Raw genomic sequence first — 268837 nt, forward strand, 5'->3', positions numbered from 1 at the left:
AGGTCCAGTCGACTCCTGCCAATGTGCCACAGCTCAGGCCTTTCTCCACAGATGCTGGGGCTGTGGCTGTCTGGAGAGGAGCTCCTGCCCTTTGCTCTGTTTACAGTTTCCCTCAGGCTGTTTGGTTTCAGTTAATCATCCCACGAAGGCAAACAGTGCTGGGAAGGATGGTGTGCCCAGTGCTTCCAGCTCCTCTAGGCCCAGGGATGCTCAGCTGTGGGTTTGGGTGACACATAGCCAGATCCAGGATGATGGGACTGCCTGGAAGGGGGTCCAGAAGGCAAGCAGGCAACTCAGGCTCTGTTCCCTATGGACACTGGTCAGGATTAGGTAGCCTGAGGTGAGCACTGGCAACCCTTCGGTCCTCTCCTCTACAAGAGGTCAGGCTGGTCTGTTAGGGCTGGGGGAATCATCAGGGCTCTTTGTAGGATGCCAGAGCAGGAATATGAATCCCAAGGTAGAATAGAGGGTCAGACAGCTCCTGGCCACAGTAAGAGGTCAGGCAGTGGTGTAGAAACAGGCAAGGGTGAGGAACTCGGCCTGGCACGGCGGGAGGGTGCCCGTCTCCCCTCCCGCACTCCACACCAGCTCCCTACAAATCCCCCCCACCACCAAGGGCGGTGGCAATGCCGCAATGCCTGTCTAGGTTGCACATCCTCCCTCCCCCCCCAGCTTCCCCCGCAGGCCGGCCAGCCCCGCTGGCCCTGGGCTGAAGGTCACAGTGCTGCGCAGTGGGGACAGCACAGAGTCCAGGATCCCACTGGCACACTGGGGCTCAGCAGCACTCTGCAGTCACCAGCCATGATTATTTGGGAACTGCTTTCCTTCCTCCTCCTCTTTGCTGTGGCCAGCGGAACCCCCATCGGAGACCAGGATGAGGATATCCAAGTGCAGGAGAATTTTGAGGCTGAGCGGGTAATGGCAGTTTGTAGTCCCTTAATTCTGGGGGAAAAAGGGATGGGGTAGACTTGATTTCATTTTCCTCCAGAGAGAAGGGCAATAATGCCTATGGGATTGGCATTGGCAGCGAGGCACTCCCTGGGTGCCAGTCAGAGGGTGCCAGCCTTTAGAGTGGCCTCATCCTGGCAAATACCCAGGCAGAGTGTCTGCAGCCTGAACGCCAGCTCAGATGGTTCTCATGGAATATCTGTGGGAATTCTGTGGGATGCAGGCTCCCTGGGAGATTCCCCACAGCCAGCCCTGCCCCCTGCCAGGCTTCACATAGCTCCATATGTGTGCCTGGGTCTGGGTTCCACTGGTACACATAGGGGGATGGCAGCCTGATGCCTCCAGCCCTGCCTGGTGGTCAGAGAACCTGGGAAAATCCTGCTCAGTGCTGATCTGCTTCCCAAATCCTGAAGCAGCTCTGGCCTCTGCACCCCATGTCATCACCTCCCAGTTTCTCTCTGGGGCATGAATATTTCAGCTCTACAGAAAACCATGTGCGCCAAGAGTGCCCATGGTGGAGACCTCCCTCTCTTCTCCCCACAGATGTACGGGAAGTGGTACGACATCGCCATTGGCACCACCTGCAAATGGATGAAGAACTACAAGGAGAAGTTCAGCATGGGCACGTTGGTGCTGGGCCCCGGCCCCAGCACGGACCAGATCAGCACTGCCAGCACCAGGCTGCGGTACGGGGCACTGCTGGGAGTGCTTCAGCCTCCTCCAGAGCCCCCCTACTCGGGGGTGCTGGGATAGGACACGGGGGGTTACTTGCTCTGTCTGGCAGCCCTGAGGAGGGCATGGAATTGGGCTCAAACATCCAATGCCTCGGGCAAGGCGATTCTGGGGGTCCTGTGCCATGGCCTTGTAGTCCAAGACATGGTTCTCATGCTATAACCAGGGGAAATGATCACTCCAAGTAGCTGATTGTTTTCCTCTTCCCTCCAGGCAAGGTGACTGCACAAAAGTCTCGGGAGAGTACCAGAAAACCAGTATCCCTGGAAAATACACCTACTACAACCCCAGTGAGTTGGGCTGTGGCACGGCTGGGTGATGGGGAGAGCAGGGCTCAGATGCCATTCCAGTTTGGGTTATTTCCAGTCAAAGTCTGGAGTAAAAGTCAGGGGAAAGGGCTGTTTCAACAATGTCCCTGCATAGGCACAGGATGATGAGATGTTCTAGCAGGTTGGTCCTGTCCCCAGGGTCGCAGGCTGGGGCAGGCTCCCACCAGCCACACTTCAGAAGCACTGGTGGCATCTCAGTTGTCTGCAGCCCTTGGTTTACAATCCCCTTGGCTGAGAGCCTGGTGAGCCAAAAGGGAGTCATGATTTTATGAGTCTGTTTCACAAGAATTATGTTTTCTTTAATTAGGGGCCTGATTTCAGCCCCCAGATCTGAGGCTGTCCTACACTGCTCCATCTCTCCCTGAGGGGCAGGAATGACGTCCCCTGTGTCTCTGTCTCATCCAGCATGGGATGTGTCTATCCAGTCCTACGTGCTCCGCACCAATTATGAAGAATACGCTGTCATCCTGATGAAGAAGAAAAGCAGTTTTGGCCCAACCACCACCCTGAAGCTGTATGGTACGTCTGACCATGGCACTTGAGGGTGAGCAGGCTCTGGGGTGCACCAGCACAGCTCAGAAACACCACCTGAGGGTATCAGCTCCCTTAGCCTTGAGGGACTTGACCGTGGATTTTGGCAGTTGTGCCTTGGAACAGCTCATCTTTGGCAGGACAGAGGTGGAGTCTCATGGCTCTGTTAAAGCCACATAAGGCAAAGAACATCCAAATCAGCATGGGGTTTGGGATGAAGGTGGTGATATCTGCTCGGAGGAAACCCAGGCCCTGAAGTGGCAGGAGATGCTGTCTTCCATGATTAAGAACCATTAAACCCACTTTGTCCAAAGCCTTAGTCAAGGCTGGTCAAGAATAACAGGCTGCCCAAGGAAGTGGTGGAATCTGGATGTGTTCAAGAAATGTGTGGATCTGGTGCTTAGGGACATGGTTTAGTGGTGGACCTGGCAGTGCTGGGTCAATGGTTGGGCTCGATGATCTTTGATTCTCTGATTGGCAAGGATGAGGAGACTGGTACTGGACCTGCCTGCAGCCACCTGAGCTCTGTGGGTCAGTGGGTGGTTGGGGACTGCAGACAGACCCCCTCCCACACCAACCCTGCTCACAGCCCATTCTCTTTCTCAGGGAGGACTCCAGAGCTGAGGGAGGACCTCATTGAGTCTTTCCAGCAGCTGGCTCTGGAGATGGGCATCCCCATGGATTCCATCTTCATCCTGGCCAACAGAGGTAAGCTCCTGTGGAACATGTGCCTCTCCTGTTACCAGAGCACTCCAGCTGCTCCTCCTTGGCTTACCAGGCTGGGGAGATGGCGGATAGTCAGGAGGGAGGGAGGAGAGACAAGGGCTTTGGTAGCATGGGATGGAAAGGAAATAAGGCCATGCATCAGTCAGGATTGCACCAGCTTCTAGTAAGAGGGCTGTCAGATCAATGCACCCACTGTGCTGGGACAAGGGCATGGGACACCCAGGGACACTCACAACTTGTCCCCAATGGCTGGATGTTCCCAGCATCTGAGGGGCTCTTTGCTCAGCCTGGGGCTCAGAAGGGGCTGGCATGTTGAAGGGGGGTGTGGGGATTTTAGGGGGATGAAGGGGGGCGTGGGCATTTTAAGGTGGTGCTTCTGTGAGAGGGAGATAAAAAACAGAAAGAGGGGAAGAACATTGGGGTAAAACTGGGAGGGTGTCCCCTTCCCTGGGGTCCTGCATGGGCACAGTGCAGTACTTGGTGAGATGAAGACACCTTTCATCTCACACTGCTGATCTTCTCTCCTGCATCTGGGCAGGTGAATGTGTTCCTCAGGACACTGAAAGTGCTCCCCAGGTGAGTGGGACAGCTGGGACCTCCTGAAGTAGATCAAAGCTGGGGACATTCCTTCCAAGCCAAACTCGCTGGAGACCTGGTGTCCAGAGAGAGGCTGTGTGGTAGGACGTGTTGTTTGGGCAGCAGCTCCACTGATCACTCTGGGAGCTGCTTTTCCATCTCTACTGATGGGCTTTGCCTGTAAGGATGGGGGCAGGGTGAGGGCCCTGGGGACCAGGTGGGCACTAGGGCTCATTTCCAAGCAAAAGGCAACAGCTTTTTCCTCCTCTGATTTTTTCCACGGCACGAAGGTTGCTGGTGTCTCCTTGCTCCTTGCCTGCCTGTGAGTGTCCCAGCCAGGCTGTAGGCCCCTTCTCCACACATGGGGAGGCTCAGCACCACAATGGTCCTTCAGCTGCCATCAGTCAGCACCTCCCAGTCTCACAGTGTTTTGTTTAGAAAGATTTTCCAGAGGGGATGAGATTTTCATAGGAGAAACAAGCCATCTGACTTGAGAGTAGGTAACACACCATGGAGACACATCCCCAGCACAGGGCATGGCTGGGGTCCTTCAACTGTCTTCATCCACAACCCATGATCATGGTTCCCACCCAGGATGAGCACAGGATCATGAGGCACGGAGGATCAAAGATCAGTGACTGGAGATGTGCTGGGAGGACTGAGGGAGGGTTAGAGCCTGAGGTGCCCCTGACATAGCCCACCCCAGGGGCAATGGGGTGGGCAGCAGTTCCCACGGGCTGATGGCAGCCCTGTGCTTCCTTCCCGGTGCAGAGGGCACGGAGAGCAGTGCTGCCCCCCGAGGAGGGCTCAGCCGCGGGCCCCCTGCCCCCTTACATTGGCAACAAGGAAGGTAGGTCCCAGGGGAGGGGGTTGCATGGGGACTCCCCTGCCCTGCCCCCACCTGCCCGTGACAGCCCGGGCTGTGCTGCCCCACAGACTCGTGCCGGCTGGGCCGGGACCCCGGGCCCTGCAGCGGGATGCTCTCCCGCTTCTTCTACAACTCCTCCTCCATGGCCTGCGAAACCTTCCTCTATGGAGGCTGCCTGGGCAACGGTAACAACTTCTACTCGGAGAAGGAGTGCCTGCAGGCCTGCCGCACCGAGGGTGAGCCGCAGGACAGGCCCGGCCAGGCCAGAACCGGGAGGTGCCTTTGCTGAGGCATCAGAGGGGACCTGAGCATGTCCCGCACCCATGTGGGAGGTGCGGGGGCCCCTGAACCTCACACAGTCCTGTCCCACAGCTGCCTGCAGGCTGCCCATCATGCCGGGTCCCTGCAAGGCATGGGTGACGCGCTGGGCCTTCGATGCCACCCAGGGCAAGTGCGTCACCTTCAGCTATGGGGGCTGCAAGGGCAACGGCAACCAGTTCTACTCAGAGAAGGAGTGCAAGGAGTACTGCGGGGCTCCTCCACTGGCAGGTACCCCTACAACCCCCCACTGCCCCTCCTTGTGCCGGGGAAGCCATGGCAGCAGCCTTGCACCACCTCCTGGTGTGGTACAGGGCTGTCCTGGCTCTGGGATGGGTCTGTGCTGGGTCGGGATGGGTCCAGGATGGGTCTGTCATGGGCCTGGGATGGGTTTGTCACAGGTCAATGACGGGGATGGGATGGTTTTGTGCTGTATTGGGAATATGGCCATTAACCCACAGACAGTGTGGCACAGGGGGGCTGGACAGGCTGCAGATGTGCTGAAGCCATGACTGAACTTCAGAATGGTCTTGACAAAAGGGGGAAGGGCCCCGAGCAGGCTGAGGTGCAATGGGAAGCAAAGGCAAAAGCCCCTGGGCTGAAAGACTGGGGGGAGTTCCAGAGACCCTGACACCAAATAAGGACCAAACCTTAACAGGGTCCCTGTTAGGGGTGTAACTCCTGTGTGATACCTGCCAGACCCCCCAGCTCAGCACAGGGGGTTCCATCCTGAGCCTCCCAGGGAGGCACAGTGGGCACCGCTCAGCCGTGGGGTAAAGTGACAAGCAGGTTTGTCAGGAGCCTGGCAGAGGAAATCTTCCCTCAGACAGGGGAAACTGAGGGGTCTTTCAGCACAGCCAGCCCAGAGCAAGCTTGCTCCCAGCCTGCAGGAGCTGGGGACCATCTGTGATCCTGAGGATGGGAGCTGGAGCCTGAGTAATATGTCTTAGGGCAGAAACCACCCTTTATTATCCCTGTCAGCAATATAAAGTGCGTTAATGCCACCATGGCGGGTGGGGGGACACAAGGTGACATCGCAGGATAGCATGGCTGTGCATGGAGAGTCTCAACAGCTGCCCCTCGTCACTGCTGGCAGGGACAAGTGGGAAGCAGATCCATCACGGTCTGACCACAGGGCAAGGAGGGGCCTGGGATCTGTCCATCACCTGGTGTGTCTCTCTGTTTGCAGAGGACGAGGAATTTCTGCACCTGTCAAACTGAGCAGGCAGAGGACGAGGGGCTGGCACCCAGCACTGGGGTCCCACGGGAGAGCACTGCCAGCTGCTGGCGGCACAGGAGACTCCTCCAGCAGTAAATGCCTCTAATGTGACCAAAGAGCCCCGTGTCCGTTCTCCAGCCGGTGGGGAGCAGAGTGGGAGGGGCAGGAGGGGCAGAGGACGCTGTGGAGGTCCTTTCTGGCCTCCCCGGTGGGGTGTCCCCACCTTTGTGGGGTTGCTGGGTGCTCCCCACTGAGTGTCTGACCCTTCCTCAGCCTGCTGCCCCCTGCACACACAGGGCTGGGGTGGCCAAGTGGGACGCTGAGAGGCTCAGGGAGTCCTGCTGAAGGGGGTTCAGCCCCCCATTTCCCAGGGAATGGGGGTGAGCTGCCGGGAAGGAGAGAACAGGTTGTCTGCTCCTCCCTGAAAGTGAGTGATTGCTGCTGGATCCGGCTCACAGGGGGACTGGGGAGACCCATTTGTAGCCGGGATAGGAGTCACAGGACAATCACTTGCACCAGGAGATTATACAGTGTCAGACAGGACCCTGAGGGGTCACAGGAGGGAATTACAGGGTTATGAGGGCCACGGGGGGAAAATGGGGCTGGCACCGAGGGGATGACAGGGGTTATGGGAGTCCCAGGTTGTATAGGGGTCCCAGGAAATGATTAGAGGTGTTTTGGGGGTGGTCCCAGGATTCAGGGTTGGCCCCGTGAGAGGTTATGGGGGAGGGTCAGCGGGCAGCTATGGGGGTCCCAGGAGGGGGTTCCGGGGTTACAGAGGTCCCAGGAGGGAATTAGAAATGTTTGTGGGGGGACCCACGGATGCTGGGATGGCCCCAGGAGGGGTTATGGGTGTCGCAGGTGGGGGCCTGTGAAGCTGGCAGGAGTTTCGGGGGGCTGTGGGTTCTGGGACGGGTTAGGCCGCACTCCGCCTCTGGAGGTGACGGGGGGGTCCCGGGGGTCCCCGCGGCGGTCGCGCTCTGGGCCCTGCTGTCCCCCGCCGGCCGCCGTACCCGCGCCGCGCGCGCGCTCCGGCCCCCCCCGGCGAGGCGGAAGAGCCAAGATGGCGGCGGCGGGAGCCCCGCGCCGCCCCCGCTCCCCGCGCCCGGCCCGCGGCCCCGGCCCCCGGCGGGGCTGAGCGCCCCACCCCGGCACCGGCCCCGGTCCCCGGCGGGGCTGAGCGCCCCACCCCGGCACCGGCCCCGACCCCGGCCCCCGGCGGGGCTGGGCGCCCCACCCCGGCCCCGGCCCCGGCCCCGGCCCCGGCCCCGGCCCCGACCCCGACCCCGGCCCCGGCGGCTGGGCGCCCACACCGGCCCCGGCCTTACCGCTCCGGCCCGGGACATGGCCGGGTAGTGCCCCCCGCACCAGCACAGCCCCTCCCGCCGGGCCGGCCCCCGCCCCGCATGGCCCCGCCGCTGCCCTGAGCCCCCTCCGGCCCTGAGCCGCACTCGGCCCGTCCGGCCGTGCCGCTGAGCGACCGCGAAGATGTTCTCGGCCCTGAAGAAGCTGGTGGGCTCGGACCAGGCTGCGGTCCGCGACAAGAACATCCCCGCGGGGCTGCAGTCCATGAACCAGGCGCTGCAGAGGAGGTTCGCCAAGGGAGTCCAGTATAACAGTGAGTGGGGCGCGGGTTCGGGGGGGCTCGGCCAGCCCGGGGGGACACGGCCTCGGCCAGACGCCGGAGGGGCTGGTGGTGCATGTACTTTTCGTGTGCCTCATGGCGCTTTTACCCGTATTGGCCCAAAGGCAAGGGTAGAGTTAAGTGTTAGAGCTCATGGAAGCGTGGGAGGAGTGAGGGATGGGAAACTTTTATCTTTCGGTGCAGGACTCGGGCCCCGCGGGGCAGCAGCGTCCCTGAGCTTTGCCTGCCGGCTGTGGCACAGGACGAGAGGGCCTTGTACATCACTTTGTGTCAGTTCGAGCATCAAGAAGGTAACTCCCCTCAGAGCGTGGGTGACCTTCCCTGCAGCCCCGGATAACGGTGTTTATAATTAAGCTCTAGTGGTTATATGATAATGGTCTATTAAAAAGCTGAGCCCTGCCAGGCTCTAATGAAGGGTGAGCTGTGAACGCCTCTGTGTGCCCTTGGTACATCATTTTATCCCGACTGTCTTCTTTGCAACTGATACATTTGCTCTTTTCTTAGGGAGCACTTTCAGAATTCTTTTCCTCTCAGTGTTGAGGATTAGGGCTGTGTTTTTCCCTTGGAGCCCAGGAAAGGTGATTTCTAATGCAGTGTTCCAGGAGGGCACTGCAAGTATGTGAAATTCATCCCAAAGTAACAATTGTGAGACAGGGACAGCAGTTATGTCATCCCTGCTGAAAATAGAGCTGGTTCCAGGGAGCTCGGCTGTGTGCGTTCAGGCAGGCAGGGAGGCAGATTGCAGAAGTCTGAGAGATTGGCAGGTGGGAAAAAGACTGATTTGTAAACTTGGCACTGGATAATTTCTGTGAAGGCACACGTTTCAGGAATAGTGCTTGTGTTGGATCTTAGTCTGGAACAGAATGTGATGTAGAAGTTAGCACTTTGGGTTTTGGGGTGTTTTTTGCTTTGTTTAATGTTACGGCTGTTGACTGTGCTTTGGGACTGATGTTTTGAAGTGCTCTGCTTTACTAGGGAGAGCTTTTGGTGCCTTTATCCATAGCACATCTGCTTAATTTATAAAATTAATATCATAGCAAGCAGTCCTGAATGTGAACAGCAGCAGTGTGATTGTTGAGAGTGGATATCCAGTGAAAGATGGAGGTGAGGATGAAACTGCTGCCTTGGAATACAGCGCTGCATTCTTAAACACATCCCTGGAGATCTGCTGGTCACAGACTGTTGATGTGTGGAGAGGCTTCCTGTGGCCACAGCCCAGAACACCTGCGTGCTGCACTGCCATCTGAGATCAGGTAGCTAATACCAGCTTGTGAATTATGTAAGAGAGAGGAGTTGACTCCTCAGCTAGGGCAGGTTTGTGCTGCAGACAGAACAGCTCAGCTGCATCCTGCTGGCACAGCAGTGGATGGGATCAGCTCAGTTCCTGGTGACTGGCCCGTGGATGTGAACCTGCCTGCTGTTTGTGCAAGGCCAAAAATGCCAACTGTAGCTTCGCTGCTTTTGGTCTCATTACCAAAAGCCTCGGGAAAGCTTTTTGGTTTGTGCTCTGTCGTACCAGGATTTGTGTTCTAGTTACTGCTTTATAGCTGGAATAAAATTGCAGCTTTCTGTCACTGCCTTAAGGCAAGCTTTCCAATCTCCATAGTAACTCTTCCCAGCATCACTGTTATATAATATTTATAGGAGGTACAGGCTGGCTTACAAAAGGGCTTCCAAGTACCCTCCACAGCCTCAGCACTGGGTAGATGGGGAATGTTCCAGCGTGGTGAGGTGGTTGCAGCTGAAGATGGGCTGTGAAGGAATGTCATTGCAAGGGCCATTGCTCAGGAAGGGCAGAGCTGCAAATCCTGTGCAGCTTTCTGGACCAATCCCTGACATTCAGTAGAGGAGTGCAGGACATGGTTTGGAGCCACCATTAGCACACACAGATCTTTACAGCTCTTCCAATTCCCCTGGAGCTACCTAAACCTAAACCATAGAGTGCTGTGATGACTTATTTACAGAAACGTTTCCTTGCTGCATTTGATTACAACTGATCCTGGACTATAGACTGTTTCCTTCCTAGAAATATATTTCGTGTGCTGAGAACGCCTTGGGTTGTTTGCTGATAAAGCAGGCCAGGACCTGAGCCTTGTACCTGGCTCTGGGTGCTTGCTGAGGGGCTCAGAACAGCCCCCTGTTTGAGGGGATGCTGTTTGAGCTGTTTTAATGGCACTGACAGTTACAAGCACTGGGTAGAATGTACCACTAAACTGATCCCAAATGATTTATTTTGATGGTCTCTCCCACTCAGTCACATTTTCAAAACAAAGAGCATTGCAGGGTGGGAAGGTTTAGATTTATAATGAAATGATGAGAGCAAAGGCCAGTACCAACCCTTGGCAGCAGTCACGTCCTGTGCTTGGGACATCCTAATTCAAAAGGAAAGCATTTCCATACTGCATTCCAGCACAGACACTCCTTGTTTGCCCTTCATACCGCCTGCACAGAGCTGCTGTAGTTTCTGTGCCGTAGCCCAGTCAACACCAAAGTTCCCTGAGTGCTCAGAAGGCACAGAGCTGGAAATGATGGGTCTGTGCCATGTGTGTAATGGCTGGGATGCTTACAGGGGATCGTGGTTCCGAGGGTGGAAGGTGGGGAACCAATCTTGGTAAAAGCTTGCTCTTGCTTTCCTGCCTGGGATAGCCTGGCCCTGGATCAGGTGTGCTGTGCTGCCACTCTGAGGGCTGTGCTGGCTCCGGGAGGAAGCACGGCCAGAGCAAGTGGGCTCGGTGGAGAGAGGAGATGGATCTCCTTTGGGCTGCGGTGCTTGTTTGAACAAATTACAAGACCAGTTACACAGGGCAGTACCAGCACCAGGGTACTCAAACCTGACTGTTTAAGTAAGGCAGGGATGGGCAAACAAGGGTGAAATGAATGGCTCTGGCTGGGCATTCCCTGGGAGTTATCCACTGGTGATCAGGGAAGGTTCAGATCCATCTATCCTGTTCCCCAGAACATGGAACACCTCCTGCTCTGGGCTTTATATGCTGCATGCAGTGTGCACATCACTTGACAAACCCCACAGCTGTGTGTGCCTGAAGCACAGGTTGAACAGTCTGTAGTACCAAAGGCAGTAGCTCAAGAATTCCCCCTAGTCACTCTCCTTATTACTTTTCTGCCTAAAATGTACCTTAAAAGATAAAACCTAATTAATATTGTGTATCTGTTTAGTAAGCATTATAGTCCTTACTTCTTTTGTGTTGCTTTAGAGTCATAGTTTGCAGACTCTGGTAAGTGTTTTCATTCAGCACAATTCCCAAAAGAAAGGCTTCTCCTCTTCCTGCTACTTCCCACTTTCTCTTGTTTTCTTCTGTGGCCTAACACAAGTGTTTGTGCAACATGTGCCAGCCCTGCTTTGCCCGCTGCTTTGATTGTGCTTGAGGGGGTCTGCAGAGCAGGTGGTGCTGTTTCTGGCAGCAGGAACAGCTCAAAGCATTTCAGTTGCAGTCCCTAAGACCTTTGTGAGGACGAGGCTGTGGCTGTCTGCATGGGGTTATTAGTTTGGGGATCTTTGCTGCAGGGTCCTGGAGGAATATGGGCAGAGCTGGGAATTCCTGATTTCCAGTCCTAGTTGGTCTGAGACCTGCTCTCTGGGCCTGTATCTTCTCTGCTTCTGTTTCCCCTCTGGAGAATGGAAATCCCTCTGGTTTTCCTGAGACAGTAACAATATGAATAAAGTGATTTGTTTAGCTTTTTTCTTGCCACTTGATCTATCCCCCATCCCTACCCTTCTTCCCACGGATAATTCTCCTGTCTTTGCTATAAACCTGTGGCTGTTTGCTGTGAGTACTGATTTAACTCCAAATCAAGGCAGCAGTTGTTACTGTCCTGCAGGTGACAGCACTGACCTCACCTGTCATTATGCTCCTCTTTCCACATTCAGCCACAGCCCAGGCCTGGATATACCTGCCTGGCTATGCTCTGAAGCTCAGTCAGCTTTTCCTGTCACAGTATGCCTGCCCCAGCCAAAGTCCCAAGTACAGATTTTGCTTTGCTGAAAGTGATTTGTGTCACCTGCCTCCTTCCTGCTCTTTCTTCAGGAAGAGTCAGTGAGAACTTGTGCACTATGTAGGAGAACAGAGATGCTAATGGAGAGTGCTGGAGCTGGAAGGGGCCCTTGGACCTGTTCAAACTGAGCAGGTGGTGCCACAAGCACCCTGCACTGATCTAAACATGAGCTGCTCTGGGGTGGGGGGGATTTCCTCTCCACTCCAGCTCTGCCTCCTGTGTGGTGCTCGTGCAGCTGGGCACTGGAGCTACAAAAGAAAACTGAAAATGGATAATTTCAAGGTTATTTTTCAGCCTGTTCAGTTTCTTGATCCAACTCCAGGTGTAACTGCATAAACAACGGTGTTGGCACTGGGAAAGTCCTGCAGGAGGTAAGACTGTCCCTGCAGGGGAGAGCTCACAACTGTCCCTGCAGGGGAGAGCTCACAACCATGTCATCTGAGAGTGGTCCTCAAAGTGCACCTTGAGAGCAGCCTGACTCTTTCTGAAGGGTCTGTTTGTCCCTTAAAACTCACTGTTTTGGTATCTCATGTTACATTCCATGGGGGAATGTGGATTTTAACATTTTAAGGCAGGCAGTGAGAGCATATTGAAAAGGTTTGAGTTTGAAAGGGGACAAATGGAGCCTCATTCTGCTCATGCCATGGACTTGCTTCATGATTCCAAAAAATCAAAGGAATCCTTCATCAATTTTTTTCAACATCTGTAAGTAGGAAATAGAATCACACACGGATGACAGGAAATGCAGGAATTGGTTTGTTGTGTCTGCAGAGATGCTCTGGGACATGTAAGTGAAGTCAGCCTATAAATACCGTGTTAATTTTTGCCTTTGTTATCCTCATGCTGTGATAGTAAGTAATTTTGTAAAAGAATAAACAGCTCTGAAAAAGATTATTCTTTTTGTTGTGTACAACAGCAAAAGCACAGTGGAACTGCAGCACCAGACAGAACTCCTCCACAGACTTAGTGTATGTTTTATCTTCAAGTTGACCTCTTCAGCTCTTCTCTGAAATGACTGCAACAGCTCCTGAGCTGCAGCAGAAGGCAGCCTTTGGTCTCAGATCTCCTTGCCCAAATGATGATGCACAACCTAATGCTAACCACCTTACTGCCATTAGATGTCTGTGAGTGGCCCGTTTTCCAGGGAATCACAGCTCCAATTCAAAACGCGAGCATAAAAATCCAGTTCAGCCCAGCTTACGTTTCCCAGTACTCCCGTGGTTGCCACTAAAAACAAGGGTGGTATTTTAAATACAAGTGTCTACACTGTAACAGAAAATTTAGAAAACAACACATGGGGTTTTCAGAAAGAATGAGGTAACATTCGGGTCAGCTCTGGAAAGTTCATGATATTAATTGCTACAGTTTTTGATATTTGGACACTTGATTTCCGTGGAAGAGTTTGAATGAGTTTCTGTCTAAACTGAAGCAACCAACACAAGAGCCTCGTGACAGGAGGTTGTAGCCAGGTGAGGGTCAGGCTCATCTACCAAGTACCAAGTGGTGGGAGAGGAAACAGCCTCAGGTTGCACCAGGGCAGGTTTAGTTTGGATATTAGGAAAAATTTCTTCACAAAAAGGGCTGTCCAGCCCTGGCACAGCTGCCAAGGGCAGTAGAGGAGTCAGCATCCCTGAAGGGATTTAAAAGCCACGTGGATGTGGCACCTGGGGATATGGTTTAGTGATGGCCTTGGCAATGCTGAGGGAATGCTGGACTAGCTGATCTTAGAGAACCTAAATGATTCTGTGCTTCTGTTTTCTCAAGAAATGAGACGTGTTTAAGGAGAAATGGAAATGGTAGAGGAGGTAATGGAAGGAGAAGCCTGGCAGAAAAGACCAGCAAGGGAATAGGGTATGGCAGAATGGAAGTAAGGGCCAGGGAGAGGTAGAGAAGGTAGAAAGATGGGAGGATTGCTAATGGGTGATTTAGATCACTTAAAGAATCATCAGCAGTGTATGAGCAAAAGTGGTCTGAATGTGGTATAGTTCAAGAGTGACTTGACACCACTCGATGGCAAAGTTCACTCTGCTACTGAGCACATGCACGGAACACCCAGAGAAAAATGGAGCTAGAATTGATCTGGAATGAGTTACACAGAGACTGGAGATGCAGAAGGGTGAGGGAGACCCTCCTTTTGGATCACGAGGTTCAGAGGGGACCCCCTTTCTAAATTCGTTATCAAGCTTAGGTGCGTCTGGGTCCAGTCTTAGTCTCAGATTTGGACAGCAGTTTATGTCTAATGGAATTATCTATGCAAAGTTTATAATAACTAATACTGAATATCAATTTCATTAGTATTGACTCTGCATGCCATCAGTCCCTTACTGTTGGGGTGGAGGGGGTCTCTCTGCCCTGGACAGAGGGATCTCTCAGTCTCAGGTAAGGAACCTCAGACCTGGAGAGGTGTTGCAGCTGAAAGGGAGAGGCAGTCCAGCCACAGTTTAAACAAAGCTCTGCTTAGACTCCTCCGGAAGTCTGTCACAGGAAAAGACGTCTGCCTCGAGGAGAAGCTTAGGAGGTGTCCCAGCTGCAGGGGAGGTCCTCGCCATGCAGCCACGCTGCCGGGCAGAGAGAGCTCAAGGAAGGCTCACCTGGGCTGTCGTATTGATGGGATAACATGGGGCTTGTAGTCTAATTGCATACAGCGGGAAGGGTGTGTAGGAGACTTCTTGTACCCACAACTTCCTCTGTTCCTCGATAAACTCTTGGAAAAGCCGCCTGGTATTCTTGTGTTAATCTATGATTGGTGTGGTGTTCCAGCCTCATGTGCACCGCAGCTGGCTGTGTCACTGCTCCTCTCTGGCTTTCCTGGAGGAGTTCTTGGTCCAGCTATGGCTCAGGCCTTTACCTCCTTTGAAGCCTAAACCAAACTACTATTGGTTTGGGTAAGGGATCAAATGCGTCTGTCACAGAGCAGAGGCTCAGCTGGCTGGAGCTGTGCAGATTTTGAAGATTCAGCCTTGCTAGTGGTTCTTTCTGCTGAGCTGGTGTGAGTTACTGAATAAGGATTGATTTTAATGACTGGGGCTCTTGTTTTCTAATGAACCCCATCATGCCTGTGTAATATGGGAGGACTAATTACATCTGAATAATGCTTGCAAGAAATTAACGTGCTTTTCAGAGTGTTCTTCAAGTTGTGTTTAATCAAGTTTATTTGTCTGCCTGTTCTTTTCCCCAGTGAAAATTGTCATCCGAGGGGACAGGAACACTGGGAAAACCACACTCTGGCACCGACTGCAGGGAAAGAAATTTATTGAGGAATATATTCCGACTCAGGAGATCCAAGTCACCAGCATCCACTGGAATTATAAAAGTAAGATGGAAGAGAATGGAGGGACTGACAGTCATGGGACAGTGCCTTGGGGGAGGAAATTCCTCTGCAGCCTCATTTGCTTCTTTCTTCTCTGTCTTCTTAGGAGATAAAATGGTTTCTTATCACTTTTTATTTTAATTTATTATTCATAATTTCTCAGTCATGTTTTTAATAACTTTGTCAGAAACTGTTCTAAGTGTTAAAGTTTCTGTTGAAGCCACAGTTCAAGGGAAGCATTTAATAGGTGGTCTAAAGTATTTGAGATATTTGTGATATGCTTGACTTGTTAAAGAAAATGAGTTATTTCATAAATCTGTCTCTTGAGGCCAACTCTGCTTTGGGTGTTAGTGTGTTGCCTAGAAGTGAATAGCAGGCAGCAAACTAGATTTCACTGATGGAAACTGGGATGGAGCATCTGGTAACTGGGGAAGGTGATGTTTCAAAAATTAATGGTAGTACTCTTAGCTCTAGGCTGACTTACCAAAGCACAGAAATACCAGTACCTTTTTTAAGTGCTTGCTGGATTCTGGGTGATCAGATAAGATTTTTTATTTTAATTTTCCCTGTTACTCTAATAGTATAAAGTGGCTGTGAAAGCCCTGCCTCCTGCTTGAGAAGACGCTGCAGGCACTGAAATTGCATAAGGCTGTGACTCAACAGTGCATCAAGTCCAGCTTTCAAGTTCCTGACAAAGAAAGCCACAGCCTTGTGGGATGAACTGCTGATTCAGTATGAAATTGTAAGGCTGAGTATGCTGTACACAAAAAGTCAGCAGTTGTTTGTCATTATCAGACGTGGTCCATCTGCCCCAGTCTGACATTCTGTTGAATCAGGTACTGTCCATCTCCTCTCAGCTGGGAGAACACCCCATGTATTGAGGTGAGCTCCAAGCTGAGTGCTGGGTCTGATTCACCACTCAAATTTGTATTGCCAGGTGACACCACGATGCCCAAGTCTTGTGCCAATGCTCACAAAGCCCCAGGGTACGTTCACCAGCAGATCTGCTGTGGTCACACAGTAGTGTTTCCCACCTACAGCCAAGCCTCTGGCATGGTGTATGTTGGCTGTGGCATCCTTCCCCTCACTCCTCTTCCTCTCTCTCAGGATATCAGCACATCAGTTACCGAGGAATGAACACAGAGCTTACAAGTTGTTTGAATGATGGAAACTATCTCCAAAATCAAACTTGAATGCTTCAACCTAAACAGACTTAGATCAGAGTAAGAAATGAAATTCCTCTTTCCTAGATATGCGAGTATAAAGGATGCACTGAGTGTTAATTGTGGGTTTCTGCATTATCACAGGTTAAAGGTCAGAGTTGGGTTTCCTCTCTGACGAGTGTAGGTAACACAGCACTGCTGGTAGATACAACTGGCATTTAATTCTAAGAGGTTTATTCTTACCTAACTGGTTTTGTATCCACAGACAGGTACAAAATGCATGTGTACATGCAAAATGGTGTTTGGAGAAAGATCCACTCATCTCACCTGTGTCTGCATTTCTTTTCCTGAGCTGAGTCTCCAGCACTGACTTCTTCAACATGGGTGCAATAATGGGATAGAAAGCACTTACACCTGGGGTGGCTTTGCTGTGTGCTGAGAACCACAGGTGTCTGGGTTATTTCTAGTGCCCAGTTCTAACCTTGGTGTGCTGGGTTTCTGTAGAACTCCCTGGCCAGAGCTGACAGCAGTATGTACGTGTGCTGATGGACTTCCCTCAAGGTGAAGTGTTGCTGAGCTTGTCTAACTACCTGGAAGGCTGTACCTCAAATTGTGCCTTTCATTTGTGTTTCTTTTGCATTGTAAAACACTGTGCTATTGTCTTAGTAATAATTTCCAGTAGTATAGGAAATTCTCTACTCAGCTTCTTAATACTTGTTTTAAAAAGTAAGCCCCATTTTAAAAGATATTGTGAAGTCTGTGTCCTGCTGTGAGAACTTTCCATCCGAGACAGGTGATGTGGGCCCTCAGAGTAGTTGGCTCAGATGTAATTCCTGCCCCGTTGGCCAAGTTAATCAGTAAAGGAAAAATAAAGTTTGTTTTTCCTGTGATCATGCTCTCAAGCTGCCTTGAATAAATATTATGAAGGAGTTGGCAGCAAATATTTATAGATGTTAATTAAACTGCTGTCAAATATTGAAGGATTCTTACATTGCCTGGTCTTAGAAGAATGACATTTTAGATGTGGAATGTAGCACCTTCAGAAATTTTATACTGGGGGAATTAGTAAAGGTAGCAGAATTTGAGTTACTTCTTCCTACGCAGAGTGAACAAAGTTGCTTTTCTGTGCCAATTGTAATGGCTATTTGTAATTTTTTTGTCCAAGTAAGGAGTTACCCGTTCCTGACCCTAAGGAACACTTTTTTTAGATTTTGCTAGTCACCAGTTTTATTCTCTGGCAGACTCAGAAATGAAGGCTGAAATAAATATTGACAAATAGTTTCGCTCAAATCTTTTGAATGCATTATGGGTGGGAGTGAGGGATGGCAGAGCTGTCCTGCACTGCAGGATTTGTGATCCAGAGCGAATGGAGTGAATCTTGTCATTGCAGGAGAGTAAAAGTGCCTGAGGGCCTGTGAGTTCCTGGTGATGAACCCACCCACAATCTGATGATTCTTATTTTTAAATGAATGTTCTTGCAATTGGAGTCTTCTCACAGCTCTCCACCGTTTTCTGGGAAAGCAGTGTTTGGTGTGCTCTGGAGTACGTGACCAAATAGCAGCTGAGAACAGATCTTTGTGGTGGTTTGATCATGGTTTGTGCTAATCCAAGTTAAGGAGCTGAAAGGATGAACTGGCTCTGTTTTTACTGCAACATCCTTTCCAGAGCCAGTTCAGGTGAGATGCTACTGGGCATGAGGCACACACCAAAGCCAACGCAGCAGCACTAAAGCAGTTATCCTCTTTCATGATCAGGATCATCAGGAGTGACACTACTGAGGAAAAGGAAGAAATTCCTGGCTGTGAGCTAGCAGGAGCATGTGGAAATACAGTTTTGGTTTTCTTGGATCTCATGCAGAACCTCATTTTCTTTGAGAAATTCCAACCTTCCCCTCAGACAGAAGGGGTGTTGAGCAGGTCTGTGGGGGTCAGGAAGTTCAGCTTCCCAGCTGCCTGCTCAGCAGGGTGTCAGTACTGCGGGAATCACTCAGCAGCCAACAAATCATAACTGAGGGTGTGTTTGGCTCCTGATAAGGAGGTGGACAGCTCTGGAGCAAAGTCCCACTGCCAAGCACTGGGTCACCTCATGGGAGAACACTGCCTGTCACCACAAGGGCTCACTTCTCTGAACTGGGGTTCCAGCTTCGCCCTTGGAGCCCCCTGTTAGTGCTGATGTACAGCTTCACCTGGCACTGCTGAAAGAGCAAGTAGCTTTCTGGGCTCCTCCTAAACCCCTGCAAAATCTGACATCTGGAAAAGGCAAACATCTCCTACCCTTTTGTAGCAAGCCTTGATTGTGGAAAGGCACCAGGACTACCTTATCACCTGCGGGCAGGAATTTGAGGCAGACCTCCACTGGCTGATCTGTGTCCCAGCATCCACAGGGTGAGCAGTCCAGGGCACAGGGACAGCTCCTTGCAGTGCCAGTGCCTGCGGGTGAGGAGCTGGCTCAGTTGGGTGCCAGGGGAATGACTAATAGCTGTACCTGGCTTGATGGTGTGTGGGAATGTTCAGGGACAGAATTAATTTGGGGATTGAATTGTTCTGAGCAGAAGTTTTCAGACTGCAGGCTGCTGTACACCCGTGTGCTTTCAGTCCTGCGAGGCACCGGCTTGGCTGACCTGGGGGGAGTCTCTTGTGTGTGTGCAGTGCCCACTGCCAGCTGGCACAGGGGAGATAAGTGAAAGTTACTGGGAGGAAAACGGAGGCTGATTTTGTGTCATGCATAAATGTAAAAACGATCTTTCTCCAGAAGCAGAGGATCAAAATTTTCCTTTATTCATAGTCTGTCTTTACAATATTTTGAAGCATGTAAGTTAAACCAACAATGAATTCTGTAGAGAAAATTTTTCCTGGTTTGACAGTGACACTTAGCTAAACTCTCATGCCATCCTATGAGATTATTTTCTACTCTGAGACATTATTCTCCTATTCCATTGCTTTATGTTCAGAGCTGCTCCAAGTACAAGCTTTTGCTTTGAAGCCTATAACATTTCCAAAAACCAGCTGTTCTTGGAACAACTTCCTGAAGATCAGACTCCTATTTGGATTGTGTCAGAACTGCCTGTCCCTCATGCCACCCAAAAGTGAAACTGCTGTCTGTACTATCAGTGCCAGTCACTGGAGTTAGAATTTTGCATGTCTTGCTTCAGATTTTAGCAACTCAAATATATGGTTGTGTTGCTGCTTGTAATTTATTGATGCTGCAACTTCAGTGCTAGTGAGACTGTATTTTTCACAAAATGCCCTGGAAATGTGCAGAGGAAATATGTTTCTGGTAGCTGCAGGGCTGTCACGTTTACCTGGACATGCCACAGGTTGATCTTCCTTAAATGTGTATATTCCTTTTTTCAGTTGTACATCTTGCTGATAGAGCAGACTTTATCCTCAGCATCAAATTTTTATCATTTTTGAAGGGCTATGGAAAGCTCTGTATGTTATGAAAAGAATCTACACAAAATACTTACAACATGCTTCAAATCTGACATGAACCATCAGGGAAATCCAACCAACACTTATGTGACTAAGAATCTTTAGGAAGTTCTTTAGATAGCATGGTTTTGTTTGACAGCTTGGACCTTCAGCAGCACACAGCCTTCTTGTTCTGGTTGGGTTTTCTTCTCACACAGGGTTTGCTTTTCTTTTGACATTGCTGTGCTGCTTTCACCATGTTGGCTTTGGGTTGGGCTCTCTCTGGTGAGCATTGAGGACATATCATTGAAACCTTCTTCTAATCCTTTGTTCTTATTGTGCTTCCAGCCACTGATGATATTGTGAAAGTTGAAGTATGGGATGTAGTTGACAAAGGTAAGATTTATAACTTCATTTCTGATGGAGATTCATTGTTCTTTCTCAATTTTAATTAAAAACTTACATGGGATATAGAAATACCTACTTACTTCTACTTTGAAAAAACATCTCTACTTACTTTTTTCAAATGCATAGATATTACTTCCTGAAAAAATATGGAAAGGAGAGGTGAGTGTCCTATGCTAAGAGCCCATTATCTAGAATCTGATCTGATCTGGAATCTACTGATCAAACCCAGTGTTCAGAAGCAGTTGTTCCATGTGCCCATGATAGATGAACTAGATGGTGCTCAGTGTATTCAGATTCTCTGAGCTTCAGAATAAACTTTACTTTCTCCCCTTTATAGTGTGCTGTATGTTTAGACATACAGGTTCCAAGTTCTTTTTTCTGGTTATGAAAGTTCTTGTTGAGCTGTTTTTATGAAGGCATGCTATTGTTAAATGGATAAAACAGTATCTGCAGTGGGTAGTGCTTGCAGGGGGAAAGGATGAAAGAGAAGCCAATTACTTAAATTCACTTAGAACAGAAAATGCAATATGTGCATTCCAAAACCTATTGTAAACACCTAGCCAAGGAAAGCATTATGGTGTGTAAATACATTTTTCATTAGTTTTCAATTTTTGTCAGAGTATGAACTTCTGTTTTATAAAAAGTAAAACCAAACCCCAAACCATCTATGAAGATGCAGACTGGCTGCAGTGCAAACTGGGATATGCAGTGTGATCTCTTCCTGGGAGGGGGTTAAGGTTCAGATGTAAATCTCAACAGCCCATTCTGTAGCCCCAAATACAGATGTTGTTTGGCTTTTAAGAGGTATTTGGTACCAGTCAGGCTCCTGGTTTAGTGTGAGTATGGTCAGGAAAGCAGCTGTACAGGTGAGCAGCTGTTGCTCTGTGGCTTATACTCCTTATTTGGTGTTTCTCTCTGTCAAATCTGTTGATCACAGTCATCGAAACTTGAACTTTGCTGGTTCTCTGGTGCTGCCTTTCCTGCAGCCATGGCGGGAATCCATTCTGTCACCCGAGGGGCACCACCCCTGCTGCACCACCTGTGCCGCTTACACTCAGGGCACCAAAACTAAGGTGATAAATACAATAGGGAGTGGGAAAGGGAGCAATTAGCTGAATTGTATTCAAAATAGTAAAAACAGAAAAGTAATTAGAGGTGGCAGCTCTAGTTCAGATGCATAATGGAGCCTTCAGGGTAAACTTGAGCCAGGAACTTTAAATGAAAATCCTGGGTACTTCCTATTGGTTTAAGCCCCAGTTTTCACAGTATAGACAAAACCTAGCCTAGGCCAGAGTTACTGCTGAAGTCAGTCTGATTACAGTTTGGCTTTTGGATCATGGGATGACAAGTGAAAAGCTGGAATCTGAGCAAAACATCTGTGTTCTCGCTGCCTTGCAGCTTTGGTATGAATAGATAGATAGTTAATTTGGGAATCATGTGGTTCTAGCATTTATTTCTGTGAATAGCTTCTCTGAGCAGAGTCATCTTCTCAACTAGAGACTTGTAATTTTTCTGGCAAAGCAGACGGGATGTGGTACGTGCAGATGTTGATAACAGCTCTTCTGATCCTGCTTTTATTTCTGACAGTGAAGCCTGTGTTAGAAATCTCAAGGGACTCTATCTCTTCCCTCCACTTTATAGCCTTTTGAAATAAAACTCATTCTGTTAAGATCCCTTCTTATGGACCACAGATTCGTATTTTTTGCAATCAGTTGTGCTCAGTCAGTGCAGTGTAAAAAGTTGTTAACGAAATCAAATCCTTTCCTATTGCCATGGCATTGTGGATTCCTGATAAGTGCAACTTTAGGAAAGTGTTCATATTAACCATTAAGAGCTTGCTTGTATCTAACTTTCATATTAATGTTATTCATGACATTTTTATTTTCCTTCTGTCTGCTTAGGACAAAAAATCCTCCTGCGCGATGCTTTGGGTGAGAGTGACACTAGACTGTAGACTTCCAGTAGTAAAGTATCCAGTGCTGCTGTAGCATAGTGCTGACAAGACCTAATCCTCCTTTTGTTTCCTTGCTTACCAGATCCTGGCTAATGTGCATATTTAGACTTGGGCAGAACGCTGCATTTATCAGGCTGGATTTGAAACTGTCAAAAAATGCATGTTCTGAACACGCATTTCAACATAACGTTGTTTTCCAGGAGAAATTCTTTCAGCAGTGTTTCCCCATTGCCTTGTTGGAGGAAATTAGGAGACCTCTGTTTAAGTGAAGATGTTTGAAGCTGTGTTGAAAGCCCTGAAGTGGGTATTTATGGCTTGACTGTCTAACAGGTGTATCCATGAACTGCAGTTTTCAAATTCAGTTGAGTAAAGCGGCTTTGGGCTTTCCTCTGCTGTGCAGTGCTGCCATTCTGCTTGTCACAGGGGGCTGGGGGGAATTCCAGAAGGGAATTGCACCCCGAATTTCAGGGAATTGCACCCTGAAAACTTAATGTATATTTCTGAAGTTAACAGTGGTTTTCCTGAATGGTGCTTCTCCTGGTGCTCCCCAGTAGTGTGTTCCCTGTCCTTGCTGGTTCAGCAGGATGGGTTTTCCCTCCAGAATCTTTTAGGGTGCAGGAGGCAGCCCTGCTGGCCCTGCCTGGACGGTGACTTAGCTTGGTGTTGTTTATTTAGCATCCAGATGTTAATTTAGAAGTATGGGGAGGTTTGTTGTGAAAGCTTAAAAGCTGTGAGGTTGTTTAGTATAGTGAAGCAGAGGGGAATGGCAGCTGCCAGACTGTGCTGCTCCTCTTTGCTTGTTCTTGATTCTTTGGGATACTTTTTTTCCAATGTTCAGACTCACTGGAGTCCCTGCTGCATTCTCTGTGACCTGCTCAGGGAGCTGGGCTCATGTCTGGAAGGATACCATTTGTAAATCTTACCCAGTTGAGCTTACCCCCAGCTATGGGTTGTATTGAATTTTGTGCAGTGTGTGTAGTAAGTATCATCTCCTTTGCTGCCTTTGGAACTGATAGAAAACAGGAAAGATCTCTCAGCAAAAGTCACACTCCTGACTCATCTTTCTGGCTTTGCAGCAAGTTGTGTAACTACTGCAGGTCATAAAGCTGTAATGGATCCTGAATGCAGAGAAGCTGCTTGAACGCAGGTGATTCAGGAACAGTTGTGAATTGCTGTCTTGGAATTTCTGCCAATTTGTTTCCCACATATTTTCCCATACACGACAGAAGAGATCAAATCATATTTTTTTCTGTTGCCCACAAAATAGCATGAGCTCTTTCCCTTGTATTGGAGATCCCTTTCCTTCTTGCTGCACTTCACCCCTCTCCCTCCCAGAGGTATTGCAAGAAGAAGGAAAGATCATAATTCATATTTCTGTTATTTTCAGACATCCCAAGTTAGATAACACAGGGGATGCAAATATTCCAGATGTGTATTTTTGACTGGTGAAGGGAAGCAGCTCTCTTGCACTGTGGACAGCATTTGCTGGCAAGCTGTACTGAATCCTTGCTATCCTGCGCCAAAACTGATGGTACATAGAGATGCAGAGATGTGGGTGCTGATCATGACCCGAGTCTTCTGGTGACCAGTAAGAACTGTTGGGTAGATTTTGGGGCTCTGCTGCCAGGGGTATTTAGTGTCAGTGTTGCTCTTATGATTGTGAATAAGGAGTAGCCATCATTCCAGGGAGAGGACCTGAGCCATCACAGCAAAAAGAGCCTTGTTTTCTGATTGAGGGTCCTGCATTACCCATCAGTGCAACCTCAAACACACAACTCTCACCACGCACTTGCCTTTACAGGCTGAATTGCATCTTTTCACTGCATACATTTTGTCTCTATCTGGCTCATCCTGCAGTTTTGGTTCCAAAAATAGATGCTGTGCATGAGTCTGTACACACATGCGTTTCTCAGCTCTGTGACTCCTTTGAGGTGACCTCCTTTGCAGCACTGATGAGCCATGTGCGAGAAGATTACTCATTCCTCCGGATCCACACTCAGAACCATGGCCAGGGAGAGGCGTGTGGGTCGGATATTCCATCTCAAAGCACTGACTGTAAGTGTGCCCAGGTTAGGCAGACACCTTGAGTGGTCAGGATGGGGGGAATGATGGAGAGTATTTGTGGTTACTTGAGCTTCTCTTTTAATACCTAGAAATTTAGGTCACGCAAAGCATCACTTAGCAGCGACTGCAGAAATAGCGATGCTTTGATATTTAGAGAAGCCACACAAATGCCACTGACTTGAAATGAATTGAAGTGGGAAAAGGCACGCATGGCCTAGACAACCCACACCTCCAGCTGTACTGGGAGAAATCAGAGCCCGTGCTTGGATCCCTCGGGGAAACACATTACCCGACTGAGGAAGGATCAGGATTAATATTGCTACTACTTTCAGCTGCAAGCAATAAGATGTCATGAGTGGGGCAATGTTTTGCAGTGATACGCAGAAGCACCCACCAGAGTCTCTGCTGTAACCTGCAGCATAAAAAATTTCCTGAATAACTGTATTTTCTAACTATTTATCCTTGAGTTGTGTGAAGGAAGAACAAATACTTTGTTTCACATGCAACATCAGGCAGAACCCTGAATTCCACAAGTCATCACTCCATGTGATTCAGCAGAGTCGAAGAGTTGGTGGAAGCTATTTTGGTCCTCAGTGTTTCAGAGCCTTTTACAGAGTCACTGGGAGAGTTTGTGCAGGTGCATCTGAGCTGCCAACACCTTCTGTTGTCAGCAATGCAGTGAATTTCTAGAAATTATGAGAAGGAATCCCAGGTCTGTGCCAGTATAATTAAGTCAACTCATCTTTATTTGAACTAAGAAAATACAGAACAAAATTAATTCAGAAGTGCAGCTCTCAGCTGCTGTCAGTAACATCTGGGAGATACTTGGCATCTGTAGAATATCACTCCAGATGTTGCAGAGTTCTTCATTGTGCAGTGTTTATCACTGATAAAGCTCTGGAGATTCTGAACACAGAGTTTAAGCAAGAGGACAGATTTTTTCGTGGTATGTCCACACTAAACCTCTTTGGCAGTAGATGACAGAAGATGTTGAGTGAGATTCCTGGCAATCCTTAGGGCCAGGTGTCTACACCAGAAAATCATGTCAGCTGATGGCCACACCAGCTGATGGTGCAGATACACCTGTCTACTTTGACTCCAAGCTGTAAGATTTGGAAACATGATTAGAGCGTAACTGATGTAACACAAAGTTTTCAGGGAGCTGAGGTTTAAAAACACTGACTCCTTTTCTGGGAGTGCTGAGTTAAATGCCAGTGGTACTGTAAAATGTCATTTTGTGAACTTATCGAGTGCTTCCCTAAGCGGTCAGGAAAGGGAGAAGTCTCAGGGTGCTACCCTTTAACTATCCAGGCTGGATTTTAACCTTAAAGGAAGCAGAAGAGTTGGAGAGAAACCTGTAGATTCCTCCAGGTGGACCTGTGTCTGTGGGACTACAGGGCAAGTCTCTAGAGGGGTTTTCTGGTATCTTCTCCAAGTATTTAGCTTGTTGCCTCTTGCACTTTTCTGGGAGCTTAATCAGAGTTATACCTGTCTTCTGGCTTATTTCTGTGTGCTTTGGGTGGTGCCTCTGTGGGTTTCCTTTATACACCTACACTGGTGATGCCCAGCCCCAACCCTCTGGCTCTGGCCTTTGGAGCACATGTAGGCCATCTCTGTCTCCACAGCCCCATTCCCACAGTTTATTTAATTTCACTTGGATTTCCCCTTCCATAAGTTCTGTCTTTTGGCTGTTAAATTCTCATAGTCACCTGCCACCCCTTTTCTCCATAGTAATGAGGCAACCCAAAGCACCTGATGGGCTCTGAGGTCACACTTATGACCTGACCTCTTGCTTCAGGTCAGTGACAGCACAGCAGCACCACAGCATCTCAGGAAGGCTGCACATGCAGTTGTGCCCTCAGTCAGAGCAGCCCTATGAGCTTTTGCTTCCTCAACACTGATACAACAAAAACTACAACAAAGCAGCTTCCCTTTGTGGCCAGGAGTGCACCAAACCCTGTGTTACTCAGTCATTGGGGGTTTATGCTGTGAAGAGCATGGTTTAAGCTACCCCAGATATCCTTACTGCATCTTTGAATAGACTAGCTGGGATTCTTGACCAGGGGAGCTCAACAAAGCATGCCTATCCTACCCCTCCTCATTCCCCAGGCTTACAGTAGAAGTAGGATCTGCTTTAAGGTTGTGTTCAAACTGCTGTGGTCCTGCCCAGACCCATCCTGCAGTTCTCTACCCAGTGTAATGCTTTATTTTTTCTTCTGTAATTCTCTTTAAGGAAAATGCAAAAAACGAGGAGATGGTTTGAAACTGGAGAATGACCCTCAGGAGGTAAGTCACATGGGATGCAGAGGTCTGCCTCTCGAGGGGGAGGCCTTTTGTCCACTTTTAGTCCATGGAAAGCAAGTTCTGTATTTGTTTCTGCTCTAAGGTTGGCCTGGCAGGCGGGTGAGGGGCAGTGGGACCCCTGATGCTCTGCACTTTTTGATCTGTGCATGTCAGCCCTTCCCCTGCCCTCACCACAACTTCCCTGCTGGTTTCCATTCTGTCCTTTGGAAATGACTGCACTGCTGAGGTGTTTGCTCAGCAGCTTTGCACTTCTCTGCCCATGGGCAGTGGCAGGAAGTCCTTTTGTCAGGGCCTTCTTGTGGGGCCTCAAGAAGTTGTTCAGTGCCCTGCTCTGGCTGTACCTCGGAACTGGGCTGTTACCCTCTCACTGGTGCCAGTGCTGCTCAGGCTGTGTGGTCAGATAAGAACAATTTTCCTTAAAATACTCTCCTATGGAAAAAGCCTTTATGAGAACAAATACCACAGCTGCTTCTTCCTTTGCAAACATGGATGCGTTTTCCACTCCTGGGAAATCAGTGAGCATTGTTCAGGAGGCACCAAATTGCAGCAGGAGCTATGGAGACTGAGTTGGGACCAGTACTGGCTGGACTTTGCAGCATACGGAGTCCAAATGATGAGAAGACAATCAGGTGCTAATAAATTCTGTCAGTCCTCCAGTGAGAAACTGCCTCCTGGCTTTGGACATCAGAAGCTTTAGGAGTACAGTCAATATTTGGGTCAGCAAAGAGATGAAATGTGAGTTGTGCCTTCTGTCCTCCACCCTGTAGCTTATATGGATTTGGGAGCACAGGGGAGAAGGGCAGGGGTGGGTTTTAGCGCGTGCTGTCAGACACTGTCAGGTGCTTCACATGCTGCTCCTGTGGGAAATGGAAGCTGGGAACCACCAGGTATCTTATTTCAATAATGATGGTGTGAAATCCACAGATAGTCCTTACAGTGGTTGCCCCTTTATGAAATTTGCCTATTCAGCACTGTATCCGGTGTGTTCTGTCCAAGCCTTATGTTGAATCGAGTTCTTTACTGCTTCTTTGCCTTTATTTCCTCAGGCAGAGTCAGAAATGGCTCTGGATGCAGAGTTCCTGGATGTCTATAAGAACTGCAATGGTGTGGTGATGATGTTTGACATCACCAAGCAGTGGTAAGAGACCTTCAGTGGCACCTCATGATTCTCCTTTGTCTAGGCAAAACAAATTACTTCTGGATTTCCAGATTCCCAGTTGGATTTGAGAGCTGATAACAAGCCTAATGAGTTGAAGCAAGCTTGTATCCCTTAAAAATAAAAGCTTTGTCTTGTGACATGGCTTTTAATAAACTCCTCTCTTGGGCTTGTTCCAAACAAGCAGTGTCCCGGTAGTTTGTGTGCTGCAGTTGCTGATACACTGCTGGCTGAGGCTTGATAATTAGTGCTATCACAGGTATGAGGTGCATGTTACAATTCCCTGCTCCCCAGAACACAAGGAAAAGGGGAATGCTAGTGAGAAATTCCCAGAAGACTGGTATTAGTAAGGATTATTTAGAGGCCGCGGGCTGCATTAATGCACAGAAATAAGGAACTGTTCATTTTGCACATCTGCTGAGGAGGATGGGGGAGATGTGGAAACCAGAGTGGAAAGAGGAGGGGGTAAGAGCTCCTGCTTTATATTTAAGCTAATGTTGTACAGGTTTGGTGTTGGTCAGAGAGTCTCAGGGAAGTTGAAAGGAGGGAAAACTTTTCTTCTACTGACCCCACACGGTTTTGCAGGACTGAGGGAAACATTACTGTAGGAGATGTGAGGTTGCTGGTGGAAGTGGATTATTGAACTTATCAAGTTATTTTTGAATAAAGAATGATCCAAACATATTGAGACTTAATGTATTTCTCTGAGGGGACAAAGAAGCTACAGACTGGGAAAAAAAACATTATTTGGGGTTTTTTCTCTGATTTGTACATGAAACTGCTTAAAGAAGGATGTTCCCACTCATCTGCCTTTCTCTCTCTCTCTCTCTCTCTCTCTCCTCTGATGAAGGACATTTAACTATATTCTGAGGGAGCTTCCTAAAGTACCGACCCACGTTCCAGTGTGTGTGCTTGGGAATTACCGGGACATGGGCGAGCACCGGGTCATCCTGCCTGGCGACGTGCGGGACCTCATTGACAACCTGAACAGGTGAGATGTGTCACCTGGCAGAGCAGCAGGGCTCGGCTGCTCGCTGACATCACCCTTATGTAACCGTGTTTCACATCCACGTCCCGTGCAACCCCTGCCCCGGGGCCTGGATCCACAGCAGCGTCCCCGTGTCCACAGCAGCGTCTGCTGACACGATGGGCACATTGTTTGCTTTGTTCCTGGAGAGCAGGGAGGGCCTGGCAGCCTGTGCCTTTCTGAAGTGCTGTTCCCAAGAAGTCATCTTTTTGCTGGATAGTCCCCATGTGAAAGAATCCTCTCCCTGTGGCACAGCTATTCTCTGCTCTGAGTAATTCAGCTACAAGAGAGCCAGCCAGTGCAGCTGTCTCCTTGCCCTGCCTCTGAGCTTCCCCACACAGCACTTACTGGGCATAGCCAAGTCATACATTTCCCTCACCAGCCAGACAAGAATTTCCCCTATGCAGAGGTCTGAAATGTAGTATAAAATACTATTTGTTGGTCAAGATTCAGTAGATTGTACCTTTTTCATGTCCTTAAGGTAATTTTTTCATTTTCCTCATCTCTTACTTGCTTATGCTTGTGTCAGTCACACAGAAATCATGTCAGTTTTAAGACTTTGTCCATACTGTAATCATTTCTTTACAGATTCATCTCTATATGTGATTTTTGTCAGTCTCTTCGGGGTTTTAAACCGAAGCGGTCACTGAGAAATGAGAAACTTGTATAGCTGTAAATCCCCAGTTTAGGAAACCAACATCCCAGTGTCCTGACAGAGTATTTCTTAGCCTGCTAGGCACACAACACTGTGACACACCAACAGCCACTTTCTGCCACCCTTCAGGGGGAACAAAGCGTGAATTTTGGCTATACACAAACTAACGAGTCCCAGGCAGAATGAGCCACTGGCCTACATTTGGGGGTGGGGGGCTGGCCTGTGGGACTGCTCGTGGTGTGTCATTCAGGCAGTGCCCCTGTGTGTGCAGTCTCTCCTGGGTACAGTGTTCTTCTCTCTGCTTGGGACAGGCCCCCTGGCTCCTCCTATTTCCGCTATGCTGAGTCTTCCATGAAGAACAGCTTTGGCCTCAAGTACCTGCACAAATTCTTCAACATCCCCTTCTTGCAGCTGCAGGTAAGACAGAGATACTGCCCTGATGTGCTAGGTGGGTGGGAGAAATTGTATTTGCTCTGTCTCTATTGCAAAAATTTGGTATTTGAGGTTTCTTTTGGTGTTAAAGGATCCTGAGTAGATTTTTGGTTTTGTTAGGGTTGGTATGGCAAAATTATGTCAGAACATTGGTGCCTGTGATGTAAACATGCCTGTGGTTGTGAGAGAATGTCTCTGCTGAGTTCCCAATGCTGACTTCTGGAGAAAGGCTGCAAGGGAATGGGTAACACTGACATGAAAATGGCATCCAGTGGTGCAGTTGCCAAGTCAAAAATGTTGCATAGACACATTTATTAAACTTTGGATTTCAGTTCTGTTCAGTTAAAACTCAGATGAGCTGAGATTTGGTCATGAACTGAACCTGCTGAAAATCTTGGCCCTAATGGTAATGGATCTGTTTGGATCCTGTGCACACGGATCCAGTCTCTTATTTCCTTCATAACTGAGGATTCTTGGGAAGGCTGAAGGGAAAGGCAAAGGCCAGATGGGCAGAGAAGGATGGGATTCTCAGCTGCAGACCTTTAGAAGAGGCACTTTTGGGGTGATCCTACTGGGGTCCTTTGGGATCAATAGTTTATGCTTTCTGAGGGCACCTGTGATGTTGTGTCATTGTCTTCTGTTGGATGGGAAAAAAATAGGCAGTTGATTATCTTTCACCAGTAATTGAAGTGTCTGTGTGTATTTCTGTACAAATAATCTCCACTGGAATGCTAGTTCAGAAGGAACTGGAATGTGTTAGTAGATGTTACCATGCCCTCAGGCTGCAGAGCAGAAAGTACCAGGATAAGAGAATTGAAAGTATTAAACCCCAGTAAAACAAGGCAGACAATAATTTTTTTAGGGGGCAGTTGTAGAAATCTGAGGTATAAATCCAACTTGCTGCTCAGAGGAGAAGATTGAAATCTGCCAGCATGGTGCTGGTGAGATGCTTGGGTTTATAACAGCTCCACTGGTGAAGGGGTGTCTGGTGGAAATCACACAGAAACAATTCCCAGGTTACTTTTGTTGGTTTTGTAGATCTGTCCTTTTTTTTCTCGGATAGATGTTGATAAGAGACAAAGCCATCAGCACAGCCTTCCTGCCAGAGTTGTCTCTGAAAGCTGCTCGTGGTGATACTGTGGACAGACTGTGTATGCCAGGATTTTCCCTGGCCAAAGCAAGAAATTCCGAAGCGATTGTAGTATTGGGTTTGCTTGGAAGCAGCTTTAGGGTGTGAATCCTAGGGGACCTTTCATCTAAATGTACTGTGTACAAGTAAACATGATCTATTAATCTGAGGCTGAAAGCAATTAGGACACTTTGGTAAGGTCACCAAAGCTAGATAATTTCTTGAACAAATCTTGGTCTTTAGGGTAAAGAAAAAATAAATCTCATATAACCTTTAGTTTGGAGATTCCAGTGGTGGTTGCTTAGGAGAGGTGAGGGAATGGGGTGAGCAGCCCACATTTGTTCCTCTGCTCAGTGAGCTCAGGGTGCCACTGGAAGTAGCCCAGAAGGTGCAATTGCCACATAATTAGACTCCCACATCGTATGGCTTTCATGTAATTAAATAATTCAACACTGCAGAAACAAACCTGAGAAGACTTCTCCTTAGAATTTAGTTCCCAGAACGTGCAAGGGGAGTTTTGGATGGGCACATGTAAACCATACTTTTCAATATGTGTGCTCTGTTCTTTGCACCTCGGCACAGAAGGTGGGACCTGAGGAGGTTGTCCTGTGCCTGTCATTCCAGGAGAGCTGCCTGGCTTTGCCTTTAAAACAGCAGTGCCCAGACTAATTCCTGCAGATCTGTGCTCATACAGGGATTGAAAGCAGGTGTTCTGGTGTGCGTTCTGATAAAAATCCCAGCACAGGATCCCTGTGGAAGTAGCTTGCTCATTTCCCTGCAGTGTGCAGGAGGTCCCCGGCCTTGCCTTCTGTGCAGTCAGAGGCTTTTGGCTGCTTCCCCCCATGCACTGGGGCTTTATCAATGTCAAACTTCAGCCAGAATGGTCTGGATTGGATTTTCCAGTGCATTTGTGCCACAGGTTTATGGGCAGTGCCTCCTGCTGCTCCACAGTAGCTGGCTCGGGGCACTTTGCTGCTCCTGGAGACTCGTTGGGAATCTTGCCTTGGAGTGCACAGGGACCAGGCCTGGGCCTGATTGACATCCAGTGCAGTGTGATGCTGAATTTGTAGGAACATCACAGCTGGACTTAATTCCTAAAGGTTCTGCTTATCCCTTCAGAGATCCTTGTCAGCACCAGGCTCCAGAAGGGGCTCTTTTCCCAAGTACTTTGGAGCAGGGCAAAGGCAGAGGGATGCTACCAGGTGTAAAATGCATATAGGATTTGCTCAGCCCTGAAGGTTTCTGTGTCCCTCAGCCCATCCCCTGCAGCTCTCCAGGGGCAGAGGTGTCCAGCTGTATCCAGGCTGTCCCTCGGCAGGGTTGGTGTCAGTGGCACATCCCTGTGCTCAGCTTACAGTCATGCATCTTTCATGGAGAAAGCAGGGCTGAAATCCATACCCCCAGCACAGAGCACCTTCCCTCTGGCAGCCTGGGCTCTTCAATTATTTACCAGTTCCTTTCCAGGGGCAGGGTTGGCAAACCTGAGGATGCAGCTTAGCTGTAGGTATTGCTGGTGGCCCACAAATGGGATCAGGTCACCCAGGTCTCAGGATGCTGTGCTGGAAGGAGACAGGATTCTGCAGACAGCTGAAATTGCCTTTTCTCAGGAAGCCCTTGAAAGTGGCTTTCAGCCAAAGTGTTGCTCTGTAGCATATGATTTATTCCCTTCTTTTGGGTTATTGCTAAAAATAAGCTGTTTCTTTAATATTTTAATACCAGCATGGTAAAGCAGGATTCATTTTTTGAAGTATTTGAAAATCTGCTAATAGTGATGAATTTTTACAAAATTAGTTGAAACTCACTCTTAATTAAATCTATATTCTTGATTTACTGTGATCTGTGAAAATTGAAATAAATAAAACTGTGGTGTGTGTCTCAATGCCAAAGTGTGAGGCAAGGAAAACCACTTGTTTAATAAAAGTCATTATCAAAGAGCCTAAGGTAAGTCCTGGAGAGCAGTAGCCCTTCTGTCTCTGTTTGCTCAGCTAATTAGGTCAGCATTTATTTCACCCATCTTAGGAAACCAGGGACAAAGAAGAAGCAGACTTTCCCTTTTTTGCCTCATTTTTGCTCATACTGCATGAATAACATAGGAGGATGACATCTACTACATCTGAAATCTGGATTTTCTTGAATCTTGAGTTGTAAAATCTAGAATTTTAATTCTAAAGTCTTTTATTACTCATTCTGATTAGTGTAGCACATTTAAATATGTATAGCATATTTTGCTGAATCTTTCTTGTCTGTAAACCACGATAAAGGGAATCAACATTAGGTAATGACTTCATAATTCTTTTCATACATGTTAATTGAAGTCAAGTTTCCATCTGAAGAAAGCTTTTGAATTTGATGAATAAAAATTGCCTAACAAAGAAAACAGGAATTGCTTCAAGCTCTTAACACAATGGCAAAGGTAAACATGAAGAATCTATATACTTTGGAAGCAGTAAATTAGATTAAATGATCACAGAAGCTCTTAAATTTCAAGAAAGGCTGTGTCTTCCAGTAAATTACTGTGTTTAAGGGTTATCAGCTGTGATGAATCACCTGGTCTTATAATACAAAATCAAATTACTTGAACCTTGTCTACTGATACAAGTCATGGTAGAATTTGATATAAATCAGCCTGCTCCATGGAGGGCTCAGGCTGTGCCCCGACTGTGCCCTGGGTCACAGCAGCGTGGTGTGGTTTGTATGAGCCAGATGAGTTATTTGCTCTTGAAATCTGTACAGTGTCTCGATGGCTTCAGAGTTGTCACGTCTGTGAAACCATAATGCCAGCAGCATGTGCACATAGGGACTGAACACCGTTGCTTCATGCAAATGTTTGTCTTCACAGAGGGATTTTATTCTGGGAATTATGCGGTAGATTTCCTTTTGACCTTTTAGTCTGGTGGGATTTTCCTGCAGTGAGCTTATGTGTTGTCAAACAGGGAATTAAAAATTCGCCATGGCTATTGATGCTAACCTTCAAAAATATTTGTCAGAGTGGAAACCTTCAGTGTTCTTGGAGGATAAGGCAGATATAAAAGCAAAAAGCTTGGCAGTTTGGAGGAAGCCTGTGGTTTCTCTTCCATCTCCTCCCAGCACGGCCTGCTGTGACAGGGACGGTACAGTGCCGTGAGTCACCGGCCGAGCTCAGCACAAGCTGTCCCTGCTCCTGGGCCACACAGTGCTCCTAGGCAGTGGTGGGGGTGGACTGATGCTTTCAGACACTGAACATTGCGGCTTTTGACTCCCGAATTCGGGGTGTGAGCTGGTCAGCACGGCCCGTGCTCAGAGCCCCTGCAGGAGGCAAACAGGGTGCCAGTGCCCAGCTGTGTGCCAGCCAGCTGTGCCTGAGCAGAGAGCACGGGGCTCTGGGGCAGGATTTGTATCACATACAGCTCTAGTCTTGTCCAGGGGACCTACAATGATGTTCCTGCAGGAATAGATGCTGTGTCAGCCCTGTGCTCAGGGCTGTGGCACAGCCCTTGGAGCTGGCTCAGCCTAATGCCTGTAGTTATTGATCTCTTCTCGCTGCCATCCGGGCTGTCAGGAGGAGGGAGTCTGTTAAGCCAGCATTTCCCCTCAGCTGAGGTTTTTGCTTGAGTTCTGTTGGAAATGTGGGAAGTGAAGGACTGAGTGGGTCTGCCCTGGGTTGCATTAGTGAAGCCAATGCACTTTACTGCCATTTGAAATGGACTGGGATGTCTGTGTCCCATCTGTGGGACAGCAACTGGAGGCAGAGGGGCACAGACTTCAGAAGTGTCACTTGGTTGACAGTTGTGCTCGCTCATCTACCATGACAGCAAAAAGAAAATTACGGGGAGATTTTGCATCAGCTGGGTCCTGCTCACAGAGGAGCTGTTTTAAGACAGGGAAAATCAAAGACCCAAGTGAATGGGTTGCACAACTGATCTTTTGTCCAAATGTAACTGGTGATGTGGTGTCTGAAATCACACATCATTGATTTATGACTGAGAACAGCTCACAGAACAAGGCACTTCTTATACATAAACTTTCTGGATCTACTTTTGCTTCTGCTTCCCTCTGTGCTCTGTATTTCAGCTGACACTGTGAGCAGGGCCAGTGCTCCTGTTCAACATGTTGCTGTGGTAGAGTGGTGACACAGGATCTCACTGCTCAGAGATATGTTACAATGAGCCTTCCCTGCTCAGACCTGCCTTGTTTTCCTTTCCTCAGAGGGAGACGTTGCTGCGGCAGCTGGAAACAAATCAGCTGGATATTGATGCAACTCTGGAGGAGCTGTCAGTGCAGCAAGAGACTGAAGACCAAAACTACGAACTGTATGTCACTGAGCTGTCTTTTCTAACTGTTTGGGTGTCACGTGAGTGTTGGGCAGCCCCAGCATGTGGCCAGGTTGAAGGGTTTAGTGTGTGACATTCAGGGATTCTTTGGATAAAATGTCACTTTTAAGTGGCATCACCTGAAATAAAGCATGCACTTGGGGATCCCTGTGAAAGGGTCTGCTTCCTACAGGCACGTGGTCATTGGAGGGCAGGGGAGGTGCGACTGAGCAGCACACCTGGAGCAGCCACATGCTGAGGGGATTGTAGAGGAATTGCTGGAAGGGGATATCTTCCAGCTCTCAGTGGCTCAGTACACAAACTGGTTCCTCTCCTTCTGACTGTTGTATTCCTGTGTACTGTGTGTTTTGTGGTAGGCAGAATGTAATAGCAACAACATTGCTGTCTTTTGTTCATTTGAGCACTTCTAAACTCCTGGGTGCATTTCTAGTTTGAAAAAGTGGCTGGTTCCTCTTCCCTGTGTTTGCTCTTTGCCCTGGCTGTGTGCTTGCTGCCTGGAACAGTGTTTGCCAAATTTAGCCCCACAAAGCCAGTACATCTGCACAGCGAACAGGAATCCGTGTTCCATGAGTTCCCATCACAAGGCCTTTATTGCAGCGTTGTGAAAACTAGAAAAGTCAGCCTCAGAATGTATTGAAAAAAGATTATTTACAGCAGTTTTATTCGGGAGTTGGAATCGATGATTATGAAATATTCATGCACAGCCATTTTGACAAGCATTTTTCAGCCCAAGTTTCGAGTTCTGTAACCTTGTTCAGTTTGGTTTCCTTTGAGGGCACTGAAATGCCCCAATGGGCACAAAGCAGTGCTGTTTTCAGAGGGTTCACCTCACTCCTCAGAGACCAGTTAGTCTCCTCATGCCTTCAGCATTTCTCTTGATGTCCCTGCTCCAAGGACCTGGGCTGTGTGGGCTGTGCTGTCAGATGGTTTTCCATACTTTTGTTTGTATTGCTTCAGTAGTGGGAAGATACTTAGAAGAATTAGGAGTTGGCAGAGCTGTTTTAAACTCACAGCACAAGATCTTCCTGCTTCGTCACCTCTCACCCTTCCATCAGTTTTAGAACTTGCTGGACTTCCACGTGTGTCACTTGAAGCTCACCAATCCAGGAGAAAACAGGTTTGACAGGGCTTGGAGCAACCTGGTCTAGTGGAAGGTGTCTCTGCCCATGGCAGGGTTTGAAGTGAGATAAACATTAAGGTCCCTTCCAGCACAAACCAGTCTGGGATTCTGTGACTCTATGAAAACTATCTTATGCCATATCTACCTCTGGGTTAGTCTGCACTGGGCTGGCTCTGAGAAGCATCTGTCAAACAGCAGATCTCAAGGCAGCAGCAGCAGTATGGTACTGTCTAGACTGGATCATCCCATCCAGTGTGACCACACTGTTCAGCTGCTGGGGGGATGATGACACTGTCAGGCTGCAGAATTGGCTTAGCATGGCCTCAGAAATACCACAGCCATGGTGCCTGACAAAAGAGGAGTTGCTAAAATATTAAAAGCAAGATTTTTCTAGGATTCTGGATTTAGCAAATAAAGTGACATTTTTATGCAGCTGACCAGATCCTGCTTCACTTCAGCTTCTGCACGTTTATATCTGCACTGAGACCTTTGCTTTCAGAAAATAACACTTCTTTATAGAAAGGGCTTTAAAATACCCCTGGGTGCTTCCTGGCTTAAGCCACTGATCCCAGAAGAAAAGACCAGGCAGTGTCTTGTCTGACTACTTTGATCACACTGACTAAGAGTGCTATTTTAAGGTTTTTAAGTCTTCTCTGCACCCTGGGTAGAAACAGAAAGTCTGTTGGAGTGGCTCCTTTGTGGGACAGATAAGCTGCACAGGGGTTACTTCAGCCCCAGAGTTGAAAGGGGCTGAACTCTTCCTACACTCAGTTTTTATCCCTGCAGGAGCTCTTCGGGCTCAAGTTTTATAGCCAAAGGCCCAGTTTAAAGAAATGCACTCCCATGGCAGAGAACCCAGGTTTGTGTAAATTTTCAACCTTAGTAAATAGTTTGGGTTAGGGAACAAAGTGTCCGTGAACACCACAGTACACGGTGGGAATCAGAACTTGCAGTGGTGATGCAGATCTGCAGTGCTCATTATTAGGGGTTGGGAAGGTGCTTGCATCCATGCTTGTCAGATGCCCATAATTTTGGGATCATCATGTTTAATATGCTACTTCAGTGGATGTCAGAGTGAGCACCTGCTGCCACTGACCCCATTGTGAGCCACACGTGCCTTGGTGTGGTGTGACTTGGTGACCCTTGGCAGATCATAGAGTCATTAGTGTTGGAAAAGCCCTCTAAGATCATGAAGTCCAACTGTGTTAAGCAAACACTGCCAGGGCCACTATTAAACCATGTCCCCAAGTTCCACATCCACATGTTTTTTGAACATTTCCATGGACAGTGATTCCGCCACTGCCCTGGGCAGCCTGTTCCAATGCCTGGCCACCCTTTCCATGAAGAAATTTTCCCAAATGTCTAACCTAAACCTTCCCTGGTACAATTTGAGGCATCCTTTGCACGTTCCTCTTTATTGCTTGTTACTTGGTAGAGGAAACTGGCCCCCACCTGGCTTACAACCTCCTATCACAAGGCCCTTGTGTTTGTTGCTTCAGTTTGGATGGCACTGGGAGTTCTGCTGTGAGTCACCCAAATTGCACAGCAGGGGGAGGTGACCATAGGCATTTGGGGCCACAGGCCATGGTGTGGCTGCTGCAGCACTTCCTCTGAGGCCATTCCTGCTCTCCTGCCATAAAATCAGGCCATGGAGCAAGGCGAGGTGACAGCGCTAGGACATCTTGGTTATTCCATTCACCCTGTGCACGTCTGGTAGCTGCTCTGTCACAATGACCGATTCTAAATTTGGCTCTGGGAGAATAGAAAGAGAACAAGAGCCCTTCCTCCTGCTGCAGCAGGGGACCTGAGGACAAAACATCCCTTTCTCCAAAATGTGGATCCCAGAGACAACACGAGGTGGCACACGACGCTGCCTCATCCAGCTTACATAAGCCATCCCGGGCAGCCACTGCCTGTGGGAGACACAGTCAGATGCTTCCAGCTCCTTCCCTGTGCTTAGGCTCCTCTCTGCCTGCCACACCTCTGGCTCTGGTACTTTCTCTGTGCTTTCTCAGATTTTACATCTTCAGTGCTGCTAAAAACACATTTCAGCCTTTTTTGAGTTTTTGAATTCTTATTAAAGAAAGAGCAATTACTTTCCTTATGCTGCTCAGAATTTGTACCTAATTTGCTCAATTTCTGCATTTTTAATTGTAGCCAGCTTATCTTCTGTCACAAGGAGTACTTGTTTATGCTCAGTGTGCCTGTTCCCTCACAGAATGGTGCCAGGGCTGGACAGCCCTTTTGGGGAAGAAATTTTCCCCAATATCCAAACTAAACCTTCCCCTGGCACAACTCGAGGCTGTCTTCTCTCAGCCTCTGGATGCCAGACTGCAGAAAGGCATTTGGGCTGCCCTGCTTTGGGGACACATACTCCCTGCAGCGACAGCTTTAGTCACTGCAGAGTCATTGATTGAGGGGTTGGGGTTTTATTTGCCTGGTTTATCCACGCTGAGCACAGCTCATAATTTTGGGAAGGCCATGGTGCTGACTAACACCAGCACTGTGGCAGGAGGAGCTGCTGCTGGATCTGTTCTCTGGTATCCTTGGTTGGTCCAGAATGACACTGGCTGCCGGTTGGGAAAGTAAACCCACTCCTGCTTTCTCTTCCCCATGCCCCACCTTTATCCTCTGCTCTTGCTGTGAATGCCTGTGGCCATCAGACAGGTCAGGAGCCAACCTGAACTGGAATGGCGCTCTAACTAGGTCATACTTTTGGGGGATGCTGCATTAAGAATTAAGGGCATCTAAACCTGTCGTCATCAGCCTTGCTAAAGAAGTGGGGGACTGTATGTTATGGAACAGGGGGTTACCCTGCTGCATTCATTTTGTCAGGTGGAAAACAGGACAACAGCAGGATTAAACCCTGCTTGGCCACTGATTCCATATTCAGGGACCTGGGCTGATGGAGGGGATCAGGTGCACTACGTTTAATGAGCTTGAAACAGCCACGTGGAAATCTAACCTTCACTAACCCCAGTTAAATTGATGTCACACAGCTGATTAATCTTCATTTTTACAATTAATAAAATAACCCAAAGCCTTTCTTGCCACATGAAATACACTTGAAAAATGGATCACAGCACGTTAGAACCAGGAGCCAAAAAGCTTTAGGCTGCTCCTGTCTTGAATAGGAAATGAACACAAACATGGACAATTTCAGGAAATTGTGAGGCTAACAAGTCCTTTTGTGTTTTTGTGTTTGCCTTGGGAGCAGAGCAACAGTAACCTCAGGCCCTGATGAATTTTTGTTCCCACATAACATGTTCATCTTTAAAATTGCATAGAAGTCTCTGCTTGTGAGCAGGTCCAACCACCAGTGAATTATTCAGGGGTTTGAGGATGTTTTGGTCTTGTCTGAAATGGAGGGATTAAAAGGCAAACAAGGAACCCATGTGGGTGAGGACAGGTGATACACCTGGACATGTGTGGCACGTTTGCTATCTCTGTATCTGAACAGAACAAGGATACTCAAGTTTGAGTTTACCTTGTGCTTTGTTGGGACCTGGTCCACTGCATCCAGTGTGGGCACAAAGCTGCTTGTTCCACAGTAGGGTTTTGAGTGAGTCCCTCTGCAAAGGACTGATGGATAGAACAAGGAAGTGGACAGATTGTATAAAATCTGAGAAAAAACAGACACATGACAGGTTTGGCCCGGTGCGTTCCCAAAACAGCCACACTTTTGCCTCTGAGGAGTGTGTATAAAGCCAGAGAAAGCATTCATGCATTATGTAGTATTTTCAAAGTGTGGAGGATGCTCAGACACCTCCACCCTGGAAATTACTGCAAGCTTGCTGGCAGCATTTCATGTGTGCTGGTTTTCCACCCACCTCCCTCACAGAAGAAGATCTGAATATAAAAGCTTAGGAGAGTTGTTTTATGCAGCCCATGTAGAACGAGTGTCAGACCACCCTGATTTCCCCGGTGTCACGGCACAAGGCCTGGGCCACGTGTCTGGTTGGAGCTGAGGGAGGTGACACGAAGCACACGTGCCACAGTTCTCCTCAGCGTTGTGCTGGGGCAAGAGCCTGTGTTGTGATGTCCCCAAATAACCATCTGTATCTTCCTGCTAAAAGAACTTGCTGTCTCCTGTTATGTCCTTCACACACTGTAGGAGAGCAAGGTGTAAGAGCACAGGTGCAGACCAAGCCTGCATGTGTGTTACTCTCCAGGCTGGCTGAGCTGGAGGGAAGGATGACATTCTTTATGCTTTGGTTATGTAGTGGGTTTTTTCCCTCCAGTTCTTAAAATTCATGTGTTTCTGCAGGAGAAACAGGTGGTAGTCTCTGGAGCTGGCTACTTTCCCAGAACAAAGCAGGTTGTTTCCAAAATCGGCAGCTTTGGTAGAACCAAGTACAGTAAATCTTCAAATACCCTGGTATTGTTAAGAGTGTCCTATGCTTTGTTGAGTCCAACTTTAGGTACTCTGATCTTTGTATTCTGTATCCTAGTGTGACCATGTATATTCTTTATATCTCCTTGTTCCTGAGTCTTCAGGGTAAAATCATCTTATCCTCCTGGAGTCACCCAGTTGCCATGGTGGTGGGACCTAGCGACGTGAGACTCAGAGGTTGTTTGTTCTGGCTTCATGCAGTGTTGGTGATTTAGGTGCTCACACAGCCAGCCAGGGAGCCCAGCTCAGCCAGGAGAGCGAGTGGTGCTGGCAGCAGTACCTTGGCTGTGGGTGCAGCAGTGACCAGGCTTGCAGGCTTCCATCCAGGATTGCTGTTGCTATAAACAGGAACGGGGGTGCATGTAGAGCAGCTGGGATTAATCTCTCCTCACAGCTGAAAGGCAGGAATCTTTAACCCTGAGCAGGGCTGGGGAGGAGGAGGAGTAGGTACCACAAAGCAGAGCTATTCAGCCATCCTGCCTTTGACTTGCCAGGAGCCCTGGATCAAAGCTGGGAGGGGAGAGGTGGCAGAATTCAGCACTCAGCACGTGTGGCGTGGAGCTGAAGAGCTGCACATCCCGTGCAGGCAAAGCTCATGAACGGCTTTTCAGGCCGTGGCAAGTCACACGGTCTGTGGATAAAGAGCCTTTGCTTTGTTAGATGAGGGCTGAATTGCAGGGACCCTCGGTTTGCCTTTCCCTCCCCACAGATGCCATGCGTACCCTGCCTGGAGGGAGGCTGAACCACGTATGGCCCCCTCTCCTCAGGAGAGGAGCGACGTGCGATGGCTCAGCCCAGTAGTGCAGTGACACAGATGTATTGAGTACACACTATTATGTTCTTGCAGCGTGTGTGAGGTATTGTGCACCTTCCAAACAAATCTGATGCAGTCTCCAAAGAGCTCAGTGCAGGAGTTAAACTCCTTTATGTTTTCTCTTTGGTGCATGACAAATCCATGCATCATTTTCAGTGGAATGTGTTGTCACACAGCTCACCACAGCTACTCATCCACAGAGAGGGAGGATGGGGAATGGATCCTGTGTCACATGCTCTGAGCTCAGCTCTACCAAGACCTCATTTTGGTCTAGCCAGTGTACTGGGTGAAATGCACACGAAAGCCTTGTCCCTGGTCCTGGTGGAAGCATCAGTGAGGCCACCACAGCACTGTTCTGATTTAGGTGCCTTGGCAGTCTGCAGCTTCCTCATGAGGGGCAGTGGAGGGGCAGCTCCAGTCTCTGCTGTCCGTGACCAGTGACAGGATCAAGGGAATGGCTGGAGCTGTGGCAGGGGAGGTTTAGGTTGGATATTAGGAAAAAGTTCTTCTCTCAGAGGGTAGTGGGGCACTGAACAGGCTCCCCAGGGCAGTGGTCACGGCCCCAAGGCTGCCAGAGCTCAAGGGGCATTTGGACAACACTCAGGCAACATGGTGGGATTGTTGGGGTCTGCTGTGCAGAGCCAGGAGTTGAACTCGATGTTCCCTGTGGTCCTGGATCAGCTCTGGATATTCCACGGTTCTGTGATTCTGTGGTCTCATGGGACAGGCAGTGGACAGAGTGTGAGAGCCAGGCTCCTGCATCTCTGCAATTGCAGTCTTTAGTCCAGTCTTCTGAAACGAGTGGGATGAGTCTTTTCCAGCCATTCTCATCTGGTGAACTGGGAGCAAGAACACTTGCTTCCTCGCCTTTGAGTAGATAAAGATTTCCTTTGTACTGCCGAATTTCTTCCTATTTCTGTTACTTGGGATCATCCAGTTCTATCTGTATCTTGTCTCTATTCTCTTCTCTGCTGATGTTGCCTCCCAACTTGCACCTCAAGAACATTTCTCTGGTCTCTGTGTTGCTCCATTGAAATGCTGAAATATATCTCAAACCCAGTCCTTGAGGAACTCTGCCAAGGATTTCTCTTGTCAGTAATTCTACTTTTTAGTGCTGCCCTTGATCTCCACTTCAGCCAGTTCTTTAGTTAGGAAAGACTACTGGTTTTCCAATTCAAGTAACAGCTTCCTAGGGGTGTTGTTCCCTAGGGCTCCAGGCACTGCTGGTCACAAAGTATATTAGTTTCTTCCTTAAAAGTATATCAGGTTACTCCTTAAAATAGGAAATTATATCTCAAGGAGGTTTAGAGTCTCTTAGCCCCTGCTGTTTGCATTCTGCTCAGCAGTCAGTCCAGGGAAGGTTTGGGCTGGCTCTGGTCCCTGAAGGACGAGGTCATGCTCTGTGTGGGAGAGGAGCTTTACTTTGACATTCTCATTGCCCGAAGCACAATCAAGTCTGTCTTGCAGAACCAGCTGAACCCAGAGCCTCTGTGCTCGAATTCATTAGGCTTAATGAAATGAGAGGCGAGACCGTGACGTGCTGGATTTTGTACAGGATGCTTCACTTTGGGTGTCCTCTCTGTATCTCTCAGCTGTGCAGCGTGTAGCAGATCTGATCTTGAGACCATTTCATGGCAAGAACCTGTCTCTCTGTCCGTGTTTCTCTGCTCACAGCTTGTGAACAGGCTGCTGACCCTGCAGGATGCAGAGAGAGGCTTGGGTTAGGCTTGGGCTCCTTTTGGAAAAAGAAAGAGCTTTTCAGCCTCTCTAGCAGTACAGGCTTTAATGCTCTTCCAGGCAGGAACCCAGCCAGGACCACAGCCTGCTGCAGAGCTCCTGCTGCTTGGCTCCACTGCCTCCCACACGGAGGGGAGTGTGTGCAGGGGGAGAGCCTGCCTGTGTATCCGAACACTGAGAGAAGGGTGATGGCACTCAGTTCTCGCTGAGCCCTCAGGACAGCTCTTTTCTTTTGATGTTCAAGGATTCTCTTCTCAAATCCGTTCGTGGCTGATAAAGAGGTTATTATAGCAGTTGAGTTTTCTTGAACACTGATCCCTTCTGCAGAATCTAAAAATGTGCCATTCCTATAGCACATAGTCCCTTGGAGACATATGTCCAACAACTGACTTAAAGGTTGCATTTGTAACCCTGGCATGTTATTATAGTCTGTCTATCCAGGGAGTTCCCAGTAGTGTTGAAAATACAAGTTTCATCCTGCAGTGCAGAGCAGGTTGGGATTCTCCACACCTCAGTGCACCTTGGGTGAGTTTAACTCATGTGGGTAAACCACATTTACTGTGGCCTGGGGAGTCACAGCATCACTGGAAGCAGATCCATACCCCGCCAGCCCAGATGGAAGGAGACCCCTACCCTCCCAGCTCAGCACACAGACAAATATAAAGGGCTTATAAAAAGAAGGAGAGGGACTTTTTATATGGGGAAGTAGTGCCAGAACAAGGGGTAATGGTTTTAAACTGCCAGAGGGCAGGGCTAGATGGGATACTGGGAAAGAATTCTTCCCTGTGAGGGTGGGGAGGCCCTGGCACAGGTTGCCCAGGGAAGCTGTGGCTGCTCCATCCCTGGAAATGTCCAAGGCCAGGTTGGTCGGGGCTTGGAGCAACCTGGGCTGGTGGAAGGTGTCCCTGCCCATGGCAGGGAGGTGGAACAAGATGAGCTTTCAAGGTACCTCCCAACACAAACCCGTGTGTGGTTATATGATTCTCAATTCCTTATATTTGTAATTTGTCTTCCCTACAGGTTTCTTGAAATGATGGAAGCCCGCAGTCAAGGGCACACATCACCACTAGCAACAAACGGGCAGAGCCCTTCCTCTGGCTCCCAGTCGCCCATCGTTCCTCCGAGCTCCACGTCGACGGGCAGCTCTAGCCCTGGCACCCCGCAGCCGGCGCTTGCTGCGAGCTCCACCATCTCTCCTGACCCCCCACCATCCTTTTCACCAGTGCCTGCGCCCGAGGCCCCACAGCCCCACGTGCCTGCGCCGACACCCCCGGCCGCGGCCCCCCCGCCCAAGCGCGGCATTATTGCACGGCTGTTTGGGACGGCCCCCGCCTCAGAGCCCTCTCCTCCCCAGCCAGGTAGGTGCTGGTGCTGCTGCAGGTCCAGGCAGGATGTCACCTGTGGGCCTTCCGCTGTCTCTGGGCTGGGGCAGGGGATGTTTCACACATCTTGTCAGAGTTGGTGAACCCACAGGCCGTGGGTTCATCCCCCTATGGATTCACTTAAGAGTTGGACTCGATGATCCTTGTGGGTCCCTTGCAACTCAGAACATTCTGTTATTCTGGTTTATTTTCATTATTTCCCTGTGAGAGGCTGAACAGGCAAGTGTGTGAAGGCCCAGCGTGTGTGCAGCAGGGCTGTCACTCTCTATTTTCCTCCTGATCAGTGTTTTGGTTTGTCTCTGTGCTGGGCTTGGATGGGGACTGTGCCCAGCCAGCTGGGTGGTGGCTGTGGCATGCTTGAGGAGGAAGGTCCTGAACACACAGGAGACACTATTAAATAAATTAACTGTCAGGTTCTTACCAGGAGGACAAACACCTCTTGAATAGCAAGAAAAATGGTTAGAGAAGCTATTTGAAGCGCGGTCCTCGCACAAGTGTGTCAGCTCGGAGGGTCCTGTGCGTAGCAGAGAGCAGCAGAGTGCTGAGTTTAAAGGTTATTCAGCCAGAAATGATCACGTAGGTCCAGTCTCCACAGCAGATCCCTCCAGGGAAATAACGCTCCTTCAGAGCTGCTCTGGGAGGAGGGAGTTGGGCTCAGCTCCTGCCTCAGCACTGGTGCAGAGTGGAGCAGCTTAGCCCTCAGTCTCAACTCTACTGGACAGAGTGATGGGGCAGAGGCATCGAGGGTTTGTTGCATGTAATTTTACTGATCTGGACCTTAATTTGCCTGTCACATTCACTTTGTTTGCAAAGCTGAGTGGAGCTGCAGAGCTGGCACTGCCTAAAAATCCTGACACGGTTTGAGTCACCGTTCGGAAATACCTTCCCTCTCACACTGTCAATCCCTCGAGCTCACAGTGCTGCCAAGGCACCCACAGAGAGAAAGGGGGAGGTGCTGGGAACACCGGTCGCAATTTCAGATGTTGAAATGGTCCTGGTTTAGATCTGCACACAGTGTTCTGCATCATGAACCTCTTCCCAGATATGACACAGTGCACCCATTTTGGTTTGTTTATGACTCTTCCTACCCAGAAAAAAAAAAAAAACAAAAAAACCACAAAGACTGAAGAGGAGCAGATGTTAGAAATTCCTTGTCAATAAAAAAACCTTTGTCATACTGATCTGTAGAAAAAAGAGACAAGTGGTCTACTACCAGTGTTACAGTGTTTGGGTTTGGGATTTTTCTTTTTCTTCTCTTATTTTAACTCTCACTTAGCTTGAGAGCTGTTCTGGGCTTGCAACCTGCAGCCCTGGTATCTCGGGATGCTTAGGGAGGGTTGCAAAAGGCAGCCAGGAAGAGCTGATGTGTCAGTGTTGTGAGGTTTCTGTAGTGTGCCCAGGGTTTGCACCTCCACTGGAACATATCCAGGGACTAGTTCACTGGAAAGCAGCTGAAAAATCACTGTCACCAAGTAATCCTTGGATTTTTCTGGGAGTTACTATTTAAGCTTTTCCTTGAAGTCTCAGAGAACTAATTCTTTTGGCTGGGGTTTAGCTTACACCAACGGTATTCTATGGCATTAGCGATAGTGTTTGTATGCAAAAGTGATCTGAGAGCTGTGCTAGGAGAGCAAAAGGCAGGAAAAAAAAAAAAAAGACACAAATCTTGTTCACTCAAAAGAAAAGAGACTAGATGTGAAGTGCAGTGTGGGCATAGGAAAAAGTTTGAATACTGCAGATTCCAAAAAGGGTTATCACTTCAGGCTTCTCAGTTATGCTAATTTAATGAGTTTAATGAAGTGCCCATACCTTTAAGATGGGTAAAGGTGTCTCTACAAATAAACTGTATTAAAGTAAATCTCTTCTTGAGGTAGCTCTTGAGCATTTGTTTACACAGGACATCTATAAGCACAGTGTGAGCAGTTCTGCCTTGGATAGTTACAGCTGAAGAAAGCAAGAGGATAGGAGTGAACCAAACAGTCTGGAAAAGGTAAGAGAATAGTGAGGGGACACCCCACAGGAGCAGTGCTCATAGCACAGGTATAAAACCTGTGGTACAGTTGCAGCCCTCCCTGGAGAGCAGAGCCAGCCTGTGCCAGAGAGGTTTTCAGTTCTAAACCACAGCAGCCTTGTGTGATCTGTGAGTGCCCTCATGCCAGACTCTGGGCTGATTTATATCCTGTTCATAATCTCCCTCTGCCTCGTGGTTGCTGCCACTCTGAGCAGCACAGGTCTGCAAAAAGCCTATTTCTGTCTTGCTTGTGGTGACCCCCATGTTTTACAACTCCTGTCACTAATGCAGATCCTGCTGCTGCCACTCCTCCCCCCGACCCTGCAGCCCCTGCCAAGGTACAGAGCGTGGAGGACTTTGTTCCTGAGGACAGCCTGGACCACAGTTTTTTGGAAGACTCGGCACCACAGAAGGACAAAGGGAAACCGCAGCCCAAACACCGTGTGGATAGTGAAAGGTAAGGAAAGGAGGGTGGGACAGGGACACACCTGGATATGCAGCCTGGCCAACCTGCTGCAGCCATTCAGACAGTGATTCCAGAGCAGGTAGCTGTCCCAGAGCCTTTCTGGGTATGTTATGGTCAGTCCTAGCATTCAGTGTCTCACGTTTAGTGACAAACACCACTCCCGGGAAAGGAGGAACAGCAGGAAAAGCAAGTTATCAGCTTCCTGGTGCTACGGTCTTGCTTTGTGCCCAGGTTAAACCACTGGATCCTTTGGGTCAGGAAGGGATTTTCCTTCTGACCAAACACACTGAATTATTTGCAGTATTTTCCTTCTGGAACACAGTGCACTTTGCTGGGATACTGTGTTTTCCTTTATGAATATTTCCCTTCTGCAGAGGCCCAAAGCATGGCCAAGCTCCTTTGTGACCTGGTACTGCCTGAGGCACTATAAAGGGGTCTGGGGTTTGCTGGAGGGCACTTGGGGGCACTCCATAGCTCTGTGGAATTTCAGAAGGAAGGATGGAGAGGGTCATGCTCTTTTGGGAGTGTCACTGCATGGTTGCCTGCAGATTCCAAAAACCTCCTAAGGGGTGCCTTTTTTTTCTTTGTCTATATCTAATGTTTCTTCCCAGCATTTTCTCTCTGAATTGGCAAAAGATTTGATGGGTCGATAAGGAATGGTTTGGATGATCACATCCAACCAGGAGTGATCCATGTCTCAAAGCTTGGGTGACGATGAGGAATGAGTGGTGTCCCTCAGGCATTTTTACTGGGACCAGTGCTGCTTAATGTCTTCATCCATGACACAGACAGTGGGATTGACTGCAGCCTCAGCAAATCAATCACAGCACCAAGCTGAGGGTGCAGGTGACACTCCTGAGGGACAGGAGGTCATCCAGAGGGACCTGGACAAACATGAGAGGTGGGCCATAGGAACCTCATGAGGTTCACCAAGACCAAGCTAAAGGTGCAGCACCTGGGTCAGGGCAACCCCTGGTATCAATCCAGGCTGGGGATGAACAGATGGAGCAGCCCTGGGGAGAAGGACTTCGGGGTGCTGGTGGGGGAGAGGCTGGACATGACCCAGCCCAGAAACCCCCCGTACCCTGGGCCGATCCCCCAGTGTGGGCAGTGGGGAGGGGGAGATTCTGCCCCTCTGCACCCTCAGGTGAGACCCCCCTGCAGAGCTGCCTCCAGCTCTGGGGTCCCCAACATCAGATGGATGGGGAGCTGTTGGAACAAGTCCAGACAAGACCAAGGAGATATTCCAGCAGCTGCAGACCCTCTGCTCTGGAGCCAGGCTGGGAGAACTGGGGGTGTTCAGCCTGGGGAAGAGAAGGCTTTGGGGAGACCTTATTGCAGCCTTTCAGGATTCAAGGAAAGGTGAGGACAGAGTTTTTATCAGGGCCTGTTGCAATAGGACAAGAGGTGATCATTTTAAACTAAAGGATGGGAGATTCAGAGTAGGTATAAGGAAGAAGTTTTTTACTGTGAGGGTGGCGAGGCAGTGGTACAGGTCTCCTAGAGAAGTGGTGGATGCCTCATTGCTAGAAACATTTCCAGTCAGGCTGGACGGGGCTCTGAGCAACCTGCTCCAGTTGAAGATGCTCAGTGCAGGGGGGTTGGAATGAGCTGAGCTTTAAAATCCCTTCCAACCCAAACTGGTCTGTGATTCTATAACTGTCCATCTCCTCCAAATGGCAGAGCTGTGCTTATGCCTTAAGGTGGATTTTCTTTTTTCTTTTTCCCCCTTTTTTTCTTTCCTGGCTTTGATGGTTTTTAACCAAAAAATAAGGGAAAGGGCATTGTGTATACTGAGCTGCTCAGACAAGAGGATGTGTAGTGAGCTGTCTGAAAGCAGACTGTCTCTTAAGAGGTGACCTAAGCATAATCACAGGCTTTGCATCCCTTTGCTTAGTATGTTCCTTGCCTGCTGCCTCTTGTCATCAACACTGGATTAACCAAGAGAGTAATTAATCGCTGACATTGCTCATCTGTGAATGTGGTGGATTCTGCATCTTTTGACATCGTTGTCATGATTCAGTGTTCTCTAGTTCAAGCAAAGCAACTTTAAATCAGTGCTGTGTGTGAGGCTCAGTTTCTAATACAGGTCAGCCTGAATCATCATCCCTTGTGATGGCAGAACACGTGGATGTTTTATTAAAGAAAAAAAAATAGCAAGGAAAGAAATGATGGTTGCTGGCAGTGTGCTGGCCTACAAAGTGTCTTGCTCATGGCTGTGGCTGAGCTGGGATATTTTTCTGTGTTTAACAAGAAATTGTCATGAGAGCCAAGTCTGACATTGCTGGGGTTGGCCAAGGGCCTGGGTCCTGAAGTGCCCTTGGAGCTGCAGTTCTGCTGTGGGCAGGAGGCTGGATCTTTCACAGGGGCTTCTCTGCTCCAGAGCAGTGTGGAGGCAAATAGGTACAAAACTGTGTAAAAAGTCCAATATGTTGAACAGGGGTGCAAGAACCCTGCTCCTTGGTTTGTAGTTGACATGGTTTTGGGTGCTCTGATGTCCTTTTGCACTCCGTCCCCAGTCTTGGTGGCCTTCCAGTGTCAGTGAGCTGGTGGGGGCAGAAAAAGAGACCCCTTTGGGCTTTCACAGAGCCCACACTTGTTCACAGCTTCATCCTTTGCTGAACTGGTACCCAGTGCAGTCAGAACAGCTCTGTTTCCCTGGGAGAAGACCTTGCAGCACATCCCTGCAAACTGACATTCCTCTGCAGCCTGGCATCCATGGCTTGCTCGGGTTTCTTCTGTAGATCACATATTTTTCTCTGTGGTCTGGCAATTTGATGTTCTATTTCTTGCCAAAAAGGGCCTACCACAATAAGCCAGATGTGCTTAAATTCAGAGATGCAGATGTGCCTCTGACTTTCACCATTTTCCTTCAGGATGCCAGTTACAGCCCCATGGTACCCGGGAAGAACATACAGGTTCTGTAAGCACTTCCATTAATAATCAGCTTTTGCTGCAGTGAGGAGGTGGTTGCAATTGCAACAAAATCCACTGCTGCAGAAATTTGTCTCGGACCTAAAGAACACAGTCCTGTGAAACCACTCAAAACTCAGGGAGATTTTATTGGTTTTAAAAAATGAAATCCTAGAAGCTGCTTTCCCCCTGTATCTGAGTGAGGAACGGGGCCTGAGAATATACCAGCAAGATGCTTTCAGGTGTCCTGGTCATTTTGAAGCAGATGCCTGAGTGCTGAGCTTACACAGCTCTCCAGCACTCCTTCTGGGGGCACTGGAGCCAAGGTGAGCTCTGAAAGTGAAGAGCCATTGAAGATGCGGTAGAAGAATGGGCCATGGTTTGAGACTTTGTGAGGTTCCTTCTCTTACCCAAGTGAGAGGAATTGCCTCAGTGACTGTAAGAAGAGCCCTGCAGTGAGCTCTGAGAATACCTCAGCATGCTGTGGTTTCATGTGTGTGGCAGATACATTCACAGGCTTTGAAGACACCTTGGGGGTCGTCTGGTCTAACCTCGCTCCTCATCCAGAGCTGCTCAGAGCTGGTTGCCCAGAACCATTTCCAGATGGCTTCTGAATATCTCCATGGATGGAGAATCCACAGCCTGTTCAGTGCCCAGGCACACTTTCAGTGGAAAAAGTGTTTCCTGATGTTCGTGGAGAACCTCCTGTATTTCAGTTTGTACCCCTTGCCTCTTGTCCTGGCATCAAGCAGCACTGAAAAGAGCCTGGCTCCACTGTCTTTATACCTCCTTCAACTGTTTAAATAGCCTTTCAAGGTCCCTCCCACACCTTCTCCAGACTAAGCAGTCCTGACTCTCGCACGGGAGAGCCTTTCCTCATGTGAGTGATGCTCCAGTAAGTTAATCAGTTAATCATCCTCATGGCCCTTCATTGGACTCACTCTCCAGTGTGGAGCTGGAGACAGGACTCCAGCTGTGGCCTCACCAGTGCTGAGCAGAGGGGCAGGTTCACCCCCCTGACCTGCTGGCACTGCTTTGCCTCAGGAAGCCCAGGATACCACTGGCCCTCTTGGCAGCAGAGGCACCGTGTTCAGCTTGGCACCCTCAGGAACCCCCAGGCCCTCTTCTGTCGAGCTGGTGACCCCCAGCATGTATTGGTGTGTGGGGTTGTTCCTCCCCAGGTGCAGGACTTCACACTTCCCCTTGCTGAACTTCTTGAGGTTCCTGTCAGCCCGTTCCCAGCCTGTCCACGTCTCAGCCCGTTCCCAGCCTGTCCACGTCCCTCTGAGTGTCAGCATGACCCTCTGGTGCATCAGTCACTCTTCCAGCTGGGGTCACGTGCAGACTTGCTGAGGGTACACCCTGCCCTGGCATCCAGGTGATTAATGAAGGGGATAGGACTGGACCCCATATTAATCCCTGGGTACACCTCTAGTTTCTGGCCTAAAAGCAGACTTCATGCCCAAGTCTGCTCTCCCGAGCTCCAGCTTGCTTTTTACTTTCCTCCCTGCCCTTAGGATCCTGAATTTCACCAAGGCTGCCTTTGACCTTCACTCTCCCAACATGTGCCTCATGTTTTGTGGGTGTGAGGTCCAGCAGAGCACCTTTCACTGGCTCCTCTTATCCCTTGGAGGAGGAGGTTACCTTTAGTGCACTCTGGAAACCTCCTAGGTTGCCTACATCTGGCTGTCCTGTCCCTCCAGCAGGTACTCAGTGGTCCATGGGGCCCAGGGCCTGTGAACATGAGGCTGCTTCTGTCTTTTCTGTACAGGGCCTGATGCACTTGTTCTTCCCAGCTGGGCAACCTGTTGCAGGCACCCACTGTGGTGTGACCTTTACCTGTTCTCTCTTGAACCCTGACCCCTCAGTTCCCAGCTGGCTCCTCATCCTTCCCCAGGCAGAGCTTGGTGTGCTCAGGCTGCTCCTTCCTGTTATAAGTAAAATGAAACTGAGTTGAAATATAGTAATAAAATTTATTGAAGATTTATGAACAATGCAAATAAGCAAAACAGCATGCTGGGCGGCCGGGGAGACTCCTGCTCCACTCACGGCGCGCAAGCGCAGTAAGGAAAAACAGTAACTTTTATTCCCTTATCAGTTCCCCTCCCATTGTCACTTGCTGTCCCCCTATTGGATCCGAGCTTGCAGGTCTGGTTCTGGTTGGCTTTTCTGCGGGCTCGTCTCGGTTGCCAGGTGCTTTCTCCTCCCATAGTTCCAATCAGTCCCTAGACCTTGAGGCCTGGCGTGCAGGCATCTCCAGATGTCCATCTTGGATACTCTGTATTGTTTCAGTTCCTGACCCTTTGATCCTTTTCTTTCCTTTTGCTACTTTATGCCTGTTGTGAGACAATAAGCTTTTTAGAAAAATAAGATACAAAAGTATTTACTTAACAAGGCACAATAGTTTGTCTTTCTAGCTTAAAAACTGCAAGCTACATGCTTATCAGCTTACAATGCTGATAGATTAATGAACCATTCTACAACTTAGAGTCTCCTAACCGTAACAGAACAGTGATTATAATAACATATATATATAAGAATATAACATGCACTACAATTTAATGAGTAAACTACTATTACTAATTTGATGAGTAAATTTAACTACTACTACTTATTACATTCCCATGGAGGAATAGGGCTGCTCTCCTCAAGGATCAGACAACTGTGGAACCTTCCAGCATTTAGTGACAGCTCGTGGGGTTGCTGTAGCTAAACCCCAGCACAGGCCTATGGAGATGAATGGAGTCCTGGGTTTTGCTTAATGGTATGTTATGGTTCTTTGACTTGCAATAGAGAACTCCCGGAATCAGTTTCTTTACCAGTTAATTAGGAAGGCATTTCAGTCTCCCAGTTTGCTGTTTCAGAACTTAATTTGCTGCTCTTTAACCTGATGCCCTGAGCCAGTGTGTAAGTGATTGCACCAAAGGAGCTAATTTGCTCCAAAGCAGCTCCTGCCTTGGCTCCTGCTGGGTCAGGCTGGCCTGGGTCCTGGGTGGTCTGGAGGTGTCTGAAAGCCGGTTTATGTTGTACCTGGCAGTGTTCCTGATCTGTCTTCTTAGCATCCCTAGACAGTTATCTTAAACGTTGGTTAGAGTGCCGTGCCCTTACCTCTGCAGGGCTTTGAACTGATTCTTTGCTTTTATGGCTCTGTTGTGGATGTAGTGGTGCCCAGCTGCAGCAGCCCAAGGGAGGGAAGCCAAGGACTGTGGTTCACTGTAGAAGGCCTCCATCTCCTGGAACACAGCCATGCAGGCTCATCCTGTGACGTGGCATTCCCTCAGCTTACCTGCTTTATTAGAGCTTGGGTTTTGTCCTCTTTCTTTAGCCCCCAAAAAGGACATGGCAGGAGGATTCTGGTGGCTGCCCTGGGGCTGTGTGGGAACATGGCCCATCCAGGTGTGAGGCCCCGAGCTCAGGTTGCAGCAGGGTTTGTTTCCTCCCCAGCAGCCACTCTGTGGCACACTGGAGGCTCACTGAGGACACCCCAGCAGGCTCTGTGATCAGAGCAGACCTCGGCCAGTGTAGTCATTTTTTGGGGGGTACCTGTGCCTGCAAACACACTGGCTCAATATTCATGCCAGCTTGGCAGTGCCTCAAGGGTTGGAGAGAGCCGTGCAATGTGGTTGGGTTTGCATGCTCTGCCTTCCTTCCAGCTGGAACCTCAGGACCACAAGCTGATCCTAATTTTGCCTTGTCAGACCCTCTTTATACTGCAGCAGTGATTTTCCTGATGTATATTCACTCCATTGCTCTGCTCTTAAGTTGTCGCTCAGCGATGTGTGCTGGTTAGAGATGGAGGTAGTGCACTCACTGCAAAGGGAGGTGACCCACTTTGGCGAGGGGTGTAGACACATGGATGTTCCATTCGGACTGGGAATGCTTGAAAGGCTGCAAGTCTGGATGGTATGTGGTAGAACAGTGGCAGCAATCCCTGAAGACCCCCTGTGCCTAATAGAGTAGTGATGTGTTAAAGAAATGCAGTGTCTTTAGTTCAGAATAATATGCTGCCATTTTTAGGATGCCACTCCGTTTTCTTTTCTGTGCATTTCAAGAGGAAACCCTGCCAGTGCTTGGCAAAAATCTCAGGAATCGCTCACTTGTCATTCCTCCAGCCTTGGGGGCTGGTTTGGGCACCAGTTTTCCTCTCCTTTGTGTGGCCAGGCTGTGTGCCTGCTTCCTGGCTCAGCATGAGAGCAGCAGTGTTAGTGATGAAGGGGCTTTTCAGCCGGGCACTGTGCTGAGTGCTGAGAGCAGAGGGACCCACACCAGAAACAGGAGGGCTGATGCTGGCCCAGATCTTGGCACTCCAACCCAGACAAGCACTGGTTGTGATCACTCCGGCTGCACCAGGTGTCATCAGCATGGTGTCCCATTGTCACAAACAACTCCATTGTCTGCTGGCAGATGTATTAACTCTTTAAAACTGACTTGTAAGCTGATATCCAACCGAATAAGAAGAGTCAGAGTGAGCAGTTACCATCATCCTGACAGTGTTTAGGGCATTCCTCTGTCTTCCGGTGCTTGCCTTGTGCTACTGACTGGGAACACCACCTTCTTCCAATTTAAGGATTTTGTTTATGTCTCTAAAATCTAATCTGTTCCAAGCTATAACAATTTTTTGTCTCTGTGTAAAAATGAAGGCTGTGCTTGTGTAATCCATGTGGTGTCATTAAAGGAACAGTGACTTGTGTGTGGTGGGTTACTGGGGAGGAGCTAGGTATCTCTGTGGATAAAGCAAGTAGAATGAGGAAAAGCGATGCAAAGGCTCATCATTTGAACCTGGGGAAAATCTATATTTCTGACGTGAGCAAATCCTTCAGAAAGTATTAAAATTGAGTCCTGGGGACATTCAGACAAGAATCCTCAACTTGCTGCAAAGCTCTCAATCAAGCTGCCTCTGAACACACAACTCTGCTACATCCAAAGAGGCTGACAGACTCCCAGCTCTGAATGTGTGTCCTTAGGTTAATTTAGTTTTGGGAATGTTAAAGCGTGGTCTGGGTATCTGTCTGCTTCAGGGAACACCACAGAAATAGAAACCATTCCAGGAAGCTGATAGCTGAGAGTGAATTCCCATAGCAATGACAGTGTATGATCAGGTTTAATTACAGGATGTGGAGATGAGGGCAGGCAGTTCCCATGGTTTGACTGACTGATCCTTGTGTGTTGGATGGAGCTCCATGTTCTGATGGAGCTGAGGCCACAGGCTGCTTTTTACCAGTGAGGCTCACCTTTTCCAGCCATTTATTTCCAGCTTGAGAGGTGGCAGCTGCTGTGTGACACATCCTACTGTTTGTGGCCTGTTTGGTGCAGGGCTCATGCCAGTGCTGCTGGTGAACAGGTCCAGCCTGAGCTGGGCAGAGGGCAAGGGAAGGCTGGCACTGCACAGAATCACAGTCACCAACTGGTTTGTGTTGGAAGGGACCTTAAAGCTCATCTTATTCCACCTCGTGCCATGGTCAGGGACACCTTCCACTAGCCCAGGTTGCTCCAAGCCCCGTCCAACTTGACTTTGGACATATTCAGGGATGGGGCAGCCACAGCTTCTCTGGGCAATCTGTGCCAGGGCCTCCCCACCCTCACAGGGAAGAATTTCTTCCTAATTTCCAGCCTACCCTGCCCTCCTTCAGCTTAAGGCCATTCCCCCTTGTCCTGTCCCTCCAACCCCTTGTCCCAAGTCCCTCTCCAGCTCTCCTGGAGCCCCTTTAGGCCCTGGAAGGGGCTCTCAGGTCTCCCTGGACCCTTCTCTTCTCCAGGTGAACCCCCCCAACTCCCCCAGCCTGGCTCCAGAGCAGAGGAGCTCCGGCCCTTTAATCATCAGCTGCCCCGGGCTGAGAACATTGCTCCTGAAGTTGGCTGGAAAGGCCAGGCCAGCATCAGTCTCTGTCCAAGGCGAGACAGGTCTGTCCAGCCCATCCTGGGGTGGGTGTCTGATCCCTGTCTGTTTTGCAGTGATGGAGAGGCACCCGGGGGGAACCCCATGGTGGCAGGTTTCCAAGATGACCTGGATCTGGATGACAAAATCCCCAGCAGACCAGTGCTGGCAGGAGAACGGGTGCCCAGCAAGAACATCACCCTCTCCAGTGAGGAGGAGGAAGAGGAAGAGGTGAAGGACTCTAAGGTCATCCTCATACCAGATGAAGACAAAAACACAGAGCAGGAAAAAAAAAGGTACAAAGCACAGACAGAAGTGTGGGATTGTGCTGGCAAACCTGAGCCTCTTCTCAGTCCTGCCACTGACTGTGTGCAGCCTCTGGGAAGTCTTGGTGTCTCTGTGAGCCTGTTCCTTCAGCTGTGAGCTGGGGCTGTAGTTACTGCAGGTGTAATTGCTTTGTGCAGTGTTTCCTGCCTTGGAGCGCTGAGCTCCTGTGGCCACTGGGACAGTTCTGCTTGGGAGTGACCCAGCCTTTTCCTCAAATTTGAACAAGAGCCCATAACTGGGCACCAGAACAGCTGTTCATAGTGGTGTGGGAAGGAGAGAGGAGGCAAGTCTTGGGTGAAGGGGGTGGAGTCACTCATTACACCCTGTGCTGGGGAGCAATGAGCTGGGTCATGTTCTCTGCAAACCACATCCTGTGGGCAACATCAGGCATGATGTGCTGGCATGGACACCCTTGCCTCAGCATCCACAGAGACATGAGGGTTATCCTCAGCCTGAGTGGTGTGTTTGACCACACCCTCCATGGGATGAACTGCCTCTCCCAGTGGGATCCACAATGCAGCCCTTAAGGGGTGCTCATCTTAAGCTGTAATTGTGCTTTGTTCCACAGAATGGGAGTGGACAGGCTCTGACAACTTGTTTCTTCTCAGGTCTTCCAGAAATTCTCTGAAACCACAGAGTGAAGCAATTTTGACCAAAGCAACCGACCCGAAGCCTCCTGACAGTTTACCTCCCCGATCCGGGTCTGAACGAAACAGCAGCAGCAAGGTCAACACCGGCCTGGCAGCCACTGCTGCTGCCCCTGCAGCAGCAGCCCAGGCCTCAAAGGCCACTTCCCAAAGCAAAGGACTTGCTTCCAAGCAGAAAGTGGTCAAAGAGGAGAAACCCGAGGAGTCTGACAGTGATCAAGAGGGACCAATAGCTACTCAGATGCTTTCATTTGTTATGGATGACCCAGACTTTGAAAGTGAGGATTCTGACAGCCAGAAGAAGAAAATGGTAAATAACATGCCTGTGTTGCTGTGAGCTGTGCTGAGCTGAGCTGGAAGGGTTGAGGCATCTCCCTGAGCAGAGTCTTCATCTGCTCTCCCCTCCCTCAGGAGCAGTCGCAGCAAGGCAGGTGCTAAGCAACCTGCAGAGATTGATGTAAGCACAAACCCACCAATGCTCTGAGTGTGAAAGCCACATGGCAACAAGAATCACAGAATCACAGATCCATAGAATACCCTGAATTGGAAGGGTCCCACAAGGACCATCCAGTCCAACCCTTAGCCCTGCATAGGACACCCCAACAATCCCACCCCATCCCTGAGAGCATTGTCCAAACCCCCCTCGAGCTCTGCGGAGCCTGTTCAGTGCCCGACCACCCTCTGGGGGATGAACCTTCTCCCAGGATCCAACCTTAACCTCCCCTGACACAAGGTTTGTATTTACAAACACAAACAAGATTTGTGTTTATGTGTTTTACTGTGCTGCTTATTCTCAGCCAGTCCAAAGCGCAGCCAGTGCAGCAGTGTGGAAAGTACCAAATACAAAGCTACTGGGTTTTCATCCAAAGTTTAACATGTAGAAGTGTGTCTCTGCCAGAGAAAGCGAGCTTCTTGCAGTCAATCCAGCAATCAAAAGGCCATCACAGAATTTGCTTGGCAAAGCTTAAAGGGAAGAAGGAAGGTCTGCCTGGGAAGGACTTTCCAGGGTAGCCAAGGTAGCTGTAATGTCTGCAACATTCAGCACGTGCTTGCGGGTGTCTGCTCAAACACAGGGTACACCAGGAGGCTCCCCACAGCCCCCCACATTACAGATGGAGAAAACACTTCTCCCACCCCTCCTCTCTGAGCTGGTCAGAACTTGCTGCGTGGCTCGAGATGTCCCTGATTTCAGTGACCTGTACTCGCAGCCTGCAGAGCAATCCCTGGAAACTGCTGACAGTGAATTGCGATGGGCAGTGGCTGTCCAGGGGTGCTCTGTTGTCTGTGATAGCTGGTGTTCAAGGAGGTTCCCTGTGTCTGCATCATTTCAGAATCCAGTAGAAAGGGTGGTTGTCCCAGTTTCTTTGACCTTGCCTATGTGTCATGCTGTTTATTAAGTAATTTTCCATTCATTTTGCATCTTCACTTCCTGCTTTTCTTGGCAGTTTAATATGAAAGCAAAGTATTTGGAGCAAGTTTACATCTCTTGCATGTGCTGATGAGAAGGGATTTGTGAGGGTGTCAGTGCAGCAGTGTCAGGGAATGCCCTATAACAGGTGAATGCTTTCCCACTGCAAGGTGTACTGGTCAGGCAAACCAGTAAAGCCATCACCATTAGCAAAGTGGGGGGCATTTCCTCGGCCAGCGGCACAGCAAGGCTGTGTTCAGTCAGTATACAAGGATAGAAGATATATGGAAAGGTTGGATAACAAATTCTGAAGAGGATCAGTTGATGGTATCAGAAGATCATTAAACTGAATTTCCATTCCTATCATAGAGAGACAGGATTTTTGGGTGGTCTCCAGGCTCTGCAGCATCCTGGATTTTATCCCACAGTGAAGGGGTAGATTTGCCCTGGGAGCACATTCCCTTTTAGCTCGATGAAGGGAGTTATTCTGCAGACATACTCTGCTTCCTTGGCCCTGCTGCCTCTGGTACCTGAGACCCCTAGAGCTGCACAGCTTTTGTCTCTCAGAGCTGGAGATGAGTTTTCAGCCTTTTAGGTTTGATTTTCCCAAAACAGAGGTGCCTCCCCACGGCAGAAAAAAGCTGATGCTGGTGGCATACAGAGCTGAAGGTCTCATTTAATCCCTTTACGTTGGGAATTGGGTTTCGGCAGCCCCAGTGTGAAGTTCTCAAAACACCCTGGCCAGTACCAGTGTGACTGAGGCATTTTACCAAGGCAAGAAAGAGAGCTCATAAAATCCAGGGCATTGATTTTCAGGCAGTAACAGCTCAGTTCAGCTGCCATTTCCTTCCCTTCTGCCCACCTGCTGACATCTGATATTTTTGTGTACAAAATGGTTAGAGATTTTGGTTGAAACATTTGTCAGTGTTGCCTGCCTTTGCTTGTCTCTAGGATGAATTCCCAGTGCGGGAAGACCTCTCAGAAGTATCTGATGATGATACCTCTCTGGCAAAGCCACCCCAACCTGTGAAATCAACAGTCCCCTCATTTAAACTGAAAAATGACTCAGATCTCTTTGGTTTGGGTTTGGAAGAAGCTGGTCCCAAGGAGAGCAGCGAGGAAGGTAAAGTTCACACCTTATTTCTACTCTTGCTACTTTTGTTTGTCAGGCATCTGTTTTTTCCAAAGTGGTTCCAGGGTGTCAACAAACCAATTTGTACTAAATAAAACACCCTCTAACTTCCTCTGTGAGTCTGTAATCTGGTTTAACACAGCATAAGTAGCTTTAAAGTTGTCCCCATAAGGAGATGGGGAACTCGCTTGTCCATGGCACCAACCATGTATTATTTTAGTCCCAGCTGAAAGCAGAGGCACATCTTTCCCAAGCTGCTGCTGTGTAAGGCTTCCTGCTTAGCCTTGCCTGTCTGGCATGTGGTATTCAGCATTGCAGTGTCCATCTTCTCAAGAATTTGGATCAGCTCGAGCACAGTGCTCTGACATACCCTGCCAATTTCCTCTTCTAATTTTGGGAAAAATGGGGTGGGATCTTGATCACAACCTAAGCATTCCTCAGGCTGTGTTTTTCTCCCCGTTTCCTGAGGGAACAAATCTTACTCGTGCAAATAGTTCCTGCTGTCTAGGCATTACTGCAAAGCAACTTCCTATAGACCTGCCCTGATGTCACCATGAGAGATGGGAAGTTAAGGACTTAAGGAAGGAAGCAAGCTGTGAGCAGCACCAGAGCGAGCTGTTCCAAAAGTGTGAGCAAGGTATCACAGGCTGCCATGGCTTCATCGGCTTGTCACTCTGAGCTGCTGAACAGCAGAGCTTGAAATAGCTACAAGTGCATCTGCAGAGGCCCAGGTCAATAATTTAACTTCAGTTTAGCATCTTCAATAATTCACAGTGGGTTCCTCCTTTCTCCTCTTTCGGTGATAAATATAAAACCGTTTCTCAGTCGTCAGCCTTTGGAACTTGACTGGCAATTAAACTTCTCTATTTACAGAGGAGCTGAGGAAAAAGGGCTGTGTAGGTAAGAGTGACAGTCAAATAGCACATCTTAAATGTGGTGCAGTCATGAAACCTTCTGTGAAACAGCCAAGCAGATACTCTGCTGTTCAAGGAGGTTTTGTGCAGAGACAGTGGATGCTCAGCAGCCAGTCACGTGGGACAAATGTTGTGACAGTGATGGACTCTGGGACTCATTTAATAGTGTGAAAGTATTCACCCCTGTAGAGTAGGGCTGCAGCAGGGATGCTAGGGGATGTAATTTCCATACACAGTGTGAGAAGCAGTGAGTGTTGGCCTGTCAGGGTGTGCTGTCTGCTGGCACCATATCTTCAGTCATCCTCAGAGAAGCACAAACCATGCCTGGGAGGATTTCCATCAGAGGAAAACTGTTCCCAGGAGCTCTTCTTCAGTTCTGGAAATAATAATCCAGTCCCAAATTTAGCCTTTGGACCATTTTGTAGAGCTGGTCTCCAGATTTGTTTCTTGGTAGCTGTGACACAGTGAATGCCAGGTCAGTGTTGCTAACACAGATCATAATTAATGCTCATAATTAAACAATGTGCATATGGTTGAGTCAGGGTGTGAGTGCTGGGGCCTGTGTTGGTTTCTGAAGGGACACAGTTTGTCCTGAGGTGTCAGCATTGCCGTTGCCCGTGGCTCCAGGATGGAGTATTTTGTTGTCAGAATTGCACCTGTCCAAAGCAGAATTGCATCTCTTACCATTTAAATTGAGTAAAAACAATGTTTTTTTCTGTTTTAATAGATAAACAACCTTCTAAGGAGAAAAAGAAGAAGAAAAAGAAAAGCAAAGAGGTACTGTTTAATTCCTCAGAGCTGATCTGCCATGTTACCTACCAGCCAAGAACAGGGGTGGGCTTATATGGTGTCCTCTGGGGACCTGGTGGATTCCCTTCCGTGTTCACATCCTTCCGCTGATGTGTGCCTCCCAGGCTCTGCAGACCATTGAGCTTCAAAGCAAGCTTTTAGAGCAGTTGAATTTTGAAAAGAGAGTGTTAGAGCTTGTAAAATACAGGATGAGGCAGATCCTGCTGGACTGAGGGTGTTCATAGCATCGTGATTTTTCCTGAGCAGAGGGGTGTCCCCAACAGACCTAATCTCAGGGACAGTGAGGAAAGTCTGCAGGAGGCTTTTTCTGTGCCATTTCTGCCTGTCCAATAGCACGGTATTGTTGGGCATAAACTGCCTGACAGACCACTGCTACATATAAGCCAGATGGTCTGTCCGATTTTCTGTCCAAACTTGCAGAATGGTCTTCTGGAATTAACTCCAAGCCAGCCTTGGTGGTAGATGCTTCACCCTAACCTGATCCAGTTGAAGATGTCCCTTCCCATGGCAGGGGGTTTGGACTAGGTGACCTTTAAAAGGTCCTTTCCAACCCAAACCATTCTGTGATCGCCATCAGAGCCAAGTGTCAGAGCAGTATATCCTGGGTCACTGGAATAGTCAGAGGATTTACTAATAAAAATATTCTTACTTTACAGGAAGAGGACAAGTCAGTGAAAAAGAAGAGCAAACACAAGAAGAGCAAAGAGAAGGAGGAGAGCAAAGAGGAGAAAGAGAAAAAGAAAAAGAAAAAGAAGAGCAAGGAGAAAAGCAGTGAGATAGATGAACTTGAGGCTTTTCTTGGCGGAGGAGGAACCAGCATGAGCAAGCCACGGGGCGGAGGGGACTATGAGGAGCTGTAGGCTGGCTGTGAACTCTGCATTGTGGCTGTCTCCATCTTCTCTGACGAGTCACCCCAGGGCAGGCACAGATGTGTAAAGCTTTGGCCATTTGATGTATATTCTCTCAAACCAGAGTGAGCAAAACAAAAGCTTTACATCTGTGTGTGCTGGCCTGGTGCATCGTTACACAAAGCAAGCGCAGCTGAGATGTTCGTGAGCCAGGGGAAGGTTCAGGGTGCGGCTTCCAGGTTGTCGGCTTTTCTCCTTGAGAGATGCCCCGTGGGGTCACTGGCAGGGTGTGGGGGTGAGGGGACCTGCCTCCTGCTCCATCCCTGCTGCATTCCACTGCTGCACACTTGAAATTCCTGTCTTGTTAAGAGGAGTACAAAAACATGCCGCATGAACGCATCGTGCTCGACTGTCTCAAGTCTTTAACTTCTTATCCTTCCTATTTTTTTAAGGAGAAAGGTGATATTGGCCATAGCTTCACCCAGCAGTTGATGAGCTTTAAGTCAAGCAGATCATCTATGGTACAGCTCTCTAAAGTAGCAGGCGCAGAGCCAGCATGGAAGAGAGCGCGTGTGATTTTTGGAGCCCTTTGAACGGGACCTTTCTGCACAGCAGCTTAATTAGCCCTCACTGGTGCTGCTGTTGGAATTCATGAAGCCCATTGATTTCCGTGGCCCCAGTGTCTCAGACACTACATGTAAGCTGCTATGCAGTTTGGGAAAACAATGCAAAGTGGAAAGCTAACCTGAAAGAGAGAGAAAAATCAATGCTTTTCTGCACTTCCCACTCTTAAATTTGCATATTCCAGAATCCCCTCCTGCCGGAACCTCTCAGGGACATGATTCCATGTGGAAATGAAGATATCCAGAGCTTCAGAATTGGCTACAGGGCAGTGTTGGCATGGCAAGGCATTTGCTTCTCAGGCATTTTACAGACAGGCTGTAAAGCCCCAGCTGCCGCTCTGCACAGAGAGGGACCAGCACTGCAGCTCAGCAGCGTCCGTCCTGCTCCAGCTTCTGTCCATACTGCAGCCAGCCAGCGTGCTGCCTTTCCTGCCCCAAGCACAGCCCCCTCTGTCCCGTGTTTGGGAAGCCTTTTAGTTTTTGCTTTGAACTTAAACCCGTGGATTGGTACCTGCTCAGCAGCCACTGGATGGGCACTGCGGCCACCCTGTGCCTCACTGAGCAGCCCCTGTGTTTGATGGAGCTGGTCAGTTCTCTGTGCTCCTCCTGGTTTGGTTCTGGGGTCCCTTGCTCAGCTCAGATGGTGAAACTCCCTTCAGGTTCTGTGCATTACATTTCCCTCTTGCTTGTAAGTTGATTTGGGGTTTGGTTTTGTTCTCCCTCTCCCCTTTTTGTTGTAAAATGTCAACCATGAAATCCAAACTGGAGTTTTCCTTCTGTGTCCCTGTATCAAGCAATGTGTTCTTTTGATTCATTATCCACTCCAGAGCTGTCTTGACCAGCAGGCATTTTCCTGCTCCATTTTTCTTTTTCTTGCCCACAAAGTGCACTTGTAACCATTTCCCTATAAAACAAACTGGTTTTTTGCTGCATGAGCAGTGTATTGTTCAGGTCTGTTTGCCATTAGCATTTGCCTCCTCTGAACACATGACATTGCCTCCTCTTCCACATGACACTGTAGGGAAATTGCATGGGACTGTTCAAGCTTTGCACATCTGGGGAGGAAAAGGAAGATTGGAACAGGAATGGTTGGTGGCCCCTCATGCGTGAAGGCAGGTGGGCGATTTTGGGTCATGTTCCATTTCTGCATCGAAAAACCCTGGTACAGTCCATTCTGACTATAAAGCTCTGTTGTACACCTGCCTCTGCACATCTTCTTCTCCCCCAGAGCACTCCTGCCCGGGCTCAGGAGCCCTGTGTCCCTCCATGCCCTGTCACAGAGGGGTGTCTCCCTGCCCCTCCTCAGGCTGCTGTGTTCCCAACCTCACAGGATGGGGCATGGAATTAAAAAATCAGTCCAAAAAAAAGGAGCTGAATGTAAAAACCATGAACTCTTTCCCCAGAACTGAAGTCTGCCTTGAGGGAGGTGTTGCTTTCCCCGGTGTGGAAGGGCCGGTGGTTTTGGTCAGGTGTGTTTAGCAGGGGGCTGTACTGGTGCCCTGTCCCTCCTATCGCCAGTGCTCTCCTCAGTTTGTCTGGCACCTGGGCCAGGTTTGCCACTGTAGGAGCCTTCACACTCCCTGGGGCTTGTCAACACAAGGAGCTGTGGCAAAAACAAGCAAAGATTAGTCATTTTGTTCTAAAATACTCCTGTAAAGAGGAAAAGCAGATGTGGGAGCTGGCTCTACTTACTCTAGAGCCCCAGGAGGGTGTGTGGCATGGTTTGACTTTTGCAGCGAGGCCAGAGAAATCCTACCCTGTGGGTGAAGCAGGAGTGTGGAAGGGAATAGCAGCAAAAAGGCACTTTTTAAAATACACACAAAATCACAAACTGATTTGGGTTGGAAGGGACCTTAAAGTTCATCTTGTTCCACCCCCTGTCATGGGCAGGGACACCTTCCACTAGACCATGTTGCTCCAAGCCCTGTCCAACTTGGCCTTTTTAGACTAAGGCTTCTCCCTTTTCCAGGGAATGCTGAACTGGTTGGGGCTACAGCATGAGGTGTGATCCAGAGCCAGCAAGCGTGAGGGAGGGGAGAAGGAAACAAGCCTTGTTTGAGCCAGACTGTCCCATGCCCAGCCTTTCAAAGAAGCTAAATATAAAAAGTATATGTACATACCTGTCATTATGGGAAAGCTTCTGCAGGATCACATCGATATAAATAGTTCCTGTGAGCATCTCTAGAGGTACCAGGGTATTTGCTTTGGGGTTTTATCAGTCATCCAAAAAAAAAAAATCGAGCTTGAGGCTAAAGAAGCTTCAGTTCCTTGAAGCTAACACTGGCCAGAGCTGCAGCATTACTGCTCCCTGGGTTTGGAGCAGGAGGAAGAAGAGCAGATTTATTGCTGCACTTCAGCTGGGCTGATTCCTCAACACAGCACAAGGAGCCTCGTCCATGGGGGACAGGGCACTGCCTTCTCTCCTGCCTGGCTGGGATCCACAGGGCCCTTGGCCACCATCCCACTGCATCTTGGCTTCTACTGTGCCAGCTGAGAGCCACAGGACTCAAGATAAGGCAGGAGAGTAACTCCATGGGTGCCTACTCCCACCCACTGTGCCCTTCCAGCCGTGATGGCTCAGGTTCTGCCCCAGCCCCTGTGGGGTGTTTATGTGGGGAGTGTTCCTTGCTGTACCCACCCCTGGAGTGGGACGAGTTCACAGCTCCCGTCACTCTCGGCAGCTCCCAGTGTGTGACGATGCTGCTGCTGTGGTGGGACATGGTGCAGTCAGAGTTCTGACACGTCCTGATCTCAGCAGGCTTCACTTGGCAGCCCTAAGGCTCCTCAGCTGGGAGCTGGTTTTGGGGAGACCTTCCAGCTGCCCTGCACCCAAGTGACCCGGAGTGACCCGACTGCACCTCCTCTCCCCAGAGATTCCTCCTGTGTGCACATTTCCCTCCTGATGGCCCAGGTCTCCTTGGCACAGGTGGCTGCCCTGCCCGCTAAAAAAAGCTCTTCCTTATGTTGATGTGTGTTAGTGGCTGTCACAAAACTCATCCCTGCAGGAGATCCAAGCTGCTGAGCCATGTGCCCCCGCCCTGCAGGGCCTGTGCTGAAGGGACCGTGGCTCTGATGCCTGGCCTGTGGCTGCCTCTTTCCCCTGTCAAACATCAGGTGGGGAACCAGCACCAGGACAGGCTGATGGGCCCCTGCAGCCCCCATCATCGCCACTCCAGCTCAGTCTTTGGCACCCCTGGATTTCCCTGACCATGGCAGGAGCTTGGAACCAGCTGATCATTAAGGACCCTTCCAACCCAAACTACTCCATGATTCCATGATCCTTGTGCAAAGTTGTCCACCACCTTTTGCCTTGGGGCTTGAGAGCTGTCTGATCATTGCCATCCAGATTTATTCCTGGACAATTTATTGATTTGTTCCTTTGCTAGAACTGTTATGTTTAAGTGCTGCTCCCTCCTCCCAGCCCTTTGCCAAAGAGCTCTATTGCTGCTCCACCATTGTCCTGCAGGCCAGTCCATCCCCCAGCTGTGCCAACTGGCATCAGTTCCCCTCAGAGTTCATCTTCCTGTGGTCGTGCCAGCCCAGATGAGGTCATGCCAGGGCTAGTTCTTAATGATTGCCATACAGTCCCTCTCCTGCTGACCCTGGAATTGGGCTGGCCTTTTCCATAGCTGTATCCCGGCTCACCAGTGCACACGACCTCTGTCATCCTCCACAGTTAATGCCAAGGGCCACATGCAAGGAGTGCCCCAATGCTGCCCTTTGGGGGATGCAGCTTCACCCTATTTCTGTTGCTCCCATAAGGTTATAACAAGGTTTTTTCCTGGCCTGCCAAGGCCCCAGGGTGGGAATTTGCTTCCTTCCCCACCCCAACAGTGAACATGAAAAGGTCATTGGAACTCAGGTTTAGCAGGACACAAAATGAATGTGAAAGGCTGCGGATGCTCTTGACTCAGGGGGGCTGTGGTGCCAGAGATAGACCTGGCTGCCCCCAGGCCTGCTGCAGAATGGACTTGGGCAGGGCTGGCCTGGGGGCACAGTGGGTTTGCTGCTTGCAGGGTCCCTGCATCCAAGGGTCCAGCTGGTGGGAGAGCCCGGGGTGCTTGCCCATCCTTTGGGATGCCCCGAGCAGGCGGATGAGTGATGCTGGGGAAATCCCGCAGTAGGACGGGCTTAGGGAGCGGGGCTGTAGCCTAGCAACAACCTCAATCATGGCAGAATGGAATTAATCCAGCGCTGGCTCAGTCTGCTGCCTAAAGATACCAGAGCAAGTGGCTGAGCCTTTTTAACTTGTGGGTTTGCCTCCAAAATGAGCCTGCAGCGTCTCAGGCATGTCCAGAGTGTTCCTGGCCTGAAGGTGCTCCTCAGTGAGTATCCAGACTTTACCCCTTGGCTGGGAAGTTACTGAGCAAAGGGGATTATCCTCTGGCACCTTTAGTGAGCCATCATGGGCAATCCCACTGGGTCCCATGGGCTCAGGCAGACCCTGGCAGGGTGAGGTGTGGCAAGGTCGGCTAAACTGGGGGTTCAGGCACGGAGCAGCCTGTTGGGAACAGGACATTATTCCAGGTTAAAGCAAAAGTGTCTGTATGCACTCATGCACTGCTTGGAGTTGCATACAGGATACTACCGTGGGGCAGCCAGCCAGCCTGGGAACCCCTAAAACTCCTGCTTATCCCCAGGTTGTTGGCAGGCTCTGCCTTAGGGCAGGAGCAAAGAGGGGAGGCAGTGGTGCAGCTTTCCATCACCACAGAGGGGAGATGGAGGAAGAGGGCATTGCTGTGTTTCCTGGTGGCAGGGGACACCTGCGGGATGCCAGTCCCACCTCTCCCCCCAGGATGGCATGTGGTGGCACTGAGAACGCTCCCAGTGCTTGAGGTGGCTGCAGCTGGAGCCTGAGCTCGTGTCTGCAGGCTGGCTGCGGGAGGGAGCAGCCGACTGGGAAAAGAGCAGGCTTCTCCCCAGAGCTGGCAGGAGACACACCCCTCCCTGTGCCACGAGCAGGCAGCGGCTCCATGGTGGGCTGTGAAGTGGTGGCTCCCACCCGGTCTCGCTGCCAGCGGCACTGCCGGCGCTGGAGCCATCACTGGGTGTCACTGCAGGGGGCACGAGTGACCAGTGCTGCCGTGTGGCATCCCTGGCCTGGGCTGGAGGATGCCCAGCACCCTGCCCAGTGCTGAGGCACAGCCCCCACCACGCACTGGTGGTAGGGCAACACCAAGATCCCTCCTCACAGCCGCCATGGGGGATGAGGGCATTCAAAACTGCGTGTCTTCTTGCCTCTGGCCCTGCTGTGGGTCAGCAGATGGATACCCTGTGCCTGACCTCCAGACTGGTTTCCTACTGGCCTTTGAGGACCAACCAGTCCTTCCCAAGGAGGCCAGTAGGAATGTGGGGTTTCAGTTTTCTATGCAGGTAGGACCCCTCAGCAGCTGCTCTACAGGCTTCACCCTTGTGTGCCACCAAAGCTATGAAGGCTACAGGGCAGGGTCCAGCTCCCTCCCCTAACTATGAGCAGGCAGCAGGGCCTGGCTTCTCCCGTGGTTCAGAGCTGGAGACGGGGAAGGGATGTGAGGGAGAAAGGAGAAGAGAAGCTGAAAGGAGGGGAGACCCTCCTGCCCCCAGCTGGGCATCACGCTGATGCCAGCCAGCTCTGGAAAAGGAGAGCATCGCCCCCAGAAAGGTGCAGGTGCCGGCAGCAAGCAGCTCATCCCATTCCAGCTCTGCCTCTCCCAGCTGTGGGATCCCCACGTTGCCTTGGAAACGGGGGATTTCCGAAGCAGCTTGCAGTGGTGCTGCCTGCAGTGTGGGCAGAGGCTCAGGCCCATGCCATTGCCCTGCCCTCTCTGTGCCCCCAGCCCTGCCTTTGCTGCTCCCCCCTCAGCCTTTCCTGTGGGCAGGGGTGGCCAGACCCTCCTCGGGCCCCCCCAGAGCTGGTCCTGTAGAGAGTGCTCTGTGCCCCCACACCGTGGCTGCCCGTGCGGGAAACCAAGAGCCCGAGCAAAGGGAAGGTATCAGATTGTCAAATATTTATCTCTGCTGTGAATTGAGCAGTGTGGGAGGGAGCGGGGCAGCCCCTCACCACTGCTTGTTTGGGTGGTTGCAGCACCCGTGGGGAGGACCCAGCAGCCACCCCTTGCCCACGGGCCTGGCCAGCCCCGGCTGCTGCCCCTTCCCACGGAACCACAGCCCATAGGGGCAGGCACAGATCCGGCATCGCCTCCCAGTGCTCCGTAAGGCACCTGAGCTGCTCCTCTCGCCTGCACGGCGCGCTCGGGAATGGATTTCTGCTGCATTCGGGAAGCCAAGTGGGATGGAGCCAGGAGCCTCCTCCAGCTGCCTCCCTGGAGCTGCTCACGCTCGGCTCGAGCCGTGCCCAGCCCGCTCCCGGCGGAGCTGTCACCCCGCGGGTGCAATCGCCCTGACGCCGGTCCCGTCTCGCAGGTGGCCCCGGGGACAGGCTGGTGGTGACTGCGCCGCGCTGTCGCTTCCCATCGCGGGCCCCGCGCTGAGCTGCCCAGCCTCCCCCGTTCTGCCGTGCCATGGGCACCGCCCAGCGCAGCCAGCACGGGGATCGCCGTGCCCGGGGCAGCGGAGCCCCAACCACCACACACCCCCACCCCAGGAGCCCCGGGCACCCGCAAGCAGGATCAGCCCGTCCTGTGCCCTGCACTGGCAAGGGCACCCCATGGCAGGGCAGCCTGGCCCCCGGCTCCCCAGGTTGGGCATTTTGGGAACCTGTTGGCTGCTGGACATCTACCAGCCCGTCGTGTCCTGTGGAACAGGCCCTGAAGCGCAGCTGGCACTGACCTGGCTGCCTGCTCTGTCAGGTGAGGATGTGCTGTCTCACCATCCCTCAGTAACGGGCCTGGCACGGGACAGAGGTGGAAACTGTTCCTTTGTGTTTAACATCCTTCCAGGTGGTTTTCCCCAGTTGCTTTCAGAGTTTCTCTGATCAACTCCTTTTGCTCTCAGAGTGGGCCCTGCTGGATTCCCCTGGCAGCACCACACCAGTGCCCCAGTCCCACTGCCAGACTGGAGCTTCCAGAGGGTTATGGAATCTTATAAAAAAAGACAAACAGTATATTCAAACAAGATTTATTTTATAAACCAGATAAACCCATTAAAGCTTCCACAACATTTGAATACACATTCATGATGTCAAGTGGAATTGGTGATGCCTGTCTTGAGAATTCTCAAGATTTTAGGACAGCTAATGTGTAATTTGCAGTCACTCCCCAGTAAGGTGAGGACTCTCAGCCTTGAGGAGTTCCCTTGGGCAGTGTCCCACCCCATGGGAAGAATCCCTGATGGCAGTCCTGCTGCTCCAAGGGGGATGGCTCCACTGACCCCCAGTGGGGCCTGTGGTCAGATCATGGAGTCACAGACTGGTTTTGTAAAAGGACCTTAAAACTCATGTCACTCCACACCGTGCCATGGGCAGGGACACCTTCCACTAGCCCAGGTTGCTCCAAGCCCTGTCCAACCTGGCCTTGGACACTTCCAGGGATCCAGAGGCAGCCACAGCTTCTCTGGGCAACCTGTGCCAGGGCCTCCCCACCCTCACAGGGAAGAATTTCTTCCTAATTTCCAGCCTACCCTGCCCTCCTTCAGCTTAAGGCCATTCCCGCTTGTCCCGAACCTCCAACCCCTTGTCCAAAGTCCCTCTCCAGCTTTCTTGGAGCCCCTTTAGGCACTGGAAGGGGCTCTCAGGTCTCCCTGGAGCCTTCTTTTGTCCCGGTTGAAAAGCTCCAGCTGTCTCAGCCTGTTTCCAGAGCAGAGGGGCTCCACCTCTCTGTTCTGTCAGCCCTTCCTGGCCAGAGTCTGACCTTCTGTTCCGCCACAGCTGCCACACAGAGGTGACAGGGTCACCTGCCCAGGGGCAGCTGGTGCTACAGCTGGGGTCAGTGTCTGGAGGGCCTCCATCCCTGCTGGAGTGGGTGCTGCTGCCACAGGGATCCCAGGGAAAACCTCCCCTCACTGCCCACCTCCTCCTGCCTGGACCTCCCTCCCAGTGCGGCTCTGACTCTCCTGACAGAGGGGTACAGTGTTTTGCAAATGCTCAGAAAGGTCTTTCTAGAGCTTCAAAATTGCCCTATGCTGACCCAGTCAGAACTGTCCTCCCCATGTCCCTGTGGTCCCCACCAGCCTCCCTGTCCCTGTTCCTGACCACATGTTCCCTGGTGTGACACAATAATTGGGGCCAGAAGAGCCCTCCCCAGCAGGTTTGGGGACTGGCCTCTGGCACCCTGCTGGCCCTCCCAGGGTCAGCATCCCTGGGGCAGGCATGGAGGTCCCTGTGTTGGGTGTGCCCTTCGTGCTCTGAGTTGCTCCAAGGGGGCTGGATCAGGGATCTGATGTCCTGAACCAGGTGAGCCTCAGATCTCACACTGAGCTCTTGGCATGGCCCCAGCTGGTCCCTGGGGAGGGATGGTGAGACACCCCCACCCAGCCTTGCAGCTGTGTAGGACAGATGTGAGCCCCCCACGTCCCTGCCAAGTTGAGATCTGCCCTGCTTTAGGTCTGGCCGAGTGCCCAGCGTCACCACAGACCCACACAGGTGACCTGTGGGCACATTGTTCCTCCGTGCCTCAGTTTCCCCCTGGACAGAGCCTGGCAGAATTGAGTCTGTCACATGCAGACACACTGATGAGGGACACACTGCCAGGGCTGCTGGGGAAACTGAGCCACAGGGACACAGTGCATTGTGGCTCTGCTCCCTGTGGGGCTTGGGGGGAGGACCCAGCACCGAGGAGGCAGAGACCCTGCAGAAAGGGGGGTTTGCCCCCACACGGGCCCAGCCCGGCTGCTCCTCGCCCTAAGAACACGCCAGGGCAGGGCAGCCCAGCCACACACTCCACGCACAGCGACAGGAGCTGCTCCTGCTGGGGACAGGCATATGGCTGGCCTTTTCCTTGTAGGATTGCAGAAACAAGCCCTGGCTCGTGTGATCCCTCTGGCCACTCGTGTGTCCCTTCCCGGCAGGACAGGGTCCCTGGAATATCAGCCAGGAACAAGCCTGGACCCGCCCAGCCACGGCAGGGCCCAACACTCCCATCCTCTGCACAGGGCTAAGGGACAGGCCCACCCCTGCTGCCCACATGGCTGTGCCAAGGGGATCCCCTCCATCTGAGGGGCTGCCACCCCTGCAGGCAGTGGGCACAAGGTGAGGGGCAGATCCCTCCGCCTCCCAGCCTCTCAACCATTCTCAGCACCCGGGGGGCTGGGCTGGAGCTGTGCCCCCAACTGTGTGCCCCAGATGGGGTGCCCAGGGTGCCACAGCCCAAAGCAGCAGTGTGGCCCAGTGCTCGGGGAAGGTGACAGCTCTGAGCAGCCAGCACAGCCACAGCCCTCAGCTCCAACCTCCTCTATAGGATCTTCCCCTTCCCCTGTCCCCCAGGCTGCCACTGGCTCAGGAAGGAGGAAGATGAGGAGGAAGTGGAGGAGGTGAAGGAGGAGGAGGAGGGGAGGAGGAGGAGGAGGTGTCCACAGCCCCATCCCACATGCCATGGCGCTGCCATGTCCGGTGCATGGAGACATGCCCGTGGTCCATTTGGATCCCTCAGCACTTTGCAGCCTGGAATAGCAGCCTCACAGGGGGAGCAGATGGTCCCGTTGTCCCCTGCCATGGGACTTGGGGGACACGGTCCAGCCAGTTTGTCCCCTGATTTTGGAGCTGTGGTTGCTCCAAAGCACAGAGCTCTGGACAGGTGACCTTAATCCCCACAGGTGCTAGGGGGGCCACAGCTGCATGGACAGAGGATGGCACTACAGGGGATGCCCTCAGGGCAGGTGTTGCTGTGCCCACCTGGCAGATCCTCCTCCATGCTGGGGAACCCTGCTTTCCCACGGGGACGGGCTCCTGCATCCCTCGGGCGATGGCACCCACAAGGGATGCAGAGCCCGTTGGTGCTCCTGTGTGCATCAGCGGCCGTGTCGCTGTGCCGCTGTGCTCGGCCCTGGCGGGAGGCTGGCACAGGGCGGCAGCCGGCGGGAGCAGATGGAGCAGCACGGCAGGGGCTGCGGGGGCAGGAAGCCGGGGGCAGCAGGAGCGGCCAGACCAGCAGCCAGAGCCCTGTGTCCTGCACAGAGGAAAATGGGAGCAATGGGGGGGTGATGGGGCCCGTCTGAGCATGGCACAGGGGGCCTCGGTGGTCTCTTGGCCCAGTGTGTGCAGCAGGGACAGGTGGACCCTGCTCCCTGCTCCTCTTCCCAGCTCTTGTCTCACTCATGAGTGCAGTGAGTTTGTGGAGCTCAGCCCAGCCCCAGACAGGGCATGTGCTGCTGGTCCCAGGGGGCTCAGCAGTGCCCACAGTTCCCAGGGAGCACCAGGGGCATTCCTGCAGGAATCACAGCAGCACCAGCCCACGGAAGGCCCCCCAGCACAGCTCTGCCTGGTGCAGGCACCAGAGATGGTGGAAGGATGTTTGTGTTGCTGCAGTGGAGGGAGGAAAGGGTCTTGACTACAGGGATTTTGAATCAAGTAAATCCAAGGGTGCACCTGCCTTGGATCAGGGCTCAGAGCCACGGCAGTTCCTGGCAGGTCCTCAGGGCCATGCCCGTGCCGGGGCACCCACAAGTGCCAGGGCTGCCCGAGGGGCTGTGGGCAGCAGAGGGTGGCTCAAGGCAGTGGGAGATGGGGAAACTGAGGCAGAGCTGTGGCGTGGGGGCAGTGCTGTCCTGGGAGCCGCTTGGGCCAGGGTGTGCTGGGAGCTGTTCTGTGCAACCTCTGCCCATCTCCATCCCTGTGCATCCCCGCGGGCTCTGGCAGTGACAGCCCCGGAGCCTCTGGGAAAATGAGGCCACTCCATGGAGGAGATTAGCAGGGGATTTCCCTGCCCAGTTGGCCCCGGCTGCACAGGGCCACGGTGATGGGCCAAGGTCAGGCAGGACAGGCCAGTGGGGCTGCCAGTACTGGGGGACTGCTGAAACTGGGGGGCTGCTGGCACTGGAGTGATGCTGGCACTGAGGGGTGCTGGCCCTGCGGGGGCTGATGGAACTGGGGGGCTGCCAGTGCAAGGGGAAGGGCCTGCACGGGCCGTGGGATGTCTGAACACGATATGGGGCTGATCCCCTCTGCAAATCTCTGGTGCCCAGGGGCACCGGCGGTCCCGCACCCATGGTGCAGGGGACCCCCTGAGGGATGGCACCGGCTCCCCTAGACCCTGCCCGGGCGATCCCAGGGATGCTTCGAGGAGAGAGGGCAGGGCCGCAGATAGGACCAGGGTAGAGCGGAGCCGGGCGTGGGACCGGGGATGAGGATGGGGATCGGTCCGGGGGCGGCGCCGGGGGAGGCTCCGGTGCCGGTGCCGGCCCCGCTGGTAACTCCGCCTGCCATATTTATGGCAAAACAAGCGGCGGCGGAGCGTCGGGCCGAGCCGTGCCCTGCCGAGCCGAGCCAGATCGGGCGGAGCCGGGCCATGGCCTCCCGAGCGGCGGCATCCCCAGCCTAGCGCGGAGGCAGCGGGGGCTGCCGGGGCGGCGGGCGTGGAGCAGGTAAGGGGGTCCCGGGCAGGGGGCTGAGGTTTGCTGTATCCCCCGGGGGCTCCGACAGGACTATCCCCTCGTGGCTCCACGGATCATCGCATTGCATCACATCCCATCCTCCCGCTTCACTCTCCCGTGTTCAACATTCCCATCCCATCCTCCCGAGATCCTCACGGGCCATCCCAACCCCCCGGCTCCCCTCATTCTCCCCATACCATCCTACTGTGCCCCATATCCCCCTCCCATCCCCCTGTGCCCTCTCCACCCCCCCACCCAGTCCCCCGGGGACCATCCCCATCCCGCGCTCCCGAGCCGAGTCATCCCACCCCATCGCACCCGTATCCCCGTAATCCTCTCGTGTGCCTCATTCCCATCCCATTCCCATCCCTATCCTATCCCATCCCCAATCCCATCCTCATCTCCATCCGCATCCCATCCCGCCGCAGTGCCCGGGCCGAGCCATCTCCCCCCGGTGCCCGGCTCATCACCCTGCGGGGCCCAGCGGGCCCGGTGCCGGTGCGCAGCGGGGTGGGGGTGCCCGGGGTCACCGCCCCGGGGTCTGCGGCAGTGCCTGGGACAGGTCCGCTCCCCCCGGGGGCCGCCCCACGCACCCTCCACCCAGCCCTGGCCCTGTGATTGCCCCTCCCCCAGGGTGCTCGCAGCCCCCCCCGCCGCCCGGCCGTGCCCGTTTGCGGATGCCCTCCAGGGTGGGGGACTAGAGGGGCTAGGAGTCAGGGCGTCCCCTGCACTCCGCGGTGCTGCTCACACCACCCTGGATAGGTACCCTCCTGGGCTGGGGGTGCTGCTGCCCCCCGGCAGGATGAGCCCTTGCGGAGGCACGGGCAGGGGTGGGGGGGCTGGGCAGCCATGTGTGCCTGGGGGGCTCCGGGCGGGCAAGGGACGATGTGGCAGTGCCCGGGGCACACAGGCTGCACAGGCGGGGGCACAGGGCTGGGGGTCACAGGGCTGTGTGGAGGGGCTGCGTGATGTGCAGGGCAGGCACTGTGTGTGTGTCAGGGGTGTCCTAGGGGCGGCACAGGGGAAATGTCTATTTGCCATGTACACGGGGCCGCTACCTCACCACGGGCTGTGCCAGCTCCAGCTCTCGGGGCGGGCAGTGCCCAGGCAGCGGCGGCCGTCGGTGCCCTGTTGGCACACACCCGGCACACAGGCCTGTGCGCAGCGGTGCTGGCAGTGCCAGAGCACAGCACACACAGGCACTGCCCCCACAGCAGCTGCTGGTGGGACCTCCAGCATCATCTGCTCGAGTAGCGTGGTTGCAGCGGCTGCAAGTTGCTGCCCTGGCTGCATGTGCAGACACAGGTGCCACTGGTGTGCTCGGGGCAGCGCTCAGGGTGGTGCTGGGGGTAGTGGAGGTGCTGCTGGCCGTGCCCACGGGGCCCTGTGCAGGCAGTGGGCCCGGTGCAGTGCAGTGTGTGCTGGGGCTGCTGCGGGGTGGGGGAGTGCTGCATGCTCAGTGCTCTCTGCATGTGCAGGCAGAGTGCAGGCAGCATAGCTGCTGCAGTGCCCTGGGCAGCACTGCTGCCTGCTCAGCAGGCTGTGTGTGGGCAGCAAGCAGGCAGGGTGGGCAGCAATGCCCAGGCAGTGTGCAGACAGCGTGCACAGGGCCCTGACCTGCACCTGTGGCAGTGCCCCAGAGCAGGGTGTGCAGGCAGCAGCCCCTGCCACGTGCAGGACAGTCAGTGAGTAGGCAGTGCCCTGGCAGTGCCCAGGACAGCATGGGCAGGCTGTGGGGCAGTCACTGGCAGGGCAGTGTGCACAGGCAGCTCAGGCCAGGGCAAAGGCAGCGCGGGCAGTGTGTGGGTAGTGCCCTGTCAGCATGCTCACTTCAGAAAGTGCAGGCAGTGCCCTGGCAGGGGCAGCCCAGGCAGCACCCACCGTGAGCATGGGGTGCACAGGGAGTGCTCAGGCAGTGTGGGGTGCGCTGGCAGGGGGCACTGCACCCCACCCCTGCACACCCCCCGCAGCCCACACGTGGCATGTGCAGGCAGCAACCCAGTTCCCAGCAGCCTCCTGCAGGTCCCTCTGGCAGCCGGGGTCGCTCCCGGCCCCCTTGTGCTGTCACGCAAGGGCAGGACCCCACGGGGGTGGCTCCCACCCACTCCGTGGACAGCAGCTCCTCTGAAATTTTTGATGGCCAGTGTCAGCATCCACAGGATGACAGAGGGTGGGAACCCCGAGCAGGCAGGCTGCTGCCTGCTGAAAGTGCACAGTGCTGGGGGTGAACAGGGATGCCCATGAGCAGGGGGGGTTGGAGAGCAGAAGGGATGCAAAACCCTCTCACTGCGGAGGGGACTCAGTGTCAGAGGCGAGTGGGTGTGGGAGTGCAGTGGTACTGGCAACACTGTGGGGCCATCCCAGCTCTGTCCCCCACGATGGTCAGAGCGTGCCCGTGGCTGTGCAAGGAGCTCTGCTATCTCTGCACTGCTGTGGAGCCCCAGCCCCCCCAGGCAGCCTCCTCACACACCCACGCTGTCCTCACCCACGCTGTCCTCGCAGAGGAGGAATAATTTGGCGAAACCATGGAAACCCTGCAGCTCCATGGGCGACGGGTGCTGCTGGGTGGGTGGGGGACACACTAGTGACCGTGGGACACAGCGCCCACGTCCCCGATGCACAGGGATGTGCACAGTGGCCTCGCTGGGTTCGGTTCAGCGGGGCTGTGGCTGCAGGGGTCTCTCAGGGTGTTCCATGTGCCCCCAAGGTATCCACGGCCCCGGCAGCAGGCCCCGCAGCACTGCCGGGGGTGCCCCAGGACCCTCACGTGCCTTGTTTATTTTGCAGTGCTGGGATGGAGCCGCCACCTCAGCCCACCCACCCCCTCCCTGCTGCTGCTGGACCAGGTAGGACCCTGGGTTATAGTTCCCTGCTCACCAGCCACCCAGACACCATGGGGAAGGGCTTCCCAACACCACTGTCAGCATGGCTGCAGCGTGATGTGCTGTCTGCCCCGACCCAGCCCAGCGCCCACACACTGTTATGCAGAGGGACCGATGCTGGGCCACCGCTTTGGGAGCAAACCTGCCCTTCTAGCCCCAGTGGGAGACAATGGGACCCCCACTTCCATCCTCCTGGCATCCCGTTCTCCCCAACCCATGCCATGGACAGACACCCCAACCCCACTGACTTCACCTCAGCTCCAGCATCCACAACCCCCGGCTTTGAGGTGGGTAATGAGGGGGAACCCAGGTCCCCCTCCCCATCTCTGCATAGTCGATGCTTCTTCACAAATAAAGTCAATTCCTTTCCTGCAAGATACCCCTTCCCTGTGGTCCTCTGCTGCTCTTTAAAGCCAAGTACCCTTTGGTGGCCTTTGCCACCCACCTTTAGTGCATTGTGGAGCAGCCAGTATCCACCAGTGCTCTCGGGTCTATGGTGACCACAAGCAATGCTCAGAGCACATGGTGAGGTGACAGCCAGCTGAGGGTCCACACTGTGGACAAAACCCGTGCATGTCCCTCAGTGTTGGTCGCAGGACACAGCAACTCTGGAGGGGCTGGTGGAGAAGATCAGTGCCAACACCAACATGGTCCTGCAGGCTCCCCTCCTCTGCCCCCCCAGCTCGCTCTGGGGAGTTTGTGCTGATGTCCCCATTGTCACACAGCTGTGTCACACTGTGGCTGGGGACTCTGCACACCCTGGCCACCCAACAGCATCATCCTGGAGCAGTGGGATGCAGGGTGCTGGCACATGGTGGGTGTCAGACCTTGTGTCCCATGGGAGCTGGAGCCACCGTCCCACTCACTCTGCAGCCTTGGGGCCATGTCACAGCCACGGGACATGGAGAGGACAAAGCCAGTGGGCACCGAGCCAGCACAGCCCTTCTGGCACAGGGAGGCAATGGAAGAGTTACTTCCGACATGTGGGTTAGGGCACCTCTGCCACCCCCAGTGCCACCCATGGAAGCCCCAGGGAGCGATGCGTCTCCAAGCAGCCAGGACTGTGGCCACCCTACACATCCACCCATCTGTGGGCCACAGTGGGTGCAGCCATCACGGAGGGGTGAGGAGGTACAGTTCCTGCACCCCAGACAGCCCCAGGCTGGGGGGCTTCCCAGCTACCTTGGTGGGTGGTCATGGTGCCCATTCCTAGGCCATGCTCCTGCCTACAGTGCTGGTGCTGGGACATGGGTGCACAGTCCCAGGAGACCCCTCACCACTCAGCTGCTCACACCAGGGCTGGGCACACACTCCCTAAGGAAAGCCCTGGCAGTAAGTCCCCCCTGCCCTGCTCAGAGCTTCTGATTCTTGTGATGCTGCAAGACAGTCCCTGTGACCTATGGCCTAGGAACAGGGCACGGTGCCCCATGTCCTCTCCCTGCACTGAGCTGGCACCCAGAGCTGCCCGGTTGGCCCCATGTGTAGCCTGCCAGCCACTTCATGATTTGCACCCTGGATCTGAAGATTTTTGCCAGCTTCTTCCCCCACCTGAGATCTGACTATTAACAGCAGCAGTGGAGGCTAGGATGCCCCCAAACCCTCATTTCTGAAGAGGTGGCCAACCTCCTGCCCTGAGCCAGGAGCCGTGGGATTGATCTGAGGTCCTGCCAGGATTGAGGCGCCTCATGTGTTCTCTTGCAGGGCGGGTGATCGTCCTCTGAGGCCGTTTGACAGGTGGGAGAAGAGCTGCTTTTAAGATGACACGAACAGACCCACCTGACATCCTGGTGTCCACAGTGTACCAAGACATCAAGGTGGCCACTGCAGCCCCTGGGGATTCCATTATCTGTCAGCCCGTGGCACAATGTGACGCCTCCATGTCCTCATCCCTGTCCCGCGAGCCGCAGCCCTTCAACAAGCGCCACTGCAGGAGTTTTGACTTCCTCGAGTCGCTGGAAGAGCTGGGGACCCCCCCGGCCATGGAGCGCCCGTGCCCGCGACCCGGCACGCCTGAGCCCACGCCGGGGCCGCCGGGCAGGCGGGTGCCACCGAAGCAGGACCCTTATGTCGGCAGAGCCCCCGCGCCTCGGAGTGAGCCGAAGCGCCGCGCCCGCTCCAAGAGCGCCCCACGGGTGAAGTCCACCTTCACCGCGGTGCCCATTACCGTGGCGGCATCGCCACCGCCGGCCCGGCGCGGGCGGGAGGTGCTGCGAGTGGCACGGGAGCCCTCCCGCGCTGACCCCTCGCCGCGCCGCGAGGGCCCGGTGCCGCTGCGGGTGCTGGCCAACGAGGTTCACCCCATCAAGCTGCAGCCGCAGCGTAGCAGCGTCAGCCGCATCTCGCCGCTCTGCCTGGGCAGCAACTGCTACGAGGAGGGGCCGGGGGCCAAGGTGGGCGCCAGCCCACACGTCAAGTGCCGGGTGGACATCAAGCCGGACGAGGCGGTGCTGGTGCACACAGCGCGCAGCCAGCGGGCAGCCCAGAACCGCCCGGAGCCCACACGCTGGCCCCGCGCCCCCGGCTCCGTCCGCAGCCTGGCCGTGCCGGGGAGCCGGCAGGCGTCCGCATCCCGCACACCCACCCCCAGCGACTCCTACAGCGGGGACGCCCCGCTCCTGCCCTACCCCGCTGAGTACTACGAGGCGGATCCCCGGGTTCTGGCGTACCAGACGGTGCCGGTGCCGGCCTCACGGGAATTCAGGGAGTACCCCGACAGGGGCTGCATGACCTTCTCAGCCGCCGGCGCCCCCGCCAAGTTCTTCTACGCGGAGGAGGCTGCACGGTGCCCCAGCCCCGCCATGCCCCTCCGTAGCTCCGGCTACGCCAGCTACCCCTACCCCGGCCGCCACGCCGTGCCTCAGCCCTTCTACGCCGAGGACCCGGCCAAGGCTGCCGTCCACACGATGCCGCCCCGGACGTTGTACGTGGAGGAGGCGCGGGGTTATCCAGTGCAGGAGGCGCCTGCCCGCGCCTTCTACGGGGATGAGCCCCGTTTCTATGCCCCGCGCGGGACCCCTGTCAAAACCCTCTACGCCGAGGATGCTCGGACATACCCGGCCCTCGGGTCCTCTGCCCGCCTATTCTATGCCGAGGACTACGGGAAGTACCGGGAGCGGGAGGTGCTGTCGCGGACGTGCCCCCCACCCCGCAGCGCACAGCCCCTGCACTTCGGGGACTGGTACTGCCCCGAGCGGGCCGCGCTGCCCTACCAGACCCTGCAAGTGTCGCGCTTCACCCCGCAGCCGGCCGGGCGCGAGGCCATGTTCTCCTCCTGGCACACCAGCTACGGCGTGACCCCGCCGCGGCTGGGCCGGGAGACGCAGCATTACTCCAAATCCTGGGATAACATCCTGGCGCCGGCGGCACGCAGGGAGGAGGCCCTGCAGCGCGGGCGCAGCTATGAGAACCTGCTCGCCCAGGAGCAGCACCGTGCCTTATCCCCCGAGGAGCGCCGGCAGCCCGTGGTGATCAACCTGTCGAGCTCGCCCAAGCGCTACGCCGCCCTGTCCCTCTCCGAGAGCTCCATCCTCGAGCGGGTGCACGCCGACGGCAGCCGCGGGCCCCCGGGCCGCTCCTGGTACGTCACGCCGGAGATCACCATCACTGATAACGACATCCGCGCCGACGGGATGGGCCGCAGCGACAGGCGCTCGGCCAGCTGGGACATGCTGGACGCGGGACAGGAGCGTGGGCCCTACGCCGTGCCCTGCGCCCCGCAGCCCGGTCCCAGGGAGAGTGGCTCAGGGCGCCAGCGCAGCCTGGAGCAGCTGGACGAGCTGATAACCGACCTCGTCATCGACTACAAGCCAGCGCCAGGCCACCGCGCCGGGGACAGGGACAGCCTCGCCGAGCAGCTCAAGCAGCTCCTGAGCAGTAGCGCCCCGGGGCCCCCCCGGCGGGGTGAGGGCAGGCGGGTCCCCCCCACTGTGCCCGAGGGACCCCGACCCACGAAGGAGCAGCCGGGCCCCAGCTCCCGCGCCGGCGCCCCACGGCCCCCGCCCACCCCGCCGGCCGCCGGCCCCTTCGAGAAGTCTCCAGAGAACTGCTCTCCCGACCTGAGCGCAGAGGAGGACGACATGATGATGTGCTCCAACGCCAAGTGCCGGCGCACGGAGACCATGTTCAACGCCTGCCTCTACTTCAAATCGTGCCACAGCTGCTACACCTACTACTGCTCCCGGCACTGCCGGCGCGAGGACTGGGACACGCACAAGGCGAGCTGCGTCTACGGGCGGGTGGGCAGCGTCTGCCGCCACGTCCTGCAGTTCTGCCGGGAGAACGCCGAGGTGCACAAGGCCTTCTCGCGCATTGCCAAGGTCGGATACCTCTCCCGCGGCCGCGGCGTCCTCTTCCTTGGCTTCCCCAATGCTGGCTCGGCCGAGAACTTCCTCCAGTTTGGGCTGGAGAGCCTGCTGATGTCCCCCACCTACCTGTCCCTGCGGGAGCTGGACAGCTACTCGGACAACCTGGGGGACTACGCCCGGGAGCTGCGGGAGACGGGCAACCAGTACGACCCCAACGAATGTTTCCTGCTGAATGTAACCGTGGCCGTCACCCAGAAAGTGCCGGAGAGGCCATCACCCAAGACACAGGTGCCAACGGTCAGGAAATACGCCAAGGTGGCCTTAGCCTCCTCCAGCCCCGAGAAGAAGATCCTGAAGAAGGAGCGGGACATGGAGACATTGATCCTGACACCACCGCCTGGCACGGCAGACATCGACAAGGAGGGGGAGGAGGGCCGGAAGGCACGGGAGATCTGCTTCATCAACATCCAGCGGGAGCTGCGCATCCGCGGCGTCTTCCTGCGCCACGAGTTCCCCGCTGTCTACGAGCAGCTCTGCGACTTCGTGGAAAGCAACAAGCGCTTCACCCCCACCACCATCTACCCTATTGACAAGAGGACGGGCAAACAGTTCATGTGCATGATCATGGCGGCCTCTGAGCCGCGCACCCTCGACTGGGTGGCCAGCCCCAATCTCCTGGATGACATAATGTGAACGCATGGTGGCGGGCACCCCTGGGGCATCCCCGCTGTAGATAGGTGCTGTCCTGTTGTGGCAGTGGGACAGGGACCCCCTTGGCTGTGGCACCAAGGGGAGGGGGCTGCAGAGGGCTGCAGGTGGCCAGCAGTGCTGGAGGGACCCAGGGGATGAAGGGAGCCCAGCCCAGGGTTTGCCCTAGAGCCCAAAGCCTGGCGAGACCCGGCAGAGCCCTCTCAGGTGAGCGGTGCCTGGCCAGAGTGGGGACACCCCATGCACCCCCAGCCCCTGCCCGCCGGGCTGCCACTCACCCAGAGCCCCCCGGGCCTGTCCCAGGGCCCCCAAGCCCAAGAGGTCCCCCGGCGGCCCTAGGGCCGGGTGCTGCGGGGAGAGCTGGGCTGCACCAGGACCGTGTTCTCTTCGTGTCCGTGTGTCCTGAGCGTGTCACTGCGTGAGCGGCAGGGACTGTGAGGGCCCAAGGGCGGCTGGAGGCACTGGGCTGTCCCGGGCCCCGGCGCGGGCTCTGGGTACAGAGCGGGGCAAGGATGGGGGGTCCCCGGCCGCTGCCTGGGGAGGGCGGGCGGGGTAAGGGATCCGCAGGGGGCGGGCGGGGGTTGTCTGACCGGTGTCTGACCGGTGTCTGAGCGGGGCCGGAAGGAATCGTCGGTAAGGGGCGACCGCGGCGGGGCCGGCGCTGCCGGGGGGGCAGGGACGGGGGGGCAGAGCCCGGGCTGCGGCAAAGGGGCCGCGCCCGCTGTCACCCGGGACGGCCGCGCCGCCCTGCCCGACACGGCCCCAGCCCCGCTGCCCCTGCTCCTCCTCAGCCCCGCTGCCCCAGCCCCGCTGCCCCTGTCCCCCAGCCCCGCTGCTGCCCGCGGGCAGGGCAGCCCCGTTACCGCCATGGCCGCCCCACAGGGCCCTGGCCCCAACGCGGCGTCACCGCCCGGCTGTGGGCGGGGCCAGCCCGCGGGCGCTGATTGGCCGGTGGGACGGGAGGGCGGGCGCTTGGGGCGGGCGCGGCGCTGGTTGGGCGCTGCGGCGGAAGGGGCGGGGCGGGCCGGCATGGCGGGCGCGGCGCTGTCGGCGGTGCCGGCGGTGCAGATCGACGGCCATGGCGTGTTCAAGTACGTGCTGCTGCGGGTGCGCGGCGGGGCGGCACACCGGGACATCGTGCGCGGCCACGGCTGGGCCGAGTACCACGGTGAGGGCCGAGGGCCGCGGGGGGGCTGCCGGGGGCCAACCCGGCTGAGGAGGGGGCCAGCCCGGCTGAGGAGGGGTCCCCGTGCCCCCCGCTCCCTCCCCGCAGCCGACCTGTTCGAGCGCACCGCGGAGGAGCTGGCGCGGCACGGCCTGAGCTGCGAGTGCTTGGGCGGCGGCCGCCTCGCCCACCGCCCCGAGGAGAGGAAGATCCACGTCTACGGGTACTCGGTGGTAAGCGGGGGCCGTGGGGGACCCACACGCGGACGCGGCATCTCCCTCCCCGCAACGAGTCCCGCTGGCCGTGGCCGAGTCAGCCTCGCGTCCCCTCGGGGTCCAGGGGCTGGGCCCGGCGGCGCTGCCGAGGACCCCCCAGAACCCTCTCGGGTGAGCAATCCTTGCCCGGAGCAGGGGTACCCCACGTACCCTCCAACCTCTGCCCGTGGGACAGCCACACACCCAGAGCCTCCCGGGCCTGCCCTGGTCACCCTCCAACCCCCGGGGTCCTGCAGCAGCTGTACCCAGCGCTGGGTACGGTGGAGGAGCTGGGCTGCACAAGAACCACGTCCTCTCTGTGTCTGCATGTCTTGAGTGGGTCACTGCAGGAGTGTTAGGTGCTGTGGGGCCCTGTCAGGGTGACTGGTGTTATCCTTGGGGTTATCACCCATGCAGGGGGTCCCTGGGTGCTTACTCTGGCTGTGCAAGGAGCCCAGCCAGGGCACGGTGCTGGTCCCCAGGCCACGGTGCTGCCACTTTTCCCAGCTCCAGGGTGGCGCCGTCCCCTTTCCTGGGTGCTGTGCCAGCCACAGCTGGAGCCAGGCTGAGCTGCCACAGGGGGTTGTCACAGACACGGGCTCCAGGGCCTCTCTGGAGCTTGTTGGGCTCCCCAACGGGTGGCCACCCCCCAGCTCTCCTTGGGGACCGTCTCTCTTGTGCAGGGCTTTGGGCGAGCTGACCATGCCGTGACCACAGAGAAGCTGAAGGCCGAGTACCCCGACTACGAGATCACCTGGGCAGACGAAGGGTACTGACTGCTCTGTCCGGCTGGGGGTTGCCCAGGTGGTGCCAGCAGGCTCCCTGTGCCTGGCAGTGCTCTGGGCTCTCCTGCTTTTCCTCTGTGAGAACTCACCTGTTCCCCACCGTCACTGGACTGTCCGTGTGCCAGGTGCTCCTGCCTGCCCGGCGTGGCACAGCTGGTGAAGCCAGTGGTCGCTCTGTCCCGGCCTCCCGGTGCCGGGGGCTCATCCCACGCGTGTCTGTGAGAATTAAACTTGTTGGGGAACACAGCTGCTCGGGTGGCCACACTCATGGCTCGGCTCCTCCTTTCCCAGCTCTGGGTTGCGCCCACTGACAACAGGAGAGATCCCCCTTGAGGGGGGTCTGACCCTGGAGTGGGCAGGGTCTGGGGTGGGGACAACAGGAGGTACATTGGGATTTGCCTTGGGAACGGCTGAGACAGGAGAGAGGAAGGTAATGGGTTCTCAGGCCAGGGGGAGGGAAAGGCAGGGTGAGGCCTGTGCCCGGTGTCCTGCCCCAAACTCCAAAGGAAACTCACAGTGAGGGGTGATGAGCTTTGTGGGCAAAAAAAGGGTTTTCCTGTGCCTCGTCCTTCCTTCCTGCAAGGTGTGACCCTCCCCTGTGCCTGGAGGGAACGTCACCCAGTAGTCACACAGAGGAGCACAGCTTCCCTGCAAGTCATTGGATCATGGAGCTTGGAGGCACATCTGGGATGTCCCGTCCATCCACCAACCCAGCAGGACCAGCTCCAGCAGGTCCATCGTGGTGACACTGTTGGAGTGTCCTGTGCAGGGTCAGGAGTTGGACTCAATGGTCCTTAAGGATCCCTTCCAGCACGGGATTCCATCGTTCCACGATTGTATTCTATGATTAGGTTGCTGGGGGCTGTGGCCAGATGGGATTTGGGAATGTTCCTGAACCCAGACTCCCTGGCAACCTGCTTTGATTTTGAAAACCCTCACATGAAAAAAGGTTCCTCTTAACCTTAAAGTGGTGTTTGATGTTCTCGCTTTGTCCTCGCTGTCTTGGCCCTTCCCAGGGCACTCCCTGCTCAAAGGGTCAGCTCCCTGCACCCTTCTGCCAGGGCTTACATGCATGGGTAGCATCCCCCTGCACCTTCTCCAGACTGAGCACCTCCAGTTCAGCCTGGGATGTCCAGTCCTCTCATCATCATCAGGGAATCTCCTTCCCGGGGACACTCTGAACCCACTTGGACACATCGTGAGTGACTGCTCCAGGGAGCCCTGCTGGAGCGGAGGGGTGGGACTGGATCACCTCCAGTTGTTCCTTCCAGCCTGTACCATCCAGTGATCATCGCCAGGGCTCCTGGCTTGATCTGCTGCAGTGTGCTCACATCTCATACTGGGAGCCCAGCATCCCCCAGGCAAAGGGGAGGGCTCAGACCTGTGGGATGTGCTTTGCCCACAGCACGGGCTCACAGCCAGCTCGGTGCTGGTTCCCGGGCAGGACAGGGCTCCTGTGTGCCTGGAGTGCCCAGGCTGTGGGGGGTGGGGGGCTGCTGGTCCCACGGGACCCAGCTGGCGCTGGGGGAAGGAGCTGAGCCCACGTTTTACTGCGCCTGATGCAATCCCGCTGCAATCCACGGTCCAAGGCCATCGGCGCAAGGGGAGAAGCTGCGCTCAACAGGGGCCCCTCTCTGGGCACAGGGGTTGCAACAGCAGAGGTGGGAGGGGTCCCGTGAGGCAGCAGCCCCTGTGAGCCCTGGCAACAGGTGGGGAAACGGGAGGGGGCAGCAGTTACCATCCCCAGGCAGCACTGGTGGTGCCCTGTGGGGCTCTGGCTGCCAAGCCATGCTTCTTCCATCAGCCCTTGCTGGGGCTCTGCCAGGAGTGTTCTGCCCCACCTGATTGTGGCCCCAAAGCTGTGCCCCTTTGTCCCGTGGGAGTCATGAGCTGGGTGCTGAGCTACTCCCTCCAGCCAGAGTGGTGCAGGCAGGGGTGAGGGCTGGCTCCTGCCGATGGCGTCTCAGGAACCTGAGGTTCCAGGGAGACCTTAGAGCCTTACAGTACCTAAAGAGGCTGCAATAGAGCTGGAGGGGGACTTTGAACAAGGGCCTGGAGTGACAGAACAAGGGGGAATGGCTTCGCACTGCCAGAGGGCAGGGTTAGATGGAATATTGGCAATATTAGATATTGCTGACCCCCAGCGCAGCTGCCCTCCCTGGCCAGGGTGCAGCCCAATGCCAGCCTATACCCTGCATCCAAAGGCTCTCCCACTGCTCCTTTTCTTGGGAACTGGTTCTCCCTGTGATCCAGCCCAGGGGACTGGCACACCCACCGTGTCCCTGGCGTAGGTTCCAGCTTCTCCTGCCGGGCTGGCAGCATCCCTGGCTTGGCAGGCAGTGGCCTCATCCCTCGAGGGGCCAGTGCGTGTCCTGTCCTGCTGTGCCTTGTCCCAGTCAGAGCAGCGTCTTGTCCATGGTGAGAAGAGGGGCTGAAGAAGAGGGGTTCAGTGGGGGAAAGCTGAAGGTCTCCCTAGGACACTTGGCTGGCAGCTCGCTGCTGCAGTGCCAGCGTGCCGGGTGGCAGGACCACAGTGTGTTGTCACAGCCCGGCACAACCTCGCCATAAACCCTCTGCCAGGCCGGGAGCCGATAACGGCGGGGCTGAAGTCCAACACGGGCAGATCCCAGGGAGCAGATTCCAGCCTGGGGCTCACGGTGTGGCCTCTCCGAGCTCCGTTTCGCTGTCGCGGTGCAGGGATGGCTGCAGGCGGGCAGGTGCTGGTCCTCCTGGTGCTGCTGGGTGAGCTCTGCCGACACGGGGGTAGTGCCAGGGGCAGGGAACGTGCTGGCTGCTCCACGCTGGGCCTCCCCAACCTGGGCTGCCGTGGGGATCTCCAGCTCTGTGAGGGCTGTGCTGCTCGGGCTGGGGGCACCGGGGCAGGTACAGCCCAGCCAAACCCTCCTTTGGGCTCTGCTGGTGAAGGTACATGGGGTTCCCAGGGTGAGCAAGTGCTGGAGCTCCCAGTGCCGGGCTGAGTATCACCAATGGCTTTATTCAGCATGGGACAGAAAATGCCCAGATTTTCCTCTTTCTCCCCAAATGGGGGCTGGGACTGTGATATAGCAGGCTCAGTGCCTGGGTGGGCTCTGGAACCCCGAGGGTGCCCAGGAGTGGGGCTGGCAGTGGGAGATGGCAGTGTGGGAGATTGTAGAGTGCCAGGGCAGTGACAGGGGGTCCCATCCAAGGAAGAGCTCAGTGCTACCTGCTCCCCCCTCCCATCAGAGTGCTCAGACAAATATCCCCTGCAGGCTATGTGTGTGCCCTCTGTCATTTGCTATGGGCAACATGCCTGGTTCCCTACAGGGTTTTCAGCTCCCTTATCTCTTTCATAGCCAAGACTGTCCTCCCCTGCGGGTCTGTGATCATCAACAGCTGCAGCAGCGCAGCTGAGCAGCTCTGCAACTTTGTCTGTGACTGCAGTGACTGCTCCGACGAGAACCAGTGTGGTGGGTGCCCACGCTCCCCAGACCCGCTCTCAGGCCCTGCTCCTGGGTGACAGCAGACAATGGAGTGGAGGGTGTTGTGGGTGCAAGTCCCTGGGGTGATGCTGGTGCCCAAGCTGGATGCAGGGTCCCCCAGGGTGGGTGCAGATCCATGGGGTGGGCACAGGTCCCCAGGATGGTGCCAGAGCTGCCCTGAACCCCCCATCTGCCCAACCTCAGGGTACCTGCGGGGCTCAGCAGTGCTGGGCACCCTCTTCACTTGTGACTTTGAGGATGGTGACTGTGGCTGGCAGGACGTGGGCACCTCAATGTACAGATGGGTGCGGGGCCGGGCCAACCTGGCCATGTGGGGCACAGGGCCTCACTCAGACCACACCGTGGGCACTGACCTGGGTAAGTGGGAGCTGCTTGGCTGGTGAGTGTTCTCTGGGCACCCATGGCACCACCCCACTGGGCTGTGGGTGCCCTGGAGCGAGGACATCCACCCTTGTAGGGTACAGGGGATGGAGCAGACCCGTGGTGGGGCAGGAGTGGTGCTGGCAGAGCTGCGGTGCCATCCCATGGGGGTGCAGCCCTTGCTCTGCTCTCTACCCTCCTCAGGCTGGTTCTTGGTGACTGTGTCTCCCCCTGCAAAGACTGTGGCCACGGCCTGGCTCAGGTCACCAGAGATGCGGGAAGCAGCTGTCACGTGCGAGATCAGAGCCTGGTACCACCTCTCAGGAAGCTGTGAGGGCACCCAAGGTAGGCATCGGGTACCAGGCACAGGGCAGTGAGGATGGGAGGCAGTGGGGAGGGACGGGACCCCCACGGCAGGGACAGGATGTCAAGGCAGTCCACACACAGAGCTGGTGGAACCCAGGAGTCCCAGCTCCAGTCCCCAGAGCTGGCAGGGCCCCGGGATGCCCAGTGCCAAGGGCACTTTTGGGGCTCCCTGCAGGGCTCAACAAGACGGAGCAACCGGTGCTGCGCCTGGACGTGGCATACGGGGACGAGGTGGTGGGGCTGTGGCAGAGCCCCCAGCGCAGCAGCAAGGGCTGGCACCAGCTGGTCGCCTACCCGGGCCGAATTGTGGGACCGTTCCAGGTGAGACAGTGTCGGTACCCAAGTACTGTCCCCCCAGGCTGGGACCAGAGGAGGTGGGGGTGCTCCAGGAGCCCAAGGGGCCCAGGCAGCTCATGCCATCCCTGTCCTCCCATCACAGCTTTTCTTCTCCCTGACACAACCCCCCGCCTGCGGGGCAGAGGTGGCACTCGATGATATCATCTTCAGGAACTGTGCCTTGCCAGGTGAGTTCCACATCTGCTGGGATGTGAGACAGGATCTCGGGGGAATTGGGTGGGGCTTTGCACCCCAGGGGAGCTCTCCCATTACCCACCATGTCTTGGGGCGCTGTGCTCTGGCATGGGGTGGACATGAAAACCTGTCCCTTGAGCCACACCAGGAAAAGATGTGGGGGTTGCCCACCATGTCCCTGTGGGACCAACCACTTGCTGACATGTGTCCCCCTGCCCCAGGAACCGGGCAGCAGGACTGCGGGGCGCAGGAGAGCCGCTGCAGCCGCGGCTCCTGCGTGGCTCGGACCCGCCTCTGCGACGGTACCGACGACTGCGGGGACGGCTCGGACGAGGACGCGACACAGTGCGGTGAGCAACCCTGGCCCCGGGAGGGGGTCCTGCCCACCAGCCCCCTGCCCACACGGATGGGCTGAGGCTCTGTCTTGGTGGGGAAAAACTGTACTGTGTGCTGGCAGGGTCCCCCCAGCTCTGCCCCAAGCTGTGCAGCCAGGGGGGACAAAATCACCCCGAGGTTTGCAGAGGGGTAACATCAGCCCAGCCGGTTACCTGTCCATGAGAGGGCTGGGACTCTTGTCCCTGGGTCACAGCTGCCCCTTCTCCCCACAGAGCCCTTCACCAACTGCTCCTTTGAGCGTGATCTCTGTGGCTGGGAGGCAGGGGCTGGGCCACCATCGTGGGACAGGAGCACAAACCTGAACCTGGGCACCTTGTATGGCTTCCCCACCCGGGACCACAGCACCAACAGCAGGGCTGGTATGACAAATGACCCCCAGCACAGGTCCTGGGGTGGACGTGCCCTGGGGTGACACAGACCTGGGCTCTGCTCAAAGCTGTGCCTGGACAGCGGTGTCCTGCACTCACACACCTTCAAGGGTCCACTCAGCCCCTTCCCGGTGTCTCCCACAGGGTTTTTCCTCTACGTGGACAGTGCCCCCAGTACGGGGGCCAGCAGCACAGCTCAGCTCAGCAGCCCCTCTTTCGGGGCCACCAGCTCCTGCTCTGTGAGTCACAGCTGAGGCCTTGTGTCAGTGCCTGTGTGGGCATGATGGTGGCGGGAGATGGAGTCCCCAGCTGTGGGGACCCTCCCGTGGGGCTGGGGCTGCAATCAGCCATTACTGGGGATAGGCAGCGGGTTTCTGGGGGTGTTTTGGTGACATGTCACACAAGCAGCTCTCACCAGACCCTGGATCCCCTTCATATGGTGGCAGCTCCTGGTGTCCATTGGGAGCTCTGAGCTCCTCCAGTTGCCTCTGTGAGCATCCTGTGGGGCACAGGGGCCTGTGTGACCCTGCCCTGAAACTCATCCCCTTCCTCAACCCCAGCTCGTGCTGTACTGCCACCTCCACGGCTCAGCCAACAGTAGCCTCAGCATCTCCTATGTGACCAACTCCACCAAGCAGCTGGTGAGGGAGAGGACAGGGGACCTGGGCAGCTGCTGGGTCCGGGAGAGAGTGGACTTCAGTGTGACAGAGGCCTTCAAGGTGGGCTGGGGCCATGCTGAGGGGAGCTGGGCTGCCTGCAGGGTGAGGGGCACAGGGTCAGTCCGAGTAGGTACCTGTGGAACCAGGGCTGAACTGGGAACCAGACACCAGAGCTGAGCCTCTAGTGCTAGCACGTGCCACCTCCATGTCCCTATGCCCACACCTCCAAATCTCCCTACCAGCCCCTAGCCCAGGACCACCCCACTGGGAATGGAGGGTGGTTGGGGTGTCTTCATCCGCACTGCCCACCCCATACCTTCCCACTGTCCTGGCTTCTGTCCCCCACTGCCACTGACACAACCCAGCCTGCTCCCAGCTGAGAATGGAGGGTACCCCGATGACACCCTGAGGGCACCCTGGTGGCACCCCTGTGGCACCCCCAGGCATCTGGAGGCCACAACTGCATGCAGGAGCAGCACCATCCCCCTAAGCCCACTATGGCCCCACCAGCCCACCCTGTGCACCCCTGTCATCCCCTGCTCCCACCGAGTCCCTTCCTGGGGGAAGTGTGTCAGCCCCTAACAGGTGCTGCCTCCTCCCATCCCACAGCTCCCTGGTGTCACCCCAGTCCCCCCACACTGTGCAGGACCCCATGGTGATGTTGCTGGCATGGTGCTTCCCTACAGGTGCTGATCGAGGGGGTGGCCGGCAGCGGGGGGACTGTGGCCATCGATGACCTGATCCTGTCACCGGGCTGTGTGAAGGAGCAGGGTGAGCTGGAGGGCAGCATCCTTCACCCTGCTCCAGCATGGGCAGCCAGTCCCAGGTGTCTGTGCCCATGTCACCATCCCTAAAGGACACACCATGGAGTCTGCGTGTCCCTCTGCTCATCATCAGACTGTCCTGGGTGCTACACAGCAAGCACCTGCCTTGGGACACTGGTGTCCTGGTACTGTGGCTGTGACACTCCATCCCCTGTGCCAAAACGTCACACAAGCAGCTCTCACCAGGGCCTGGATCCCCTTCATATGGTGGCAGCAGCGATGGGATGGGATGGGATGGGATGGGATGGGATGGGATGGGATGGGATGGGATGGGATGGGATGGGACAGGGTGGGGGAAATGAACCAGGAAGGTGCCTGGGAACAGGGGACTGAGGCTTGAGGGGTGACACCTATGCTGTTGTTGAGCCCTCTCTCTGCCACTCTCCATCCTGGGGTGTTTCACCATCAGGGAAGCCTCCAGTCATGCTGCCAAGCCGGGCAGGTGCCGGTCCCTGTGCAGCAGGGGAGGTGGCCTGTGACAGCGGGGGCTGCATTGCGGCAGAGCTGGCCTGTGACTTCAGCGACACGTGCACCGATGGCTCCGACGAGAAACGCTGCGGTGAGAGCTGAGGGGAGTGGTGGCAAAATGAACCCAGCAATGCAGGGGACCAGGCAGGGAAGGGACACAGGCACCCCGGGCTGGAACAGTCAGGGTACATGAGTGGCTGCACAGCCCCCAGGCCTGGTGAGGCTGAGCCTGGAGTTTTGGGTTGTCCACAGAAGCTGTGGCTGCCCCATTCCTGGAAGTGTTCAAGGCCAGGTTGGACAGGGCTTGAAACAACCTGGTCTAGTGGAAAGTAGACCCCCCATGGCAGGGAGTGGAATGAGGTGAACTTTAAGGTCCCTTCCAACCCAAACCAGCCTGGGATTCTGTGATTCTCTGACTTTGCAGGGGCAACAACCTTCGAGTCAGGGGCTGGGGGCTGGCACGATGTCAGTGTGGGGCACCTGCGCTGGGGTCTACAAAGGCACACTGAGCCCAACACCTTCCTCACAGGTGAGGCTGTTCCCACTGCCCAGACAATGCTCTTCGTTCCCCAGCACTGTGGGAGCCCCAGAGCAGGGGCTCCTGCTCCCACTCTGCTGGGGTGGGTGGATACCACTGCACGACAGCGGGTGATGCCCAGGCAGGATGCTGGGCTAGGGGTGCTACCATAGATGTGGGATCCCAGTCCTCAGCTCATGGAGTGTTTCTGTGCCCAGGGTCTTTTCTGGGCCTCCAGGAAGGAGAAGGACAGATGGTGAGTGCTGCAAAGGCACAAACTCCTCTGCTGGGCCCGTCTGGCCCCACTTGCACCATGGAGATGAGCTACCACATCCACAGTGACCCCCAAGGTAATCCCCTGTACACCCCTGGGGTGCCCTGCCTGCTTCCTGCCCCCAGAACTCACCCCAGAGCCCCCCCTGCCCACCTGCCTTTGCTACCTCTCCCAGCCCCATTTTGCCACATCACACTGTCCTGGAGCTGGTGTGTCCCTGTCCCCGTCCTTGTCCCCATCTCTGTCTCCTGTGACCATGGGCCAGGGCTGTGGAGGACTCCCACAGGGTGGCCAGGAGTTTTGGGTGGCCACAGCCTCTGCACCATCTCTCATGCCAGGCTTCCTTGCTGTCAACATCTTGGATCACACCACTGGCACCACCCAGCTGGCCTGGCACACACAGGGTCGTGGTGGCACAGCTGGGGAACGTGTCCGTGTCCCCCTGGGAGAGAGGAGCAGACCATTCCAGGTGTGCCAGGGACAAAGAGACCAGCCTGGGGAGCACTGCCAGTGCTACCAGGCACTGAGCTCACGGCTGGTGCCTCCAGGTCGAGCTGCTGGCGCTGGTGGACCTGCAGGGTTTGGAGAGTGTTGGCATCGACAACGTGACATTCGAGCAGTGCCACCTCGGCGTGGTGTCACCCACAGCTGCAGGTACGGCCAGGGGTACGTGGGCAGGGACAGTGACCCCAGACACCCCCCATGGGGGCTGTCTGGTGGCTGTCACCCTGTCCAGGGACAGGACCATGGTGCAGAAGCCACATCCTGCTCTGGCCTGGGACACCTGCATGGGGTAAACCTGGAGAGTGGAGTGGGGGGGCAGAGGGAACAGGGACATTTGGGGACCCACTTGCTTCTGGAGTACCTTATCCCCTTCCACCTCACCACCACCACACCTCTCTGGTCAGAGCTGACCTGCAACTTCGAGAGGGACATGTGTGGCTGGTACCAGGATCAGTCCAGTGACTTCAAATGGGTCCACAGCATGGGGCAGGGACAGGGCTCTGACCACACCACTGGCTCAGGTAAGAGGCTGGCTGCTCTTTGGGGGCACCCCACTTTCTTCTCATCTTGGCACAAGCCAAGACATACCCTGTGCACTCCAGCAACCCCATACCTGTGGAGTGAGCTCACCTGGGGCAGCCTGGATGAACCCAGGTAGGGGTATGGGTGATGTCGGCACAGCTCAGAGCACTCACATCCATGTTCCCTCCACCTTGGCTGTCCCCAACACTCAGGTTACTTCCTCTCTGTGGACCCCTCTGGTCTGTGGGGCCGTGGGCAGCGGGCACGGCTCATCACATCCCTCCAGGACCCTGCTGCTGCCCCACGCTGTCTCTCCTTCTGGTACCTCCTGGCTGGCCCACAGATTGGTATGTGCCCCCTGGAATCCTCTCGGGGATGCCCCAAGCCGGCTCCACTATGCTGACAGCAGGTGCTGGATGGCTGCCCCCACCCTTGCCCAGGCACCCTGAACCTCAAGCTGCAGCCAGAGGGACAGGAGGAGACGGTGCTGTGGACCTGCCGGGGGAGCCAGGGCAGCCTCTGGCACCGGGCATGGGCCACACTGCCTGCCACGGGCCAGAAGCCATACCGGGTGAGGAGCAGACCCTTCTGTGTCCCTGGCACCAGCGAGGCATGGGGCTGACACCACTGCCTGGCTGGCAGGTGGCCTTTGAGGTGCTGCGGGATGGGTTCCTGGGGGACGTGGGGCTGGACGACCTGGCACTGACAGCGGGACCCTGTGGGGCCGAGCTCTCCTGCTCCTTTGAGGCAGAGGGCTGTGGGCTGGCTGCCAGCGGGCAGGGCACCTGGCAGCGACAGAGCAACGGCACCGGCACCACGGCCGGCCCTGCAACCGATCACACCACTGGCACCGCTGCAGGTACAGAGCCACGATGGCCTGAGGCTTGGGGAGCCCTGCTGCCTCCCTGCCCTCTGCCTGCCTCCCTGCCTCCACTGTTCTGCCTGCCTCCCTGCCTCCACTGTTCTGCCTCCCTGCCCTCGCTCCCTGCTCTCCTGCCCTCCCTGTCTGCTCTGAGTGTCCTGCCTGTCACCACATCAGCCCTACCTGCCTATCCTGTGTCCCGCCTGCCCTCCCTGCCTACCCAGGATGTACAAAAGGCAACCCTGTACAGGGCTCCCCAACCCTGGAACTCTCCAAACCCAGAGTTTCCCAGTCCTGGGGAGGTCCCTGAACTGGGGGAACTCCTCAACCTGGGCAGAAACCCCAGACCCAGTGGTCCCCTAGGGCCCTGCAGCAGAGCTGGGCAGGGACCATGGCGTGGGAACTTCTCTCCCCCAGGTCATTACATGGTGGTGAGCACGGGCAAGGCCTCCTTGCCTGCAGGGCACAGGGCTGTGCTCACCTCACAGCCCTACCAGCCCTCCACGTCCACCCAGTGCCTGGCCTTCTGGTACCAGCTGAGCCCTGGGACTCCAGGTGAGCACCACCACCCCCAAGACCCCTGGGGGCACCTCCAGAGGGCTGGGGGTCCTGCACAGAACAGCCCTGGACCCCTCCTCCATGGTGGGTGCCCTGGGCAGGCTCCCTTGGGGTGCTTGTGGAGCAGAGTGGGGTGCGGAGGAAGGTGCTGAGTGTGAGCACCACGGAGGGGAGCGGCTGGCACCGCGGCCACGGCACCATCCAGCCTGATGGGAACTGGCAGGTGAGATGGGGCAGTGTGCCGGGGACAGCTCGGGGTGACAAGGGTTGACTGCCAGCCTCAGCGTGCCACCCTACCCAGATGGTGTTCGAGGCAGTGGGAGCTGGAGGTGACCATGGGTACATCGCGCTGGATGACCTGCACGTGTCAGATGGAGCCTGCCCTGAGCCAGGTGAGAGCCCACCCTGGGGGGCACCATGGACCAGATGGGGGAGATGGGACATCCCATGTGGGCACACAACCATGGGCATGGAGACAGCCTGTCCCTTCCATCTGGACACCATGCTCCTGCCTTGAGCTTGGTCTGGTCCAAAGCTGGCAGTGGTGGGGAGGGGGCTGGGGGCTGCCCCCCCACCCCCCGATGCTCCATCTCCTACCAGGCAGCAGTGGGTGTCTCACAGCCCCCATTTCCTCCCAGCGTCCTGTGACTTCGAGCAGGACATGTGCGGCTGGAGCAGCCCCTCGGACCCCCACCTGCACAGCTTTGCCTGGGGCTGGAAGAGCGGGGTGCCCCTAGCCAAGTACCCTGGCCCTGAGCAGGATCACACCCTGGGCACAAGGAACGGTAGGAAACACCCAGCCCTGCCTGGGCACCATAGCATGGCCAAAGTGAGGAAAACAGCTGAGGATGAATGGGGTAACCCCAATACCTTCAGGGAGCGTGGCTCCTCCGCATCCCTGTCCCCTCCTTGTCTGGGAGGGACAGCTCAGCCCAAAGGCAGTGAGGTGCAGGGCTGTGGGGTGCCATCCTCTGGGCATTACTCTGGACATTTTGGGGTGGAGTGGGACAGGAGGGGCGGGCTGCAGCACTGGGGGACACCCTGTGCTCTGTCCCTGCCTGCCCAGGTCACTATGTGCACTTCGACACCAGTGTGCTGGGTGCAGGGGGCACCAGTGCCCTGCTGGAGAGCCAGCCCCTGCCTGCTGCCACCGACTCCTGCCTGCGGTTCTGGTACCACATGGACATCCCAGAGCACCTCTGTGAGCACCACAGGGGCGGGGAGGAGGTGCTGTCCCTGGGGAGGGCATCGTGAGCCCACGGTGGGAGTGGAGGGCTTGTTCAGGGGCTGCAAACCCCCTCCCCACCCGTAGGACCATGGACACTCCAGTCCAGCTCCAGCTGGGTGGGGATGGCCCATAACTGCTGGGTGCTGCTGTCCCAGTGGAGGGTGGTACGGCTGGGAGGGCCCCATGACTTCTGGGGGGCTCTGGGTGGTCAGTGACCCCGGGGTGCCTGTGTCCCCCCCTTGCAGCCAGTGGGGAGCTGCGGGTGATGCTGCACAGCACAGCAGGGCAGCGCACGGTGTGGAGCGTGGAGGGACACCACAGCCGGGGCTGGCAGGGTGGCGTGGTGCCTGTGCAGAGCCCCAGCGAGTTCCAAGTAAGTGAGGCCACCCTGGGGTGCAGGGTGCCCAGCGGGGGTGCTGGGTGCCCTGCAGGGGTGCATCAGGTCCCACCTTCCCTCGCAGATCATCTTTGAGGTCAGCACACGGAGATGGCCGTTGGAGGGGACAGTGGCACTGGATGATATTGTGTACAGTGCCGGGGTGGGCTGCCATTCCAGCCCCGAGGAGCCAGTGGAAGGTGCGGGGGAGGGGGCCGGTTCTGACTGCAAAAGGTCCTCCCAGCACTGCTCAGGGTGCTGGGCCAAGCCTGGAGGCAGCTCTCTGAGTGGCAGGTCAAGCCTGGCAGCATCTCCTCTCCCTTCTCTCACTGCAGAGAAACCCTCAGGCAGCTTCGTGGCAGAGGTGGTGCTGGGTCTGCTCCTGGCCCTCCTCACTGTTGCACTGGTGGCTACTGGGGGCTGGTACTGGCTGAAGCAGCGAGGGCTGGCGAGCAGGACACCAGTGGAGAGTGACACTCCCCAGGGCTTTGACAACATCACTTTTCGAGATGTAAGGACAGGGTGAAGACTTTCCTGATTACCCCAACTGCACCAAAACAGCACATTCTTAAAAGCTCAGCAAATGCTGACAGGCTCCCCCTGACACTGCACTCCGCCAACACGACAAGGAGGTGCAAAGGGCTCTGCCTCTTATCTGCTTGATGGTAAAGAGTGACCCAGAGCTGTAGGACTGACCTAGAAACACTGCTGCTGCCAGGCAGCTGCTCCAGAAAGAGCTGAGTGTGCTCCTACCCCAGAGTCCTGTGAGAAGGGGGTCCAGCAAACGTGGCTTATCCTCACCCAGCCAGCAACCAAATCCGAGAGAGGTGGCTTAAGCTGTGGGTCCCTTGGACAGGTCTGGTGGCGCACGGACCATGGCAGAGCCCCCAGCCCCAGGAGGAATCCCAACAGAGGATGTGGAGCCCCCTGGGTGCACTTGGGGTTTAGTTCCTCTGTTGGGCTCAATGGGGGCTGGTCCATGGGTTCTCTCCACTGCAGCGTGGAAGAAATCCTGGTCTCTCACAGCAGACAGCCCATGTTTGCCACTGATTCCCACTTATCTTTCTTTGCAGGACAAGGTCATTATATCTCCAGTGCCAAGGGAGGGGGATGAGGCTTGAAATTATCAGCCAGCAGCAGAAATTGCCCACTCCCACCGGGCAGACCATTCCTCAGCGAGACCCCACACTCCAGCAGCCGCTGGCTCTCTGCCCCCAGCACCAGGGAGCTGCCGTGACACCAGCGGGGCTGCCAGCCCCACAGAGACACGCCGCTGCCACCACTACCTCCAAGTGCTCGGGAAAAGCATTTTTGTTGTTTGTAACATGAACTTCCAAGACACAGAAACGTGCCTGTGCTTCGGCAGGCGCTGGCAGCAGTTCTTGCAGCGACCGTCCTTGTCCGAGCAGGGGATGAAGTGTGGGGTCCTGGTCCCCAAAGCTGGGAGGAGCAGTAGGTGCTGCACGGGCATGAGCCACTGTCCACACTCAGGACACCCCACCCACAGGGAGGAAGCCCAGCATTTCTGCTGGTTGGGGGGGGGGGCTCTAGGGAGGGTGAGCGGGAGGGAAGGGAGCAGAGTGGGGGGCACCATGCAGCACCCCCAAGGACAGCAGGCAGCCCCAACTCCAGTATACAGGTACCCACCTGCTGCCCACACACCTTGCAAGGGCTCTTGATATTTTGCCTTTAAATGTCGCTGGAAAACCCAAAAAAGTTCCTGAGGCACCGGCTGGGCTCAGGGCCTGGGCCCCCACCCTGCACCAGAATCCCCCAGCCCGGGACCTCTCCCTCCCCTCAGCCTTCACCCCTTATCACTGTGAGCTCCGAAGCAGCCCAGGGCCAAACCCGCCCTCCACACACAACCTGGCTCAGCCCCCGCCCCACGAGCAGCCCACCAGGGTCCTGCCCCCACCAGCCCCCATGCCCGGCCAGAGGACACTGGGGCATCCTGCTTTCCCAGGGAGTCACCACAGACTGTTTCCCTCTCACCCAGCTGTGCCCCCCTTAGGTGATGCCTCAGAGCACCATCCCACAGCCCTGTCCTGCCTGCAGGAATGAGCCCCCAGCAGAGCTGGCAGCAGGGTAAGGAGGGCTCAGACTTCACCTGCACCTGCCTTGCTCTGCCGAACCCCAACGCCTCCCCTCTTCTCTGCAGCACTGACTCCATCCCTGGACTGCCAGCCAAACTGCAGCCCTCCCCCAGGGGAGAGGAGTGACACAGCCAGGGAGGCTGGGACAGTGCTGGCCCTCATCCCAGGCAGCCCAGGTGTCCCTTTAATTACAATCCCAGAAGGAATAGGTGCTCCACCTCCAGTCACGCCCAGCCACATTTGCTACCAGCTGGTCACATGCAGCAGCTCCCCTGGGCAATTGAAGGGTATCAAATTTTATTATAGATCTCTTTAAAACAGGCTGGAAGGAACACACCAAACTCATTGAGATATAGCAACTGAGTCATCATTTCTGATCAAGCCCCAACTCTCCCAAATTATTTATATATAATATATATATCCCACCTGTCCCCCAAACTGTCCTAACTAAATGATCACATTTCAGACCACCCTAAGTGCCTTAACATCAGCTGCTGTTAACATCACAATGCACGTGTTTCTGGCAAATCAGAGGCAGGGTCTGGGTTTTTTGGGGGGTTTAGATCCTCAATCTCTGAAAAGGAGGAAGGAAAAAGAAATATCAGGAAAATTGCTTCTTTAAGATTGCCTTTTTACAGCAGGTACAGATTCGGCAGAGTTCCCCCCCAAAGCAAGTCTGAAACCCTCTTGTTCAGCTTGGCAATAAGCAGAGTGTTTGAGGAGAACCAGCCGGGCCAGATCAGTCTGAGCAAGCTGATTTCGAGGCTTTGTTGTCATTTCCCTTTGGGTCCGGTTTCCAGCGGTTTTCCAATGTCCTTCCCACGCAGTTTGAGGCCTAGAACAAGACAAAGACGACCACCACCATCAGCGCTCAATCACTCACCCAGTAACTTTATTTCCCTCAATACTGGCTGTAAGGAAGAGAACATCCAGAAAAAGAGGGCAGGGGAACCAGAGCTCAGGAGAATCCTACTTTAGTTTCTAGGAGCACCAGACTAACTTCAAACAAGATCAACTTTCTTCCTGGGAAACGGGATCTGAACTGGCCCAGGAGACTAACATCAACACCAAATCCTTCCTTAAGTGCCATCAGGCCTCCGTGGGTCTCAGCATCTCGCTGGTTTTGGGGGGAAGCACATAGGGGTGATCCCCAGGACACAGACCCACGCACGAAGGTGCAAAGAACAAGAGCTCCCAGTTCTGGTTCAATCAGCAAACCCAGGTTTTATCAGAACACACACGGCACCACACCCACCATAACCTCCAGCCAGCAACATTCCTGACAGGGAAAATGTAAATACCTTCCCCCAGCCCATCCCTCCCAGCCCTGGCAGCACTGAGTCTCCCTCTGCTCACCGATGGCTCTCTCGATCTTGCCCATGACCTGGTTGTTGGGGATCGCTCGTCCCGACTCATAGTCAGCGATAACTTGTGGTTTTTCATTGATTTTCTAAAAAGGGAGGATGAGTATCAAACACAGCAAATGCTCAGCAGCAGCCCCCCAGGGCTCACACGGGTAAAGAACAGGATTATGACAGGATAGATGACCAAGTGCTGTTCCCAGGCTGACTCCATCCCCACTGGCACCTCCCTGCACTGGTAACATCCATCTTGGACAGACTGCAACCTCCCTCCCCCCCAGGAGGAGCAGGACCACCAGGGACTGCTGTTTCTTCAGACACCAGTGAGCTCTCACTGCTCAGCCCTGATGGTACAAACCCCGGGACTGGTGAAGCTGCTGGGGGAGGGGGAAAAGCAGCCTCCCACCTCCAGCTCAGCAGCCACAGCAGGCTCTGCCTCCAAGCTGGGGCTCAAGGGCTGCACACACAAAGCAGCAAACATTTCCCAGACAACTGACAGCACTGGGAGATCACACACCAGGGATGCTGCATTCCCCAACCTTCCTGCCCATGACACCATCCCACTGCAGCTACCCAGGGGACACAGGAAAGGTGCCCACCCTCCCCCAGAGGTGCCCCCCCGCCCCAGGTGCCCCTCACCGTGGCCAGGTCCTTCTGCGTGAGGCCCTTGCTCTGGCGGCCCTGCTGGATCACTTTGCCCACCTCCAGGGAAACTCTGTCGTGGTGCAGCTCCTCCGTTTCACGGTCGAGCTTGGCCGTGTTCTTTGTAATGAAGTGCTGTTTGTTCTGGCCTGCTGCCCCTGTCATTCCAAGCGAGAACAAAAGCACAACCAAGGACAAACAAATCAAGGCTCAGAGCTGTGCCAAAAAGTGTCAAAGGGCTTTTTCCAAGCCCTCAGCTGCCCAGGATCCCAGAGAGCTGTCAGGATTACAACACGCCAGCACCAGCACTGACCTCACCCAGATCCTGCCCATCAGGGAATGTTGTCTTAGCCCTGGTCGTGGTGCTGTGCAGAGCGCAGGCCTGCAGAGCCCTCTCCTTTCCCTACTTCACACCTGAACTTCTCTCCAGACAGGCCAGCTCTTGCTTTTCTTTTGGGATTTAATACTCAAACTTCACTCCAGACGCATGTTTGGGCTGCAGCATAGGGGGGTCAGTACTTGAAGTTGAATCTTATTTGCTCAGGTATGAGGCAGCACGAACAAGGGTTTTTTAACCAATTTTCTGATGCCTTTTATAAGTAAATTCTAACTGTACTTAGCTTCACTGAAAGCCTGAGGTCTAAAACCACATTATTTGTTTTGTTTAATTTTACAGTATTTAAGTCCTAAGCTGGATCCTTTGTCTCACATTAGTGTTTGACATTCAGTGTCTCGACACAGCTGACTAAACTTCCTTCAAGGATCATTTCTTTGTTTATTTTCAAGCATCAGAATCTCCTCCCTGCAGTGAGAGAACCTGGGAATTTACTTCAGACAGGAAACAAGGGATTTTTACCGAGAAGCGCCACAGGAAGATAAACAGCCATTCAAACTCTCAACAGAAATGAGCTGCAAAAATGGGGAGCTTAAGTTTTGCGGCCAGAAGCGCTCTCAGAGGATCTCTGCAGAAGCCAGCCCGGGCTGAGCCCTGGGCCAGCAGGGCCTCGGGGGCGTTATCGCCGCTCCCGGTGCGGGGCTCGGGTCTCTCCGTTGGGCCCCGCTCAGCCGGGTGGTGCCCCCCCCACCGCCCCCCAGCCCCCCGCGGGATACCCACACTTCTTGGAGGTCTCCACGTCCTCCCCGCGCCGCTGGGCCGCCAAGATCGCCTGGGGAGAGAGCGAAGGTGCGGGCTGAGCGCGGCGCAGCTCGGAGCCGCCGCCTCGGCGGATCCGGGCCCGGCCCCGGCCCCGCAGCCCCTCGGGCGCCCGTTGCTGCCCCCGCTGACCTGCTTGGACTTGGCCTGCGCGGCGCTCGGGCCCTTCTTGCGCAGCACCGTCACCGTGTCCCAGTCGCTCTCCGCCATCGCCGCCGCCCCGCCCGGCCGCACCCGCCCCCCACGGGGCGGGGCCAGCGCCGCGCGCGCCCATTGGCCGGAGCGCGCGCCCGTCACGGGCCCAGCCGCTCATTGGTGGGGAGCGGCGCGAGCGCGGTGGGCGGGGCCGCGCGGCCCCCAGGGATGTGGGCTTAGCAGCGACCTGCGTGACGTCTCTGCCGCTGATAGGTGTAAAGCCCTGCCAATCATCTTTCTCGCGCTTCGATTGGCTAGCTAGTTCGCCAGCCTTGAGGCGGGCAGTATGCGCTCCTGCACGCTGCGATTGGCTGCTGGCACTGTCAGTAACCCGCTATCGGCACGGATTGGTTTTCTCTCCGGCGCGCTGTCATATCCGCTGACCAATGGCCGTGCCCGGCTGAGACGAGCCGAGCGCGCGCAGGGTGGCGGCCCGTGGTGCCCGTCCCGGGCGGTCCCGAGGCCCTCCCGACCCCGAGAGGGGACACGGACAGGCCCGAGGGGACACGGGAGCAGCGGCTGAGAACACTGCGTTGGTTCAGCCCAGCGAAGGGGATATAGCTCCTCCCGAGGGGCAGCTCCGATCTCTGCTCCTGTGCCCAGTGACAGGACCTGAGGGAACGGCTGGAGCTGTGCCAGGGCAGGGTTAGGTTGGATTCAGGGAAAGGTTCTTCCCCCAGAGGGTGGTTGGCACTGAACAGGCTCCCCAGGGCAGTGGGCACAGCCCCAAGGCTGCCAGAGCTCCAGGAGGGTTTGGACAACGCTCTGAGGGACAGGGTGGGATTGTTGGGGTGTCCTGGGCAGGGCCAAGACCTGGACTGGATGGTCCTTGTGGGTCCCTTCCAGCTCAGGAATTCGATGAAACTCCTTGAATTGCATGAGAATCACCCAGAGAGTCCCGCAGTAAAGGCAGGAAAAGCTGCTCCTGCTCTCGTCATTTCTGAACTGAGGGTGCACAGGGTTAACGCTCCGAGGGTGGGTTTTTGTGGAGTCTCCCCATGAGAGAGGGCAGGAGGAGTGGCTGGAGCCCGGGCATGGTGATCTGGGCACTGCTCGGAAATCAGGCACGGGGAGAGCACAGAGGTCTGTCATCTGTCAGCCGTCGCTGCACCGCGCCGGGCCCCGGCTCCGGGGGCGGGAGAGCAGCCCTGGGACGGGAGGGGGAACGTCAGGGGGTGCGGGCCGTGCAGGGGGGCCGGGGCGCAGCAACAGCAGGATGGGGAGCAGCCCCAGGTGCTCCGGTCCCATCCGGCTGCCGTCACTGGGAGCAGCCTCGGGTGGTCCCGTCCCGCAGCGGGTGCTGTTTCCTGCCCCTTCGGGAACAGCACGTCCTGCCCCGGCATTGCTGCCAGGTCACGGGCAGGTCAGGAAGTGCAGGAGGGTTTTCCTTGGCTGGGTGACATCACCCAGCCGAGAACTGCAGCCCCGCAGAACTTTCCACTCTGGTGTTCCCGGAGCGCTGTGCCGGGAAAGGGGCTGTTGCGGTGCCGGGAGTGACGCGGTGCCGGTGCGGGGGAGCTGCGCTCGTGCCGTTCCCGGTGCCTACAGGGAAGTCCCGCTCCGGGCACCCCGGCGGGACCCTGAGCAGGGCGTGGTGGAGCCTGAGCCCCCGCCGAGCCCCGACCCGCCCGGCCCCGTTCTCGTCCTCGCAGCCGCGCTCCCGGGGCAGCCTCCTCGGTCAGGGCGCCGCTGGGCCGGCTGCCCCGGCTCTGGCCGGGCAGGATTTCCCCGGCCCGGGTGAATTCCCCGCGGTGAAAACGAGCCAGCGGTAACGCCCCGGAGCCCCGCGCTGAGGCGGGCTCGGGGGACGGGCGGGCTGGGGACCCGGGTGACAAATCCTGCCGCGGTGACCTTTCGCTGAGCAAGTTCCCCTGCGAAAAGCCCCTCACCGCGGCTGTGCCGCGCCTGTCCCCACACGGCCCTTGTCCCGCCGCCGCCCGCTCGTCCCGACCTCCGCCCCCCGCGGGTCCCCGGGAAGGCGACACGGGACGCGGGTGGCCATGGCCCTGTGTGCGCAGGTAGGGGAGCACTCACCGCTGCCCAAAAGCGACTTACAGCAGTTACTCGGGGTGCCAAGGCTCACCCCGGGCCGCTCCCGAGGGACCAGGGGCTTCTCACGCGGGGGTGCAGCGGGAGGGTGTCTGTCCCCCGGTGGGAGCCCGCGGGGGTGTCGGGGTGCCCCGGGCTGAGCACCACAGTCCCTCCGGGTCCCCTTCCAGCAGGTGCACGGGGCGGAGGGGGTCCCAGGGGGTGGATAAGGGGACCCTGGGGATGTATGGGCGGTCCAGAGGGGTGTATGGGGAGTCCCAGAGGGTGTATGGGGAGTCCCAGGGGGTGTATGGGGGGTCCAGAGGGGTGTATGGGGAGTCCCAGAGGGTGTATGGGGAGTCCCAGGGGGTGTATGGGGGGTCCAGAGGGTGCATGGGGGTCCCTGGCGGTGGATGAGGCGACCATGGGGATGGATAAGGGTATCCGGGGGAGTGTTTGGGGAGTCTGGCGGGGGGATATGGAGTGTCCAGGGGGATGGATAAGGGGACCCAGGGGTGGATGGGGGTCTCCGGGGGCTGGGTTAATTGCCAGCGGGGTGGCCTGAGGCAGGGGAATGGCAGTGGGTGGTGTGGGGTCATCGGGAGGTGGTGCTGAAAGGAGAGGTGGCACAGGGTGTGTGGGGGGGCTGTGTGAGGGGGCGACAGGGATACTGAGGGGCTGACAGTGGGTGACAGTGAGTATGGCAGGAGCATAACTGGGGGTGTCGGTGTGGGGGTGTTGGGGTGACAGGGATTGGTGTGGGGGTGTTGGAGGTGCAGGGGTGGGTGATGCTGTGGGGGTGACGGTGTAGGAGTCCCGATGTGGGGGTGTCTGTATGGGGGTCTCGGGGTGTCAGTGTGTGGGGGTGTCAGTGTGTGGGGGTGTCTGTGTAGGGGTCCCGGGTTGTCGTTGTGTCGGGCTCGGTGTATCGGTGAAGGGATCCCGGTGTGGGGATGTGTGTGTGGGGGTGTCGGGGTCAGTGTGTCGGTGTGGGGGTGTCTGTGTGGGGGTCCCGGGGTGTCGGTGTGTCGCTGTAGGGGACCTGGGGTGTCGCTGTAGGGGTCCCGGTGTGTCGGTGAAGGGGCCCCGGGGGGCGGGGCCGTTGCCCGTTACGGGCGGGGCAATGTGCGGGCAATGTGGCGGGGCAATGTGTGGGCGGGGCAATGTGTGGGCGGGGCCATATGTGGGCGGGGCTATGTGTGGGCGGGGCCGGGGCTCCCACGTGTCCGGGGCGGGGCCGGCGGCGTTTCCGGTGCGGAGCGAGGGGCGGTGAGTGCTCCGGGGGCACCGGGGGGACCCCACCGGGGCGATCGCGTCGGGCCTCCCTCCACCTGCGGCCCCCACCGCCACACAACCCTCCTGGGTCCGGCTCAGACCTCCCCGGGTCGCGGGGTGTCCGCTCGTGGAGTCTCCCCGCGGGGCCAGGCTGGGAGAGCTGGGGGGGTTCACCTGGAGAAGAGAAGGATCCAGGGAGACCTCAGAGCCCCTTCCAGGGCCTAAAGGGGCTCCAGGAGAGCTGGAGAGGGACTGGGGACAAGGGATGGAGGGACAGGACAAGGGGCAGTGACTTCCTAGTGCCAGAGGGCAGGGATAGATGGGATATTGGGAAGGAATTCTTGGCAGTGAGGGGGGCAGGCCCTGGCACAGGTTGCCCAGAGAAGCTGTGGCTGCCCCATCCCTGGAAGTGTCCAAGGCCGGGTTGGACGGGGCTTGGAGCAACCTGGGCTGGTGGAAGGTGTCCCTGCCCATGGCAGGAGGATGGAATGAGATGAGCTTTAAGGTCCCTTCCAACCCAAACCAGTCTGAGATTCCATACATATATTCCCTTAGGCATTTTTAGGTGGTTGTGGGCTGTACTCACGGTGAACAAATGTGTGAGATGCACCTTTAGATCATCATAAGTGGTCAAAACAAAAGCACTTTATTCTTTTCCTCCTTCCCAATTTGCTTGTGCCTCTCATGTCATCATTTTCCATCTTTCTGGAGAGCCACGTGTGCCTGCTTGGGCATCACCAGTGAGTCTGGGCTGCACTATGTGTCCCTGGGACCAGCTGGGGCAGAATTTTGGTGCTTTCTGACAGACATGAGAACAAACATTGGTGGGCTGTGGTCACCTCACTCAGTGTCAACAGGTTTTTGGTGGACTGGGGCCATTTATTGTATTCATCAGCAGCTTTAGGACAGTTTTTTACCTTGTTTGGGGCCAGAAGCTGTGATTTCTCTGAACAGGCTGCATTTCAGTCAACTTGGACAGGGGGTTTTATGAGGTCTGTCCACCCTGTCTCTTTGTTCTGGATTTAGTTTTAAAGTTCAAGTTTCCTCTCATATTTTTAACCAGGTGAAAGCAGGCTTGTGGTGGGGTTTACATCAGTGTTGTGGAGTTTGGGGGCCAGTGTTACTGTGAGTAACAGGTGTTTATGTGAAAAGTCACCCCCATTCTGTTATAATCAAATGGGGGAAATTCTTTTATTTTTAGTCTCTGGAGATACAGCCAGAAATTTTCGTTCACATGGCAGCAGCAAACTCTTCTCCACCTCATTCTTTGGATCTAAACCAGCCTGGGTTTGCAAAGGAGATCCTGGGAACTAAACTGGAGGTCAAATACCTGTGCTCTGACTGCAAGAACATCCTGAGGCGGCCGTTCCAGGCGCAGTGTGGCCACCGCTACTGCTCCTACTGCCTGAAGAAAATCATCAGGTAACTGTTGTGCCTTCAGGATGGACACAAAATGCTTGAAAAGGTATTTTCAGGAAAAAAAAGGAGAGACAAGTCTCATTTTTGGAGCCCTCTCAGCGAGGGAGCTGTTTCATCACTGAGGTTCAGCATCACCTCTTCTCTGAGGGAATGTCTAATCTCTGACTTGCCTTCGTTGTTGCTTCAGAATTCCCTTTTCTACAATTTCCTGGATTGCTTTTGCCTTTCAGAAGGCAATCCAGGCATATCACCCGTCTCCTTCAATCTTCATCACAGCTGTTGAATGCTTCTAAAAGTCATCATTTGGTTGTTGTGTCAAAATGGGAGAGATTTAAGCACAAGCTGGTGTCCAGAGAAGTTTCCTTGTGTTCTGTCTCACTCCTACTTTTAAGTGAGGGAAGCTTAATAGAATGGTTAACCATGAGAAGAAAAAAGAATTAGAAATAGGCATCAGAAATACACGAGTGAAGGCTCAATGTGGTGTTTTAAAAATAAAAACAGCACTTTGATTTTGTGAAGTTACCAGAAGTCACTGTTATTGCTGAATCATAAATCAGTTTCTTTTTGTTGTGCTTGATGGTTATTTTTCTGTCTGCTAGTGCTGGACCTCAAAAGTGTGCCAGCTGTATCCAGGAAGGAATATACGAAGAAGGAGTTTCTATTTTGGAAACAAGTTCGGTAAGGAAAAATGCCCTTAAGAAAAAATGAACAGATCACTGGTGTCACTAATTGCAGTTTTTGTTTCAAACATGGGCTCTGAGAACCCCTTATTCCTTGGAACCCTTTCCTTCAGCAGTGGGAGTGGTGACTGCTGTGTTGGCCTCCGCGGTGCTGAAATCCAGACTGTGTGTGTGTGGAGGTGCCCCACTTGATGCTGTCACAGCAGTTTGGTTGCCATTAGCACACCTCCGAGGCTGCCATGGGGCAGCTGGCCTGGGAGGAGTCTTCAGGAAGAATTAGGAGTCCTGATCAGCACTGCCACCCCTCAGTAATATTTGTGGTCTGCTTGTTTTGGCCCTCCAGGCATTCCCCGACAACGCGGCGCGGCGGGAGGTGGAGAGTCTGCCTGCCGTGTGCATCAACAGCGGCTGCAGCTGGAGGGGCACCATCAAAGAGTACGAGGTACAGGCCACACCAAGGCTTGCCATGTCTGCTCCCTTCTTTCCTCCGTGTTCGGGGAAGGCTCAGGGGTTGTCTGTGCCCACTGAGGGTGGGGTGGGAGCTGTCAAATCCCTGGACTTCACTGTAAACTGGTGAGATTCCCAGAGTGAGGGTTTGTGAGCCCTGCTGAGGGCACAGGCTGCACTGAGACTGTTTCAGGTTTGTTTGTGAGCATGTCCCTTCCGTGCTGGGAGCCACCTGCTATGTCTCCAGCTCCTTTCTGCTGTAAAAGACTATCAAGAAATGGTGCTGTGAATGAAATGGTTGTGTATTTCTCTGTGTTATATGAACCTAAAACCTCCTTCAAATCCAGCAGCTCAGGGAAAGTGGCCTGGCCATGACCCCATTTCAGCTGTCCCCATAGCTACCAGGGCAGTGGGACTGGGCACTGGCTGGTCACCCATCACCCCAGGCAGCTCTGGGCCACAAGTCTGCTGGACAGGATGGGTTTTCCACCTCTGCTCTTCTCAAGGAGCCCACTAGCTTTTTAATCCAGGTTTTAGTTGTGGCTGTGGGTGGCTGGTTCATAGCACATGAATCTATATTCACCTGTGAAGCTTTGGTGCTCCTGAAGGACAGTTTTATCATCCCTCTTGGAATGGCAGAACCACCATGTGGAGGGCTTGAGATAAGAGGGGTTTTATTTCCCTCTAACACTTGCCCCAGGTAAAGATCGTAGCCTTGTGGTTCACAGAGCTCTGGTAGTGACTGAGATGTGTGTCAGGAACAGGTTTAACCTTGATTTGTCGAGGCTAAAGTTGGGATTCTCTCTGTGATGCCATTGCAAGGTGGAAGGAAGAAGCAACAGCTCTGCATCAGGCCTGAGCTTTCAGCCCAGGCTGCTGAACCTCTCTGAAAGGTTCTCCTGGAGCTCTGCTTCCTTGTCCTGCTGTCTGAGCCTTCTGCTGTGTGCTCAGAGTTCAGTCCAGGAGATGAGGGTGTTGGTGCTAAATGGTTCTGCTGCTGTGAACCCCCATTCACAGATCTGTGAGAGACTCATGGTGTGGATGTGGGACAAGAAATGTCAGGTGAAAAGCTTAACACTGCTGCAGCATGGAGAGTTTGGGGGTTGCATTTCAGGGAACAGGGTGTACCCTGGTTCCAAGGTTCAGACTGTGTTGGTGGTGCCTGCAGATTGTTTGCTTCATGCTTCGATTTCTGCTGGTGCCCGGAAGCCTGATGCCCTCTGCAATGATTGTGGTGATCTCATCTTCATTAGACTAAACCAGATTATGTCTGTCAGCAGCTGCCAGTGCTGAATGTGCTGTGGCAGATGAGCTCTGCTGAACTTCCTTTTCTGGGTTTAAGAAAAATCTTAACACATTCCTGCAAAGCTCAGCAAAAATCATCAGCTGCCAAAGGTCCTCCCTGTGTACCCTGAAAGTGTTTTGAGTGCTTGATCTGACCAGGGCTCCCCCTGGGAGTTCAGAGGAGCAGGGAACTGCCCTGGGATCAGGCTGACTTCTTGCAGGGCTGCAGGTGTGTGTGATGCCCCAGAACCTTGCACACAGCTGCTGAAGAGCTCCTGAATGGATGAGGCTGTGCCTCTTTTTTGCTTTGCACCTGATCTTCCCAAGCCCCAGTTTGGTGTTTGCTCAGACAAAGGGTGTTTGATAGAGGTGGGCCCCATAGCTTGTGGGTCTATGGCACACCTCTCCCCTGCCAGGGGTTTGTGAGTCTCCACTGTCCTGGTTTTTGTGAGTCTTAGGGCAGTCCTGTGTGTGTGTGAGGGTTTGGAGCAGTGCTGGTTCCTCCCACCGTTGATTTGCCTCTCCTGCCTGCCCTGTGGCATTTGGCCTAAGGGAGGAGGTTATTTTGTGCTGTCTTGGGAAAAGATGGTTCTTTCCTGGGAAGTGGTGGGAGGAGGCAAGGTATGGCTTGTGTTATCTCCTCCCAGCTGCCTGCCAAAGAGCTGTGGCATTTAATCAGTGCTGGCTGTCTCCATGCTGTCAGAGCCATGTGGCTGGGAAAGGAGGCACCGAACGCTGTGTTGGCCCAGAGCCTCTGGGTACTGTGAGCTGGTTAACCCCAGCCTTGAGGGCCACAGCCTGGAGCTGCCTGGTGCAGGAGCGTTGCCACACTGTGGGTAACGTCCTGCAGCAGCTCAGCGCTCCCACTCTGGAAAGTCCCTCAGAGCTATTTCCGACAGGACATGGAAAGTCCCTCAGAGCGAATTCATTGTTTGCTAATTTAAAAATCATGTGTTGTACTGAGAGAGGCTGCTCCCCCCTTGCAAATCAAGAGATACTGTCACTTCTGGTTTGTTAATCTTATCAGGGCACGCACAGGGTAAAAATGCTCTGCAGCTGGAAAGCTCAAGCTTCAAAGAAATGACTAGAGCTGATGTCAGTTTTGCTTTCTGTTCAGGCAGACTAAAGTTTGCCTCTCGAAGGGACGTACAAAGCTGAATGAGTGCAGTCTGCCCAGTCATGACTTGCACTTCTGCTTTAAGCTCTGTGGGCCATATGAAAACTTAAGTCTAGGCTTAAAAGTGCATTTTTCAACCTTTGTAAATATTTAGTGGCATTTGGATAAAGCAGTTTGTGGTGGGGCTGAAGGGTTTTTTCTCTCATTAGTGACCTTGTTTCCTGTATGGGTTTCCTGATGAGTCTGCCTGCATGTACATACAGAAAAGAAGTCTGTGGGCTTGAGCCTTTAGATTCAGGTGGAAAGTCCAAGAAGGGATGCAGAAACTAAAACCAACCTGTTAGAGCAAAAGCAAAGAGCCCAAAATGTGCCCAGTGGTATCCAGGCAGAGGCAGTTTGTGGTTCCTCGGCTCTGGTGCATTTCTCCTCTTGCCTTGCAGTACCTCCAGCTGCCCACGCCTCTCTCTTGTTTTATCAACATATCCTCAGTTCTCATCTACCTTTTGTTTTTGCTTTTCATCCCACCCATTCTTCGCCCTCCCTCCAGGGCTGAAATGGGAGGAGGGGGCTGTGGAGGGGGTCAGCCTTGGCATTCTCCTTGGTTTCCACAGACAGGGGATTTAACTTTGCCCCCTTCAGCTGGGAAGAAACAGAATTATCTGAGACATAATGAACTTGAATTGACCAAGTTTAGGAAGGAGAACTAATTTTTAAGCTTAATCCTGACAGCAGTATTTAAATTAAGTTTTGTGGGGCAGTTCTAGGAAAACAGGCTCAGCTCCTGAGGCAGAGTGACTATCAGGTGTGGGGATAACTTGGCCTAATCCATGCTGGAGGGGATGTGTTTTCCTTGAGTTTGTTGTTAACACCTTGTATTTAGAGATTCAAGGTAAGTGAAGCTTGGAAGGCTGTGGAAAGTGCAAGACTCAGAACCCAAGTGTTGTTATTCCAAAGCCTGTGATGTCAGACAGGATGTTCCTTCTGGGCTTCCTGGGACCAGGAGAACAACATAATTGGGCAGTTCTTTCCTGCCCAGTGTTCCTACTGAGACATGCTGGAGAACCCCTACTGCACCTCATGTCGGGAAAACTGTCCCCCTTCAAGAATGCCCTGGGGGCCCTGAGCCAGGGGCTCCTACTGCCCCATCACCTTGTCATACCCCCCTTCCCAGCTGCACCCCAGGAATGCCCCAGCAGATTTTCAGCTGAGACTAAAACTTCATGTTCAGGCTTTTGCACATTGCTCAGAGCAGAGCTGCTGGTCTTTGGAGCTCCTTCACCTGGCTCTGCCACTCCAGAGATGTACCTCTGTGTTGTATCAGTGTTGTGTGTGTGGGGTACAACACTCGGGATGCTGTGGCAGGCAGGGTGATGCTGTATCAGGGTGACCAGCCTTCTCTTTAAAACTCAGTACAGCATTTATTGTCTTTTTCTGAAGGTTTTGGCTCTAAGTTCTGGCCTGGTGGTGAAGTGCAGTTTGCAGCCAGCTCCAGCCTGACCAGCAGGACCAGACCACTTTCTGGTGGGAGAATCCCTGCCTTGCACGTGCAGGTGACCAAAAGGACCTGCCGCTTTGGTAAAAGGGATCTGACGCATCTTTATTTTCCAGAGCTGGAGCCGAGGTCCACAGACACAGCCCAGCCTCCCTCATAGTCCCCACAGTAGTTTGTGTACCTGGCTGCCCAGCCACGAGGCCATTTTCCATCCAAGCCCGTGGTGGGAGATAAAGCCACAGGGAGTGCCAGAGAGCATGGGATGGGGTTGGAAAGCCCTGGCTGTAGAGGGTCTGCTCTTCGTTTCTAAAACCAGCTCAGCCTTCTTGTGGTGGCCCAAAAATTAACAGTTTTGGCATCTGCCCATTGGAGAATGAAAAGCTGTCAGTCACAAATGTGAAGTGGAGGTGAGTGCTGTGTGTCCCTTCTATGCCGTGAGGAAACCCCTTGCCATGCACACAGCTGGGGGGGGTGTGGGGCCAGGCAGATGCTCCTTGGGCTCCAGGTATCTGGCAGGAGCCAAAACCAAATCACACACCCCCCCTTGGGCATTTCCAACCTTTTGGACAGCAGAAAGAAATTGGGTTTGAAATTAGGCTGCTCACCACAGGCTCAGCCTCTCCAGCACATAAAAGACACCTCTCCCCATTGAAATACATCTTATATCCCCTTTTCTGAGTGCCAGTGGTGTCCTCAGCCTCTTGCTATAAGAACCCTTCTGTTCACAGCCTGCATCTCCACACTACCTGTGGGGCAGAGGAGCCACCCTGGCCCCTGCCCACCATCTGCAGCTCCCAGAGCTCAGCCAGTGCCAGCACCGCCCTTCCTGCTGTGGGGGTCAGGCAGACCCGAGAGAATTCCACCCTTGTGATCTGGGTGATTAAGGTGAAGCTTTGAGTGCTGGTGAGAGTGCTGCTAGAAAGGAGGGAGATTCTCTCCAGGAGTGTTGTCCTGGGAGAGGGTCAGCATGGGCAGTGCTGTCACAGAATCACAGGGTGGTAAGGTTGGAAGGGACCACAGCAGCTCATCTGGCCCAATCTCCCTGCTCAGGCAGGGTCATCTCAGAGCACATGGCACAGGACTGCATCCAGATGGTTCCAGAATATCTCCAGGGAGGGACACTCCACACCATCTCCAGGCAGCCTGTCCCAGTGCTCAGGGACTCACAGTGCAGAAGTTCTTCCTTGGTGCTGCCAGCCCTGCAGCACCCGGCAAGCAAAGAGCAGAAATGCCATCAGAGGGGCATTCAGATCCTGGTACAAACCTGCTGGTGCCTGGCATCCCTAGTGTGGTGGTGTGACTGATGTCCCCTCCCTGGTGACAGGTTGTTCTCTGGTAGTGACCTCTTTGGGTGTGAACAGCACATCCTGGGCATTTTCACGTGACTGGGACTGTGACTGTTGATTGTAGCCTGGAAGACCTGCAGAGTTGTCTCCAATCAGATGTTCCCAGTTGCTTTGAACCTTTCTTTCATGTCAACCAACTGTTTAAGGAGACTCAATATAGTCCAGCACCATGATTTTTAATTTCCTTGGCAAGCAGATTTAGTTCTTTTAGTTTTGCAGTGCAGCAGTGGAGCTGGGCCAGGGCAGGGTCAGACTCAGGTTGATCTAAAATGCCCTGGGGGTCCAGCTCTGGCTCTGTTTTGGAGTAGAGTTTCCCTAGGAAAATCATTCCTCTGTGATGATGAAAGGATTTGGAAAAAGTATGCTGGATTGTGCCACCACCTCACGCTTGAGCCCACCTCATTGTCTAGTTCAAAGCAACCAGGGAAAGGCAGAGTCTGTTTTAGGAAATGATGGAAAACCTGATGCTGCTTCAAATGCATCTCATATCCTTTTCTACCTTCAGAATCTGCTCTTTGGCTTCAATGCTGCTGTGGTGTCCCTCTGCCAACAAACCCTAAAGCAAAGCCTCTCTCAGATCAGCCCTAAAAGCTGATGAGTAAAACACCAATGCCTAAAGCAAGAGTTCCTGACATCACTCCATCCTCAGCTCGGGTGGGTGCTGGGCAGCAGTGAGGGAATGCTGTGTTGCTGTGCCCTTGCTGCCCTACACGCCCCCAGCTGGAGCCAACAGCAGCTACTGATGGGAACTTTGTCCTTGGTTTTCACAGTGTCTTTTAGGTTTGGTTATTTGTGGTGCCAACTTGCTTGGATCTGTCACCAGCATGTCCCAGCAAAGGCAGAAGTTTGTGTCTGGCACCAGTTTGTGTGACGGTCTCAGAAAGCTCCCATTCCCACTTGGCACTGGGAATTACAGACTGGGGTCCTGCTTTCCAGCCTTGTGGTGCTGGTTCCATGCACAAGGACTGAGCCTGTGGTCACCATGGGCCTGGTAGTGCAGCCCACCTGCATGGGGAAAGGTTGGAGCAGGCCTGGTGTAGAATCAGCTTAGGACTCTCCTGGCAGGAGGAGCTCCAGTGTGGAAGGGCTTGGTGACTTCAGAGGAGCAGGACATCCCAAAGTATCTGCCTTGTGTCGTACATTCCCATCTTGGAGACTCTGGAGCCCCTGGGGAACTGGGAGAGGTGCACGAAGCAGCTTATGTTTCTTGGCACAAGGGATCCGGGTTCCCTCAAAACGCTCTCTTTTACACTGGAGACCCATTTTCAGTGTTTCAGCCCCAATTCCATGGGCCCATCCTTTCCCTCGTAGCCAACTAAGATGCTGAAGGAGCCAAGTGCTGAACATGGCAGTGCTGGCACTGGAGACTGCCCAAGCCCTGACAGCCACCAGGGTGCCCTGTGCCATGGCACCTGGCTTTCCCCTGCCATCCTAGGAGTTTTCCTTCATTTTTGTTGCTCCATTACAGCTGCCAGGCCCTTGAACTGTGTGTGCTTATGGTTGTGCTCAGAGCAGACCAACGGGCTGACTTTCCAAGACCAGGAGACTTTGCAGGAGGGCTGCAGGGTGCAGCTCTCTGTGAGCCTGTCCTTCTGTCCCTCGTTCCTCTGCCAGCCCTGCCCTTTGCTGTGACCTTCCTGCAGCCTCTGGCTGAGGTATCTTGCTGCAGCTGCTTCAACAGTGGTGTTTCCCAGCCACCTGCCTTGTCACTTCGCTGGAGAGGGAACCCTGTGTCACACCGATGGATTCCCAGTGTGGTTACAAGAGCTCCTTAAAACTGGACCTGTGTGGATGTGGCAGGTGACGAGCAGAGCAGCTGGGCAGCAGGGGCACCTCCTGCTCTGCAACCAGGGCATGGGGATAATGATTTCCAGCAGAAACCTCTTCCATAGTTGAAGTCAAGTTTAGCTACGCCCTAAGAGGTGAAATGGCAATGAGATTAAACTGCAGATTTTGCTTTTGTCTGAGGCAGAGAGAGGGGAGCAGCTAAGCCTGGCATTGTGATAGAACCACAGAATATCCCAAGCTGGAAGTGACCCACAGGACCATCCAGTCCAGGTCTTGGCCCTGCCCAGGACAACCCAACAATCCCACCTCATCCCTGAGAGCACTGTCCAAACTCTTCTGGAGCTCTGGCAGCCTTGGGGCTGTGCCCACTGCCCTGGGGAGCCTGTTCAGTGCCAACCACCCTCTGGGGGAAGAACCTTTTCTGAATATTTAACCTAAAGCTCCCCTGACACAGCTCCAGGCATTACCTGGGGTTCTGTCACTGATCTCAGTGAGCAGAGATTGGTGCTGCCCCTCCAGAGAATTGCTTGTCTGCTGGTGGTGGGTGATGGACAGGCTGCTGTGGGGTTGTCTCACTGTTTATTACGAGGAAATCGATGTGCGGATCAATCAGCAGTTTTGGTTTTAATTGGGTAGGAAGAGCCAGATGTTGCTGACAGGCTGTTAACCTTGGTTGATTTTCCTGCTCCTGCTGTTGGATGCTGCAGGCTGGTGTGTGCCTCGGTGGGTGAGAATCAACACTGAGGTAACCAGAGAGTAGCCCTGAAGGTCTGAACCAGACTGTTGTCTTCCAGCCCCCCTTTAATTCTTCCATGGCTGTCCCCTCCCTCTGACTCCTATCCAACTTGATTTCCACTCTGGTTCCTTCTGGGAGAGGGCCTGCTCTTGCCTAGCCCTGCTCGCAGCTATGGCTTTCCAGAGCTCCCAAAAACATTCCCAGCTTATGCCTGGATGTCAGTGGTGCTCGTCCCTGTAGCAGAGGCTCACAGATGTGGGTTTAGGAAAGGTGTAAACAGAGGGATTGTCCCATTCCTGTGGGAGTAGAGTGTGGCAGATCAGGCTTGAGTGCCAGCCTCTGCTCTCATAGGCTCCGGGGTGGGGTGGATTTCTTCGCCAGTGATACCACCCATCTATGTTCTGACACCCACGTGGGGTGGGAGGAACAGGGGATTCCAGAAGAGCCTGAAACTGTTTATACAGAAATGTTTGTCTGGAGGTTTGGATCTGTGCTGTGTCTTAAACCATTTACATACAGAGCAGTTGCACTGTGAGCTCAGCAGGGCTGGTTTCCTTCCCGTGCTGCAGGCAGGGCTGCCTGCTCTTGGGTGTGGTGCTGCCGGGAGTTGGAATGGAGGATAAATGCTGGGAGATGGGGAGTGTGGAGGGGGTGGTAGTTTCACATCCAGCATGTTACCATGGGAGACCATAAGTTTAAAATACTCTCTTTTAAAATAGTTGTCTCTGCAGTGAAGTTTCCTTCCTTCAGCCAGACCATCTGTCCTTCTGCCAGTGCTTTGTGGGTCATGGGGGAGATGCTATCGGGTGTTTCTGGCACATGAGAGCAGTAGGTGGGTAGAAGAAAGGGCCCAGGCACTTGGCCTCCTCCTCCTGCACAGGCAGAGGAGTCTGTACTGGGAGAGTGTCCATGCAGGCAGAGTTGTCCATGTGGGAAGAGTGTCCATGTGGGCAGCAGTGCCTGCTGCAAACCCTGCCGGCTGGCTGGTGACCAGGGACATGCAGTGAAGCTCAGCCTGGTTAGTCACTTAAAGCATAAAAAGGAGAGAGTAACCAAGAAGCCGAAGCTGAGCCACTGATGGTTTCGTTTTCCACTTTCTGATGTGTAACAGGGTGAAGTTTGTGCGCGTTTCCCCCCACCCCTGGCCCAAGACAGGCCCTCTGTCAGTAGAGACTAAATGTGAACAAGTTTTCAAACATCTTGTTTCAGACAGCTGTATTAGAAATGCTCCTGGTTGGTATATTTTCTGTCCCTGCCATGGCAGGAGATGTCAGTGCCCTTATCTTTTAATCTGAATTTTGATCTGCATATTCATGGTGTTTCCAATGCCTTATTTCAACTGGTCAGTGTGTAAAGAGAAGGGTTAGGCAGTGTGGAAATGACACAGAAGCTGGGGCATATTCCGACATTCCCAATTTAGCTGGCATTGCTGCCCAAGTGTCTACTGAGGACAGAGGATCATGTTGCCCTGATCAGGTGCTCAGCCCCTCTGGCCATCACACAACCCATGAGCTCTGGCTGCAGGGGCAGGTGCTTGTGTGCAGGGACTGCTAAATGAAAGAGTTTAAACATATTTTTCTTTCTACTAGAAAAATGGTATTCTGATCCAAATAGGAAGATACAATCAGACACTTCAACCTGGCGTGTGATGAGCCAGTGCTGGGCCCATGCCTCAACTGACTGATAACTATTACAGTGGAAAAATTATCCAAATTACCCTGCTGAGGTAGGGGCTGACTTCACTCAACCTGCCCCTACATGTCTTCTGGTAGAGCCATAAATGGAATATCCTGTTGATTATCTTGGCCATCAAAGCAGTAATTTGATTTTTTTTTTTTAAAGATCATTATAACAGCTTTTACATGGAGGTTGAGTCTACATAGAAACCCAAATTGGGGTAACCTGGAAGTCGCAGGATGAGTTAGCACTCATCTGTAATAAAACATAAACCCACCCTCGGTGGGGCTTTTATTTAGAAGACAAATGTCTCATGTCCGTTCTTTCACAGGCTCACGACGAAGTCTGCCCTGAATTCCCGCTGACTTGCGAAGGCTGTGGCAAGAAGATTCCCAGGGAGAAGGTATCCATCCAACCCTGTGCTGTGGAGGTGTTTGTCCTGATGGGCTGAGCTTGGCATTCTGGGAACAAGGAGGAAAACTGAGTCCAATAGGAAGTGGAGTGGAAGGAATGGTTGAGTGTCAGCCGTTAGTGTGGATGTGACCTTTCCATAGGGCTGGAAGTACTGGGAGGGTGTGAGGGAACGTGACTCACCAGCGCTTGCAGGTCTGCACCGGTGCTGCTGATGGCACCTCCTGTCTGGGAGCAAAGCCTCTGTGGGAAAAGCACACTCCTGGGATTGTGTCCTGCAGTTATGGCAAGGGAGCCCATCTCTGGCTATAGTAATTGATTTCTAATTAACCATCTAATGGATCCTACCATGTATGTAGGATCTCCGTGCTGCTGCCTCCTGGGACAAGACTCACAAGTCTGAAAAATTAAAGTTTTGGGAAACATATTCAGAAAGCACATTCATCTGAAACCATCCTGCCTGCTACGGGCAAATGTTTTTAGTAGCAGGGCAAGGGAACAGCAGCAGCCAAAAGAGGAGCAAAAGAGTTTTTCTAAATGGGCAGCACAGGGCATGGCTGGGGGCTGGTGGGGCAGCCCAACTTGATAGTGGGCTGGAGTTTTGGGTACAGCCCTGCTTGTCTGCAGGCTGGAGCTGAAGCCCTGCAAAGAGCTGGCTCCGGGGGTCCCCATGGGTGATCTACCCTGTGTTTAAATATTAACTCCTTCGTTTATCTCTCCAGACTCTTGTTGATTATCTGCAGCCATGTTAACTCTGAGTAACCTGACACATTACACAAGCCAGATGGATCTAGAAGCCTTTAAAAATGTGGTTTAAAACCAGTTTTAATCGACATCTGTTGTAGCAGATGTAGGAGTTAAGTGGGGGATTTGGTGGTTATTCAGAACAGAATTCTGGTATCTGTTGAGAGGTGTATCAAACTTAAGCTGATGCTGTGCCAGTGCTTGTTGGATTAATCATATGCTGTGTGGGAACCCGAACAAGTCATCTCAGTGTTGGGGTGTCAGTGGCACCTCTCTGCAGAAATGTAATGCTGGGATGGAGGTAAAAATACCAACCTGTGGCACGTCCTCACCAGTGTTATGTGAAGTGCCCAAAATGAAATGTGTCCCTGTTTTGTGGGGTTGTTCCCTCTGCCTCCCTTTCCTCAGCCCTCAGGGAAGGTTATTGCTCAGCACATGCAGCTTGTACCTGTGCTGTTGCTTTTTCTCTCTTGTATGTGCAGGTGAACAGTGAGACCTCCTGGCCATCAAGAGGAGGAGGAATTAGGCTTTCTTCGGAGGTCAGGGCTGTATTTATATACAGTGAAAGTCCTGCCTGATGACAGGCAGTGCCCAGGTTTAGCCAAGCATGGTGACAGCTAGTGATTAGCCTTGGCTCGGGTGTTCTTCAGCTCAGCTCAGTTTCCTAGATGTCAGTGAGATGGAAAGGGAGCACTGGGGACACATAAGATCTAACAGTGTCTGTCTTCCCTCCTTCCTTCCTTTCTAGTTTCGGGACCACGTGAAGACCTGTGGCAGATCCAAAGTGCCATGCCGGTTCGAGGCTGTGGGCTGTGCTGAGGTGGTAAGGGCTCCTCTCTTGGTTTACCTTGGGGCTTTTCAGTCCCAGTGTTACACTTCACCTGCAAACTGCTTTTGCCCAAAGTGGCCCAGGTAATTGTGTTCAGGTAATTGAACAAAGAGGTGTTTTAAACCTTTTGCACATGGAACTTCACATCATCTGCTGTGCAGAGTCTGGGTATCCCATGAACTTCCTGTGGAACGAAATCTCCTCTTACTTGAGTGCTTTGAGACTCTGCTGCTTTCAGGGGGAAAGGCTTCGACTGACAGGACAGGGTTAGATGAGACCTTAGGAAGAAATTCTTCCCTGTGAGGGTGGTGAGGCCCTGGCACAGGCTGCCCAGAGAAGCAACAGGAGGAAGACAGACTTGAAGCAACCTGGTCTAGTGTAAGGTGTCCCTGCCCATGGCAGGGGTGGGACAGGATGAGCTTTTAAGGTCTCTTCCAACCCAAACAAGTTTGTGTTTCTGTAAGCAAAGAACTGGGGCCAGGCCATATTTCTCCATGTCACTTAGTTTTCTGAGCTCCCCTGGTGATGTTCATATAAATCTCTCCTCTAGGGGGGTTATGTGAGGCTTTGTCCTTTGGTGCTGTCAAGCACATCTGAGAGAGTCTTTCTGAGGGTGTGGAGGAAGGCAGACCCAGAACAGTGTGTACAGCTGAGGAAGTATCCAGCATCCCTCACTGTATGTGATTTGAAGCGCTTCTAGAACAAAACAAAAACCCACACCACCCCCACCAAAACATATTTTTAATCTCTTTCTTTGTTTTTCTCCTTTCTAATTTAAAACTGGTGTTGTGACCTCGAGAGGAGGAATTTATTCTGTGGATGGTGACAGTGTAAATTGTGCAGGCCGAATAGGGGATGTGTTTCTCTTCGTGTAGGTGGAAAATGAAAAGCTCCTGGAACATGAAAGCACGTGTTTGGCGGAGCATCTCAACATGCTGCTGAGCTCTGTGCTCAGCCTCAGGGCTGCTGCTGGGGACCTGAAACCCCTTCCTGCCCTTTCCTCATCGCAAAACAACTCCCCACTGCTGGCAGCAAAGTCCCTGTGCTCAGAGTCAGAGCTCTCCCGGTCCCTGGAGCTCTTAGGAAGGTGTGAGGCCCTTGAGAGGAAAACAGTGACCTTTGAGAACATTGTTTGTGTGCTGAACCGGGAGGTGGAGAGAGTGTCCCTGACAGCCGAAGCCTACAGCCGCCAGCACCGGCTGGACCAGGAGAAAATCGAAACGCTGAGCAACAAGGTGTGTAACTGCTGACCTGAGGCCTCCCAGCACTCCCAGCAGAGGCTGCTTCCTATTTCCTTTCCCTGTTATGAGCTAGCAGAGCTTCACCACCTGGCCCTGAAACTCTGAAGGCAGAACTAAAATACTCTTTGTGCCTGTGCCCAGCCTTCAGCGGCTCCCTGGAAAAGCTGGGAATTAAACTGACTTGCATAAAGCATCAGATCTGTGTTAATTATCAAGTTGGGCAGACACCAAGGGGTTCTTCCTCAGCAAAGTTTTCCAACAAGAGCCAGAGCACCCAGGATTTCACTGCACCTCCCTGAATCCGTGGGGCCGCTCGCCTTCCAGACCTTTCCAAAGGAGTGCTGCCTTTGCCAAAGGAGTGCCTTCACTGCTGCTGCCTGCAGCCTTGTGCCAAGCACAATCTGAAGGTGTGAAGGAGCTGCCCACACCAGGCTGCTCCAGCACAGTCCCTGTGGAGTGCTCCCAGTGTTCTGGCACCCCGAGCTGTGCCGTTTGCAGTGAACCACTGGGCACGGGAGCTGCCCAACTGGCGTGACCCTGTGTGAGCTGGCAGGGACGAACCTTCCGGAGGGTGCAGGTTCTTTTCTTTCTCAATTTAGCTTTGTCACAGTGCTGAGTTATTGGGGGCTTTTTCTCCTCATCCTCGCTTCTTGCGCTGCTCACCCAACGGAGTGGCTCCTTGGGAGGATTTTTCCCTTGTCTGTGGGAAAGCTTCCAGCTCAAGTTCTGAGCTGTAGCAGTGAATCTTCTCCAGAATGTCAGGGTACAGAAGGAAGCCTCAGTGAATTGGCTTCTCCCTCCCATGATCCCTGTACTCTGTGTAGAAAGTCTCCCACTGAGGAGCGGTCCTGGAGGGGATGCAGCAGTGCTGGTGGTGCCAGCTCTCGCCGGGCTCACAGCCAACATTTCTAACCAGGCTGCTCCGTGTGCCCCACTGAGCAGGTCCGGCAGCTGGAGAGGAGCATCGGCCTCAAAGACCTGGCCATGGCTGAGATGGAGGAGAAGATCCGCAACATGGAAGCTTCCACCTATGACGGGGTCTTCATCTGGAAGATAACGGAGTTTGCCAGGAAGCGTCAGGAGGCGATAACAGGCCGCTCTCCTGCCATCTTCTCTCCAGGTGTGCAAAACCCCCAAAATCTTTTGTGTCTCAGGCAGGTGTGGAGCTTGTGGTAGGTCCTTCACTGCCAAGGCCAGTTTGGATGGGACCCTGAACACCTGGACTAATGGAATGTGTCCCTGCCCATCCAGGGGTTGGACTAGTCGATCCTTGCATAACCATTTTGTTAGAGTTAAAATACTCAGACTGTAAAACCAACAATAAAACGGTTAAGGAAGGGAGGAAATACATATTAGAGCCCCAGAAATATATTTTTAATGCCTAAAGCATAACTGTGCAAGAGACAATGTCGAAATAAAGCCCAAACCTTTCCTAGGGAAGTGTTCAAGTATCTGTCAGAGGAAGGGGCTGCCCCAGCCCAGCACTGGGACAGTGAGCGAGCGGCACGTTGGGATCTGGTTGTTTTCTTGGGAAGGCATTTCGCAGATGTGAGTAGTAAGCTGAAACCAGCTCCTCACACAGTTCCCCTGCTCAGTGGGGAGCTTGCCTTGCAGAATGGCTGGGGAGAGGAGTTGGGCTTTGCTGAGCAGGAATCACTCAGGTGCTCTGAGTGCACAGCTCATCCCAGAATGGTGGCTCATGGTTCTGGTGCCTCCTCCTCGCTGCTGCTGGGCAGTGGTGGCAGGGCTTGGGGCTTTTATGAGCTGTTTCATCAAAGAAGAAACCACTTTATGGGCTACCAGTGCTTTGTTGTGTTGCTGGTTGATCTCTGCAATCTGCTAATGATAATCCTTTATGTGGCCAGAGGGGTTAGAGATGTGAGTTGCCTCTGCCTGAAGCTGGAACTGCTGCTGGAAAAGGCAGGTTTATATCTTTTAAGTGCAAAGAACAGGCTTGATTTCCTCCAGGAGTCAATAGTGTCATTAGATGAGATCCTCATTCCTGGTGGAGTTTTAGCTGAGAAAATCAGGCTGAAAAACAATTATTTCTTGTGGAAGTGGGTCTTTTGTCTCAGAGAGTGAAGCAGATAGATTGCTGCTGTTCCATCTGCAAAGGGGGCTGAGAGAAGTCCAGGCTCTCTGTGGGTGGTATGAAAAAATGAAATAGCTGTAATTGTTTGGTTTGCATTAAACCTAAAGGTGAGGAAATACCAGCTGAAATCAGTGTTAAGGAGAAGGTAGAGGAGTTACTGCTCACTGTGTTATGAGGGCACGGTGATTGCCAGAGAATTTGGCAAAGGGCAGAATCTTGAGTTCAAAGTGGCAAATTGCACAAGCAAGGTTCATTTTTTCCTGACCCAGGACAGGCCGGGATGGGGCTGCAGTTGCATCTATCAGATCCAGGAGTGGCTTACTGGCCTCTTGCTTTGGTCCTACTGTGCTTTGCCCTTGCTGGGCTAGGGGGAGCAGGGTGCCCAGCTGCCTGGTCCCTTTCCCTGGATACTCCCACCGCTCTGGAGCCATCCTTCATTCTGTTCCCTGCCGGGTTTTACATGTACAGGGTGACAGGAGTGCTGAGAAGCCACAGGATGGCAGTGGGAGCATCCTCCTTGGACTAGCAGAGGGGGCATCTGCCCTGAGAGCCTTTGGGGGAAGCAGGTAGAGAGGAAGGAGCAGAGGAAATGAGCTGGGGAGTGCCAAGAGGGACATGGTGACAAAGACCCTGTGTCTCGCTCCTCGTGCTGTGGAAGAGCACAGTGTCTCTGCTATTCCTGGTTGGCCTGTTGGGAAAAGCACTTGAGTCCCACAGTAAAATGCCATCTGTGACCTCTGATCTCGGCCTGGTGCTGCCAAGCCTGGCCAGCCACGGGCAGGGGCTGTGCCACTGCGGGAGGGTGAGTTGCAGTGGGTCCCCTTCCAAACTGCGACCCCACAGGTGTCTGGTGTCACACCACAGGCATTCCTGGGATTGCTGGAGAAGGAGAGTGTCCAAAATCCCATCCCAGCCTTGCCCACACCATGCAGAGCAGTGGGTTCCAAACGAGAACTGAAGCTCGCTTGCTCGAACCCCTGCCCCGACCAGAGGCACCAGTGCACAGAGGGGCACTGGGTGCTGAGGGTGCTTTTTGGGAGGTTGTGTTTCCTACTCACCAGTGTTACAGCCATGAACCACAGCTCCTTCAGCAGTGGGGTGCAGGAGGACTGGCCCAGCTCATGGCAGAGCTCCAGCTTTGGGGTGCTCACATAGGCAGCAGGGAAAATACCCAGGGCTGGCAGTACCTGCTCTGCATCTGACCAGGATAGGGGATGCACTGCCTGGCCTTGGGTTTTCCTCTGGAGTGCAGGTATTTTAAGACCCAAACGTGGCTCCTCCCAGATTCCAAACTTCAGAGCCCTCAAATTTCAGAGGGATCTTATGGTGCCAGGCTGTGCTGGGTTGGACCCTCATTCTTCCTGTTCTGCACCTCTCTGGCAGCTTTCTACACCAGCAAGTACGGCTACAAGATGTGTCTGCGTGTGTACCTGAACGGGGACGGCACCGGGCGCGGGACCCACCTGTCCTTGTTTTTCGTGGTGATGAAGGGACCCAACGACGCGCTGCTGCGGTGGCCCTTCAACCAGAAGGTGGGTCTGGGGCAGAGCCCGCTGTGCCCAGCCATGAGCCTCTCTGCTTTGGCACCCACTCAAGCCTTTCATCACTCTCACTCTGGCCCACTTGGCAAGGAGGAGAAAGGACTCTGTCTTGGCTGCCCTGGGGATTCCCCAGGGGTGCTGTGGGGCAGGGGGTGACATGGGTTGTTCAGGACCCCACAGAGCATTTGCAGGGGTTGAAAGCGAGGGAAGTTTGTGGTGGCCTCAGAGCTTGGTGTCAGGAGCTCAGATCCCAGCTCCTGGGCACTGCAGGTTGGGGGAACACATGGAGGCTGAGCAGACACGAATAGATGCAGAGAGGGAGCACTGCCTTCCTGGGGGAAAGCAGCTCAGGGAAATACCTGAGTGCGGTGTTGGCATTGTGAGCAAGGTGTAGGTTTCAGTCAGTCCCACAGCCCTGTGCTGCCACAGGGAAGTTTGCAGTGACAGGCAGGATGTGGGACGGTGTCTGCAGGATGTCACTGAGGTGACATTCTCTGCTGGCCCCACTGGGAGGCATTTCTCTGATTGGCGGTTTTGGGGTGGCTGTGGCTGCTGATGCCTGCATGTGTTACAGCGGGTCACCGGGCTGGGCTTCCCTGTGCCTGTTATTCAACCCCTCCCTTGTGTTTTCACCTTCCCCCACAGGTCACCCTGATGCTCCTGGACCAGAACAACCGGGAGCACATCATCGATGCCTTCCGGCCCGACGTGACGTCCTCGTCCTTCCAGCGCCCCGTGACGGAGATGAACATCGCCAGTGGCTGCCCCCTCTTCTGCCCCGTGTCCGTCATGGAAGCCAAGAATTCCTATGTGCGTGATGATGCCATCTTTATTAAAGCCATCGTTGATCTCACAGGCCTCTAACCCTCCTCACCTTGGAGCAGTGAGCGTGGAGCCAGCCCTGCCTGGGGCATCCCCCGCTTGTGCTGCACTTCAGGCAGGTCTCAGAGCGAGGAGGGGGCACGAAGGGGAAGGGAAAAGCCCTTCCCAAAAAGGGACCTTCGCTCTGAGTGGAAACGAGGCGTCTGATCGGAACCCTCTTTCCTGAGGAGAGGTTTGGATGGACATTGGCAGGCTGTGGGATATGGAAGATTTCCTGCAGGGACTTGGGTGTCTGAACTGCTGCTCTCTGGACTCCCAGTGGAAACCAATGCAGCTCTTGCTGTACCAGTGCAGTGCACATACACAGTGCTCTGCAGTAACAACAGTTTGCCCGGCCCAAGCTCCACCTCCTGTGGATTTTGGCTTGACTGTCTAGGACTTCCTTCCAAGATCTCCATGTTCCTGGAAGTTGTGTGCTGCTGGGTGCTCCACACTACAGGGGATAGGGAGGGTGTGTGGCAGCCGTGGTGCAAGAGAAACACGGGCTGGGTTGATACCATCGGTGTCTTCAGGGGGTGCTGCGGGGCAGGGGAGCCCTGAATCCAGGCCTTGCTGGGAGTGGGATGGTTGGTGAGTGCTGGGAGTATGGAATGGGGCAGGACGTGTGGCTGCCCCGAAGGGAGCCTGGAATAACACCAGGGATGGCAGGTTTTCTCTTTCCATAGGGAAAGATAAGTGAATCTACCCTGGAGACTGTCCATCCTGTGCCGGCAGAGGAGCCTGACACGGGGCTCAGTGTGCACCCTGAGAGTTCCAGGTCCTGCCACCCTCTTGGCAGCACTGGGCAGGGTGGGGACCGTGCTGGGAGCTGTCTTTGCTCACAGGCAGATGCTTGGTGCTGGCTTCCCTTCCATCGTGGGGCAGCTGCGCCAGCCTTCCCAGGGCTCTTGCCACTGTCAAGCATCGCGTCTGTCTGTGCCTGTGCTGCCATGTCTGTTCTGGGCACTGTCACCTCTGGCTGTGGCACTGATGGATGGGGCAGATCTCCTGTCTGCCCATGCAGTGGGCAGTGCTGGCCAGCCCCTGCCCTCACGCAGGGCTTGCAGCCACGAGCAGCAGCTGTCCCTGCCTGTCACTGGGCTTGGGAGTCGTGGGCCAGCTGGTTCCTGGTCACAGCACTCTGGAGCTCTTCCTCTGCTCCGCCCCCTGTTGAGCCAGCAGCCACCTGGGTAGGACCTGGGGACTGGAGAAGTCCCTCAGTGAAGAGTGCTGTTCCCTTTCTGTCCTTAGGCTCCTTCCCTCCGGGCAGCACATGTTCAGCACCCATGAGAAAGTGTCTGTGGGGAAGAACCAGCTGCCACATCCCTGAGTGGTGCCAGCTGGTCCTTCTGAAACTGTTGTGGGTCCCTGAGCCAGGGTGGACTTGAGGCTTTGTTGCCTTCTCTGCCTGTGCTTCTGGCACCCCTGTCATTACCCCAGGAGATGTTTTGTTGGTGGCAGGAATCGGATGTGAGCACCCCTGCAGTCAGTGATCAGAGGCCCTGGCTGGCTCCTGTGCTGCTCCTGTGGGCAGTAAGGCTGGAGCGTGGCCACCCTTCTCTGTGCTGCCGTGGATGGCCCTGAAAGGGAGTGGCAGCTGTGCTGGGCCTGGGGACTGTGAGGCTGCAGGCGAGGAATTCCCAAAGTCCCCCTGCCCCCAGCAGCTCCTACCAGGTGCCCAGCCCTGGCCTGATGGCTGTAGAGTCCACCCTGCATGTGGTGTGTTCCCACCTTGGCTCTGGCACCCTGGCAGGGCCCAGGGCACCATCAGGTGAGGGGCTGTGACCTGGCAGGGATTCCTGTAGGGCCTGGCTGTGCCCCCACACGCTGGCATTGTCCTGACCTACCCCTGGGGCTGTTTGAGGTGTCCCTACTGCTGCCCAGGTTGCTCGGTGGTGCCCAGTGTCCTCCAGGCTGATCGGAACCTCCCAGAGCCATGGCTGCTGTGCTGGCCAGGGGCTCTCCCTGTCTTTGAGCCCCCTTTGTAGATCTTGTCACACCTGTGTGTGCAGGGGTAGGGGCAGCCCCTACTGTTGGAGCAGGAGAAGGGGGACAGGAGCCTGTGTGGGGGGAGGGGGGAGGCAGGACCCTTCCTTTGTGCGGGTCCCCTCCATCCTGTCCCACGGGACATACCAAGCCCTGCGCTGCTGCTCTCACCTTGTGCCTTGGAAGGAAAATCCAGCCTAGCAGAAGCCCTGCTCCCACCCACTGCAGCTCTCTAGGGAGGCAGGGAAAGGCCTGGGAAGGCAGAGGAAGGTCAGCTCTTCTCACTGAGTGGTTGTGAATAAAGTGTGTTATGTGGGGGGTGCTTGTTCTGAGTTGATGTGAATGTCTTTGCCTGCAGCGGGGCCGGGGCCTCCAGCCAGGTGGTGCCAGGAGTGGAGTGGAGACACTGGCTCAGCTGGGGGGGATCTGGGTGGCTTTCAGGGTGGGAGAAGGTCCCCTCTTGTCCCAGTACCTGCCTGGAAGGTTGGTGGGAGAGTCTGCACTGCGAGCAAAGCTCAGGCTGAGCCATTCCAGCCCTGGTGGGGCCAGGGGGTTGCTACTGGTGGAGGGGACACGGCCTGTCAGCCCCTGCCTGGAGCTTTTCCTGCCCATGGAGGTTCCCTCCCTGCACTGCCAGGCTGAGGCCACAGCTCTGGTGCTGTTGATGCTGTCTGGGCTTTTTTTGGCTTTTAGCAGCTCTAGAGCTGGCAGTGGGAATTGTGTCCATGTGCTGCAGGCAGGGGTCCAGCCCCTTCCTGGGCTCAGCTCTGCCAGCCTGGCTGTCACATGCACACTGGGCACAAGCCACCACTGGATTTTTGGGGGGGCGTTCCCCTTTTTTTCCCCTTTTGACCACACCATCTCAGCCTGGCACTGTGAACTGTTAGTTTTATTTTTCCTTGAGGATGGGGTATGGTCAGAACTACTAATAAAAGCTGTTTGAACAGCACTGTTGTGTATGAACCATTGGACGCTGGGGCAGGATCGACTCAGGGTGGGGGGATTTCTGTGCTGTGGGCTCTCCCCAGCTCCTGCCTCCCTGTAGCCCAGGGCAGCTGCCCAGCACCAGGGGGGGCTGGAGCAGGAAGGGAAGGAGCTGGAATCTGCAGCTGGAGTTCCACTGAGCAGTGCTGGCTCAGTGTTAGCAGAGCAAAACCATTGGAAAGGCAAATCCAGCACTCCTGAGCTGTAACAGCTCTGAGCTCCCCTGGGACAGGCTGCTTTTCCCTCGCTGCTGTTGGGAGTTCAGTGTCTGCAGGATGCCTGTTCTGCCCATCCTGAGCTGCAGCACCTGCCCAGGGACTACCCCTGTGTGGGGAGCAGCAGCCTCGTGGCCTCTAATCACTGGGTAGAAGAGACGAACAGAAGAGACACTCAGAGGGGTCTGTCCCCTCCTGGGAACCCCCACACCCACTTCATAGTGGCCACTGCTGCACCAGAAGAAGCAAAAGGCTGTGAGGGGTCAGTGGCATTGCAGCTCAGGATGCTGTTGTGGCACAGGAATGCCAGCCAGCAACAACAGGGCTCTCTGCTCACCTACTCCATGCCTGTTAGTGCTTGGAAAAAATTTAAATCCAGGAGGGATCCAGCCCCTGGCCTGTTCTGGAGCCTGCAGTGCTCAGCCCTGGCAGAGAAGAGCATTCCCAAGGCTGCCAGGGACTGCTGCTGCCCTTCCCCTGGGCTGTTCCATCCTCCTCCCTGAAGGCAGAGGAGATTTGGGCAATTCCCTGCCCCTCACAGCTCTCTGCCTGCACTCCCTCATCCAGGGGAGGCAACCACAAGCTGGGCAGCAGTTCCTGCAGCCCCAGCCCAGCCCTGGGACAGTCCTGGCCTCAGCTCTGCCTCAGCAGAGCAGCACTCCAAAAAACAAGCTCACATTGCAGAGATGCTTTAGCAGAGTATTTATTCAATGCCAGAGTGAAGAGCAAAATTCAGTACAAACAACCCCTTGGTGCCTCACTGGCTGCTGCACCGAGCCACGGGCAGAGAGTTCACAGTTGGGAAAGAAGCTGTTCCTTCACTGTGTGACTGGACAGAGCGGGATGTGGAGCCTGTGCGCACACACACACACAGAGGAAGGAACTCCTTGATTCATGACAGAAAACCTGAGTACGGGGGTTTTGGAAGAAGCTGGGGCACAGCAGAATGTGGCTGCCAACTCTCCTGCTGCAGGGACTGCTAAAGCCATCAGTGCCATCATGACAGGAGCTGCCACCTCTGTCAGGTCTATCTGGCAGGCTGGGCTGGGGCTCCCAAGGGGGGCCCCAAAACACCTCCCCTTGCCTGTGCTGCAGCTTCTTCCCAGCCCCACTCTCAGGAGCGACAGCAGCTCCTGGGGGCCCTGGCTAGGCCAGGTCAAGATTAGGAGCTTCATTTTAGACTCTGACATTTGGGTACCTGCTGTGGGGAGAGAAGCTTCAGGGACAGACAGTGAACACCACTGAGTCCATAATCACTCCAAGTCACCGGCCCCACCAACCGCGGGATCCTGGGGGAGCTGAGCCCCCACCCACAGCGGGTCAGCCCCAGGGACAGGGAGCTTACTCAGCTGTCACTGCAGGCAGGAGAACTCTGTCCCCATCACCTGCAAGCGAATGAATACCTGAAGCACCCCTGGGTGCCTACACCTATTCACAGAGAACTTACCAAGAGAAGCTAAAGTGCCATGACTTGGGCAGCACGGGAGGGAGGTGATAACGAGCCATCCTCACAGGTGCCCCAGAATGGGACAGTACCTCCCTCACAATAAATACGTTCCTGATCCATAGCTTATTGAAGGGCTACTCAGCAGAGGAAGACAGAGGCAAAGCCAGCACCATGTTACCACCAGCCCTCCCCGCTCCCGAGTTTGGAGACTGGCAATATAAACACGCACTTGCCAACGAGGCATCAACAGGTACTGGAGGCCAGCCAGGCCCCCAGCCCTGCCTCCCTTCTGCCCCCTCACTGCCCCCTAATTCCTGCCACCCTCCCAGGAAGAGGCACCATGGGGAGGAGGCCCTCAGCATTCCTCAGCAGTCAGATGAGTTGCCCGTGGAGGTTTTGGACAAACACACAATAAAACGCCTATGTTAAAAGAGTCCTGCAGTCAGGCAGTGCAGCTGCACCACGGTCCTGCCAAGCGCTCTGCAGCAGCAGCTCCTGGCAGGGCCGGCCACGTCCCAGCCTCACACAGACCCACACTGGACATGCCTCAGTGTCCTCCAAACCCAGAGCTCACCCAGAGAGCTGTGCCCAAGTAGCAGCACTGGTGAGAAGCTGTGAGGAGCCCACCCTGCAGTGACCAGCTCAGCTGCTGCCCGATGGGCCCAGAATAGGCCCCTCGGCTCTTATGTCTGTCTTTGAAGCAGATGCTCCAAGGAGGAGGCAATTCCTGTCACTGGGGCTCCTCCTGGCTCAGCCATGGGATTTGTGTGCCCAGAGCTCATCTCTGCACAGGGCTCAGGGCTCTGCGAGCTCCGGAGGAGGTGCTGCAGTGAGGAAGCCGCAGGAGCAGGTGTACCTGGGTTCAGCTTTTCTGGTTCATGAGCCAGGAGAAGAGCAGTTTCCTGGGCCGGGGCCTCGTGGCCTGCCGGATGCGCACGGCCCGCGGGGACCGCCACACCTTGATGGTGGTGTCGTCGCTGGCCGTCAGCAGCAGCTCCTGCTCCACCGGGCTGAACGCCACCGAGTTCACCACGTTGTCATGCTGCAGCTTGGCCAGGCAGATGTTGTAGTGCCGGTCCCAGATGTAGCCGTGCCGATCCTCTGCCCCGCTGTGGCAGAGAGACACCAGTCAGGGCGTCACACTGGTCAGGGTGTCAGCCCAGCAGCCCTGCCACTGCCACTACTGTCCTGCCACAGGGATGGGGGCAGAGGGTGCTCCAGTTCCCCCCTCCAGAGCTTCACCCTGTGCAGGCAGCTCCCTTCAGGATCCAGGGCCCCCACAACACCTGCAGCCCCTGAGAAGAGCATTTGCCACCCACCACCAAACACACCACAACCCCAGATTGACCCTTTCTCAGAGATTTACAGCAGGAGCAGGACAGACAGCCTTTATCAGCATTCTCCAATTCAGTCCCTCTACTCTTTCCCACCCCGTTCCCTGCCCTGCTCACTCCAGCTGTCCTGCAGCAACGGCCCCAGGCCCTTGCGGATGCAGGGTCAGGATCCTGCCCGCCCACTTGCCACGCACCTCGCCACAAAGTCCCTGCTGACGTCCAGGAAGATAAAGAAACACTCCTCGTTGGGTGTGTAGGCGCGGTGCGCGCGCAGCGCTCGCTTCACCTCCTTCATCGTCTTCAGGTCAAACACGTGCAGGTCGATCTCCTCAGCGATGGGCGGCGGCTGCATCGGGTCGGAGATGACGCAGTCCCGCGGCCAGGCCCGGCTGTTCACGTACAGGTACCTGGGGCAGGGCAGGGAGGGGTCACCCCCACCATGCCACAGAGCTCACAGAGCCCCCGGCACAGCAGGCACTGAGCCTGCAGTCCAACTTGCTGAAATCCAGGCTGAAACAGGGGAACAGGCTCTGAAACACTCCTAGCCATGTTTGGAAAGGACAGCCACACCTGGGAGGTGGCTCTAGGGGTCAGGTCACACCTCTTTAATCCCATTAAACCCATCTTTAAGGATGGATGGGGGTGTCTTGTGGGCAAATACGGGGGGGATTTTGCCCCTCTGCCCCACTCAGGTGAGACCCCCCTGCAGTGCTGCCTTCAGTTCTGGGGCCCCATCAAAGGAAGGGCATGGAGCTGATGGATCAAGTTCAGAGGAGGCCACAGAGATGCTCTGAAGGCTAGAGTCCCTCTGCTCTGGAGCCAGGCTGGGAGAGCTGGGGGGGTTCACCCTGGAGGGGGCTCCAAGGGTAACTTAGAGCCCCTTCCAGGGCCTAAAGGGGCTCCAAGAGAGCTGGAGAGGGACTTTGGACAAGGGACTGGAGGGACAGGACAAGGGGGAATGGCTTCCCACTGACAGAGGGCAGGGTTAGATGGGATTTTGGGAAGAAACTCTCCTCACTGTGGTGAGGCCCTGGCACAGGTTTCCCAGAAAAGCTGTGGCTGCCCCATCCCTGGAAGTGTCCAAGGGTAAGTTGGATAGGGCTTGGAGAAACCTGGTGTAGTGGATGGTGTCCCTACCCAGGACAAGGGGGTGGGATCTATATGGATTTTAAGCTCCCTTTCAACCCAAACTATCCTAGGATTCTACAGGCAATCTGCCTCAAGAACAAGACACATTTGTGTGGGCAGCTCCTCCCCTCTCACAAGGCCTGACCCTGTCATGAGCTGGCTCAGGAATACATTCCTGCTGCAACCAGCAGTGATGCTCAGCACCTTCAGCACCAGGATGAGCTGGCACCTGCTCCATCCACCACAGTCATTTCCTCTCCTGGTCACCCCATAGAGCTCAGGAGCATCTCCTGCCCACCCTGGCAGTGGCTGGAGCCCCCCACACTTACCGGTGGTCAGGGGACAGGCCCATGCCGATGATGTGCCCGTGGATGTCAATGACGTGATCCAGGGAGTCAAAGAACTCATCTGAGCGCCTCTCCTCCCCCAGCACCGGCCCGGCCGTTGTCATCTGATGGGGCAGGATCCTTTTAATCCCTGTGGGACAGAGAGCAGAGGGAGGTGGTTCCACAGGCCACTGCTAGCAGGCAGCAGGGCTGGGGGAGTGCCCAGGTTTCAGGAAGAGACTTCCCCTGGTGCTGCTAAGAAGGGAGAACCAGCTCGCTGGTTGAGGACTGGGACAAGGCTGCTGTCCTGGCCAGGCTCCTTCAGTTCTCCAAGTGGGCTCTGGGTCAGGACCCTGCCTGTGAGCGAGACGCTGGCGCATCCAACCCCAGCCAGGGAGATGCCTGGCACCCGTGGGTACAGCCACACTGGCCCCAGTCCAGCTCCGAAGCACAAGGAGGCTGCGCTGGCCCGGGAGACACACCTGTTGCAGAAAGGTTTTTCTCCTAAATGAATCCCCAGGTCAGGCCCATTCCTGCAGTATCCAGCCTGGAGAAGCCCAGCATATGCACTGGCTGGGGCAGTTCTCCCTCAGTGCTGCCAAGTGCAAGTCAGTTCCAGAAAGCTCCAAGAACAGACCCTTAAACCCAAATTGCGCTCAAGTGCTTTGCAGCTTCTGAACCTCCTGACTAAAGGAGACACCTGAGATGGATCAAGCCCTGTCCCTTTCCAGTTCTGTTTGCCAGAGGTCTCAAACACAAGCCATCTCCAAGAGCTTCCTGGAGGACCCCTGTGAACCTCAGCAGCTCTTGGGCACACACAGGCTTCATCTTCAGCAGGTCCAGGAGGAGCTGGAAGATGGCTTAGTCCATCCCATCAGCCCTCTGAGGGAATTGCTGACAACACCCTGAATTTTACCCTCTCCTGCAGCCCAACAAGACAGGAGTGACATATCAATGCACCTCAAGTCAAAGGCCATTCCCAACACCCCTGCCTCTGAGCCTGGGTAGCCCAGGGCCTTCGGGACAGTACCCGTGTTCTTCCACCCCACTGGCACTGCTCACCAGCATCTTCATCCTCCCTTCCACAGCACCACACTCAAGACACATATGAGTTAGCAGGACAAGCTGCTCAGCTTGCCACCAACACGAGGAATGGGAGCTCAAGGACCTCAGGCTGGAAGAGGGCTGTGTGCCAGCAGCAGCGTGGCAGGTGAGCACAGAGTGAGCTCCTTCAGGTCCTGGGGCACAGAGCAGGAGCACCGGGGCCGGTTCCACACACAAAGCAAGGGCCAAATGACACTGCAGTGACTCATGGTAGGCCAGGAGCCGAGCCAGCGTCCAGCCCTGCGAGCAGCAGCCTGTGCTGGCCACCAGCCAGGGAGTCACAGAGTTCAAAGGCATCCAACAAATCCCTCTGCCCTGCAAGGCTGAGCAGGAATTCGGGAGCCTGTGCAGGAATTCGGGAGCCCAAAGGCTCTGCCTCAGTGTGTGGCAGCCTTGGTTCAGCCCAGGGGATCTGGGTGCAGCCCTGGCTCGGCCCAGGGCTGAGCCCAGTTGGGGTAGGCCAAGGTCCCCCACGGGTGTCTGCAGACCCAGCCACAGGATCAGAGCTCGCTCAGTCCAAGCCACGTTCCCAACCAAAGGAGGCAAAGACCAAGTGGCTCTTCTCCAAGTTGCCTACAGCTCTGTAAACTGCCTTCTCCCACCTTACTGGGTGGTACTGGTGTGGGACCAAGTCACAGGAAGGTCAAGAGACCCTGGCAGCAGGGAATCAAGACCGGAATTCTACAAGCAGTGAAAGGAAGTAAAACTCTCTGGCTTCGTAGGAGTCTTGCCTGGGAGCAGCTCTCTCCTTCCCTATGTTTCTGGTCCTTTCTACCTCTCTGCCAGTTTTAGGGTCTCTTTGGGAAGCAGCCAGACTACCTGGTCCTTTCTACCTCTCTGCCAGCTTTAGGGTCTCTTTGGGAAGCAGCCAGACTACCTGGTCCTTTCTACCTCTCTGCCAGCTTTAGGGTCTCTTTGGGAAGCAGCCAGACTACCTGGTCCTGCTCCCCACTATGCTGATTTCCCGTAAATTCAGGCTCTGCTAGTCCTGGTGCCTCAATAGGAGCACCCCAGGTGAGCAAGAGACATCTTAAACCAGGACAAGGTCCCCAGCAATGACACTGCCTGACACATGCTGCACCCACAGTCTGTTGTACCCCACTGAGCTGGGAAGCTGCATCATCACAGAAACACTGGTTGGGGCAGCGAATAACCCCCCGTGAAACCTCCCTAGTCCCAAGGCAGGGGTGCCCAAGTGCCTCACTGAGGCTGAAAGCCCATGGGAGGGTGGTTCCACACCAGGTAGAGGGGAGGAAGGCAAGGGGCAGAGGCAGGCAGGGCACTGACACCCAGAGCTGGGGGCACTGCACAAGCGACATGCACATGAACTCCATGATGCTCAGACCGGTCTTGCCTTGATGCCGTCTCCATCCCCACACGAGAACAGGACCAAGGTCCCTCCACACACCTCCCCCAGGGCAAGCCATGCCCTCCCCCTGCACCAGCTCGTGGTTGCGTCCTTAAACCAGAAACTCCTTCTTCATCTTCTGCTCAGCCCTCAACATGACTTTGGCCACGTGTCATCCTGGCAGCAACAAAACAACCCTCAGGCAAGTAAGTGCTTGTGAGGTGGAACCCCCTCCAGAACCCTGAGCAAACTGCAGCTCATGTCTCACAAACAGGCAGCAGAGAGACCAGGTCTTTTCTGGACCCAAATCCAGAGCCCAGCTGCAGCCCATGCCCCCAGGCTGGCCACCTGCCCCGGGCTCAGCCCCAGCCTTACCTATCTGGTGCGGGGAGTAGGTGAGGCATCCTGTGGTGAAGATTAAGTACTTAGTCTTGCTATTGCTGTCCGTGGGGAGCAGGTTTGGCTCAGGAGGTTTAGTTCTGTTACGCACAAACAGCTCGGCCACCTTTGTCTCCAGCTCCGTGTCAGTCATGGCAGGCCTCATGTGGCCCCCCATGATATCATCAAAGAACTGCTGCAGCCCATGCTCTGCCGGCACGCCCCCGGCACCCGGCAATTCCTGTACGGCTGGCTCTGGAGCCTGCTTGGGCTTGGCCTCTTCTTCCTCGCTGTCACTGCCGAGATCAAAGACTGGGCAGGTGGAGGAAGCAGCGAGCTGCTCCTCGTAGTCCAGGAGCAGGTCCGGGCAATCGTACCGGCTGCAGTCGGCCACCATCACGGTGCGGATGGTGCTGGCGTTCAGGTTCTGGATTTTGAACAGTCTCTTCACTACATTCACGTTCTCAGACTCGATGCCCTACAGGCAGAGGGGAGAAGTGAGCAGGAACCACCCCCATCACTCCCACAGTTCAAACCAAGACCTGAGCCAGTGCAGGGACACCAGCCACCACCAACCCTTTCACACTGCGTGTGGAGCACCAGTACAAGAACTGGCTCGAGGCTTGCCAGCTCTGCTGAGTTCCTTCCCATCCTGGACAGAGACATACCGAGGCAAAACAGTCCTGCAGGCAGGCAACAGTGGAGCTGGGGAGCACAGAGGCTGAGTAGCCCTCCTGCCATCCCAGCCTGAGGTCACCACCTGGTGCTAACTGGTGCTTTACAGTGCAGGGTCAGGAGCTGGACTCAATCCTTGTGGGTCTCTAATAACTCAGGATACTCCACGTTCTATAATCTATGAGGATTTCAGGACAAGGCCTCTGCCATAAGCATGAAGTAGGATCCCTCTGGCTCACAGCAGCAGTGGCAGAGGACCCTCGTGCTCCTAGAGTGTGCCTGTAGCCCGCAGCAGGACGAAGCAGGTCCCTCCCTGCCTCACTGCTCCCAGCCTACATCGGCGCTCCCACACCCCCATCACGGGCCAGGACCTTCCTGGTCTCTCAGGGTTGGAAGGGTTAATGCTGTATGGTCAGTGCAGCATGGAGATGTGGCTGTGGGAAGAGACTCTGCTACCAGAGGATTTCACCTGGGGTCAGCACCACATTAAAAACACAAAACATGGGGACGTGCAGCTGTGACATTGGGACAGAGGCCAAACATGGAAGAGGAACACGACTGCCAAGTGCCAGGGAATGAACGAGCAGTCTAAGGCCAGCACACACAGCTCTCCAGGTCTCACCATGGCATCAGAGACAGCACCGGGCCTGAGAAACCTCAGCAAGACCAGGCAGGGCTGAGATCAGCTCAGCCTGCTCCAGCTCCCAGGAAAAATGCCCCGAGCAACCAAGTGGGAGAAAGGCCATTGTTAGGACACATGCCAGGCTACAGCCATCCCAGGCCCAGCTTCAAGCTACCAAGGACCTTAGCAGCCTTGTTGTTAGGCAATGCATGCTCTGGGGCACTGCAGTCAAGTCCTCAGCCTAATTAATGGGGCAAGAGTTAATGGGATCTGAGGGCAGAGTCAGAATATTACAGTAGGGACCATGACACCAAGCGTGGAGAAGCCTCATGCGAGGGTTGCCTTGAGCTCAGAATCCTGAGGACAAGTCAGAGGAGACAAACAGGGATGACAGGAGGATTGGGCCATCCTTCCCTGCAGCTTTTCCTCCCCCAGGAGCCCACAGGAAGCTGCACTGCCTGTGGAGCTGGAAGGAAGGCAGCTCACCTGGAAAGCATTGTTCAGCCACAGCACCGAGCAGGAGGTTATGCGCCCAATCCGATGCAGATTGCCTGAGATCAAGTTGGTTTCGTTCAGCCAGCAGCCAAACACATCGTAGGGTTTATTCCTCACCCTGGAAAGCAGTGTGAAGTTCTCTGGAAGAGCGGAAACATGAGTGAGAGGCAATGACTCCCAGCAAGGGTCCTGGAGAAACAGGGCCTGTCTGCAGGACGGGTCTCTGCAGAACAGGCACTGAGGCAGCACTGCCAACCTCCACCCAGCTCCAAGCCACTGCTAAGGAGACACATTATTTCTATTTTCTAGAGAGATGTGTGATGAGACCTTGACAAGGGAAATCAAAACAACAGGGTAGCCTGACAGAGCACAGGGCAGTCCAACCTCCCAGCCTTTCCCTGAGTGGGGCCCAGGGGACAAGGATTAGTTAAACACATTCGGAATTTCACTCCTACTCCTGGGGCTCAGGGCCTTTCCCAGCAAGACAGCTGGACACTCCTGATTCCTGGCACAGTGAGACTGTGACACAGAGATGGTGAGAGGGAACTCAGTGGGGATTAGCCACATGCACAGGGCTGCACTAGAAGAGGTGAAAGAGGCTCAGGTGACAGCCCCTCAGAAAGCCATGGGAGACCTAAGGGTGAGATCCCAAAGGTCGTCTGAGGGCTGTATCCAGCACCTCTGCTCTGCTCTGGAGACAGGCTAAAAGAACTGGGGGTGTTCAGCCTGGAGAAGAGAAGACTCCAGGTAGACCTTAGAACCCCTTCCAGTACCTAAAGAAGTTCCAAGAGAGCTGGGGAGGGACTTTGGACAAGGGTCTGGAGGGACTGGACGAGGGAGAATGGTTTCACACTGACAGAGGGCAGAGGGGATATTGGGAAAAAATCCTTCCCTGTGAGGGTGGTGAGGACTTGGCACAGGTTGCCCAGAGAAGCTGTGAAGCAACCTGGGATAGTGGAAAGTGTCTCTGTCCATGGTAGGGGAGGAATGAGATGAGTTTTAAGGCCCCTTCCAACCCAAAATGTTATGGGGTTCTACAGTTCTATGCCTAGCACCACATGAGACAGAAACAGGAGCTTCAAGTCAGGTGGATAACCCTTGCCAGACTGTCACACAGGACAGAAGGTAAGTGAGGCTAAACACAAGCCATGCTGCCTTGGGGTGCTGTCGTGGTGACCCAAGCAGAGTTAAGGCTGTCCCCTCCAAAACTGTGATTTGAACCCCTTAGTTCAGGTGTTGGGTGTCAGGACAAGCTGAGGTGAAGGCCACTCTAAGAAGAAGGGAAGCCCAGCAGGCAGCACTCACCCCTCCTGGGAGCCCTAGTGAAGGCAGCACTTACCCATGCTGATCACAGCGATCTCCCCTGAGGAAGAATTGTGAGGCCCCACAAAGACACCCGATACCAGCAGAAGGGAGTCATCAGAGTTGAACTGGGAGAACTGGGTGTAGCTCCAGTTGTATGGCCTCATGTTGGAGCTATGCTGCAGGGAGATGTCCAGCTCATTGCTCCAGATCTACAGAGAAATGCACAGGCAGGAAACTGCTGAGAAGCCTGAGAGAGGTTCCACTTTATCTGTTCTGCCAGCACTCACCAGGATGTGAAAAACAAACAATATCACAAACCCCATTTAACTGCCTCCCAGTCCCCATATTCCTGTCAGAATTCCTCATTTCCCTGACAGAAAATTTTGAGGGGCTAAATGGAGACCTGCTCTCCATTGGTCAGAGAGGGTGTTCAGGTAGTAAATGTTGCTGTCACAGCTGGGTTTCCAACGTGTTCAGAGAGATTCCTCCCAGGACAACCACTTATGCAAGACATCTATTGCAGTGGATCATTATCTCCCCACTCTTTGTCAGACCAAGGTCACAACAGGGCACTGATTTGCACCTAGAAAGCACCAGAGCCAGGCAGGCACCTTGGCCACCTCCACACAAATGGGCTGGAGTGGAATCTACAGCCCTCAAGGGTACATTTGCAAAACTCATTAGTTCTGTGGCTTTGAGAACAGCTCAACATCCGCAGGAGCCAGCCTGAGTCCAGGGACATCTGGTCAAACCTCTCCTCTCCACAGCCTTCCCAAAGGCTGCTCTCAGGGCTGAGCCCCACTGAGCCACATCTGCAAGGGCTGGGCAGGGCAGCTGCCACTTTACCTTGACCGTGCAGTCTTTGGAGCAGGATGCAAACAGGCAGCCAGAGTGGGAGAAGCTGAGGTGCAAAACCTGGTCATTGTGCTCCTTCAGGGCCTGCACCTCCACGCAAGGGATGGTGTCGTAGAGCCTCTGGAACTCCTCATACCAGGAGACAGCAGCTGCAACACAGAGCAGGGCACGGCACAGGAGTGTGAGCAGAGGGGAGCACAGAGCCAGGCTAAACATGGCAGCAGGCTTTAATAAACCACCCTCCTGTGAGCAATGCCAGGAGCTCTGCTGGGGCACCAACCCAGGGCTGCAGCTGAGGTACCAGCACTCAGCATTTTCCTCAGTAGCTTCCCTAAAAAAAAAAAAAGCACCTTTCTGCCAGTACCCACACAGCTCCACACCTCTGCTCTCCAAACCAGCACAGCCCCTGCTGAAACAGCCAGGGCAGAGCTGTCAGACCAAAACCTTGCTCAGGTAAAAACAGTCCTTGAAGGCAGACATGCTCCAGCACAATCAAACCAACCAGAGAGGGAAGCTGCGGAGCTGCTCCTCACCATACCTGCCTCCGCATTGATTATCTCTGTCTTTTCTAATGCAGAATTAAGAGTTCCAGAAAGGGTCTGGGACCAGAAAAAAAACATCTCCATGAGGTAAGAGACTTGAAAAAATGAGAGAGAAGAATGGGAGCTGGACAGAGCGTGCCAGGAGAGGAGGAGCCCTGCAGCAGCACAGCCTGGGGTACACTCACAGCAATCCCACTGACAGCCAGAGGAGAGACAAATAAAGAAGATTTTTAACAAAGGGCCCAGCCAGGCAGCCTACAAACTTCTTGCAGCAGCAAATCCCAAAGAAGCAAAGAGGATTAGACATGTACATGGATAAGGGCCAACTTTCCTAGTGACACTGAACAGGACTGAAGGATTTTTTGGAACATGCTGCAGCCCAGGAGGCACCTGGTCCCAGAGGAAGGGACCAGCTGATATCAGCACGTCCACTGCTGCTCACAGCCTGGGCACTTCAGGCTCCTCTGAACCTCCTGGGCCCAGCCCATCTGGCTGGGAAACAGCCTGGACAGGCCCCACCTGGCCAAGCAACCCCAACATGTCCCCTTATAGACCCACTGGATACATTCCCCCAGCCGTGGAGCTGTGAGGGGCGGGCAGGCTGGTAGAGGTATTCCCCAAACTCCCTCTCCAGCCCCTTCCCAGGCCTGCCAGCTGTCCCTGTCCTGCTGCCTCCTGCAGGGTGCCTACAGCTCCAGCAGCCAGGGAGGTGCCTGAATATGTTACTGAGCTACACCAACTGCTCCATCCTAATTAGTGCTCAACAACAGGGCTGGCAGCTGACTAACCAGCTCCAGGAGACTGGGAGGGAACAAGGCTGGTCAAAGAGTCTCAGATAAACCCTAGAGAGAACATCCCAAGCCCGACAGAGCTCCCAGGGTCTGCAGAAGTGAAGTCATGCAGTCTGAGTCATCCCATCCACATCCCACCTCCCCCTAGAGCCCTTCTGCTCTGGTGTTCCTGGTGCAGGGGGATGGGCTCCTGCTGCTTGATCCCTGGCATTCCTTCCTGCCCTTCTGGAGCCACTACAACTCCTGATCCAGGACCAATTCCCTCAGCCCCTGCTGGGAGCTCCCTGCAGCACACTGGGAACAGGCTGCTGGGGGCAGCAGGGGCTCTGCTGGCAGGTCCCTGTCCCCGCGTGTGACAGGGCCTGTCCCCGCGTGTGACAGTGCAGCCACCCTTCCTGGCTGCACCAGACTGCGTCCAGCTCTGCGTGCTCAGAGGGAACAGAGCTGTGACCACATCACTGCCACCCTGGAGCCTCTGACAGCTCAACCAGGGGTGGCCCTGCAGGGCTCCCTCAGCTCCTGCTGTGAGCTCAGACCAAGCCCCACCTGCCCTGGCACAGCGGGGCAGCTGCTGCCTCAGCTCCCAGTGCCACCCCAGGGCCACACCCCCAGACAGGCACAGTGCTCCTGCACAGCCAGAGGTGCTGTGGCAGTGCCCACTCCAGCCAGGGGCTGCAGGGAGCTCATGAGGACAAGCCAGTAGTGGCTCCACAGACCCCAGGCCAGCCACGGTGGTGACCCCCTGCTACTGCCGGGACCCCTCTGGGCTGCAGCCCCTGAGAGCAGCTGCCAAGCATCTCCTTCCCGTGAAAGGGAGGGAAAGGCATTTCCAGCCCTCTGACCCCGATTCTGAGGGGTCTGGGCAGCCCCAGAGCCCTCCCGAGCACAACAGCCCAGCCGGGGGGACGGGCGGGGGGCTCAGTGCAGCTCACCCGGGTGCCGCGGCACGTCCCGGGACACGCGGTAGTAGCGGTAGAACAGCTCCTTCCACAGGAACTCGTCGCGGGCCACGGCGCGCCACTGCCGGCACACGAGCCCGACCGAGAGCACGTCGCTGTGGTCCAGGTACAGGAAGATCTCGAACAGCACCGGGTCGGGCAGCCGGGGCCCGCCCGCCGCCATCGTGGCATCCTGCCGCCTGCGCCGGGGGGAGGGTCAGGGACCGCACCGGGACCGCGGTACTCCCTGGGCCCGGTATCCCCGCTCCCCCCATGCAGTCCCCGCTGTCCCAGTTCCCCCCCGTTCCCGGTGTTACCGGCCCCTCCCCCGTTCCCGCTGTCCCCGTTCCCGGTATTCCCGGTGTTCCCGTTCCCCCCGTTCCCGGTATTCCCGCTGTTCCCGGTCCCCCCCGTTCCCGCTATTCCCGGTATTCCCGCTGTTCCCGGTCCCCCCCGTTCCCGCTATTCCCGGTACTCCCGGTGTTCCCGGTCCCCCCCCGTTCTCGCTATTCTCGGTACTCCCGGTGTTCCCGGTCTCCTCCGCTCCCGCTATTCCCGATACTCCTGGTCCCCCCCGTTCCCGCTATTCCCGGTACTCCCGCTATTCCCGGTGTTCCCGGTACTCCCGGTGTTCCCGGTGTTCCCGGTCCCCCCCGTTCCCGCTATTCCCGATACTCCCGGTGTTCCCGGTCTCCCCGCACCTCGGCGGCTCCGCTGCTCCCGCCCCCCTCACTTCCGGCCGCCGCTCCGGGCGCGCCCCTGCCCGCCAATCAGGTCGCCGCATCCCGCCGCAGCCCCGACAAATCGAGCACAGAGCTCCCCACCACGCCCCAGGCGTAGCGAGAGGAGTGCGGCACGATCGCTCCCGCGGCGGCAGCGCTGCCCCGCCCGGCCAGGCCCCGCCCCCTCGGGCACACCACGCCCCACCTGAACAGGCCCCGCCCACCCGGACTGGCCCGGGGGCGGGGCCCGGCCCGGTTCCCCCCGGGCCCCTCTGCTGGCCCTGCCCCCGGTCCTGACCCCAGTCCTGCCCCAGGTCCTGCCCCCTCTCCTGTCCCGTGTCCTGCCCCCTCTCCTGCCCCCTGTCCTGACCCCAGTCCTGCCCCCTCTCCTGTCCCCGGTCCTGCCCCCTGTCCTCTCCCCTGTCCAGCCCCCTCTCCTGCCCCAGTCCTGCCCCAGTCCTGCCCCGCCGCCTCCCAGCACAGCGTCCCATGGCGTTCCTGCGCTCCCTGCTGCTGCTGCTCGGGCTGCTCCTCACGGCGCGGGGGCGGCGGCCGCTCCCTACCCAGAGCCCGCTGGACAAGGTGCCGGCTCAGGAGGGGTTCAGCCTTCCCCAGGTGAGGGTTTGGGCCGGGACCCCACACTGGAGGGGCTGCAGGGAGTGCGGGGGCTCCCGTTCCCCTCTGTTTTCCCCGAGACTCAGCCTCCCAGCCCGTCCCCCAGCTCAAACCCCCGTGTCCCCGCACACAGCAGGGTGGCAGAGCCCAGCTCAGCCCCAGCGCTGCCTGCAGGGCTGCCCACGGGCCCGGAGCCTCGGAGGGACCTCTGTGCTCACCCAGACAGACCCCAGCTGTGGGTGCAGCCACGGTCGCTCTGGGGCCTGGGGTGAGCTGGGGCTGCAGTACTGAGTGAGACCCAGCACACACGTGGCGTGGGACGGGGGTGCCCGCAGCCCATTGGGCAGTGTGAGCCGTGGGCAGGTGCCTTTGACACCCCTACAGAGCCCCCAGCCTATCCCCGTGCCAGGCTTCTCTCTGCCCTGCCATCCTACCCACCGGGTCACAGAGGGCAGTCGTGTCCTGGGGGCACCCCGAGGGACAGGCTGTGGACAGCGGTGCCAAGTGAGGGTATAGTAGGTGCTTGGGGTGATTGGGGGTGCCCTGGGCTGGTGGCTCTGTAGATGGTGCCACCCCTGTGCCGTGCAGCTCGCAGGGAAGTGGTTCCTGGTCAGTGTGGCCTCCCGCTGTAACCACCTGGCAGAGCACAGCCACCAGCTGGATGCCACCACAGCGATGGTGAGTGTGGACGGAGAAAGCCTGGCCATCAGCACCCTCAAGAAGCTGTGAGTAACAATGGGCAGGGGGGCTGCAGGCAGGAACAGGGGTGCTGTAGGCAGGTCACAGCAGGACTGGTGCCCTGGGATGGGGGACGCTGGGTGGGATGGGAACTCTGCAGGTAGGTCAGAGCAGTGCTAGTGCCCTGACTGCTGGCTCTTGGGGCCACCCCAGGGGCAGCACAGCTGAAGATGAGGATCTTCCCATCTGTGAGCACTTCCCCCTGGCCTGATGGGCCCTGAGGGTCTGACCAGGCTCAGTGCTGAAGGGAGGGGTCAGGGACCCCCTCAGGCTCAGCAGGTGTTGGGGCTCAGCATCTCTCATGATGTCTCCACAGGGCTCGGGGACATCTCTTTCCCTGGGGAGAAAACAAAGTCCCAAGGAAATACCATGTGTGCCCTGGCACTCAGGGTGTTCAGGAACCTGGGGGGATCCTCCCCAGCCTGTGCTGACACTTCCTCCTCTCCCTATGCAGGCATGGGATGTGCTGGGAAATCAGGCAGCGCTACCTCCCTGCGCAGGCCCCTGGACGCTTCCTGCTGAAGGGTGAGGGACACCAGGCTGGGGTGGCAGGGGAGCTGCTCTTCAGGGCAGGGCTTTGGTACCAGTGTCCCTCTTCCCAGTGCCCTCCCAGTATCTTACTGCTGGGCTCTCTAAGTGCCAGATGCCATCACAGGTGATGCCGTGGGGTGGTGCCTCTCGGGGGGTGCAGGGGGGAATGGTGCCTGTGGGGCTGCCCCACTCTGGCCCTGATTTTCACTCCTTGCACATCTGGTTTATGGTGAAACAAGGCCCTGCATGGTGCCAGGGCTAAGCAGGGTTAACCAGGACTCTCTGTCCTTTCCAGGCCGTGGGCACAGCAGCAAGGTGGATGTGGTGGTGGGTGAGATGGACCCCAGCAGCTTTGCCATCCTCTATTACCAGAAGGACCAGAGCGTCTCTGTCAAGCTCTATGGTGGGTGGAGGCTCAGGGGCTCGTGGCAGGTGAAGGACAGGGGTGGGAGACCCGTGCTGGGCTCAGGGGATGGTAGCCTGAGCCTCAGAGGACCCAGACATGGGAATAGGGTCTCCTGAGAGTCACTCCCCAGCTGGACAATTGTCCCCAAAGGCTGAGGGGGGAGCTGATAAGGGGGAAACCAGGAACTCACTTCTGTGAGTTGAAAGACCCCCAGAACCCTGAGCTTTGGGACAGGGCCAGGCAGGGCCCAGGGCCGCTGACAGTGTCTCCCCCCCTGCAGGACGGACCAGCCAGGTCAGTGATGCCGTCGTGGACAAGTTTGAACGGCACGTGAGGGCTGTGGGTCTCAGCGAGGATGTGACCTACTACTTCCCCACCTACGGTGAGTGGCACCTGGTCTCTGGGGAGCAGGGGACCCCATGGCAGTGGCTGCACCCAGGGGCAGGGCCCAGCATCAGGGGCTGGGGTCCAGCCCCTCCAGTGTGGGGAGGGGGAGGCACATCCCCAGGGGTCTGAGCAGCTCATGGCCCCGTGTCACCACAGCGGGGCCACACGTGGGGTCTGTCCTCATGCTGTGGCCACCCCAGGGGCAGAGATGCAAGGACCAGGGCTGTGCCTCGCAGTGTCCTGGGGGTGCAGGGTGGGGGGTGCCAGGTCCCAGGGAGGGTGACCCCCCAGGCTCTGTCTCTCGCAGGGTTTTGCAACTCCACAGACAAGTTTCACGTCCTTGATGGTGAGTTGGGGATCCTGGGTGATGTGCTGGGACCCCCATGTGCCAGGCTCGGCCCCACACTGGGCACCAGTGGGGTGTGCCTGTCCTGGCTGGGGGCTGGGCACACTGGGCCAGACCCACACCACACCACAGCCGTGTGGTCCTGCCCCAGGAGCATGGGGGCACTGGCCTGGCAGGGGCAGCCACGCCAGACCATCCCTCAGGACAGAGTCTCTCTGTGCCCTTTTGGGGTGAGGAGGTGGCAAAGAATCACCCAGGATGGGCATGAGGTGCATCCTGGCAAAGCAAACCCCATTCAACCCCTACATGGCTCACACTGGGATGGATGGGTCTATATTGCTGTTTCCTGGGGTGGTCTGGGATGGGGTGTCCTGGCACAGGAACACCCTGGGCTGAGGGCTGGGTGCCTGCAGACAGCTCTTTCACTTGTCATTGGTGCTTGGGAAGGCACAGGTGGGTCTCCAGGCCAGGTGCTAGGCTTGGACACCCCCCAGCCCCTCAGCACTTCTCTTCCTTCCAGAAACAAAGCTGTAGGTGCAGATGGAGTTGCCGGGGGTTCCCCAGAGCTCAGCCCTCACCTCATTCAGCTGCCCATGGCCATGCGGGTCTGAGCCGTGCTTTGGTCATCCCCATCTGCTGCACCACAGCCCTGGAGCCAGCTCTGGGGCTCTCCAGTGCCTCCAGGTGTGCTGGCAGCCCCATCTGTCCTGGTCCTGCACCCTCTCAGCTTGTGTCACCCCTGTGCTCTCTGCACCAGTGTCCTGCAGGAGCCAGCAACACCCCAATAAACACCTCAGAGAAGAGCCTTTGTCCAGGCCAGTCACCTCTTGGTCTGCCCCAGCCAGGCCAGCACTGCCTCCGTCCTGGGCTGCCAGTGCCCTGGAATCACAGCATCACAGAATATTCTGAATTAGAGATGTGCTCCCAGATGGGGGTGTGCCAGGGGGGTGTTGGGGGATGTGCAACCCCCTTCCATACAGCCCTCTCATCCTCTCCCTGAGCCCTGCCCCAGCCATGGGACCCCGAGGCAGGAGTTGTGGCGGTTCCTGGGATGTGGGGCACGTAGGTCTGGCTGGGGCGAGGGAACACCCAGCACTGAGGGCAATGCCTGGGGCCGTGGGGGGCACAGACTTGGGGGGCACTGGGCACCAGCACAGCATCTGCCTTTTCCCCCAGCAAGCTGGGATATCCGTCAGGGACTGCAGAGGAGGAAATCTCAGCCCCACAGAATTTCTGCTTCCCATCTCCAGGGCCTCCGGGACAGGGAAACGCCCTATTCCCCTGCCCTAGCCCTGGGGAGCGTGTTCCCCGAGGGGAAACCCTGCCCACACAGCCAGTACCCCTTGGAGAGCCAGGCTGGGATTGCTGGAGGGGCTTGGACCAGAGGAGAGCCCCAGGGTTAATGCTGCAACCCCTCACGGACCCCTCTTCCCTGTGTGTGGAGCCTGGCTGAGGCCACATGTGCCAGGTGAGCGGTGTCCATTGCCACTGGCATTGGGAGGGGACGGGGAGCACCCCTCAGCAGGCGGGTGGGGGGCCCCAGCCCTCTGCAGCCCCTGGGGCAGGCAGCAGCCCTCTGCCCCCAGCACTGGCATTTTGCAATAGGAGCGGGAACTGGTAACACATGTTGTTTATCAGGGAATTATGTAAGAGACGCCACGTGATGTGCCCAGAGCCAGCCCTGTTCCCACCATCCACGTAGAGGTTAGCGGTGTCCAGCCCCGCTCTTAGACCCCCTGGCCACCACCTGAGGCTGTCAGAGCCTGAGGTGGTGGGTCCAGCTCACTTTCTGCCCTGTGCCCACCTGCACCCCACGGTGGCTGCACTGTGGTAGGGTGATGGGAGGCAAGGAGAGAGCCCTGGGGAGCTGGGCTGGTCCCCAAGGACCACACATACCCTGTGCCCACTGTCCCATCTCAGCCCATCTGTGGTGGGGGCTAAACCATTTCTGGGTGCAAACACCCAAGTTGTGTCCAAGAGTCTGTGTCCAGCCACCGTGGGGACCCCATCCTGCCCCCCAGCTCTGCTTACCCTGCACCGTGCCACTGTCGGTGCCCCCTTTGCCCCCACATGCCCCTGTGCTCCAGAACCTGCACCTAGCATTGCCACCCAGGTCTTTGGGCTGGTTCCCAGCTTTGCCACACCCAGGAGAGCTGCGAGAGTGGGCACCGCCCAGGTACCCGTACCCATCAGGCACCCCCTCCTGCCACCTGGGCAGGGAGCTGGGGGTACCCAGAAAGCAGGGGGGCCTTTGTGTTCCTGCTGCAGTGCTGGGTGACAGTGACACCCCTGGGTGCTCCCTGCTTGTGTGCCCGATGGAGAGAGCCCCCTGGGGAGGCCGAGTCCCAGCCCAGCATGTGGGGCCCCAGCTGGGCTCTCGTGATGCTCAGTCCTGCCTGGCTCAGCTTTTGTTTTGTTTTCATAAATCCACGGGGCTGGGCAGGCGCGGGGGTGCACAGGGCAGGGCGGCCTCACAGCGGGGTGTGGGGAAGGGAATGTGCAGGGGGGCCTGTCAGGGGAAAAACAGCTGTTGTGAAAACATTCTCCTTACGTAAAGCACCTTGGCAGGGCCGCGGGGCTGGGGTTCTGCCCGGCACGGCCAGCCCTGCCCAAACCCTGCCAGACCCACGGGTGCTGCTGCTGGCACCCAGCATACATCCCCTCCCCTCACTCTGCAGGGGGGTCCCCAGATTAAGGGGGAGCATCTCAGCGCCTGCTGGTGACCCCAAACCAAAGGGAAGGGCATCTCCAGCCCCTCTTGGCACAGGGTGCGGGGTGGGGGGGGAGGGGGTATGTGAAATTCTGGGGTCCATCTGGCTGCGTTCTGGTGCCCAGGGAGCTGAGCATCGGGGCTCCCCAGCTTGCCAGTGGGATGAACCGGAGCTGCGCCTTGGTGGGACACTCCCAAGGGTCCTGGGGCCAGCCGAGATTCTTCCTTGGGTGATGCAGGGACTCGAATCAGGGCAAAGCAGGGGGTCCTACAGGAGTACACACAGGTCCCCAAGTCCCATGGGTCGGGTTGGGACCGGGCAGGCATCGGGCATTCCCTCCACTTCAATGGAGCCCCTTTCTGAGTCCGGGTGAGGTTACTCCGTGCAGATGGGGCAGCCCCCACTGCCGACCCCGGCCGCGGCGCTGGCGGCAGGGAGGGCCGTGGGCTGTTTTCATTGCGGAGCGATTTGGCTCCCGGAGCAAACACGTCGTATCAACAGGAGGGCAACGTTCGCAGCATCCCCTGCCTGCCCTTTGGCTTCGGCGCTCAGCCCCGCTCCAGCTTGCATAACGGCACGGGGGGAGGCAGGGCTGGCCCCCCGGGGGGCCCCGCACCGCCTGCCCATAAATAGGGACTGGACGAACGCTGCAGCGCTGCAGCTCTGCCTCCAGCTCTCGCTCGGCTCGGCTCGGCTCGGCTCGGCTCGGCTCGACCATGCAGGCCACGCTGCTCAGCGTCCTGGGGCTGGCCCTGCTCGGGGCACTGCATGCCCAGGACAGCATTCCCATCCAAGCCGACTTCCAGCAGGACAAGGTGACCCATCCCAGCAGGCATCAACTGCTTGGAGGTTTGGGGTGTTTTGGGGGATTCTTGCCCTGAAAATATGTGGAGTGGGTGGTGCAGATGGATGTGGGGCCAGGCTGGCACCGGGAGGGCATGGGACTGGTGCACACACAGCCCCCCATCCTGAGGACCTCCCAACACCTGGTTTTGATGGCTCTGGAGGGGATCCAGCATCCCAGCTCCAGTCTGTGGGGCAGAACTATGGGTTAGGTGTGGGTCTGAGCTGCTGCTGTGCCATGGAATGGGTGTAATTATTCAGGGATCTTACAGAGAAGACTGAGAAAAGCAATCTCAGTCTGAGAGTCAGCATGGAGATGGGACATGGAAACTACTCCCTGACAGAGACCCCAGCCAAGAGCCCCCAAAAAACAAAGACTGCTCTGCCGAGGTGTCCCACGTACCCTTCTGTCTCTGGAAAGGTCCTGGGGGGCCACAGCCACCCAAGGGAGGTGATGGGGATGGAGGCACTTCCTGCAAGGATGGACATCTGGGATGTTCTGCAAGGGTGATGCTAGCACAGCCCCTCTCCAAGGCTGGCAGTTCCCTTTGGAGAGCACCGTGATGCTGACCCCAGGGACTGGACTAGGGCCATGCTGGACCCAGGGTCCTGACTCCTCCTTGAGCACCCAGATGGACAGAAATGGCATCTCAGAGCCAGACGGTCCTGTCACCTTTGCCAGTGTGGGAGCAAGGAGGGAGGAAACACCCAGGTGCTGAGCAATGGAGGGCACGTCATGAAACAGGGATTTCATGGCCCCTGGGTTTTGTGGTTGCCAAGAGCTGCAGCAGCTCCCGGGGGATGAGGACCCGAGGACACCATCCTGCTATGGGGAATGGTCTGCCAGGGGAGAGAGACATGGCCTGGGCTGGGGCTGGTGGGGGCCTGAGGGGCAAGACAGGGTCTGCACCCCTCTGGGACTGAGTGGAGGTTGTGTGCAGCTCACAGGGAGATGGTACAGCATCGGCCTGGCCTCCAACTCTAACTGGTTCAAGGAGAAGAGGCACCTAATGAAGATGTGCACCACCATCATCTCCACCACCGCAGATGGAAACCTGGAAGTCACCTCCACCTACCCTAAGTATGGGCATGGGGAAAGAGTGAGTGGGGAGGGGGTGCTGGGGGTGGGCACTGGTACATCCCCCCACCACTCTGACATCCTTGTGCTGTGCTCATGCTGTGTGTGATCTCAGGGGTGACCAGTGCGTGACAAGGAACAGCCTTTACACCAAGATGGAGCAGCCAGGGCGGTTCAGCTACACCAGCCCCCGTGAGTGCCCCCTGACCACAGGGCAGCCCTGCTGTCACTGTCCCTGCTTCTGCCTTGGGGCTGATTTGGAGCCTGGGGCTGAGCTGTGCTCCCCTGTCCCCCACAGGCTGGGGCAGCAAGCACGACATCCGTGTGGTGGAGACCAACTATGAGGAGTATGCCTTGGTGGCCACCCAGATCTCCAAGAGCACAGGCCCCTCCACCATGGTGCTGCTCTACAGTACGTCTGCCCTGTGCCCCCATGCTGTACAGCCCCCAGGACCTCCTGGAACGTCTCTCTCTCCCATGGGAGAAAGGCAGCACCATCTCCCAGGCTGGGGTGACCTCTGGGATAATGGCTGGGTTGGGACCCCCTTGCTGGGCTGCCCGTGCCCCCGTGCTGGTGGGGCTGCCCCTCACCCTGCTCTTGGCTGCAGGCCGGACCAAGGAGCTGAGTCCTGAGCGCCTGGAGAGGTTCACCCAGTTCTCCAGGGAGCAGGGCCTGACAGACGATGAGATCCTCATCCTGCCCCAGACAGGTGAGGCTGGAGGCACAGGGAGGGTGGTGGGGAGCAGGGGTTGAGATACCCCAAGGGGGCTGAGAGGGAGGAGACCCTCCTGGCCTGTTCCTGCCTCAGTGTGGGGCCATCCATGGGGTGCCCCCATACATGGTTCCTGGGGGGGGCTGAGGATGATCTCCCCTTTTTCTTCCTCTCACAGACAAATGCATGGCAGATGCTGCCTAGGTAAGTCCTGCCTTTGCTGGGGGTCAGACCAGCCCTGCGGGAGGGTCGGGGGTGTTCAGAGCCACTGCATCCCACGGAGCCGACAGTGCCTCGCCAGCCCTTCCCCAGGCTGTTCCTCTCCTTACCCCTACGAGGGATTCCCCATCCTGGCCCTGTGGGGTGCCTCAGGCCCTGGGCAGTCTGTGCTCACCCACTCAGGGTTGTGCTGGCTGGGCCTATATCCCCAGTGTGTCCCCCTGTCTCCCCCAGCTCAGCTGTGCTCACCCCCCGTCTCTTCCAGGTGATCACCCCAGCTGCTGCCAGCCAGAGCCACGACAGTGCCGCGAGCTGGTGACCACCCTGTCCCATCCCAGCCCCAGTGCACCCCACAGCACTGCAGCAGCCTTCGCTCCCTGGCTTCACACCCCACACCTGTACCCCCGTCCCCATTAAAGCCCATATAAAACCAACCCTTGTCTGCTGGGTTGTTGTGGGGAAGCCCCAGTGGGGAGGGGGAAGTATGGCTGGTGGGGCTGGGGCTCAGTGTCAGGGCTGACCCCAGCTCTCGGCCATGGGGCCGCCGGGCTGAGACCCTCTGTGCACTAGCAGCCCCACACCACGGTGCTGCCTGACCACCAAAAGGGCCCTGTCCCAGGAAAAGAGGTCCCTGAGGCTGGGACTTACTGGGGGAATCCGCTCCCCTCTGCCCCCTTGGGCATCCTGGGCTCCCCCAGCTTCTCTGCCTTGGTTCTCTACTGGAGAGCAGGCTGGCAGTGTGGGAATGGGATGATAGGCAATCACAGGGGGGTTCTCCAAAAATTTGGAGAAGGATGGACATGAAGCAGAGGGACATCTGTGAGTGCTGGATGTGGCTCAGCTCTCACCCCCCCGGGCTCCATTCCATGAGCCTGGACCCTCTACAGCAGTGGGGTCTGAGCCTGCTGCCACCAGCCTGGGAAGTCACCACCCCTTCTGGGGGCACTAGGCTGTGGCTCAGCCTGGGCTAAAACCACCAGCACAACCATCTTCTGGCACTGAGGATCCTGAAGTGGGATCCGTCCCATCACTGCCAGACCCTGGAACCAGCAGGAACAGCTGCAAGGGGGACCCTGGGGGCAACTCAGCTCCCCCCTCCCCAGGCACAGCAGAGGGCATGGGGCAGCACCCAGTCCTGGCGTGCCCTGGGCAGGGTCTCACACAAGGCTGCATTCATTCTGGCCGGGCAGCGGGTGGGGACAGGGCCAGCACTGTCACCTAACCCGGGTACAGGTTATCCCTGCTCTTGTGTAACCTGTTGCATAAAGGTAGGGCGGACGGGGGTGCTGCCAGCAGTGGGGGCTATAAAGGTGGGTGCAGCCTCTCCACATCCACCCCAGAGCGAGGATGACGGTGGCACTGCCCGGGCTGGCGCTGGCCCTGCTCTGCCTGCTGCAGGTGGGGGCCAAGGTCCCAGTGCAGCCAGACTTCGACGCCGACAAGGTAACAGCGTGGGTACTGCCAGGCATGTCCCGCCCGGGCTGGAGGGGCTGGGTGGGGCAGGGGGCCTTTGCTGCACCCCCAGGCACCCTCTGGTCCCATCTCTGACCTGATACCAGAGTAGCTTCCAGGACAGCCTGTGAAAAAATGGGTTACTTAGGGCTGCTGTGTCCAGCACCAGCCGAAGAAAACCCCCAGCCCCCAGCTGAAGGGACACCAGCAGTGGCCCCATTGAAGAGACACCAGCACCTGAGGCTGTGATGTCCCTGAGCATGTGGCACTTCCCCAGTGAATGTGGACCAAACGCCTCTCCTGCCCTCCTGGCATGGGGCAGGGCAGGGTGTTCTGCATGTAGGAAGGTGGCAGGTGGCCATGTTTGGCTGGCTGGTTGCCACAGAGAGTGGCAGGTTCCCCACTGCAGGTTGGCAGATTCCTACAACAGGGTAGGGGGTTCCCCATGGTGGGGGACAGGTGCCCCTGTAAGGTAGCAGGTACCCACAGCTTTCCCAAAGCCCACTGGTGATGTCCTGCTGCAGTTTGCAGGGATGTGGTATGTCACAGCCGCGGCTTCCAACTGCTCCATCTTCCTAAAGATGAAGGACGGGATGAAGTCATCCATCACCACCATCAGCTTCACACCAGAGGGGGACCTGGCCATGAAGCTGGTCTGGCCCCTGTGAGTGTCTGTCCTGCTCACCGTGTCCCCTGTGGGCCAGGGACTCTCCTCCCCCCCATGGCACCTCCCCCAGACCCACCACCCCAGGGTGCCCAGTTCTGCCTGCACCCCAGTGCATCCCCCAGGCAGGCTGGGCTCCCCCCCGCACCCACTGCCTTCCTACCCTCCCACGGGACATCCAGCCACGTTGGCCATTTCCATGTTCCTCTTCCAGGCTGGACCAATGCCAAAAGTTTGAGCTGCTCTTGCAGCAGAGCGGGCAGGCGGGGCGCTACACGGGTACGTGTGGTCAGGTGGGCGGAGCCGTGGGTGCCCCGAAACAGAGGGTGGGCGTCCCCAGCCTCCCATGCCCGGGGAGCAGTGGGAGGTGGGCTTGGCCACTCTGCCTTCTCTGCTCAGCGAGGGGTCATGCTGAGAGTGGGTACCCAGCTCCATCACATCGCACAGGGGCCCCTCCTCATACTCCCCTCAGGCAATTTTGGGGCTCAAGCAGTGAGCTGTGAGCCCCAGTGGGGCCCAGGAGGGCTTAGATTGTACCACACTGCCCAACTGGGCACGTCTGGTGTCCTTTAGCAGATCAAGAGAAGAGGGACGTGCTGGTGATGGAGACAGACTACAGCCACTATGCCATCGTGCACGAGGTCCATCAGAGCGAGACGGAGCCCAGCACTGCCCTGCAGCTCCTCAGTGGGTGTCGGAGTGGGGATGGGCACCCACAGCTCCCAGCAGGGATGGGGGCACTGATGGGCAGTGGGGGCTGGGCTCTCCACTACCACCCAGGGCCACCATCAGTACCCAATGTCCAGCACCCAGAGAATTAATTTTGGGGTGAATGAAACCTTTTACCAAAGATATCTCTGGCTGGCTGTTGGTTTAACCAGACCTCCTTGCAGTGTGCCAGCCCAGCTGTGGACCCCCAACCCTGTCAGCCACCCCATAGCACCCCAGGGAGATGGGCCACTCATCCCAAGGGGCTTGTGCCCCTTTGCTGCCAGCCCAGGGCACTGTGGGTTGCCTGATGTCCACCCTGCACCTTCGTGGCTTCACCTTAGCCCTTCCCTTGGGTCTAATCTCTGCCCTGTGGTAGCTGGACCCCTGGGGTGGGCTGGCTGCCAGGACCCCCTGCACTCACCAGCTCCCACTTTGTGTGTCTGGCTGCAGCAAGGGCGCAGGATGTGAGCCCCCAGCTCCTGCAGAAGTTCACGGAGCTCATCCCCACCATGGGCCTGACCAAGGACATGCTGGCCATCCTGCCCAAGTCGGGTGAGTGCCCTGAGGGCAGGGGGTGGCACATATAGCCCCTCTGTACAGGGACACTGTGCGGGGGCTCAGGGTGCTGCCCATGGCACACTCACTCCTGTCTTTGCTTTCCAACAGACCAGTGCACCAAGGCCATCAGGTGAGTGTGTCCAGGGGAAGCCGTGACTCACTCCCAGCATGGGCAGGCCTGAGAAGGGACTCGCAGCCCACTGGGGGCCCCCCACCTGCCTTGGGACTATGTGTCACATTGGCTTTGCCCTGCTCTGACCGCTCGTCTGTCTGCCCTGTCTGCAGCTAAAGGGTCCTCGTGTCCTCCAGACCTGGTGGACACCGGGCTCTGATCCCCACTCTGTGGTGTCCCCTTCCCATCCTTCCCAGCTGAACTGAGCCGGACCCTGCCCCACAGCAGGATCACCCCTCAGCCTCCTAAATAAATAGATGCAGAAGCTGTCCCAGAACTCAGTGCTTTGTTGGTGGGAGCAGGGGTGCTGCCAGGGTCCCCAGGCACCCTAAGCCCAGTGGTCCTGGAGCTGATCCTTTCTGTCAGCCCCCAGGGTTGCTGGGGGGCTCCTTTGCTGTGATATTTGTTGTGCCCAGCATGGGTAGGATGGGGAGCAGAGGATGGGGAAGGTGCAGCTGACACGGCAGAGGAGAATGGAGCTGGGGTGACCAGGGGCTGGCACAGCTTGGCTGGAGGGGCAGCAGCTCTGGGCAGGCAGTGTTAAGCAGTCAGATTGTCCAGCACTGCCTGAAGGGATGCATCCAGGACACCCCATTCCCTGCTCAGTCGCCTCCCAGGCCACCTAGCTGGGAGTGGAGCTGCACCATGGCTGCCCATAGCAGGCTTGGAACACCCATGCCTGTCTGCCACCCTCCTTGTCCACTGTGGTCTGTCTGCCACCCCCCATGTGCCCACTGACTAAAGCAGGACCATGCTGCCACGAGCCCCACAGGTACTTTTCATCCCACTCTACGTCCTGCAAAGTGGAGGCAGTCTCTGGTGCCCCCCACTCCCTCCCTGCCTCAGGGTGGGGGTCCCTCAATGCCCAGGCAGGTGTGGGGCTGTGACCCCAGGAGCCTGACAGAGTGGGGGCAGAGGGGACATCACACTGAGGGACACAGTCTCACAGTGACATGAACCCCTTTTTCTGCCTGCCCTGCTCTGGGTGCACCCGGCCTTGCAGGCCCTGAGCACGGCAGAGCAGGTGGGGAAGCTCGTGCAGGCACCACGGGTCAGACCGTGCCAGCAGCATGTCAGTGGTTGGGTTTGGGAGAATCCCAGCCACTCCTCGGGGCAGGTTCCAGCCTGGCCAGGAGGACGGGTCACCGAGCCCCATGGTGGGTCCCGGGGCTGTCCCTGGGTCCTGTGCCGGGAAGAACCTGCCGCTCCTCCCAGCAGCCCTCTGGCAGCCAGTCGGGAAACAACAGCTCGCTTTGTTCTTTCACAATCCGCTAAAGAAATGGGGAAAATCCCAAATTTCAGCAGTGGTGCAACAGTTCCTGTAACCCTGTTTTGGGGCTGGCAGGCACTTCCCCTCTGCCCCAGGGGTTTGTTCACCCCTGGCTGACTCCGGCCCTTCCAAACCCCCCCGGCCCGTTGCCCAAGCCAATCCCAGCAGTGCTCCCGTGGATCCGGGAGGCGGGGAAGCACCAAGATATAAATCCGGCAGCCCCGGCACCACTCCCCATCGCACTGGTGAAGCCAGAGTTGCTGAAGCGACATGAAGACCGTGGGGCTGAGCCTGGGGCTGGCCCTGCTCTGCTTGCTGCTCGTGGGGGCTGAGGACCTCGGCGCTGCGGAGTTGGACAAGAGCAAGGTGATCTGCAGCATCCCGGGGAGGGAAGTGGGAGGGTGGACTCCGGTCACCAGCAGTCGGGGATGACTGTAGAGGTGTTTTGGTACTGGGGACAGCTGGGGACACTGCAGACACCACTGCTTTGCTGTCACACCCAGGTGAGGGTGGTCACCCAGCTCCAGTATAAGTGTCCCTGAGGAGATTTTGTTGCCTGGAGGGGATGTGGGTATCCCATGGACCAAAGGTGTCCTGCCTTGGTCCCTGAGGAGGGGACCCTCCCAACTGCTCCCACAGTCTCACAGTCTGCTCTTGCTACCAGATTGCAGGGAAATGGCACATCACTGCTATGGCCTCTGACTCCGAGAGCTACCTCCAAAGGAAGGACCAGCTGAAGATGGCGATGGCCAACATCAGGGTCCTGGGGGAGGGTGACCTGAAGGTCTCCTTTGCAATTCCCACGTAAGTCCCACATGCTTTACTTCACAGGTTTCACTGACCAACCTCCTCTCTGGACCTTCATTGGTGGGTCCCCACCTGAGTGCACTCACCAAAGACCTGTGCAGGGAGTGAGGCAGGACCACCAGGGGCTCAGGACAGCTGTGGGCATCCCTTCTTCAGGGCAGGCTCAGGGCATCACCAGCCAGGACCAGTACCACCTCAGACGGTGGGGTGCTCTACTGCTGAGGGACGCAGTAGGGGGATAAGGGACCCTATGGTTAAAAGCTTCCTGGCAGGACCAGCCTTATGCCAGAAGCTCAGAGCATGAGCAAGGGCATGGGTGATCCCCAGGTACCAGCACTGTCCCCTGCCAGTCCAGGCACCAAGGGTGGTGGTATCTATCCCCTCCTGCCCCCCCTCCACACCATCCCATCCCTGAACAGCAAGTCCCACTTCTGGGGTAGCTACCCCAGAGCAGGGGAGGGAAAAGGGATCACTTCACTGGATGCTGGAGCATCCTTCACTCTTTTGCAGCCCGGGGAGATGTATGAAATTTGAGTCAATCTACAGGCCAACAAACATCTCGGGTGAATACTACAGCTCTGGTGAGTGGGGGAAGCCTGGCTCTTGGGGTAGGGGGGAGGCACATCCCATCATCCCTGTCCGAAGCAGCTGGTTGTTCCTGGTGACATGGCCCTTAGGACTGCCTGCCCTCCTGGGTCCTGGGTGGGACATCCCTGTGTTCAGGTGCCAGTTGCACTCCAGGGCCAGTCCGTGTCAGGGCTGGTGACACAGCAGATGGCAGAACCCCTCAAACCCTCCCTTTGGGATAAACACATTCACACCCAGCTTAAACCCTGGGGGAAAGCAGGTTCTTTCTGCCAAGGGGCTGTGGGTGAATGTTTCCAGAGGATGAAGCAAGGGGTTGTTTCCCACCATCCCCAGCCCAGGGGTCAGGCTGACACTGGCCAGCAGCCCGCAGTGACCATACTTGGCCCTTCCTGCCCTCACCTCCCTGTCCCCCTGCTCTGCTGTGGTCTTTGGGCTCCCCTAGGCTTTCAGAGGAGCCTTAGCAAGAGGAAAAACCAGGACAGAGAGACAATGAGGAAAGACAGACTGGGTGGGCTTTACACTCTTATAGCCCCTTTGCAGTGTGGGGGTTTCCAGGGGGAGGTAATTGATTTTTCTCCATGTCCTTTTGCAGACAGAGGCAATAAGACAGCACAGCTGGTGAATACCGATGGCAGGACCTATCTGATTATCTTTGCCACCAGAGAGAAGGAGGGGAAGATCTTGCACATGCTGAGACTCTACAGTGCGTAACCAGCGGTGTGCGACAGGCGTGAACCACTCAGAGGTGTCAGGGTGACTCCAGGGTCCTGAGAGGCCAGGAGTCAGGGGACAGACCCCTCCTCACTTCTGCCCTGGCTGTGGCACAGGAGCAGGGCTGGGACTGCTGTGTGCCCCCCATGTGGCAGGGAAGAGATAGTGATTTGGGGTGCAGAGGAGGCTGGGGCTCAGGCTCGTGCATTGTGCTGGGAGTCCATGGCCTTGGGTAAGTCGTGTGGTGAAACATTGTGAAGAGTGGGGGTCCTGCTGCAAGGTGTTGCAGGGACACAAACCTCTGCCTTGTCTTGTCCCCTGGGGGAGGTGTCTCATGTGTCTCTCTAAGACCTCTACCAATACCTCCAGCCTTCTTCCAGGGACTGCCATCCACCCCATCCTCGTGCTCACCAGATGCCCAGGAGATGCAGGGACAGGTACAGCCTGGAGCTAACTCATGTCTTGGTCTTTAGGCAGAACCCGGTGGGTGAGACCCAAAGTCATAGAGCTGTTCAAGACATTTGCCAAGATGAAGGGCTTCACCGACGACGCGATCTGGATACTGCCAAGGCAGGGTGAGCACTTCCTGGGGAGACACAGGGACGTGCAGGCTGGGATCACTCAGCCCACCACTGCCACCACTTTGTGGTCTGAGCTGGTAGGAGACAGTGCTGGCAGCCAGAGGTGCTCTGGCTGAGCACACTGTGGCTTTCTCCTTGCTCAAATTCATTCTGGGTTGTCTATTTTGAGTGCTAAATGGGGGTAGTCAAACCACAGCATCAGACTCAGGCTTTCTCTTTACTTTCACAGAGGAATGCAACCTTGATGAACCATAGGTGAGTTGCTGCAGTGCAACACGGTGTTTACAATGTCCTCCTCTGGAAACTGCCCCTCTTGGTGCCTCAGCAAGGGCCACCAAGAACTCTTTGAATTCCTCTGAGTTTGAACTGTTTGAACCTGTGCTGGACCTTGTACCCAGGTAGGACCATTCCCTTGGGTACTGCTCTGCAGTGGGGACCCCCAGGGAGCAGTGCCCAGTGCTGAATGAGGGTATGTGAGCCAAAAGCACTGGATCTGTGGAGAACCAGTTGCACAGCCCCTCCAACAGTGAGGGCCAGGACACCTGGCTCCTGCCAAAGGACCTGCTCATGGACCAGCAAACCTGGTCAAAGTGGGTTGGTGTCTCACCACACAAAACGTGTTTGCCATTGGCCCACCCTGGCATGTGCTTTGCAATCACACCAGTACACACACGGCTGTAGGGGTTAACTAGAAATCCATTGCTGGACGTGGCTTACCCTACAGAGCTGGGGAGAACTGGAGAGGAACGCAGTGATCCCGATGGAGAGCCCTGCCTTGCTCAGCCTACCTCTCCTGGGTGTTTTCCAGGCTGGCTCGTGGATGCTCCTCCCAAGCAATGCAAGACCCACACTTTGAAGCTCCAGGCTGCTGCTCCACCAGCCCTCTTCCAAGGTCCATGGTCCAGGCTCTGACACAACCCCTACTCCTCCAGCACACAGTCCCTGCTTTTTGCCAAATAAAGAGAAACTTAACCCAAATCTTGGTGTAGCTGTCTGAGGAGAATCCAGGGTTCTGGGGAGTGTGGTCCCCCACTGTTGTCCTCCCAGGGGCTGTGAATGGTGAGCAGCCAGGAGTGATCCCAGTCCGAGCTCACCCAAGTGAGGGCAGTTTCACACCTCACAGGATTTTCCCCCCTGGGTGCCTCCCATGGGGCAGGAGCAGGCCAGGTAGAGGTGAGACAGTGAGTGCAATGAGGCTGGGAATCCGTGGGCATGAGAGGCTGCATGGAGAAAGGCCACAGAGAGTGAGATTGGAGTTTGCAAGGCTGCACCCACCCCCAGGATCCCTCACCTCCACTCCTCTGGCTCTGCTGTGCCTGCAACACTCTGCTCCCCAGGAGCCCCAGGAACTTGTCCACCAGCTCAGGTTGAGTCAAGGCAGGTCAAGACTCAGATTTGGGACCTCTCAGCCCCACAGTGCTACAGGCTGCTGTGAACATGGGTGTCTGAATCCTCTGGACACAAACCTGGAGAGATGCATGTGGTTTCTGCCCCTGAGTACCACACAGAGAAAGCCCCCACTGGAGTTGGAGTACTTGGTGGTGGTGGTTACCAGAGAAGCTGTGGCTGCCCCATCCCTGAAAGTGTCCAAGGCCAAGTTGGATGAGGCTTGGAGAAATCTGGGCTAGTGGAAGGTGTCCCTGCCATGGACAGGGGGTGGAATGAGATGAGTGTCAAACTCCCTTCCAGTCCAAACTGTTTTTTGATTCCTCCTCCCACAGACAGGAAAATACATTTGGGAAATTGTCTCTCCTGACTCTGAAGATTACAAGAGTGGGACGCATCTCATCAGCAGCAAGCCAAGGGACCTCTCGGAGACTTCCCAACCCAGTGCCATCTCCTCCCTCTTGGGAAGGAGCCCAGTGTTTCCAGCAGTAATTCTCTGCAGCAGTTTGGATTGGAACAGTTCAGCATTTGCTGCACTCCTGGGACTGCCCAGCTCACATGCAACTTTGCCTCCAGGCTTGTTTTTAGTACATGTATTGCTGCAGATGAAAACATCCTTCTGCCAGCAATGCCCTTCACCACAGGCTCTGTGTGACAGGGAGTCCCAGTGTCTCCACATCAGCCAAACATTTCCTTCCTGCCACGTGCAGCATCACCTTCCAGACAGCAGATAACTGCTCTTTGCCACTGGCACTTTCTACTCCTCCTTTTGTCTGTCTATTTTCTCCCTGTGCCAGAGCACACAGGTTGATAGTTCAGATATTTTTTGGGTGTGAGTTTCTGCCATGCAGAGCAGGGGGTGGGTCCCCATGCAGCTCTCCACAGTCCCTCAAGACTGTCCCTGTCCCCACTGCTCATCCAATGCTCCTTTATCCCCCCAGTAAATCTGGCCAGATGTTATCATATATCTGATAACAAGGGATTTTCTTTCACTGAATGTTTCTAAGGACTTCCTGGGATGAGGCACCTACTCGGCATTGGTGGCATCCTGCAGCAAGGAGCCTCACCACCCACTGCTGCTCTCCCTTTGGCTTGTTGTAGTGGTTCCATCCTCAGCTCCTCAGCCAGGTGCTCTGGGAGCACACCAGGGGAATGGCTGGTAGGGACCAGGTTAGGGCAGTGGGGATCAGACCAGGCACCAGGGTCCCAAACACTGGTGGAGAGAACAGAGGGGTACTGGGGCAAGGGAAGTGCTGGGCCAGCCTTTGATGGCTGAGGAGCAGTTTGAGACTCACAGCTCATGTGTCTCATGTGATGCAAGACCCCCTACTCTATTCACGCTTCTCATGCTGTTCCAGATCTTAAATCTTTGACAATCCCTGTACTCCCAGCTGCTCCTCTCATGCTTCTCTCTCCCTCCCTTGTTCAGGCCATGTCCCAGCTGGGGCTGTGCGGCCAGGCCTGGACGTCCACCTCACTGAAATGGTGGGAGTACAGCTGAGATTTACAGGGTGCCTTGTCCCGTTCCCTGATCTTCTCCTAATGTCTCCTCTTGCTGCCCCCTTTGGCACCTGCTGTACATGGATGAGATGTTTTACCAGACATCTGTCGGTCAGCACAGTGACCTCCCTGGCTGACCTTCTTCCCTTTCTCTCAGCCACTGTTTGCTGTGTGGGTGACCAAGCACTGGTACAGGCTGCCCAGAGAGGTTGTGGAGTCACCTTTGGGGATATTCAAAATCTGTCTGGATGCAATCCTGAGTGACTGCTCCAGGGGACTCTTTTGAGGAAGGAGTTTGGACTGAATGACCCCCAGTAGTTCCTTGCAGCCTGAACCATTCTGTGATTTATCCCAGTGAGATCTGCCTCTCTAGCCTATGGCAGCTAGTCCCCTGTGAGCTTTGATAAAGACCCTTCCAGCTGGCCAGGGAATGTCCAACACCCATGTCTTGTTGACTCCTCCAGAGAGGAGGTGTATTTCTGAGGTGTGATTTCCTGTGCAGAAGTTGGATTTAGTCTGTCCTGTGGCAAAAGTTTGATTTAGTCTGTCCTGTGACAGACTTTGCCCAGAAATCAACCAAGTCTGGCATTAATTACAGCTTTTGTATCTCCCCCACTGCATAGGAGTCATCTGTCATCCTTTACCTCTGACCACCTCTGCAGAGGCTGGCATGCTCACTGCTTGTCTGGTGAAAACTAGAGGTATCACAGGGGATGTAAGTGGCATGTGGCAAGCTGCAGTGATGTTTGAGTTTCATATCTGACTTATGTTGACTGGAAATGTCATCTCCTCGATCTTATTACTCACTTATCCTTGTGCATTGGTAGGACAGAACTTCTCACGCGTTTGCAGAGGAGATTGTCCATCCTGGGAATCCACCAAAGCTCCTCTTTGACCACGGGGGATGCAGAGTCTCTTCACTTTTCTATCAGCTTATTTTCTTTGAATACTCACTCTGGATTTAACTGGCTACCTTTAAACATTTTCTAGTGTTAAATTCCTGCTGCCAAAGCCTTTGAAGAAGGTGCAGATGTCATTCCGCAGAGCAGAGGAGCAAGGCACCGAATTCTGATGTCTTTGTTGTTTGTCTTACATTGTTGCCTTTGGCTGCCTTCAGTTAGTTAAAGAATATTTATGCTATTTCTAATCAGCTTCTTTAAATTGATGTAATAATGCTGGCTTCCATTTAGACTTCCCAATGTTCTTTAGGGTTTGTATTTGCTAATATCAGCTTAAGCGCTCAGAGGGAAGCTAAGCTGATCTTTCCAGACAATCTCTGTGCCATATGTGATAGTTAATCCTCTCAACTTTCCATTTTTTCCTCTTTTAAAGATGAAATGTGACTGTATGGGATCATCTCTGGTTTAAGAGTAGCAGCAGTTGTCACGAGAATGATGTTTTGATTTTGGCCCCTGAACCAGGTCCCACTTGCTGCTCAGGACCTGTGGGCTCCTGGCCATCCCAAAAAAAAACCTGAGCTCATGGATGCCCAACCAACCTGCCTGGAGCAGCCATGTGTTAGAGCCTCCTTGGATGTCCCTTTGCATGTGATGGCTGCCAGCACCGTCACCAGCTGCTGGGATGGTCACCACAGCAGGAGTCACTCCAATAATGTACAGACATCAGGGCTGTCCATCTGCATTGGATGCTGCAGAGTGAGACCATGGGGTTCTCCAAGTGCCACTGGCCGTGGGATCTGGTGGGTGTGAGCCCAGAAGAGCCTTTCCCCTTTCAAAATACACCCAGGAGTATATTGAAATCATCCCGGTTTCCCAAGCCACTGGTGCTGCCAGACACACCTGTCGTGAAGTGAGGAAGCATCTTGTCAAGCAGAGCAGGTGGTGGGTCCTCATGCAGCCCTCCACGGTCCCTCAAGACTGTCCCTGTCCCCACTGCTCATCCAATGCTCCTTTATCCCCCCAGCAAACCAGGCCAGATGTCATCTGAGAACAAGGGATTTTCTTTCACTGAATGTTTCTAAGGACTTCCTGGGCTGAGGCACCTACTCGGCATTAGTGGCTGAGTCACCAGTGTCCCCAACAGCTGGGTGGGGTGAGTGCTTGAGGATAGAAGAGATTTAGGATGGAGAGAGAAGGAGTCAGCCCCATGCTGGGGTCTCTGCCCTGCTCTGCTCCCTGCCCCTCTCCCATGACCAGCAGTCGTGGGTGTCCCTGCTGTCCCTCTCGCAGCCCAGCAGCCAGATGAGCACCGGGGTGCCTGGTATGTGTCTCAAAGCACACAGCCTCACAGATCACCTGCAGGCAGCATGGCAGGAGTCCTGCCTCTACCACAGTCATGGAACTGCCCACCTACAGGCAAGCTCCTCATCCACTTGTGCCACAGCCTAGTTCCCAGCAGTGTTCCCAGCACGTGGCTCTCCACGCACAGCAAGGCTGTGGAGCTGGCCTGTGCTTCACTTAAGCCTACCTCAAGCTCACTTGACTCATTAGATTTGATGGCAAATCAAATGCAATTTAATTAGCAGAAAGGCAAACAGCCCCTGCCATTGACTGGCTGATCATTCCCTAATGACCATCAGATCAGCAGATGTAATTGCAAAGCCCTACAGTTATCAGAAAACAAAATGAAGATGCCACTTGCATCCCACTCAGACAGTGCCTCCGACATCTCCTCCTGCCATGGCTCATGGGGAGTTTCTGAGGGGGGAGTACATCCCTCTGCACCCTTCACCTCCCAGTAAAGCAACTGGTGCCAGAGGAGCCAACCTGGTTTTCTGGTAGCCCAGACTGTGGCGGTGTCCTGGGGACACCAGCTCTTTGGAAAGCCCCAGATTCTGGAGAGGTCACAGGGCACAGGGAGGGAGTCAGGGGTGGATGCCCTACCCAGGGGTCTTGTGCTGGGTCTGTGGGTGTGACATCTTCCCAGTGAACCAGCCCTGTAGTTTTCCACCTCTGCTTCATTAAACCAGCTCAAAGGCTCTGTGAACACCAAACGATATTTTTAGCTGGGGTTTGCATATTTTCTTTCTCTTTTCTGTTTGCATGCTCAACTTCCCAAACCTGCCCAGCTGCAGGAACCAGCTCACCTTACTTCTTTTTTTCATTCACAGCCAGCAATCTTCCCCTATTGATCTTCCCATTTACACCAAAGAGCATTGACTCATGCCTGCTCGAGCTGAAGTTGCTTTCCCAGATAACTCTTCTAAAAACAACCTATTTTTCAGGAACAGGTACAAAAACCCCACCCCATCACTTCATGCTGGTGCAAAATTATGTTGTCCTCATATCCAAGGATGTCTGGAATGACCATTGCAGACAAGGCTGTGATGATAGCACCTCCACCCCTCCAAAGAATTACTCTTCTGGAAGGATTCCCTCCCAGGGCTTTGTCCTCACCCCAAGCTAGCTGAGACATCTGTGACAGGCTCCCGACACCATCCACGCAGATATCCATTTTCTTCCTTCCCAAGGCACTGTAGGTCCAGGAAGATCTTCTGATGGTGTCCTTCAATGCTTTTTGCTGTGCTGCCCTCCCTCCTCACCTCCCACTCCTACAGCCTCCTCTTGAGTCCTCCATCACCTCTGCCCTGGTCACACCACCTGTTTCTCTGACCTCTGGGAACCTCTGCTGCCAGGGGAAGCTCCATGGAGTAGTTTGAGTTGCTCTTTTCATGGTTACAGGAGGGTTTTGTATTTTATTCCCTTACCCAACATTGTTTTGGAGGGACTGTGTCTTTAAGAATTAATTCCCCGCCCCTGCTGGAGCTGGGCAGGGGGAAAAGAGAAAGGCCCGGTGGAAAACAGAGCTCCTTTGCTTCCCCTGGACGATGTGGGCTGGTGCCTGGGGAGTCCACGAGCAACTGCTGCCCGTGCCGGGAACCTCGGCCATCGCCCGGACTGCCACTGCCACCCTCCCCACAGCCGGGAGAACACAACGTGAGACAGACCCAGGGTACGCTGTGTGGGACGAGCACGGCCTCCCAGCACTGCCACCACTGCCAGGGACTGCCACCACGGCCCAGGACTGTCACCATTGCCAGGGAATGCCAGCGCTGCCCGGGAATGCCACCACTGCCAGGGACTGCCACCACTGTCACCACTGCCAGGGAATGCCACCGCTGCCTGGTAATGCCACCACTGCCCAGGACTGTCACCACTGACAGGGAATGCCAGCGCTGCCCGGGAGTGCCACCACTGCCAGGGACTGCCACCACTGCCAGGGACTGCCACCGCTGCCTGGTAATGCCACCACTGCCAGGGGATACCACCACTGCCCAGGACTGTCACCACTGACAGGGAATGCCAGCGCTGCCTGGTAATGCCACCACTGCCCAGGACTGTCACCACTGCCAGGGCCGCTGCTGCCGCTCGGCCGCTGCCCAGCCAAGCCAAGCAGGGCAGCACCGGTGCCAGAGGCAGGGAACAAAGGGGCTCCAGACTAACACCGCTGCTACAGTCAACACCTGAACGAGACAGGGCGGGCAGTTTAATAGTATAGTTTCTTGTGAGCAACACAGCTTTCCTGGGTTTTTGCTTTTGCCCCTTTTTTGCACTGTATTTTTTGTTTGGTTGAGCAGAGGGGGGCAGGGAGAGGAGGGCAGGGATGACCCTCCACCATTTCTTCCCCTTTGTGCCAGGGGGGCCACATGGGACGGTGAATTCCCCTCTCTGTGGGTGAGCCTATTCCTTTGTATCTCTCTGGCTGCTGCTATTTCCTTGTCAGTAAACTGTTATTTTTAACTTACACCTCCTCACATTTTGTCTCTCTGTATTGGTGGGAAATAAAAGGGGAAGGAGTTCATTTTATTGGAGTTCACACCCCAATATTTGTCCTTAAACCAAGACATTCTACACCATCTTTGCACAAGGCCAGCATTGTTTGTTGTATTTCCTATGAGCCAGAGGAGATACCAGCCCATACTGCTCCCCCAGCTGCTCTTATCCCCCAGATCCTTCCTTTCTCTCTGAGGTTACACTTTTGTTTGCCAGCTTCTACTCCTCCATCACAACCCAAACTAGCAAGTAGAGTACATGCCTCTCCTTCAATCTCCATTCCTTTTGTGGTTCAAAGCCTGGCATCACATCCCTGCAGGCTTCTCCCATCCTGTTGGCACACCTCCTTGGACTGAGGGGCATATCCATGGATGCTCCCAGATGCTCAGACAGCCTGAGCAGCTGGGCTGCTGCGATTGCTCCTCCTCCCTCCTTGCTCACACACATCCACCCAACTGCTGGGCACCAGGACAAACCCATAGCTCACCCTGGCTCTCTGCATTGTGAAGCACATCTCCAGCAAAGCACTGTTGTCCTTGTTCCCTCTTGGAGGGCAATTGTAATGTCATTTGAAGGTGCTTCATCCTCTCAGCCTGGCATCCACCTCCTCTTGGCTCCTGGCAGATGCTCCCATCCTTCTCTCTGGAAGGACCTGGTGACAGCTCTGTCAGCAACAGCAGGTTCCTGCAGGTTTTTGTGAATCGCTGATCATCTCCTGGCTGCTCCTTCTCAAGCTTTAGGTTCACACTCAAAATCTTCTGTATCTCATCTTCCTTTACTCCCTGAGCTCCAGCTTCCCATTAGACTCAGACTCTTCCCTTTCCCTGCAGGCTAATATCTCTGCTTTTCCTTGCCATCCTCAAGCCTGATGGAACCACAGAGTCACCTTTGCATTTCTGGTCCTCCTGTGATCTCTCAGACACTCAGAGGTCCCTCTCTTGTGTTTTCTCTGGGTGAACATGAAGCTTACATCGGCCAGAAGGCACCTTCTCTGTCTAACATGTAAACATTGTTTATTTTTTTGAGGTCTGCTTCCATGATCTGTGACAGAGAGGGCAAGCAGGAGACCATTCTGTATCTTCACTAAAGGTATAAACACAATTTGTTCCCATGAAGGGCAGCAGCTGTTCAAGCAGGCTCCAACCTGTCACATTTTGTGGGATCTTTAGACCAATCTCCAGTTGCAGGCCAGGAAACCTGGAAGGAGGAGAGGAGCTGCTCTCATCTGCTCTTGTTTAACAGTCCCTGGGATCCTTACTGATCACAGAGGTGAGGTCCCAGCTCTCTCTGGTGTCCTTCAGGTGACACAGAGTTGGGCACTGCCTTAAGGATTGAAACCCCATGGGCTCAGACCTGCCACCTGCCCCCACAGGTGTACTCCCACCACGCCTCTGGATCAAGGTGTGAGCACTGCCTGGGCAGTGGCACAGCTTCAGCTCACCACCCAGCAGAGCCAAGGGCCGGTGATGCCCCATGGCAGGAGTGAGCACTCCCTTTCCTTCTACCTGTCCTTAACTCCTGCTCTCCCTGTAGATGAGCCCAAAGCCCCTGCAGCAGGAAAGTCTCAGTGCCCCCACCATGTTCCTTCTCTTGGAACTTTCCAGTGTCAATGCAGCAGAGATGACCCCCTGCCTGTGCTTCTCACTCATTTGCCTGGTGATGGTGCTGGGGAACCTGCTCATCATCATCCTCGTCTGCTGAACATCCTTATGGTTTTTTTCCGGGCCACCTCTCCTTCCTGGACACCTGCTGTTCCTCCACCCCCCTCCATAAGATCCCTGGAGACTCGTCATCACAGAAGACCACCTCCTTTGTGGTCTGCATCACTCAGATGTGCTTCTTCCTTGGCTCTGAGGGCTCTTGGTGCCACTGCTCTCTGTCATGACTCAGGACTGGTCATGGCCATCTGCCACCCCCTCCACTACCTGGCACTGATGAGTAAGAGGATGTGTCACTGCTTGGTGGCTGAGCAGTTCCTTCTCATCTCTGATCCAAGTCTGCCCACAGCCCACCTGTCCTTCTGCAGATCCAAGTGAGCAACCACTTGTCCTGCGAGATACCCTTTGTGCTGAGGGCCTCCTGCAGCCCCACACTGCCCTGGGCACAGCCACCTTGTACACTTTGGCTGGGACCACTGCCTTGGGCTCTTTACTTCTCACTCTTGTATTGTATGTTCACATCTTTGCAGCTGTCCTGCAACAGGGAGAAGGGACACAGAGAGCCTTTGCCACCTGCACCTCCCTCCTGGCCATAGCGTCCCTGTTCTTCACAGGGACTGGGACCACTGGATACCTGGTGCCTCACTCCAGCAGCTCCAAGGAGACAGACTTGGTCCTTGCCCTGCTCTGTGCTGTTGTGACCACCATGCTCAACCCCATCATCTACAGCTTGAGAAGCAGCAAGGCCAAAGGGGCCACCAGGAGAGCCCTGTGCTGGGGTGTCCACCGAGGGTGCAGGCAACGTCCCCTTCCCTGCAACAGGGACGGGCACTCTGTGACCCAAGACACAGGAAGAGCCTGGGGCTTCCAGTCAGGCAGTGTCAGTGAGGGCACAGCTGGCAGCTTCTTGCTTCCCCTCACCAGCACATCCAACACTCAGACATGTTATTACCCGTGAGGACCTGGGGGCTGGGTCCCTAATTCACAGCATCATCTCCCTTTGTGACTGAAAGCCCCCACACTGCTGACTCAGACTCCCAGTGCCAGCTTCAGAGAGCCCAGTTCTGCAGGTGTGGCCCCCAGCAAGTGAGCTGGGTCTCATCCCAAATTCCAAGAGCCAGCTACCATCCTTCCTTTGCACAGCTCTTCACTCTCTCAGAGGGCTGGCAGAAGGATGGCACACAGCATCCTCTGGAATACACTAGGCCTAAGAAATAGATGCTAAGGAATAGATGGATAAGCTGTGCTGGCTCTCCATATGTTGCCTTTGGTGTGCTGGTGCCCTTGGAAAGCCTTTTTCTTTTTATCATTTATCTACACGAGGGGCTTTGTCAGGCTCTCTGGAAAGAGCTTTCGTTCCCAAGCAGAGCCCTTTCTGAGGTGAAACACTGCAAAGCACAGCAGTAATGCTCGGCTGTTTGCACTCCTGGGAAAGGCTGGATAATCTCTTTTGGGCTTGACTTGTAGACACTACAGAGCTGGATATCTTTCCCTTAATGCAATAGAATATGTATACATAGAAAAAACATTGTCAGTGGACTGATCTTTATAGTTTTTGAAGTCAAAATTAATCCCAGGTACAGGGAGCTTCTTTCTGCATGTGAAATAGTAGCAATGGAGCCGGAGTGCAGGTGGGAAAGCAGATGGATCTGCTTCATGTCATGCCTTCAGGAAGGGTTAAGAGGGTCCCAGCACATGGAGCTGAGGGGGTGGTGCTTGGTGGTCATAAATAAAGTGGTGGGAAACAATGCTGTGAGCCCTGTTCAGTGGGTGCAGGGAGACCCAGCAACAGGCACAGTGAAAAGTGTTCTCCCTGGACCACAACCCAGTGCTGGGTTGGGATTGCTTTACAAGCAAAATTCTGCAAGACTCCTACTGAGCAGAAATTATTGGAACTAGTTTCCTGTGACTAATGGAGTCAAGATTTCCCAGTGGGAACCCAATGTGCCTTATCCACTCAGGTGAGGCTGCACCACATCCTCCCAGAGCACACGGACAAGGCAGGGCCAGCTGAGAAACCACGATTTTAGGACACTACAAAATCAGCAGCTCCTTTGGAAATAAAATGGGATTCCCTTCACACCCATGGTTCCCAGGGCAGGGATGATCTGGAACAATCTGCCACCCCTCTGCTCTCTTACTGCCAGGGAAACCTGAGAATTCTCGACTGCTCGTGCCAGGTGTGCTGGTTTAGTATTTGGCTAGGAATGCACCTCTGGAGGTTATGAGCAGCAAGAGAGGATGTAGCAGGGAAGGGTTGGGCACCACGAGTCTGTTCTTAGCCTTCAGTGACTTGAGACACTGATGGGCAAGACCACACCACAATATGGACCAGTGGAGCTTGCTGAAATGATGAGCAGCATCACCAGGGATAAAAGAACCATAAATCCCCACTGTCAGACTTGTGAGTCAGGGGAGACCCCCACTTTCTCCAGAGCAGCAGTCTCCAAAGAGGAGTGCATGCACCCTGGGGGTACAAAGAACAACCCATTAGGATGCAGGCAGAAAATATATTTGCTACCACTAAGAAATAAAATAATATTTTTAAATCAGTGTTTATTTAATCTTCATCTTGTCCTTTTAAAATGTCTATTCATGTGTATGTTTTATAATCTACATGTATATAACTTATGAATAAAGGGAGACATGTCTGCCAGGGGCGCTGGAAGTGACTGTGTCCTGCAGCCGAGGGAGAGGCACAAGTGGTCCTGGGGACAAGGCTGGTGTGAGAGGAGATCCCACGTCATGCCAATGTGGAGGCAGGGGGGACAGGTGGTGAGCCTGGCTCCAGGGGCTGGCAGGGAGGCAGAGAAGATGACATGGCAGCAGGACAGGCAGGTTGGGAGCAACACCCACATCAAGGACTCAGTGAGGGTGGGCCAGGGGTACACAGGAGGAGTGGAGGGCACAGGGTGGTGCAGAGGGCTGAGAGATGTGAAAAGGGGACAGCAGAGAGGTGATGGGTACATGGGTGTGGGGGACATTGGGGCATGGAGCGGATGCTGGGATGAGGAGGGGGTGTGTAGGGTGAGGGGGTTTGGCTGAAGGGGTACAGAGGAGAGGTGCAGGGTGAGGCCCACAAGGCAGGAGCTGTGGGCCAGCTGAGCAGCTGTTCAGAGCCTGAGGCTCCATGAGCTGCCTGAGAATGAGGAGGCCCAACATGGGGAAGCTCAGCTGCATCCTGGAGGACTCCCCGAGCTCATCCCATCCCACCACTTTCTCCTGAAGGGAAAGACCTCATCAGCTGTGGCCTGGTCAGTATGGACCATGCCAGCCTCAGCACCCTCCTCAGTACCTGCAGTGATGGCAGGAGATGAGGGGTGGGGGAGGCAGACCCTCCCACAAGCCCCTGCCAGCAGGATGAGAGCTTCCAGACAGCTGTTCTGGAGGTGTTTGGGAGGATGGGTGCTCTGGCAGGTCTACATGTGTGACCAACGTGCTCCATGCTCCAGTGCCACCCCCATGGGTGGGGACATTTGTTCAGGCTGCAGCCTGAACTGCCTGCAGTTGCTGTCCCTGCAGGGAGATAAACTGGAGTGAAACTGAAGTGAGGCAGAACCAGGCAGTGCCTGTTCCTCTGTACTCCTCATCACTGCCAGAAAGACACTGAGGTGCTGGAGTGTGTCCAGAGATGGGCAATGGAGCTGGGGAGAGGCCTGGAGCACAAGTCCAATGAGCTGTGGGCACAGGGACTCCTGGCACAATGGCCCAAAAGCAGCCCCAAGCACCACTATGAGGGGCCAAGCACTGTATAATGTGGTTGCAGCCCCATTCCCTCCTGCCTCCCCCACCGACAGCTCTCCCAGATGCCCCTTCTTGGGGTCCCCACACTCCAGGCCAGTGCTCAGCTGGCTCGCTTTGCCTCTGCAGCCCCATTGCTGGGTCCCAGCCATGTCCCACGGGGTGTTTATAGCTGCTCCTGGCCACAGCCACACTGGGGACCTGTGGCTCAGATCAGCAGAGGTGGTCTCTGTGGTCTTCACCCCCACCAGAGCGAACCCCTGCCCCAACACTCAGAGGGGGATCCCCCAGCAGCTCTGGGGCTCTGGAGCCTGTGGTGCAGCAGGAGCACCAACCACCCCACGGAGAGTGCACAAGCCAGGCTGGCTGTGGCACCCAGGGATGTCCCCCAGCCCCAGGGTGAGGGGTCCAGCCAGACCATGCCCCAAAGTGCCATGCAATGGCACCTCAATGCTGCACCAGGGCATTCACTGCCAGGAGCACCATTCCCCTGGGAGCAGCTGGAGGTGCTGAGTCTGGTGGCACATGGGGACAGGACCGAGCAAGGACTTGGCCCATCGGATGAGGTTGGCCCCTCCATCACTTGGTGACAGGGACAATGCAGGGCAAAAGAGGAGCTCAACTTCTTCAGAATGGGACCAGTTTGTCCCAGTAACTCTTTGGTTTGACCCAGTATCCATCTCTCCAACCCCATATGCTTGCAGGGCAAAGGGTAGCAGGTAGAAGATACAGTTGCTGGCCCGGGCATGGACACTTGCCCCAGTTCTTCTGGTACCATCACCTGGTGGGATTGCTGCTCCCAGGGGTGAGTGTTAAATTTGAGAAGCAATTAATGAACACAGAGCTCCAGCAAATTTAGGGAGCAAAGAAAATGCACATGTCCTGGTTCCGGCCCAAATCAGTGGGAGGGGGCATAGCGAAGACATTCTATACCATCTTACATTATGGCCAGGGTGGGGAAAGGGATTGTCTCACTCTGAGAAGAAGGGGTGTGGTTTCCAGTCAGGAGCAAGTGTGATGGAGCAGTCAAGGTGGGGTGCTGCCAGCTGTGGTCACAAAGCATCGCATTGGGTCAGGCTCTGTGAGCCTTTTGTATGTAAATCACCCTTCTTTTTTTGTACACTTTGGTTATTAATATCGTTGTTGTTCAGTTTCTTATCTCATTGCTGTTTCCAGTAAATTGTCTCAAACTGTAATTTTCACCTTTTTGTGTCTCCAGTTCTCAGCTCCATCCCTGGGGCAGGAAGGGGGAGGGGGAAAAGGGAGGACCAGGAGCAAAGGGCCAAGGAAATTAAGGAATAAAGAAAATTTAAGAGATAACTATTCTGCTGCAGATGACACAGCTGGCTCCATACCATGCTGTCACCCATCTCTGCCAGCACCTTCCTGCTCAGCCATGGCAGGTGGCAATTCCTTCCAGAGCTGAGCCTGGTGTCCCTGGCACACCGCACTCTGGCGCCTCACTCTCAGCATTCCTTGGACAGGCTCGGAGCGGGCTGACAGCCTGCCAGGGCACCACTGCTGCCCTAACACAGCTCCTGCTGTGAGCGTGTCGCCTGGGGCTGAGCCCAGCCCCCTGGCACAGCGTGGCTGTGGGAATCCCTCCTCCAAGGATCAGGCAGCACGTGTCAGTCAGTGGGATCCCGGACAGAAGGACCCATTCAGCATCATGTCATTGTGTTTGTGCCAAGGCCTCAGGACTGTGCCTGGAGCATGGGGACAGAGATCAGATGCTGGGATTTTGCAGAACTGTCTACCTTGGCATTCCCTAACTCCAGGGGGGAAGACCTGGGAGCAGCAGCACATAGAGATGCTGGGGATGACAACATGGTACCCCTGCTGGACATGGCTGTTGGCATGACTGCAGTGTCCATGGGGCTGGCAGCTGCAAGGGCACGTCTCCACCAAGCCCCCACTGTCCTGCAGCCAGATGGGACATTCATGGTCTGAAGGGAGGGGTTGGGAAACAAACCCTACAGATGTGAAATTAATTCAGGATATGGGAAGAGGTTTTGCAAAGGAACTCACTGTGTAGTGACCCAGGGATGTTCCTCAAACTGGGAAGGGAGGGGGTGGTTTGGTCATACACGACTCTAACCAAGGCCAGCCAGTGGCTGCAGCTGAGGTCTGACTCAGCACTCACACCTGGGTGCTACAGCTGTGGAGTAGGCAGGGATATGACACCTCCTGCCACCAGCTCGAGCATTACTGCAGCAGCAACATGATCCACAGGTGGGATTTCCCAGCCCCTCATTCCCAGCATAGAATCACAGACTGCTTTGGGTTGGAAGGGACCTTTCGAGGCCATGTAGTCCAACTCCCCTGTCATGGGCAGGGACACCTTCCACTAGACCAGGCTGCTCAGATCCTCATCCAACCTGGCCTTGAACACTTCCAGGGATGGGGCAGCCATAGCTTCTCTGGGTAACCTGTGCCAGTGTCACTCACAGCCAAGAGTTGCTTTCCAATATCCCATCTAGCCCTGCCCTCTGGCAGTGGGAAGCCATTGCCCCTTGTCCTGTCCCTCCATCCCTTGTCCCCAGTCTCTCTCCAGCTCTCCTGGAGGCCCTTTAGGCCCTGGAAGGGGCTCTCAGGTGTCCCTTTGGGGTCAGCGATGCCGAAGCACTTCACCCGCCGAGCAGCGGGAGAGGGCGTGACTTTAAGGAGGGGCGTGGTCCATAAGGGGCGGGGCCCTGACCCGCCGGCCCCGCCCCCTCCCGCAGCGCGGCCCCGCGCCCGCCGTGCCCGTGGACGATGGTGGCGGCCCGGGGCGCTGCCGCCCGCCGCGGAGCGCTGCTGCTGCTGCTGCTCGCCGCCCTCGGCTCCTGCCCTCTGCGCCTCGTCCGTGCCGGTGAGTGCCTCTCCGTTCCCCCGCCTGCCTGCGTCCGTGTCCTCTCGCTGCCCCCGCGGATGCTCGTGTTCCCTCCTACGACGAACCCCGGTGCGGTTCCCCCCCTTTCCTCCCCCATCATCTCCTCTCCCACGACGGATCAGCATCCATGGGTGCTCATGTCCCTGGGTGGAAGCAAGATAGGAAATGCCCCCCCACGTAGCCCCACTGGGGTTTCTCACACCCCTCAGCGCTCCCCGGGGACGGGCAGCGCCGCACTGTCACCCTCCTGCCCGCTGCTTAAGGGGGGGCCTGGCAGCGGCTGGCACCCGCGCAGGGCTAGTCCCCAGCAACTGTCTGGGGGGGCTGGAGGGACCCACAGATATTGGCGGGGGCCAGGAGGGAACCACAGATACGGATCCTGGAGTGAGGAGACAGCATGGAGTCATGGGAGCGGCCCACAGGAAGCACCTTTATTGGCAGGAAAAAATACTAAAAAAACCACAAAGAAAACCATCAAAACAAAGGAAAAACCAAATAAAGGTGCTGCTGTGAGCGAGCCATCCAGGGGAGCTGCCGGGAGGGCTGCTAGGGAGGGAGCCCTGATTGCCCACCTACCCCATCGCCCTGGGAGCGGCTGCAGCATCGCCCCGCGGGGCTGCTCCCGTGACGGTGACATTTCTGCTCTCTGCTGGGGCAGAAGGAATGGGTGAACTTCGCTCCCTCCCCACAGCACCACCCTGCTTGTCTGCCGAAGCATTGTTTTGGGGCGTTCAGGTTTGATTTGTTTGAGTTTCGGGGTCTGAGTTAGGGCATTTCCCGTCCCGGGGGGGCTGACACTGGGCGTGCTCCGTGTCCCCTCGCTCTGTGCCCACTGCTGGGGTGTGCAGGGCTGCGATGGGCATGAACACCACCCTGAAAACCCTAGCCGGCCCTGAGCGCTGCTGCCTGTGGAGAAGGCTGGGGCTGCCCACCCCTGCCGGCACCGGGGAGGCGCGGTGTCCCAGCCTATGGTACGGCCTGTCTCGGGCAGGTGCTTTCTGCCTCGCTGGCGCAGGAGCTGGGAAGGGCCTTCTGGCTCCCAGCATTGTTTGCGGATCCGATATTGTTTCCCTGAGCTGGCTCCCGGCGGGGCAGACGCCGGGCAGGCAGCCTGCTGTCAGCCGGGGCCCAGGCTGCCTCGCCGTGCTCTGAGGGACAGCGGGAAGGTGCAATAAGTGTTAAATCTCCCGGTGGATCAAAGCAGCTGGATGCTTCCATGCCGGGGCGGTGGGAGGTGGGGATACTCCTGCACTTCCCCTCTTCCCATGAGCCGAAGCTGGGGTGGCCCAGCCAGGGGTGCTGCTGACGCAGGAAGGAGACCCGGGTGGCTCCAATGCAGCCATCAGTGATCTGGCACAGTCTCTGCTGCTCTCGAATTCAAGGGGTTGGTGTGGGATCGTCAGGACTGGCAGTGCTGCTGGGGTGCAGTCCCTCCAGGGGCTGGTGGAGTGGCTGTGCCTGGGGGCTGTGTAGGGTAGTTTCCCCTTCCCCTCCCTTCCTAGCCTTGCAGGTGCTGCTGGAGGTGAGACTGGCTCTGCAGCAACAACCTGCTCCAGCACTGGGATGTTGCAAACTCTCGGCACATGTGGGGTTGGGATTTTCAGCTCAACCTCTTTGCTCAGTGAGATGCAGGGGCATCTCGTCTTTGAGCTGTTCCTGATGGCAGCAGCCCATTGCCAGGAGGTCAAGGTTGTGCAGCACAAGGCAGTGGGGAGCTCCACACAGTTTCTCCTAGAGATGTCTAGAGAAACATTCCTGGGATGGTGAACAGGGAAAGGAGTCACTGTCCTGCCCCCACCACTGAGCACAGTGGGGCACAGGAAGCGTTGGCTGTTTCTTCCCACTTTATAATTGGCCTTCCTGAGTGGATGGGGCAGAGCTTGGTTTTCTCTGGGAACAGCTGTGAGGTGGAGGTGACAGGGCCAGGGGCAGCTCCCGCCTGTGGTGTGCTGTGATGCCGGCTTCTGAAGGGCAGGGAGAGAGTGGGGGAGAAAGTCCTGGACCACCATACCTGTGTCCTCCTGCCTCTGTGGCTTCATCAAAGCTTTTTCAGAGAGGGGTTGGCATCTCCTCTTCCTCGTCCAGCACTGTGATCCAGAGCCCCTGCAGCAGATTCAGACTCCCAGGATGCAACTGCACATGGCACGGTGACATCCTCATCTTGCCGTGGGCCTGATCTGAGGTGGAGGAAGAGCAGCAGTGCTCTGGAGGTGCTATAGGGTGGTTTAGGTTTCCTTGCTGCCCCTCAGCTGTTTTTTTGCTCCCATGTGTCCCTGTCCAGTGCACCTGGCTTTGGGCAGAGCCCTGGCCTCGCCTCATTTTCTGGCTTCATTTCCTGGAACATGAGTGAGAGCCAGACTGCTCCCCCCTTCTTATCTATTGTTTTTATTCTTATTAAAACAAAAAATGTTCTAATAATAATAATAAATTCTAATAAATGTTATAATGTGATGATGGGCTAGAACCCCTTCTTTTAATAATCCTGAACCTCCCAGCTCCACTCCAACAGTCAGCACTTCACATCCCAAACATCCAGAGATGTGACCTGCCAACTCCACATTGCTGCTCCTTCTTGTGCTGCTCTGCAGGGATGCAGGGGGGAACATGGATGCTGGTGCTGATACCAGCTGCCCCAGCTCTGCGGTGGTGCAGGGACTGCTCAAGGTCCCCAGCTGGACACCACAAGGCAGGAGCCATCCCCTGGGAAGTTCCCATGGCTCAGCCTGTAGGTGAGATTGCCATCCTCTTGGCTTTTCCTTTGTGTGCTTAGCCACTGCTGCACTGGGGAGGTGTGAGGGGCACAGTGGCTTCACAGACCCCTGTGCTGACCATTGACGCTGGGACAGCTGTTGGGAGCGAGGCAGCAGGGCTGGTGCTGCATCTGTAGTGCTTGCAAGGGCCTGGCTGCCCTGCCGAGCTCCCTGGGGCTCTACCCAGTGGGTGAGCAGGGGGTGGTCTCTGAACGCCCCAGCATCCTGTGGATCGGTCTGCAGGAAGCAGCCCCAGCTTCTTCCTGAGGCACAGGGAAGGTTGTCCAAGTCCCCCCGGGAGCGGTTGCCAGTGGTGGGCAATGGTTCCACTCAGCCACTCCATGTCTTTGAACCCCTCATGGCTGCATGTCACGGTGTCCTCTGCCACGCCGGTGCAGACCAGGTGTTGCCCCCCACTGCAGCTGGGGTGCTGCTCCCCTGTGAGCTCTGTGCCTTTCTCAAGTTTAATTTTCCATGCAGTTCTGTTCTTGGAGACAATGTCCCCACCTTGTTCTCTGGGGTTACGTTTTCTGAGCTGGCACCTTTCCGTGGGAAAGGAGCTTTCTAGTGGGGACTGGGTGTGGGGGAGCTGGGACATTGGGCACAGGCATCCCATGGGGTTCTGCAGGCCAGTACCCCTGCCAGGGACCTGGGCAGGGCTCCATCCACAGACCTGAGGAGGGTGAATTGGTGGAAAGAGTCCTAATATCTGTGATCCCAATTGCAGAATCAGCCTCAAGGAAGAGTTTATGGAAGAGACAGGGTGAAAGTCCCTCATCGCATTCACTGCAGCTGAGTGGGGACCCACAAACACATCTCAGCCATGCCCTGTGGGTGCTGGTGCAGGGAGAGCTGGAGCTTGGGGCAGGGAGACCGTGGTCCTGGAGCCTGGGGCATGTGTAGGGTCAGATCCTTTGGATCTGCATTTTCCCTGGCAGCTCTGGAGATACCCTTACCCCCACCCCAAGGACCCCCCAGTTTCCCAGGGGTGCTCGGGTTCTTCCCACAGCACAGAGGGAAGATGCTTTGGGGACATTTGCCTGAAAAGTCTCTTCTGGGCCGTGGGGGTATTAAGGGAGGTAATCGGCTTAGCCCTGACAGGCGCTTCCGGGGGGGTGCGGGGACAGGGGGTGACAGTGTGATCAGGACACGGGGGACAGGGAGATTGCTGATGGGTGCTGGAGACTAGAGGGTGATGGGGATATTTGGGATAGGAGGGGTGTTGGTGTTGGGGGTATCAGGGGTGTAGCAGGGGCAATGGGAACAGGAAGGGTCACGGGATGGACAGTGTGCTGGGAACAGGAGAAATGTGTGGCTACACTGGGGACAGGAGGGGTCATAGCATGGTGGGGACAGTGGGAATGGGAAGGTTGATGGGGGCTTCTGGGGGCAAGAGTGTCAATGTGGTGATGGGGATGTTATGGGCAGGAGGGGCAATGGGATGGCCTCTTCTCAGGTAAAAGGTGCTGGGTCCCTGGGCGCAGGGTACAGTACCTGCCATCAGTCTCATCCCTGCATTGATTCCATACAAACAGTGCCCCAGCTCTTGGCCCCCACAGGAAGTTCTGAGTCTGCTCAGCAGGACAGTGACTGCCTTGGGCCAGCTGCCCCCCCAAAAAAAACCCCAGGCCAGGCCCCAGCACCACTGCCAATGCTGGGGCATCTCCCTTCCGTGCCTGGGTGTTACCCAGCGCTGCTGCCACAGAGTGACCAGCGCTCCGAATGGCAGCTGCAGGCCTGTAATTAGCCACTTAGTGAGCTAATGAGAATTGCAACGGGAAGAAACTGGCCGTTAAGTGCCTGGAGCGAGCTTTGAATTGAAGGAAGGAAACACAGCTGGAGCATGTCCAGGTCCCTGCCTTATCCTGTCCTGGAGCACCACGGGCTGGCAGCTCCCCACCTTAACCCGTGCATGCCATGGCACGTGCCAGGGTCCCTCCTGCACGGATGGAGGACGGCAAAGCCTTTGTGGGGGGAGATTCGCTCTTTGGGTGGGAACCCATCTCTCTAGATGGGTAACATGAGAGGTGACATGTCAGCTGAGGATTGGCAGGGACCATTGCTCATGGTGGGACAGGGATCCCCTGGGATCCTGGCCCCTGTTCCCTTCCTATAGAAAGGAGACTGTGCTGGAGTTGGAGACAGGAGGTATGGAAGGTACAGTTCTCCAGTGCACCCATAACACCAATGGGTGCTGCCTGGGCTCGGCTGGGGGTCAACAGGGAAGCATTCCTGGGGAGCTCACAGCTCTTGTGTGCAAGAGAAGCAGCTCTGCCTCGGGGATTTCATCATCTCGCATCTGTTGGGGATTATTTCCCAGCCACCTGCTAAATCGAGAGAGAGGGCAGGCCCAGTGAGCTGCTGTAATGGGACCCATCCTGTGGCCATCACTCCTGGCTTCCTGACTAGGATGGAGAGGGTTTCCCTGAGCTGGCTCTTCCTATGGGGCATAAATCACCAAATCTCTGGGTCCAGCTCTTTCAGCACCATCTGCAGTCCTTTTGCAGGGGCCCTGGGATGCTGCGTTCAGCAGCACCCCTGGGATGCAGCTGTGCATCCCATGGACCCCCGGTTTCTGGGTTGATGGGGCCTCAGTTTCTGGGCTCTGCCCCATGGGACATGATGACCCCACAGGTCTTTATCACTGGCAGTGGCTGAGTCAGCACGGTCTCAGCCACGGGTGCAGCCTCAGTTGAGTGGGGAGCTGTGGTCCCTGTGTTTCCACTTGCCTCTGACCTTGCATGTTCATTGACTCATGGTGCCCTCCCGGGGTACCCTTACCAGCCCTTATTCCAGATGCTGTTGTTCCATTGGCTGTTCCTACAGCCATAAAGGTTGGCCCCTATCACCCAGTAGCCGGGGTAAGGGGCTGTGTCCCCAGACACTTGTTTCAGGCTGGTGGGAGTGCCAGGGCTAGTGCCAGGCAAGGAGTGGATGAGAGGAGCTGGACCGACAGGCAGACTCCCCACCCTGAGCAAAACTGCCTCCAATCTCTAAGGGTGTTTCATCAGCAAAATCATGCCAGTGCTTCTTTCTCAAAGGCTGCAGGATGTCTCCAGTGACAGCGTGGGCTGTAGCAGGGGCTGGGAGGGCTTTGACTTTGGCGAAGAGCATCTGGCATAGTGGTGCTGCTCCTCTGGGCGGGTACTTCCAGCCCAGCAGTGGGATCACGTGGGAGCCTATGGCTGCTTGCAGATGGCTGAGCTGTGCTGAGCTGTGCTGGTCCCTGGGCTGGCAGCTCCTCGTGTGCATGGGCTGCCCTCTCTCACCTCTGCACCATCAGCAGTGGCTCCACAGGGAGAGCTTGCCTGAGGCTATGTCTCTGCTGTGGCTCACTGGGCAGGTGAGCCCCCTTGAGATGGTGCCCTGCTGATGGGCCAGTGCCCAGGAGTGCCAAGAGGAAAGAGCTGGACCCCAGCCCTTCTCTCCAGACTGCTCAGTGCTTCAGGTGGGTCCATGGTGCCAGGGCTGCCTGTTCCCTGCCATGCCAGCACAGCATGGTGCTGTGCTGCCCATTGTGGCGTCTCAGACCAGGGATGCAAGGAGGGGTCCCTGTGCCAGTGCTTGCTCTGCACTGTGGTCCTGACCACCAGCTGCTTCACCCATGGCATGGTGCCAAACCTGCCCAATAACAAGGGAATTAAAGAACCCCACCTCTGCCCCAACCCCAGCCCCCTTGGGCTCAGGACAGGTGTGAGGCCTGCTGGTTTTTACTTCAGCAAAACCTGATAAACAAGACCTAAAGTGTGTGGTTCAAAGAGCAGCCAGGTGCATTTTGGAATGGGGTGGCACTAGGAACAGCCTGGGGTCCCTGACATGGGATGGGCAGCCCCAGGGAAGTGGCATGTGGCACCTGGTTTGCCTTTTGCTCTTTTTTTTTATTATTTCTTCTCTTCCTGAATATCTGAAGCCACTTGTGGCTGGAGACTGCCTGGCACAGTCGGGGCACAGGGGTATGCAGTGATGCATCCTGGATGCAGAACAGCCTCTGCAGGGCTGGAGCTGGGGCTGGCAGCGCCCAGGGGTGTTGGGGCTGAGGTACCAGCCCAGAGACAGGGTGGGTGATGGGATGGGTTCTCCTCAGGTACAAGGTGCTGGGTCCCTGGGCGCAGGGTACAGTACCTGCCGTCAGTCTCATCCCTGCATTAATTCCATAAAAGCAGTGCCCCAGCGCTTGGTCCCCACAGGAAGTTCTGAGTGGCTTGAGTTCTCACCTGGCTTGATGCCCCACTCACCTGCCCCAGGCAAGGAGGGCCACATCCTCTACTGCCTCCTGGCTCTGCCCAGTCCCTGCTGGTGTCTGGATCCATGGTTTGCTGGAGCTGTTTCCATCCGTCCGGGTGCCATCTCCCCTTCCCATAGCCCTACCACTCCAGCCCTTGCACGGCAGGCAGGCTGCCAGGGCAGGGAACAGGCATTTTTCTGGCCATTTAGGGGATTTGAGCAGTTATGACACAAAATCCTACTCCCTCAGCCTGGTGGAGTCTACTTGGTGCTGCTCCAGCCTAGGATCACAGGATCAACTTGGGATTTCAGAGTGCTTGTAAATGGAGTCTCCTCTAGAGTGGGGGCAGGCTCAGGGAGAACACCAGCAATTGGGAGGTGATGTGCTTGGGGATGCCAAGGGTTTGGCACCTGCTCACCTCTGCAGAAGCATCACTCAGCCCCTCCTGTCACTCCCTTTCCCTTGGCATTGAACCTGGAGCAGGACAAGGCTCAGGAAGCCCACTGTGATGCCCTCAGGGCTGCAGAAGATGTGCACGTGTGCTACCTGTGTTCCGGGGCTCCACGTTGGTGGCCCCACAGCAGCAGCAGGGTGGGTGTGGGTTGAGGCTGATGGGGCCGTTTCCCATCATTCCTGGCTGTTGCTGGTGGGAGCATTCCCTTGTTGGGAGCAGAGTGCAGCGAGGTGTTTGCTGTTCAAGCAGGGAGAATGCTGCCACAGGGTCCCTGTGGAGGTCCCCACGGAGGTTCCTTGTCCCCTAGTCTGCGACATGGGGCTGCTGACACTGTCCCTTGGCCTTGAAGAAGCTGGAGATTGCCTCTGCTGGCTGAGCCAAATCTCAGTGCCCACCAGCTGCAGCTGGGAGCCAAGATGTGAGACACAATGGCCTCGAGGACAGGAGTTGGTGGCATGTGGCGTCTGCCTGACCAAATCTACTGAAGCACAAAGCAGTCGCTTCCAGCTGCTCTCTGGAGCTGGAATGGCATGGCCAGCGCTGCTGCAGGATGCAGGGCCAGACTGGTGGCCCTGGCTGTGCCGCAGCTCCATCCCCAGCAGTGATGTGATGTGGCCAGTGACCCCCCACTCCCAGCTTACGGGGTCAGTATTGCAGAGAGCCCCACTCTGCTGCCTCCACACGTGGGAAGGGGCTTGACTGCTGCGTTTTTGGGGGCAGGAGCACAGAGGTGACGTGAGCAGCTGCTGGCAGTGGTGGGGCTCCCATGGGGACTGCCTGAGCAGTGGTGCCAGCTGTGCCCAGGAGCGGAGACTGCACCAGGACTGCAGCTCAGCCATCAGCACAGTGTCCGACTTGCAGTCATGGTGTAACCCCTGTGGGCAGGGCGTGTCACCCGTGGCTGCTGTGTGCAAAAGGAGTGGTGCCAGGGCTTGGTACCCCAAGCATCCAGCCTGCCTTTGGCTGTGTTACTGCAGCTGTTGGCAGTCAGGCTGTGACCGTCTGGCTCGCCTCAGGGGCCACATCCCTGGGCACAGGCAGTGGAGCTGGGGCATTGGGGTGCCTCAGCAACCCCTGTTCCTACCTGCTGATGGACAGGCTGTGAGCAGGGGGAAGTGAGACCTCAGGGGATGGAGTGTGGTGGGGAGCATCCCATCAGCCTGCCTGCCCAATGCCTGCCTGTCTGCCTGCCCAAGGCCTGCTCCAGAGTGCTCCTTCAGAGCCAGGAGCAATTTGTAGAGCCAGGAGGGAGCCCCAGACAGTGCCAGCTGGCAGAGGAATTGCTGGGAGAGGCTGCAGGCAGGGCCCACAGCAGCTCCCACATCACCTGGCTGGAGGAGGAGGATGAGGAAGAGGAGAATGACCTTGGAGTGGAGCTGGCAGACACAACACCACCGCAGGCCCCACAGGGGTTGCTGCCACTGCTGGGGCTCTGTCACACCCTCGCCATGACCTTTCCTCAGCCACAGTCATGTGCCAGTGTGCAGGGGCTCAGTGTGGGAGGGAGACCTGCATCCCTGTTCCCCAGACACCTCAAGATACCCCCGTGCCCTGGCTCAGTGCCCATGTCCCACCAGGGGCATATCCTGCTGCCATAGGGGCACTGGACCCCAGTGGTGCCAGGCAGGTTGCTGTGGTGGGCAGGTGTTGCTGGTGCAGGGATTGTGAGCACTCACACCAGTGCTCACCACTACTTAATTGCCTTCTTACGTTCACTTTTATCTCTCTATCTGCGGCAGTGACGCATCGAGGGCAGTCCCTGCTTCCCAGCCACCCAAATGTCCTCCTCGGGTTTGTTTTTGTTTCTTTTTCACCTGTGTGTTTTGGCACGAGTGTGGAAGAGCTGCTTCACTCAGGCTGTGACTGCCAGCGGCTCCAGGCCCTGCCCAGGCACCCCCTGTCACAAACATTCTGCTGTCCTTGGGGATGGGGGATTGTGCTCAGCTTTCCCCCATGGATAACACATCCAGGGGCCATGGACACATACCTTGCAGTTCGCACACTTGCATTTCCTCCTGGGCACAGGTCTGTTCCCATTTACGTGTGTCCCTAGCTTATGCCCACCCATGTCTGTGCTGGCTGCAGGGTGTCCTGTGCACGTGCTGGCCTTGGGCTCGGCTCCTGTCTGGGCTCCTGCCTGCAGGGAGCCCCTCACCTCCTCCAGCACTGGCAGCTTGGCACAGCCCTCAGCTTGGTTTAAGGAGTTACCTCAGCTGTGCTGGGCTGGGCTCGCTGCCCACCTGCACGGGAGCTGCGTGCCATGGCAGGGCAGTGACACAAGTTGGGGCATACCCCTCCTCCCAGTACCCCATGTCATTGCTCACTCCTCTGGTCTGTACCATCCCACAGGCAGGTCTGTGCTGCCCTTGCACCCCCGTCCTTCAGGATCCCAGCCTGAGTCCCTCCTGACCGTCTCATCTATGGGCTGGCCTTGTTGGGCTGCACTGATGCCAAGCAGGGGGTATGGTTGGGGTGGGGGCATCCCAAATTCTCCCAGATTTGACAACAGCCTCACAGGTGCAGAGACAAGGTGGGGCAGCTGCAGTGGGCATGCTGTCACTGGTAAGGGTGTGTGGCATGGTGGTGACACGGCCATAGCTGGGTGGAACGTGCTGGGGCATAGTCAGGACCCATATTTTGTGCCAGTCCCAGCACCTGCCTTTGGGTAGGTGTTCAGGAGGGTGAACTCATGCCCAGGGCACTGAGGAGCCAAGGGGTGGTGCGAAGGGTCGGGTACACCCCAACATGGGAGCTGGACCCCACCACCTGCCTGCTTGAGAATGGACAGATGGTACCTGCCCCCCCGGGCATGTGTGGGTGTGCAGGGCTGGGGCAGCATGGGGGGCAGGGTGTGACAGCCCCCCAGGGTGACAGTGGTCAGGGTTGGAGATGCCCCCGTGGTGCCTGAGTTCTGGCACACACAGCACTCAGTCCCTGTCACGTAGCGTGGCACTGAGGTGCCCACTCCCACCAGCACAGGGCTCTCACTGCTAGGCTTTGAGGTGGGCTCAGAGAGTGGCAAAGCCCCGTGGGCCCCCTCAGCCCACAGGGTGCCCTCGCAGTGATGCCAGCTCACCATCCACTGACTGGTGACACATGGGGAGCTCTGAATTGCAGCCTGTGACAGCTGGGCAAGCACAGCTCATTCCTCAAACAGAGATAACAGCCTTCGCTGGGATCCAGCCTAGGCTTTATTTATTTACCTGGTTGCTGGACTCTGGCTTGGGGCTTGTGCTCTGGCTTGTGCCCCCATAGCCCCTCCCACTCCCCAGGGTGGCTCTGAGGGTGTTGTCGAGGTCTGGCACTGCAGGATGACCTTACTCTGGGATGGCTTACTCTGCTAGTCACCAGCTTTTGACAGCACCTGTTTTGGGGAAAAATGTGTCCATGAGCCTGTGGCACAGGCAGGGGTGCTCTGTGTTCCCCCCAGTGACCCATGGGGCTGTGGCATGTCCCCAGCCTGGGGCTGTGCAGTGCCACAACTTCCTCCTGCCCCTCATGTTTAGACAGAACGGCCTTGAGAGTAACCCCAGAGAGGTGCAGCCAGTAACCAAGGCCAATTTCTGTGCTTGACCACCTGATTATTTTCCCATTAAGCACTAATTGCCCCAAGCCACCTGGCTGAGGCCCACGGCAATCCCAGGGAGCAAACCCAGCTCCCATGGGCAGAGTGGGCTCTGCCTCCCACGTGGGCTCTGCCTCCCACCTTGAGTGAACACCCTCCAGGTTGCTGTGCCTGGTGTGGGGTTCAGCCAGCCCTAAAATTGCAGCTGCTGCAGGAGAAACCTCTACAGTGAGGGCAGCTCTGCCCCTGACACTGCCAGCCAGGAGGGGGAGTGATGAGTGCCTCGGGGGGTGCAGTGGGGAGCAGGCTGGGGGCCATTAGATGTAGTTGCACCCTCTGGTGAGCAGTTCGATGGTGAAATACGGCCATGCAGAGGGATGGGTTGCTGTGGGTGGCATATCCCACTCATGGCTTTGGGGTGACATCCCTCCTGTGCCCTTGCTGGGGGAGCAGAACTATCATGATTCATGTCTTGGCAGTTCCATCTTGTTCCAGGATTCTCCAGGGGTGGTGCCTCCCTTGCCCCCGCTGTGCTGCAGCGATGGGGATCAGGACAGCCCCGTTGGGATGCCCCTCCTCGTGGGGCACTCAGTGCCAGGGCTGCCCCCCAGTGTTGCCATCCCCGGGGTGCAGGACAGGTGGGTGCGTTGCTGGTGCCAGCGTGGGTGGCGAGGGCTGGCAGGGCTGGCTCGAGGTGCGTGGGCTGGTGCTGGGAGCCAGCTCCTGCCGTGACTCATCACCTGGCCCTGCTCCCGCTGCGGCCCCACAGCCCTGCTGCCTTCCCGGTGCTGCCTGCAGGAACACTGTAGGCATGGCCACGCGTGGTGAGGGGCAGGGTAGGGCAGCTGTGCCCCTATCCAGCTCTGCCTCCTTATGCACTCCCTATTCAGCTGCACCTCTCATTCAGCTGCACCCCTCCTCCAGCTGTGCTATCGCTGCCTCCCATCCAGCTGTGCCCAGCCTGAGTGCTGGGCATACTAAGGGGAACCTGGTTCTGTACTGCCACCAGCTCATGAGGGAGGGACACTCACGCTGTGGTGGGACTATTCTCAAAGAACAGTATTGAACTTTGTTACCTTCCTTCATTCAGTGCTATGCTGTTGTTTTTCCAAGCCTTCTTTAAATAAAGTGTGACTTAAAAATGTGTGTTATTAAAGTCTCTTACTGAGACAAGGCACTGCAGTAAGGGAAGAGGGATGGCTCGTCACTTCCAGGCCCCCAGCATGTCCCTGCAGCCCCCTGCTGAAGGTGACACCTGAACCCTGGCCCTGCATGTCACTGTCCTGTCTGGTCACAGTTCCTCCCTCCACTCTGCACATGGTTTGCCACCATCACCCGGTCCAGGACTCAGCTTTGTATAGGACACGGGGACTCTGTGTCCCCCCAGGAGGTCCCACTGGCCTGAGCCTGGCTGGGGTGATGAACCAGGGTGCTCCCGGCCATGACAGCGCTGCCATGGCATGATGTGTCGGGTGAGGTGGAGCCTGGGGGGCTCATGCCTGTTCCCAGGGAGTGGAGATGCCCCATGATACTGCGAGGGAGGTTTGGGCTGCGGTGCTGGGAAGGGTTAGCTCCCTCTGCTTCCCCTGGGCAATGCTGAAGGGATGGGATCCTAATTGCTAGTGCTGGTGCTGACCTGTCACAGCCCCACTGAGGCTTTGGGGCATGGATTTGAGACTTTTGGTTTGACAGTCACCACGTGAGCTTCAGTCTGTACTATGTGGGGCAGGCTGGGGTAGGAGACCCTGGTCACTGCCAGCTCTGTGGGGCTCAGGGTGTCCTGTAGCACTGCCTGGTGACAACCCTGGGGCTGGGGACCTGTATGGGAGTACGGACACTGGCTGCCCTTCCCTGAGGCAGCAAACTTGCAGGTCATGGAATCGCAGACTGTCTCGAGTTGGAAGGGACCCATAAAGATCATTCAGTCCAACTCCTTGGTCGTTAAGCTTGTGATTAATTGCAGCTGGTAATAGCTTTCTGGAGGCAAAGCAGGGCCAAGGGGCGGCTCTGGTGAAGCCAGTCTATACCTGGGAGCTGCAGCGGGAGCATCCCAAGGCAGCTGGATCCCATTCCAAGAGGCCATGGACAGACCTGGAGGCACATTTGACCTCTCTCCTCCTCCTGAGCTCTTTTCTCCTGTCCCCACAGCAGTGTCCTGTCCCCGGAGCCTGGACTGTGCCCTGCAGCGCCGAGAGTTCTGCTCACCGGGGTCAGGTGCCTGTGGGCCCTGCCTGCCCCCCTTCCAGGAGGACGACCACGGGCGCTGTGTCCAGAAGCAGTTCTCACCCAGTGGTAGGTTCACTCACCCTTCAGCAGTGCCTTCACCCCCTGCCTGCACACCTGCCCCTCACCTGTGCAGCTGTGGGAGGTTCTGTGCCTCAGGGCAGCACCCTGCCCCAGCAGCACCCCATCCTCTGCTCTCTCCTCTGCATGGCAGCCGTATCTGTATGGGGATGGCTGCTCTGCTCCCTCTCACCCCTCTCACCGCAGCTGGGGGCTGATTTTGGAGTTGGCAAGGAGCACATGGACCCCACTCTGCTCCACGTGCATCCTTCTTGGGTGACTGTGTGTGGCCTTGCCAGCACCTCAGGGTCCCAGGACCGCTGGGGGCAGGAGGGGGCCAGGCGGCTTCCAGGGTTCTCTGGGGTCTTGCCTGGCTGTTCCTGGGTGCAGGCTCTGCAGGAGCAGGGAGGCAGCTTTCAGCACACAGAGCTGTGACTTGTGCTGACCCTGTGGTCGAGACAAATGTGTGCCCACGGCCTCACCTGTCCCGGGGCTGAATTGAGACATTGGCCTGTGGTTCAGGGCTGCTGCCTTCTCCTTGGGTGATACCCAGCATCCGTGCCAGGAGGGCTGGGGTCGGCAGCCCCAGGCAGGACTGTGCCTGCCTGTGCACCAGGGTACCAAAGGCTGTGCAGGGTATTATTGCTGGATCCTTTCCCGAGGGATATGAGGGGCTGTGACGCCTGGGTGGCTGCACTGTGCCAGTGGGCAGAGAGACAGGCAGCCATGGTCACCCATCCCACTGCTGCTACAGTAGATGGGGGGTGCTCCTGGTGTAGCCATGGCACTTGTGCCCCAGTTCGGCTGCAAAGAGTGCCAGGCACAGGCATTTTTTAGCATGACTCTCAACTCTTCATACCACTTGGAAAGCTGTGGCAGAGCTGTTTCTCTGCCCCCTTGCTATGGGGTTTTATGCAGGTTCAACACACAGATGAATTAAGACCGTAATTAGGGTTCCACACAATTATTTTTCCTATAACTATAGTGGAGCAGCCTCTGTGTCTGGGGAAGAGGCCAGGACTGACCATGCCCTTGGGCTGCTCCTGGTGTGTTCTGGAGACCATCTGGATGCAGGGTGGCAGCTCTGGAGCACCTCTGAACCACCTCCTGCTGCAGAGCACATTAGCATCTCCCTTCAGCCTGCCCTTCTCCATCTATTCTTCACTCCTGCTGCCCCCAAAAACCGCCTGCTAAGGGGGTCCCAAGTCCTGGGGAGCTTCCAAAAACATGTGGGATGGTTTGTCCTGTGCCAGGCAGGATGGAGAAGTGCTAGTCACTGACCCAGAGAGGCAGCTCCCCTGGCATTTGAGTTCCATGCAGACATGGAGGGGTCCTCTGGGTTTTGGGGGATTGCTTTATGTTCTTGAGCACATTCGGGGTCCTGTCAGGGGGCAGCCAGAGCTGCTCTTTGCCCACAGCTCAGCCTGGGTAGGCACATGGGGGTGGCAGAGCCCAGCATGCCTTTAGTGCCATTCCTTGTGGCGGGAGGATCAACCTGTAAATCAGAAGAGAGAACCCAAAATGAGGCCCTTTGGCTGAAATGGGAGTGACAGCTGGAGGGGTTGAGAGGGGATGGCACAGGGATGGGGTCCAGGCTTGGCATTTGACAGCAATCAGGGGTCCATCCCCCCTGCCATGGGCTCCTTATCCACAAGTATCAAATGGCTTTGGCAGTTGTTCATATTTTATTTTTTAATATGAAGTCTTGGGAGCAAATTCCCCTCTCAGAAGGGCTGCACATGCGCTGGCATCTCCATAGCAACCCAGATCCTTTCTGAAGAACGCAACCACAGTTGCATCTTCACCCAAAGAGATGCAGGACCACGGTACCGTCCTCTGAGGACCCACCCTGGGAGGACAGAGACCATCTGGGTCTCTCCCAACCCCATTCTATTGTCCCACGCAATGCCACTAGCTTGTGACAGCAAAAGTGTGGGTACTGGAGTAAGTGAAAAAGGGGGATCCCCTCCCAAATCCTCTATTTTAGCATCCTAAGGATGCCCAGCTCCTCTTGGCAGGGAGGCACCAATTTTTTTCAATGGGGGCTTTTACATCCTGCCTGTACCTTGATCTGGCAGCAGCACTGGAGAAATCTGCAAAGATGAGGAGGGGCTGTGATAGCTGCATTTTGGGGGAGATGCAAGGCAAACAGAGGGGACTGCTGTGGCTCAAGGAAGTGTAACCCTTTAAAGGGGCTGCCCCTTTGCTGTGTGGTTATGCATGATACCAGGATCCCAGCTGCTGCTGGATCCCTGGCAGGAGCATGGGCGGGAGCTGGGGATCCTCTCCCAAGAGCAGCTTTTTGGGGTAAAAAGCATCATTTGGGGTCTCAAGAGTGATGCACGTGAGTATTGTGTTCGTGCCACTGGTGGCAATGTGGGGAGGTCTCGACATACCCAGCACAGACAGCATCAGCACAGAGGTGAGATGGGACGCATAGAATCTCGATGCAGTGCATCCTACAAGTTGGCTGCCTGCACATGGCTGGTGCTGTTTTGCACAGGGGTCTGAGCCCCCCAAAATCCCGTGCACACCATGGTGCTGCATGTGTCTGTGCTGTGATGGGTTTGAGTGATGTGCCTCGAGCTGGTGGGTCCCATCCCTGCTTCTGCTTGACCAGCACAGAGACCCACCAGGCTGCAGGAAGCACTTTGAGAAAAGGGAGAAAAGGGGAAAAAGGGGGGGAAAGGGGATCTCAGCTCACATATAGGGAGGTTCCCCCTTTCCCACTTGCTGAGGATTCCAGCACCAAGGAGGGTGTCAGCCATCCTGGGGCAGGATTATAGAAATCAATGGACTTGTGCCCTCCTGTGAATGCTGTCAGCCTCAAATTTCCTCTGCCCAGGGCAGAAGTCACACTTGTCTCTCCTTGGTCCCTGCTGTCCCCAAACCATCACAGTAACTGGTGAGACCTCGATGTGTGTTCTACAGTTGAGCCCTGAGGACGGGAAGCCCCGAGGAGGGGCCGGGGGCAGAGGGGAGGGGCTGCGGGGCTCTGCCATCCTGGCTGTGCTATCCTGCTGCAGACGGTGGTGGGACCTACCATGAGAGGGCACCCACTCCCTGCACAAGCCCTGCCTGCACCTCTGAGTGCCCTGTGCATGTCCTGTGTGTCCTGTATGCCCTGTCCCTGCCCTGCGTGCCGTGTGCTCGGCCATACCCTGCCTGTCCTGGTGCTCCCCAGCATGCCCAATGCATTGCAGCATCTCTGCTCCTCCTGTTCCTGGGACAGTCAGGCCGGAACTGGGGCTCAGCCTGGCCCCCTGTTCCCTGTAGCAGCTCAGGGCAAGTGTCTTACCTGAGAATCAAGCTGCCGGTACCATCTTGCCTTTCTATGTCTGTATTTATGCTCCGGGGCTTTCCACCTGAATATGGGCAGAGGGAGCAGGGATAGGGATTGGGATGGGAACAGGGATAGGACAGGGATGTCTCTGCCTTTGAAATTGAGATCAGTCCGGTTAAAAGCAGGGGTGAATGTCAGAGCTGGACTCTACTCAGTGAGCCTGAGAAGAGCAGCTCCATTCCTGCTCCACACTGTCACCCTGTGGGTGGGCACCTCCAGGCTAGAGTGGGGGTCCTGGCCGTGCCTGATGCCACAGGAGCCCTCTGCAGGCTGAATGTCCCTGGTGAGCACTGTGCATAAGATACCACCCATGAGAAGCTGGGCCAGCCCCTGGGGATACAGGATGCTCCTTGCTGCATGGGGCACCCCTACTCCCTTCCTGAAGGGGCTGCATCCTACCGGGTGGAAATCAGCCTCGCTGCTGGAGCGAGGGCTCCCACACTCTGTTGGACAGCCCAGCTGAACCCTACTCTGGGGTGGCTCCAGGGCCCCTGGGCTGTAAAGAACAATTTGGGGTGAAAACCAGTGTTGAGGTGTCCCCTGCCTGCGACACACCCTGCTGGAGCTGCCCCTCACCCCCACGGCAGTGGGGCAGCAGTGGGGTGTCTGTCCTGGTCCAGCTCTCATCCCTCCACACTCGGGGCTACTGTGAGGCCCCGGGGGCAGGGCCATGAAGTAGGTCCTGCACAGCAGGTGCTGGCACCCTGCCTGCTCCCACAGGATCTGCAGGACCTGCTGCCTCTGTCACAGGGGCACTGTTGCTCCTTCAGCCTCCATTGCTGGTGGGATGAAAATCCCTCCAAAAGCAGCAAGGACACACATGGGTCCCAAGTCCCAGCTTTGGGAGGGCTGCGTCTGAGGGGGCTCAGCCTCACCACCAACTGCATCTGCTGGAGCTGGGATACAAGCCCCTTCTTGAGGAGGCCTGGGGGTGGGCACATGGCTGCACCCTGCAGTGCCTGCCTCACGCACACTCTCTCCCACAGGACGGACCTCTATTCCCAGCTTGGAGGCAGAAATTGATTTTCTGGCAGATGTGCTGGCCAGGCAAGAGGCTCCTCGCCACCGCCCGGTGCAGGATGGCAGACCCAGGAGTAAGTGCTCTCTCCCTACTCCCAGTGGTGCCAGGGACCCCATGGCAGCCAAATCCTGCACCCCAGGCTGGTTTGCCCTGCAGAGCTGCCCGGCAGCTGCTCACAGCTCTGCCTTCTCCTGCAGCCACGCTGGTGCCCGATGGCAGCAGACAGCGCCTGGCCAGCGGGCTGAGAGAGGGGCAACTGCAGCTGGGTCCCACCGGCACCGCAGCAGCCGCCACCCTCCCCACCACTGCCACGGCCCAGAAGAACCCGGTGGAGGCATCCCCCATCCCTGCAAATGACAACATGGTGCTCGGTGAGACCCCGGGGACCCGTGGGAAGGGGTTTCACACGCTCACCAGGGAGGCATGGGCTGGTGGCATTGTGCCATTGGCTCATCTGCTGTCCCTCGGTGTCCCCTCTGCCTGCACAGGGCTGATCGTGGTGTGCACAGTGGCCGGGATCTCGGCGCTGATTGTGGCAGCTGTCTGCTGGTGCAGGTGAGCCGGGGCTGCCAATGCCAACCAGTCCCTTGGTGTCCCTGTGCCTGGGCAGTGTATTCCCATGCTTCCCAGGCACGAGCGGTTGGAGGAGAGGCAATAGCTGCCCTTGCCAGTCCCCTCCAGCCATGGTGTCTGCTGGCCAGGGTGGGAGGACAGTGGTGAAACATCCCCGTGCCAGGTGCAGGCTCCTGGGAGTGGGTGGCACCCATTGTGGGCATCACTGTGGCACTGGGTGCTCACACTCCCAGCACGTTGTTGCCTTGTACCCAGGCCCCTTGGGATGGAGGTGGCTGTGCATGGGGGTACCACCTGCCATGGGTGCCATCTCAGGGAACAGGGATATGAGTGGGAGGACTGAACCCCTCTCACAGTCACTGACTCAGGAATGGAGCCATCTGCTCCCATAGCTCCCAACTTCCTCTAGGATGGACTAGAGAAGTAATTGTCCCTATTCTGGGCACTGGTGAGGCACCTTGAATCCTGGGGTCAGTTTTGGGCCTCTCACGACAAGAAAGACATTGAGGGGCTGGAGCATGTCCAGACAAGGACAGTGGAGCTGTGGAAGGGTCTGGAGTATAAGTCTCATGAGGAGCAGGTGAGGGAGCTCAAGGGGGTGGGAGGGGGAGGGGAGGGGACTCAGCCTGGAGAAAAGGAGGCCTTCTCACTCTCTACAAGTCCCTGACATAGGAGCCAGGTGGGGGTTGGCTCTTCTGCCAGGTAACAAGTGACAGGACAACAGGAAATGACCTCAAGTTGTGTCAGGCAGGTTTAGGTTGGATATTAGAAAGGGAGGTCAGGCACTGGAACAGGCCTGCCCAAGGAGGTGGTGGAGTCACCATCCCTGAAAATGTTCAAAAACCGTGGATGTGGCACCTGGGGACATGGTTTAGTGATGAACTTGGGAGTGCTGAGTTTCTGATGGACTTGATGACTTTAGAGGGCTTTTCCAACCTTAGTGATTCTGTGATTTCGATTCCCCTCCCCGGCAGGCTGCAGAAGGAGGTCAGGCTGGCGCAGAAAGCGGACTACTCGACCCAGCGAGTGGCCAGCCCCCTGCCCTACGACAAGATCTCGGTAAGGCACGGCCCTCCCTGTAGGGTTTTTGGTGCTCTGCTGGAGGGATTCCCACACGTGTAGGCCCCCACCAGTCAGGCTGGGACACTCCAGAGCCTGGCCTCTACAGCTGTTCCTGCTCTCTCCGCAGCCCGGGGACAAAACGCTGGCACAGAGCGCCCAGATGTACCACTACCAGCACCAAAAGCAGCAGATGATCTCCCTGGAGAAGTAAGCAGCCCCTAATCATCCCCCTGGGCTTCATCCCCTCCTTACATTCTCTCTCTTTAAGATGAGACTGGATGTGGCACTTAGTGCCATGGTCTAGTAACCACTAGTGGATCCACGGCAATGGATCAAGGGTTGGACTCGATGATCTCAGAGGTCCTTTCCAACCCCGCTGATTCTGTGATTCTCCTCCATAGGCATAAAGAGGAGCCCAAGCTGCCGGACTCTGCATCCTCTGATGAGGAGAATGAGGATGGAGACTTCACCGTGTACGAGTGCCCTGGGCTGGCTCCGGTACGTGGGCGCAGGGGGGCTGGGGGTCCCTGGGGGTCCCTGTGCATGTGGGGGGCATCCAACATGTGCCTGGGATGTGCAGTTCCTTGTAAGGACCTTTTTCCAAATGTTCTTCATCAAACCTTGTGTACTCCAGCCCCTCTGTTCCCTTCCATTGGAGCTTTCCAGTGGGCAGGAGTGTGTGTTCTGGCACGAGGCTTTTCCCTGGGAGCAGAGAGCCAGAGCAACCCTTGGCACACCTGACCCACCATCCCTGTGTTGCCAGGGACACAGTCACCTCAGGCTCCTGAGCACCAGGACTGGAGGGGGGCTCATCCTAGTGCCACCCCAGTGTCTGGAGCATGGACCTGTGACCCCTCAAAGACAGGATCGTCCTCCCTGGCTGGCAGGGGACCCCGGGGAAGGGCACCTCCTAACAGCCCTGGGTACAAAGATCACAAAGGGCTGCTGAGGGGCCTTTCACATGGTAATGGCTGCAAGCCCGGCCATCAGGGCCCAGATGGAGGGCCATCACTGGGTCTTTACAGGCCCATTAAAGAGCACTTGATGGCAGGGAGGCAGGCAGTCTGGACAAGGCACCCCATTCCTGCTGGGGGGCCCTTCCTGGGGTCCCCAGTCTGAGCAAGGAGCTCTATTCCTGCCAGCCAGCCTGGGAATGCTGTCCTGCGATCCCCAGCCCACCTGTGGGGTCCCATTCCACCTGGGACCTTGGGTTTTACACATCACCCCACCCCAGCATCCCCAGCCCCACCTGTCAGGGAAGCAGCACCTTTCCAGGAGTAATGAGGGTCCCGGTGGGTGTCACCCCATCGCAGTCCACTAGGTCAGCCCCTCCTGCCTTGTCCCTGCCACGTTGGGGTTCAGACCCAAACTCCTTGGAATAGGGCAGCTGAACCCCAACTGTTTTCTGACCTCCTTCCTTTTCCTTTTCCCATCCTCCTCCCTCCACCACGGCAGACTGGAGAAATGGAAGTGAGGAACCCGCTGTTTGACGACTCCTCCTTACACCCTTCCAACCCCAAGTCGCACCAGTAACACCCCTCCAGACTCCTGCACCCGAGCTCGCTACGGACTGTGCCTGCAGCCGGGCCGGGCGGGACGGCCGTGCCGGAGGGGCCCCACAGCCCCCGCTGCCAGACTGTTCGACGCCTGCCCAATAAACACCCACTAACAGCTATGGGAGCGGGGATCGCCCCCGTTTCCAGCGTCCTTGTCCTCTTTGCTGCTGTGAACGCGTCCCTACCTTGCCCTTTGCTCACTGCCCTCGGGGACATGCCAACCCTACACGTGTGGGGTGGCTGTGCTTTGGCACAGGCACTGGGGGGGCTGGGCACTGTCTCTTTGCAACTGGCTTTAAGGAGGGGACTGCTGCCCTGCCTGCAGCTATGCCGATGTGCAGCAGCTGGGAAAGGGATGGAGAGAGGGTTAGAAAGCAGGAGAGGGCCAGAAGGGCTGGGCATGCTTATGTCTGGCATCAGGGCTGCCAGCCTGCCCAGAGCCCCTCTGCCAGGGATGGAGCCTTTCCCTGGAGCAAATGGCATCACCAAGGGCTTCGGTGCCCATTCTGCCCCCTCCTTCCCAGCCTGGGCAGCCCCTGGCAGGAGGATAGTGCTCTGGGAGCCAATGACAGGAGCAGGAGTGGCTCAAGCAGGTGCTGGCATCACTCCCCAGGATGCTCCTTCAGATGCTGCCCCAGGGTGCAGACAATCCCAGTGCCACTGTGGCCCTGGAGCCCATGCCAGGCCGTGCTGGCAGAGGATGAGCTTTCTCTTACCCCAGGCCTTGGTGGGGTGAAAGCTCAGAAAAAGGGTTCAGGGTTTTGTTTTTAAGCCTGTGTGGCCGTGGGGGAGGAAGGAGCAGGACTGGAGGAAGCAGGGGTGGCTGGGAGGAATAGCCGAGGCATGGGGGCTTTGCTGTGCTACTTCAAGTCTCATGGAGCCCACGCCCTGGCATCATCCCTGTGGGGTCTGGCACTGCACACTCTGCAGGCATCCCTCCGTGGCAGGAGACAGTCTCCACTGCTCCATCCCAGGCACCTCCTGGGCCTCAGACACCCCCTGCACCCCAGTCTTACCAGTGTCCAGGCTCACCAGCCCTCACCAACGCATCCCTGCTCGGGGCCCAGTGCTGCTCCCCAAAGCCTCCCTGGTGCACTGGGTGTGACCCCTCCAGCGGAAGGCCCAGGACAGAGTTTGAGTTACTTTGCACAGATGTGGCTTCAGACCCTGTTGTGGTCTGTCATGACCACGGGTGACCTGTTGCATGGGGGTGACCTCTTGCACTCAGGGAAGCCATTGCACGCTCAGGCAGACTCAGGGCAGGCAGCAGTGGCAGGGACGTGCCAGTGAGCGGTGGTGGCGTGGAACTGTTCCTGGCCCTGGCCCTGGCCCTGGTGGGGTGGCTGACAGAGCCTGTCTCGGCACAGACTCTGTCCCTGTGTCCTGCGCTGCCCCTCCCCACGGGCTGCTGCCCCTCTCCCCACACCTCTCGTCGTCGTTGTATGAATTGTAGTTCTTTTAAAAGATTTTATTAAAAGACCGTGTTTGAGACCCATGTGAGTGTGTGGTGTGGGACCCACGGCTCAGTGGGCTCCTCTCGAAGCGGGGTGTGTCAAGGAGACGGGAGGGAGCATGCTGTGGGTCCCCCAGCCCCAAACCTTCCCTGGGGAATAGCGGGTAGCCATCCAGCTCCTGCAGCTGGAAGAGCCTTTAAACCTTTCGTAAGGCTTTTCACACACACGGAAAGAACTGAGGGTTATTTTCTTCTCAGTGTTTGCCAGGAGAGGTTTCCCCAGAGAAGGTTCGGGTGGGAGCCCCCGCACCCAGCCCTGAAGCACCGAGAACCCACCCTCCCCTCCGCCCCTCGATTCCAGGGCCCTTCGCACCTCGGGAATGGCAGATAAGGGCTATCACGTCCCCCCATTGTGTGCAGCCGAGCTCCTTTGATCAGGCCAGCCCCCCCATCAGGCTGATACCATCTCTCCTGGTTTCGGCAGCCGGAGGTGGGTGCTGACTCACCTCCAAAGCACCCAGTCGGAATGCTTCTCTCATGGATTCTCCAGCTGCAGCCCTGGATGATGCGCACCCCAAATAACCCGAGAACCCCCAGGGCTCAGTCCTGGGGGAACAGCCTCCAACTCCCGTCTCCCGAGGTCCCCAAATTTGTCCTTTGCTCTCAGAGCTCATCAATCTCTCGGAGCATATCCAGACTTTTTGGAAGGCTCTAGCTTGGAGTAAAACCTGTCTGTTCCTCCTGGGAAGACCCCCTTGCTCCTGGTACAGCAGTTGCAGGACCCCTGTGTCCCCTGGGAATCCGTGTCCCCACAACATGTACGGGCATGGAAGGATCATTTGTCCAGGGCCACGGCACCTGTGCTGCAGCCATCCCAGGATGCCCTGGGGCTGGGTGCAGGGTCCATGCTCAGCCCCCGCCTCAGTTTCTCCAGCTGTAACACAGCAGGGAGGACCCGCTGTTGTGTTCAGGCGGTGTGGTGGTGAGGATGTGACTAATGAAAGCATGGGGTCTTTGTAAAGAGGCTCTGGGATTTTCCTCTCAGTCGGGTTTGGAAGAACCGACTCCAACCTGCCCACCCAGGCCAGCTGCAGCCCAGCAAGCTGCACTGGCAGGCAGCAGGTCAGTGTTCCTCCAGAAACGGGGCTTCTGGAGCTGAACCACCTGCCCAACCTTCCCTAGAAGGTCCTAGGGTGACCCCTTCATCATGGGACCCTGACCCAGCATGTGCAGGGCTGCAGCCCCTGAGGTGTGATTGCCTTCAGTGAGCAACTCAGGCACAGGGCTCCTCCATCATCTGCCACAGGAAAGGGTGGGCTGACCATGAGTAAAACATCATCTGTGGTCATCCACTCTCTTAAAATCTCATCCACAAGCCACACCAGCGCCACACCAGCACAGAGCAAAGGGAGGATGAGCAGACTTACATCTCTGCCCCCCCCCAGCCTGCTGCCATCTGAGTGAGCCAGAAGAACAGATGCCTTTCTTTCTGTTCCCCTTTTCCTAACAGGATCTCATTGATCCCTGGCTGCCTTAGACCACAGAGCCTGGCCAAGCCTGGGGCACCAGCAGGTTCAGCCACGGGGCGATGGAAGGATGCATGCATCCTTCTCCTCTGGAGCAGGCAGACTGGTGGCCATTGGTGCTCAGTGACCCCACACAATAACCAGGCAGCTCACACAGCTCCCCCAAAATCACCCCATTGAAATGTAGGGGGGGGACACACACCAAGAAACCCCACTGACTCCCTCCACATCCCCCCAGCTAAAACCATCACCGCCACAATGGGCCTCGTTCCTACAAAGGGACCGGTTCAAAGTCAACGTCTCCCTTCCCCTCGGTCTGTATATGAAAGGAGTAGGAATGCGTTTGAGGGCCGAGGGGTGGGGGGGGGGGCAGGGTTGGGAGGCTTCCTGGGGGGATGGAGAGAAAGAGCAGGTTGGCAGGAGGAGGGGGTCCATCCCGGGAACAATAAATCAAAGGGAAGGGGAGTTACTGCCCGGTCAAGGAGCTTCTGAAACCCTGGGCCGCAGCAGGAGCCCGGGAGGAGCAGGGCTGATGGCTGCCATCGGGGTCCCGCAGAGAGATTTCCTCTGCCCGCTGGCAGTGGGGTAGGCAGTGGGCAGGCCGTGGGCAGCAGCAGGCAGGCCTGCCTGCACAGCACTGGATCCAGCATTCCCTGGGCATCACAGCGCAGGGTCCAGGTCACCCCTGGACACAACCGAATTCAGTCCCTGCTCAGGAAGGTGCCTCACCAGCTCTGGATGTGAGCCCTCCCCCCCGGTCCCGCAGCCACAGGGCTCAGTAAAGGGTACACGATCCCACTGTCAGGATTTTTAGCATCCTCCACCATTTTCTTGAGGCTGCCCTCCCTCCTGGAGCAACCTGACACAACCAGGTTGGGCAGTAAGGCAGATGTCCTGCCAGGAGTCAGGAAGAGACATTAATTCCAGTTCATCCATTTGACCATTTTTTTTCCTTATAGAAGTATCATTAGGGGGGTTAGCTGTTCCACTTCCCCCAACATGCAGCAGTGCCACGAGCTCCTGCTGGCACCATGAATACCAGTCCTTGAATGCCAGTCCCTGCATGTCAGTCCCTGGGTACAGTCCCTTGGTGCCAGTCCCTAAATCCCACCCCCTGAGGCCTGGGGTGCCAGTCCCTGGGTGCCAGCTGTCTCGGGAGCCAAAGGGAGTGCTCCATAATCAGCACTCAAGTGCCTGCCGCTAGTTCCCCCACAGCCTCATCCCCATCGCCGCGGGAGAGGCTGCTCCAGCCTATCTCCTCGGCATATCTCCACTGCGAGACAGCAGCAGCTACCGGTAATCCAGGTTAATAAACAGGGAGCAGTGTCGGGACCAGTGTCAGCAGCGGAGTTGCTCCTCACCCTGCTCCGTCTGGGGTCCGGGGGGGTCAGCAGTGGGGTCACCCCTCACCCTGCTCCAGCTGGGTTTAAGGAGTGCCTGCACCACCGGTGCCTGCTGTATGCAGGAGTTGGCATCAGGTATATCCAGAGGCTGATGTGATGGCAGTGTTGGGATCAGGGAAGCTCCCGGTGCTGAGCCGGGACAGAAGGGGGAAAAGCCTAGAGCTGACCCCAAAAGTGCCATTGTGAAGGGCGGTGCGAGGGGAAAGTCCTTTAGAGAAAATATGAAGTATGCTTCATCGTGGAGCCAACAGCTTGGGCTGCAATTTCCTCCTTGGCAGCACACCCTGATCTTTGGGGTCTCAGGCTCAGAGACGCTCCTCCACACCACAACTTTCCTCTGCAGAAAGAGGAAGACGAGAGGGATAGTGAGAGTGTGAAAAGTCTAGGGAGGCCCAGCTCTGTCCATGCTCGCCATGGAGCCACAAGGTTCAGTTGATAAGACCAGGCATCAAGAGGGGCAAGAGGTGATGGCCAAGATCTAGACCATCCCTGCTGCTGCACGATGGCACTGGCATCCCGGGGCCTGTCCTCTGTCCTGGGGACAAGGAGCTGCTGCGGGAGAGTGGGCTGCCCTCACACCAGCCCCTGGCCACGGTTCATGACGCTGCAGCTCCCCAAAGCTACCCTTTCCCTGTCCAGGCCCCATAGCGCTGAGGGGTTTCCCAGGTGGGGAGACTCTGGGGCTAATGCTGCCCTAACACTGTCGTGGGTCCCCCCCTCAAGCAGTGCAGGGTGCGAGGGAAGGCCGGTATCCTCCCCCTCTCCCTGTCCCGTCGGGGCCGTCCCGTCCACCTCCCCGCGGCCAGGGTGTGGGCCGGCGCAGCCCCCTCCCACCGCACCTTCCCCTCCGTGCCCCCCGCCCCCCCGGGGGATCAAGTTCACGCCCGACCCACTGATGCGGGGCCCAATGGGGCCGGGGCCCATTTCCATCCGGCCCGGCCCGGCCCCGCCGCTCTCAGAGGCTCCGGCGGCGCCGCAGCAGGGAGGCAGAGGCCGGCAGCCCCCGCATGGAGCCCTAGGGCGGCGGGCAGCATGTTCAGCCCGGACGGGGGGCTGCCGGCCGCCCCCTTCGGCCTCCTGACCGACGGCGGCCCACCCTTCCCCCGTGCCAGCTTCGACGGGGCGCCCGCACAGCCGCTCTTCTTCCCCTTCTCCGCTGCCGCCGAGCCCGAGCCTGCCCGCGACCTGCCACCGGCCCGCGCCTGGCTGCCCCCGCCCGCCCCCGCGCCTCCTGCTAAGGCCGAGGCGCGCCCGAGTCGGTCCTGCAGCCAGCCCGAGCCCGAGCCCCGCACGGCCGCCTGCTGCGGCCCGGCCTGGCCGCCCCCGCCCTGGGCCAGCCCCGCGCCCCCGGCCCCGCCGCCCTGCCCGGGCCGCCCTTCCCCGGCCCGGCCGCCCCTGCCTTCCCCGGGGCTCAGCTGTGCCCCGCCGCGCTGCAGCCGGGCGCCGGCGGCCCCTCGGGACTGGGCAGCAGCGGCAGCTCCAGCGGCGCCGCCAGTGAGGGCGGACACTCGAGCGACAGCGGCGAGGAGGTGAGACCCGACGGGGTGGGGATGGGCGGCCTTGCGCCGCCCGCACATGGCGTGTCTCGGCTTTCCTCCCCACACGGTGCCGCTGCCGGGACGGGGACCATAGCCCCGTCTCGCCGAGACCCCAGCCCCGCCGTCGGATGCCTCCGGGGAGAAGCCCTGATACGGCACTGGGGCTCATCCCGGCTCGGTCACCCTCTAAGCGAGGGGAGCGCCTCGGGGAAGCTGCTTTGGGGTAAAACCGGGGGATTAGGGGACTTAATGGAGCAGTTTTCGCTTTGTTCTGTCGCCCCTGGTAAGCGATGCGGCGGGGCTGTCCCGGGTAGCGATGTCGAAGGTGGGCTCCGGAGGGATTCTAGGGGCAGCGCTGCACGGTCCCCTGTGAGCTCCTGGCAAGCCGCCACTGTCTCCTCAGCTGCGTTCCCGGCCGCTGCTCCCGGAGCTCCGTGGGCTCCTGGGGCAGAGAGCCCTAAGATGAGGGCGAGGGGCGGACGGCAGCAGTGGTTACCGGCACGGTTGGACCTGTGGTTTGGGTTAGTTTTTAATATTTTTACATCTTGCCATAACACGAGCCCTCTCCGGGAGCACCAGCGCGGCCGATGTCAGGGCTGGTCCGTGCGGGGGTTGGGTGTGTTTGCACAGCCACCGCCGGGCCGTGGCTGCGGGAGCTCCCACGCACGACAGGTGCGGGTCCCCGGGCCGTAGCCGGCCGCGCTGGTAGAGGGTTGACACGAGTGGTATTTCCCGGCTGCGGGACTGAGAAGAATGCCCCCTGGGAGGTATATTCCTGGCTTCCTGCTGTCGATCTATGCCCAGAATTATAAGCCGCGGCTCGGTGACAGGACGAAAGCCTTGAAAACCCGCAACTCTGCTGAATAACTGGAAATTGGGTTAAAGACTTCAAAATGCCACCGCAGTGGCTGAAGACTGCGCAGCAGGGAGGTGGGAAGCGCCTGGGTAACCGCTTGCCAAAAGAAAATAGCTTGCTGGTGGCAAAGAGGAGCTTGAATCCCACGCGTCTCTCGGGCGCTTTGATCCCTCGCTTCACGGGAGCCTTTTCCCTGTCCCGGGCGCAGGCTGGAGAGCGGCTGGCGAGGGCCTGTCCCAGCCCCAGAGCCATGGAGAAGTGGCCCACGCCGCGGGAGAGCTAAGTCTTGGTGTCGTGTGGTGGGATGAGTGGGAGTGGGGCGGATCTGGGGCCATCAGTCGAATGTGGCCGTCGGTGCTGCCTCTGGTCAGGCCAGGAGAGCGCGAGCCGGGGATAAAGGGGACATTCTCAAAGCGTGATGAGGCAGACCAGGAGGTCTGGGTGATCATTGTGCCACTCTTGGCCGCCGCGCCAGCGTGGGTTGATCTGGACCGTGTTCGCAGTCTGGGACATGGTGGGGGGGCCTATGTGGGGCATGGTGAAAGGTGCTTCGTGGTACCTCAAGAGTTTTTGCTTGTTTCCCAACCCCTGGAAGAGAGTCCCTCGTCCAGGGGTTGGGAAAATCCGCTCTGTCGTCCATCCCATCGCCCAAGGACCGCATCGCATGAGCACTGTCGCATTGCATGTTGGTGCTGCCGAGGGCTCAGCTGAGCCTCCTTCTCTTATGTCCCCGTTCCACGGGGACCTCGTCTTTTGGCAGCCCGTGGCCGCGAGCTGTCCTCTCTGTCTCTCTCTGCCCCTGCCAGGATGCACCAACCTCTGGAGAGCTGGAGCAGTTCGCCAAGGACCTCAAGCACAAACGCATCATGCTGGGCTTCACCCAGGCTGACGTGGGGCTGGCCTTGGGCACACTCTACGGTGAGGAGCAGAAGAGGGTCGGGGGAGGGCTCTCTTCTCCCCCCATAGCTTGGGGGAAGGGAGAAGCCGGGGAGGGGGATGATATTACCTGGGCCAATGGAGATTTCTGCTCCTTAACGACCCGCAAAAGAGCCGACAAGCACCAACCCCGGGGCGGGAGTTGAGGGGGGGAGCAGGGGGCCCAGCCCTGCGGTGAGCTTGAAAGGTTCGGTAGCAGGGAACTGGTTTAATAAAATAACCACAGTTGCTTTTTCAGAGCTTTAAATCCCTGCTAAAGCAGCAGAAAGAATCCCTTCCCTGGCCTTCCAGGGACAGGGGAGGCTTGGGGGTGGCAGCTCCTGGGGGATTGCAGATGGGGGCAGCTGCACGGTGCATAATGCCCTGCCCTCCCTCCTCACGCAGGGAAGATGTTCAGCCAGACGACCATCTGCCGCTTCGAAGCGCTCCAGCTCAGCTTCAAGAACATGTGCAAGCTGAAACCGCTGTTGCAGCGCTGGCTCAACGAGGCGGAGAACACGGACAACATGCAAGAGGTGCGGGCTAGGGAGGCTGGGAGTTGGGGTACCCTATGCCTGCAAGCCCTCAAGCCACAGATTCTTCTCCATTTCCAACATGCTTTTGGGGAGAGAAGCGGGGAATAGGTGTTTTGTGCCACAGCAGCATCTCACTGGATGGCTTCAATCCAGCTTGGGGGCATATCACTGGGTATTGCTTTCTGCCAAGCTGAGGGGAGCCCAATTTCCCTACAGATACCTAGTGATTATGGCAGCTCCCATCTTGGAACAGCCAGGTCCTCCTGGAACCTCAGGCTAAATGGGCAGCTTACTGCTCCCCGGGGAATCTGGCAGGGGCGTAGGAAGATGTGTCCAGCCTCGCCACACTAGCTGCTGGCAGGGCTGGGTTACTGGGAATGGCCCCAGTCACAGTGGACTGATGCTCATTGGAGAGTCACAGAGACTCATAGTCTGTCCCCAGAGCTCTGCAGCCAGCCACACATGTGCCCAGAACCTGGTGGAGACTCTTCTCTCCGGTGACCAACATGTTCCCTCTCTTGTTCCCAGATGTGCAATGCGGAGCAAGTACTGGCCCAAGCCCGGAAGAGAAAACGCAGGACCAGCATTGAGACCAACGTGAAGGGGACACTGGAGAGCTTCTTCCGCAAGTGCGTGAAGCCCAACCCCCAGGAGATCTCCCAGATTGCTGAGGACCTCAACCTGGATAAAGATGTAGGTTGGGAGAGTGAGAAGGGTGGGTGCCCAAATGGCAGCAACTCCTGAGCATCTGCATCAGGCCAGTTTGATACTTTGTCTCAGAGCAGAAGTGAGCAGTTGTGAGGTACAGCTGATCAGTATGAAAAAAACCCCACACTTGGCTCCAAAGGAGACTTTCGTTCACAGATGGAGTATTTAAAACTTAAAAGTACCAAAAATAATTCCCAGACCCAACACAACACCCATCTGTGTTTGTGTATATGCACATAATATATAAAAGTAATCCCTTGATACTAATTCGTCTCTGAAGAAGCTGAATTTTGTCCCCAAGAACACACATGGAAGGTGAAAACTTTTTTTCTTCATTGGAAGTGGTAATGCACCAGAAGACCAACAAAACACAACCTACAAACAATACACAAGTTCCAGTCACAAATGCATATTGACTTCATCTGATAATGCTACTGGCCTTTGGAGAGAAACCTTTCTTTCAATTCATTATCTTCTTTCCTGTTTAACATTTGCTACCTCTCTCAGCTCTGGAAGCAGTGGAAAAGTGGTCCTGGCTGGAGTCTGTCAGGGCTCAGACCAGGAAGGAGTTTTGGCAGGGAGGGGGCTGCACTGGCAATATGGAGTGCTGTGGGGGTGCCACCAGTAGAAGGGTCTCCTTGTCACCCACAGAGTGCCTGGGGTCACCCCCTCACCCATCTCTGTCTCCTTCCCTGCAGGTGGTCCGGGTCTGGTTCTGCAACCGGCGTCAGAAAGGCAAACGGCTGCTGCTGCCCTACGGCAACGAGGCAGATGGGATGATGTACGACATGAACCAGCCCCTGGTGCCCCCCACCCTGCCCATCCCAGTGACGTCCCAGGGCTACAGCCTGGCACCCTCCCCTCCCATCTACATGCCGACCTTCCACAAAGCTGAGATGTTCCCACAAGCGCTGCAGCCAGGGCTCTCCATGAGCAACAGCGGCCACTGAACGGGGGGGCTGTGGGATCACTGCAGGTGGTCTGGCAGCCCCCACTTTGCCCTGGGCTGGCACAGGCAAAGCCCTGCTTCCTCTTGTTGGGCTGCTGTGTGGGGTTTTTTGGGGTGCAAGGGGCTGGGAGCCTGTCGCAGGGGTGATGCTCACTCTCTGCAGTTGCTTCCAGCCCTTCCCAGTTATGAGAGCTTACTGGTCACAGCAGCATTGGCCTCCCTCTGACCTCTCCTGTGGGCAGCTGCTCCTGCCCCACTGCACCCCCTGAAGCCACGTGCGCCCAGCCCAGCCCCAGCCCAACCGCTCTCTTGGAAGACCCAATAAAAAGTATTTTTTAGATTTGGGGGGAGGGGGGAGGGGGGTGGTTTTATTATTTTTTAAGATGGTTTTTGTTGTAGTTTCTAAAAAGCAAACATTTTTGTAGTGATCTAGTTTCCCAGGTGCCTCCTCCCTGTCATGTAGAGCAAGGGCTGAAACACCATGCCCAGGGCCGAGGGGCCCTGGTGGCTCTGCCCACCCTCCTGGTCAGCCAGAGTGAGCTGAGGTCTGGGGCAAGGGGTGGAGTTGAGCCCCCACTGCCCCTTGAGCTGTGGCACAGGAGAGCTTCACCCCTCTGGGGGTCAGCTGGTGAGGCCTGTTTGGGTCAGGGGGGGCCTTCCCAGTGCTTGTGCCCAGCACAAACTGGGCAAACGGGACTGAAGACCCTCAGTCCCCTGGGCCCTCCTCACTCTCCAGCCACTGTCCTCTGCCCCAGCCTGGCTTGGCTGCCCAGAAACCACCTTTTCCTGGGAAATCCCAGCCCAGGGGACCGCCCTGTCCATGCTGCTAGCACCCCAAGCCTTCCAGCCTGCTGTAGTTAATGATGATTTTTATATTTTTTGTTCTTAATCACATTCCCCCTGGCAGTGAAATAAATCTCTGAGTTCTCTAGGGCAAGAATGAGTTAACCCTTTCCTTGCCTCACTTGCATCCCTGCTCCTGCAGCTCAGCACTGCATGTTTGGCTGCATGTGGGGGCACAGTGACAATGGACCAAGGCATCCAAAGAGAATGGACATGGCCCTCTTACACTGGCAATACCTGGGTTTTAGCTGCCTGCATCTTGGCCCCCAAACCAGGATTGGTGGCAGCTTGGTTCTGGAGGGGGCACCAACTTGTCAGGGCTGTTCCCCCCTCAAAAGCAGAGGGGTTCAAAAGTGAAGGGGGGGATCATCTTCCACCCAGTTTGAACTGCTGGTTTGCTGTAGCTGCTTCTGGGAAGGGGGAAAGCAGTGGGATCTCTTTTGCAGGCTGCTTCAGCAGCTGCCATGGACAGGGAAGGACTAAGGGAGGATATAGAGTTCTAGGCAGAGAGTAAGGTCTGGGAAGCTGGGTTTGTCCTTACCCACAGGGATGCTGGTGTGACACTGATGGGCAAAGGATGGATGCTCCTGTGTGCGTGATCCAGCTGAGGCAGCCTCATGCTGGGGTGATGCCGACCCAGCCAGGCAGGTCCAGTGGGCACTGGAAGCTGAGCCAGTGGGAACTGGGAGTGTCTGGGGGATGACTTTGCATTCCCCCCCCCAAGGTCTCAGCAGCTGATTTGCCCCCAGCCCTTTCCCTTGAGGGACCTTCCCCTGAGCAGAATGAAATCCCCAACCAAGCCTGTAGGGAAGCTTCTGGAAAGCCCTGTTTTCAGCTCAGCAGCTGGTACCTGCAGATTTGGTCTACAGGTCTACCTGGAGTGGGGGCATTTGAAGCAGCTGCTTAACAGAACACTATGGGACTCTGCTGGGCTGGGTGCCGCAGGACCCCCTTGGCTCCCTCCACGTCCCTGCTTGTTACCGAGGGATATTTCCCTGCCTGCCCGCAGGGTGGGGGCACAGCCATACACGGCATCCACCAGAAACTGCCCCTGTCACAGTCGTGCAGTTTAAGGGTATGGAAGGCTGGTGGGGTTGCCAGCAGAAAGCTGAGAAGGATATCATCTCCCTGAGGTTTGTTTCTCCACATTTCCACCATCTGATTTTCTACTTCCAGACAGGCAGGGGCCCTGACCCCCATATCCCACTACCCGGGCACCCAGCACCTGTCTGTGGGCACCCACAGCTCCTCCTGCTCCACTTCTGGTTGACCCAGAAAATGAAGCGGAAATCGGAAGCCACAGAAGTCAGAAGAGCAAGGTGTGCCCGTTCAACTGCCACCCCAGCAGGGCTGGCACCAGGGCAGGGTTGTCCCCTCTGCCAAGGGGGACCTGAGTCCTGCTGGGCACTTGGTGGCTCAGGGTGGGAGGGGTCAAGCTGGGTGACTTTATAGAGTTGCAGGGAGGAAAACAGGGGGAAACTTGTGACAAAAATTGTTTGTATCACTGGGGTTGATGATACTGAGCAGAGGGGCATAGAGCAAGGTATGGGTGGAGCAGTGCTTCTCATTCCCTGGTCCTGTCACTCAAACCTGACATCACTACTGATCCCAGATGGGTGCCCATGATGCAGGGTGTCGATGGTGCAGTGTACGTGGTACAGGATGCCAATAATGTGGGGTGCTGTCTGTGCAGGAAGCGTGCATGATGGCCATGGTGCAGGGTCCCCACAGTGCAATGTGTGTGTGTACAGGGTGCCCACGGGACTGGCTTTGCTCTGGAGGCCACCAGCTTGCTTCCTTCCTGCTGCAGCAGGGAGGGAGTGACAAACCACAGCATCCCTCTGCCTGGCTGACTCTGAGATTGCCCTGAGAGCATCTGCTGTCCTGTGGCTCCTCACTGGCACAGTGACAGCCACAATTCAAGTGGGGTGGGGGAGATGGGTGCTGACGGGAAATGGGGGAGCAGAGGATGTGCTCCCTGCTGGCCATGGGGTGCTGGGCCCCCCTGGACTGCCTGAACGTGGCTCCTCCACCCCAGCCACAAATGTCACTACGGGGCCTCTGCCACCAGGGCTTTGGCACCCAGGAAATGGTGTTGGGGGGACACTGAGGATCACGGGGGAAGGTTGGGGAGTCCCCAGCCACCCACCAGCCCCCTGCCCTGCCCACACCTTGCACCACAGGCACAGCCTCGGCAGCAATGTACCATATATTTCCAAAGCACCCTCTGGTCCTGTCAGCACCCTGGCAAGGTGGTTGTTGTTGGATCAGCAAAATGAAGTTATGGGGTGTTGCTCAAGGTCCCAGTGTGGCAACAGCTGGGTTGGGACGAGAGTGATCCCTTCCCTCCCTGCCCCTCATCCTGGTATGCAGGTGTGTGCCTCCCACGCCTCCCACCCCTGTATCCTCTGCCTGGATACATCCCAATGGTCCTGGCACGCACTAGGAGTTGAACCAGCTCTGCAGGTCAGGATAGAGGCGGCCGCGGGGCAGGTGGGGGTAAACGGTGCAGATGGTGCAGATCCTCTCCCTCCAGTCAGTGTAAAGCTTCACACTGAACCTCCTCTGCCAGGCAAAGAACCGACGGTAGCGGCTGGAGTTCATGGTCTTCAGGAAGGTGGCCAGCTCCTCCAGGGAGTTGAAGTCATCAACATGGATGAAGGAATCTGCGGGAATGAACTGCTCATAGTTGGCCCGGGGTGGCCCCAGCACCACAGGCACAGTGCCAGCCAGCAGCGAGTTCCTCCAGAGCTTCTCCGTGATGTAGTCCCGGTGGATGGAGTTCTCAAAGGCTAGGTAGAACCTGGACTTGGATGTTGTTGGCAAGAGGCAGTCCTTGCAGAGGGGTCTGTTGTTTGCTTTCCCATATACATTCACATGGAGGTACCTGGAGAGGTTTTTGTAGACTTCAGCTCTTTTCTGAGTCCTGTGGTAGTTGCTGATAACCCAGGATACCAAGTTGGTCTTTGCAGGGATGTTCATAGTGGCTGACCGGTTGGGCACAAGCTTGCCATAGGGGATAAAGATGTCTGAGTCCTGCCTATAGGTCATCACCCAGTTGAAGGTCTGGTTCCATCCTCCTAGAGCTCTACTGTTGGAGGGGGACTCCAGGGAGACCCACACCCAGTTCTGCCCTGGAGGCCTCTCCTTGGGCAGCCTGTTCTGGCCAGGCTGAAGCCTGGCATGGGGGAACACCACGACATTGGCCCGGTGCAGGAGCTGCCGCTCTGTGGTGAGCCAGCAGCCTGTGATGCCGTACAGCTCATGGCACACGTCTCCACTGACATTGGGGACCTGTTTCGAAGGCCATTCCCACACCAGCAACACCAGTGGCTCTATGTGTTTGGAGTCTTCTCTAGAGCCATTGGAGGGGTTGAGGAAGCACCTCAAGTTCCAGAGGGTGGTTACAAACACCCCGGCAATGACCAAGGTCTTCACACCAGGCCGGCCCCACGGTGACCATGGCAGTGGTGATGCCCGGGGCATGCTGGTAGGATGGTTGTCACCTCCTGAGGTGACAGAGCTGACACCTGGGAAAGAGGAGAGACCACCAATGGCCATCGTCTCAGCTTGCCAGGGGCAAGAGGTGATGGGTAGGTGCTGGGGTCTGAGGAGTCAGAGAAGGGGCTTCTCCATGAAACCCGGGCTTCAACATCACCCCTGGACTGTCTGCTCCCCTATACCACAGGGTTCCCCACGCACCTGGTATCACCCTGGGGTGGTCTTTGCTCTCCCTCCCATGGTCCCTGGTGTCTCCATCTCTGGGGGAGCACAGATACTGCCAGAAGGTGCAGAGCTGATGGGAAGCAGCCACCTGTGCCCCCTGCCCCACCTGTCCAGCCCAACTGCCCATCACAAGAGGTCCTTCGTGCTTGCTCTGTGCCTCAGTTTCCCCACCTGGCATGTAGCCATGGTCCCACTTCTTACTTTGTCCAGAATAGGTCAAACCTGATATGCAGCCAGCCTTGCTGCAGCTGTGCACCAAAGGACGAGGAGGAAGATCCCAGTCCCAGCTAAATAACCCCATAGCGAGGCCCCAGCTGCAAAACAGAGTGTCCCTGGGACTGACTGAAGTCTGAAACTCCATTCAGGGCCAGACTGGAGTGTCCTGCCCAAGAAGTGCCCCAGTATTCTCCTGCAAAAATGACAAGGCAATCCCCAAGCTCGAGGTGCCCTCCCCAGGTCAGGGTGCTATCACCAGCCCCCAAGGACATGAGGACCCCCAGCAGGCTGGGAGGTTGTAGCCTCAGTGCCCCAAACACTCATTTTTTATATTCAGAATGTCACAGATGGCCAGTGCTCTGCTGTGCAGGCATGGAGGGCAGGGAGGGCAGTGAGAACAAAAAGGGCAGAAAGGGCAGTGTGGGCAGGGAGGGCAGGGAAGGCAGGGAGGGAAATGCAGCACTTGGGGCTGCCACTGATGGGGCTCAGCCCGCAGGGACATGGGCCCTCCAGCTGTGGGATACTCACCCTGCTACGGTGCCCATCTGCCTGCACCCCAGTTCCAGCTGGGGCTGGGCCCATTCCTCCAGTATTGGAGTCTCCTGCAAAGCAGTGCCCTACTTTCCCACCCACCCCAGCACTGCAGCTTGGCTGCAAAAAAATCCCTTCCTTGCCTTGGCCTGCTCCATCTGTCCTGCTAAAATATACCAAGCTAAGTTTAGGCTCCAGACAAACCTGGCATGGGAAGCAGAGAGGGCTGGGAAAGCTTTGCTGGTTCCCTGCACTGCACGTCAGTGCTGTGGGTCTCTCTCCCCAGCGGTGGGGATGCTGCCCCCATTTTGGGGATGATCTGAAAGGGAACCTCCTACTCCAGCAGTGCCAGGAGCTGCCCCATTTCTCAGCCCCTCTCCCCTCGGTGGTCAGTGATGCTGAACTCAGACTTACCGGGATGGAGGTGTGCACGATGCCAGGTGCGTCTGCCTGGGTGCTGCTGCACTGGGCTGGGGCACTCAAAGGCTTCCTCTTTTCTGTGGTTTTTGCCTTGTCCCAACCCCATGGCGGGTCCTTCCTGCCCCATGTGGCAGCTGGCACAACCCGCTCCCAGCACTTCCCCTGAGCCACCCCGGGGGTTGGTACACGCCCACAGCTGGGTGGGTGCCCTACGGCCAGGTGGGTACCTCGTGTGCAGGGTGGGTACCCTGTGACTGGGTGGGTTCCCTCTGGCTGAGCGGGCACCCCATGGTGCGTGCATATCCCAGAACAAGCTGGGTGCCCTGGGGCTGAATGAGCACCCCATGACTGTGTGTGTCCTGTGGCTGAGTGGATGCTACATGGCTGAGCATGTGCCCCATAGATTTGTGTGTGGGTAGGCACCCTCAGCCTCGACAAGGTGCCACCCATCTGCCACCTGCAGCCTGGCTGCAAACAGGATGCCAGCCTGACTCCAACTCCCACTGACTCATCCTGAAACTGTCAATGAATGCAGCCCCAGCACCCCCACAGTGCTGCTGAGCCCCGGGCACTGCCCTGCCTGGGATGTTTCCTGCCAAAAGGGGAAGTGGGCACGTGTGAGCCTCGGTGGTGCATGCACAAGCTGTCTCCTGGGTCCTGGCCCCGATCCTGCCCTGCTCCCAGTCTGGCTCAGTTGTGTTGTTTGCTGGCATTGCTGTCCAGGACCCAAGTCTCCATGAAAGCCCTGGCAGGCAAAATGAGATGGTAAAACTGAGGCAGAGGCTCAGTCCCCTCAGAGGAGGGGACTATCAAGGTGTGCAGTACTGTTCTTGAAGCTGGCAGGGGTATGCCCTATGCCCTGGCACACACAGAGCTGGGAACAAGACCCTAAACAAGACTGCCCTGGGGTTTCTTGGGCTGCTCTAATGTCCGTGGGGTCTACACCACTAGACCTGCTGGCTGCCAGGTCCTGGGATCCCTGTTTGGCATGGTGCCATGTCACCGTGCCAGGGTGTAGCAGGACTCTGTGGTTTCAGTGTCACCCTGGGAGCCCTCGGAGGCCAACTGTAGCCCCAAGGCAGGGTGTTTCTTCCTCTGCAACCATGTCCCCAGCTTCCTGTCATCTTTTCTCACTCTCTTTCTGCATTTCTTCCACTGCATGATTGAGAGTCCAGATACCACAATCTGTGGGTACCGTTCCCAGCCTGGCCTGGCCCAGCCCTGTCAGCTGTGGGCAGCAGTCTCTGCCTGGCTGGAATATTCAGCATCATCCTGCTGCTGTCCCATATGTTGAGGGCCCAGGGCCACACTGGCTAGGGCCATTCCCCTCCACAGACAGCACTGGCGATAGAATTTCCATGGGGGATTCAGGATGTCTTTTGGAGCAGGAGGGAGCTGTCACCTACAGGTGCTGCCTCAGGACACCTTGGCAGCAGAGACAATGCCCCAGGAGGACCTGCAGCCAGTGGGTCCAGACACCCTCACCCAAAGCATGAGTCTCTGAGCCAGGCTGGGAGCAGGACCAATACTGCCTGGGTGGGCTGGGCAGAGATCAGGGCCAGGAACCAGGCTATGGGACCACTGGGGAACATAAGACAGCACTAGCACAGAGCAGAGAATTGTGGGGGAGGGGATACTGCCACTTGCAGATGACCCCACACAGCGAGAGGAGCTTGGCCACCCCGAAAAGGAGTCCCCTGAGAGGTACTCAGGGTTCCATGTCCCCAAGGCTTCAGGCCCTGGGTCCATGGAGGATGCTGTTCCCAGGGCTGTGCCTGTGCCTTGCTGGCCCTGCAGGGGGTTTGGTAGTCATGCCAAGCAGAGAAGAGAAGCTCCCCAAAACTCACACAGGGGCAGCAGGAGGGAGGGAGCAGGAGATCCAGGTCAGGGCTTTGATCCACCTGTGGAGGCCACCCTGCACCCTTCTAAGCTGGGGAACCACTCTGCTGCAGGACAGGGGTTTTGAGATGCTTCTCGTGTGGGCTGGGAACAACCCACATGCAATCCCTTGCAGGGAGCCAAGGGTTACAGCTTCTCTCCTTTCCCAGGGACCCACCAAAAGCCCAGCTCCTCTTTATTCTGGGCAGCTCTGCCCATACCCCTGCCTGCACACCCAGCAACCCTCCCAAACTAGCCACCCTCCCCAGGGCACAGAGCTGGGCGCACGATGCCGCTCCACTGCTGCATCCCTTATCCTCTTGCGCCTCAGCACAGTGTTTCACCCAGAATTTGGGGAATAATGGCACTTTGTGTAGGACAAGGAGAGCTTTTGTTAGAGCTGTGCAGCTGCTGAAGGGCCTTCCCTGAGCACAGGGCACCCTTTGCAGCACCACTGGGTCTGCGGCAGCCAGAGGGGGATTCATCGCTCCCAGCTGAACTTGGCTGGAAAAGAGATGGTCACAGAGACTTGGAGGGAAGGAGACAGGAGAGGGAGAGGAGGCTGTGGAGAGCAGGAAGAGGGAGGGACAGGTGGGAAATGGAGAGAACCAGAGTGATGGGAAGAGAGAGAGAAAGAAGGATGGAGGGAGGGATGGATGGAAGCAAGGATGGATGGAAGGGAGAGAAGATGGAAAAGAGGGAGGAAAAGAAGGAAGGAAGAAGGGATAGAAGTAAGGATGGACGGGAGGACGGATGGATGGGAGGTCAGATGGATGGGAAGAAGCATGGATGGGAGGAAGCATGGATGAATGGAAGGAAGAAAGGATGGATGGAAGGATAGGGAGAAGTAAGGGTGGATGGGAGGAAGGAGGAGAGCTAGCCTGGCTCAGCGTTTATTGCTGCTGAGGGCATCCTTTCCAGCCCTGGCGTTAGAGCTGACAGTGGACAGCTGTGGCAGCAGGTTGGTCCCTCCAAAAACACTTTTGGATGCCCCAGCACGTGCCCGTGGGAGGGGCACCCTGGACGCAGAGCCTGCAGGCACGGGCCAGTCCGTCCTGTCCTGGGGGAACACGGGGAGCAGAGGCGCGGGGGTGACCTGTGTCTGGCTGCAGGGAGCCGGGGCGGCTCGGGAGGACCGAGGGTTTCCCGGCCCCTGGTGCAGCAATCCCCCTCCGGGCCGGCCGCACGGAGGCCCCGGTTGCCGGGAGGAGCCGAGCCCACCCATCCCGCGGGGATCTCCCAGGCCGGTCCGGCTGTGCCGCCGCGGTGCGGACGGGCCCGGCGGTGCCTTTAAGGGGCGGCCGGCGCGGGCTGGGGCGGTGCCGGTGTTGCGTAGGGCTGGGCCGGGCGCGACGCGGTGGGGCCGAGGCCGGAGCCGGATTTGGGGCCGAGGCCGCTCCGGTCCCTCGCAGCCCGCTGCGGGTAGAGGCGGCGGCCGGGCGGGGATGGCGGTGGGCAGCGGGTGACGGCGGAGCCGAGCGCGGCGCGGCCCTGCGGTGGGGCCGGCCCGGCCATGGGGTTCCTGCATCAGCTCCATCTCTTGCTCTGGAAGAACGTGACGCTGAAGCGGCGCAGCCCGGTGAGCGGGGTCGGCGGCCGGGGGACTCTGCAGCCCCGGGGGGCTCGGTCGGGCTCCGCGCGGGGTCGGTGCCGGGGGCTCCCCGGGATGTTCCCCCATCCTCCGGCCCGGCGGTGTCCGCTCGCCTGGGGCCGCCCGTGCACGAATCCCCGGAACGTCAGGAACGTCCCGACGGCCGCCACCGCAGCCTCGGGCCCGGCACGCCCCCCATGCGGCCACAACAGTTGTGGCTCCCCCGCTCCGCTCCCATCCCGTGTCCGTGGAGCCGCTCGGGCCCGGGGCCCGCAGGAGCCCGAGGCCGGGGGCTGGATGTCGCCCCCCCTCTCCGGGTGGGATCGCTCCCTTTCATTCATCCTCGGTACCCGCCGGCTATAAATAGGTTTCCAACCCATATGTGGGTCGGAGACGCCTTTCTTCCGTGGGCTGGAGAAGAACTGCGCGTCGTGGGGCTGGGGATCGGGGAATGGTGTGTGCCTTCCCCAGGAGGGTAGAAGGGGCGAGGTGGCAGCGGCCGTGCTGAGGCCGCCGGGTCACACTGCCAGCCCCCCGAGGCAGCGCCGGGGGTCCGGGCAGGGTGTGGGTCCGCGGCCCGAGGGAGCCGGCTATTTTTAGCGGGTGGGGGAGGGGAGCGAGCTGCTGCTTCGAGGCTGGCATCGCTCCCCTCTTCCCCTCCTAAATATCCTGCAGGCCCAATCCTGATCTTCCTCACCGGCAGCCTCCATCACCAGACTCCCTGTGTCCCGGTGGCTGAAGCACTCGAGACCCCTGGGACAGGAGCAAGGCTGGGCCTGGTGCTGCAGGCAGGTTGCCCTGCACGGGCAGCCTCGGTGCCCCCAAAATGGATGAGGGGGATGCTGATCTTTGGCTGAGTCATCGCCACTCACCCTGAGCAGAGCTCCGTGGCTGCAATGGGAGGCTGCCCCAGACCCCTGCCCTCGAGGGCGAGTAGGCTGGCACAGCTAGGCTATGGCACATGCTGGCTAACCCAGCCATAGTTGCCATGTCCACTGGGTTACAGACTGGGGATGCATGCAGCCTTTGGGGACCTATTTGTCTGTGACCCTCCCCAGCCCTGTGGGCAGCGTGGAGGTACAGAGTGGGAAGCTGTGGTTGGAAGAGGAGGATGAGGAGCCCAGGCCCCGTCACCCCCATGTGCATGGACCATCACTGGAGTGCCACTGCTGCAGACAGGTTGGCATGGTAAGGAGCAACCCCTCCTTGCCCATCCAGCAATGCCACGTGTGGATGGGGCATGTGGGGGATCAGCTGTGTACCAGAGTGAGAGCTGGCCCCAGTGCTGTGGGTGCTCATGGATGGATTTGGTGCAGCCCCTAGGACAACCGTTTCCTGAGCATGTCACCTCCTTCCTTTTCTTCTGCTGCATGCAAGTCCCAGAGTCACCTGGTGTCCCCGGTCTGTGCAGAGGCCCTCATCCTGCTCGTTCCTGGGGGAGCTGTGCCCTCTCCCAGCATCCCTGAGCCAAGCTACCGGCGCTGGGTGGCCAAGGCAGAGCCAGGCCCTGTGCCAGAGCTTGGTGGTGGCTGTGCCTGGCGCTCGGCAGCAGGTTCCCCAGCGCAACTCTGCCCTGACACTGGCCAGAGAAGGATGTTTCGCTGAGAGAAACCAGCTCTGTATCCTGCTGGGGTAAATTCCAGTGGCTGGGGTGTTGGAGCAGGGAAGGGGAATGCATGAGCCTCCTCTCTTGCTGGGGGTTCACCCCAGCAGTGTGGAGTTGGGAGTCACTGGACTTCTTCCAGCCTCACAGAGGGAACGTGTTGCGTGCCAGCAGCTGCCCGCTGGCGCAGCCTGGTGCTGCCGAGGGGTCGGTGCCTCGCCACCACGTGCTTCTCTCCCGGCAGCATGCAGAGCAGCAGCCGTGGTGCTGTGGGCTGGCATGGGAAGCAGAGACCCCGTGTTTGGCTGAGGGCTCTGGGCTGGATTTTGAAAGCTGGGGCAGTTCCCTGCACTGCCTGTGAGTGCTGATGGCCAGGAGAGTCCCCACTGTCCCAGCACCAGGAGCTGTTCAGGAGCAGGATTGCAGCAAGGTGCAGACGTGGTTTTGGGACTGACTTTGTTTGCACAGTTCAGGATGTTCATGTACCTATCCTCTGCCTGCTCTCTGTGCTCATGCAGTTGAGATGGGCAGGCAGCCACAGCTGGAGCTCCCAGTGCTAGAAGTGTGCTGCCAGGTCTGCTGCTGGGTTTGCTCAGCCCTGGGGAGGCCTTGGTGGGAGGGGGCTCTTTGGAGGAATGGTGAGCGGGAGCTGAGGCTCTGGGTGCTGCTTCAGTGCTGCAGCACATTGGAGGGGCTCCTTGTGGCATGGACTGTAGTGTGGAGGTGGAGGGAGAGTCGGGCAGCAGTGTGGCTGCTCTGGCCTGGTCAGGGTCTGTGCCTTCTGCTCCTTGGCCCAGAGCCAGAAAGCTCCCTTCACACAGAGGAACTGGCCTGGCAGATCTGTCCCTTTCCCTGGTTGTTGGTAGCAGAGCTGGTGGATGGGGCGATAGGGTGGGGGAGGATATTTATGCCTCCAGAAGAAGAAAGGCTGAAAGCTGGGGTGCTGGAGGGCTGTACCAGTGCCTCTGCTGGGGCACAGCATCCCTGGGGGACAGTATACACTGTGCCTGTGGCACTGCCAACTTCTGGGGCTGGGAGAGGGCTGGTGCCAGATCCTGCAGCAGGAATCGGTTGTGCCCTGCCCCGCTCTGGGTGCCCTTTGCCTCTTCACTGTTCGGGGTGGATTCGGGGAGGGGAAATGCAGGTTTGACAGGGGCGTGTCATCCCTGTGAGTCCCTGCTGGCTGGGCAGATGGGCGACACCTGTTGCAGAAGCACCTTCCTCTTCAGTGTGGCTGCTGGCACAATGCTGTGCTTGGGCCAAGCATCTTGTACCTGCTGGAGCGTGGCCATGTCCCAGTGCCATGTGTCCCCCTCAGCCCAGCACAATGGTGCCTGGCTGATGTGGTAGGGAGAACCGTGGTGGATATTCCCTGGGCTCCCATCTCGGGAGAGGTGTTGGCAAACCCCAGCAGGGATTTCCTCCTCCTCCAGCCTCTCCAAGGCAGGACCCCTGGCTCCCAGGGCCACCAGCATGATGTGAGGGGTGGGGATGTGCCCATGTTGCAGTCGGGCTAGTGGGACAGGAGTGACAGACACAAGTGGCGGTGACCAAAGGGGTGAGAGGTGAGAGCTTCCAGGCCTTGGCAGGAGAGGAGTTGGCAGCCCCTGGGCCTGCCCTTGTTTGTCTCTATGGGGCAGGTGACCTTTTGGGTCCACAGCTGGGTGGTGACCGTCAGTGGGTGTCCATGGTCAGGTCCCCTGTGGAATTAGGGAGCTTGTCATAGCCTCACGGTTCTGCCTGGCCAGGGGGCCTGGCAGACGCCCCCTTCCAGTGCTCATCTCCCAGGGACCATGTCTGCTTCCTGGCTGTGGGCAAAAGTGGATGTTTAATGGTGATTAAAGTCTGGAGCCATCAAAAAGTTTAAGATATTTCTTCTGCCAGCCTTAAAATGCTGTTGGAAAAGCTAGATCCTTCAGGAGCTGAGCCCCATCCCTTGGGGTTCCTGGAGACCGGCACTACAAGCAGCACTGGCATGCACAGAGAGGCTGGCAGGGAGCAAGCAGCATCTCCTTCCTCCTGGGAGATGTGCAGGCAGATTCTGCCCTGGCAGACCTCTGTCCTCTGGTGGGTATGTGTGGGGCTTTTGGATGCTGAGCTTGCCCCAGGCTGTGTGTGGTGCTGCTTCACCTGTGTCGGGGCTGATAAACCCCCTTGCAGGTGCCAGGCTACAGGAGAGGGAGGCTGGCATGGCAGGTTTGGGGTCCAGGGACGTCGCTGGAGTTGCCAGCTTGAGGGTCTTAGGGTGGGGCCGCCCAGCCCCTGGCTGCCCCTCTGCCGTGGCTTCAGGCATTGCTGGAAGTGAGCAGAAGGAATTGAGCGTACTTTTGGGTGTCAGTGATGGATGCGGGAAGCTGTCTCTGCCTGACCTGGCTGTCCCCACAAAGATTGCCCACGGGGCCAGTGGGATATGAGTGCTGCCACATTCTGGGGGCACTGGTGGAGTTGTGCAGTTTTCCATGACCCAGCACCCATGTCCATGCTGACCCTGGCTCCAGCACATATTTCAGCTGCCCTGGTGCTGGCTGGAGGGTGGGCACAGTGGTACCGCTGTGTAAGGCCGGGCTGTTTGTTCTCCCCCTGTCCTGTGGTGCTTGTCTGCCCTTTGGACCTGGCTGTGTGGGAGCTGTGTATCCTGACGGGCACCACTGCCTCCTCCTCAGCCTCCTTGTGGCCCCTCGCTCCCATCTGACAACGTGGCAGATGGGTGTGGGTGTTCAGCTGCTGTCCTGGTGCTCAGGGAGAGACGTGTTCCCCAACTAGGGGCCAGTACCATGCTGTGGCACCCACCCAGCTCTTCCTCCCTGCCAGGGGCAGGGCTGAAAATGGGGCCCAGCAGGCACAGGTTATCCTACCATCCCTAGGGTGTCAGGTGGACACCCAGCACTTGTGCAAACCCAGACAGCACCCATGGCCTCATCCTGCTCACATCCAAGCAGACTGAGATGAACATGTACCAGGGGAGGTGGATGGGGTGAATGCACCACCCAGGAGTTGCCCATGGCCACTCTCACCTGGGCACAAGGGCCCCTGGGACCAATGTCTCACCCTGGGTCCTGCACCTATGCCAGGGGATGGATGGGAGGACAAGGTACATTGGCTGGTGCAGGGCATGGCCAGCTACTGACAGGTACTGGCCTTTGTCATCTCCCTAACCCTACCTGCTGGGAAGCATTTTCTTCCCAGCCACCTGCATCCTGGCCTCTCCCCACGTCCTTGTTTCCTCACACAATCCCAAAATGTCCCCCAGGCTCCTGCCCCTGTGGGCAGGGACCCCACGGTCCCCAGGCTGTGCTGGTGCTGAGTGTCCCTGCTGTGTGCCTCTCTGGGGGGCTGAGGCTTCCTTGGGGCCCTGCTGTGTGCTGGTGCCTCTACCCCACTGTGGGCAGCCCTGGCCTTGCCACCCTTGGGAAGCCCCATTGGGGCAGCCCTGGGGACCAGGGGGGCATGATCAGTCCCAGAAGTGCTGGCTGGGGAGTACCTTTCTTCTGCCACGTCTTTGCCTTGTCACTCTGGGTGCTAAAGGTGGGGGACAGCCTGCCCTGGCACTGGTGTATGTGGCAGTGCAGGAGGAGATGGGGATGAGCAAAAGGTCAATGACCCCCATCAAAAAAATAAGTAACAACAAGCAGGTTCCTGCTGCTGCCACCAAGGACAGTCCTCATGGGAGCCTGGTACAGCCCAGTGTGGGTGTGGGTGGATGGTTCCCCTGGTGCATGGGCACAGAGGCCCCATTGTGTGCCTGGTAAACAGGCAGGGGGTGGGGGCAGGCAGCTGGGAGGACAGAGCAGGGACCACAGGACAGCAGTGTGGGTCCCCTGCTACCCCACCTCCTACGGGAACAGTGATGCCAGGGGCTGTCCCTGGGACTAGTGGTATCAGAAAGATGGGGATCCCCTGGCACTGTTCCTGGGGCATTCTCCATCCCTTCCAGCCCTTCTTCCTCTTGTCTCTGCCTCCCCAAAATCAGGAGCTCTGGGGTGGTGAGGGCAGCATGGGGTGGACATCATGCTCATCCCACAGCAGCAGCACTGTTGTTGTGTGCCAGCAGGGACCCAGGTGTGGGTGTCCCTCTGCTCACCACTGTTTGGGGCTACTCTGACTTTCTTGACAGAATGCTGGCAGCTCCTGGGTGAACCAGCAAGGAGGTGGCACTGGAGGCAGAAGGGCCTGAGCCTGTCACATGTTGCCAGCTCCATCCTTCCAGGCAGCTCCTGCCACGTTAAAGCCCACTCTGCTCACCTCACTGGCTTGCCCCTTGGCAGTGGGTTACTGGTGGGAGCCTGGTGGAGGTGTGGGTGCTATAGGGAGCACCTTCATGGCAGTGGAGCTGGGCCCTGCCTTGCCCTACCCGCAGTGGCAGCAGGTTTCAGGGTCTCAGCACCTGCCTTGGGTCTTTCCAGCCCTGGAGCAAGCTGAAGTTGGCTCACCTCCCACTATTTCTCAGCTTCCCCACCTGCAGTAATTCCCCCACACTGGGCAGCGGGGCCGTGACGTGTCCAGGCACTCCTGGTGCAAAGTGGCAGCAGCTGCACTGGCAGCATGCCGGGTGCCCACTCCTGCTGGCTGGAGGCTCTGATGCCCATCCCCAGGGCCTCTGGGCACAGAGCCCAGTCTGGGCTTCCTGAGCCACTGTGGCCAGGGATTCTTGGGGATCTGCTGTGATTTACCGTATGCTGCCAGTATAAATCCTGTGCAACTGGAGCTTTTTATGAGGGTGCCAGAGCACCCCACTTGCACCTGGAGCTGGTGCCAGGGCCTGGCTGAACTATAGGTCTGCCCCCTGCTATAGGACTCATGTATGGGACCTGGTGGGACTCAGGGGTGGCACAAGTGGCAGGGAGATATGAAATGCCAGGCAGCTCCAGTCTGTGAGGGCACAGGCTGTTCAGGGGTCATCTCCGTAGGCAGCCCCAGCTGTGGTGGCCCGTGGAGGCTGGGCTCGAGCCCCAGCACCCTGTTTGCACTGCTGGAGGAGGGATCCGTCCCCACTGTGCACCTTCCCATGTCCTGCGGAGCCCCGGGCAGGATGGAGCAGGCAGGTTGCAGGCAGGAGATCGTAGGGTGCCCAGGAACCTGTCTGTCTCTGGCTGAGCTGTGACAGTGCCACCAGCCATCTGCAATACGTGGGCACAGTGCCACACTGCACCAGGGTACGGGGACCCCTGTCCTACCCGCCTTCCTCCCTGGTAGCTGAGTTCTGTCCCTAAGTGTCATGATCCCTCTGCTCTCTGTCATCCCCAGTGGGTGCTGGCCTTTGAGATCTTCATCCCCCTGGTGCTCTTCTTCATCCTCCTGGGGCTGCGGCAGAAGAAGCCGACCATTCCTGTGAAGGAAGGTGAGTGCCAGTGAGGCAGTGCCTGGGGTACTCCTACACTTGAGGGTGCCCTGAGGCTCTGGGGAGGTGCTCCAGTCCCCTGGTGACAACCTGGGGGTGGAGGGAGGACCCAGAGAGGCTTGGGGGGCTCCCCTGGGGGTGGCAGCACCAGCCAGCCAGTGGCTGCCATTGGCAGGAAAGTTTTGTGGGAGGAAAGGTGACCTGGACGGTGCTGGGACAGCCAGGGTCCCCCCAGGTATTTGAGGAGCAGCCAGAGTTGCTCTGGGAAGGACTCTCCAGCAGTGGGGAAAATGTCCCACAAGAAGCCCTGTGCCTGGGGAGCTCTGGGGCCTGGCCTGTGTCACATCGAGGTGACACACTGATGAGACTGGATGTGGGGACTCCTGGAAAAGTCTAGCCAGAGTTCTGGCCAGGGCACTGGACTCCAGTGCCCGCAGGCTGTGCTGCTGGGAGGAGGTGGCAGAGCGGAGCTCTCCAGGGCCCTTGGGATGCCTACCTTGGTGAGTGCCCTGGCACAAGTGGCACAACAGGGCCAGGGGAGATGCTGGCACTGGAGGTGACCCCACATAATGATGGTTCAAGCCTGTGTTTCAGTGTGTCCCGGCGAGGGAGAGCCCAGCTGCGAGTGTGGTCTGGCTGCAGCAGGCACTGCCCGGGTTCCTGTCCCGGCGCTGACGTGTGCTCTGTGTTTTGTGGTTTTTGGTTTGGTTTTTCATTCTTTTTTGCTCATGTTTTCTTTTTCTTTCCCACCATCTCCCCTGCCCGCCTGCCCTTCATGCCTCTACTGCATGCTCCAGTCTGTAAGTTGGTGGGGTGGGTGGGTGCCTCCCCACTTCCCTTGCCTTGCTGGCCTCGTAGTCTGGGGAGAAAGAGCCTGATTTAGATCAACTCACTCTGGCCTAATTCACACCTCTGTAACCCTCTTGCCTTCCTCTGCAGCTGGTGAAGATGAGCTTGGGCAGCACATGGCCCCTGCCTGCTCCTCCTGGGGGGCTGACCAGGCGTGGTGGTGTCCCCCCTGTGTTGATGGTGCTGGGTTCCCCAGGTGCTGGTGCCACTGGTGGCCATGTCCTCAGCCTCCTGGGCTGCAGAGGGCTCTTCAGGCCAGGTGGAGGCTTGTCCTAGCCCTTCTTCTCACCTCCTTGCTGGGTGCTGTCACCCATGTGAACACCTAGTCTTGCCAGATCACCAAAGGGCTTGGTGTGGCTCCCACCCCAGCACCACCACCAAGTCCCTGTCTTGGCCCCTTATGGCTGGGACAAGCTGGGATGTGGTGCTACTAGGAGCCTGTAGGCCTGCAAGATACCACCCATGCACTGACTTTGTCACCAAACTGTGGCATGGCCGCCAGCGTGGGTCCCACTACCCCAGCAGGCTGCTGACCCATCCCATGCTGGTCCTGTCCATGCCCTGGGCCATCCCTTGTCCCTGCCAGAAGCCCATCTTCACCAGCCCCTGCCCATCGTGACTGTGCTAACAGCACTGACCTGCCTCTAACCACAGGGCCACCGGCTGGGGTGGTGAGAGCGGGGTCCCTGCCCGGCACTGCCTGGTGATGACCTCTGGTCCCCTCATTGGGCAGGGCTGTTCTGGGCTTGCTCTGCCCCAGGGAAGGACATGGGAAGGTCCCAGTAGGGTCAGTGGCTCAATGCCAGTGGAGGGGGGAAGGTTTGCCAGCCCCTTGTTGCTCCTTGTTTCTTCCACCTTCCCCCGCGTGTCTCCATTTCCACCCACCTCCAGCCAGCACACGTCAGGGCAGCCGGACTGGGGGGACGCTGGGGGCTGTGGGAGCTGCAGGTGACAACTCTATTTTCCCTGTCGTATTCTTCCTCCTCTTCCTCTGGAGATCTGCCAGTGCCTCTGAGGTTACTAACAGGAGGGGCCGGGAGCCCGGAGGAGGTTGGTGGCCATCCTGGGGGCAAATGGCAGAAGTTGGCATTGTCCTAGGGGTCGAGGGACTCATCAGCCAGGGCAGACTGGGTGGGAGAAAGAGGGTTGCAGCATGCCTGCAGCCCCATGGGGCAACCAGCCAGGACAGCCCTGGTGGAAAAGCTACTGACTTCTGACCATGGCCGCCAGCCTCTTGTGGACTCGCAGACCCTGGCGCATGCTTCTCTGAACTGAGTGTCTTTTCTCTGGTGGTCCCCTTTCCCTCCCTGCCTCTCCTCCCCCCACTCACACCTTCCCTGGACCCTGCGCTCTCGGTGGCTCCAGCTTTCTACACGGCGGCCCCGCTCACCTCGGCCGGGATCCTGCCCGTCATGCAGTCCCTGTGCCCTGATGGCCAGCGTGATGAGTTTGGCTTCCTGCAGTACTCCAACTCCACGTGAGTCCTGCCCTTGCCACGTGCTTCCTGTCCCACCCTGCACACTACCACATGCTCTTGCACACAGCCTGCCCCTTCCCATGTTGACACTGCAGCCCTGGGGATGAGGCACAAGCTGGTGTCCCTGAAAGTGCTTGGGTGCAGACCACCATGTCCTTGGGGTGAAGGGAACACCTCAGCCCATTCCACTGTTGGTTCCTGAGTGCTCTGCTGGGAGGAGGATGGAGGTGGCCCCTGTGGACACCTCCAGGCATTGGCACTCCACTGTGCTCTAGCACTCTGGATTCAGTGTGCAGGCGAGGGCAGTGGTGCCCCATTTCAGGCAGCACTGCTGCCCCCTGCCCCTGAGGGGCTCATCCTCCCCTCGAGCTCTGGGGAAGGTGTCCCCACCCCTCTGTCCCTAAAGCCAGGGTGGTTCTGGGCTCTCACAGGGTGACACAGCTCCTGGAGCACCTCAGCGAGGCAGTAGAGCAAAGCAGCCTCTTTGACCCACGGCACCCGGGGCTGGAGGAGGAGCTGGAGTCACTGCGCCGGCACCTAGAGGTCCTCAGCAGCTCTGAACCCAGCTCCATGGAGACCCACTTCAGCAGGCAAACAGGTGGGCTGTGCCCTGCCTGCCCCCGCTGCCTGTGCGGGCAGGGACAGAGGTGCCAATTTGCCTGGCATCCACCAATGTAATAGTATGTGGCAGTGCCCTGCCACTGTCCTGCATCACTGTCGGGCAGGGCCAACTGTGGTGCCACACTGTGTCCCTGATGCTTGTGGGCTGCTCTGACCCCCCACCCTACTCCTTTCCAGGGTCCGGTTTCACACTGGCATGGGCGGCCAAGGACCGGGGTGAGCTGCAGCGCTTCCTGATGCAGAACATGTCCCTCCCCAACAGCACAGCCGAGCTGCTCTTGGGCTCCAGCATTGACCTGCAGGAGGTGGGTGACTGCCAGGCTTTGCAGAAGTCTGTGCTGCCCCATGAATGGCCATATCCTGGCCCAGACTGAGCCCCGACAATCAGACCCATGAGGCGGAGGCCTGTAGGCACCCAGCTGGGATTATCCTTCCCTGCTACCCCATGCCAGGGCCTTGCTGGGCAAGTGGGTGCCTCTGCTCCCAGCGTACCTAGCAGCCCCACTCCCATTCTGGTGCAGGTGTACCGCCTGTTTTTTGGTTCCTTTCCTTTGGTACCTGATGAAACCCATGAGCGAGACCTGTGGGATGGGTTTGGCCCCGGCGAGAAGGTGACATGGCTGGAGGTGAGTGGTAGTGCTGCATGCAGGGAACGTGGTAGGGCAGAGCCCATCCTCTTGTCCCATCCACATCCCACCACAGGGAGATCTGGGCGTGTCTGTCCCAGTAGAGAGGCTGTGATGGGACCTTGTCGGGGGCAGAGCAGCTGCAGGGATACCTGGGGTTCATCCCGGTGCTGTCACCAGTTCCCTCAGTGCTATGAGGCACACCAGTGCCTGTGCCTGGGTTTACCACTGCAGTGGGGGATGGCACTACCTGGGCACTGGCTGTGGAGGGAGCAAGGGGAGATTGTTCCCTCCTTGCGGCTGGGATGCAGGGGACCCCTGCTCTTGGCGTCTGCACATCCTTTTTCTTCCCCTCCCCACAGAGACCGTGGGTGCTGTGGGGCTGTTCACGTATGCTTGGGGACTTAGGGAGCCCTCACCCCACCAGCCATCCCTGTTCTTCCTCTTGCAGAAGAGCCTCCCCAGTGGCTGGAGGAGCCTGCGGGAAGGGCTGGTTCACAGGGCGCTGCGGGACCCCGTGGCAGCCCCACGCCGGCCGGCACTGCTGCACATGCTCTCCCAGGCGCTGGGCCTCGCCAGCGCCACCTTGGCACCCACCGCCTCCGACAGCCCCCAGGCCTTTGTCACCGAGATGGAGGTGAGCACTTCGTGGGGGAACCTGGGCTGCTCTGCCAGGGCAGGCACTGCAGCACTGTCCCCACAACTTCCTACCCTGTAGGGTGTCCTCTTCACTGGGCCAGTGCTGGAGCAGCTGACGTGTGAGCAGAGCCCGGGAGGGCTGCGCCGCCTCTTGCGTGTGGCCCCCGGGCAGCAGCCGCTGCTGGCGGTGTACCGGGCACTGGCCTGCAATGGCAGCCAGGCCTCCCGCCGCGAGCGCTTTGCCCAGCTGGCCACCGAGCTCCAGGAGCAGATGGACACCCCCAAGATCGTCAGCAGGGTGAGGAGCTGGGAAGGTGGGGTGACCTGGGGGCGGGATTGAGTCCTGGGCAGGGTTTCTGCTCAGCTGGGGATGTGTTGGGCAGGGGACTCTGTTACATGACCTGGCCTCTCCTGGTCACCCCTTTCCATGACATGAGCACTCACCAGCCGGCTCCATCGTAGGACTCCAGATGATTCCCCCTCTAGCACCCACTTGGTGCCTGTTGGGTGGGGCTCAGTGTCTCCAGCGTCCTTCAAGGTGTCCCTGCAGGCTTCTCTCCCAGGGACTGGCAATGCCCTTAGTGGCACAACTCATGGCTGTTTCTGAGGTTCCTCTTCTAATCCCACCCAGTGAGATTAGATGCATCCTTTACAGTCACAGAGGTGTCTTGGGTGACATCTTGTGTCCCTCAACACATCCCTGCCAGCATTTATCACCACTCCCACTGCCTGATAGCCACGGGTGCACAGCAATGAGTCTGGGGCCCTAACTGGGCACAGCTCCAACCTTTTAACCAAGAAAGTGGAGTTGCCACTGCTTGGGGTCTCCATTGTTTTCCTCCTACTGGACCCTGTTCCCCAACAGTGGGTAACTCCTTGTCCCCTCGTCCTTGCAGCTGAAGCTGGACGAGGTAAACAGCACAGCTGCTCAGCACCGCCTCCGTGCCCTCCTTGAAGACCTGGTGGAGATGGAGAAGATTCTCCGGGACATGGACATCCTCTCAGCACTGGCTAAGCTGTTGCCCAGGGGAGCCTGTTCCAGCAAGGCCCCACCACCCACTACCAACAGCACCAGCTGGGCTGGCACCAATGCCACGGCTGGCAACGCCACGGCAGAGGAGGAGGAGGGTGCTGAGGGGGGCCCAACTGGCAGTGACAACCCCCAGGGGCAATTCTCGGCATTTGTGCAGCTCTGGGCCGGGCTACAGCCCATCCTCTGTGGCAACAACCGGTAGGAATGCTGGGGGATGGCTCTGGGTGCTCCCTGGTCTGGGCAGGGGTGTCACTGCTTGCTGAACAGGCAGCATGGATGCTGTATTGCATCCTTGTACTGCAGCCAGGGATGCTTCCTGGGTTAGGCAGCACTGTGCAGGCACAGGAACAGGTGTGAAGTCCCCTCATGGGCAGGGGTGGGGGCTGCCTGCAGCAAGAGGTGCTGGGGCTGTAGCAGTGGACAGCTTGAGCCCCCTTTGCAGGACCATCGAGCCTGAGGCGCTGAAGCAGGGCAACATGAGCTCACTGGGCTTCACCAGCAAGGAGCAGCGGAACCTGGGCCTCCTTGTGCATCTTATGACCAGCAACCCCAAAATCCTGTATGCACCCATGGGCACTGAAGTGGACAAGGTCATCCTGAAGGTGAGGGACCCCCATCCTTCCTGTCCCACCAGTCCTCCTTTGCAGATGGGCTGAGTGGCAGGGAAGAGGCTGACTGGCAGACAGGCAGCTCTGGCCCTTGCTGGGGAAGCAGTGCCTGTGGGAGGTGGGCAGGTACCTCTATGGCCACTAGCCAACCCAGAGAGCAGGACGCTCCCACCTCTGCCCGCTGCGTGACCTTCCCCCAACCCACAGGCCAATGAGACCTTCGCCTTCGTGGGAAATGTCACCCACTATGCCAAGGCATGGCTGAACATCTCCCCTGAGATCCGAGCTTACCTGGAAGAGGGCAGGCTGCAGAGGCGTATCCACTGGCTCCAGCAGGTAGGACAGTGTGGTGGGGACCAAGCCTGCCTGGGATTTACTGCCCTGCCAGGGGAGAAGGGGGTATCCTGCCCCCAGGTACCCTGTAACTTCTTCATGGGGTGCTTCCTGGTACCCACCTTACTCTTATAGAGACTAGTCTGGATCCCTGCATAGGGTGTATGCTGTGCCCCATCCCCAGCATGAGCTTTGGGTCCTGCCTGTGTCCGTGGGGAGGACAGTGACCTGAGAGGCAGGGCACAGCCCAGCTTCTCCCTCCCATGTCTGTCTCAGTTCACCGCTGACCTCCACAAGCACCCAGAGATCCTGAACGTCTCTGACAGCGATGTTCTACACAACTTCCTCAACGGCAACTTCTCCCTACCCAATGCCAGCATCCTGCTCCAGCAGCTGGACACCATTGACAATGCTGCCTGCGGCTGGGTCCGCTTCATGGCCAAGGTGAGTGTAGAACCACCCACAACTAGGCTCTGTGGGATGAAAAGGGTCAGATCCACTCAGACCTTAAGGGCATGGGACAGAGCCCATGGGGGCATGGGAGAGATGGTGACTTTTGAGATGTCAGGAGGTTTGGGGTACATGTCAATGGTGGAGGTGCCCATACACTGTTCAGGAGCTGTGGGGTGGCTTACTGTGTGCAGGGTCTGTGTGCTAAACCCATCTTTGGCCTTGGGATCTCACTGGCCTGCTGGAGTGCGTCCAGGGAAGGACAACAGAGTCAGGGAAGGGTCTGGAGCACAAGTCTGATGGGGAGCAGCTGAGGGAGCTGGGGCAGCTCAGCATGGAGAAAAGGAGGTTCAGAGAGAACTTCATAGCTCTCTACAATTACCTGGAAGGAGGGTGTAGCCTGGTGGGAGTTGGTCTCTTCTTGCAGGTAACAAATGACAGAACAAGAGGAAACAGCCTCATGCTGTGCCAGGGCAGGTTTACTTTGGATATTAGGGAAAATTTCTTCACTTGAAGGGTAGTCAGGCATTGGAACAGGCTGCCCAGGGCAGCGGTACTATCCCTGAAAGTTGTTGGGGAGCCCAGCTGGTTCTGGGCTCTCAGTAAACTGAGATACTGAAGATGGAACTTCTTACACCTGGCAGAGGGTTAACCACGGACAGTGGGGACTGTGACACAGTGGGTTTCCTGTTAGGATGTCAGCCTATTGTGTTAGGACATGTGGCTGTATGTCCAATCATGAGTTGTTATGAAGTGGTAAACCAATGCTGTGTGTACATGTGTCACCCCAGAACTGTATAAAGGTAGCTGTACTGTTGCAATAAAAAAGCTGCTGGTATCCTGAAACCCATGTCGCCTCCCCGCCTTGACCACGACAGAAAGTGTTCAAAAAATATGTGAATTTGGCACTGGGGGACATGGTTTAGTACTGGGCTTGGCAGTGCTTGGGTTACTGGTTGGACTTGGTGATCTAGTCTTAGAGATTCTGATTCCCCTCCCATTAGGTCAGCGTGGACGTCTTCAAAGGCTTCCCAGATGAGGAGAGCATTGTCAACTACACACTGAACCAGGCCTACCAGGACAACGTCACGGTCTTTGCCAGTATGTCCCTGGGAACCAGCCCCTTTACAGGGGTCCCTGAAACCATGTACTCCTCCAACTGTGCCCAGGAGCCATTGGCTTTGGGACGTGGCTCCCCTGATGCATGCATTGGGTGGGTGAACAGGCTGAACATCTCACAGTGCCCATCCTCTGCCCCAGGCCAAGCACTGCTGGATGCAGCACCCTGCTACTGTCCTGGCTTTCCCAATGCCACTGCCTGCTGTCCACATGCCCTTGAGCATCTTGTGGGGGTCTCATATCCCAGGGCCATGCCGCCCTCCTAATCCATGGCAGCCCATATGGTGTCCTTGGTTGGGACATGCTGAACCCCTCCCCATCCCTGTGGGCTGGCCGATGTGGCTGTCCCTTGGTGGACTCCCTGCCTCTCCTGCTGCCTGCAGGTGTCATCTTCCAGACCAACAGGGATGGCTCACTGCCCCCCCACGTCATGTACAAGATCCGGCAGAACTCCAGCTTCACAGAGAAGACCAATGAGATCCGGCGGGCGTACTGGCGGCCTGGCCCCAACACTGGCGGCCGCTTCTACTTTCTCTACGGCTTCGTCTGGATCCAGGGTAAGTGTCAGCGCCCTGCCACAGCTGCCCATGTCCCTGGCCCCTGCCCACTCAGTCTGGCCTCTCTTCCTCCTCTATAGACATGATGGAGCGCGCCCTCATCAACACATTTGTTGGCCACGACGTGGTGGAGCCTGGCAACTATGTACAGATGTTCCCATACCCGTGTTATACTCGGGACGAGTGAGTAACACCCACCTGCAGGACTTTTCCCCTCCCACTTTGTAGCCAGGACACTTTAGCTCAGAGAAGGGGACAAGTTTGGGGGCCTGAAAGACTGGTGACATTAGGAGTGATGAACAACCAGTTAAGCCAGTTCCTTAGACCACCAGACCCAGGAAGGTGGGGGAAAGTAAAGGGGTGGCACATGGTGATTATGGATCACAGTGATCTGGAGGCAGCACCTGGAGAAGTCCCAGAGCCACTAATGCTCCTAGACAGGAGGGTGGAGAGGGCCTCATCCACACCAGGGTGGCCAGGGCCCTTGGCTGAGCTTGTGGCTGCTACCTGCCTGCCTGCCAGCCAGGACAGTGGATTGTCCTGTGGGCTCACTGGAGAAGATCTTTCAGGGCACTAAGAAGGTGCTGGGCTTGGGGACTGGTGGTCCCTGAGCAGTGGGAGAACCTCTCCATGATCCTGTGCCCCCAGGGTCTCTTTGGGTCTCTGGAGCACTGCCATGATCCAGCTCTCCCCTCTCTTCCTCTACCTCACCAGCTTCCTCTTTGTCATCGAGCACATGATGCCCCTGTGCATGGTGATCTCCTGGGTCTACTCAGTGGCCATGATGATCCAGCACATCGTGACTGAGAAGGAGCATCGCCTGAAAGAGGTGGGGATGGTGGGAGAGATATTTGGGGAGGAGTGGGTGTCTTTGAGCTCTACATTCTGTGCCCCTGGTCACCTTCCCTGTGTCTCTGGGTCACATGAGCGGGGTCAGATGTAGATCCCAAATCCCTGGGCTAAGCTGGTCCTTCTGATTGTCCCCAGCATGAGATGAGCCCTGCCCAGCGCTGGAGGGAGCTGAGCACAGGGTTCTGTGTCCTGCCTGTTCCCAGCAACCCCCATGACCCTCGGTGCTGCCCCTTGCTCTCCCAGCCCAGTGAGTGTGACAGCAGGGGCACACAGGGTCCGAGGACAGCCCCACTGAGCAGTTCTGGCCTCACAGGTGATGAAGATGATGGGCTTGAACAACGCGGTGCACTGGGTGGCTTGGTTCATAACCGGCTTTGTCCAGCTCTCCATCTCGGTCACGGCACTCACTGCCATTCTCAAGTATGGCAAGGTCCTGATGCACAGCGATGTCCTCATCATATGGCTTTTCCTCGCCATCTATGCTGTGGCCACAATCATGTTCTGGTGAGCTGCCCAGTCCGTGCTGGGCAGGGGGCACAGGCAGCACTGGGTCCTTGTGCCGTGGGAGGAGGGTGCTGGGAGCTGTGTGGACAAGGGCCAGTGGAGGAGCACAAGTCCCCCCAGGCAGCTGATTTGAGGAGCCAATTTATCGCCTCAACACCACCAAAACTGGATGGTGTGGGGAAAGCCCTGGTGGGGTGGAATCTGAGGTGGCACTGTCCTCCCTTGCAGCTTCCTGGTGTCAGTGCTCTACTCCAAGGCCAAGCTGGCCTCTGCCTGCGGCGGCATCATTTACTTCCTCAGCTATGTGCCCTACATGTACGTGGCCATCCGGGAGGAGGTGGCGCATGATAAGATAACGGCCTTCGAAAAGTGCATTGCGGTGAGTTGGCTGCTGGGGAGATGCTTGGCCCCAGGTTTGCCCCAGGCCTCCCATGTCCAGTACAAGGCCACCAAGCTGTCACCAAACGTTTGGCGAGCCTCTGCCTTTATGAACCAACTCCCCTGTGGGGCTTTGGAGGCATCTCCAGAAGGTTTGGTGCCTCTCAGGGCCAGGAGCATCTCCACCCAACTGGGTGGAGTAGCACTGGGTAGGAATTCACTCCAACCTGTTCCTCTGGAGCTGGTCTGTGGTTCCTGCTGACCTCCCATTCCCTTCCCTCCACCTCTTCACAGTCGCTCATGTCCACCACAGCCTTCGGGCTGGGCTCCAAGTACTTTGCGCTCTATGAGGTGGCCGGTGTGGGTATCCAGTGGCACACTTTCAGCCAGTCACCTGTGGAAGGAGATGACTTCAACCTCTTGCTGTCCATGATGATGCTGGTTGTGGATGCCGTGGTGTACGGGGTGCTCACATGGTACATCGAGGCCGTGCACCCAGGTACGTGCAGGTAGAGGGGCATGAGGGCACCTTGGACCTCATGGGGGCTCTTTGCTGGGGAATACCTGCCCACATGCCCTCACCTACTGGTGACACCATCAGGTTCCTTGGAGATCTTCAACTGAGTGTCTCACTTCAGAGGTCAGCTGTAGAAAACGTGTCCACAGCTGGGACACTGATCCCCCTTATCCCTCCTCAGTGAGGTGTCTCACCTGCTCCCTTTTCTTTCATCATTAAGCTGAAGCATGAGCCAACCCAACCCAAACCCCAAAGAACTTTGTTTTCTGGCACAGCCCAGCAGCACTGCCTTGAGCCCAGCTGGCTGGAGTGCTCACAGGCCCTGCCCCACATGGTGACCCTGAGCCGGGGAAACCCCCGTACCTGTGCCCATACCAAGCTCTGCCCTGGCCCTCAGTCGGCCTCTGTGTGGCCCTGGGTGCGGGGTTGGCCCTGACTGTCCGGGGCTGTGGTTGCAGGCATGTTCGGCCTGCCGCGGCCCTGGTACTTCCCTTTCCAGAAGTCTTACTGGCTGGGCAATGGGCGCATGGAGACCTGGGAGTGGACCTGGCCCTGGTCACGCACCACCCGCCTCAGCATCATGGAGGAGGATCAGGCCTGTGCCATGGAGAGCCGGAGGCTGGGTGAGGACAGCTGGGGGTGACAGTGAGTGGCACGGGGATGGCCCTGGCTCTGCCACAGGGTCTTGCTGTGGCTGTGGACCCCTGTGCTCTTGCTGGGGTAGGATCCTGGGTCAGGCACTGCAGCCTGTCTGGGAGCTGCCACTGTAGTGTGGGAGGGAGAAGCTGGCAAGAAGCAGAGGGGAAGGAGCCAGAAGCCAGCACAGCCACCATGGGATGGAGGCGGGTTGCTTCATACTCTAGGAGCCCTGCTCCAAGCCTGGCTTCCTGGCTTCTCACCATCCCACTGTCACAGCAGAGGAGACGCGGGGCATCGAGGAGGAGCCAACCCACCTCCCCTTGGTTGTCTGCATTGACAAGCTCACCAAGGTCTACAAGACAGACAAGAAACTGGCACTGAACAAGCTGAGCCTCAATCTCTATGAGAACCAGGTCGTGTCCTTCCTGGGGCACAATGGTGCGGGCAAGACCACTACCATGTGAGTGCCTGTCCGGGCAGAAAGGGGCCATGTCTCTCTGGCCAGCTGCAGGGGGTGGGGAAAGGGCTGTGGGATGTCCCTGCAGGATCCTGTGGCAGCTGGTGCCGTGCCTAGAGGGTAGCAGTGTGGATGTGGGGCTGGCACAAACAGGGGGGACAGGCAGCGGGTTCGTGGCTCTGTGCTGATGTTGCTCTGCGTGGGGCCCAGCAGATGCTCCCAGAGGTGGTGGTTGGGATTGGGAGCAGATTGAGGAATATAAGCTCCCTCATATTGTTGCCTTTCTCCATCCATTCAGGTCCATCCTCACTGGCTTGTTCCCTCCAACCTCGGGCTCCGCAACCATCTACGGCCATGATATCCGTACGGAGATGGACAAAATCCGGAAGAACCTGGGCATGTGTCCCCAGCACAACGTGCTCTTTGACAGGCTGACAGTGGAGGAGCACCTCTGGTTCTACTCACAGCTCAAGAGCATGGCAGAGGAGGAGATCCGCAAGGAGATGGACAAGTAGGCATCCTCCAGCTCCTTTGGCTGCATCCATGCCTTTGGCATGAGCAAGTCTCCTTCCTGCTGGCTGTGCTGCGGGGGGCAGTCTGGTGGCAATGTCCCCTGGAGCAGCTCCACCAGGTGTTTTCCCACCCTTAAGTGTGTCAGGCTGTGGAAACAAACAGAAGATGCTCATAGCCTGACAGCAACTGGGCAGTTCCAGTGGCCAAGGGCCACAGGTATCACGTGGGGAAGAGGGGTCATGTACTCCCCATAGGCACTGAGCTCCAGTACAGCTCCCCCAGCATCCCTGGTGCTTCTACCCTGTTCCCAGGATGATTGAGGACCTGGAACTCTCCAACAAACGGCATTGCCAGGTGCAGACCCTCTCAGGTGGCATGAAGAGGAAGCTGTCAGTGGCCATTGCCTTTGTGGGTGGATCGCGGGCCGTTATCTTGGATGAGCCCACAGCTGGCGTGGACCCGTATGCCCGCAGGGCCATCTGGGACCTCATCCTCAAGTACAAGCCAGGTGAGTGGAGCTGGGCAGAGCCTGGCATGTTCATCTGTCCGTGGCAGCCCTGGCCCCTCTGCTGAGGCCCCTTGCTGCCATCAGGGAGGACCATCCTGCTCTCCACACACCACATGGATGAGGCCGACCTGCTGGGGGACCGCATCGCCATCATCTCCCACGGCAAACTCAAGTGCTGTGGTTCCCCACTGTTCCTCAAGAGCACCTACGGTGATGGCTACAAGCTGACGGTGGTGAAGAAGCAGTCAGACACCAGGAACAGCACAGGTTTGGGGGGAGCAGCAGGACCCTTTTTGTAGAGGAGTAGGTGGGACCAGCCCTTCTTCAGCCCAGGAAAGGAGCGAAGGTGTTCCAGGTGTTCCCATCCTGAGTCTTCTTAGGCCATATGGAGGGCAGAGGGGATGGGGCAGGGGTGTAGGAGGTGCCATCACTCAGCCGTCACTTCTCCCAGCTGAGTCCTTGGTCAGATCCTGCATGGTGGCATTTGCCTCCAGGTGCTGGTTCTGTCCAGCCTGTGGGTTGCCCACCGAGACATCCAGTGTGGATCGCAATGCAGAAGCCCATCCCTAGGTCAGGCAGGGTGACCAGGAAGCTGCCAGCACCCCTTGATGGAGGCTGGAGGAGCCCCCATTGCACTGGGGGGTAGGGGGAATGTGGTGGGTCATGGTGGGAGGCCAGGTGTGAAGTGACTGACGGGTGCTGCCCCTCTGCCCCAGAGCCAGGCCAGCCACACAGCCCCCCGACCCACTCCTCTGTCAGCCCCTGCTCTGAGCCCCGCGTCTCCCAGTTCATCAAGAAGTATGTGGCCTCCTGCCTCCTGATCTCAGACACCAACACAGAGCTTTCCTACATCCTGCCCAGTGAGGCTGTCAAGAAGGGCTGCTTTGAGAGGCTCTTCCAGGTACCTGCAGGGGCTGGCAGGGTGGGCACGCAGGGGGCTATGGTACTGTGGGCATCTCCTGCCCTCGTCACACAGCACTTTCCCCAACAGCACTTGGAGCAGAGCCTGGAGGAGCTGGACCTCACCAGTTTTGGGCTGATGGACACCACGCTGGAGGAAGTCTTCCTAAAGGTGTCTGAGGAGGACCAGTCTCTGGAGAACAGCGACGTGGGTACGGGTGCTGCGGGGGTTAACGAGGGGCTGTGTGCTCTTCCTTGGCTTGGTGATTGCAGGAGTCTCCTCTCCTAAGAAGAGGAGATGTCTCCAGCAGAGCCCATCCCAGCCAGCCTCTGCTCTGCTCTGGGTGTACTTCTGCCTGGAACACTGTGTCCAGCTCTGGAGTCCTCAGTACAAGAAGAACTTGGCCACAGAGATGCTCTTAGGGCTGGAGCACCTCTACCGGGTATATAGGCTGAGAGAGCTGGGGAGCTTCAGCCGGGAGAAGAAGAGGCTCTAGGAAGATCTTAGAGCCCCTTCCAGTGCCTAAAAGGGGCTTGAAAAAATGAGAGAGAGGGACTTTACATGGGCAGATAGTGATAGGATAAGGTAGAATTGTCTTAAACTTGAAGAGGAGAGATTTAGATAAGATGTTAGGAGGAAATTCTTCCCTTTGAGGGTGGTGAGAAGCTGTGGCTTTCCTATCCCTGGAAGTGTTCAAGGCCAGGTTGGATGGAGCTTGGAGCAACTTGGTCTAGTGGAAGGTGTCCCTGCCCATGACAGGGCTGTGGAATGAAATGAGCTTTAAGGTCCATTCCAACCCAAACCAGTCTGTGATTCTGTGATTCGATCCATCCCTGCTCCCTACATGCTGCAGTGAAGAGGAGCATGACTGGTGGCAACCCACCTTTTTCCTTCCAGACATCAAGGAGTCCAAGAAGGATGCCCTGCAGCCACCCACCCCTGAGCTGGGCCCAAAGCCCGAGGCCAACGGGGAACCCCTGGCTGAAGCAGCGATGCCAGAGAAGCCTGAGGTGGAGCTCAGCAACCTGGTGACCTGCTCTAAGCTGGCACAGTCACAGGCATCCCTGCGCTCGGCCTCCTCGGTGGGCTCCGTGCGGGGTGACGAAGGTGGGGCTTATTCCGAATTCTTTGGGGATTATGCGCCCCTGTTCGATAACCGGCAGGACCCTGATAACATCAGTCTGCAAGGTTGGTGCCACTGGTGCCCGGCAGGGGCCAGGGGAGGCACTTGGCTGGGATACAGAGGGTTCACCGGGGCAGGGCAGACCTGGTCCTGGCCCCACAGGGTTTGCGGTTGTGTCTGAGATGGGGGGCTGTGCCTGCTGGGATGAGAGCTCACAGGGAGGGGCCTGATGGTGCATCCACCAACACAGCACCCAGAGAGCCACAGCCTGGGTGGGAGGGCTGGGAATAGGCTCTTGCACCAGTTTGCAACCCCAGACTGGTAGGTAGGGTGTGGGGAGGGGGTCTCGTGCCGAGGCGCGGAGTGAGGGCAGCTGGCATTGGCTCTGCCAATGTGGGTCTCCAGTGCCACCTTGCAGACTTTTCCCACTAACATGCCCGCTCCCCGTACTGGCACCTGTGGGGTCTCTCCTTCTGACCCTTGGGCATGGAGTCACCTTCCAGCTGGTGGCTTCACCTGCCATACCCTGCCCCAGGTGCAAGGCTCTCCCTTCCTGGATGCTGGGATTGCTGGATATGGAGGGTGCAGGCAAGTGCCTCGAGGTTGCTGCTTTAGTCACAGATCCTGTTCTGGGTTATTTCAGCAATTGTTGTGATTAATTCAGGGATGTGCCACCTTTACACCCCCACCAGAGCTGCTCTGAGCACTGTGATTTGGGCTGTGGGAGGCAGACCCAGGACAGTGCCGCAGCCGAGCTCCCACTACCTTGCTGGGACCCCCACCTGTGTCCTGTATGCTGTTCCTGACTGTGCTGACCCCTTACCAGCTGGGAGAGCTGATGGGAAAATGGAGGAGTCCTGCAAAAAATCACCAATTTAGCTTGTTTTTTTTTAAACTGTTGTCTAAATTTACCATTAGGGTCTAAGAGGAACCTGCCAGCCAGCTGCCTTGCTTCACATCACATTGTTGCTGTGGCTCTGTGGCACTCAGGGTGGTTGGGTGCTGCCCTGCCCTGTCCCTTGGGCAGCTGTGCTGGACTGGGTGTCCAGCTCAGCTTTCTGGGAGCCCTGGCAGGCATGGGAGCAGCTGTGCCAAGGGGCTGATGTCCTTCTCCCCTCCCCAGAGCATGATGCAGAGGTGGAGGCAGAGGACTGTGATCTGGCAGGGCAGGGGAGCTTCAAACTGGAAGGCTCGTGGCTGAAGCTGCGCCAGTTCCACGGGCTGATTGTCAAACGCTTCCACTGCGCCAAGCGCAACACCAAGGCCCTCTTCTCACAGATCCTGCTACCCGCCTTCTTCGTCTGTGTGGCCATGACTGTGGCCCTCTCCGTGCCCGAAATAGGTGTGTGTGCCACCCACGCTCCTGCACACTGGGGGTTACCTCTTCTGCCTGCCCCGGTGTAGCCGATGTGGACACTGGCTGCAGGAGGACAGGTTCAAGGCACAGTCTGCCTGCGTGCAGTGGTGCTGTGGGTGTGAGCAGGTTCCTGTCCTTGTCCCCGCAGGTGACCTACCACCCCTCATCCTCTCACCATCACAATACCACAACTACACCCAGCCCAAGGGCAACTTCATTCCTTACGCCAATGAGGAGCGGCATGAGTACCGGTGAGAGCTGCCACCACTGGTGACCAGCACCCCGTGCCCCATCCCTGGGACTTTGGGGAGGGTAGGGAGGAATGCAGCCCACAGCAGGCCTGGTACCAGTGCTGCCTCAAGCTTGGAGCAGAGCCCAGCTGCTGCCACATCCCCTGACAGAAAGCAGCCTCTGTCTTGGCTGTGTTGTCTCTGACGCTGCAGTCAGCAGCCTGGTCATGCCAGGCGCAGGTTGTATGTGTCCATGAGTGCCAAGGCCTCAGGGAGGTCCCAGCAGAAGATGGCCAAGGTGGGGAAACCTGTGTCTCCTGCTCCTTGTTCTTCCCTTATTGGCTCACTTTCCCTGCAGCATCAGGTTGTCTCCCGATGCCAGCCCTCAGCAGCTCGTGAACACTTTCCATCTGCCCTCTGGTGTGGGGGCCACCTGTGTGCTCAAGACACCCTTCAACAACACACTGGACCAGCCCATGCAGACCCTCAACCTGAACAGCAATGAGTCCAAGATGCTGGCAGCCAAGTACTTCGATGCCATGTGCATCGACTCCTTCACCCAGGGCCTGCCACTCTCCAACTTTGTGCCACCGCCTCCATCCCCGGCTCCCTCTGACTACCCCATCTCAGTGGATGAGGACCTGCTCCGTGCCTGGAACTCCACGACCTTCTCTGCTGTCAAAGGTATTACTTGTACTGGGTGCTCAAGTGTCTGGGATTTGTCTCCTGCAGGGAAATGATGCCTCTCCCCACAGAAGCAGCTCCAGGGACCCCTGGAAGTACCTGTCAGTCTGGCCTGGCCACAGCAGAGCCTTGTTGGGCTGAATTTGTGGCTCAGGATGAGTGCTTGAAACACTGTCTTCATTCAGCCCCTACCATGCCAGTAGAACCTCTGGGGTGGTGACATTGTCACCAGCCCTGTGGCCAGCTTTGTGCCATCTTTGGTGGATGTACTCCCCTGCCATTGCTTTTTTCAGCCACATTTCATGGCCCCTCTCTGAACCTTTCTGTCCCCTCAGAGCTTTTCTTCACATCCATCTCTTGGTCCTTCTTAGTCACCAGGACCATGCCTGGCCAGCCCATCACCCTCACTCTGTCTGCAGCAGCCAGGGCAGGCAGGAGCCTGCCTGTGAGCCACCCTCTCTGCTCCTCAGGGACTGTGACCTCGGCCCCTGCTCTGCCTCATATCATCCATGAGCCCATCAAGTGCACGTGCTCCATGCAGGGGACTGGCTTCTCCTGCCCCAGTGGGGTGGGGGGCCACCCCCCACAGATGAAGGTAGTGACGGGGGACATCTTGGCAGACATCACAGGGCGCAACGTCTCTGAGTATCTGCTCTACACCTCGGACCGCTTCCGGCTGCACAGGCAAGAGGGGAGGCTGGGGGGTCTGCCCTGCACCACGGAGCAGGGTTGAGGATCAGGGACTTGGGGATACCTGCCCCAGCGTAGGCTGGAGCCAGAAACGTGCTTGAGTATGGCTCTACCCCTGGAGGTGGGGGAGAGCAGTCACAGCTTCCTCAGCAGTGCCTTGTCCACCAGGTACGGGGCACTCACCTTCGGCAATGTCCAGAAATCCATCCCAGCCTCCTTTGGGGCCAGGGCTCCTGCCATGGTGCGCAAGATCGCTGTGCGGAGAGCAGCCCAGGTGGGACAGCACTGCACCCCGGGGCAGGGGGAGATGGGTGGGGAGGAGAGGATGGGCAGGCAGGGCTCCCTGGCCCACTGTTCTGCTGCAGTGCTCTCTGCTCCAAGGGCTCGGGGGGGCTCCAGCTGGGTGGGGGGTGGTCAGCAGGTCTGTCCCAGCACAGTCAACAGAGGCCTGGTCTCCCCACAGCCCCGAGCACAGGACATCTGCCCTGTGGCTGGCTGTCCGCCCCATCCTATCTCTCTCTCCCAGTACATCTGTGGGCCCACCTCTCTTGCCACCTCCCACCACTCCTCCTCCTCTAGGTCTTCTACAACAACAAAGGCTACCACAGCATGCCTACCTACCTCAACGCCCTCAACAACGCCATCCTGAGAGCCAACCTGCCCAAGAGCAAGGGCAACCCTGCTGCCTACGGTGAGGACCTGGAAGGGTGTTTGAGTGCAGAAGCACGTCAGGAGCAGCATTTGGGCATGGTCCATTTAGGCTCCAAAGTGCAGCGTTCCACCTTGGGCCTGGCTGGGTCAGAGGTTTCATGCACCTTGGCTCTGAGATGTGAGGTCTGGGCAGAGCCCTCTGAGGTCTGGGCAGAGCCCTCTGAGATCTGGGCTGGGACAGAACGTCCCAAAGTGCTGCCCTGATGGTGCCAGGGCTTGTGAGGGTGTGCTCCAGTGAGAGAGGGCTTGGCCTCGAGGTGCTGAGTTACTTCAGAGAACACAGCTCCTGACTAGCTTCTGGCTGAAAACCTGTCCTGCTCAGAAGTCAGGACCAGGCAGATTAGGGACAAGGTTCTGTGTCCTGAGCCAATTTTCATGCTTCCATGTTTCTTCTCGGTCCTTCTTGCAGGCATCACGGTCACCAATCACCCCATGAACAAAACGAGTGCCAGCCTATCACTGGATTACCTGTAGGTCCAAGGAGCTGGTCTGAGTGAGGGTGGCTGTCTCATGGGAGGTGGGGGCTCCTCACTGGTGGTTGCAGGGGAACACTGAGGCTCCTGCCCTGCAGGCTGCATGGTGGGGGACAGGGTGGCTGTGATGCGGCAGTCCCTTTGCCCTATGCACAGCGACAGTCCCACAGCCTGGATGAGTGGCCCTTCCCTAGGCAACTGATGGGGTCCCTTTCTCTTGCTCCTCATCCAGCCTGCAAGGCACAGATGTGGTGATCGCCATCTTCATTATTGTGGCCATGTCCTTCGTCCCAGCCAGCTTTGTGGTGTTCCTGGTGGCCGAAAAGGCTACCAAGGCCAAACACTTGCAGTTTGTGAGCGGCTGTGACCCTGTCATCTACTGGTTGGCCAACTACGTGTGGGACATGGTGAGCAGTGCACGTGGCCCCACCAACCAAGCCCCCAGGGCTGTGCCGGGGAGTGGGCCGCCACAGAACTTTCTGTCTTCTCCAGCTGAACTACCTGGTGCCGGCCACATGCTGCATCATCATCCTGTTCGTGTTCGACCTCCCGGCGTACACCTCTCCCACCAACTTCCCTGCCGTCCTCTCCCTCTTCCTGCTCTATGGGTACATTGCTCAGAGGGGTGGTGAGGAGGCACTGGGGATCCCTCTGGAGTCTCATGGGGTGATGATTTTAAACTAAAAGAGGGGAGATTTAGACCAGATATAAAGAAAAAAATTTTCACAAGGGGGATGGTCAGACACAGGCCCAGGTTGTCCAGAGAAGCTGTTGCTGCCCCATCCCTGGATGTGTTCAAGATCAACTTGGATGGGGCTTGGAGCAACCTGATCCAGTTGAAGTTGTCCCTGCCCATGGCAGGGGTACTGGATTAGATGACCTTCTAACCCAAGTCTTTTTTTGATTCTATGCCCCATCGGTGCTGTGGCTGCACAGGCAGGGCTTACCCTTGGGGCTGATGTTCTTGATGTTCTGCAGTCCCCAGAGCTGGTTGGGATGGCTTGGCTGCGAGGGCTGGGGTGTGAGAGCTGGGAATGGCAGAATGGGAGATGGGCGATCTCAAGGCTGGAGGTCCCTCTCCTGCCGTACTGACGTGTGCTCCTGCTGCTCATCTCCCCAGCTGGTCCATCACCCCCATCATGTACCCGGCCTCCTTCTGGTTTGAGGTTCCCAGCTCCGCCTATGTCTTCCTCATTGTCATCAATCTCTTCATCGGCATCACAGCTACTGTTGCCACGTTCCTGCTGCAGCTCTTTGAGCACGACAAGGTATAGGATTCACGGCTCTGCCGAGGGCCATCAGGAAGGGAAGCGCTACCGCTGGGTCATGGGACAGCTCAGGCTGGGACAGAACTTAGGAGATCTCTGCTCCCAGAGTGAGACCTGATCAGACTGGATCTTGGTTTCCTGATCTTACCACACTCTCAGGATTGTTTGATGCTTGTGTCTTCTCCACTGTACCCACAGGACCTGAAGGTGGTGAACAGCTACCTGAAGAGCTGCTTCCTCGTGTTTCCTAACTACAACCTGGGACACGGCCTGATGGAGATGGCCTACAATGAGTACATCAACGAGTACTACGCCAAAATCGGTACAGCCTCTTGCTCCCTCCCTGCCTCCCTTGCTCCAGGGCATGTGGGGCTGGAGGGAACGGTGATGCTGGCACATCCCCTCTGCCTGCCCAGTGGGGTGTCCTGAGGCCCAGAGCAAAAAACCAGGGGGGTGGACTAGACGGGGTACACAAAGAGATATGGCTGAAGGTCAGCCATGGCATAGTGCCGGGGGTGCTGAAAGTGGCTCCTTGAACCATCTTGAATAGCAGGCTCATGGTGAGAGGAAGGTGTGAGCCCTGACAGAGGTGTGTGGTTCTTCTGCTGCTGCACACTGCCTGTGGTGGGTCACAGTGGGGCTGTGGTGGAGCTGAGGTGGATTATACTGAGGCTGCATTGGAGATGTGGTGGGCCATGGTTCAGCTGTTCTGGGCTGTGGTGGGGCTGTGCTGTGACAGGAGGGATGGGGGTTGCAGGGGCTTTCTTCTCCCAGATGGGGTCTCTTGGCTGCTGCCCAACTGAAACAAGGCTTCTGCCACTTGCAGCTTCAGCCCGGCTTCAGAAGCTCCCCTGCTTCTTGAACAGCTTTTGTACATAATGCAGATGCTGCTGGCACCATGAGGGGCAATTTTGGGTCAGGATCTGACGAATCCAACTGATACCACTCTCAGTTGGATTGATTCATCCTGCTGAAAAGCTGCCAGATCATTTCCACAGCACCTGTGCTTTGAGTGGGGAACCATGTTTTGACCAGCCCAGGCAGCTGCCATGGGGAGCGTGGGAGCAGTGTTGTTGTTATGGGTCAGCTCAGGAGGTGTGGTCAGGCTGTCGTCTCGGGAAGGTGTCCCCAGCCACTCTCTCCTCTTCCTCCCACTCAGGGCAGTTCGATAAAATGAAATCGCCCTTTGAATGGGACATAGTGACACGGGGGCTTGTTGCCATGACAATCGAAGGCTTTGTTGGCTTCTTCATCACCATCATGTGCCAGTACAACTTCTTCCGGAAGCCCCAGTGAGTGCAGTGGGTAGCGGGCATGGGGGACTGGCTTGCTCTTGGGACACCTGAGCTCCAGGCTGCCCCTCTGGTGGGTAGATGGGAGCTGTCCAGCCCCAGCGGGGATATAGCTCCTAGTCCCACACCCCCCTCCACCCATGCCCCCTACCACAGGCGCCTGCCTGTCTCCACCAAACCCATCGAAGATGACATTGACGTAGCCAACGAGCGGCACCGGGTCCTACGTGGCGACGCCGACAGTGACATGCTGAAGATCGAGAACCTCACCAAGGTGGGGCCTGCACCAGGCTGCAAGAAGACACCTGGAACCAGCCTATCCCAGGGACATGTACGGGGCTGGTGATTCAGGTGGCTCCTGGTGAGCTGAACCCTTATCCCTTACCCTACCAGGTGTACAAGTCCCGCAAGATCGGGCGCATCCTGGCCGTGGACCGGCTGTGCGTGGGCGTGCGCCCCGGGGAGTGCTTCGGGCTGCTGGGCGTCAACGGCGCCGGCAAGACCACCACCTTCAAGATGCTGACGGGAGATGAGAGCACCACGGGCGGAGAGGCCTTCATTAATGGGCACAGGTTAATGGGGGCACATGTTGGGTGAGGCTGTGGGCTGCCCGCTCTCCTGGGGACTGGACGGGGTTTGCTTGGAGGGTTCCCAGGATGAAACAGCGTGAGTGAGCCTGTGTGTTCCCATGGGACACTGCAGCCCTGTGTCCTGGGTCATCCTCACCTGGGATGTGGGTCAGGTGACAGTGGCTGAGGCTGCCTGGTGGGGGTTTACCTGTGTAAAGCGTAAAGACATGTAAAAGGGGCCTCAGCAGCAGGATCCTCGTGAAAAGCAGTTCCTTCTCTGCACTTCCTCCCCATCTTCTCCCACAGCATCCTGAAGGAGCTCCTGCAGGTCCAGCAGAGCTTAGGCTACTGCCCCCAATTCGATGCGCTCTTCGATGAGCTGACTGCCCAGGAGCACCTGGAGCTCTACACCCGCCTGCGTGGCATCCCCTGGAAGGATGAGGAGCGGGTAGGGCTCTGGGTGGTCAGTTGGCAGCACCCAAGGGCTGGTGCTGTGCCATGGGGATTGCATCTCACTGGGCAGCAGCGGGATCCCAAGCCAGTGCTGCTGCCCTCATGGCAGTGCTGCTGCCCTCATGGCAGTGCTGCTGCCCTCATGGCAGTGTGCCCACATGGGCTGCCAGGGCCAGGCACACATGCTCACAGGCTCACAGTGCTACTGGCACTTGACTGTGCCAGGGGCTACCCTGGGGCTTCCCTGACTGGCACATGGCTTGTGGTCCCATCGGCAGCCGATGTGTGCCGTGTAGCCCAACCCCTGCCAGCTCTGCCAGCTGTGTAGCCTTGGCAGGGTGACAGCAGCCCCCTGCACCTTGCAGGTGGTCAAGTGGGCGCTGAAGAAGCTGGAGTTGACCAAGTATGCGGACAAGCCTGCCAGCACCTACAGCGGGGGCAACAAGAGGAAGCTGTCCACAGCCATCGCGCTCATCGGATACCCGGCCTTCATCTTCCTGGTGTGCCTTGAGGGTGCAGAAATAACCCTGGGTGGGAGCTGCCCACCCCTGGCTCAGCCACACATGTCCTGGAGTGTGGGAGAGTGTCCTGAGCTAGGCTCAGGACAGGAAGGGGCTGGAAGGGTCCCTTCCTGGGGCTGGTATGTCTGAGAGTGCTGTCTGTCCCCCAGGATGAGCCAACCACAGGGATGGACCCCAAGGCACGGCGCTTCCTCTGGAACCTCATCCTGGACGTCATCAAAACGGGTCGTTCTGTGGTGCTCACGTCTCACAGGTCCACAGGGGTTCTGGCTGCGCCCAAGATGCCTCCAGGCACCTGGGATGCTGCATGGGAGGGAGGGAGCTCCCCTGTCCCCAGGCAATGGAATTTGGTAGGGGCATGGGGAGCAGGGAGCCTGGGACATGCTCTGTTGCCTTCTTTCATCCCTGGTGGTGTTGACCATGGCACCCAGGTGATGGCCTGGGGAGCCCAGCCCCCTACCTGCCCCCACCATAGCCCTGGCACTGTCCTTCCATGTACCCCCACTGACCTCTGCCCTGTCCCTCCAGCATGGAGGAGTGTGAGGCGCTCTGCACCCGCCTGGCCATCATGGTGAACGGGCGGCTCAAGTGTCTTGGCAGCATCCAGCACCTGAAGAACAGGTAAGAGCCCTGCGGGAGCCAAGCACCCCATGTTCACTGCAGGGCAGGAAGGGGTTGGGCCCCCATGGTTGGGTGACAGTGTGGCACCCGCGACAAGATGCCAGCCCTTCGTGCGGGTGCTGCTTTGGAGGTGGGCAGTAAACAGGCTCACTGGAGTGCCCTGGGACTGTCCTGGTGTCCAGCAGTAGCAGCCTGAGAGCATTGTCCCCTTCCATGGACTCAGTCCTTCCCCATGGGGGTGCAGATGAGGGGACAGGTCCTCACAGGGTCCCTTGTCCTCGTGCAGGTTTGGTGATGGCTACATGATCACCGTGCGCACCAAGTCCAGCCTCAATGTCAAGGAGGTGGTGAGGTTCTTCAATCGCAACTTTCCTGAGGCCGTTCTCAAGGTGAGCTGCCCTTGGTGGCCATGCTGTTCCCTGCCAGCCCCCACCTTGGAGCACAAGCAACCTTCATCCTCTGGGGTGATCGGAGGGCCTGGAAGCGAGGGCTCAATGCCCCACCCTGTGCACACCCCCAGGAGCGGCACCACACCAAGGCCCAGTACCAGCTGAAGTCAGACCAGATCTCACTGGCACAGGTCTTCAGCAAGATGGAGCAGGTGGTGGACGTGCTTGGCATTGAAGACTACTCTGTTAGCCAGACTACGCTGGACAACGTAAGACTGGGGACAGCATGGGCGACTAGATGCTTGTCCCCAGGGGTGGAGGCTGTGACAAAGTGCCAGGCAGGAACTGCCTTTGGTGCAGCAGGTGGAGCTGGATGGGGAATAGAAGTGGCAGCCACCACATCGTGGAATGCACTGTGTCCTGTCATGGCAGCATGGATGACAGGCAAGAGGTGGCTGAGGGTGGAGGCATCTGTGAGGATACCTCTCCGATTCTCCTGTCCTTCCCCCACACCCAGGTGTTTGTGAATTTTGCCAAGAAGCAAAGTGACAACCTGGAGCAACAGGAGACCAGCCCCAGCTGTGTCCTGCAGTCACCCCTGGAGCGCTTGCTGAGCCTGCTGCGGCCCCGCACTGCCCCCACTGAGCTGAGGGCCCTTGTGGTGGAGGAGCAGGAGGATCTGGAGACTGATGATGAAGGCCTCATCAGCTTTGAGGAGGACAGGGTGAGAGTGTCCCTGGTCCCACCTATGTCCCTGCCATGGAGCCCTGGGACTGAGTGCTGCAGCACCAGGAAAGGGACACGGTGGAGCCAGGGCCGTGCCGTGCCGGGGGCTCTCTGGGAGGGATGGGGGTTCTCTGGGAGAGATGGCAGCTCCGCCACCTGGGCTGGACTCTGGCCCCAGACGCCATGGGTGTGCTGGCAGAGCGGGCAACCCCTGAGCCCTTCCTGTCTCCCTGCCCAGGCTCAGCTTTCCTTCAACACCGACACGCTGTGCTGAGACCCCGGGGGCAGCTACATTCCCGTCTGTGAAGTCACCGAACCCTTTTGGCCTCTCCCCTCCCTTTGCCCTGTGGAGCGGAGCTGCCGCGGCCGGAGGCACAAGCCAGGGAGGACACAATGGGTACAGCAATGCTTGGATGGACCTCTTGAGCCACCACCGGGTGGCCTTTGTCCCCTTCAGCTCCAGAGCATTATCACTGTGTGGTGACAGGGCCACGGTCCTTGGCCTCTCCAGCTGGCACGTGCCATGGATGCAGACTGCAAAGGAAAGGACACGGTTTGGTGCCAGCACTGCCAGCCCCACATGCCTTGGGGCAGAGACACACAGGCCTGTGAGCAGTGCCTTTGACTGGACACTTACGTTGCACTCACCCCAGGGACCCTCGGCTGTGGGGACCCTGCCAGGCCTGGCCCCGTGGAACTGGAGGAGGGATGAGTGCTTCTGTATTGCCCCTGGCCGGCACTGCCCTGGGCACCACAGGGACAGGTCTGGTGCTTCAGCCACAACCACTTTCTGTCACTGGGGGTCTTGACCCTGCTGGTATGTCCTGCCTACCCTGGGGTCTGTCCACCCCAGCCCTGCCTGGCCTTGGGCACTGGCTCCATCCCCAGGCAGCAGCACTCCTGCAGAGGCACGCGGTGGGGCAGAGGGGTATGTCACAGGGTATTTCACAGGCTGGCACCAGCTGTTTTCCCCTCTGCCCCTAACCATGTCCCTTCCCCTGCCTCCTGGCTGTCCTCACCATCCGCTTTCCCCATCACAGGGCATTGCTGCAGCTCTACCACCTTTTTGCTGTGTCCCTTTCAGTGTCCCCTTGCCCTGGCACTCGTTCCTCAGTGTCCAGCCCTGTACAGGAGCCACCTGCACTGGTTTCTTATTGTTGGGTCCGTACTGGAAGAGGGGTTGCTGCACCCCAGGATGTCTTTGGAAGGTGGTAGTGGGTTAGTCTGAAGGTACGAGGTAGGGACAGTCGGAGTGGGCGTGGGCACAGCTTGGCAGTAGTGCCCGGGGTGGTGGGGAGGGGAGGCTGGACCGTGGCAGTGGGCTGGCAGTGTCACTGGGCCAGCAGTGGACACCCCCTCAGCCAGCAATGCCCCTCCTTTTTGCAGAGGGTCCTTCTGCCTTGTCACCCACAGGGACCATGTCTGGCACGTTTCAGCTCTCAGCAACCTGCAGTTGTGCCCAGGGACAAGATTGACAGCAGAGCTCGTGATGCTGACCCTGACCCCCAACCAGGCTTTGGCAGTACCCCAGGGTGGCCATGTACCTTCCTGGGGAGCACCTTTGCCCAGCTGCTCCTGAGCTCTGCTGCCCTCTCTGCCTCCCTGGCCCGGGCTCGGCTGCAGGCCCTGAGCAGCACCAGGCGCCTCAGCTGGCTGCCATGGGAGGTGTGGGGCACACGGCATGGGGAGGCTTCTTTGAGCCACCTCTGGTCCCACTTGGGAACAGGAGGAGGGCCTGACCTCCACTGTCCTCATGCCCCCCTGGTCTCACCAACCCTGTATGCCACCTGCTATAGATTGTGATACAATATACAATATTTTCAATAGGGGGAAAACTGGGGGGAGAATCTCTATTTTCAGATTTTTCAGACCATATTTTTTTTAATGGCATATGGGAAACTGGCTGGTTCTGGGGTGGAGTGAATGGCACATGGGGGCAGCCCCCACTGGTGTGCTCTTACTCCCTTGCTGGGCCCATTCTGCCTTCCTGGGTGAGTGCTGGGGGATGAGCAAGCTCGAGGCTTGCCCTTTGCCATCAGGGAGAGGGGATGGTGTCACCTTTGAGTCCCCAGCTGTCACTTCAGTGGTGGGACTCTGGGGCACCCCAGGGTGGGCAATGCTGCTGTGCTCTGGGCTTTGTCCTTACCCCATACCTGCCACACTGCCCTGTTGCTCAGGACTCTGGAAGGGCACTGGCACCCCAGTCACAGCATCTCCCCTTTTCCCAGCCCTCCCCACTGCCACCATGCCATCATCCCTCTGGCTTTGATGGTCAATGGACGTGCTCTGGTGCCCATACAGCCTGGATGGCCACGGTGGTCTCCCTGCCCTGGGCTCAGGGCTGCCCTGGGCACAGACCCTGCTGGGGCCACCCCAAGGGTGGCAGCAGGGAGGGAGTGGGAGGGTAGTGCCCCAGGGCATGCCCCCAGGGCAGGAGTGGCTGCTGCCTTAACACTGTTCACTTGGTTGAGTTTGGCCCTACTTCCAGCCTTGCCTCCCCCTGCACGTCCTTGGCCACCAGCCATGGGCGCAGCGCCGGTGCCACACTCAGCCCCAGGCATGGGGCCCCTGAGGGGTGGGGACGTCTTGGAGCTGCCTGTACATTGCTAGCAAACAAACAAAGATGAAATGTGAAAATAATGATCGTTTTAAATAAAAAATAATAACTGGATCCAGTGAGGCTGTGTGGTTGGTGAGGGGTGGGAATGCCGGGTCTGGCTGCCTGGGAGGGATCAGGCTGAGGAGGGGGTTGGCAGTGCCCCGGGTGGGGGCGCAGGAGCCTGCTATGGGCAAGGGGTCCTGGGCCCAACCCAAGGGTGTGCCCAGTGCTTGGCATCATTTGGATGGTGGTGGGGTGGCTGGGGGTGCAGGCAGGAGGCGTGGCAGCTGGCAATGCCACCAGTCTCCCTCACCGTCCTGGGGCTGGCAGCAGCCGCGGTGCAGGGGCCCCATGGCAGGGTGTGGGGCCGGGTGTGGGTGGGAGCGGGTGCACCCTGGGGAGGAATGTGGGCTGGGATGGGCTGCGGCTCCAGCTGGGGCACTCAGGGTACAGCCAGCACTGCACCGACAGCCACCACCCAACATGGCTGAGAAACCCCAAATCCAGCTCTTCATCAAGGTGAGGGGGAATCCTCAGGCCAGTGGGCACTGGGGCTGCCACCCCTGGCAGCGCTGCAGTGGGGCGACCTGGCTGCCCTGCCCACTACAGTGCCCAGATGTGGGGACTTGGAGAGGTAATGGGCAGGGGGTCAGGCAGCAGGTACAGAGTGGGGCTGGCAACAGGCAGTGTGGCAGGTAGTGGTCAGGTAAGAGTAGGGTGGGCAGTGGGCAGCAGGCAGGCAAGGGGGGGCAGGCAGAGGGCAGGGCTCTTCACAGCACTGCCTGCTGCTGCCTACCCTGCAGGCAGGGGTGCTTTGAGGGCTCAGCCTGGGGAGGTCGGACTGGGATGCCCCTTACAAACCAGGGCCAGCAGCCCAGCGCCACAGCATCTGCCTGCACCTGCCAGGCCCTCCCCAACCACCGCCTGGCTGTGTGACTGTGCCAGGCAGGACAGGGCTTGCCTGGGATTGTGCCTGGGGGTGGCTGGGCCATCAGCATTGCTGTCGCCTTCCTTTGGCGAACAGTCCCTGCTACTGGGCTGTCCCCTGCCACAGCTGCCCCTGCTGCTGCTTCCCCCAAGCCCTGGCCCCCCTTGGCACTCTGAGGCTGGCACAGCCTGGGGGTCCTGTTCCCTGGGGGGTGCCAGGGCCAGCACTCTGCTGTGCCACGTAGCTGCTCTGGGGAGTGGCACCGAGGCCCTGGGAGCACCAGGCTGGGCTGGGGTACATGCCTTGCTACCCTCACCCAGGGCTGCCTCCACTGTGGCCATTCTGAGGTGAAGGGGCAGCTGAGCTCTCCATCTGTGCCCACAGGCAAGCGAAGATGGGGAGAGTGTGGGGCACTGCCCCTTCTGCCAGCGGCTCTTCATGGTGCTGCTCCTCAAAGGGGTGCCCTTCACCCTCACCACCGTGGACATAAAGAGGTGAGTGGTAGTCCCTTCCCAAGGGTTGCCAGTCCCCAGGCCAGGGCCATGGGCAGGGTGGGTGGCTGGTAGGTCCCCAACAGTTTGGGAAGGGGTGTGTGAAGGGCACTATGGCATGAATGGAGCTTGTTGTACGCCCAGGTGCCCAGTGCTGACTGGGGAGGTTGGTGCATTTCCCTAGGCACACACAGAGGTAGGAGGCAGGAGCAGCCTAGGGGCACCACTTCACCCTTTTGCTTGGGACACACATGCACATATGAACACACACACACACACATATACACGGGGCCAAGCAGAGCCCTGCACATGCCAGGTATCAGCAGTTTTCCCATCTCCTGCAGGGCACTGGATGTGCTGAAGGACTTTGCGCCAGGTGCCCAGCTGCCTGTTCTGCTCTACAACGGCGAGCCCAAGACTGACACTGTGACCATCGAGGAGTTCCTGGAGGACCAGCTGGGCCCCCCCACGTCAGTGGCCAGCGCTGCCCTGAGAGGACTAAGGGGCCAAAGAGGGGCAGGACAGCCTGAGAGAGGAGGGGGCTGACAGCATGTGAGCCTGTTGGCCCCTGCCACCTGCCTCAGCTGTGCCCACCTCCCCACAGGTGCCCAAGTCTGGTCCCGCAGTACCGGGGGTCGAGCCTGGCCGGGAACGACATCTTCCACAAGTTCTCCACCTTCATCAAGAACCCGGTGCCTGCCCAGGACGAGGGTGAGGAGCGAGTGGGGAAGCACCCCATGCATCCTCTCAGGTGTCACCACCCCAAAGCCTATCCTGGTCACACCAAGCGCCCCCAGTGCTCCCCACCTACGTGGGTCAATGCCAGGTCTCTGTGGGAGCAGGTGCCAGCGTGGGTAATGTGGGTGCTGCCTGGGCTGGCAGGGTGCCATAGCAGAGCAGGAGCCCCATGCCATGACACAGCTGCCCTCCCCACAGCGCTGCAGCGGAGCCTGCTGAGGGCCCTGCTGAAGCTGGATGAATACCTGTGTGCCCCTCTGGAGCACGAGCTGGCCCGGGACCCCAACCTCCGGGCCTCCCAGCGACGCTTCCTCGATGGAGACCACCTCACATTGGCCGACTGCAACCTGCTGCCCAAGCTCAACATTGTTCAGGTAAGCAGCGGCACTCTGGCACCCTGCCCTTCTCCTTTCCCTGGCATCTCCATTCTACTGGTCCCATGGTCTCACTTTCCTCTCCATCCCTGCTCCTTTCACAAACGCTGTCAGCCCTTGTGTCCTCTAGCATCCTTCTCCCCAGGAGCCCTGCCCAGCAAAGTGCCTTCCCAGAGATCCCACTCCCCTCTACATTCCCTCCTAAGTGCCAGTCTTCAACTGTGCAGTGCTGGGGATGTCCCCTGGCCCCCCGCCACCCTTTCCAGCTGGTTCCTTCCTGGCAGCTGGGCCCTCCTTCGCACACAGTACCAGGCACAGCTCCCGCTGTTCCTGCCCGCAGGTTGTGTGCCAGCACTACCGCCACTTCGGGATCCCCAAGGACCTGCGAGGCGTGTGGCGATACCTCAACAGTGCCAATGAAACCAAGGAGTTCAAATACACCTGCCCCAACAGCCAGGAGATTGTACAAGCCTATCGCTCCGTGGTCCGGGCACCACAGTGAGCAGGGTACGCACCCCGATGGGTGCAAGGCCAGGGATGGGGTCAGGTAGGAGGTCAGTGCCCACCCCATTCCTGCCAGCACACGCTTGAGAGAGCAGAGCATGAGCTGTGCCCCTAGCACCCAAATTCTCTCCCCTGGCACTCAGATGCTGGCAGTAATCTGTGGTGCGCTGAGCCCCTCTTGTGCCATCCCCCCTCCCAGCCAGGACATGCTCTGCGGTCCCCCAGGCATCAGGACTGGGGGCAAGGGCGCAAAACCATGGACACCACCAGTGCCAAAGCTGGGCCCTGCTGTGGGCAGGGGTAGGGCTGCGGAGGACGAGCTGCCCAGAGCAGAGGGCAGCCCTGCAGCCTCTTTTGTGGGCATGCCATGCCACCCTCTCATGAGGGTCCAAGGTCCAGCTGCTCCTGGGCAGCAGGCACTGCTGCCCTCACACCTCACTGTGTGAGGGGACCCAGCACAGTCACGGAGAGTCCTGGGAACAGAGCTGGCAGGGGATGGCAGAGGTAGTGGGCACAGGCCAGTTCCCAGCACCCTGGGTGAGGGGAGCAGAGGGTACCAACCCCCCGGAACCTGCAGTTAGGAAGCTCTCAGAAGCAGATCTGGGGGTTGTGAAGTTGGACAAGCCCAAGTCAAGCTTCAGAGCTCCTGGAAATCAATAAAGGCTTTGCAAGCAAGACGAGTATGAGTCTGGGGTGACCACACCAGCAGCTCTTCCTTACAGGGCTTCACACTGACCTCCACTCTCTCTCCCAGTGCAAGGCAGAGTGCATCCTCCAGCCCATTTGCAAAAAGCTGGCAGGGAAGGGAACTTCTCTGAGCCCTGGACCTCCAGGTTCAGCTGAAACTGGCCCAAGGCTTCCTGAGAAAGGGAGAGGCAGAATACACTGACACATCCGCAGAGACCGGCTGGCTAAAAGCACCTTTTACTGGAAAGAAGATAAGCACGGACAATCTTTCTATTCTGCAGTGATAAAAAAGTTCCTTGCAAACCTCACCAATTCATGGTAAATGAGGTCAGGAGGTGGCCCCTGCCCCAGAAGTGCTGCTGGGGAGAAAGCAAGCACTGTTGTCTCCTCAAAGGCCCTGCCACCACCCCAGCAGAGGGCCAACTGCCAGGTGCTGATGGCTCTGTTGCCTCCCTGGGTGCGAGGGGCTCAGCAGGCCCCGGACACAGGGACACCCTCTCCTCCACCCATGCACATGCTGATAGGGCTCCACAGGGCTGTCATCAGGGCACAGGACAGCACTAGTCAGGAGTCCTCGAAATTCACTCCAGACGGTACCTTCTTGCTGGGAGGAGATGGAGGGAGCATCAGAGCCCCAAGCCCATGCCCCAAGCAGAGCCCATGGGGTCCCCGTGCAGCCAGCACTGACCTTTTGAAACCAGGGTTAATGAGAGACTCCCCAGGGACCTTCCTTTTGGCTGGTAAAGCTGAGCCAGCAGCCCTGTTCTTCCTGGGGCTGGGGTCTGCCTCAGTCGAGGATAGGCAGGATGCAGATTGCAGGTCAGCCAGGTGTTCTATCAGCCCTGACACTCCCTCCAGGGCCAGGGTGAGCTTCCAGCAGCCCAGTCATGTAGGGCCAGCAGCCATGGAGGGTGAGGAAGGGCCAAGCCTGGCCTCCTCTCCCAAAGGAGCCATGGACCTGCCCTGGCTCCCAGTCTAGAAGGACTGCCCTTCTTCTGAGGCTGGTGATGACCAGCCTGTGACCTGAGCACCCCAGATACCCCGAGAGCCAGCACAGTGAGCCCTGCCCCTGCTCTGTCAGGAAGGGCACAGGACAGCAGGTGCCTGACAGCAGCCACAGCCAAGGGTACTCGGTGTGTCCTGAAGAGCACATGAACGCAGGACCAGCAGCCTCCAGGAAGGAGAAAGCAGGACAGCAGGACCAGGGCAGGTGCCTCTGGCAGTGCCTACCTGGCAGGAAGAGCTGCTGGCTCTGGGCAGAGTTCTTCTGAGGGCTGCAGGAAGTTGCCAGTGTCTCCACGGCTGCTAAGACAGGAGCCAGAGCCAAAGCTTGTGACAACATACCCCAATACAGCATTGCAGCATCCCAAGCCTCCCCAGCCAAACTGAGGCCTGTTCGCTCAGCACTCCCATCCAGACTGCTGCTGCCCCAAAATCTTCCCAGACTCCTCAAATAAAGATGTCTGTAAGGTGACTCCCACATTCAGGATGCTGGTGTGGTGCCATGAAGACAGGGCTGTTTCCAAACAGAGACACACCACTGTGTCCTCCGGGCCCCGGCAGGGGGCTGTCCTCTGCCTGGGGGCTCTGGTGAAGCTGCAGGAACTGGCCAGCTGAACAGGGAAGTGATGGCGGCAGCTCTGCTGCTAGCCCACTGGGACTGGTGAGGAGAAACCACCTGAGGTGATACTCGGGAGGCACAACCCTCTCCCACTGAGAGGACAAGGCTGAGCTGGGGCATGTGGGGCACTTTGGGTCGGGGTGACGATCCCATGAAGGTGGCAGGAGATGCCGGCCCTCCCCCTGTCCTCACACCTTCCAAACCCACCACGGACCTTCCAGGCGCCTCTCCAAGGTCTCGATGCAGCCGGCCATGCCGAACACCAGCGCCTGCAGCTGGCGGCGCGCCTCGGCGGGGGGTAGCTGGGCGAGGGCGAGGGCCGGGCACCGCGGCTCCTCCGGCAGCCGCAGCGTGGCCGAACCCGGGCCCAGGCTCAGCTCAGCGGTGCCGCGCCCCAGGGCGGCCCTGCAGGGACAGGGGGCGAGGGAAGTGGGAAACACGACGAGCCCGGGGTGAGGGGAGCCCGGGATGAGGGAAGCCGAGGACAGGGGGTGTCGGGGCGGCGGCACCCACCTGAGCATCGCGCTGTGCTCCTCCGGCGGACACCGCTGCAGAGAGGGAGGAGGAGGAGAGCATGTCCGACACGGCCTAACCCGGGCCGAGTCCATCTCCGCCCCACCGGCACCCCGGGCCTCAGGCGCGAGCCCCACCGCCGACCCCGGCCCCGGTACGTACGCAGCCAAACGCCGGACAGTCGCCGAGGTCCGCGGCCCAGACCTCCATCGCATCGGTCACACTGTGGGAGGCAGCGGCTCAGGCCGGGGCTGCTCGACCCCCGCCCGGCCCCGCTCCCGTTCCCGGCCCCCGCCCGCTCTCACCAGACGGCGCCACCGGGCCGGCAGTAGCAGAGGAACCGGCCCGGCCCGGCTCGCAGCAAGTGGAAGAGCCCGGACGGTTCCGCCATCGCTGCGCCGGAAGGGGCGGGTGCGAGCGGCGCGTCCGCCCGGGGCTGTGAGCGGGACCGGCAGCTCCGCCATGGTGAACTTGGGGCTGCGGCGGGTGGAGGATGATGTGGCTGCCAAGCACCCGGTGCGCCCTGCGGGGGACGGGCTGGGGAGCCCGGCTGTGCCGGTGGGGCCGGGGCTGAGGGGGTCGGGCAGAGCCCGGCTGTGCCGGTGGGGCCGGGGCTGAGGGGGTCGGGCAGAGCCCGGCTGTGCCGGTGGGGCCGGGGCTGAGGGGGTCGGGCAGAACCCGGCTGTGCCGGTGGGGCCGGGGCTGAGAGGGCCAGACAGGGTTCCAACCCCCGGCGCTGACGCGTCCCCACAGGCGCTGCAGCAGTACGCGGCCTGCCAGTCCCACGCGTTCATGAAGGGCATCGGCACCTTCCTGGCAGGTACAGCCCGGTCCAGCCCCCCTCCTCGGTTGTCCCCAGCCGCTCCCCAGGGGTAGCGGGGCCGGCCCGGCTGTGTTCAGTAACCCCGTCCCCGACTTCGGCAGGCAGCGGGGCCGCCTTCGCCGTGCAAAAGCTGGCGCGGCAGAAGCTGCCGTACAGCCCGCAGTGGAGCCTGCTGCTGGCCGCGGGTGAGTGCCTGGCCCGGCTGGTGCTGCGGACACACAGGTGTTTGCCCTTGTTGTGGGGGGCTCTTCCCTAGCTCCGGTCACCTCCCGGCGCCCCGGCGGTTCAGGAGGCGTCTTGGGCAGCTGCAGCAGGTGTTGTCCCCACCAAGGTGCTGGTGGCACCCTCAGAAGCACCTCGGCCTCCCCAGCTGCAGGGTCCCTCGCGAGCTATGTGGTAACCAGAGCTGAGACACAGAAATGCTCCGACTTCTGGATTTACCTGGAGACAGGCAAGTCCCCACAGGAGCTCAGCGTGACTGGTGGGGTATCTCAGCCCTCAGGTACGTTCACAACTCCCTGTTGCTTTCCCCAGGCTTGTTGTGCCTGGTTCTTCGCTGCTGCAGTAATGAGTTTGCTGTTCCTGTCTCGTAATTAAACTGGTGACTGTGTAATTGCCAAAATCTCAGTATAAGTCCCACACTGGCACTTTGCAGCCGAGGGATGGGAGCAGGAGGATGTGTGGTGGCTGGAGCTCCCTATCTGATCTCATTTCCCATGTCCCGCTGTGCTCTGGGCACAGCGGTATCGGAGCAGGCCTGGAGACGTGGGCTGGGTGCACTTGCTGCTAACTGCTGCCCTGCCTGCTTTGGGGATTCACACGAGCTAGCATGAAGGGCTTGTCTGCTGGAAGAGGAAGGAGAGGGTAAGGGATGGAGAGAGCCAATGAGGTGTAGAGAGATGTGCTGCTCTGTAGAGTGGATAGAGCTGGAGAGGCACTAAGAGAGGCACTGGACAGTTCCCATGGCTGCTTGCTGCTCTCTCCCACATGTACCTTGAGCTCCCAAAGCACCTTGAGGTCCCAAAGCTGGGCCCACCTGAAGAGGCTTTAAACACTTCACCAGGGCTCTGTGGTTCTCTGCCCACCCTTGGCAAACACACCAGGGTAGTTGGAGGTCCAAGGAGCTTGTACTTTCTGTTGCAGAAAACCTACTCAACACAGAGGACAGGGACAGCGCCGCACTGCCGGTGAGGAGGAACGGGTATGGGGATGTGGTGGAGTAGCCAGCAAAGCACAGCACTCTGTACCTGTGTCCCGCTGCAGCCCCTGCTGCTGCCCAGCTGGTCACTGCCCATGCTGCCTGTGAGTCTGGTGGGCTTGGTGGCTCTGTTTGGAAGCTCAGAGGACTTGATCCTGCAGCGAGAGTGTGGTGGAGGCACCACAGGGATCACTGCTGCCTGCCCCATGGCCTCTGAACATTGCACTGGGGGTACAATAAAAGTCAAGAACTGAAGGTGCTCGTTGTGGATGAGGTAAAGGCCGGCAGTGGGACAGGCAGAGCAGGTGGTGAACGTCACCCCAAGGGAACGGTGACACTCACACTCCATTGGCACATGGATTGCTGCGAGCTGGCTCTAGACACAGATAGGTCTGGGCTAAGCTGTGAGGACAGAGCTGTTGTTGTGTGCTTTCTGTACCCTGAGCCCAGCCAGTCCCCATGTCCCTACGCCTGCAGCAGCAAGGCTTTTCCCACCCACCTGAACAGGGCTGAGCTGAGCCCCCTAGCTGGGTGTCCTCTGGGGTATCCTTTTCCTCTGCAACAGGGGTGACCATGTGCCCAGGGCCCCTTTCTGTGGTGCTGGCACTGGCCAGGGCATGTCATCTGGCCAGTCCCAGGTTGCCCATCCAGATCCATAACTAGTTGGCAAGGATATGGTACTGTCTTAAATCCCATGCACAGAGGGATAGGGAGCTGTGGTTTCTCGCTGCCCTCCATGCTCCTGCTAGCAGCACGAGCTCTGATTTGCAGGTTTGCTCACTTCCCAGCATCCTTCCTTGCTCTGACCAAGCTCCTGGAACACTGTGCTTGACTTAACCCACCCATTCCCAGCAACACTTTATTTTCAGCTGTTCCACTGGCTGCTCCCCATCTCTCTGCACAGGGCAAACCTGATTCCAGTTCAGATGATGTTCTGAACTCTCAAACCCAAGTTTCTTCCCCAGGCCCTTCATCTCCCTCACCCCGTGGTGGAGTGAGGCTCAGGGTCTATCTCCACATCTCACACGGAAGGAAGAGGCACTTCTGGTCCCTGAAGCTGAAACACTGCTCTAAGAACCCAGGTACTTTCCAGAATCCAGACTGCATTTCCTCTTCTAAGAAATTCAGATGCAGCTGAATCAGCTGGACATCCACCGAGAGCAGCCAGTTTACCTAGTTAGGACTGCATCTGCAGTGATGGGGAAACCTGAACTTGATGACTGTGGCTGGCTGGCACTCCTCCATCTCCAGGTGGGCCTTAGACTGGAGTGAGGTTTCCAGCCCACCTCAGTCCATCTTTGGGGGTCTCCAGGCTGGTACAAATAGAGAAATCAAGTCGTGATAGTGTCCCAGCACTGGTTGGGCTGCAAGGGATAAGGCCTTCAGGCAGACCCTGACCCTGGCTCTGACAGGTTGATCTGCCTGTTGCTGATCAGGAGCCACCAAGCCATAGCAGTGGTTACAAAGGTTTATTTCAGATTATAAAAAAAAAAAAAAAAAACCAAACAGACAAAATCAAACCTTCTTCATGTTTGCATGTCCCTGTTCTTAAATGGAAATGAAGATGCATCCTCCCAGCTGCCTGGCATAGGGTGATGGTAGGCTCAAATCCCAGTGCAGAGCAAAGTCTGGCTCCCAAAGCGAGCCCATGGCCTCTGCGCTGTCATGGACATGCACCACAGAGCTGCAGGCACCAGGGGATGGAGGTGGCAAAGGCAAGTCTGGCATAGGAACCACAGGGATGGGGAAGGCACGATGTCTGGTTGCTGAAGGGGGACCTGGAAGATGCTGGCTCCCCACATCTGGTTGCTGAGAGCAGTGGAAGTCTAGGCCAAGATTTGGCCTTCAGGAAGGTCAGTGTGGTTTTGTGTGCAGGCCAGAAGGACAAGTGTGGGCTCTGGATGCTGCCTAGAGCTCCCCAGGAGGCAGGGCTGATGCTCCAGGGACAGGCTAGCAAGGTCAGCTGTAAAGACTGGTGTAAGTAATATTCCCCACCCACTCTCATACAAATGAAAATAAATCCTGCTGTCGCCTTCGCTTATTGGCCCAGTCCAACTCAGCTCTGGTGGCAGAAAGATGTCCCACCTCTGAATATCCCGTTCCCAAACCTGCTCCTGCGTCCATCCCTGAGTAGTGCTGGGAAACCCTTCCTCTTCTGTCCCTCCTTTCCTGCAGCTTGAGGGCAAGGGGAGGGCAAAAGGGGACAGCTTTCCTTCTGGGACAGTGTCAGGCCTTGGAGGAGGACGTTGAGCACTTGCTGCATCCCAGGTGTTCAGACCATGGAGACTCCAGCAGGCAGGATGGTGCTGGGTCCTGCAGACACGGCCCACGCTGTCCCCACCGTCAGATCGCACTGGACTTACTGCGCCGGAGCAGACATACGGCAGTAACCAGGGTCGTCAGGGTGGTGACCACAAAGAGCAGGATGAGGATGACCCAGTGGTTGTACAACATGCTTTTGTGGGAGGAGGGCTTCTCTGCCGGGATCATGTTGGTGAGGTTCAGCATGTAGCCCAGGGCCCAGCCAATGGAGGTTTCTCCTGCCTGTGGAAAAAGCATGGCATGGTCACCCAGCCAGCCAGCCAGCCCAGCTCTGTGGGCCTCAGGAGATCTTAGATGTCTCTTCTAACTTTAATGATTCCATGATTCTAAGATCAAGGAGTCCAACCACTGCCAAGGCCACTACTAAACCATGTCCTCAAGTGCCACATCCACATGTCTTTTAAATCACTCCAGAGATGGTGACTATTTCTTCCCTGGGAAGCCTGTTCCAATGCCTTAACACCCTTTCTGTGAAGGGCTTTTCCCTAAAATCCAGCCAAAACGTCCCCTAGTGCAACTTGAGGCTGTTTCCTCTTGTCGTGTCACTTGTTACTTGGGAGAAGATCCCAACCCGTACCTGACTCCACCCTCCTTTCACATAGCTCTTAAAAGGTCCCCTCCTGAGCCTCCTTTTCTCCAGGCTGAGCCCCATCAGCTCCCTCAGCCAGTCCTCACTAGAGTTGTGCTCTAGCCTTTTCAGGAACCACCTCACTGTCAGCCCAAGGGAGGAGAAGGGTGTGGGGGAGCCCAGAACACCCTGAACTCTTGCTTGCCCATGGATCCAGTTAGCCCAGGAACAGAGCAGTGACCATCCTGTGCTTAAGTGGGCTTATCCCATGGGAGCAGAACCTCATCTGCTCAGTTCAGTCCTGATCTTGTTGCCCATCCCATGGTGCATGCAGCCAGAAGTGGGATCCTGCCCTGAGGTAAATTCCCAAAAAGCCTAAGCAAAGCATAGTTTGAGATGGCTGGTGTCTTGAGGGCCAAGGAAGGGCTGAAGGACCTCACCTCACCCTACAACAAGCTTGGCTCATTTTTTTTCCCATCCTCCAGGAGATCCAACCAAAAACTGAGAGTTCTGTCCTGCCCCTGTTCCCCAAGATCTTCCTTCACTCTGCTTGGCTCTTTCTTGGTGTGGAATCATCTCCTGCCTAACTCCAAAGAGATCCCATGGAATGGAGATGTGCTTTGGTGCTACTCACCTTCTTCTGGAAGGCGATATTGGGGAAGGAGTGGTTGTTGAAGTTGTAGCCTCTGGTGGTGAGCAAATACACGAACGTGCTGACAGCACAGTAATCTGGCAGCCTCTTCTCCAGCTTGGGGGCTTTCTGGAGTAGCTGGGTGCACAGAGGGAAGAAGAGGGGTCAAGCCAGCAGGGGCCAGGCTTGTGTCTGTGGCCTGAAGCTCTGGGTGGCTGCATCTGTCAGGCCAAGGCTGCCCATACCCACCTGAGCCCCTCCTGGTCCCATGTGGGAGCTGTCACCTGCCTTACCCCTACTCCATGGGGGCCAGGACACCCAGCCCCCTCCAAGGGCTGCTCTCAGAGCCTGGGTTATGCTCCCCACAGAGCAGTCCCCTCTTCCCTGCTGTGCCCAGGGAACCCACCTCACTCCAGCTGGTGGCACAGATGGTCTCTGCAGCGTCCTTCAGGTCACTGGGCAGGTGCACAGGTCTCTCCATCACAGTCCGGATGAAGTCCACCGTGTAGAAGAAGGCGGAGAAGGCCTGATGGAGAGAAGGGAGCAGCTGTGGGACAGGCTCTTTCTCTAACCTTGAACAGAGACTGACTGGTGTGGTGAGCACGAACGACCGCCCTTGCAGAGCTGGGGGCCTGGCTTTGCCACCATGTGATGCTGGGGGTGCTGGGGACAACCTACCCACCCAGCAGCTGGGTCACCACCCTGCTTCGGGCCAGGACTTACAATGAAGTTTCCTGAAACCTTCGGCTGGAAAACACCATCAAAGGAGCAGTGGGAGAAGGAGCAGGTGGTGAAGTTGAAGAGCTTGCTGACGTGCAGAGCACAGAGATTCCCATTCCCGGTGCCAACCAAGGTGATGGTGGTGTTGAGGACAAGGTTTGGCCTCTCCTTCTCCGTGCAGGGGCTGTCATAAATGCTACTCAGTGACAGGCTCTTGTTGTAGCCCATGGGCCAGCAAGGATTGGGGACAGTTCCGTGGTAGCTCTCAGCCTGCCAGAGGAGGGACACACAGGATGCACAAGCTGTATCATAGCTCCAGCTCCCTCTGGAGCTTGAGCAGTGAGACACAGAGCAGTTGCCACACGTGTCTCAAGGTGGCTTTGGGTGTCTTGGCTCTAGTCAAGGGGTGCATCACCTTACGGAGATGGTGGATGGAAGCCCTGGGAACACAGGATAGGATTTGGAGAAAAACTGAAGAATTGGCTGGGAAACCCAGCTGGCTCAGGCCTGGGGGACACCCCAGTGTAAACACCAGGGTGAGGGGGCACCTGTGGCGTTGTGACAGCCAGCATCCACATCAAGCACATGCGGTACCTGGAGGAGCTTGGAGAACAGCCTCTTGAGGACCTGGTCCCTCCCGTAGCAGAGGAAGCTGTGGGTGTACACTTTGTACACCTGGCCATACAGCTTCAGCATCACCTCGTTCTTGGGGTTTTCAATGGTGTCCTGGGTTTCAAAGGTGATCTGTGTGGAAGCACCCCCAAAGTCCATGGCCCCCAAGGTCTTCCTGTGAGGCTGGATCCATTCTCCAAGCCACCCACGCTGAGCCAGGAAGACAAGAGTGGGCATAAGGATATGATGAGCTGTGGGACAGCCCAGCCAGCACAGCCATCCTGCTGTGTGTCACTGTCCCCTGCCCACCTTGATGAAGTTCTCCAGGAGGTAGTTTGCAGTGACCCAGCCAAAGACCCCCTCCTCTTCCCCTGACAGGATCTTTGCCCCCCGGAAATCAAAGGGGTATGTCTTCAGCGTGCCTGCCACAGCTCTGAGGACGGCGTCTGACGCTTGTGGGTCCGCGATGCTGTGGGCCAGGTGAGAAGACAGAATGATGGGACTGCACTGGGGTGCAGCAAGTGGGATCCCCGCTGGCCCCCAGAGCCCTTGGGGACTAGCACTGCCTTGACAGGGGGGTGGGATATATGAGTCCTTGCCTGGGTACCTACAGGGATGTCCCCCAGAAAACCCCAGCTAATTCCCCTTTGCTGAACAAGGCAGGTAGTGGGGATGGAGGTGTGCTCCCTTTTCCTAGGACAATGGGATCCATCCCTCCTGGGCTAGGTAAGGGGAGCACAGCTCCCCTCCTCTATGTTTTCTGGGGGTTGATTACCAATTATTTTCACTGTGCCCTGTCAGGCTGACAGTGGGTGCAGAGGTATTTTCCTCCTAGCTAGACACAAAGTCCAAGTGGGTTATCCTGGTGCCGGCCCCACACCAGCCCCTTTCCACCAGTGCTTTGCTGGCTGTACCCTGCAGAGCATATTCTGTTCTGAAAGGCAGGACCACCTCTGCAGGGGACGCGGAGCTGGGCACTTGGGTGGTGAGGAGCTTTGCCCGCCAAGGGGCAACACTTCAGCTGTCTTTCAGCACCTCCACCACTGCCATGTGTGGCAAATTGGCATGGCAGGGCCCCCTGAGCAAGCACTCACTTGAGCAGGCGCATGCCAGCTGTGGCACCCAGGTAGAGAGGCGTGGCCATGTGCTTCTCCTTGGGCACATCTCTCAGGGCCTGGTTCAGGCACTGCTCCAGGCTTGTCCCAGCAGCTGGAGGGTTTGAGCTGTAGCTGGAGATGCCAGGACCTGCAGAGAGGGAACAGCAATGCTCCCTGTGGGTGGGGGGATGGTGCCCAGTGGGCAGCTTTGCCCCCCTCCCAGGGTTTCCAAAAGGCAGGTGAGCATGGAGCCACATGGAGCCATCCAGGGTCCAGCCACACCACATCCCCTGCTCACTGACAGCCCGCGGAAAGTTCATTCATGGAGAGTGGAAAACCAACCCTGGCTCCTCACTGGGATAGACAGGGAGCTGGATTGTTTTCTGGTGGTTCAGTGCCTGCCAGGAAAATATAAACCACAAGAATGCATGCTTGCAAGCCTTGGGGGGAGTTGGGAGAGGTTTTGGGAATAGAGCTGAACCCCTTAGAACACTTCACTGCACTGGTGAGTACAGAGGAAGGCAGCTGGGCTGGGCATGGCAGGGGCACTTGCACCATGGTGCCCTGCCACAGGGACGTGACAGACCGCGCCACCAGCCGCTAGCCCCAGGCCAAGGCCAGCCCTTACCCTCCACATCACACATGCCGTGTTCGCTGACCACCCCAGTGTCGTTCTCCTTGTCCGCAGGCCACTTGTACACAAACATGGCGGTATGGGAGGACCCAGCGTCCAGCACGATGCCGTACTGCGGGGGGAAGGCTCTGGGTCAGGCCTGGAGGTGGAAGGCCCCCAGCTGCTCCAGCCCTTCCTGAGGAAGGCACTGGGGCTCTGTGCACAACCGCTCCTACCCTGGCAGTGCCCAGCATCTCCAGAGCATCATCTGGCAAAGGTGAGCTCTGCTCAGCCCACCCTGGCACAGCTGTGCCCACACCTGCCTGCACAAGGCACTGCCTGGGATGCAACTAGGAGCAGTATACTGGCCATTCTGGGATGCTGCTTGGAATGGCGTGGGGTCTCTGGCTTTTTGGGCATGGGGACCCCCTTGAGTACAGTCTTGGGGACTCTTCCCCTGCTGCAGGCTCCCATCTCTCCAGCATCGCTCCTCACTGCCTGCATCCATGCTGAGCCATGCCAGCAGGTCCCTGGGGCCAGTGGCAGGGAGGGATACCTGGAGTGGCCCCTTGGGATGTACTCACCAAAGAAGGGCAGCCAGGCACCTCATCCCTCCTGGCCTTTTATGGCTTGGCCATTCTCTGGCTATAAATAACCCTACCCCTCCTGCCAAACAAGGTTACCCAGCTCCTAGGGAGGGGACACCCACATGCTGCCTGCAGCCCCTCCATGCAGACCCTTCTGCCTGACCCCCCCTGCCTGGGCACTTGGGGCTGCCCACACTGGCCCCCGCTGTGCCCCCTTAGGGCTGGGGGGAAGCAAGGCAGGACCTGGCACTGCCCCAGCAGAGCATCTCTGGAGTGAAGCCATCTAAGGGTTGAACCTCGTACAAGGCTTTGTCTGCTCCTGCCTTGCCCAGACCTAGGGCCAGACCCTGCCTGGCTGCTGGGAACCACCCCAGCCCTGCCTGCCATGGGTGCCCCTATGCCCTGGTCTTGGCCAGCTCAGACAGTGTAGTGCCAGGGCAGAGGCAGGAACACCTGGGGTCCCCACTTATAGGTAGCCCTCATTCCCCCATGAACTCATGGCCCCACACCAGTGGTACACCCTCCTTCCCCAAAAGACCATTTCACACCCATGACCCGCCCCTGGCCTCCACTTGCTTGCCCTGGGCCAAAAGCTACAAACCAGCACAGAATCCCCCTCTGTGGCCAGTCTGGGGCTGGTGTGCCACAGCACTGGTGCGAGGGATCAGCTTCCAGTGCTGCCAAACCCTGCAGAGGGAAGGAAAGAGGCTCTGACAACTCCTCCCAACACCCCAACCTAAACCCCTGGGCTGGGTGCTGGGGTGAGTGTTCTGAGCAGGCTCAGGGGGCTTTCAGCACCCGCTCTGCCCAGTGCAATATGGGCCATGGACCCCCGGCACCCCAGTCCCTCCTCACCATAGCACTCTCTGCACCACCAGATGGGCAGTCACCCAGCAGCCCCTGTGGATGCACCTCTGCAGCACCTGTGCCCATGTACCTGCAGCCACCACATCCCCGGTTTCCTCATGGGGCAGCACACCACCCCAGGTATCAGATGGCGTAAAAGGTGACAGGTGACAAGGCTGTCCCCAAAGGGAAACCATTGACAAGTCACCCCCAAAACTGAGGCTGAGCACAGCCAGGATCCTGGCAGCAGTCTCCAGTGCTGGATGCCATGGAGGGGCTGCAGCCCGCAGAGGGGGATGAGGGTGGAGACAGGGATATCTACATGGTGGCAGGGGCTGAGAAATACTGGAGTGTGAGGCAGTGAGGACAACCCACAGTGCCAGGGATACTTGCCACACATCAGGAATGGGGTCAACCTGGGAGGACACCAGACCAACCCCATGGCAGGACCAGAACACATGGCTGACTCCAGGGTGAGCAGATCCACTACCTGTGATGGGGAAAGCTGATTCCAGTAGGTTTCCTCCTGCCTTCAGAAGGGCTGGCTCAGCTATGCCCTGCTTCTCATCCCATGGAGAGCTGATGCGGGGGTGCATGTGTGGGGGTGCACACCTGGGGTGGGGTTGTATGTGTGGACTGTATGTGTGCATGTATGTGCATGCTGCAGGTGTGCACGTGTGTGTGTGTGCACATGGGCATACATGTGTGTACAAAGATGTGGAGGTGGGTGCATGGGGGTGCCTGCATGTTCGTGTGCAAAGGTGAGGTGTCTATGCACACAGGTGTGCCAGCATGTTCGTGTGCACATGGGGCACCTGTGGCTGTGTGTACATGCATTTAGGAGGGGGTGTGTGTATGGGTGTGCATGGGCACACATGTCGTGTAAGTGCCTGGGCAAGTAGGGCACACCTGGCTACAGGTGGGTGGCAGTGAGGGCAGCATGGAGCCTGCACCCAGGGCAAGCCCCATGCAGAGGTGACGTGTTGCAGTCACAGTGGCAATGCTGGGGCAAGGCTGCAGAACCAGCTGCTCCACATAGGCACATCCTACTGCCCTTTGCTGCCAACACTTGTGGATTGGGGTCGGGGGGGGTCTCTCTTCTCAGACCCCTAGCCCATTGCTGCCAAGTGTGGACTGGTAGGCAAGAGACATCCTGTGGGACCCCTGGTTTTGGTAGCAGAGGCAGCAGCACTTGGCTTGGCTAACATGATGGCCAGCCCCAGGGAGTGCCTGGTGCCCAGCCAGCTGCTGCCCTATGGCCACTCCAGCATAAGAGGAACCACTGCAGCCTCATGTCAGCCCTCCTGTCCTGCTCCCAGGAGTAGGCTTTGCCACCTCAGCCTGTCCTAGCTGCAGCACTGGTGATGGTGAGCAGGGGCGGGAGCCACGTGTGCAGATATGGTCTAGTAACTACGTCAGTGTTGGATCAAGAGCTGGACTTGATGAGCTCAGAGGTCTTTTCCAACCCAGTTGATTTTATGATTCTATGAACCTATGTGTGCATGAAGGGACTGAGGCAGATCTGGACAGCCAAGAGCATCCCAGCATTGAAGGAATGTCCCCTCCTCCAGATCCGAGGGTACCACATGTCTCCAGCATCCCCATGGGAATCATGGATGAGGTCACCCACAGTGGTGCTTCAATGGTGCCAGTTCCTGGCCCGGAGCCCACGCCTGGGCATCAGAGCCACTGCATTCCCCATCTGGCAGCAGCGTGTGCTGCCATGTGAGCACGAGCATGGCTGAGTTGTGGGCACAGGCAGGTGGGCTGCAGGGGCCCTGCAGGTGGGGGGCCCCAAGACAGAGGACAAAATTCCATTCCCTTAGTGATTTGCAGCATAAGTGCTGCCCTCAGTTCTGCCCACTGAGCTGCCCTGTGCCTGCCAGTGAGCACGCTGCAAATGAGGGCTGGTGAGATACAAGAATGCCCTGGCATACTCCCACACCGGCACCTGGCTTCCATCACCCTTCTCATCTGCCCTTGGCATGCTTGTCTGCCAGCACCCAGGGCTTCACAGGGTCTGGTATGTGTGGGACAGTCCCCAACTCCAGCATCTCCTGGTGGCACAGGGATGACAAATTTTTCTAACTGGACCTTCTGACCAGACCCTGGTGATGCCACAGGGCTGGGGGACATAGAGGGGTCCCCATAGTGGCCCCACACTGGGAAATTTTCCCAGTGCCAGCCCTGGCCCTGCTGCCTCCTGAGTCACCCCACAGGCTCTGCCCCAATGCAGCATCACTCAGCCCAGCCCCAGCCAGCACTGCTCAGCCCTAAAGCCCCTGCAAAGAGGACACAGAGAACAGTGATGTCCCCAGAGGCCACGGGGTGGGGCTCAGGGCTCCTGGTCAGTGCATGGCTCTGTCCCTATCTGCCTCCTACCCTCACACCAGGATAGGAGGTGGATGGGGACACTGAGAATGCCTCACATGCTGCAACCTGGCACCATGCCCGATGGACATGCCCAGGACTCAGCTCCCACCCCACAGGCTTTCCAGGCTGCCCCATGGCGCATGTGGGGTCAGCCCTGCACCCAAACATCCTGCCTCCCTCAAGGGTGGTGACACCATGGGGCAACCGGGTTTACAGATTTCCTTCCTGCTGCAGCAGCCACAGCACTGCCAGCATGACTGGCACAGGAAGAGCCCAGAGAGCATTGAAATGGCCACTGAATACATTTGCCAAAAGAGGGAAGAGAAGGGCTAGGGAAAGGAGGCAGCATCTCAGGGCCATCAGGCCACAAGCCCCACTGCAGACTCACAAGGGAAATGGGATGCTGCTCTGCTGGGATCAGTCCCTCAGCAGGCAGATAACTAATCCGGGATGGCATTAGGGCTATCTTCCAAGCAAAGGAGCTGGGAAGGGAAGATTTGGAGCTGTAGCTCAGCAGGGAACAGCACTATCACCCAGCAGCTAATGCAGACTGAGCCAGCAAGGACCACATCTTCCCCAGGCGGGTGGGACGACATGCCCCGAGTCTCGTACAGCAGGACTGACCTCTAAATCAAGTGGGCATCTTTTGGGCTGAGTTAGACGAACACAAAGTTCTGCATTCCTAAAACAGTCCTGAGCTTTGTGCAAGCCCTATGGAAACAGGCACTGCTGGACACCAGTGCATGCCCCATGCTGGACTTTGTGACACTTGGCAGTCCAGGAACTCTGAGTCCCTGGGTTGGGCAGTGCAGCCTTGGGCGGAGCTGGGCCGGGACCCATATGAGTGTTCAGGGATGCTCGTCCCCAAACTGCAGCACTGCCTGTAGACTGGAAGGTGCTACCACCCAGAGAGAGAAAAAGCACAAAAAAGCACAAAAATTAAATTTCTGGGAGTTCATTTGGCTTAAAACCAAAGTTCCATCTTGGAACCCCAAGGAAGAAAGGCTTTCCAGGCTGACCCAAGTGCTACATATGGGGGTCTTGATACCAGTCTAATTCCCCCATGTCCCAAGATATAAAATCCACCTTGAAACCATCTGAGGCATGGCCAAGATGCTCCAGCATGTGGCAATGGGTGGCAAAGAAAGGTGTCACAGGGAAGAAGTTAATCATTGCTAGTTATACTAACAGCAGTGAGGATCATCTTGGCTAAGCCAGCTCATCATCTCATCCCAATCTTCATTACATCTGACAAACCCAGAGAGAAGGCAGCACGCTTAGCACGCTGGCTGGCTCAGAAAGTTTCCATGCAAATTGCCTGGGATGAGAAAAAGGGGGGTTTAGATGGACCATTTTCCAAGACAAGAGCCTGGAACTGTTTTAAAACAAAAGACTTGAACTACAAAAGAGGTACTTGGCCAACATAAAATTGTTCGGAAACTTCTTTCAGCATCTGAATTTACAATGAAAAAGAAGGAAAAAAAGCAGCTTGCATTCAAAGGGAAGTGCGTTTGTCACCCCGCAGCGCTGGCTCAGGCGATGCAGCAGAGTCCGGGGAGCTGGGAGGTGCTGGGGTGCACCGTGGAGCCCCGACCCAGGCAGAGCTGCAGCAGCAGATGCTGACACGGCTGTTCTGGTGTGGGGGGCCGCAATCTTTCAGTGTGTCCAACAGATTCCCTTCCCAAAGCGCAGGGATGGCACTAGTCTAAGGCACTAGGGATGGGCGGTCGGGGTTCCCGCAGCCGGGGGTCCCGCACGGGCAGTGACACACCGGGGCTTGCGCACCCGGCGGGGGCTTCTCCCTGAGACCCTTCCGGCAGGGCGGGGACCCCTCAGCCCCGGCGCCTCCCGTGACGCTGGGGACCCCCTGATGGCGGAGCCTCTCCTGCCCGGGGAATCCCGCACACTGGCTGGACACTGCGGTTCCCGCAGCCCCGGCTGCCCGGGACCCCCCGGTGCCCGCAGCCCACACCACTCCGCGCACGGTGCCGCCCCGCAGCCCCGCTCACCTTGAAGCCCGGCGGGCCTCGCGTGTCCCCGGAGCCGAGGAGCAGGAGGAGGATGCCCAGGAGGCAGCCGAGGGCCAGGAGCAGGAGCAGGACGGCCAGACGGCGGACCATGGCGGGACCAAGCAGGTGAGCAGCTCCGCGGAGGCTGCGGCGGCTCCTGCCGCTCCTCCTCCCCCGCCTCCTCCTCGCCCGCCTCTCCCGGCTGAGTCACCGCCGCCCCGGCCCACCCGGGCGGGACACCGCGCTCGGGGGCGCTGCGGGGGCGGCACCGAGCTGCGGGTTCCGCGGCTGCCC

General features: G+C 56.8%; 20 protein-coding genes and 1 pseudogene across 52 annotated transcripts in view; 16 read left to right on the plus strand and 5 right to left on the minus strand.

The window, feature by feature from the left end:
- Nucleotides 1-723: 723 nt before the first annotated feature.
- Nucleotides 724-6363, plus strand: AMBP (alpha-1-microglobulin/bikunin precursor). 2 transcript variants are annotated; one of them, XM_050334327.1, is made up of 10 exons: nt 724-915; nt 1492-1634; nt 1894-1970; nt 2415-2528; nt 3147-3248; nt 3805-3842; nt 4614-4692; nt 4779-4946; nt 5083-5259; nt 6258-6363. In XM_050334327.1, exons 1-10 carry the CDS (start codon nt 802-804, stop codon nt 6341-6343), a joined length of 1098 nt encoding a protein of 365 aa, XP_050190284.1. In that variant the 5' UTR covers nt 724-801; the 3' UTR covers nt 6344-6363. The 2 variants fall into 2 exon arrangements, with proteins under 2 accessions (XP_050190284.1, XP_050190287.1); XM_050334330.1 differs by having other exon boundaries at nt 725-915; nt 6218-6363.
- Nucleotides 6364-7568: 1205 nt separating this feature from the next.
- Nucleotides 7569-63577, plus strand: RABL6 (RAB, member RAS oncogene family like 6). 4 transcript variants are annotated; one of them, XM_050334285.1, is made up of 16 exons: nt 7569-7839; nt 8076-8182; nt 15082-15216; nt 20135-20182; nt 26446-26498; nt 27563-27654; nt 28523-28663; nt 29666-29771; nt 35101-35204; nt 44310-44647; nt 46974-47139; nt 56014-56232; nt 56872-57220; nt 59270-59441; nt 61092-61141; nt 61831-63577. In XM_050334285.1, the coding sequence occupies exons 1-16, from the start codon at nt 7736-7738 to the stop codon at nt 62032-62034; spliced, it is 2388 nt and encodes a 795-aa protein (XP_050190242.1). In that variant the 5' UTR covers nt 7569-7735; the 3' UTR covers nt 62035-63577. The 4 variants fall into 4 exon arrangements, with proteins under 4 accessions (XP_050190242.1, XP_050190243.1, XP_050190244.1 ...); XM_050334288.1 differs by lacking the exons at nt 7569-7839; nt 8076-8182; nt 15082-15216 and adding exons at nt 15275-16049; nt 16151-16199; nt 16321-16436; XM_050334286.1 differs by lacking the exon at nt 8076-8182 and having other exon boundaries at nt 7571-7865.
- Nucleotides 63578-73928: 10351 nt separating this feature from the next.
- AJM1 (apical junction component 1 homolog) lies at nt 73929-82521 on the plus strand. 2 transcript variants are annotated; one of them, XM_050334279.1, is made up of 3 exons: nt 73930-74099; nt 76896-76954; nt 78692-82521. In XM_050334279.1, exon 3 carries the CDS (start codon nt 78748-78750, stop codon nt 81985-81987), a length of 3240 nt encoding a protein of 1079 aa, XP_050190236.1. In that variant the 5' UTR covers nt 73930-74099; nt 76896-76954; nt 78692-78747; the 3' UTR covers nt 81988-82521. The 2 variants fall into 2 exon arrangements, with proteins under 2 accessions (XP_050190237.1, XP_050190236.1); XM_050334280.1 differs by lacking the exon at nt 76896-76954 and having other exon boundaries at nt 73929-74099.
- Nucleotides 82522-82638: 117 nt separating this feature from the next.
- PHPT1 (phosphohistidine phosphatase 1) lies at nt 82639-84452 on the plus strand. Of its 3 annotated transcripts, XM_050334283.1 has the most exons (3): nt 82643-83170; nt 83276-83400; nt 84105-84452. In XM_050334283.1, exons 1-3 carry the CDS (start codon nt 82870-82872, stop codon nt 84195-84197), a joined length of 519 nt encoding a protein of 172 aa, XP_050190240.1. In that variant the 5' UTR covers nt 82643-82869; the 3' UTR covers nt 84198-84452. The 3 variants fall into 3 exon arrangements, with proteins under 3 accessions (XP_050190238.1, XP_050190240.1, XP_050190239.1); XM_050334281.1 differs by having other exon boundaries at nt 82639-83170; nt 83276-84452; XM_050334282.1 differs by having other exon boundaries at nt 82644-83400.
- Nucleotides 84453-85308: 856 nt separating this feature from the next.
- MAMDC4 (MAM domain containing 4) lies at nt 85309-98007 on the plus strand. Its single transcript, XM_050334278.1, has 29 exons — nt 85309-86948; nt 87542-87655; nt 87872-88045; nt 88253-88393; nt 88590-88735; nt 88854-88938; nt 89167-89295; nt 89554-89700; nt 89854-89948; nt 90270-90428; nt 91055-91139; nt 91602-91751; nt 92085-92189; nt 92396-92527; nt 92790-92920; nt 93000-93105; nt 93360-93476; nt 93690-93824; nt 93918-94048; nt 94120-94336; nt 94757-94894; nt 94999-95120; nt 95199-95289; nt 95536-95682; nt 95964-96098; nt 96371-96498; nt 96587-96701; nt 96837-97012; nt 97575-98007. The coding sequence occupies exons 1-29, from the start codon at nt 86906-86908 to the stop codon at nt 97620-97622; spliced, it is 3642 nt and encodes a 1213-aa protein (XP_050190235.1). The 5' UTR covers nt 85309-86905; the 3' UTR covers nt 97623-98007.
- An 867-nt stretch (nt 98008-98874) lies between these two features.
- Nucleotides 98875-101999, minus strand: EDF1 (endothelial differentiation related factor 1). Its single transcript, XM_050334284.1, has 5 exons — nt 101883-101999; nt 101712-101763; nt 100595-100755; nt 99951-100044; nt 98875-99429 (listed from the first exon to the last, which is right to left on the minus strand). Exons 1-5 carry the CDS (start codon nt 101958-101960, stop codon nt 99368-99370), a joined length of 447 nt encoding a protein of 148 aa, XP_050190241.1. The 5' UTR covers nt 101961-101999; the 3' UTR covers nt 98875-99367.
- A 1009-nt stretch (nt 102000-103008) lies between these two features.
- On the plus strand, nt 103009-127872 carry TRAF2 (TNF receptor associated factor 2). 3 transcript variants are annotated; one of them, XM_050334312.1, is made up of 10 exons: nt 103009-103028; nt 106450-106670; nt 107267-107345; nt 107691-107789; nt 117566-117637; nt 119138-119212; nt 120094-120453; nt 121402-121579; nt 123935-124083; nt 124738-127872. In XM_050334312.1, exons 2-10 carry the CDS (start codon nt 106483-106485, stop codon nt 124954-124956), a joined length of 1419 nt encoding a protein of 472 aa, XP_050190269.1. In that variant the 5' UTR covers nt 103009-103028; nt 106450-106482; the 3' UTR covers nt 124957-127872. The 3 variants fall into 3 exon arrangements, with proteins under 3 accessions (XP_050190269.1, XP_050190267.1, XP_050190268.1); XM_050334310.1 differs by lacking the exon at nt 103009-103028 and adding an exon at nt 103253-103963; XM_050334311.1 differs by lacking the exon at nt 103009-103028 and adding an exon at nt 105193-105242.
- A 953-nt stretch (nt 127873-128825) lies between these two features.
- On the minus strand, nt 128826-142149 carry FBXW5 (F-box and WD repeat domain containing 5). Of its 2 annotated transcripts, XM_050334324.1 has the most exons (9): nt 142128-142149; nt 141421-141626; nt 139147-139304; nt 138335-138509; nt 136987-137135; nt 135201-135681; nt 132377-132524; nt 131114-131326; nt 128826-130694 (listed from the first exon to the last, which is right to left on the minus strand). In XM_050334324.1, the coding sequence occupies exons 2-9, from the start codon at nt 141608-141610 to the stop codon at nt 130448-130450; spliced, it is 1761 nt and encodes a 586-aa protein (XP_050190281.1). In that variant the 5' UTR covers nt 141611-141626; nt 142128-142149; the 3' UTR covers nt 128826-130447. The 2 variants fall into 2 exon arrangements, with proteins under 2 accessions (XP_050190281.1, XP_050190280.1); XM_050334323.1 differs by lacking the exon at nt 142128-142149 and having other exon boundaries at nt 141421-141696.
- Nucleotides 142150-142595: 446 nt separating this feature from the next.
- C8G (complement C8 gamma chain) lies at nt 142596-145974 on the plus strand. The gene is made up of 7 exons (XM_050334314.1): nt 142596-142763; nt 143352-143488; nt 143956-144026; nt 144328-144435; nt 144719-144820; nt 145133-145171; nt 145692-145974. The coding sequence occupies exons 1-7, from the start codon at nt 142638-142640 to the stop codon at nt 145703-145705; spliced, it is 597 nt and encodes a 198-aa protein (XP_050190271.1). The 5' UTR covers nt 142596-142637; the 3' UTR covers nt 145706-145974.
- Nucleotides 145975-148542: 2568 nt separating this feature from the next.
- Nucleotides 148543-151169, plus strand: PTGDS (prostaglandin D2 synthase). Its single transcript, XM_050334321.1, has 7 exons — nt 148543-148697; nt 149667-149806; nt 149919-149995; nt 150102-150215; nt 150412-150513; nt 150695-150720; nt 151001-151169. The coding sequence occupies exons 1-6, from the start codon at nt 148599-148601 to the stop codon at nt 150718-150720; spliced, it is 558 nt and encodes a 185-aa protein (XP_050190278.1). The 5' UTR covers nt 148543-148598; the 3' UTR covers nt 151001-151169.
- A 68-nt stretch (nt 151170-151237) lies between these two features.
- On the plus strand, nt 151238-154569 carry LOC126649933 (lipocalin-15-like). 6 transcript variants are annotated; one of them, XM_050334318.1, is made up of 7 exons: nt 151238-152178; nt 152688-152851; nt 153066-153130; nt 153428-153538; nt 154013-154114; nt 154229-154250; nt 154406-154569. In XM_050334318.1, exons 1-7 carry the CDS (start codon nt 152083-152085, stop codon nt 154407-154409), a joined length of 564 nt encoding a protein of 187 aa, XP_050190275.1. In that variant the 5' UTR covers nt 151238-152082; the 3' UTR covers nt 154410-154569. The 6 variants fall into 6 exon arrangements, with proteins under 6 accessions (XP_050190275.1, XP_050190274.1, XP_050190277.1 ...); XM_050334317.1 differs by having other exon boundaries at nt 151265-152178; nt 153425-153538; XM_050334320.1 differs by having other exon boundaries at nt 151279-152178; nt 152712-152851; nt 153425-153538.
- A 138-nt stretch (nt 154570-154707) lies between these two features.
- LOC126649936 (extracellular fatty acid-binding protein-like) lies at nt 154708-159227 on the plus strand. Its single transcript, XM_050334322.1, has 7 exons — nt 154708-155928; nt 156227-156366; nt 156880-156950; nt 157550-157660; nt 158142-158243; nt 158479-158504; nt 159058-159227. Exons 1-6 carry the CDS (start codon nt 155833-155835, stop codon nt 158502-158504), a joined length of 546 nt encoding a protein of 181 aa, XP_050190279.1. The 5' UTR covers nt 154708-155832; the 3' UTR covers nt 159058-159227.
- Nucleotides 159228-164922: 5695 nt separating this feature from the next.
- On the plus strand, nt 164923-168484 carry LOC126649942 (olfactory receptor 1019-like; annotated as a pseudogene).
- Nucleotides 168485-173980: 5496 nt separating this feature from the next.
- On the plus strand, nt 173981-196466 carry NPDC1 (neural proliferation, differentiation and control 1). The gene is given in 9 exon segments (XM_050334325.1): nt 173981-174118; nt 187282-187425; nt 191746-191853; nt 191978-192151; nt 192269-192335; nt 193328-193462; nt 193464-193622; nt 193817-193913; nt 194871-196466. Coding segments are annotated over 9 exon segments (1059 nt in total). The 5' UTR covers nt 173981-174021; the 3' UTR covers nt 194949-196466.
- Nucleotides 196467-200385: 3919 nt separating this feature from the next.
- On the plus strand, nt 200386-205170 carry LOC126649927 (POU domain, class 5, transcription factor 3-like). The gene is given in 6 exon segments (XM_050334308.1): nt 200386-200704; nt 200707-200882; nt 202554-202665; nt 203068-203198; nt 203727-203891; nt 204605-205170. Coding segments are annotated over 6 exon segments (1155 nt in total). The 3' UTR covers nt 204857-205170.
- Nucleotides 205171-208140: 2970 nt separating this feature from the next.
- On the minus strand, nt 208141-210710 carry FUT7 (fucosyltransferase 7). The gene is made up of 2 exons (XM_050334313.1): nt 210586-210710; nt 208141-209228 (listed from the first exon to the last, which is right to left on the minus strand). Exons 1-2 carry the CDS (start codon nt 210695-210697, stop codon nt 208141-208143), a joined length of 1200 nt encoding a protein of 399 aa, XP_050190270.1. The 5' UTR covers nt 210698-210710.
- A 3122-nt stretch (nt 210711-213832) lies between these two features.
- ABCA2 (ATP binding cassette subfamily A member 2) lies at nt 213833-248360 on the plus strand. 4 transcript variants are annotated; one of them, XM_050334290.1, is made up of 49 exons: nt 213833-214048; nt 220908-221001; nt 223216-223327; nt 223759-223925; nt 224126-224253; nt 224470-224574; nt 225026-225211; nt 225293-225511; nt 226110-226444; nt 226689-226848; nt 227062-227190; nt 227464-227631; nt 228642-228738; nt 229140-229313; nt 229394-229496; nt 230028-230142; nt 230479-230669; nt 230898-231048; nt 231342-231546; nt 232023-232187; nt 232480-232663; nt 232959-233171; nt 233485-233681; nt 233766-233948; nt 234398-234582; nt 234673-234793; nt 235480-235770; nt 236829-237047; nt 237211-237313; nt 237651-237976; nt 238447-238660; nt 238835-238940; nt 239246-239357; nt 239787-239847; nt 240083-240257; nt 240343-240458; nt 240971-241118; nt 241317-241440; nt 242278-242410; nt 242567-242684; nt 242804-242982; nt 243286-243427; nt 243798-243932; nt 244103-244206; nt 244482-244574; nt 244861-244963; nt 245095-245232; nt 245481-245687; nt 245928-248360. In XM_050334290.1, exons 1-49 carry the CDS (start codon nt 213983-213985, stop codon nt 245961-245963), a joined length of 7536 nt encoding a protein of 2511 aa, XP_050190247.1. In that variant the 5' UTR covers nt 213833-213982; the 3' UTR covers nt 245964-248360. The 4 variants fall into 4 exon arrangements, with proteins under 4 accessions (XP_050190247.1, XP_050190249.1, XP_050190248.1 ...); XM_050334292.1 differs by having other exon boundaries at nt 235480-235689; XM_050334291.1 differs by having other exon boundaries at nt 232483-232663.
- A 411-nt stretch (nt 248361-248771) lies between these two features.
- CLIC3 (chloride intracellular channel 3) lies at nt 248772-251321 on the plus strand. Its single transcript, XM_050334289.1, has 6 exons — nt 248772-248807; nt 249601-249710; nt 250052-250177; nt 250312-250418; nt 250644-250819; nt 251160-251321. Exons 1-6 carry the CDS (start codon nt 248772-248774, stop codon nt 251319-251321), a joined length of 717 nt encoding a protein of 238 aa, XP_050190246.1.
- Nucleotides 251322-252231: 910 nt separating this feature from the next.
- PAXX (PAXX non-homologous end joining factor) lies at nt 252232-254541 on the minus strand. Of its 9 annotated transcripts, XM_050334301.1 has the most exons (7): nt 254450-254535; nt 254307-254367; nt 254145-254179; nt 253846-254036; nt 253241-253315; nt 252699-252792; nt 252232-252614 (listed from the first exon to the last, which is right to left on the minus strand). In XM_050334301.1, exons 1-7 carry the CDS (start codon nt 254533-254535, stop codon nt 252575-252577), a joined length of 582 nt encoding a protein of 193 aa, XP_050190258.1. In that variant the 3' UTR covers nt 252232-252574. The 9 variants fall into 9 exon arrangements, 6 of the variants coding, with proteins under 6 accessions (XP_050190258.1, XP_050190257.1, XP_050190259.1 ...); XR_007631199.1 differs by having other exon boundaries at nt 252699-253315; XM_050334300.1 differs by having other exon boundaries at nt 254145-254367; nt 254450-254541.
- TMEM141 (transmembrane protein 141) lies at nt 254323-259695 on the plus strand. Of its 5 annotated transcripts, none has more exons than XM_050334306.1 (5): nt 254323-254660; nt 254898-254964; nt 255069-255152; nt 255338-255469; nt 259541-259695. In XM_050334306.1, the coding sequence occupies exons 1-5, from the start codon at nt 254607-254609 to the stop codon at nt 259558-259560; spliced, it is 357 nt and encodes a 118-aa protein (XP_050190263.1). In that variant the 5' UTR covers nt 254323-254606; the 3' UTR covers nt 259561-259695. The 5 variants fall into 5 exon arrangements, with proteins under 5 accessions (XP_050190263.1, XP_050190264.1, XP_050190261.1 ...); XM_050334305.1 differs by lacking the exon at nt 259541-259695 and adding an exon at nt 256111-256420 and having other exon boundaries at nt 254493-254660; XM_050334304.1 differs by lacking the exon at nt 259541-259695 and having other exon boundaries at nt 254326-254660; nt 255344-256420.
- Nucleotides 257620-268837, minus strand: part of ENTPD2 (ectonucleoside triphosphate diphosphohydrolase 2) — an 11255-nt gene continuing 37 nt past the window's right edge. The window contains exons 1-9 of one of the 3 annotated variants that reach the window (XM_050334295.1): nt 268544-268683; nt 262744-262861; nt 262113-262263; nt 261328-261487; nt 261001-261228; nt 260410-260676; nt 260093-260212; nt 259690-259824; nt 257620-258709 (exon numbers count right to left, since the gene is read on the minus strand). In XM_050334295.1, the coding sequence (XP_050190252.1) occupies nt 258509-258709; nt 259690-259824; nt 260093-260212; nt 260410-260676; nt 261001-261228; nt 261328-261487; nt 262113-262263; nt 262744-262861; nt 268544-268654 (1491 nt within the window). In that variant the 5' untranslated portion in view covers nt 268655-268683 and the 3' untranslated portion in view covers nt 257620-258508. Of the gene's footprint in view, nt 258710-259689; nt 259825-260092; nt 260213-260409; nt 260677-261000; nt 261229-261327; nt 261488-262112; nt 262264-262743; nt 262862-267723; nt 267835-268543 lie in introns of those variants that run through there. The other 2 variants (XM_050334296.1, XM_050334294.1) reach the window with 2 other exon arrangements.

Source organism: Myiozetetes cayanensis, unplaced genomic scaffold (genome assembly GCF_022539395.1).
Source record: "Myiozetetes cayanensis isolate MyiCay16 unplaced genomic scaffold, myiCay2020 scf52, whole genome shotgun sequence".
Classification (NCBI taxonomy): Eukaryota; Metazoa; Chordata; class Aves; order Passeriformes; family Tyrannidae; genus Myiozetetes; species Myiozetetes cayanensis.

Excerpts from the sequence above, each read along its gene's own strand:
- TRAF2 (XM_050334310.1), top strand. Across the intron at positions 119,213-120,093 it reads CTGTGGGCTGTGCTGAGGTG|GTGGAAAATGAAAAGCTCCT; the intron begins GTAAGGGCTCCT and ends CTCTTCGTGTAG. Across the intron at positions 121,580-123,934 it reads TCCTGCCATCTTCTCTCCAG|CTTTCTACACCAGCAAGTAC; the intron begins GTGTGCAAAACC and ends CCTCTCTGGCAG.
- FBXW5 (XM_050334324.1), bottom strand. The coding sequence starts at position 141,610 with ATGGCGGCGGGCGGGCCCCGGCTGCCCGACCCGGTGCTGTTCGAGATC. Across the intron at positions 138,510-139,146 it reads CCAAAGACTGCACGGTCAAG|ATCTGGAGCAATGAGCTGGA; the intron begins GTAAAGTGGCAG and ends ATTTCTCTGTAG. Across the intron at positions 131,327-132,376 it reads GGCCTGTCCCCTGACCACCG|GTACCTGTACGTGAACAGCC; the intron begins GTAAGTGTGGGG and ends GCCCTGCCCCAG.
- LOC126649933 (XM_050334315.1), top strand. The coding sequence starts at position 152,083 with ATGACGGTGGCACTGCCCGGGCTGGCGCTGGCCCTGCTCTGCCTGCTG. Across the intron at positions 152,852-153,065 it reads ATGAAGCTGGTCTGGCCCCT|GCTGGACCAATGCCAAAAGT; the intron begins GTGAGTGTCTGT and ends TTCCTCTTCCAG. Across the intron at positions 153,131-153,424 it reads GCAGGCGGGGCGCTACACGG|CAGATCAAGAGAAGAGGGAC; the intron begins GTACGTGTGGTC and ends GGTGTCCTTTAG.
- FUT7 (XM_050334313.1), bottom strand. The coding sequence starts at position 210,697 with ATGGGGTTGGGACAAGGCAAAAACCACAGAAAAGAGGAAGCCTTTGAG. Across the intron at positions 209,229-210,585 it reads TCGTGCACACCTCCATCCCG|GTGTCAGCTCTGTCACCTCA; the intron begins GTAAGTCTGAGT and ends CCTCTTTCCCAG.
- MAMDC4 (XM_050334278.1), top strand. The coding sequence starts at position 86,906 with ATGGCTGCAGGCGGGCAGGTGCTGGTCCTCCTGGTGCTGCTGG. Across the intron at positions 91,140-91,601 it reads GGGCTGTGTGAAGGAGCAGG|GGAAGCCTCCAGTCATGCTG; the intron begins GTGAGCTGGAGG and ends TTTCACCATCAG. Across the intron at positions 93,477-93,689 it reads TGACCACACCACTGGCTCAG|GTTACTTCCTCTCTGTGGAC; the intron begins GTAAGAGGCTGG and ends CCCAACACTCAG.
- AMBP (XM_050334327.1), top strand. The coding sequence starts at position 802 with ATGATTATTTGGGAACTGCTTTCCTTCCTCCTCCTCTTTGCTGTGGCC. Across the intron at positions 916-1,491 it reads AGAATTTTGAGGCTGAGCGG|ATGTACGGGAAGTGGTACGA; the intron begins GTAATGGCAGTT and ends TTCTCCCCACAG. Across the intron at positions 4,947-5,082 it reads GCAGGCCTGCCGCACCGAGG|CTGCCTGCAGGCTGCCCATC; the intron begins GTGAGCCGCAGG and ends CCTGTCCCACAG.
- AJM1 (XM_050334280.1), top strand. The coding sequence starts at position 78,748 with ATGACACGAACAGACCCACCTGACATCCTGGTGTCCACAGTGTACCAA.
- RABL6 (XM_050334285.1), top strand. The coding sequence starts at position 7,736 with ATGTTCTCGGCCCTGAAGAAGCTGGTGGGCTCGGACCAGGCTGCGGTC. Across the intron at positions 57,221-59,269 it reads ACAGCCAGAAGAAGAAAATG|GATGAATTCCCAGTGCGGGA; the intron begins GTAAATAACATG and ends GCTTGTCTCTAG. Across the intron at positions 59,442-61,091 it reads CAAGGAGAGCAGCGAGGAAG|ATAAACAACCTTCTAAGGAG; the intron begins GTAAAGTTCACA and ends CTGTTTTAATAG.
- ABCA2 (XM_050334293.1), top strand. The coding sequence starts at position 221,543 with ATGCTGGCACTGGAGGTGACCCCACATAATGATGGTTCAAGCCTGTGT. Across the intron at positions 227,191-227,463 it reads GTATCCACTGGCTCCAGCAG|TTCACCGCTGACCTCCACAA; the intron begins GTAGGACAGTGT and ends TGTCTGTCTCAG. Across the intron at positions 242,983-243,285 it reads GCCTTCATTAATGGGCACAG|CATCCTGAAGGAGCTCCTGC; the intron begins GTTAATGGGGGC and ends CTTCTCCCACAG.
- C8G (XM_050334314.1), top strand. The coding sequence starts at position 142,638 with ATGGCGTTCCTGCGCTCCCTGCTGCTGCTGCTCGGGCTGCTCCTCACG. Across the intron at positions 142,764-143,351 it reads AGGGGTTCAGCCTTCCCCAG|CTCGCAGGGAAGTGGTTCCT; the intron begins GTGAGGGTTTGG and ends TGTGCCGTGCAG. Across the intron at positions 144,027-144,327 it reads TGGACGCTTCCTGCTGAAGG|GCCGTGGGCACAGCAGCAAG; the intron begins GTGAGGGACACC and ends TGTCCTTTCCAG.
- LOC126649936 (XM_050334322.1), top strand. The coding sequence starts at position 155,833 with ATGAAGACCGTGGGGCTGAGCCTGGGGCTGGCCCTGCTCTGCTTGCTG. Across the intron at positions 156,367-156,879 it reads GTCTCCTTTGCAATTCCCAC|CCCGGGGAGATGTATGAAAT; the intron begins GTAAGTCCCACA and ends ACTCTTTTGCAG. Across the intron at positions 156,951-157,549 it reads GGGTGAATACTACAGCTCTG|ACAGAGGCAATAAGACAGCA; the intron begins GTGAGTGGGGGA and ends GTCCTTTTGCAG.
- PAXX (XM_050334297.1), bottom strand. The coding sequence starts at position 254,359 with ATGCGATGGAGGTCTGGGCCGCGGACCTCGGCGACTGTCCGGCGTTTG. Across the intron at positions 254,037-254,144 it reads GAGCACAGCGCGATGCTCAG|GGCCGCCCTGGGGCGCGGCA; the intron begins GTGGGTGCCGCC and ends CTGTCCCTGCAG. Across the intron at positions 253,316-253,845 it reads CTTGGAGAGGCGCCTGGAAG|CAGCCGTGGAGACACTGGCA; the intron begins GTCCGTGGTGGG and ends CTCCTGTCTTAG.
- EDF1 (XM_050334284.1), bottom strand. The coding sequence starts at position 101,960 with ATGGCGGAGAGCGACTGGGACACGGTGACGGTGCTGCGCAAGAAGGGC. Across the intron at positions 100,045-100,594 it reads CGCAGAAGGACCTGGCCACG|AAAATCAATGAAAAACCACA; the intron begins GTGAGGGGCACC and ends CTCCCTTTTTAG. Across the intron at positions 99,430-99,950 it reads CAAGATCGAGAGAGCCATCG|GCCTCAAACTGCGTGGGAAG; the intron begins GTGAGCAGAGGG and ends GTCTTGTTCTAG.
- TMEM141 (XM_050334303.1), top strand. The coding sequence starts at position 254,607 with ATGGTGAACTTGGGGCTGCGGCGGGTGGAGGATGATGTGGCTGCCAAG. Across the intron at positions 254,965-255,068 it reads CATCGGCACCTTCCTGGCAG|GCAGCGGGGCCGCCTTCGCC; the intron begins GTACAGCCCGGT and ends CGACTTCGGCAG. Across the intron at positions 255,153-255,337 it reads GAGCCTGCTGCTGGCCGCGG|CTGCAGGGTCCCTCGCGAGC; the intron begins GTGAGTGCCTGG and ends CGGCCTCCCCAG.
- CLIC3 (XM_050334289.1), top strand. The coding sequence starts at position 248,772 with ATGGCTGAGAAACCCCAAATCCAGCTCTTCATCAAG. Across the intron at positions 249,711-250,051 it reads ACCACCGTGGACATAAAGAG|GGCACTGGATGTGCTGAAGG; the intron begins GTGAGTGGTAGT and ends CATCTCCTGCAG. Across the intron at positions 250,419-250,643 it reads GGTGCCTGCCCAGGACGAGG|CGCTGCAGCGGAGCCTGCTG; the intron begins GTGAGGAGCGAG and ends CCCTCCCCACAG.
- PHPT1 (XM_050334281.1), top strand. The coding sequence starts at position 82,870 with ATGGCCGCCCCACAGGGCCCTGGCCCCAACGCGGCGTCACCGCCCGGC. Across the intron at positions 83,171-83,275 it reads CGGCTGGGCCGAGTACCACG|CCGACCTGTTCGAGCGCACC; the intron begins GTGAGGGCCGAG and ends CCCTCCCCGCAG.
- PTGDS (XM_050334321.1), top strand. The coding sequence starts at position 148,599 with ATGCAGGCCACGCTGCTCAGCGTCCTGGGGCTGGCCCTGCTCGGGGCA. Across the intron at positions 148,698-149,666 it reads CCGACTTCCAGCAGGACAAG|CTCACAGGGAGATGGTACAG; the intron begins GTGACCCATCCC and ends GGTTGTGTGCAG. Across the intron at positions 149,996-150,101 it reads GTTCAGCTACACCAGCCCCC|GCTGGGGCAGCAAGCACGAC; the intron begins GTGAGTGCCCCC and ends TGTCCCCCACAG.